The following is a 280,728-nucleotide window of genomic DNA, read 5'->3' as shown; positions in this document are numbered from 1 at the left end:
ATAATGATTCATGCTACACATGAAAGAACCTCAAAATCATTATGCTAAGAAGGCTGACCCTGGGGGACACAGATCCCATGATCCCATTCAGTGTGGTGCCTGGGGTAGACAACTCTACAAGGCAGGGAGTTGATTTAGCAGCTGACAGGGGTAGAAGGAAGATGGGAGGGCTACCTAGGAGGTGGGTGTTTCTGTGATGGCAGCAGCCAATGATGGCAATGAGAATGTTCTCAAGCAGACTGTGACAGTGGCAGCACAACTCCAAATATCCTGAAAACTGCGGGATAGGTAAAGCTCAAGGCATGGAAAACCACCATGTGACAACATTACGCCACACTGCTACGATGTATCTCCAGGAGGGTCTTCTCCAAAAGGCCTGTTTGGAAAGCAGAAGAGACAAGGTGCAGTGGAGAGAGGCTGGGGCAGAGACTCACAGACTGGCCTGCGATGACAGGCGCTGGACTCTACCCCAGCTCCAGCTGCATGCTCGGCTTTCCTCCACTCCAACCCTGGTAGATGCTGCCTGCTCAGCAGGCCCTGAAAGATGCTGTGAATGCCCCACACTGGCCCGGGACTTCCTTCAGCAACTGTCCGAGCTGGTCACCTGGACACAGAACCAGCTACCCAACCTTGAGTGCCCAGTGAAAATGTAGACGCCTTGTTCATAAGTATGAAGGCTTTTCAAGATGGTTGGCAGCAGAGAAGTCAGCCAGGCACGGGGACCATCTAAACTGGGGCACTGTAGCCATGCCATGTCACATGCTCAAGAAGCCATTCATGCCTAGACAGGACTGTCCCATGAAGCCACTTTCTCCCTGCCCCTGTGGATGTCCCAAGAATCTGCCCTCCTGCCATCCAGAAGAAATGGCCATCGGCAGAAGGGTGGAGACCCACAAGGTACTTCCAAAAGAGAAGAGCTTAGGGACTCTATTACAGAAGTAGACTCCTGTGCAACGCGATCCTCGCTGCCCCTGTCAAGGCTTACATGGACTGAAAGATGGCATCACATCCATGCTTCGCCTTCAGAGCCATGTGGAGCAGCAGTGCGACCTGCTGTCCAGGCCACCTCTGCTGCATCTCTCACCTCTGAGCAGCATGTTCCTAAAGTTGTAGGTGTAGATGGCATTATGTAGATAGCAAGATGTGAATTTCTGTGAAGCTGAGCCACATGAAATTGCCAATTTTAACTGCTTTAGATCCCCTCAACATGTCAGATCCGAACATTGATTTGTTTTGAATATTGAAGCATTTGACACAAATGGTATTTTGTGTAACTGTTTGGAGAATCGCTTCTTCATATTCAATGCTGCTTTTTCTCAACTGTAGTAAAAAATGCAGGTGCTGTGGTGTGGTGGAGTATGCTGCCATGTGAGAACCTGCATCCCCTTTGAAGGGGATGCTGATTGAGTCCCAGCTGCTTCACTTCCCATCCAGCCTGGAGCATGAACAGGGAGCTGGATCAGCAACAGTCCTGTGGTCAGGACACGAGCAACCACTCTGATGTGTGGCACAAGAGGTGGTTTAACCTGCTGCTCCATGACCCCGGCACCCTTGGTGCCATCTCCTTGCTCTATCAGCAGCATTGCACGTGGCTAACAACTCCTTCAGTTCCTAATGTGGATCTGGCCCTCCACACCCACGGCATCTGCATCCGTGATTTCCACCATGCGTGAACTGAAATTGTTTCAAAAAAATGCATTATTATTGGAACACCTACGAACCTTTTTTTATTATCATTATTTCCTAAGCGATATAATATCTATATGTGTAGCATTTGCATTATGTTAGTTGTCATAAATCATTTAAAGACAGTTTAAGGAGGATGTGCATGGGTAATATGCAAATATTATTCCATTTTATATAGGGATTTTAAGCAATATTTGAGTGGCCAGTTGAGTGGCCTAATTAGCTAAACCTGTGGTACTGGCATCTGATATTGGCACTGGTTCATGTCTTGGCTGCTCCACATTCAATTTAGCTCCCTGCTTATGGCCTAGGAAAGCACAGAGAATGGTTCAAGTCCTTAGGCTCCTGCAGCCATATGGGAGGGCAGGAAAAAAAATAGTACTTGCTGCTGGCTTTGGATAACACTACTCTAACTTTTGAGGAGTGAACGAGCAGATGGAAGACCTCTCTGTGTCTCTCCTTCTCTCTGTAATTCCACCTTTTAAATGAAAATAAAATAAATCTTTACAGAAAGGGAGAGACACAGAGAGGGCCAGGCAGGCAAAAGCCAGAAACCTGTAGCTACATCCTCATCTCGCACGTGGGTGGCAGGCGCTCACATACTTGTGCTATCTCGTGGTACCTTCCCATATGCATTAGCAGGAAGCTGCATTGTAAGCAGAACACACAGTATTCGAACTGGTAACTCCAGAATGGAATGCTGGCATTCCAAGCAGCAGGCTAATTCATCCCACAGCACTGGCTCTGTGATGAAGATGCTCATTAACATCCCTAGTATACCAGCGCACCTTGTGTCACTGCAGAAAGATGCCCAAGGCTGAGCACTCCACCTAGAAAAGAGGTTTATCTAGTTCACAGTTCCAGAGGTTCTGCAGCACGCTACCAGCTTCTGCTTGGCTCTGGTGAGGGGCCCATGGCCTGGCGAATGAAGTCACAGGTGTGACAGCATGTACTGCAGAGATCTCACAAACAGGGATCCAGAGCAAGTTGGGGGCTGGGGTTTGCTCTGCACACAGCAATCCCTTCCAGGAACTACTGGGGTTACTGCAAAGAGTGAGCCCTTGGTATCATGTTCCCCCAGGACCTCAGTTCCTTCCACCTGGCTCCACCTCTCACAGATCCTACCATTTGCAGCACAAGAACCTCAAGGTCCCCTTGGGCCACATCCAACTTGGAGCATTCAGAAATCCACATCCACAGGCAGGAGTTAGCTGCACTTCCCTGAGTGGCCAGGCTACAGGCACCTTTTCGTTTCTCTGTCAGCTTTGCTAGCCCCACCTTCTCACCCTCCTGGAGTGACATGGGGCTCAGTGCTTCCTGCATCCATGCCTTAGGATAGTCTCATCTGGTCTCAGAGCTTTCAATACCATCCAAATGTCTAGGACTTCCAAATAGCTCCCCTACCTCTTCCAAATTCCAGATGAAGGTCAAGCAGATACCTCAAAATTCAGTCTCCCACTGACATGCTGCTGTACCCTTCATGCTACCCCGCTTGTCACGTTTCCTCCTTGCTAAAGGCAACTCAGTTCTTCAGTTGAAGTCATTCTCATTCCTTCATTTCTCTCCCTCCATATCCAACTAACTAAACATATACACACACACCCCAATAAACCCTGTAGGCTCTACTTCATCATCTTCTTCACAGTTTGCTGGCTCACTCCCCCATCTCTCATCTCGTCTCTCTCCCAGCTTGACCCACGACCCTGTGGGCAGTGCACCATTCACAGCTGTTCTGTGCAAGTGCACATCCGACCATGATGGTCCTGTGCTCACAACGTCTGGGCTGCTCACCATCACCATCACTCACTCACTTACCTTAAGAAGCATTTCCTCTGAGACATCCATGGGCCAAGCTCTCTTCTAGAAAATGGGAACACAGCAACGAATGAAGCCATTTAACAAGTCTCCGCCTCAGCCGAAGACTAATGAGCAGCACGCGTGCCCCCTGTTCCTATGGCAATTAGACAGAGAACACTGACTACTCAGAAGAGACACACTACATGATTAACAAAACTCTGGGAATGCAAAGGTAGGAGTAACTGACAAACCAGGTAGGCAGTGCTGAGGAAGTGATATCTGGGCAGACTAGAACAAAATAAAGGAAGTGGCTGGTGAGAGCTCCAGGCAGCAGGAGCAAGCAGCATGGACAAGGTGTCAGGGCAGCCGCAGACACAACCCGCTCTAGGGATCACAGGAGCTGAGTCAGGAGGATGGAGGGGGTAGTGAGGAAGACCATGAAGTCAGACACCCCTCTGAGCATATTAGCTGCTGTTCAGAGTCATGTGGGAACCCAGTGACATCATCTGGATTCTACTCTCACTGGGATTGGGAAATGGTGCAACCACCTGTGTGCGGTCAAACCTGGAATTGCCACACAACCTGAGGGTACTCCCCAGATACACAAAGATGCATGGGACCCTAACGTACACAGCAGCAAAATGCACAACAGCCAAAAGAAGTGGGAGCAAGACACACAGTCCCCCGAACAAGATGTGCTTTCTTCACTCAAGGGAATAGCATCCAGGAAAGAGTGAGACACAGCCTCCAGCCGCCACACAGAGTGGTCCTGTCAGTAGCAGACAAGCTCACAGAGGCAGGCAGTGGAGCTGTCTGGTGTTGAGGGAGTGCATGTGTTGAGGGTTACTGGCTTAGGAGGACAGGATATCTATGTGAATAACAAAAAAAAAGTTCTAGAATGAATCATAACAGGTGCACAGCTCTGTGCATACAGTAACAACCACCCACAGATGCACTTCAAATGGGAGAGCTCTACCCTTGGGTTTTGTTGTATTATTATTTTTTTAAAGTTCCTTTAGGTGCTGTGTTGAGAATAACTATGGGGTCGGGGGCCTGAAAGTATGGATGGAGACTGAGCTAGGGGGCAGTGGCTGGGACCAGAGGAAGACAATGGAGGTGGATCCCTGAGGACTTTTGAGGAAGACTGACCAGACTTGTTGATGAGCTGGAAGGACAGCACACAGAGAGGGGTCAAGGTTGGTGCCAACATTCAGCCTGGGCACCTGGCACAGCCACCATTCACAGAGACAAAGAAAAGCAAAGCCAGGGAGGAAAAGGAGGCCTCAGATGGCAGCTGGCTATGGCAGGTTTGGGCAGACACTTTCTGGGGCTTCCATCACTTACTGAGAATTATCTGGAATAGCACAAAAATTTTTAATTTTTTTTCTAATGATTTTAAGATGACTCTGCATTTTCTTCAACCTGCCAGTATTGTGAAACACACCAGTACATTTTCTAAGGTTAAATCTCATTTTATTCCAGGAGTAAACCTGACATTATTTTAATTTGATTGTGAGTTTGTTTTCCTGTTGTTATCATTTTTAATATGCTGTTGGATTTCGTGGGTTAATATTTATTTAAGATTTTTGCTTCTGGTTTCATAAATGAAATTGACTTGTAATTTCCTCTGTTTAAATTGTCTTTGTCTCATAAAATTAGGTGAGTTGCTTTCCTTCTTTTTTTTCTTTTCTAGAATACTCTGCATAAGATAGAATATAATTGTTCCTTGGATATTCAGCAGAAATCACCTGCAGGAAAATTTTTTGTGTGTTTTTGTGTCATTGTATTTGATGTTTTTTTTTCTCTTACAGGATAGAATTTTAACTACTGTATGAAATGTTCTTCTGTTTGTTTCACATTTATTCAAGAAGGAATAAGACGGGAAGAGGGGAGAGAGGGGTGGAAGGGAGAGAGACAGAGAGAGAGAGGCTGTTCCCATCAGCTCATCTCCCCAGAATGCTCACATTGATTGGGGGTGACCTGGGCCAGGTTCTCCACATGGGAGGCAGGGATCCACCAGCCTGAACTGCCTGATTTCTCATTCTCAGAGTCGTATCTGCAAGGAATTGGACTAGGGAGACAGAGCGGGGAATCAAACCCAGGCATCCTGATAGCATGGGCTAATCCTGCCCTGTGGCACCTGCATCCCATATGGGAGTCAGTTCCAGCTCCCTGCTGACAGCCTGCCAAGACAGTGAGAGGTGGCCTAAGGGCTTGGGGCGAGGGGGTGTGGGGCGACTGTCCCCATGTGGGAGAGCTGGATGGAGTTCTTGGCATCTGGCTTTGGCCTGGCTCAGACCTGGCTGTTGCAGCCACTTAGGAAATAAACAGGCAGCTGACTCTATTTCTCTCTCTCTTGCTCTGTTATTCAAGTAGATAAATAAATAACATTTATAATAACAGCAACAAAATGAAAGTACTGGGATGAAATGATTCACAGAAATCTTATTGTCGGGCCCGGCGGCATGGCCTAGCAGCTAAAGTCCTTGCCTTGAACGCACCAGGATCCCATACGGGCGCCGGTTCTAATCCTGGCAGCTCCACTTCCCATCCGGCTCCCTGCTTGTGGCCTGGGAAAGCAGTCGAGGACAGCCCAAAGCTTTGGGACCCTGCACCCATGTGGGATACCCAGAAGAAATTCCTGGATCCTGGCTTTGGATCAGCATAGCATCGGCCGTTGCGCTCACTTGGGGAGTGAATCATCAGATGGAAGATCTTCCTCTCTGTCTCTCCTCCTCTCTGTATATCTGACTTTCAAATAAAATAATAAAATAAATCTTAAAAAAAAAAATCTTACTGTCACACAGCTGCTGTGTGCTCACTCTGTTTCCACAAGTCCACCAATCTCACATTTTGTCTTCTTTATTTCTCTTTTTTTGTAAAATCAACTTTTCTTTCTGGTGATCCACTTTATTGATTCTGTGCTTTCTATTTCATTAATTCCTGCTTCATATTATAATTCTTTGTAAACAGTTTGAATGCCTTAATTAAAAGGAAGAAATCGGGCCCTGCGGTGTGGACTAGTGGCTTAAGTCCTCGCCTTGAATGCACCTGTTTCCCATATGGGTACTGGTTCTAATCCCAGCAGCTCCACTTCCCTCCCAGCTCCCCGCCTATGGCCTGGGAAAGCAGTCGAGGACGGCGCAGCACCAGCCGTTGCAGTCACTTGGGGAGTGAATCATCAGACGGAAGATCTTCCTCTCTGTCTCTCCTCCTCTCTGTATATCTGACTTTCCAATAAAAATAAATAAATCTTTAAAAATAAATAAATAAATAAACAAATCTTTTTTAAAAATAAAAAAGGAAGAAATTGTCATAGTGGATGAATACACAAATACAACCATATACCATCTATAATAAAAATCCTAATCTTTCCAATTTCTCATTAGACTTTAATTACAATGACAGAGATAGTTAAAACAGTGTATCTACTAATCAAAGGGCCATAAGATAAGCAGGCATTTGGCCTGCTGATTAAAATATAGGTTGAGATATTCACATCCTATATTGGAATTCCTGGGTTTAACCCCTGCCTCTGACTCTAGTTCTCAATTCTAACTTCCTACTGATGGAGATCCTGAGGGGTAGCAGGTGATGGTTCAAGTCAGTGGATTTCTGCCGTCCATATAGGATACTGGGATTACGTTCCTATCTCCTGGATCTAGTGCTGGCATAGCCCTGGCCGTTGTGGGCACATTGGGAGAGAACCAGGTGATGGCAGCTATCCTGTTCTGTTCTCCCTATTTCTTTCTCTCTCTACCCCTCTCTGTCTCTCAAATAAATTCTTTTTTTTTTTTTTCAAAAAAGAAGCAAGAGTGACTACACTTATATATATTTTTTAAGATTTATCTTTTTATTGGAAAGGTGGAAAATTTACAGAGAGAAGGAGATAAAAAGATCTTCCATCTGCTGGTTCACTCCTCAAGTGGCCACAATAACCAGAGTCGAGCTGATCCGAAGCCAGGTGCCATGAGTCTCTTCCAAGTCTGCCACATGGATGCAGGGTCCCAAGGATTTGGGCCATCCTGGAGTGCCTTCCCAGGCCACAGGCAGGGAGTTGCAAGGGAATTGGAGTGGCCAGGACACGAACCAGCGCCCATATGGGACCCCAGGGCATGCAAGGGAAGGGGTTTAGCCACTAGCTATCATGCCAGGCCCAAGTGACTATATTTGTATCAGACAAAGTAGGTTTCAGAACCAGATATATTACTAGGAACAAAAAGAAACATTTTATATTCACAAAGAGGTTAACTTATTGAAAGCACACAATAGTACTGTAAGAATATGTACTTGACAGCACAGCTCAAACTATGTGAAGGAAAACAGTAATAGCCAGAAGGAAAAAATCAAGCAAAGTCATATTTAGCAATTTCAGCATTCTTCCCAATAACTGGCAGAACAAAGAGCAGAGACTCAGCATAGGTACACAAGGCTTACACAATGTGGTCGACCAATTTGACTTCCTTTCCATTTATAAAAACTGGACCAGACCACTATGGGATAGACATTATTTTCAAATATCCATGAAGCCTGCACCAAGACAGACCATATCCTGGGTCACAAAACAAATTTCAAATGTAAGAGGACTGAAATCATATAAAATATCTCTTGGCCATGATGGAAACTAGAAACACATATAGGAAAATCTAGAAAATATTTAAGCTTTTGGAAATTGACATAATTTTAAACAACCTATTGTTTGAAGAGGAAACAAGAAGGGATATTGAAAAATATTTATATTTCACACTGAGTAAAAATAAAATCACTGCCTATCACAACACTAAAGTAGTGCTCAGGAGTAAGAAGTCAATAATAAAAGTTTATATTTAAAAAAGAGGAAAATTTCTCAAATGATCATAGATCATTTCTCAATGATCTATGTATAATGCTTAGAAACTAGAAATAAAAGAATAAACTAACACCAAAATAAATAGAAGAAATTAGATAAAGTAGAAATCAATGGAAAGCAGAAAAATGACAACAAGATTGGTGATACCAGATACTGGTTCTTTTAAAATATCAACAAAATTAACAACCACCTAAAAAAGAAATCCAAGTTTATAATATCAGAAATCAAAATGGAAAAATAATAAATACTCTGCTTGGAAAGATAATAAAAGAATTTTATGAGAGGCCAGCATGACGACTCAACCATTTAATCATCTACCCGCAAGCACTGGCATCCCACATGGGCACCAGTTCATGTCCCAGCTGCTCCATTTCTGATCCATTTCCCTGCTTGTGGACTGGAAAAGCAATAGAGGATGGCTTAAAGCCCTAGGACCCTGCCCCCACATGGGAAACCTGGAGCAAACTCCTGACTCCTTGCTTTGGATCAGCTCAGCTCCATCTGTCGTGGCCATTTGGGGAGTGAACCAGCAATTGGAACATCTTTCTCTCTGTCTCCCCTTCTCTCTATAAATTTGCCTTGCCAATAAAAATAAAAATTTTAAAAAGAATTCTATAAACAACTTTATACAACAAATCTGAAAACTTAGATAAATGAACAACTTCTTAGATATAAACTCCCAAAAGCTCACATAACAAGACATAAATTAAATTTCTATGTCTATTAAAGATTTTATCTTTTAGTTAAAAATCTTCTAGTCAAGAACAGTTCACAGGCCTGGAGCTGTGGCCTAGTGGTTTAAGTCCTCGCCTTGAATGCACCGGGATCCCATATGGGTATTGGTTCTAATCCCAGCAGCTCTGCTTCCCATCCAGCTTCCTGTTTGTGGCCTAGGGAAGCAGTTGAGGATGGCCCAAAGCTTTGGGACCTTGCAGCCATGTGGGAGACCTGGAGGCTTTGGATTGGAGACCTGGCTTTGGATTGGCACAGCACCTGCTGTTGCAGTCACTTGGGGAGTGAATCATCAGACAGAAGATCTTCCTCTCTGTCTCTTCTCCTATCTGTATATCTGCCTTTCCAATAAAAATAAATAAATCTTAAAAAAAAAACAACAGCTCAGGCCCAGGCAGTCTTACTCACAAAATTAGCCAACCACTTAAGAAAAACACAAAACAAAGCAACACACACAGGGAACCAAAGCTGAGCCTAGAGGTTGAGGTGACAGAGTGCCTTGGCTGGATTTCTGACTTGGTTCTTCACTTCAGCCTCCTGCTTATACAGCCATCTATCCATGAATGTTCCTAATGAACAAGGACACAGAGAACCAAACATGAAAACACAGCCAGGTGAATTCAATGTTTGAAAATCAACTACGACAATGAAACATAATGGCTGACTATGATGAGCCTAAAAATGGTTCCCAAAATACCCCTAAATGAAATCCTGGGACCTGCAGGTATGTGATAGTATGCCAGAATTACCCTGGCAGGCCCTAAGGACAACAGCCAGTCCATACCAGAGGAAGGTAGAGGGATATCTAAAGCAGAAGACAAGACACACACACAGAGGGGAAACTTGGGTGAAGTCCAAGTGCAAATGTGAGTCAAGGGACACCCACAGCCACCGGAACCAGCACCGAGGCTCATTCCAGGTCAGAGTGCCAGCTCAAGCCTTGGCTGCTCCGCTTCCAATCCAGCTTCCTCCTGACGCACCTGGGAAAGCAGCAGACTCCCATGTGGGAGTCCGCGAGGGAGTCCCTGGCTCCTAACTTTAGCTTAGCTTAGCCACAGTCATTGCAGCCACCTGGAGAGTGAACCAACGGATAGAAAATATTTTTCTTTCCCTCTATTTATATGAAAGGCAGAATCATGGGGGGTGGGGAGCAATATGGACAGACAAATAGATCTTTGATCTACTATTTTACTCCCAAGATAGCACAATGATCAGAGACAATCTGTGACAACCATGGCTGCTGCAAAGGAAGGAAGTCAGGAAAAAAAAAAAAAAGACACAGCGCTCCAAGTTACCTGTATAAACTTTGCCCAGACTTTGGCTACCTCAGGGACTACACCAGCTGAGGCTGAGAGACCTGAAGTGGGGTCCCCGCTGCTTCCCACTCCAGGCAAGAATTTGCACACTGAATTCGGCAACACTGAGCACCTGCTAAAGAAATATGCAACGCTGTCTGGAGTCAGGACCAGAAAGTTCTGCATCGTGAGTGGGTCCTGGACAGAGCTGGGGATGCAGCTGTACACTGTCATGTGTACAAAGGTGCAGGACATGAGCCACTCCACAGAGGAATGGCGGCCCATGGTACAGACCCCGAGAGCAGTTACTGTTGCTGCTCTGGCGCTGCCACAACAAAGGCCACAGAGTGCACTGCAGATGGTTCTCTCCTCCACAAGTCCAAGGTCCAGGTGCCAGCAGGACTGGTCAGTCTCATTGACTGACAGATGGCTGACTTGTCTCTGCGTCCTCTCCTTACAAGGCCAGTAGTTGGGCGGGTTAGGGTTGACCCCAGGACCTCACTGAACCCTCAGTACTCTTAACCAACCCTGTCTCGCAGTACGGTCCCACTGGCTTCCCCATGTGGATTCTGGAGGGATTACAGCTTAGTCTTCAGCACAAATACTCTCAAAGTCACCACACATAGGAAAAGAGATGTGAAATGTGGCCAAGACAGAAACACAAGTCACTGAGAGACACATGAGAAGATGCTTGGGATCACTGGCCATCAGGGAACTGCGAACATAAAGCATAGCAAAGTATCATCTTACCTCCGAGAGAATGGCTATTACTCAAAAATCAAAAAATCACAAACTCCCTCAGCTGTAGGAAGACAAGACACAGGTGGGACACAAGCAGTACACATAAGACCCCAAGAGTTGTACTAACATCAGACAAAGCAGACTGTAAGACAAGCAGTGTTATGGAAAAGGGGGACATGAGCGTGCATCCACAAAGGACTTCCACTTCCTGGTCACTCTCATGCACATTTGGCTTCTACCACCTCAGGGCCTCTACTGAAAGGATACCAGCATGATCCAACTGTCGTAAACAAAACAAACAGGGGCTCGGCGCAATAGCACAGTGGTTTAAGTCCTCACCTTGTAGAGGATAGCCCAAAGCTTAGGACCCTGCACTCATGTGGGAGACCCGGAAGAAGCTCCTGGCTCCTGGCTTCATTTTGGCCACTTAGGGAATGAATCAATGGATGGAAGATCTTCTTCTCTGTCTCTCCTCCTCTTTCTATCTGACTTTGCAAAAAAAAAAAAAAAAGTAAATCTTAAAAAAAAAAAAAAGAAAATGGAAAGGGAAGCAGAATACAAAAGGAAATTATTTCCAAATGCAGATCATGGACTTGAATCCAGGATATACAAAGGATTCGGACAAGAAAACAAGCAACACAGGCGGCCTGTGCTGTGTGTGACACTGGCACACCGTATTGATGCCACCTTGTGCCCAGCTGCCTCACTTCCAGTCCAGCATCCTGCTAACAGCCTGGAGAGCAGACCTGGGAAACCAGCAGAGAGTGGCCCCTGAAACCATGTGGGAGACCTGGAAGAAGATCCTGGCTCCTGGTTTCAGAAGGGCCCAGCTTCAGCCAGTGCCATATGGGGAGTAGAGCAGTGGATGGGAGATATGGCCTTGTTTCTCTCTCTGTAAATCTATTGTTCAAATAAAAATAAATATTTTGCAAAAATCCAATGAATAAAAAGATTTGATCAGCCATTTCACCAAAGAAAATATACAAATACTGTCAAAAAAGAAAAAAAATACAAATGCCAAATAAACACTGGAAAAGACACTCAAAATTATTATTTCTGTTTGTTTTTAAGGATTTATTTATTTGCCTTAAAGATTTATTCATTTTTATTGGAAAGGTAGATATACAGAGGAGGAGTGACAGAGAGGAAGATCCTCTGTCTGATGGTTCACTCCACAGCAGCTTCAATGGCCAGAGCTGAACCCATCCAAAGCCAGGAGCCAGGAGCTCCTCCAGGTCTCCCATGCTGGTGCAGTCTCCCAAAGCTTTGGGCTGTCCTCCACTGCTTTCCCAGGCCACAAACAGAAGCTAGATGGGAAGTGGAGCTGCTGGGATTAGAACCAGTGCCCATATGGCATCCCGGCAAGTTCAAGGCGAGGACTTAAACCACTATGGCATCATGCTGGGCACAGATTTATTTATTTATTTTTATTTATTTTTTTTTAAGATTTATTTTTATTGGAAAGGCAGATATACAGAGAGGAGAGACAGAGAGGAAGATCTTCCGTCTGATGATTCACTTCCCAAGTGAGCACAACGGCCGATACTATGCCGATCCGAAGCCAGGAGCCTCTTCCGGGTCTCCCATGCGGGTGCAGAGTCCCAAAGCTTTGGGCCGTCCTCGACTGCTTTCCCGGGTCACAGGCAGGGAGCTGGAAGGGAAGCAGGGCTGCCGGGGATAGAACCGGCGCCCATGTGGGATCCCGGGCGTTCAAGGCAAGGACCTTAACCACTGCGCCACCGCACTGGGCCCCAGATTTATTTATTTTAAAGATTTACTTATTTTTATTACAAAGTCGGATATACAGAGAGGAGGAGAGACAGAGGAAGATCTTTCGTCTGATGATTCACTCCCCAGGTGATCGCAATGGCCGGTGCTGCGCCAATCTGAATCTGAGAACCAAGAACCTCTTCCTGGTCTCCCATGTGGGTGCAGGTCCCAAGGCTTTGGGCCGTCCTCAACTGCTTTCCCAGGCCTCAAGCAGGGAGCTGGATGGGAAGTAGAGCTGCTGGGATTAGAACCAGTACCCATATGGGATCCAGGCGTGTTTAAGCGAGGACTTTTTCCGCGAGGCTACGCTGCTGGGCCCCAGATTTATTTATTTTTATTGGGAAGTCATATTTACAAAGAGAAGGAGATACTGTGAGAAAGACCTTCCATCCACTAGTTCATTCCTCAAGCGGCCACAAAGGCTAGAGCTGAGCTAATCCAAAGCCAGCAGGCAGAAGCTCCCTCTCCATCTACCACGTAAGTACAGGGTCCCAAGGTTTTGGGCCATCCTCTACTGCCAATCCAGGCCATATGCAGGGAACTGGATGGGAAGTAGAGCAGCTGGGATATAAGCCAGCAGCTACATGTGATCCCGGTGCATGGAATGTTAAGATTTAGCCATTGAGTTGTTGTGCTGGGCCCTGTTATTCTTATTTTTTTTTAATAGTCCATACTGAACTTATCCAAAGCTAGGAGTCAGAAGCTTCTTCCAGGTCTCCCACACAGATGCAGGGTCCCAAGGCTTTAGGCCATCATCTGCTGCTTTCCTAGGCCATAAGCAGGAAGCTGGATGGGATGTGGAATAGCCAGAACATGAACCAGCAACAACCTAGGATGCCAGCACTTCCAGGTGACAGATTAGCCAATTGAGCCATCATAAAGGGCCTACTCAAAATTATTTTGCTAAGTGCTTTATTTTTCCCCTCTGTTCTTTATTTGTGCACTGGAATGACAGAGACAGACAATACACACACACATACATATATGTAAATGATTTTCCATCTACTGGTTCACTCTTCAAATGCCTGCAATAACCCGGGTTGAGCCGGAGGTGGAGCCAGGGGGCTAGTAGACAGTCCAGGTGTTCCATTTTGGTAACAGGAACCCAAGCCCGGGAGCCATCTTTGCTGCTTTCTGAGCTGAAAGGAAGGCAGAGTCAAGAAGCAGAGTAGGGATTCAAACCACAAGGCTAAACACTCACTTTAAAATATGAGTCATCTGGGACATGTAAATTAAAACCACAATCAGATAATATCTCACACCCACTAGGATGGCTACAACACAAACAAACAAACAAACAAATGACAATCAATAATGCTGGTAAGGATGTAGGCAGACAAGGACACTCCTACCTTGCTGGAGAGGCTGCGCGATGTGCAGCGCTTTGGAAAGCGGCCACGCAGTTCCTTGACAAGTCTTGGGTACGACACCAAATAGGCAAACAACAAAGGGAAAAAAATAAATTGGACTTCATTAAAACTGAAATCTTTTATGCATTCAAAGGATACTATTAACAGAGTGAATGACAGCCCACAGAGTGGGAGAAAGGAAATTTGCAAATAGTATATCTGTTAAGTGATAATGTCTAGACTTAATAAAGAATGCATGAAACTCAAACATAATAGAGCAAACAACCCTATTAAGACATTGGCAAAGAACTTGAATAGATATTTACCTAAAGGAGACATGTAATTAGCCAATAAGCATTTGAAAAGAGGCTCAGCATCACCGAACAAGCTGAAATCATCTTGAGACACCACCGCAGATCCCACAGTTGCAGGAGGACAACCACTGGTGAAGCTGGGGATAAAATGGGAGCCTAGGAGAGTACAGCTGCTGGGCAACACAATATGGGAAGGGCTCTGCATGACAGCACAGAATTTGCAAGGGATCAGCAGTCCCACTGGCATGTGCACATGTCAAAGAACTTCAAACAAGGACCTAAAACAGATACTGGGAAAGATGTATCACACAACATCACCCACAGTGACCAAAATGTGGGAGGCAGACCGAGGCTCACCCCTAAGCAGAATGCAGAATGTTTCTGCAAGTGAACATTGCTCAGTCTTCCACTGCCAGCTCTGACATGGGCTAACAGGGAAGGAGTCTCCGAGATGCAGGGGGACTAATACCATTGATCTCTGTGACATGAGATACCAAGTGTAAGTGTAATTGTCAAGTGCACAGAGACAACCGGCAGAATAGTGGCCCAGGGCAGGAGGTGAGCCGGAGTCAGTGTTTATTGGGGAGTAGGTTGCAGTCCAGAAGCTTGAAGAGTTCTAGAGATGAGTCAGGGTGGTCAAGGTGGCAAAACAACATGAATGAGCTTAAGGACACTGAACCACAGGCTTAGAGTCAGTTAAGAGGATATTTTACCACCGAAAAAATGTCAAACATGTTCTGAGGTATGACACAAAATGCACAAGGAAAGAAAGATGTGTACGAGGAACTCCCAACTTTTAGATTTTTGTGCTTCAAAGGCATAATAAAGGAAGTGAAAAGAATGGGAAAAGTCGGTTCCGTTTATAAGAGGCTTGCATCTAAAGTACGTAAAGAACTCCTACAACTTAAAAATAAAAAGGCAAAAATCCCAGTTAAAAAAAAAGAGCAAAAGAGCCAAGCAGATGTCCCACTTCCTGCGCAGGCAGTGTGCAGAGAGCAAACACACACAGGGGACAGCGTCCATCTGGGAAAACACAGAGGAAAACCACCACAAGACCACACTTTATCCCCACGAGGGTGTTGTAACCAAGAAGAGACAACAGCAGGTGTCAGGAGACATCGAAAGCCCTGTGTGCCAGTGACAGGAACGCAAAAGGGTGCTGCCAGGCTTTCTGGGAAGAGCTCACAGAATCAGCAGTAACCACCAGGAGGAGGACAGAGTAGAGGCATGGGCAGTCAAATCTGGAGCAGCAGCAAAGTGCTGGGTTCAGCCTTGCTTCCCTACTAGTTCAGCTCTCTACAGAGAGCCAGAGACCCACGTGAGCACTGCACTGGGAGTGTCCAGGACAGGCACCAAGCAGGGACAGCCCTCCTGGAGGGTCTTCCACTTCTCACTGGCCCAAAAAGGAACCCAAAAGACACGACCTGATGACACACACCTCAGAGGCCAGCACCAGCGTCCTGTCTGCTTGCTCCGCACCAATGCCTAGTCAAGTCACACTTGCTGGATCCAAGTCCATCAGCCTCTTTGGGCTTAAGTGGTGGTCTGGGAGCAGCCCTGTTCCCTAGCAACAGGTCCTTGGGCTTTGTTGCTGCTGGGCCTGTCCCACCATCTTGGCTACTGCCCACCTCTGGGCTCTGCCTTGCTGTTCAACCTCCAGGCCCCACCCCAGTTGCATCTGCCTTTGCACAGATCAATGCTGGGATCACTCACAAACCAAAAAGTCCAAGTCGATTAATCTTCTTATCTGGGGACATAGAAATTAGGGAGTTGGAGAGACTAATAAAAACAGACAAATTAGCTCACACATCCTTGCATAATTTTTAAATAAAATTTAAAAAATCATGAGACAAATTCAACGGTCAAAGGGAAAAGACATCAGATTTCATGAAGGTTTTTGAAAATCATGCATCAAAAGACAATGTCAAAAAGTGAACAGGCAAACCCAACAGGCAGCAATATTTGCAAACCGTCTATCTGACGAAGGGCTCGGGCACAGAATACGCGGGTATCTCCTGAATGCTAACAACAAAAAAGCAATCTGACCACAAAACAGGCAAATGATGTGAAAGGGTGCTCAGCATCGCTAATCGTTAGGAAAACAAGCCCAAACCATATCAAGCAGCACACCCATCAGAACTGTGCCCATTCCCCAACACAAAGTGACAAGATTTGGCGAGGAGTGGGGACACTAGAATCCTGGTCACTGTGAGCAGGAATGTGAAATAGCGCCACTGCCGTGGGAAACAGCCTGGCCACTACCTCCAGAAATCAGAATTGCTACATGATCCAGCAAGCTCTCCTTCAGGCGTGCATTTAAAGAATCAAACTCAGGGTCTGAAGGAAATGTTCTCACACTCCCATTCAGTGCAGCATTATTTATATTTGCCAAAATGTGGAACTAACCAAGTGTCCACTGACAGGTAAGTGGACCAAGTGTGGAATATGTGGAATATGTATGTGCCGTGGAATATCACTGAGCTTCGAAAAGAATGAATGCTCTGCTCTGCCTTCAGACCAGAGATGGTCTCCCCAAGAAACCATTGAATTTATCTGGACAATAAGATGCTGGACTTTATGCCTGATTTATGTTTGGAAAGAAAGAATCTTGACTGAATTTGAACTGTAATACCACAACAAGGTGGAGGAATCCACCATGGGGGGAGAGCGCAGGAAGGGGTTGGGGGAATCCCAGAGCCTATGAAACTGTGTCACATAATGCAACATAATAAACACAAAAACACAACAAACAAAAAGAATGAATGCTCTGACACATGCAACACACACAAACCTCAAGGATACCACATGCTGTGAAAGAAGCCACACCGGAAGATGAACATGCCATGATTTTACTCACAGGGACCAGGGGTCATCAGAGACGAGGGACAGGAAGTGAGGTCATGGTGCACAAGGAGTTGGTGTGTAATGGGCACACAGCTTCAGTTTTACAAGATGGAAAGTGTCATGGAAAGGGATTGTGGTGGCTGTATAATGTTATAAATGCACTACTGAGCTCTATGCTTGAAAGAGGTTAAGATGGAAAAGTTTAGGTGTCATTTTAAAAAAAGGTTGCTACAAGAAGGAAGGCATGAGAAAAAGCCACTGACCAGAGGGATATAGTCAATCAACACTGAATCAAGGAAAGGGTCGGGCAGGGTTGGACATGCATGGGATCTGAGAGGTGCAAGGAGCAGGGGATGGGGTTGAGTTGAAGGCACACAGGCCAGGGTAAGGTGCACCTGACCAGGATGGGGTGACACACAGGCTCCTGGTTGAGTAACCAGGCAAGCAGGCGTCCTGGGCCAGCGTGTGTAATTAGCTGTATTGCTGCCTTATTTACTAAGCATGTGTGGCTGACCGAGGGGTTGGGGGAGGGGAGCTGTGTGCTGAGAGCCTCAGGAGTCCCTGTGAACTGCACTCCGGTGTGGCTCAGGCCCCATGGGAGAGGCTCAGGAACTAGGTGATAGCAGGGCCGGGATACAAAGTGGACACTGAGCTCCAGGCTTCTGGCTCACGCCCAGACAATCCTCTCCCCACTGGAGCGAGGGTGGTGCTGGCAGAGTGCAGGCCTAGAAGTCATGGGAGCTGCCAAGCACTCTCCCCAACCCTCACCTTACCTTCACAATGGAAGGACGTGGTTTCCCCAGCTATCAAGAATGCCCCCTTTCTTGGGTGGATTTCCGAGACAGAGGACACAGGGTTGTATTCTCAGCTTCTGGGTGAACCTGCTTTTTAGGACCATCACTGTGAAGGTTCAGCCTTCTGTTTCTATGGCAACAGTGAGAGCCACCTGGGAGATCCCCCCAGGGTCCCTCAAAAGGGATAACCCTGCCACTACCCTGAACTGCCCTTCAGCGCTGGTGCTGGTGGTAATAACCATGGAGTGGACGGGGGTGGGGGGCATTGCACAGGCCCCACACCATGCTGGCATCTCCAAATGCTGGAAGCACACAAAGTTTTTCCTAGCTGTCCCTCCCATACCAGGACTAGAGGACAATGACATAACCAACGCACAGAAGGAGGCCTCACGGCGTGGACATCGTCAGAAGCTGCCTGTTGAGGGTACCAAAGGAGTGCCTGCCACCAGGGACATTGTCAGGACTGAAGGTCGAGATGTTTGGAGGTAGATGTACCAAGCCAGGTAGAACGGGACCCAGTGGCATCAGCTGGAAGATGCTACATAGCAGTCAGGGCTGTCAGAGACACAGCATGGACAGAAATGACCAGGAAGGTGGGGAACAAACAGCAGGAGCTAGGTGCTCACATACATGCTCAGAGTACTTATACGCCACAGGATGTGTTACCTACAAGGTACAGGCTTAGGAAAGCTGACAGCGGCCCTGGTGGAAAATCCAAGTGCAGAGAGCTGGCGGCCAACAGTGCCCACAGACCCTGCGGACAGGAGAGGAAGGTTGCCCTGTAGCATCAGTGTGAGAGAACCTGTACTCACACCCCATCCCCCAACTCTACCACTGTTCCAGGCTACTCTGGATTGGATTGTGCCCACGTGCACCTGAGATGGTCTACACTCAGATGTCAGCCTCTCCCAGGACCCCTCACAAACACACCCAGACATACTGGTTCATCAGCTGTCTGGATGTCCTGGCCCCATTGGGACAACAGAGCAGCAACTACATGACAGTCAGCTCTCTCACTGTTCGTGAGGGCTCCTTGCACGCAGCAGGGAGCGTGCATCTAAAGGTGACCGTGGTCTTTGTATCCTTCTCTTTGTTCCCGGAGCCTGAGAATCCCGGGTGGCTGAGCTGAGCAGAAATGGGGGAGCCACCAGGGAAGTTGCCAGACAGCTCTGAATAGACTCCAGGGGACAACAGCCCCTGGAGGTGGAAACTCAGCAGCTGAGAGAGACATACCCCTCCAGGGGGGTGTGGGTGACCATCAGCAGTGAGGATGTCTGGCATGCGGGACCTTGGGGCCCATCTTACCAGGTCTCATTTCCTGCCAGCTTGTCATTATGGGGACATGGGGGCCAGCACAGGGAGCTGAACTGTGGGGCCAGACAGGACTGGGCAACCCACCTACAGGCCTTGCCTCCCACAAGCAGCTGACACGGGCAAGCTGGATCCTGGGAGCCCCAGGATTGGATGCCGTGTGTGTCAGAAGAACACAGTAGTACTCCCCAAACAGCTCAGAGAAGCAACCAGCTGAGCCTTGGCACCTGGCCTGAGCTCCATGTGGGAGTATGTGTTCTACCATGGTGTCACTGACTGCTCAGCGGCACAGGAAGCCCCCAGGGTAGTAGAGACATGGCTGTCTTTGGGTGTCCTGGGCTAGACCATAGGGTGCCCAGTGGGGACAGGCACCTGTGAGACGTATCTTCGCTTTTGCTCCCGTGGAGGTGCTATAAAGACTTGTTCAAAGTCGGCCCCAGCTAACAGCTGTAAGGTTCTGAGTAAGAGACAGCTCTGTTTGCAGCCTGTGACTCAGCCTGCTCTGAAGCCCTTTAACTGCAGTGCCCCCACGTGCACACACACATCTGAGTGGACAGTCGGACGGCTCTGTCTCTGTGGTAAAGCCGACATGCTGAATGCTGAGTGGCAGACAGGCAGGAAGTGCTGAGGTCTGTAGGTTGACTCCTGTGGCTTGTGCAATGAGCTTCAGCATCCCAAAGCTGAGCTGACTGGCATCAGTGAGGGGGTGGAGCTGTGTGGCTCTTCTTACTGGGGCGACTGTCATACAAACACAGGAAGCTGGAAGCACCAATGGCTCCACTATGGGATGAGACTGGGATCCAGAACTGGCACTTCCTTGGTCATCACAGCTTCCTGGTGGTCTCCCCTGTCCCTCTGCCTTCTCCAGCTATTCCACAAACATGTGGCCAGGACTTTTTTTCCCCCTTTTAGAGCCCTTTTCATTTCAGAGCCCTTTGTTGTCCACTGGTTCACTCTCCAAACACCTGCACCCAGCCATGAATTTCACTGGTGCCTTTGCTTCTCTGATCTGCCCTTAGCCCTCTGAAACAGGCACGCATGACCTGGGGCACCCAGGTCATCTCCCACGGTTTACAGCACCATTCAGCTTCACCTACTTATGTCACAACCTTCTCCTTGGAGGGCAGAAATTATTCCAGGTTTGAAAGGCATGTGGCCTCCATGTGGCCTGAGGCAGTTGGCCCCACTCTGTGTTGGCCCTCATAGGTCCTAACTTTCACTCTAGGTCTGGACCACCTTGCAAGTCTGACATGTAGAGTGTAACCAAAGGTGCAAGTGGACAGGACAGAGTCTCTGCACTCACACCCACTGACCAGTACCATGGTCCCAGATGTAGGACACTGGATCACCTCCTGAACAGTAACAAAGGACAGACACCTTTACTGAGCCTCAAGGGCTGTGGCAGGTGTGTTCCATCTGTTACCTTGCCTAATCCTCACATGCTGTTCTTATAATTTGTTTCACAAATGCATCACCTCAAGCTCAGAAGTCCACCCGAGGACAGGCGGGTGAGGAGCAGCACAGGGAGGGGAGGTGGATTCCCTGCCCGCCTCCCTCCGCCACTCCACCACAAGTCCCACCTTGATTGCAAGGCTGGGAGTGGCTAAACAAGTTCTATCACATACCAACTTGGGTGCCAGTTCTGCTTTGAAGAGGCCACCGGCAGCTCCTGGTGATGGGTGATGGACTGAGGGCATGGGGACCAGGAGGGAGGAAGTGCCCATCCCACCCTATGGAATGCCTGACCCTGTGGGCTAACCTCCCTCCATCCTCCCCAGACCTCACACCAGCCCTACTGAGGCAACATACAGTTGGGTGTCATCTGGAGATATGTTTGTGTCTTGGGTACAAACATCCCCCTCCACACTCTCCTGTCTCACAATAGGGCAAATTCTAGTTTGGAGCCTGGACTGGGAAAAAGGTTGGGTCCATGGCTGGACTAAGACATTTCAGGAATATGCATTGAACTGGTGGATCTGGTACTCTGGGAGGTAACTTAGGTGAGGAGGGCAGAGGCCAGTTGAACCTGGGACTGCTGGTAGTGCTGAGCCAGCACAGCACCTGGGAGATGCGCATGACGTACTCCAGGGAGCTGTAGGAAAGCAGGGGCCAGGAGATGTGTGTCACAGGGAAAAGTTGATGGGGACATGGGGGCCAGAAAACCTAACTCATCACCAGGGCAGGGCCACTGAGCCCCAGAGGAGCAGACGAGGCCAGAGCACAGGCATGGATGCACGCAGGGTCCGCTGAGGCCTCCTGGGGGTGGGGGACATGCTGTCTTGGCCGTGGCCACTCCCTTCCCTCCAAGGCAGCATGGGCCCCAGAGAAGGGACTCAGGCCAGAACAGGGCCTGGCTCTATGCCCATTCCTTCCTTGTAGTGTGATGTGGGGTGCCTTAATTAAAGACTCAACCCTGGTAATAATGCTGCCTGTGTGTTTGCAAGTATGTCCCCGAGGTCTTTGATGGTCTTCCCTCTGGGAGGCATTGCTTCAGTCTCCTCCAGCAAGTGGCTGGAAGCAGCGACTCACTTCTACCAGAACGGAGCTGGGGTGATGCGTGCAGCCACTGTTCTCTCACGCTCTCAGCTCCTTTGCTGTGTCATGAAGAGAGGTAGCCAGGAGGCAGAACATGAGTCGTTGGCCCACAGACACTGTGGTGGCATGGAAGGGAGGGTGTCATCTTAGAATGGGGGTTCCCTCTGGCCCCAGTACAGCCTTCAGGTGACAGCAGCCCCAACCACCACCTCAAATGTGACCTCCTGAGCAAAATACAGCCGGTTGAGCTGCCCTTCAATTCCTGACCCCAGAAACAGACCACAATGCAATTGTACTGGGACTGGCAGCATGGTGCAGCAGGTTCAAGAGGCAGCCTGCAAAGCTGGGGTCCCATGTCAGCATTCCCAGCTGCTCTGCTTCTGACCCAGCTCCCTGATAATGGGCCTGGAAAGGCAATGGGTGATGGTCCAAATGCCTGGGCTCCTGCACCCATGTGGGAGACCATGATGGAGTTCCTGGCTCCTGGTTTCAGCTGGGTCTGCTGGGGGGTTGTTGAGGCCATGTAGGGAGTGAGCCAGTGGATGGCAGACCTCTCTCCACCTCTTCCTCATTCTCTGTTGCTCTGTCTTTCAAGGAAATCAATAAAGAATTTTCAGCCCAAGAAGAAAAGCAAGCGTACAATGTTTCAAGTGACAATGTTCTGCCAGGGTAGGCCTTGCTCCCTACTGGCGGGACCTGCTGGGCTGACGTGCTCAGGTGCTCAGGGGGCCATGAGCCCAGCGCATACTTTGAGCAGCTCCTGTCTACTCTGAGGCTCCGATAGCATCTTCCTCAGGGGGTTAGGCTTGGGGCAGCTCTCCCAGCCAGGCCTACAGCCACCAAGCCTCCAGGTCCTGCCCACCACCACAGCCTGTGTCCCATGGAAGAGGTTCCCCTGCTCTCTCAGACAAGCCTCAGAGACTGCTTGGAGTGGGTCTCAGTGGGTACCACAATACCTCAGTGTGGATATTGTCTCCCCATCTGCTCACACATGTTTACCCTTCACACAAGCCCCACATGCTTCTTGCTCAAAGCCTTCTCATGGCTTCGCTCCACCCTTAGGGTGAACCCCCACCACGTTACCATGGAAACAAGCCTCCACCCCTACATACCCCCTCCCTCACCATGTGGCCATGCATTGTGCACTCCTTTCTGCCTCTGCAACACACCAGATCCCCATACTGCTTCTGTGACATGGCACATTCTCATCCCCTCAATCTGTCTACCCTTGGCCCTGGAGGTCTCCTCCTCAAGGCCCCTCACTCCTACCCTTTGATCCCTCTTATCACCAGCTCAAATGCCTGACTCATGAGCTGAAGCCCTCTCTGGCTTGGCAAGGCCTCCAGAGCCACACTCAGCATGCTTACCCATGGGCTGTGGGTTCTCAACGTGCTCAGGGGATACTGGCAGGCTCAAGAGAGCACATACCCCCACCACCCAAAAGCACTGGAGATGATCTTTAACTTGGGTTACCCTCCAGAAAACCCTCCTCCAAGGAAGCCAGTCACCCTCAGCTGTTGGTGCCACAAGCCACACAAACCCCACCTGCACCTTCATCCTTTTAATCTAGGAGAGTTTCTGGTGGCTGCCCTGAGTGGGAATGAGGCTCTTGGATGGATGCAAGGTGTCTCCTGCAGGGGACAAGAGGGTCTGCTGGAGGCTAGGGGATGGGGAAGGCCAGAACCTACCCAGGACACGCATGGTGGGTGAAAAGGCCTGAGCTTGGCCATGTCCTGCCCTGCTAACCATACCATAGGCACAGGCCAAGGCCCAGGGACACAGGCGGTCAGTGGAGGACTCTTGCCGTGAGCAGCTTTTCAATGGTCCACACCAGGAATCTACTTCCCCAAAGCTGAAAGCAACGTGGGGTGTGTGGCACAGGCTCTAGCCACAGCCACCTGGCGAGGGGGCCCCTGCCACACAAAGTCCCTTAGCTGCCAATCATCACACAGGAAATGGGCTCCTGGCCAGCCTCTCCCACAGAGATGCCCTAGGGAGGGGAGCAGGCGGCAGAGGCCAGTGCTTGGAAAGGGCAGGAGAGGAAACCAGTGGCTGGCAGAACCAGGTTAACCTGTTCCTGTTGGGAGAGGCCACACCAGCCAGGGCTGATCTCTGCTCATCTCTCACATCTCTGGCAGGGAGACTTTGAGGAACTGTTAAGAGACTCACTTGCTTAATGGGGAAAGGTGAGGGGGTGGTTAAGACATGGAGAGAAGCATGTGGCATTTGTGCTTCCACGGAGTACACCTGAGATGTGCAGGTGGCAGCAGAAGCAGAATGAGGTGCTGCAGACTGGCAAGGTCCACTTCAACCCTAGTGGGAATTGGAAAACTGCCGCCAGGTGGGGAGGGTGAGGGAGGATGCAGGCAAGGTGTATGCCAGTATGGACACACAAGTCAGAATCTCCTTGCGTGGGAGCCAAGATGGAGCTGGGGGCATGTATGTGGCCTGGCAGTGAGGACGCCAGTATTCTGTCTTAGAGCTTGGGCCCAGGATTCTAGGGCCACTGGGGGCTGTGTCACTGCTATCCACTTGGGAGACCAACACTGAATTCCCAGTCCCAGCTTGAGTCTGGCTATTTCTGGGGAGGGAACCAATGGATGGTGGCTCTCCTTGAACACATGGGGTCGGGGGTTGGTGGAGCCAACTGAGCCATTGCACTAGCCCATAAAAATATTTTTATAAGAAATTCTAGGGCCCGGCACGGTGACGCAAGTGGTTAAAGGTCCTCGCCTTGCACGTCCGGGATCCCATATGGGCGCCGGTTCTAATCCCGGCAGCCCCGCTTCCCTTCCGGCTCCCTGCCTGTGGCCTGGGAAAGCAGTCGAGGACAGCCCAAAGCTTTGGGACCCTGCACCCGCGTGGGAGACCCAGAGGAGGCTCCTGGCTTCGGATCGGCATAGTATCGGCCCGTTGCGCTCACTTGGGGAGTGAATCATCGGACGGAAGATCTTCCTCTCTGTCTCTCCTCTCTGTATATCCGCCTTTCCAATGAAAAAATAATAAAAATAAATCTTTAAAAAAAGAAATTCTAAAAGACCTAAACAAAACAGCACACAATACTACACAAATCAGAGAATACAATGTAAAAAGACCTACACATAAAAATAAAATAACACCTTCCTGGATAACAAGACTCAGTAATAGAGGCCTACTAACCCTCAGACTGCTCTGTAGATGCTATGAGATCCTAAGGAGAATTCCAATTCTTTTTTAAGGGAAAAAAAGTAGAACTTGATAGATACTACAGGAACAGAATAATTCAAAAGTCCATCAGTAGATGAATCAATACGCTGGAGCTTATCCAGATGATGGAACAAAATGAATGAACAGCAGGCCACAACATGAATGATGCTCAAGAAACCACACAGGCACGCACACATTGGGCTATGCCATTTAAAATGCATGTCTCAGTGGGAAGACTGCACAACAGGCAAAGGGGGTTCAGCAGCACCACAGCAGAGGAGAGACGACCTGCAATGGGTGGGCAGGGGAGACAGTGGGCTCTGGGGACCTGGCCAGGCAGTCTCTCACCTTGCACGGCTGTTCTAGCAGTGTCTGCACCCTGTGCACTGTCCCCTGTGAGTGTCATAGCACAGTTTTACGATGACACAGAATATTGTTCTCTGGGAGCCCTGGCACGGTATCCTAATGCCTTGTATGTGCCGGGATCCCATATGGTGCTGGTTCATATCCCGGCTGCTCTACTTCCCTTCCAGCTCCCTGTTTGTGGCCTGGGAAAGCAATGGAGGATGGCAAGAAGCCTTGGGACCCTGCACCAGCACGGGAGACCTGGAGGAAGCTCCTGGCTCCTGACTACAGATTGTCTCAGCTCTGGCCGTTGCAGCCACTTGGGGAGTGAACCATTGGATAGATCTTTCTCTGTGTTTCTCCTTCTCTCTGTACATATGAGTTTTCCTACACTGCAGGAGAAGGATGTGGGAAGCCTGCATAAGTTGGACCACACCAAAGTTGTCAAAGCTTCTGTCAGCTGCAATGTGACACCAACTGTGGGGAAGACGGTGACCTGCATGGAGAATGAGAGAAGACAGTAGGAGGCTGCTCATTCTGTGCCAACAGTGGAGCAACTGCAATGGCCATGGGGTCCCTGGCCAGGGTAGGAAGGCCTCCGATGAGATCACACTAAGGCAGCCTCCCCTGGAATCATGTGCCTGCTGAGACCATTCCCCCACAAGTGGCCTGGAGTAGGTCTTGGGGTATTAGGCATGGATTTTCAGATTCTGGAGGTTATCTTCCATTTTAAGTCAGCAACGTGGCACTCTGCTCTAATGCATTAGTTGACACAGCCCTGTCGTGTTTTCTTGATTTTTGAGAGGGGATCACAGCTGCTGACCCTGGTCCAGCTTTGTCCATCAGAACTGGGGATGTCCTAAGAGACCTAGGGGGAGATGCTTGGTCTGGTTATTATAGGGGGGAGGAGGCAGAGGATGGGGCCACAACTAGGAAGTTTCTGTGGGGAGGACCTTCCCAACCTTTGCCCTGTATCTAATGGTGAGAAAAGGGCTCTACCATAAAGACATTAGGAACAAGAAAGTTACAGACCAACACCCCATGCCCAAAGATGTACATCAATAGAATGACAAAAAATAAAATATCAAAGCATAAAAGGAATCATGGCTAGAGTTTTATCCAAACACCTAAGGTTAGTTCACCATCTAAAAAATCACAGTGAAGGCTGACATTGCGACACTGTGGGTACAGACAACACCATCTGTGATGCTGGCATCCAAAATTTGCACCAGTTAGGTTCCCAGAGGCTCCACTTCGGATCCAGCTCTCTGCTAATGTGCCTGATAAAGCAACGAAAGATGAACCAAGTGCTTAGAGATGCGAAAGAAGCTCCTGGCTGTTGGCTTTTGTCTGGCTCAGTACTGGCCAACTGGAGGAAACAATGTCTAGAAAATCTCTTGTTTTCCTTTCTCTGTCTATAGCTCTTTTGAAATAAATGGGTAAATCTTTTTAAAAAGAAAATTAGTGTAATGTACACCAATAGAAGAGAAAAATCCACCCACAATTATCTTAGCAGATGCAGAGAAAGCATCTGATGAGACCCAACACTCATTCTTAGGAAAAATCTCAGCAAACTAAAACCAGTAGGGCCACCATCAAAGCATGAACAGCAGCTGCGAGAAACCCCAGGGCCACAGCGCGGAGTGATGAGAGACAGAGATGGAATCCTCTCCTTCCACCGCTCAGAGCTCAGCAGCAGCTCGCCTGCTCCTTGCACTCAACACCGTGCCCGAGACCCCAGGACGACAACCAGGCCTGGCAAAGACACAAAACGAATCCAGATGAAAGAGAAGGAAAATCGCAAAGATAACAGAGACAGAGTTATCCTAGCTCCTTCATCCACTTTCTCCCCTGGTCACATCTTAAACAATTTACCAAAATCGGGAAATGGCATTTGGCCAAATAATTTTTTTCTCGCCAAAAATGTGCCAAGGCAATCTGGTGAGAGCCTGATCTCCCAGCAAATGCTGCTCCATCAACTGGAATCTGTGCAGCAGAGAAGGAACTGAATATACCCAGAAAAACTAAAGCCATGGGACTCCTAGAAGAAAACAGTGGGAAATGTGAAAGACATTTCGTTTAGAAAATTTATAAATAAATAAATAGGGCCCAGCGCAATAGCCTAATGGGTAAAGTCTTCACCTTGCATGTGCCAATATCCTATATGGATGCTGGTTCTAATCCCGGCAGTCCCATTCCCATCCAGCTCCCTGCTTGTAGCCTGGGAAAGCAATTGAACACATCCCAAAACCTGGGAATCCTGCACTCGTGTGGGAGACCCGGAAAGAAGTTCCTGGCTCCTGGCTTTGGATGGGCACAGCATCGGCCATTGTGCTCACTTGGGGAGTGATTCATCAGACGGAAGATCTTCCTCTCTGTCTCTCCTCCTCTCTGTATATCTGACTTTATAAAAAAATAAAAATAAATCTTTAAAAAAAACCAACAATGACTACTCTCACATGCAGCTGATCACTCTACTGTAGTGACAATGTCAGGAAAAGAGCATTCTGCATTTGCTGCACTTTCAGAGTAGCCCAGGTTGCCCTACAAGGATTCTGCTCTCCTCCTCTGATCACAGAGAACAGGGTGCAGAGAGCTGAGCCACTTGCCCACAAACACACAGCTGGAGAGTGTCAGAGCAGTATTCACTGAATCCAGGCTGAGCGGCTAAGAATGCACATGCTGGGGCAGGGAAGAGAACTTAAGGCTTTGGGTTTGCAGGGGAGGGCCCTGGAAGAGTCAGGTTTGGACCCCTCTCCCCAAAACGGACTCCAACACACACCCTCCCCAAAAGCCTTCTCTTTCATGCTAATTTCTCTGTCCACAGCTGGTGAGGGTTCCTCAGCAGAGATCTGAGCAGCCACAGAGGCCACTGAGTGGTCAGAATGGCTCCAGGTTTGGTAAAAACCTCTTCTGACAGCTCTGACCTTGTGCCCCCATGGGGTTATGCACTGTGCGCTGGGTCCTGCAATCCCAGGTCCCCTAGCCACGTCACAGCCACCACCCAGGACAGGGTCCCTGCTGCAGGGTGGGGTGTGGGGACCACAGATGCCTAGTGGATGTGGAAAACAGTATAGCCCCTGCAGCACTGTGGGGTGTGGCACATCTGGCCACTGGTGAGCATCTCCACAATGGTGTTGGACCGTTGTTGCAGACCAGTCCAGGGGAAGGACAGATGCTGGCCCCACCTTCCAGAGTCACCATGCCCAGGAGTGGGCTAGGATCCAGCAGCTTGGGGGAAGGGGTTCCCCAACCTGCCTGCCCAGTACCCGCGTGAGGATCTTCTGGATGAGGCCAAGGATCAACAACAAAACATCAGCTGTGGGATTAGGCTTGGCACAGCATCATAAGGATGGCTGGAGGCCCTGGCACAGGGGCTCTCCAGGCGGGGAAAGCACGGGGACTGTAGAGGGAGCTGGTCTGGTGGGTGACACCTGCCCTGGGTCCTTGGAGTTGCCAGTGCTTGGCTTCCGTGCAGTAAACCCAGACCCAGCTGCACGCACCCCGGTCTTTCCCAGCTCCCCAGCTTCCAGGAAGCATTTATGAAGTCGCCACTTGCCCAAGGGACCTTCTTCCGCTTTCTAGTAGGCCCGGGGTGCGATGGAGCTGGGAGATAGTGTCCGGGGAGATTAGGGGGCTGGGGCGCAAAGGACAGAGGGGCTCACCGGAGGGGTTAGGGGCGTGCTCCAGCAGTAGCCGTCCCGCACGACCCGCCGGGGAGCGCAGTTAGTACTGATGCCTCTGCCTCCGCAAGGAACACAAGCTTACTTAAACTCATTCTCCAAAATGAGTTTTGCCAAAGCTAACTGCGGTAGTCCGCACGCTTTCAAGGGAGAGCGGGGCGGGGGAGGCCGGGCCAGCGGCCGCCTGCGTGAAGGGGCGGGACCACGCGCCTACCCCTGCCCCGGGCCCTGTGCCCTCCCCGGGCGGTGGTGCCCGCGCTGCCGCTGGCTGCTGGAGCCACTTATTCCCTGCGCTTTTGGGGCATCCAGGAGCGCTGTCCGCGGACCTGCTGCCGGGGCCGCTCAGGTCGGACCGGCAGTGGGGTGGCTGCGCGCCATCGTGAGGTGAATCGCAAAAAATCTCACAAGCCGTCCTGTTGCCTTGCGTTCCTCGGTGGACTGTTAGCCAGAGGCCAACAGATGTATTAAGGACTTACTATGGGCTGGGTCACTAGAGATGCTTTTGTTTTGTTTTGTTTATTTGTTTTTATCTGAAAAAAAAAACTTGATCTGGTATTTTATGAGACTGGGGGGAAACTGAGGTTTTTTTTTTTTAATCAAAGTTATCTTTTATATTCCGTTTTCCAGGAACTTTAAAAAATGCCGTCATCTCCTTCGTGCTCATCTGATGGGAAGGGGAGACTGCCAAGGAGGATCCTGCGCCCCCAAATCCTCAGGATTTAGGAAGGGCGGGCGTTGGGAGGCACAGCCCTGAAGCTCTAACTGGGATCTCATGTGTCCTGCCGCTTGTGTCTGGCACAGCCTGGCAGGCTGCACACCATGGAGACCCAGATGAGGCACCTGGCTCCTGTCGGCAAGCATTTGGGGAGTGAGCCAGCAGATGGAACATTCATCCGCTCTTTCTGCCTTTCAAATAAACAAGTAAAACTTTTCTTTTTTAAAAAAGGATTCTATTTGTTAAGTTTGTTAAGCATGATTTTTTTTTCTGGCTAGTGCTCCGTGTATTTTATAAATACTGATGCTGCCAGCAGTGCCCCCCCCCCCCAATGAAAAAAACAAAACAAAACAAAGCAGTTTCCCGACAAACTGCAGGAAACACAGTCCCCACGGCTGTGAACAGGCGGAGAGGTATGCTTGCCGTCTGGGCACCTGAAACACTTCTGAGAAAAATTGGGCCAGCTTTCGGAGAACGGTCTGTCTCCTGTCACCAGATACTTCTTTTTCTCTCTCCTTATTTTATTAAAATAATTCCACTAACGTCATTTGCCAGCTTCTGAGTTGGAACAAAAACCACACAGCAGATCTAGGCAAACCACCCCCTGCCTCTAGGAAACGTACCCCTCCCTCAGAAAGGAGGTGCGGAAGGCCCCATGCCATGTGCTGGGTGTCTAGGCTCTGTGTTCAAAATCATGGGCACGCATGTGTGTTCTGGGTGGGGGACATGTGTGTTCTGAGTGGGGGCACATGTGTGTCCTGAGTGATGGCACATGTGTGTTCTGAGTGGAGGACACGTGTGTTCTGAGTGGAGGACATGTGTGTTCTGAGTGGAGGACATGTGTGTTCTGAGTGGGGAACATGTGTGTTCTAAGTGGAGGACATGTGTGTTCTGAGTGGAGGACATATGTGTTCTGAGTGGGGGACATGTGTGTTCTGAGTGGAGGACATGTGTGTGCAAGAGGAGCAAGGCATTTGTTTTCATCCTGGGTGTTATGAACATTTTCCAACATAATGAATGAACAGTACATAAATCCTTCCTGCCTATCACCCAGTTTTTCAAATTATTCATGTGTTCTCAATCTTATTTCTTCAGTGCCTCATCACCTTGCTGGCTCATTCTTTAAGAAAATTTAGGGCCCAGCACGATAGTGTAACGGTTAAGGTCCTCGCCTTGAACACACTGGGATCCCATATGGGTGCCAGTTCTAATCCCAGCAGCCCCGCTTCCCATCTAGCTCCTTGCGTGTGGCCTAGGAAAGCAGTCGAGGACGGCCCAAAGCCTTGGGACCCTGCACCTGTGTGGGAGACCCATATGGGGCTCCCTCCCCACAGATTCAATCTCTTTGTAATGCTGCCTTTTAAAAGAAAGTAAGAAAAGTTACATACCATAAAGTTTACCCACTCTAAATGTGTACCTCAGTGATTTTTAGCAGGTTTATAGAGTGGTGCAGCCAGCACCACAATCCAACTTTGGAACATCTCCACTGCATCAGAAACCTTGCTCAGAAGAGTCTGCAGCTGTCACCCCAATAATCCCTGGGCCACCAGTCTGTCTTCATAGATTAGCCTTTTCTGGATGTTTCCTGTGAATGGCAATGAAAGGTACTTTAGCAAGTTTGTGAAAGATAGAATTTAAAAATAAGTTTTGTTGCAAAAAATTTTTGATAATACATGCCTAAAAGGGGATCTTCAAAAAAATCACACAAAAAAGCATATGTTGGGGAAAAAAAAAACCCTATGCATGGATTTCAAAGCGTTCTGCTCCAAAAAATAAGCTTGTCTTTTGATTCTGTGTTCTACAAACTTTTCCAAAGGAACCCTCCCCTTGCCATGTACAGCCCCCGGCCTTGCACCTGGCTGTGGTCACCCTGCGTGCTTTGAGCCTCACCCATGCTGCAGCATGTGTTGGCACCTCATACCCTCTTGCTGGTGATCAATACCCCATCTGGTGAATACGGAATACACCAGCACATTGATCTGTTCCTGGCCCATACCACATTGGGTATTACCACTCAGCAATGAGGGGCAGCTGTTGGTGAAACTTCACCCTAGGGCCATCATGTGGGCCTGCGTTTTTGTTTCTCACTGGTGGGTGTCTGAGTGTGTAGCTGCCAGGTGTCATGGCAGGTTCATGTTCGAGGCGTTGGGGGTTAGGACTTGACTTTGAGTTTGGGGGAAGGGCATGTGTTCCATGACAGTGCTGTTCTTGCCATGTCGAAGGTGCATGCCATCAACCTGTCTGAGCACTGTCACAGCATCGACGTTGACCCTGACTGCTTGGCTGAGGTGTGTTGCTCAGGTCTCCACTAAAAAGCTACTTAGTTCTCTCACCTGGTGATTTTCATGCTGCATTCTTTGTATTTAATTGTTGAAAATTATTGTGATTCTAGTTGAAAGGCAGACACCGACAGACTGAGATTTGCCATTTGCTGGTTCACTCTCCTAAATGCCTGCAACGTCCAAGGCTGGAGAAGAGCAACACCAGGAGCCTGGAATTCCATTTAGGTCTGCCATGTGGGTGGCAGGGACCCAAGTACTTGAGCCTTCACCTACAGCCTCCCAGGGTGTGCACGAGCAGGGCTAGACTCTGGAGCAGAGCTGGGACACAAACTGAGACTCCTGATACAGAATTTGAACTTGCCAAGTGGCATCCTAATCGCTGTACCAAATGTCCACTCTGTATTCTTTAGAGATGAGTCACTGCATGTAGCCCATATCCGTGGAGATGGGATTTATGTTCTACCAAAATTTAGAAGTGATATGGAGTCGAAACTTGGATTTGGCAGTGAATTATTGGATCACAAACAACAAAATACAGATAAATCGGACCTCATCAAAATAGGAAACTTCTATGTGTAATGAGCATGCGCAAGAAAATGAAAAGACAATTGAGAGAATACTGGCAATTGTATGGTAAGGGCCTATGACCTTACAGTACATAAAGAAGGCTTTTAACTCAACAGAAATAAGACAAACATCCAATCTTAAGGACTCAACAGATGAGAAAGCAACATGGATTGCCAAGAAGCATGTGGGAAGCTGGCAGCAGCAACAGTCCCTGGGGAGTTGGATTTGAAAGCACCATGAGGCAGATGTGGCACCCATCACGGGGTGCACATGTGGCTGTGAGAGATTAGAACCCTCACACAGGTGGGGATGCAAAATGGTTCCACTGTGGTTCCTCAGGTGGACAGAGAGGTATCGTAAGACACTGTGGTTGGTCTCCCAAGGATGTGTCCCCAAGAATGGAAAACACACTGACACTTGCAACTCCAGCATCCCATAGCAGAGTGCCAGGCTTAGCCCCAACTGCTTTGCATCCCCTCCAGCTCCCTGCTAGTGTCACTGGGAAAGCAGCAGAGGATGGCCCCTGCACCCATGTGAGAGACCAGGATGGAGAGACTGGCTTCTGGTCCATAGCCAGCTATTGAAGCCATATGAAGAGTGAACCAGCAGGCAGAAGGTCTCTGTGGCTATGCATTATAGAGATAGATACATACATACATATACACACACATAGATTTTATAGAAAAGTGGATAAATACAATTCATAGCAGCCCTATTCATAATAGTCAAAAGGCAGAATAGCAGAAATGTCAATCAATGGATTAATGGACACAGATAGCATACACAGGCATGGGAACATTATCCAGTCACAGCAAGGAGTGGAGTCCTGACATGCATGCTAGCCTGGGTGAGCCTTAAAAATATGCAAATCCAATGTAGCCAGATACAAAGGTCATGTGTGAGTTCATATGTGTATATACAATCTTCCTAGTATAGACCAATCTGTAGAGATAGTGGGTGTGCTGCTGGTTACCAGGCCTGGGGAGTGGAGGAGGCTGAGTTTCAGAAATTGATGGAAATCAGGACCTTGCAACACTGTAACAAGAGCACTCCTGAATGGCCAATTCTATGTTATGCAGATTTCACCTTAACTAAAAAACTATTTATTCATTTACTTGAAAGGTGGAGTGACAGAGTGGAAGAGATAGGAAAGAGAGACAGAGAGATCTTCCATTTTCTGGCCTACTTCCCAAATGCTCACAACAACTGGGACTAGGCCAGGCCAACATCAGGATCCAAGAACTCCATGCAGGTGTCCCATGTGGCTGGTGGGCACAGAGCACCTGAGCCATCTTCCGCTGCCTCACGGGGTGCATATCAGCATGAGAAGGTGGATCTGAAGCAGAGTAGCTGACCTACTGTGGGATGCTGGTGTTCCAAGTGGTGGCTTAGCCTGGTGTGCTGTGGTGCCTGCCCTCAGACATCACCTCAGCTTCTAGGAACTGCTTGGCAGGGAGGAAGGGACGACAGCATGCACCGTGCTGGCCGGATTTGTCTGAGGGAGCCACGGGACATCTGGCTCAGCTCTTGAGCTTCGGTACGTGAGCTGACCGTGATACTCAACACGAAGAAATGTGCTGGAACGTTAAGGAATTTAAGCCACAGGCTGATTCCTGGCTTCCTGCCAAGGAGCTGCAGTGCTGGCTTCCCTGGGCAGATTTGGCTAAGCCCTTCCCAGGAAGTGGGTTGTGGGGCCCCTGCAGGGCGGAGCTGCGGAACCCCACCCCCTCTCCTGCTCAGAGCGCTGGCACAGGTAGGTAGGAAACCGTGGTCCAAGACCAGGCTAGCCTTGACTCTCATGTGCCTCTTGTATCTTTGGGTCTTTATTGACTTCCTTTGAAAAATAGATTTCCTTGTATTTCAATGTTTTTTCAAACATTATCTCAAAATTCATATACTAGTTGCTGCAGTGGGGAAAAAGACCAGAACTCCATCCCAGGGAGAGACTTATTTCTTGTAATCATAGCACATTTCTGTTTGATTGCTTCTTTGTTTATATATATGTATTTGAAAGTCAGAGTTCCAGAGGGAGAGAGAGGGAGCTAGATCTGTTATCTGCTGGTTCTTTCCCCAGCGGGCCACACGACTGGGTCTGGTCGAGTCCAAAGCCGAGAGCTTCTCCTGGGTTTCCCACATGGGTGCAAAGTCCCAGTGATTTGGGACATCCTCTGCTGTTTTCTCTGGCAGAGAGCTGGATCAGAAGCAGAGCAGCTGAGGAGTTGAACTGTTGGGTCACACATGTATGTGTACAATTGACAGCATCGTTGTTGACCACTGCTGTGTGCAGGCCAGACGGACTGAGTATCCATGAGAGAACAGAGGCTTGTGCTGGGTCTCGGTGGCATCCAGCTCCCTTGTTGCTGCAAGCTTCTGAAAACCACACTATCAAAATGAGTGCTCAATTTAGACAAAGGTGACTGGTGGAAGAAGAAAAAAGCCTTGTGGATAAACTGGTGAATTAAATCTAAAAACAAATGCTCTTCAACAATGGAGAACACTGCCCTGTGTTTCGACCTCTGCTCACCAATTCCCTTTTGGGTTCCATGGGTTAGTCATACAGAATGTGTTCTTGTTTTTCAAAGATATGCTCTGGTGGTGGCACTGGCAGTTTGGCTGCCTCAGTCCAGGCATCCCTCCTGATGACAATGGGCAAGGTGGGGTGACTCTGTCTCCAGCTGCTCGGCGGTCTTGTGGGGTGATGGTTTCAATCTCTTGAGGGCCAACCTGGCTCGTGTGCTTTCCAGGATCCAAACTAGAGACTGGATGAAACAGGTTTTTCTGCCAGGATCTGCGCCCTTCCCCTCAAAAAAGGCAACCAAAAAGGTGCTTGCTAATAAGCAACCTGAAGACCTCTGTTCCCGGGCTCTCTGTGCCCAATGCAGCAGCCAACTTCCTCTTTCTAAAGAGCAGTGCTGTTTAAGTTTAAAAAGGGAAGTTCAGCCTCCCCTCTGAATTGTGCTTCCCAATCAGCCCCACGTACAGCTGAGAAAATCAGACCTCAGACTACGGAGCTATATGCTGTGGGAGTCGCATCCAACCACACAGGGAAGATGCTTCTGTGACTTCCTGGCTCCTAAACTTGGCAGCTCATTTCCAGCATGTTCTTTAAAAGCCTTAGGAAGTGGGCCGCCACCCTCAAGTTAAAAGATTAGGAAATTGGGCCAGTGAATACTTTTTCTTTCTCTGGATCTGTAGTATTGATGAAGTGTTTTTCTCTTTTTTAAGTCAATGGAAAAAATGAGTCCTTTTGTTCTATTTTTACTCACAGCAGGCCAAAGGAAATAAATTTTGGTTCAGTCCTGTCCGTGAGCTCAGCGTTGAACAGACGCCAGGGAAATTGCGGAGACAGCTAGCGGCGGCTGCAGGGCCGTCCTCACCACATCTTCACAGGCAGAGGTTGTGTCTTGCTTTCTGCCATGAGGAGGGAGACTGCCCTGGTGGGCAGCAGGCTTCCTGCGCAGGTTCCTGACCAAAGCAAGGGACTCGGGAATTGCCCAGCCCTGGAGGCACTCAAGGACTTGGAAACTCCAAGCCACATCATGTGTTCTAGACAATTCTGTTCTAGCCAGAGGGAGCGGAGGGTGGTCCAGAGGAAGGAGGCCACAGGCACTTTTCCTGGAAGTGCTTGCTTCAGGGCCAAGGGCTGGTCCCCCTGGCGCAGCAGCCTCTTGAATGGGGCGGGTGTGCTGGCACTGTGATTCAGTGGACTGAGAGGACCTGAGGCTCTGCTGTGATTCCTGAGGTGGCACTGGGTCTGCACAGCTGGGCAGGTGACCCCAGAGGGAGCACATATTTGAAACTGTGCCAAGCCCAGCACAAAACAAAACAGAACCCCATAATTGGAATTACTTGGACTGGATTTTGAAGCATTCCTCCAGCTTTCCTCGACTTGCAGTATGAAGCTGCCTGATACAGTAAGATACTTGAACACATGACAGGCTATGAGGCCAGGTGTTGATGAGTTAGGACACTGTCCTTTGCGTCTACAGCCCCACCTCTCACAGACGGGCTCTTCCTGCCTCAGGTTGCTGACAGGATGAGCAGCTCCTTCCAACTGCTTTTATTTACAATTAGGCTCCTGACCTGTACTTTTCTTTCCTCTGACTGAAGTGAAAATTCCTTTTCAGCAATGTTTTTGGAAAAAGGGAAGACAGAAAGTGTAGATAAGAAGGAAGTCTAGAGGGGAAGAAGGGAAAGAACCTAGTGATTCCTAGACAACATCGTGGTTAAAAAAACAGAAAACGAGGGGGTGGCAGTCTGGGCTCACATCGTGTACTGGTGCCTGGGTTCAAGTCCCAGCCCTGCTCCCAATTCCAGCTTCCTGTCAATGTGCACTTTGGGAGGCAGCTGGCGATGGCTCAAGCGGTGAGGTCCCTGTCATCCACATGGAAGACCGGGATCACATTCCTGGCTCTCAATCCTCACACCTGGCATTTGTGGCAAGGGAATGTGAACCAGTGGATGGGAGCTCTTTTCTTCAGGATAAAGAGGACTGTTCATGTTTTCAGAATGCAAAGGCTACTTTCCTGCAATTTCTTTATTCACTGACAAAATACTATGCCCATAGGTAAAAGCCTCAGTGAGTGTGGGTTGAGCCCTTAACTCAGAGGGCTGCTGGAACCACAGCCACCTGCTACACAGTAGTAACAGCACCTTGAGCAGCCCAGCAATCCCATGGGGCAGAGCATGAGGCATCGGATGGAGGCTGCTGTGTGTGCCATATGAAGCTGCTGCACCCCAGACTTGGTTGGTTGGTGTGAGGACTGGGAAAGTGGAATTCATTTTTTAGTAAGGGGTGGCTAAATGCCACCACTCTTACAAATCAAGGGACGGACACAGAGTTTCAGACACTATGTTAGGGCTTTCACTTGGTGCTCACAAACAGGTTACCAGAGGTGACTTGGCTTCATGCTGTGGTCTGAAGACGACGCACCTGAGGCCTGCCTGGCATACCTGTCTGCTCACTCATGATGTACCTGGAGCTGCAACTCCCTCTGGCGAGGGGTTGGGGTGGAGCTGGCAGGGCAGTGTGTGCTAAGGTGGCAAAGGGCAGGCTGGAAGCTGTGCTCTGCCGACTGGGTCACTGGATCCCAGTCACTCACACTTTGTGATTATCTTCTCTTCAGGGCATCCCCATCCCCTTCCGCTGCTGTGAGTCTAGCCTGCTGCTGCTGGGCCAAGCAAGGGGAGGCGTTCCTTTCTCAGAGCCAACCCAAATGCCCTGCAGGTGTCACGACAGATGGAGGTCTTCAGAAGGCTGAGAGTACCTGCTCCTGATGGGAGTGTCCGGATTCCATGCCTGGCCATCCTGTTCTGAGAGTGCTTGCCACGGGTAAGATCCACTGGGGGCAGCAGGAGGACCGTGGCCCAGTTCCACTCAGGCCAGACCCAGCTTCAAGAGATGCTCCCGTTGAGGACTGTTTTGTCCTTTTCTGTCCTCTTCTGGTTCGGTCCTCATAACACTGGAGATGTAGATACTCGATGAGGGCTTTGGGGGTCCCGTCCAGCATCATACACATCAACGATAGAAGCAAGCATCCTGATGCTGTGCTGAAGGTGCCCGTCCCATTTCTGTCAAAGCAGCCCCAGGTACAAGACACCAATGCAAACACCAACCTTTCTAAAGTTGCCTGTCTTCTGGGGTGGCCCGGGTCAAATGGATCTCAAGGGTGGAATTTTCAGAAGTCAGAATGAATGAGTGGAATCACTTAGAAACGTCTCTGATCTGAGCATAAACCTAGAAAATGGAAATATTCCACTACTATTTTTTTAAGATTTGTTTATTTTTATTGGAAAGGCGGATATACAGAGAGGAGGAGAGACAGAGAGGAAGATCTTCTGTCCGAAGGTTCATTCCTCAAGTGATCACAATGGCTGCAACTGAGCCAATCCAAAGCCAGGAGCCAGGAGCTCTTCCAGGTCTCCCACATTGGTGCAGAGTCCCAAGGCTTTGGGCCGTCCTCGACTGCTTTCCCAGGTCACAAGCAGGATGGAAGCTGGATGGGAAGCAGGGCCGCCAGGATAAGAACCAGTGACCATATGGGATCCTGGTGCATGCAAGGTGAGGACTTTAACCACTATGCTAGCGCGCCGGCCCCTCCACTACCATTTCTTCGTAAATTATTTGTAAGTGAAAAAGGTGGAAATCTCATTTTTCCTTGCTTGTCTCTTCTTGCTGAACCATCTAATCTGGCCTTTTATTTTTTTAAAAAATTTATTTATTTATTGGAAAGGCAGATGTACAGAGAGGAGGAGAGACAGAGAAGATCTTCTATCCAATGATTCACTCCCCAAGTGACTGCAACGGCCGATCCGAAGCCAGGACCTAGGAACTTTCCGGGTTTCCCAGGCAGGTGCAGAGTCCCAAGGCTTTGGGCCGTCCTTGACTGCTTTCCCAGGCCACAAGCAGGGAGCTGGATGGGAAGTGGAGCTGCCGGGAATAGAACTGGCGCCCATATGGGATCCTGGTGCGTTCAAGGCGAGGACCTTAACCATTATACTACCATGCCGGGCCCCTAATCTGGCCTTTTATTAAACAGACAGATATCCAACTCTGTCACCTGGGTCTCTCGTTCTTTCCTTTGCAAAGGCAAGGGGGAGGAAAGAAACGGAAGCATGTGTGTGTGTGTTTTAAGATTTATTTATTTTTATTGGAAAACCAGATGTACAGAGAGGAAAGACTAAGATCTTCCACCTACTGGTTCACTCCCCAAGCGGCCACAATGGCTGGAGATGGGCCGATCTGGAGCCAGAAGCCTCGAGCTTTTTTCAGGTCTCCCACGTGGGTGCAGGGTCCCAAGGCTTTGGGCTGTCCTCATCTGCTTTCCCAGGTCATAAGCAGGGAGCTAGAAGTGAAGTGGAGCAGCCAGGATATGAACTGATGCCCATAAGGGATCCTGGCACAGGCAGGGCGAGAACTTTAACCACTGGGCTATCACGCCATGCCTGGAAGCACATGTTTTTGGCAGTATGCTGGACTTGTTGGCTGTCAGTATCAGCAGAATTATGTGGCTGGGAATTTCGGCCGGTGAGGGGCTAAACTGGGGTGAACCACTCGGGTGCTCTGACCCTGCACTTTCTGATCTGCTCCACAGGAAAGGACACCTCTGCCAACCTATATCCAGGAAGCATCATGAGGCCAGGCGAGGGTCCATGTGTTCTGATTTCCTTGGTAGAAAAATAGCAAGTGATGGGTGACTGTCTCTTTAGGCAGGAGCATGGACTTTACTGGATCCCAAAATCATTCTCATTCAACCAGTCAGGGATCTGGTCACCAGGCTGTTGTATACCCACTCCCTTATAGTCAGGTTTGGAAGCTAGCACAGGACAGAGTTCAGGATGATGGCAGAACAGGGGCAGAGGGCACCTGCTCAGGTCAGAATGGGACATATTCTGGGCAGTCCTGCAGCAGAACTGGTGCCAGTTTTGGAGGCTGTGGGGTGCTGCCTGTATCTGTTTCTGGCCCTAGCAAGCCCACCTCCTCAGGAGCCCTCAAGCGACACCTCAGCTCTGCTGTCCTTTCCCCAGATCACGTGGACCAATCAAAGCAAGCCCTCCTTGCTGACAGCCCTCTTTCCTCCCAGCATCTCATCTGAGAAGATGAAGGTCAGCGACCTTGAGTCAGCTGCAAAGGTGACCCCTGCCTCCTCACTGTCCCCAGACGGAGAGGGCATTTGGTGGAGACTGTGGCCCTTGGACACTCAGCTCTGGGGAGGAGGGACACTCCCCTCCTGGGCAGGACATGACTCCTACTGCGAAGCTCTCTAGTCAGCTGAGTCAACATTCTGCTCAGCTTGGAACCTTGTGTTGAGGCCACTGGCATTACTGGGAGAGGACTGCTGCTGCTGCAGTGCCACTGATGATCTCAAGGGCAGCACTTGTGGAATGGGCTGCCCAGTACTGGGGCCACCACCAAGTCCTTTCCACGTTCCCTGTAGGGGGCTAGCTCTTCGCCCTTGTGTGGATGCTGGTGGTCACCATTTTAACATGTCCATCAGCACAAGGATGCCACCATGTGATTCAGGTATCCTGGAAGTCCTCTAATTTTTCTGGGGGAATTCATGCTGGTAAAGCCAGAATGCAGAACAGAGTTTCCGAGGGCAGCTGTTTCTCAAACATCCTTAAGTATCGCACCAAGTTTCATGGCCTGAATAGAAGGGAGCGGGTGCTCAGTGAACACTGGCTGCATCTTATTTTTCTGTTGGAAATCATTTGACTTTGTATTTTATACGTTGAAAAGTTTGTTGGCTCCCATACATGCATACTTCACACATGCAGTTCTGAAACAAACATGAAAAGCATGAACCTGTTGGACGCATTTCCCAGAGAGAGTTGGAGATTGCTTGGGGTGCTGACCTTGAGAGTTGTAAGCTAAAGTCATTGTTCTTCTGCTTCCTGGGATTGGGGTGCCCTGCTCGGCTCCATCAAGTCCCAAGGTCACATGCAATGTCAAGAGGGTTAATTTTTAGGTGCAGTTTTAAAGGAGCCACATCCTCCATCAGATTCTAAGAGGCTTGTGAGGTCCACAATCAGTGCTGCTGGTGAATGTAATTCGAGGTGGGTGTCACGTCCTTCACCCCTTCTGCACACTTGGGGGGCCAGCAGGAACACAGACATTCTGCCCGGGTCCCCAAGCAGAGATGACACTCCCCGTTGAGAGTAGGTCAAGGAACCACATAAGCACTTGTGAAGGTTCAAAGCAGACACATGCATAGTGTGAAAACATACAGTCTTCCTTTCCTATGGCCCTCCTCCTAGGACTTGTTCCACTAGGACAGACTCGCCCCGTAACAGCAGGGCAAGGCCAACTTTGGGCCACAAAATGACAAGTTCCAGCGCTTGCTGTGAAACTCAGAGGCTGCCTCCTATGCTGGTTTCAGGCCCCCAGCGTGCCCTCAGCATGCTCCCTCATTCCTGGGGATGTTGGTAATGCAGTGTTGGGTTTGAGGATCTGCTCAGCACTGGTGTGGGCCCATGCAGACACCTGGACCGCACCTGCAGTCTGGAATGAGTCAGTCTCTGCACAAAACCTGGTTTGCCCTCTTAGTCAATTCCTGCAGTTAGGAGTTTGGAAGGTTGTAATAATGGGGAAATCTTCACAAGCAAAACTTCACTAAGACTTTACTAAAGCCTAATTAAAAAAAAATTTCCCAGGTAAAATACTTTTCAACCAAGGTTAACTATATGAAATAGCTTCATTAAAACACACACACGTTTAGACACACAGGGTAATTTTTAACAAATCTGAGGGAAAAAATAAATCTTTCTATTTCCACCAGAAAGCACGAGGACGACCCTGATATTTTCAACGAGGAAGTGCAGACATCGGGTGTTCAGGTTTTAGAAGAGTTTAATGTCCATTTCTTCAGTGGATGCATTTTCAAATGATCAGAATTAACAATTTTAAAAGAGCAGAGCAGAGAAAATACAGGAAATGCAAACAGTTGGTTCTTGTTCATTTAATTTCAGACTCTAAGTAAGCATGATGTGATTTCTGAAACAACCAATCAAAACAAAATGCTCACCTTGAAAATCTAGAAATTCCAATGCAGACATTATCTTTGGGAACTACAAATGGTTACAGCCCGGGTAGCAGGGCGTGCGCTGCCTTAGGCTCTCAGGGTCATGTGCAAATGTGCAGCTACGGTCTTTCGGTGCGGTCAGGGGCGCAGGGGTCATGCGTGGGCGCAGCCTGTGGGCCTCTTCCAGCTCGTGGAGGGGTCCTAACGGATGCTTTAACATGTGTCTGCGTGTGCTTGCTGACTGTGTGTGTCTGTGTGCCTACGTATGTGTCAACTTTCTGATCTGAGCTGGGTGAAAAAGGAGAGAGCGGCTGGGACGGAAGCAGCTATTTACACAGCTCCGCTCAGGGGTGGAGGGGATATTGCTTTCTGCCCTGTGTCCCTAAGAGGCACCGCCACCCTGCACAGTGTGCCTGGGCCTGCGGGTTGGCGTGCGAGCCCACGGCTGAGAAACTCGGCTGTCTCCAACAACTCCTGGATGCCGTGAGGCTCTGTGGCTTTGTGTTGAGGTATGCTCAGAGCAGGGAGCTGCAGGGGCCCAAGGGGCTGCCTAGTCCCAGGGGAACATACATCCTGGTTACTGAGGAAGGCTTGAGGTCTTGCTTTTGAAAGACCATGTGATACACTGGGTGAGGCGCCCTGTGCCAGGGCTCCTCCTTGCTCAGATCAACGGACCACCAGAGGCTGGTTCTTGGAGCGAGGAATCGCGGATGCCTTTGTGGGAGAGAGGGAAAGAATCCCGCGGCAAAGAAGTGTGTGCAAAGGTGAACCTGGGAGGGCACACCTTGGGCGAGACCACGGAGACACTGGCATCCACCAGCCCTTCAAAGCCACATGGCCTGGAGGTGGAAAGTGGAAGAGGATGACACTCAGATACACACCTTAATACTGATGGAAAGACAACACTAATGTGCCCACAGTCCCTGCATACAAGGAAAGCATCAGGTAGTGTTCTCTTAAGGAAAAAAAATGTCTGCAGTATTGTATAAGAATACATTCTTCAGAAGCGAGAGGTATTGTCACAGCCATCTTCTTCAGGATTGGAAGACCAAAAAATCGGACAGTCAGACCTGAAGGAAAAATCTCACAACCACTGAGAAGGTTCCATGTCCTGCAGGTGGTGATGTCCTGCTCCAGCAAAGCCCCAGGACTGGTGGCTGACAAGTGCCCGAGGTGGCAGGTTCTGTCCGTCTTTGGGGAGGAGTGACAAAATACAGGCTGATGTGATAGTTCCATGGTGAAGTTCATCAGGGAGAGGAAAGTTCAAGGGGCAGAACGTGGAGCCAGCATCATTCGTCATGTGAGCCGCACGCCTGCATCGCCAGAGAAAACTACCTTGGTCTTGGCCGGGATGAGAAGCTTCAGACTTGATGCGGCCTCAGCAGAGCTGCCGTGAAGCTGTGACTTACGGCAGGCTTGAGACTCCTCCCACTCTGGCTAGTTGCTTCATTTGCACATGGATGACTCTGTCCTGAAGCTGGGACAGACTGCCTGTCAGCAGCTCCAGGGATGAAACCCTGCCCCCATTAGGCCCTGCACTTAGTGCCCTGCCCAGATCAGCCTCAGGCCCAGCCGGGTCCCCTGCTGAGAGGAGGACCCCCCACCCCCCCCCCGCCGCTGTTTTCCTCTCCCCAGGTTCCCCCCAACTCCAAAACCCCCACCCACACTTGGCTCCAGGAGGCTGAAGTGCTGGGGGACACAGCTGGCTGCAACCTCTGTGGACTACCTTCCCTAGGCTTGTCTCCCTCCACAAGACGGCCCGGTACCCCCTCCCCAACACAGCATCTCCTGATAAATAAATAAATAAATAAGTGCAACCCTCAGGCATCAGCTTCTGAGAGAACACCTCCGCTCCCAACTGGAAGACCCCTCGGTGGAGGGTTGGGATGAGAGACGGCTTTGAGGTACCTGAGGCCTGGGCTCACGAGCTCGGTGCCTGGTGAGTGTTGGAGACCTTGGCCTGCCTGTGGGTGCCAGGGCCACCCACAGCCCACAATGCGGCCCCTGGCGCTTGGGAAAGTGTGGGGGAGGAGGGACTGGCTGGGCTTTCTTCAGCCCACACCTCACCCACCCCTGCCTCCAGGGCCCCTCTAGGTGAATTACTGGCACTTTATGTCAGATCCGTAAATGCAAGTGTGTGTGTGCGTGTGTGTGCTTACAGAGGAAGGCCAGGTTACTGGGGAACACTGTTACACATACAAGAAAAGAAACTCAATATATGTCATTGTATGAGCTGGACAACAAAAAGTGTCTCATGAGAAAAAGAAATTTAAAACAATGACATCTGAACCATAGCCTTTGTTTCAAACGTCAGATGAGACCTGAAGCCAAGATTTCCACCAGCGGCAGCCTCGGTCCCAGGCCCAAGGCCAGAGCCAACCTGAAGGCACTTGTTCTCCGCACGGCTGAATGGACGACCCCAAGGAGGGCAGAGTTCCAGGGAGAGGGTGCAAAAAAGAGGAGACATGTACGGAAACGAACCCTGAAGAACTGTGACCCACACAGGAGGGAGGGTGGGAATGACCACATGATACCACATCTGGGGACAGAAACCGTGGCGCTGGGGCAGCACCGCAGCCAGGTGTGAATATTATTGTGTTTTGACAAATGGAGCACCGTGGGCAGCTTCGGAGCCGCCTCACACACTCTTAGAGACGTTAAGCTTGGTGAGCTCGTCGGCCTCCTCCATTGCCACGTCTTCACAGTCCTCTTTCTCCATGGCTTGGCTGAGCTGACATCTTTCTTCGGTTTTACTGGGCTCCTTCCAGGGCCTCTTGGAAGACGGGTGCGTGTCCTTGGCCTGCACAGGGTCAGGACCCAGGGATGTCTTGTCCAAATACTGGACAGAAGGCACCAGGTTGGCGATCTCGTCTGTGGGAGACCGTCCAATGCTGCCATCGACCTGGACACGGATGTCCGGGGAGATAGACAGCTGGTGTTGTGGCACAACCCCGTTGTCCGTGCACTTGGGGTAAAGGTAGGTCTTCATCTGGCCCTTCCCCTTGACGTTCACGGTCCCTCTGTAGTCAAAGTCATAGCCCATCTTACTCAGGACACGGTAGCTTTCCTCACTCACTTGGATGCGGCACTCAACCCCGGTGGTGTCCATCCTGCTGGCAATGTTGACCGTGTCCCCCCAGATGTCATACAGCAGCTTGGTGGTACCAATGACCCCCGCCGTGAGTGGCCCATGGTTGAAGCCGACTCTGAGCTTGAAGTTGAACCACAGCATGTTGTTGTTGAAGTCATCCACCACACGCATCATCTCCTTGGCAAACTCGAACAGGATCTGCAGGTGCTCCTGGGGGTGGCTGCCATCCTGGCACTGTGCGGCGTTTAGCCCTGATGCTGCCATGTACGTGGCCCCGATGGTCTTGATCTTCTCAATGCTGCTGTAGTCCGGCTTGCCCAAGAGCTCATCAAAGTCCCCAATCAGCTCATTGAGGACCCGGTAGCACTCCTTGCCGCCCTCGTAGTTCTCTTCATAGAACTCACTGAAGTTGACGATGCTGGCGAAGATGACCCCCCCGCTATCATGGTTCTTGGAGTAGGTCTGGGACACCTTCAGCTGCTCTGCCACATGGTAGGGGATGATGTTCCGCAGCAGCCAGTCGGCCTGGTCCCGCATGCTCTGGATCTTGGTGCGATGCAGATCCGCTTCCACATCCCCATGGTAGTGAAGGCGGTAGCTGACTTCAAACTCTCGATTCAGGAACCAGACCAACAGGAGTAGGAGAAAAAAGACGAGAATCAGCTCCTCACCCACGGGGCCTCCTGGCCTCCTGCTGTCCTGCAGCAACGAGCTATTGCATGGATTCCTCCCGGAACTGGAGAGCAAAAAGATGAGAAAGGACAGAGCTGCTGAGTGCCTCTCCTACTGAGGGAAAGTTGGGGTACGGCCCAGCTAATTGGCATCCCATGCAAAGTGTTGCCAAGCTGAAGGCTGCAGCCTCCTGGTTCTGTTTGTTCAGCAGGATGAAGACATGCAGAGAGAAAGACTGGTTTGGGTACCTGGTTTCTTTAACAAATGCTGCAACCTGGTTTTTTCTTTAGCTTTAAAAAATCTGTTATTTTCCTTCATCTTTTATTTTTCAAAAAAAGCTCAATCTTGTATCAAATCAAAAGACTCATAAAGTAAATATGCAGACATGCTTTTCCCAGGTTCAACAATATTTTGCCTCTTTGTCTTTTTTCTTTACACACACACACACACACACACACACACACACACACACACACAACTGTGTTAAGCATTTTGAAGGTAACTGCTGACATATGACATTTCAGTCTTTAATATTTTGGTAAATGTTTCCTAAGAATAAAGATATTTCTCTATGTAACCACAATACCATTAACAGTCCTTCCACTCTGCCACAAATTTTAACTATTTGCTTTTTATATTTCTAATTTGACAGACTTGTAATGTTACAAAGAATTAGGGTGAGTTCCCTGATCTCCACGTGCCTATATAAGATTTTTGATGGATTAAATACATTTCCCTCTTCTCTGGGTTAGTTCCGTTCTGCCAAACAGAACTTGAGCAGCTGCAGAGCAATGCACACTTGCACTGTGAGATGCTCAGATGGTCTGGATAGCGGGCAGTGAGCGTCCTTCTCCCACAAGCACCAGGGCTGCCGCTCTCTCGCCCCTGCACGGAGGCCTTGGCAGAGAGCTGCTGACCACAAGCCACGCTGCAGTGAGGACTGGGTCCTTGTGCATGTGGACCACAAGCCGCCCTGAGTGTTTGCTGTTCCCAGACCGTCCTCCTGTAAGGCAGATGCCACCTCTGGCCCTCTGCTGCACAGCTGCTCCTGAGCCCCTCTGGAGCTCTTCTCCAGCTGGACCAGCCACAGCAAGACAGCTGCTCCCTGTGGACTGGGAGCACAGGCTCTTTCTGTTTGGATTTTTAAATTAAAAAAAAAATTTAATTTCTGGTTAAAAACACTTCCTACTCAATTTTAGAAAATTTAGGGAAAAAGTATAAATCTAAACATGATTCATCCATATCCTAAAATTGAGGTACTACTGCATTTTCTTCCAGTCTTTCCCCCTATTTTTATCTTGATACTTAGAGATCATCTGCATACTGGTTTGCTCCCCAAATGGTTAGAATGGCCAGGGCCGGGTAAGGCTGAGAACAGGAGCAGGAAGCATCCTCTGAGTCTCCCACAGGATAAAGGAGCCCAGTACTTGGCCTTTCTTTGGCTGCTTTACTAGGTCCATTAACAGGGACCTGATCAAAAGTAGAGCAGCTGGGTCTTGAGACAGCACACATACGGGATGCTTAAGCCATTATGCCACAGCGCTGGTCTCTTCAATTTATTTTCCACAAAATATTTGAAGTACCTCACATAATCTAATTTCTATTTTTGACTCTTTAGCCTATTTGGAATTTATTTATAGTAAAGCAAGGATTCCATATTAATTATTTGAAACTTCTAGTCAGTTATTTCAACATGTTTTACAGAATAAAATAACTTTCTATTTCTGAGATTTCCTTCCTAACTTGATAATATCTTATATAAAATGAACCCAATGCCAGTATGTCTTAATAATCATTTTAGTTTACTAACAAGATATTTTTTAACTATGTTCTGGCGTTTCAACAATTAGACATTTTCCACCTTCTCTTTTAAGAACACAAATATCATTTATTTCTTTCAAGTTGCAAGTGTTTCCAGGAAGTTGAAGATAAGCAATAACAGCACAGGGGATCTCATTTACTCAGATATTGGTACAATATTAAAAAGCTTACCTGGAATTCTGTACTGCATCAAGGGGTGAAATTACTATGGAACTGAAATTAAAGTGTAGAAAAAATATGATTATAAACGGCAAATACAACATCCTGGAAAGCAAGCTGACAGGCGTATAAGCAAACTTCCCTTCTCTCTGACACTGTCGTCCTCTGTGCATGTCCCCCAAGACTGAAGGCCATCTTCCATCTTGGAAGTCCCACCTTTAATACAAGCAACTTCATTTCTGGGTACTGCCCCATGCACGTTCTGGCAAGGGTGATGGCATTGATGGCTCCAGGAGAGCTTCAGCTTTCATCCTTCCATTGGGACCTGCTACTTGGGTTCACAGAAGGGTGATGGAATGGCCCTCCATTAGTTTATATCTGGATCCTAGTACGAAAGCACCACAAATGTGGCTGACAACACTGTGGATGGCACTGTGACATATGGGATAGATGTGAAAGGTTAACAAGCTAGTTTCTAGGAGCCAGCTCTGTGGCATAGCAAGCTAATCCTTCACCGGCAATCCTGGCATCCCATACGGGTGTTAGTTCAAGTCCTGGCTGCTCTACTTTTTAAGATTTATTTATTTCTGTTGGAAAACCAGATAGACACAGAGAAAGACAGACAAGAGAAAGATTTTCTATCTGCTGTTTCACTCCTCAAGTGACTACAACAGTGGAGACAAACTGAAGCCAGGGCCTAGAAATTTCTTCTGGGTCTCCCAATTGGCTGCAGGGTCCCAAGGCTTTGGGCTGTCCTCGACTGCTTTTCCAGGCCACAAGCAGGGAACTGGATGGGAAGTGGAGCAGCTGGGACATTAACTAGTGCCCAAATGTGATGCTGGTGGACGTAAGGTGAGGATTTAGTCACTGGGATATTGCACTGAGCCTGCTGCTCCACTTTCAACTGAGCTCCCTGCTAACATGCCTGGGAAAGCAGAAGATGGTACAAGTGTTTGCGCTCCTGCACCTATGAGGAAGACCTGGGGGAGGGTCATGGCTCCTGGCTTCAAGCTGGCTGTTGTGGCATTCTGGGGAGTGAACAGTACAAGGGAGGATTTCTCTTTATTTCTGTCTCTAGATCTGCTTTTCAAATAAACAAATCTTAAAAGCAAAACAAAGCAAAACAAAAAACCACATCAATTTCTGGATTTCATGTTCTGGTAGAGTTCTGTAATGGCTCCACCTTCAGACAAATAAATAGATGCTGCATTGTGCTTAAAGTAATTCAACGACTCATTAAAGTTCATTTTCAAATACAGAATGGCAGTTTTACTTCAAATTTTCTTTTTGATCTTGATTTGCAGACTATCTTTCACATTGTTATTATTCTATTGAGTAAACTGAGGGTCCATTACCGGCCACCACTTCATTAATATCCAAAGCTTCACTAGGACCACTGCATCTGATGCTGCCGAGGATGTGTGAGTTGAAAAGTTCTGTGCTTTCGAATTTACCAGAGCAGGACTCCTCAGCCACAGCTGTGTCTCACCTAGGGGGCACTTCAGAGCTAAGAACCATTCTCAATCAGCAAGACATGTAAGCTGGGGAGCTCACTTCTATTCACCAACGCAGGAACTTTTCAAGATCACACCTATGACTGACATCCTACATCTTTAAATTATTTTTGTAGCCAAATGATGAGAACTGGTCTTGTCTCCAGAGGCTGCCACATGTTCCTTGTATTTTGCCACACCAGCCTCTCCGTTCCTTTGTGCCTGTTACTGGTTTGGTTCTAAAGCCTGTTCTGAGCATCAGAGACCGAATGTGCTCCCTGGGGTGTGGAGGGATTTCAAGATCCAAGACGTATGTCTCAGGTCATCACGAGGGGGACTACTGACAATATTTCTAGGGGCCCCTGGTCACTTGCAGGATCCTGTGTACTGTCACTTCCTCTGTTTCTACGGGCTGCAAACCTGCCTATGTGCAGCAAACGGACTTCTAGTGAGGTAAGGACCAACTCTTCTTTGCTACATCTTCTTATAATTTTGCTTTTTCATGTTCTTGACTGTCCTGTATGAAATAGCTTCAGGTCTCACTTTGTCATTCTTTAGCAGTTAAGTCCTAGCATGTTACATCTTCCGGGCTGTCTGTTTTCGTGTAGGTACAGGCTGAGCAGCACTTACCTGAAATGTTTGGGTGGAGAAGTGATTCAGATTTCAGATCAATTCTGGATTTTGGGACATCTGCATGTGCATTAATGAGCTCTCCTGTGGACAGGTTAGCTCCAATCTGACCACAGAATCTCTTCCTGCTTTGTATTTACCTTATACACACAGTCTGATGCTGATTTTATACAGCTTTAGTAATTTAGCACACAAGACAAAGTTGGCATACACCAAACCAATAGATTCGCAAAGTTATGGGTTTGGGAACACTTGGAATTTCCACATTAAGGCTGCTCAATCTGCAGTGTGCTGTTAGAGCTGTGTCTTTCACATATTTCTCTGGGGCATTTGACTTTGGGGATGCTATGTGTGTTGAAAGCTCTTTGGGGTCATTGTGACAATCCTGTCATCTAGGAGATGACAGTGCAAATGCACAAATGGCTGAGCCCTAAATGACACAGGGATCAAGGTCAAGGGTGCCAGGCCCGCAGTGCCAGTCACATACCTGTCCGGGCACAGAGAGACATAGAGCAGGAGCAGTGGTCCAGCACCGACGACGGTGGCCAGGGAGGACCTCATCCAGGAGCTGAGCTGGCAGAAGTTACAGTAGTGCACCACAGCGACCAGCACAGCTGAGCCTGTAACCACTGGGAACTGAAAGGAGAGCAGGTGTTATGGTGGGCTCTTCTCGCCGTCTCCATGTCCTGCCTGAGATACCCTGGCATTGCAGTTCTATTTTGTACCAAAATATGGCTGATGCCACCAAATCACTTATCTCTGCATAACTTTGACCTGCCAAAAGGCACAGAGTGAGTCTTTAAACTCATGACCCAGGCCTTTAGCAGCTAAGTCACCAAGACTTTCCTCCAGGTGTGTGCTGCTGTGTGAAGGCAGGGTGAGGCCACCCCAGGCGCTACTGCCAGTGATCACTTCCTCTCACAGAGCTGCTCCACGGGCCCACTGAAGCTTGCTGTGGTATGATAGTAGCCCATCTCCAAAGCTTGCACCGGAAACATGATCTACAACAGCACTAGCTTGCCTACTCCCCATGGTGTTTAAGTCAGAAGCCCCTTTTCTGACTCTTGGCAGGAGACCCAGCCTGGGTCCTTCACTGGTGTCAGTTCTGAAGACTGACCCATGGTCTTCTATCATCTGGAAAGGCGGGACAGATTCTTCTTAGGAAAACACAGATGCTCCTTGGCTGATGGAGAAAGTATACCAAGAGCCAGTGCACAGCACCACCTTAGCCTCACCTAGCTCAAATGTGCCCTGAACTCTCACACCACCTTATACAAGCTTGTTTATAGCAAGGGGCTGAATATCTCATGCCACCTCCTGCATAATGTACTGAAAGCAACAAGCAGAATAGCTCTACACACTTCCACAGAAGGGAACCAACACCGGTCAGCTCTGTCCATGACAGAAGTGGGAAGGGGTGAAGCCAGGAAGGAGCTGCACCTGCTGGGGGTTTTACTGGCACAGCCAGTTACAGTGCTTGGGCACCTGTACAGGCTGTACCAAGTCATCCTTAAAAAGTGAGGTCAAGGCAGTAACAGGCTGTCTGTCTCTTAGAGGGCACAGCCTGTATTTAAATTGCTATCACAAATAATCAGGCTTATTAAGGAGAAGAAACCCATATGCACACACACACTTCCCAGAGAATAAGGCCACCAAGCATTACTTACATGTATGTTTGTCTCAAATTCAGAGGTGACATGGGAGTAGACGGCGAGGGCAGGCAGGGATACCAGCACGGCTCCCACGCAATGGCGAGGCAGCCAGCCTGCAATGCGTTCCAGCAGGCGCTTCGTGCAGGCCATGACGTCCTCTAAGAAAAACACCATCCTGGAACGGGGGGTGGGGAGGGCGGTGTCAGCAGCACGTGGGCCTGGCTGGGACACCTCCCAGGACAGCCAGGGCAGGCTCTAAGTCAGGAATGGCCTCAGTGCTATAGCCACAGCCACAGGGATGTGGGCAGCAGGCAGAGGAAACTGGCCTTGCTTTGCTTGTCACACCTCACATTCTGGTAAAAGTTGCTTGTCAAAAGCTACTCTGGCTTCACTGGCTCTGACCAATGGAGCATGCCAGAAGACTCACACCAATAGGTCCCAACTGTCACCTGTTTCCACCTGCCTCTCTCTGGGGCAAGAAGACTTGACTAAAGTGGTTCTGGAGGCTTTCTGTAGGTTTGGAAGAGGAAAAAGGGGGTGGTTTCTTCCACAGAGGGGGTGTTACTGCCATCCAGTGGGCAACAGTTTGGGGCTGTTAACATACACTCAACTTGCAGGAATACAACTAAGCCCTGTGCAAAGATCATTGTCCAGAATGATCTTTGGGACATTGTCCAGAATCTTTCAGCATCTTGGAAAGTCATGGCACAGACTGAACCCAATTCATGGTACTTTGTGCCACCAAACTCACACACTCGTGTGGTCCATTTCCATCTGTCACGTCCACAGACATGATATGCATGAGGCAAAACAGCTTTGTTACCATCTTCCCAGGGCACTATACAAGAGGAAGCACTGTGTTTTTCATTTAAATGACTTTTTGACTTTTCTCCTTTCTGTTGCTGTCTTCTTTTGCAATTAGGAGTCTGGGCAGCCACATCTTTGGGGAGAATACTGACAGACTCTAGGAAGAGGGGGACCCAAGCAGGAGGACCCAAAACTCCTGGTGAGGAGGAGGTCTGGACTGAGTGAAGGACCCTCTGGGCTAGAGCTGAGCCAAAAGTGGGAGGCAAAAAAGGGTGCTGGGGGTGTCCTGGAACGGAGACCCCTACATCTACTAGGGAGATCTGTCTCTCTCTCAAGCCTGATGCTGGTGAGGGCCCTTCTCTTCATTTCGGCTCCTGCCGGCTCCTGCAGGCAATTACTGGTGGGCTTTGCTAGGCTGGGGGCATATCCTGCTGGTGTGACAGGTCTGGATGTGGTCAGCATGGTACCAGGCCGCAGGTAATGCAGCATGGTTAGGAAAGGTGAGAAGCCATGAGCTTCCCCAGGGGGCAGCTTCCCCGACAGCTACTTGGGGTCTAGCTGGATCATCTATCTCTTTAAAAATGGGCTGTTAATATGCTTTTAAATTAAGCTATACCAGTTCCTTATTCTAGGTTAGGGGTAAGGAATATCTGGCCTATAGCCTGTTAAGGCTAGTGAAGGCAGCTAGCCAGGGACTGGCTGTGCCAAGGCAACTGCAGGTGGGGTTTGAAATTCAATATATCTAGAGCCCTAGTTACTAGGCTGACAATTTTGTGTGGCTCACCAAGGATGTTATAAATATCCAAATGACTCTTAGCAGACAAAAGGTTCCCCACTCCTATTCTCGATCTTTGGTTCTTTTCATAGATATGACCTGCAAATACTCCCATTTTGTGAGTCTTCTTTCTTTTTTTCTTTCTTTTCTTCCTTCCTTCCTTTTTAAAATTATTTACTGGACACAGTGAGAGTGAGCACTCCCTTCTACTGCTTCATGTCCCAGATGACACTGCCGGCTGTGACCTAGGAAGTCAATTTGGTCTTTCACGTGGATGCTAACTCGGGCCTCGCCACTGACACCCAGGTTGCACATTAGCAGCAAGCTGCAGTCAAGCACGGTGCTGGAACTTAACCTCAGACATTCTGCTCAGGGGCATGGGCACCCAAACGTGTGTGTCAACAGCAGGCCAAACACCCAACCTTTTAACTTTTTTGAGCGTATTGTTTGCAGCATAAAGTTTTAAACCTTGATGAAATTCCACCTAGAGTTGTTCTTTTGCTTCTGATGCTATTGCCTTGAACCATGCTTGTGAAGACTCAGGCCGACATTTCCCTCCACAGGATGCACAGTGTGGCACTTGCTGGCCCTCATGCTTATCCTCTTTCCCCTCCTGACTCCCTTTCCCATTTCCTGTCTTCCCACCTTCCCCTTTCAGATCTTTGATGTGGGAGCTCCAGGAAACACTGGCAGTGTCAGGGTTGCAGTGGGCACTGGCCTTTTCTATACATGTGTTCCCACTTTTGGCAAAAGCCAGTGGGGTTAAACCGCACAGTGTGGCCAAGGAGGGGGAGGGACAGTCAGCTGACTCTGAAGACTGGCGTGTGCGCTGCAGTCAGAATGTCCCACCCTTAGCTGTACAGCCAGAAGGGGGAGCTAGAGGCTAAGTGCTGGAGCTGAATCCAGCAGCAGGCACCTTACCTGACGGACACCACGAGTGACAGCACCTCCAGCAGCAGGGCTGCCCCAAAGACCGCCAGGGCAGCTGGCGGAGGAGGCATGGCTGCTGCCCCATACTTTAAGAAGCACGTGGCGGAGAGGACCAGGAACACTGTTGTAGACAGAAACACATCCAGGAGGGAGCTGAAGGTGGGACTGGCAAATGTCTTCACAGGGGAATTCTTTATCACCTGTTGAGAGCAGAAGACACAGAATGAAGACTAATGGATGGCCACAGAGTATGGCTCCCTGAGTGTGTGGTCTGTTCCTGACCAGGGCTCAGGTAGACGTGTTCCATTTCATGGTGAGGAAACTAAAGCACAGAGAAGTTAAGAAACATGTCCGGGGACACACAGCAGTCAAATGTAAACCATTCTGTGTCTCAGCAGAACGAGGAGTTACTGACGGGCGGGTTAACAGCTGCATCTATAAAGGCTGTGGCCGGGAATGGCCGCTGACTGCTGGGCTCCAGGCTGAGGCAGCATGACAGCTGTCTTCACAGCGGACGATGGCGAAGGCTAACACACACATCCCACACGAGCATACGTATGCATTCCCTCAGCCTGCTCTGGTCTGGCTCTGTGCTGGGTGCTGGGACAGACAGAAACTGTGTCTCTGGGAAGCTGACAGCCTGCTGTGGGAAGGGAAAGGAGTACAAACGACAAAGAGGCAAGTATGTAGTGTGAGGTGACTGAAGGACTGTGAGTCCTACAGAGAGAGGCAGAGCCCTCTCTCCTCCGAGCTCCTGTGTCCTTTTCAAGGGACAGAAGGCAGGCCAACAGCAGGTGGACAGTCTCATTTAGAAAGCCACAGCAGATGTGGCTAGGCCTTCCAGGCTGGGGGACACCAGCTGCAGAAGAAAAGGTCTAGGATGTGAAGATAAATCAGCATTTGCCCTCATGCTCTTCTCATTTGCTGGTGACCTGGCCCATGAGCGCAACATGTTTTCTTGGCACAGCTATGAGGGAACACGCACCTCTTCCTGATAGCTGCTTCTGTAGGATCGCTCCAGCTCCTGATCCAGGAAGTTCAGGCTGAACTGATTGATGGGCGGTTTAAAAAAATAATCCTTCATCAGGCTAAAAGACACAAAAATGCAATCCATCAACAGTCAGCCAATCACTGTGCTCCTTTCTACCAGAAGATGACAATTAGCTACCAAAGCACTCAACAAACACAGCACATGTACTTCATCTGAGGGTCACTATGTTACAGCTACTGTGCAACGGCCCCTTTACAAACCTCAGGCCTCCAACCCTACCCAAGAGTGACCATTCATCTTTTTTTTAAAAAAAGATTCATTTATTTTTATTACAAAGTCAGATATACAGAGAGGAGAAGAGAAAGAGAGGAAGATCTTCCGTCCAATGATTCACTCCCCAAGTGAGCGCAATGGTTGATGCCGTGCCAATCCGAAACCAGGAGCTAGGAACTTCCTCCAGGTCTCCCAGACGGGTGCAGGTCCCAAGACTTTGGGGCATCTTCTACTCCTTTCCCAGGCCACAAGCAGGGAGCTGGATGGGAAGTGGAGCCGCCAGGATTAGAACCGGCACCCATCTGGCATCCCAGCATGTTCAAGGCAAGGACTTTAGCCACTAGGCCACCACGCTAGGCCCAAACCATTCATCTTGACTAAACACACATCACTAGAACCCTGACACCCATAATTAGAAGAGGAGGAAGGCAGTATTTATTTTATTTTGTTCTGAGAAATGATCTTTTCTGAAAAAGCTGTGGATCCCTGCACTGAGCGAGCTTATACTGACTTCAGATGAGAACACAAATCAGAACTGCTGTCCTGTCATTCAGAGGACTGACAGTAATTACTACCGCAAAAGCAAACAGGTTGTTATCACAGAATTGTGTTTACAGTTGGGGTAATTTTGGTGCTATTGTCGCATATGCAGATTGTATGTGAGACCTGAGAAATGAAGAGGCTCGAGTGCTTTAATGGCACAGCAACCAAGCCAGCTTTATGTGACTTTCTCGTTCTTTGATAAATTGCCAGAAAATAGTAGTATTCTTTTTTGTACTGCAGAAAATTACCATAAATTCAAGGGGAGAGTGTTGACGTGATTTCAGGTGGCAAATACAGCCATGAGGAACTGTCTGTCTTACAGCAGCTATCACAGTGCAACCAGATAAGCTGTGTAAAGTGCCTTGCTTCAGCATGGTGCACAGCAGGGCTCACCCTGCAAGCATGCCTTCCTGTCCCAGCTGCAAAGCAGACACTCTCTTCAGGGGCAATGTACTTATGAAGAGTAACTTGCTTTATCCCAGACTATCTCCTGATGTCAGCCATCTCACTTCTTGGATAGAGGAAAGAACAACCAAGAGGCTGCGAGGAGGATGTGCAATGGCTACACGCCAGCATTCAAGCACAGAGCCAACCCTACAGTGAGCTGTTCTGCCCCTTCTAACAGTGTTGGGAGGTCTGCCTCTGGGACTAGAAGAGAGTTCCTTTATGTATCCATGCAGATGGATACATAAACCGTGGACAACAACCAAAGTGGGCAGAACACAGAGTCTCACATGGAAGAAGCTGAATTCCCCATTTTTACCTTTGTTTGAAGCATGTGCCTCAGGATTTAGTCAAGAGAATGTGGAGGGTGGCTAAAGCAGATTAACAAGCCACAGTTTTACCTACTTAAAAAGATAGAAAATGGGATTTGGGGTGATAACAGGTAGAAAATGAGATTATATAGCCCAAAGGGAAAAGAATCTTGTTCTTCAGATAAACCCTATTCAGGTCTCTGGCTGCGCCCATGTGTGTATGCACTTGGTGGCCACCAAGCACCAGTGAGGGTCAGAATGGCCTCTGCCATCTCCAGGAAGAAAACCTCCGGAGTTGAGATTCAGAGAGCTAACTACCAAGCCAGACAAGCAAAACTGATACTCCTCAAGGAGAATAAAACAAGATCCAGAGGTTTTAAGCAGCGTACACGTCTTCAACACAATCCAAAAATGACTAGGCACACCAACATGTCGGACACACGACCACACTCAGCAGAGGGGCAGTCCACAGAGACTAGCGCAACATCTCCAAGGGGAGAGTTTGTTGCAGATGAAGACATAACACATGTCACTACTACAGCGGAAGTAATCAGAATGGGGTGACACACCAGAGCAGTTTCACTATTTCTTCATTTGGAAGGAAATGATATAACAGTAACTCTCAGAGGACTTCCACAATTCCTGGATGTGTATTCCCACAACAATCACTAAAAGAAAAATGATGCCGAGAGGCCAAACTATCAAAGCACATTAAAACACAGCTAAAAGGTAAATGCCGATAGAATGGATAAAAAAAGCAAGAGAAACACATGGACAGGCAGAAAGAAAGAAGAAAACAGGATGCTGTATGCAAACAGTAAGCTAATGTGGCTCAGGATCAGAACAGACAGGTTTTGAGGCAAAGAGAATGACCCAGGATGAAGAGGGACACTGTGAGATGAAAAAAGAATTCATCAACAACATGTAACACTTATAAACGTGTGTTCATGTTTTAAAAAGAGTGAAAATGCTTGACACAAAAATTGTCAGGACTAAAAAGAGACATACACTCTTCCACAATCAGACATAGCTGGATATTTTAATACTTATATCTCAGCAACTGATAGAAAAATAGAAAAAACAAATAACAGACAGATGATCTGAACAGTAATACTCCCAACGAGCTGGACTTTATTGATCCTTGTGAATCACAACATTCTACAAATGCAGAATGAATATTCTACTCTTATGCCTGTTCACCAAAACCAACCACACTGAGGCCACAAAACAAGTCCCACTTAATGGATCAGGACTGAAATCCCACAGAAAATGTTCTTGGATGACACTAACCTTTTATGCAACATTAGTAGCTAGAGTACCTAAACAATAGGATTTCTGGAGCCAGAGCAGGGAATGCAAAAACTCAGCCTGGAACTGTCCTGACACAACAGGGAAGTGTGGGAAAATTGCAGGAGCCGGCCTGAAGGAGGCTCCCTTTAGCCAGACTGGGGACCAGGACAGTAACCAAAAAAAACGGTATTGACAGTGATGCCCGATAGACCATGAGACAATGTAGGAGTTCAGGTTGGACAAGGACGGGCAGGTAAAGCAGGGATGGGGAGGGTCCTTCCTTAAGGTGGGAGGCCAAGAACCAAGTGATGACTGTGCAAGAGATGCAGCTGGAATATCACAATTCTGAAACATCATAGTAAAGACTTTATCAGTGGGAATAATCATCAATGGGAATGAACTCCAGGGAAACTTGATGAAGAATGGGACTCTTACAAGGTTGCTCATTAGTCCCAGGGAGAGAGCAGCTAACTACAGTTCCTCATGGAAGGAACTGGAAAGACCCTGCTGATGTACCAAGGTGAGCATCACCTACGAGGAATCAGCAATGTGCCTCTGACACAAGATCCTCCAAAGGCGCCAGGATCACTCAGGTGGCATCTGGCCGGGGGGCGGGGGGGCAGGACCTCCATGACTCAGGAGGAAACAGTACACTAAACCAACATCAGGAATATTCTACCCAAGGACTGGGACATCGGCATCATGGAGACCAAGCACATCTGAGGAAGAACAATCAAACAATGGAACACATGATCCTAAGCTAGGGAAAACGCTTTCCAGGACACGTTGGATCAGCTGACAAAACTGGAATAGAAACTGCAAATTAGATAAGCTATCAGATCAGCGTGAAATTTCCTGAATTTGAGAGACTCAAAACGTTCACAAAAATTCATAGTATGAAAAATCTCATATACTGGATTTCAAATGCTTTTATACGGACATTAATTTGTATTTTAGGTCCATTATTTCATGAACTTTTTGAAGTACTTCTGTATAACTATATCACATAATATTCCTGTTTTAGTATAAAGGGTAAATACCATGACTTTGCACCTTTTTCTCAAATGGTTCAGAAAAATTCAGAAATAGATGTCACAGGGAGAGAGAAAGAGAGGGAGAGAGGAGGAGAGTGATAAAATAGACTATTCACGTGCGTAAAACTGGTCATCTGGGCAGAGGATATCAAGAAATTTCTCCCTACAATTTGGGCAACTATTCTAAGGCTCAAATGAATGCAAAATAGAATAAAGTAATATGTTAATGATGGGAGAGTGTTTCACCTGCACACCTCTGCCATCACTACAGACGACCCTGGGCTTACCTGTCTTCTTTGATAACGTCCACAAAGTGGGCATCGGTCTTCTCCCGGATGTTCTTGAATCTTAGTGGAAGCAGAGCTGATTGATCCAAGCTTACCCCTGCCCACCTTCCCTTTTCCTGCAGGATCTCACACAAGGAAGTCTGACTGTTGGTCAGCTTCTCCTGCTGGGGAGGGCTCAGAAGTCCATTCTGAGTTTTGGGGTTAGGTCCTCCAGAAGCCTGCCTCGAGACGAAGAGGAAGCAAACACAGGGAAGTAAGGTGGAGGCACAGGATGTGAGCTTTCCCCACCTTGACCTCTGACCCTGCTGGAGCCCCCTGAGCTGCTGCTGGACACTCTGACTTATGTCAGAGGGGCCCACACCCGCAAGGTCCCTTTCATCTGAATGCTCCATCAGGCAGCCAGGAAGGTGGGACATGGGAGGAGCCAGTAAGCGAGACAGAGTGGAGAACTGAAGCTCTGGGAGTTTGTTTATCCCAGGACCAGGGGTTGTGCAAGGATGAGTTCAGGGAAAACAAGCCCAGAGCTATTGGTGTGTGGCTTAGGCAATGGTGGAGGAAGACAGGGGCTGATATTCTGGATGTTGAGAGGGGTATGAGAGACAAGGATTGACCTGCTCACACAGGTCCTATGGCAGATGACAGGGCGGAGGATGACAGAGATGTAGGCCTCCCTGGGAAAGGCAGCCTTCGTGAGACGGGCTCCCAGATGTGGGTTTCATCCCATCTTCCCCTCTGCCCAGACTGGTCCCAACGCCTAGTGCCCCAGCAGCCTCCTAGCTGCTCACCCTCTGGCTGGCCTCCGCTGTTGTTTCCCATTTGGAAAAAGCCCTTCACCCCCATGGCATGCTCATTTTCAATCACATGCTGAATTCAGCTTCTAGCACAAAAATCAGTCCTTAACCACTCTCATGCACAGGTTTTATAACTCTCACCACCCACGTAGGGAGTCCCACCCAGTCAGCAGGTCCTCTTTCTACTCTGTGTGGGTGGGTTCCAAGGTCCCACCCTGTTCTTTATCAGGCTGTTCTTGGCCCAGAGGACCAGAAGGTGTGGCACAGTGTTACCTAACAGGAGTTACTCTCAGAACTAAGAAGTTGACAAGAGAGGAATGTCACCTTAGGTGGATGCGCCAGGAGAGGAAGTGACAGGAACAACAGCCATGAGCCTGTTACCTTGGTGCTGTTCTTATGCTCATCTTGACAGCCATTCTGGACAGCGCCACCTTCTGCACCAGCTTCCGATTTGGGAGCAAAGGTGATTCCACATGAAGGACAGGTCTACGAAAAAAACAAAGGTTGTAGAAACACACCCAGAAGCCAGGACCGCCCCTGTGGTCATTGCAGGTTTTCTGTCCCGTAGGAGGCTTACCACACCACTAAGGAAGAAGTTTCAAACAAATGAGTTGAAATCCACAAAAGCCTGTACAAGGAGGCACACAGCACTGCTACACACAATGGCTAACATATGGGATCTTAAGTGTTAGTTGAATGATGAATGGAGAAACCAACTGATTTTGCAGCACAATGAACTAGTACTAAGCCATGAGAAAGAACGAAGCATGACCACGCCACGGTGCGGATGAACCCTGACATTGCTGCGCTAAGGGGAAAAGGCCATGCCATGTGTGAACCCATCCAGGAGACACGTCCAGAAAAGGCAAATCCCAGGAGGCGGCAACGGGTTAAGGGTTGTCAGGTAAGAAGGAGATATGGGCTTGGGTCTGAAAGGTTGTATCCTTCCATCTTCCCTGCTCCCTTCGAACTCCATGTTGAAATCCGAATCCTCAGGTTGGTGGGTGATGACTTGCAGAGGCAAGGCCTGTGGGAGGTGCTCAGGCTATGAAGACAATCCTCATCCCGGGGCCTGGTGTCCTCGTGACAGACACCCTGGGGACCTCCCCTGTCCCCTGCTCCTGGGAGAAAGCACCAGACGTGAACCAGGAGACAGTTCCTCACTTGACCTTGGCCTTTCCAGTCTCCTACGCCATCAGAAGCAAGTTTCTGTTGTTTACAAGCCCTGATATCTTGACTAAGATAAGGTTTTGTTTGGGGGTGATGAGGACCCTTTAAAAATTTACTGTAGTGAGGGTTGGACAACCTTGCAAATATACCAGGAACCTTAAAGGTCCGATTTTATACTATGTGAATCAGACCTCAGTGGGGCATACTAAATAAGCAAACTAGCCCCTAACCCAAGAACACTGAGTTCTCTACTGGCAGAGGTGTTCCCATAAGGGGTCCAAACGCGCATGCACAGACCCAGGGATTCTTCAAAGTTTACAGGAATTAGCCGTCCTCGAAAAGGGAAGGCCACACTTAGCTGTGACAGGTGCAAAGAGCAGGGCCTTGTTTCTCATCAGCCAGGTTCAACCCTGGGCCCAGTTATCTACTGGAGTGGAGATCCCATTCGAATGGCTAGCCCTTGATTCCCTCCTCTGCAAATCGAGAGTGAAAATACTTCCTCTTGAAGAAACACTTTCAGGGCTTGTGTTGTAGTGTATCAGGCTAAATCTGTACCTGTGATGCTGGCATCCCATCTGAGCTCCAGTTTAAGAGTCAGGTGTTAACCCTTGCACTCTGGCTCCCTGCTAATACGCCTGGGAAATCGGTGGAGGATGGTCTGAGCACCTGGAGGAAGTTTCGGAATCTGGGTTTCCTGGCCCAGCCCTGGCTATTGTGGTCATTGTGGGAAAAAACCAATGGAGGGAAGATTCTCTCTCTCTCCTCTCTCTCTCTTTCTCTAACTCTGCCTTACAATTCTTTCTTTTTTTTCTTAAAAAAGACATACTTTGAGGATTACAGAAATAAACAGTAAATAGCTCATGCAGCTTCTGGAACACACTATATCCTTAATAACTCTGCTGTTATTAATGTGACTTAGTAACCTAGGAATTGCTGCGAAGAACGGAATAATAGTTTCCAGTGAAGAAGACCAAATGCAGCAGGAGGGAATTGTTTTAGGACTCAAAAACAATTTCCAGGCTGTAAGAATGATTAAACACCTGGATAGGGCCCAGCGCAGTAGCCTAGTGGCTAAGGTTCTTGCCTTGCATGTGCTGAAATCCTATTTGGGTGCTGGTTTGTGTCCTGGTGGCCCTGATTCCCATCCAGCTCCCTGCCTGTGGCCTGGGAAAGCAGTCAAGCATGGCCCAAAGCCTTGGGACCCTGTACACCCATGAGAGACCTGGAAGATGCTCCTGGCTTCTGACTTTGGATCAGTGTAGCTATCGCCATTGTAGCCACTTGGGGAGTGAAATCAGCAGACAGCAGATCTTTTTCTCTGACTCTCCTCCTCTCATTTATCTGACTTTCCAAATAGATATTAAAAAAAAAAAAAAAACCAAAGATTTAAAAAAAATTTTTTTTTTTAAAAAAAGACCTGGATAAATTGTAGGAGGACAGCATTGTTTCAGAGGTTGACACTACGGGCAGGGATCTGACCCAGGCCTTATCTCAAGTCTGACAGTGAGACTAGGTTATATTAAGCCAAAGGACAAAGATTCTAAAGGATGATGTAGACTGCAACTCCAACACAAAGCACCTGCCAAGTTTAAACATTCATATCCATCGGAAAAATGAAGCAACTAGATCTAATGTGCTTAGTTTTGTTTAAGAGCTGACATGAGTAACAGGGGCAAACTGTTCTACTTGTCAACAATACACAAAGGAATGATCTATACACCCCTGTCAGCACTGACTGTGTTAAATGGTAAAAGATTTCACCATCTTCTCATATGAACACACACACACACACACACACACACACACACACACACACACACACACACACACGGAAGGACCTGGAAGCCCCCAGTGGAGAAGTGAAGTAAATGTGCCCAGGGACACTTGAGCAAGACCCCACAGGAGCTTGCCTGCAAGGTGGGAGTCACTCAGCTGTGGGCAGTGGCTGGCACTGGCTCCTGCAGGGAACCAACTGGTAGACAGGGCAGAGAGGTGGGAGGCTTGACGTCATGGCTTGTGACTCTAAACCATTAGGACTATTAAAAAAAAAAAAAGTAGCCAGAGATGTCTGGAGCTGCTTTGGCGCTAAGGGCTCTGGAATTAAACTGTCATGGACTGAATAGTGGCTCTATGACACAACAGGTTCTCTCTGAGCCTGTTTCTGGCTTTGTAAAGTGGGGCTGTGTCTCTCCCACAGAATCATTCTAAGGGCAAAATGAGGACATACAGGGCAACCATGTCAGAGGGATTTAAGCCAGCTTCATTCTACGCAGCAACCACTAGGCTCATGGAGGACTGACTTCCTTCCACACAGGGGGAGAACTGACTAGTTTTATCAGTAATTTAATGTCCTTCATCACAAGCAGGCCTGCTTGGCCTATAGGCAACTTTAGGCATCAATTTGTTTCAGGAACTTTTCTCTTCCCAGGTAATTTCAGAAGTCACCTGCCCTTTAGGTGCTCATAGTGGCTCAAGTGGCTGTGTAGCATTGGTCCATGCATTGAAGAGCCACAGTTATGGGTACCAGAGAACAAACAGAAGACAGTAGGGGACTCTACTCTCCCCACGAGGGCTTCCCTCCCATAGACTGTGGCCTCATGAGCTATGTTGCACACTAAGCAGCCCACCTCAGGGAGCAGCCTTGGCAGGCTCCACAGATAAAATCACTGCCATGATGATGGTAGCTACACCGGTTCTGAACCATCCATGTGCCAGGGACAAATCAACAACAGCAGTAGGTCCTCAGCCATGTAGTGTCTGTGATCCAGTCAACCCTCACAGCAACATCTGAGGCAGAAATAGTCACCCTGATGTGGTACAGCCTTCCTTGGTGGTGAGGACTGGGCTCGGGGCTCCTGGCCCTAATCACCACAGAGCTAAGGCTCTGGCCTCCTTTCTTGGCTCAAGGAAGATTGTGGTGCTTCGATCTCCTAAGCCTCTTCCTCCCAAGTGACCCAACTAGCTGTTCACTTGGTTCTTTTAAGTGGCACCTCCGGCACCACAGGAAGTTGCCAAGGGCCCCCCTGAAAGAAATACTCCACGGCTCTGGAGGGTGTTGGCTGTTGCTTGGGTAACCCGATTCCTCGGAGAATGCACTCTGTCTTTTCCCACCTCATCTGCCTCCTCTACAGGTCACAGTTCTAACAGGTCTCTAACACACTGGGCATATTTGCATTTGTTTGTAGTACATTTCAGTACAGGCACCCTATGTTCATGATACACAGCTATCCAACACTCTCTTCAGGGATGTTTCTCAACCCAAGATAAATCAACTCTAAGCCAACAGCTGTTCCTTTTCAGGGCTGTGAAAAGGGAGAGCAGGGAGGCCTCTTTCCCCAGGAACAAGAAGGTAATAACCTTGGAGGAGTTGACCAGTTATGGTCAGCTCAGCTGCACATAACTGGTGAGCAGGACACTTCGTTACTGGGAGAACTATCCTTTGTTCCCAAACTCAGAGTTGCATCAACCATGGCTGACAGACATGATCATGACTTGGTTACATAATATCACTGCAAGCTCTTCGTGTGTATCCATTTATTCAGTCCTCATATGCACCCTTGAAGCAGGAAGCTCCTTTTACATATGTGGAAACTGAGGCAGAGTTACGCGGATGTAACTCGGCAGAGAGGAACACACTCATGGCATCTCCATGCTTGCTGAGTGGACTAACGTTGTGCTGTGGTAACAGGGCCCTGCTGCTTGAGCACACGGATGAGGCACAGACACAAGGACTTTAAAAAGACAGTTTTTGCTAATATGGTCTTAGAGGAAAAGAGAAGCAGTAATTTCCATAGAAAGGCATCCCAGAAGCTGTGAGGACAGGAAACCACAGGCTGCAAATACCAGAGGCACAACAACATACAAATAAAACCCTGCAAAACTCAGACACCAGATCTCAAAGCCAAAGGACCCTGAACCTCTCATTCAGCCCCCTAGCCCTCAGTGCTTGCCGGGCTTAGTCACTGAGGCTGGTCACGATCAGCAGTCAGAGCAGATGAGACTGCGCTGTTCAGCAGACTGCATAATAACGAGACTCTTGCTATGTTGTGGAAACATTCCATCCGAAAACTAAAATTAGGAAAAACTTAGTTTTCCGTAGTGTGGAAGGTTTGTCCATGTGAACACTTCATTTACCTGATGACACCAGCTAAATGAGGCTGGGTATAGCTTCTCATTCAACTCATGCATAGATGTGAACAGACAGACATTTTACACTTCGGGAAAGACAGTTTGTCTTTGCATACCTTCACCATACATAGCTGCAGCTCGGTTATCCACACTAAGCCATGAACACTGGCACAGCACTATTAAGCAAACAGCAGAGAACATGCAGATGCCTCAAGCTTCCATTTGACGACCCTCCTCTGCTTCCAATTCCCATCCAGGAACCCACAGTGCACTTGGCTTCCATGCCTGCTTGGTTTCCTCTGGCCTGGGGCCATTCCTCAGTCTCCTCTTTCACAATCCTCACGCTTCTGAGCTATTTCTACAATGTCCTTGTCCCCTTGCCACACTGCATCAGGGGTATGTGGTCTCCACACACCTTATAAATGGTGATGCTTATCTGGACCACGAGAAGGTGCCCTGCTGGGCCAGTCCATTATATATTCACCATTCTTTCGTTAACGACTAATGCACTCTTAGGAGGGAGATGCTCCATGGATACACAAGCGTCCTGCCTCTCTTCAGATTTCCACCCACTGATTTTAGAATTCCCAGGTGCCTCATGCTGCAGCGATGATATTGTGGGGTCCTCACTCCTCTTGTGTCTCCTACCTTGGCTCGTTCCAAAGGGATGATCTGTCAATCTATATCTATCTCACTGACAGGACCACAAACACAATAACATCATAAGAAAGACTCCAAAAAAGTTCTATTTTTTAAAAAACTTACTTTGGGGCCGGTAGTGTGGCATACCAGGTAAGGCTGCTGCTGCTGCCCGTGATGTTGGCACCCACAGAGTCCCAGCTGCTCCATTTCAAATTGAGCTCCCTGCTAATATGCCTAGGAAAGCAGCAAAGGATGGCCCACATCCTTGGGCCTCTGCACCCATGTGGGGGATGTGGAGAACGCTCTGGCTCCTGGCTTTGGACGGGCCCAGCTCGTCACTGTAGCTACTTGGGGAGTGAACAGAGGATGCAATAGCTCCCTCTCTCTCCATCTTTTCCTCTCTCTCTCTGTAAATATGAATTTCAAACAAACAAATAATTCTAAAAAAGCCACTCTACATTTATGTTGCAGGGTTGACCGTCACACTATTTACTTATTTTTATTGGAAAGGCAGATTCACAGAGAGAAGGAGAGACAGAGATACATCTTCTGTTCACTAGTTCACCCCCCAAATGACCACAATGGCCAGAACTGAGCCAATATGAAGCCAGGAGCCAGGATCTTTTCCCAGGTCTCCCACGTGGGTGCAGGGTCCCAAGGCTTTGGGCCGTCCTTGCCTGCTTTCTCAGACCACAAGCAGGGAGCTGGATGGGAAGTAGAGCAGCTGGACATGAATGCGTGCCCATATAGGATCTCAATGCACACAAGGTGAGGGTTTTAGCCATTAGGCTACTCTGCCAGGACCTATACTACTCATTTTTCCAACAGCTTTCTCAAGATACACTTTTCAAACCACACCATTCACTAACATAAAAAACCTAGTAGTTTTCGTATATTCACAGGGTCCTGCAGCTACCACAGCTATTACTTAAGATAATCCTCTACAATAAATTATTACAGTTTCCAAAATGCATACACTATATGTGAATGCATATGCACAAATGTTTATGTGAACTTATTTTCTTTCCAGTTTCCACAATGAACTATAAGACCATCTACTCCCTTGAACTTGGCTGGCTGGCCTACTCACAATGATTTTACATACGGATAACAAGGAGGTAAAAGGAGCGATAATTTATTTTCTGTCATTAAAATAAGTCATGATGACTGTCACAAAAGAATGGTCCTGGGGTAGTGGCCTCACAGGGGAGATAAAAACCTGTGAAAAAAGGACAGCTTAGTCCGGAATTGTCCCCAGATGGGTAAATGCACATTGTTAGCTTAATTACTGACTGTAAAAGTGTAAAAACAGCACACATGCAGCTCCAAGGTTCTCAGTAACAGATTAAAGAGATCTCACAAAGACTAGCCAACAGGTGTACTGGCCATGAAGTTCTTCAGAGACAACTAAGATACTTTCACAGCTTTGACGGTCCAGCAGTGAGAACTATCGGGATTAAAGGCCATTCACTCCCTGGTTCTTATTTACTTCATTCTCCATGAATATGTTGAAAAGTTATTTTTATTGGCATATGCAGTATCCATTTATCCATCACAAGTTCTTGTAACAAAATGGGAAGCAGGGACCTGGTGTGGTAACTTAGCGGCTAAAATCCTTGCCTTGCATGCACTGGGATCCCATACAGATGTCGATTTTTGTATCCCGGTTGCTTCACTTCCCTTCCAGTTCCCTGCTTGTGGCCTGGGAAAGCAGCTGAAGATGGCCCAAAGCCTTAGGAACCAGCAGACGGAAGATCTTTCTCTCTGCAAATCTGACTTTCCAATGAAAATAAATCAATCTTTAAAACAAAGAAAAACAAAATGGGAAGCAGACAGCCTACTGTAGAGCTTTGGACATCCCATTAACCAGGCCAAGAAGCCTACTTGCCTGCGCCATATTTGTGATGTGGCTATAGCAGACAGCATCCAACTGCAATAATTGTAAGAATCTCCTCTAATCCCAATGAAGGGTGAGAACTTTCCAAGACAGTCCATTACTTCTTGCCAGCAAAACAAGATGACAGCTGTATCCTGCCCTCCCCACTCCTGCCCTGGATGGTGAGAGGAAAAGACAGAGAAGGACAGGGAGAGAAAGAAAAGAGAGTGAGAGAGAGTGAGAGAGAGTGAGAGAGAGTGAGAGAGAGAGAGAGAGAGAGAGAGAGAGAGAGATCTTGCATTCATTGGTTCATTCCCCAAATGCCCACAATAGCCAAGGACAGGCTAATGCAACGCGAGGGCCTGAACTCCATGCGGATGGGCAGGAACCCAGGTACTCACAGGCACATTAGCGGAAGCTGCACTGGGACCACAGAGAAGCCAGAACTTGAACCAACAATCTGATATGGGATGCAAGTATCTCTAGTGGCCGCTCAACATGCTGTGCTAAATGTCTGTCAGGAGTTTCAATATTAACATGCAGTTTTTCCATTCATACTGCCTCCCTTGATGTTGACATGGGGCACCCTTGTCCTTAACTGCCTGTGCCAGGTTCCCTTCTAGATCCCTCCTTGCCCATCCCCAATCCCCAAACCAATACAAGGGCCTGCTGACCACAAACACTCACTGTTGGTCTTTGGAAACAAGACTAAAGTGCGGGCAGATTCACTTTGACTGAGGACTTCAGGTTGAAACGCAGGGTCGTTGACAGCACTGTTACTTCCTGGGAGGCTGCTACAGTTCCCCAACTAGGCTGTGCTGGATTACATGGGGATTTCCTGGCTCTGAACTGGGTGGTAACTTAAAGCCATAGAGAACACATGGTTGGGGCAGATAGTCAGGCCTTCTTGGACACTGTCTTGGTTCTTAAGAGTCCTTGCCCAGGCTTCTGAGTTCCATTCCTCCTTGTGTGCTTCTGGAGAGTGGCACCTGCCTGTATGTAATCAAAGGATTAAACACTGAAGCCAAAACAAAGTTCTAATGATCTCCCACGTTCTAGGTATGGTACTGGACACTTGGGAAATAGGTGTTATTTAATACACAGCCTCTGCATTCAAAGAACTCACAGGAAGGCACCTGGGAACTGAGGCCTCATGCTGTGTAGGTGACAGGCCAGGAGCACAGACTTCAGAAGATGGGAAGACAGTGCCTGTAGTTAGAGCAGGAATGGAGATCGGCAGGGAAGCTGAAGAGCATAATGCAGAGAGGGATTGAGGGAGAAATGGAAGCACGAGCAGCACAGACAAAAGAATCAACACCAACAGGACAGGAAATGTCTTCATTTAACAACTTTGCTCTTCCTTAGCACAAGTCTTTTCATTATCCGAGGACTGCCCCGGAAGGTGTTACCGCAGCCCTTGCCCTCCCAGGTATACCTTGGAAGCGAGAATCTGCGCTCAAGGAGGCCTGGCCAGGCTCACACCCAGCACCCCACAGAGGCCTTGCAATGTCTACCTGGATACTCCAGGTATTGATGGGTCCCAGAATGTCTAATCCAGAATGTTCCATCCACTTGACTACAGAGGACTCTCTGCACTTGACAACCATTTCTACCCTGAAAAACTTTGCCTCAGGGAAATGTACTCCAGGGTATACTGCCAGATTCAAGGACTTGGCAAGGCATGGGAGGTGGGAATGACAGAAACCAGTCACCTCTACCCAACAAGGTGGCAGCAGTGACAAGGGAAAGGAGCCCGTTGGCAAAAAGAGCCAACAAGCCCTGGTGAGGGTTTAATGGGGACCAGTTAGAATATCAGAAACAGGAAAAGCTGGCCTAGGGCAGAAAATACCACTGAGCAACAACATACACACCAGGCACTGACAACTGCAGAATAAACCAGCCGAACAAGGAGTAAGCAAGTGACTGGCAGAACAAACATTCACTGTTTGAAAACTCTGACTTGGGAGAAGGCCTCATGGGTCAGATGATAAACTATTCAATTTTTAAAGCAGAACTCAGTTTTCTCCTATGAAAATCTAACATCAGGGTTCCTACGAGTCTCTTCCGATCACCCAGTACTTGTATTTCAGACTCTGATCCCAGAGAAGGCAGGATAATGAGAAGGGCACCCCCAAGGTACAATGCCTGCAGGGGGAACCATGTCTTTCATCTTGATGTTCTTTCTGCCCATTTGTGGAATCCAAATCATTCTAATGTTCAAAGACCGCCTTTATCTCAGATATTCTATTATTCTGCCCGAGCCATGAAAATATACCAGAAGCTATACTTTGTGATCCAACTCATCTTTTTCTCCTGGAGGGAACACAAAATTGTGGTCTTTTTTGAGGGGGAGGGAGAGGGGGAGGAGAAGGGTCTGTATGGGTTGGGATTTTTTTTTAACTTAAAGTCCTTTTGGTAAACATAGTCCATTGTCATTATTAGATTTTCTGAAAATATTCAATGATTATTTAGAAAATCTATATGCACAGCAACAGAATACAGTAAATGTGAAGGACTCTTCAAAAAGATCATAAAATGAAATTAAAAGGTAATGTTATTTTGATGAAAAAATGTCTGAAATCTTTGAGTACTTTTTTCATAATACCCATTTCCATGAACTTTTTAAAGACACATGGTAGCTTTTGTCCATCCAGATCAAAACAAACACATGTGATTGGAACAAGGAATGTTCTTTCAGAGTGAGAGAAAACCTTATTTTTTTAAAGATGTTTTTATTTTTAGTGGAAAGTCAGATATACAGAGAGGAGGAGAGACAGAGAAGATGATTTTCCATCCACTGATTCACTTCCCAAGTGGCTGCAATGGCCAGAGCTGAGCTGATCCAAAAACAGGAGCAAGGTGCCTCTTCCGGGTATTCCAAGCAGATGCAGGGTCCCAAGGTTTTGGGCCGTCCTCTAATGCTTTCCCAGGCCACAAGCAGAGAGCTGGAAGGGAAGAGGGGCTGCTAGGACAAAAACCGGGACCCATATGCAGTCCTGGTGGGTGTAAAGTAAGGACTTTAGCCAACAGGCTACTGCGCCAGGCCCAAGAGAAAACCTTATCTTTCAGACAACTTGGCACAGAACTGCTGTCGCTGGCAGTATGGTTATGTGACAGGGCAAACCTAACAAATGTATTCCATAATGACTGGGAATGCAGGGATGCACAATATGTACAACAAACCACATATTTGGGGCTCTGAGCTCCATTTCTTAAGTGCAGCTCCATCAGAAGCCTGGAGGAAACAATTTCTCCCCAAGAAATGAACCATATTTGGAAAGTCATGTTTTTATTCCTCACCCACGCCAATTTCTTCCTGCCCATGCTCAGTAACAGCCTGTGAGCTGTGAGCTCCTCTTTATGATTGTTGCAGACCAACAGCCCAGTGAGGAGGCCACCTCTGTAGTTTGCAGGCACTGGAGAGAGCTCAGATACAGTGACCAGGATGCATGTGCTGGAAAGAGAGGGTCTCAGGCAATGCCACCCATAGCCCAGGCTATCTGGACCAAAATATCAGCAGAGCCAACTCTGAGAAACCCTGTGTTAGAGCAGCCAAGCACACCATGAAGATGCCTGAGTGCTGCCAGTGAGCCTGAGCACACACCAGGAGGAACTGGATGATAGGAACCCTGCTCTTCAACACGCTCAGAGAAGTTGAATCCTGATGGACTGCCACATCAAAGACAATGGAGCTTAAACACCAACAGCCAGCTTTCCAAAAGGTTAATGAGTGTGGATAGGTGAACATACTGAATAGAAGCCACAAAAACGGGTTTCAGCCCCTAATGTATCATTTGTTTATCTGAGAACACAGTATATGTGCTGCTGAAGCGAGCACTGTCTGAGAACGCAGAACAAGCAAGTTATTGTTGTAACTGCCAGTCTCTCTTTAAAAATGGCAAGAGTGGGCCCTGCACAACAGCCTAATGGCTAAATCCCTGCTTTGCATCTGCTGGGATCCAATATAGGCATCCTCTTGGGTCCCAGCTGCTCCATTTCCCATCCAGCTCCCTGCTTGTGGCTTGGGAGAGCAGTGGAGGACGGCCCAATGCCTTGGGACCCTGCACTCACATGGGAGACCCAGAGGAAGCTCCTGGCTCCTGGCTTCAGATTGGCTCAGCTGTGGCCATTGTGGCCACTTGGGGAGTGGATCTGCAGTCAGAAGATCTTCCTCTCTGTCTCTACTTCTTTGTAAATCTGCCTTTCCAATAAATTTTGTTTTTAATCTTAATAATAATAATAATAAAGAAACAGCAAACTGTAAAATAAGCACAGGGTCCCTTCAGTGGGTTGGGGGTAAATCAAATATGAAAACCAAGGAATAACTTATAAACTAGGATGAATTCTTATGCCCAGAGCCAAGCATATTAATTCCTTGGTAGTTTGTGTTTTGAGAAAGAAACAGTACAGAAATGGGCACTTATAGCTCAAAACCAGAGATCCCAGCACCCATAATGAAAAGCCAGCATGTTCCCAGCAACCTGTAATGGTTCAGTGAGTTACATTGCAAAATTCATCCACACCGACAAAATTTTGAATTATCATATGATACAGATTTTAAGCACAGGATTAAGTATTCAAAAACATGTAGTTTCTGAAATAAAATATAAACCATCTCTTAAATAAGGTTCACGGAGAATCCTCTTCACTGTTGTCTAGCTTTTAGAAACCCCAAAATACAGAAAAGGACAAAACTAGTAACTCTGGTGACAATGAAGACAGGAATGGAGACATTAGTATGTGAAAAAGCAAGGTTATTACAATACAAACTGCTAACTTTACACTAAATTTAAAAACTGCAAAAAGCAAACTGAAGGACATTTAAGTGGTTTGCTAGAGACTTGAAGGTTATTATTGTACATGTTCTACTGCAGAATTAATCAAGTTTGAGAAGTAGAAAAAAAAAAAACTAACCTTAAGGTTATCAAAGGTTTTGACAGTCTGCGCCAAGTCACTGGCACTCCCTGCCGATGCTGCTCCCTGCCCCCTAGGGCCTGAGGACACCTGTGAGTCGTCAAGGGCCTCAAAGCCAGAAAGCAAGGGCTCTGCGCAGCTGCACTGGGGCTCCTTGGCTCTCTGACCCGATATCAGGTATGTCTTCAAACCTACGATGGATAAAAATTACAATCAGCACAGATCGAAACCACCACTGCTCGCAACACAGCTCCAGCCTGTTCTCTATGGAGGACGCGTGCCTGAAAAAATGGAGAGTAAGTGAGAACATGAGTATGCCACAGCTTAGGACCAGCTTCCAGGATCCCCTGAGACAGGTGGCCTCAGGGAGCCCGTTTGCCTGCAAGTCGCACCGGGTACTTACATTACAGTTCTGAGGGCCAGTGTGAAAGGGCCCCATGACCTCCTGGGAAGGTTGGCCCTCAACACTGTGCTTACCACCATCCATAAACATCCACCCCTGACCCTGAAAGCAGTCAGTCCGGGTGTGAGGGCCTGTCCTCGGGGTGGCTCCAGAACCGCAAGAGAAAGGGTGAAGATGGCCTTTCCCCCAAGACAACAACCAATGCAGGCACAGCCCAGTGTGAAGACCTGAGCCAGGCGAGCCCAGAGCATGAGGCGTGCAGCTGACGCTGAGTGCTGGGTGCCCTCAGCAGGACTGCAGTGGCCACCTCTGCAGCTCCTCTGCAGCCAACGCACGCTGGCCCTGGTATTGGGGAGAGCAGATCTCCATTCATTCTTCCTTTATTAAATGCTTCCTGTTTCCACAGACTGTGATGGGAAGACTAGTGTGAACACAGTCTCCGTGGTTCCCAGCTGCATCCACCACCTGAAGGAGGAGGAGTCCTGACAGCCAGCAGGTGTGCCCCAGAAACCACAGGAGATGGCTACCCCACAAAGCCCTAGGCAGGCGTGGCTAATGTGGCAGTGCTCAGAGTGGGGCCTCTGAGGGGGTGAGGCCATGAGGGCCTCTCTGGAGATTCAGCGCCCTTGCGGGCTTGATGAAGAGACCCACTCCTCTGGACTACCTCTGCACCACGGGAGGACACAGTGTTCCTCTCCTTTGGCTGAGGCGGCCCTCAGTAGACAACCGAGCATGTCCGGCACCCTTAGTTTGAACTGCACAGCCTCCAGATCAGTGAGAAAATAATGTCTGTGTTACAATCAGGCAGTCTGTGAATTCTGGCGTGGCAACACAGAAGGAACTGAATGAAGTGCCCTCCAAGTCAGGCTGGACAGCAAACAGATCCAAACGCTGAGGTGGCACTGCCTAGGGGAGCCCATGTAAGGCCCTGCAAAAAGGCACAGTCGAGAGCTACGGGGCACAATGGCTCAATGGCTAAATCCTCACCTTGCAAGCACCAGGATCCCAGTCCCAGCTGCTCTGCTTCCCATCCAGCTCCCTACTTGTGGTCTGGGAAAGCAGTCAAGGACAACCCAAAGCCTTGGGAGCCTACACCAGCGTGGAAGACCTGGAAGAAGCTCCTGGCTCCTGGCTTGGGAGAGGCTCAGCTCCAGCTGTTGCAGTTGATTGGGGAGTAAATCAGTGGATGAAAGATCTTTCTCTTTATCTCTCCTTTTCTTCATAAATTTGATCTGCCTTTCCAATCAAAATAAATGTATTTTTAAAACGGGGGGAGCCTAGCACAATAGCCTAGTGGCTAAAGTACTCGCCTTGCATGTGCTGGGATCTCATATGGATGCTGGTCTAATTTCAATTGCCCCGTTTCCCATCCAGCTCCCTGTTTGTGGCCTGGGAAAGCAGTAGAGAACAGCCCAGGGCCTTGGGACTCTGCAATCATGTGGGAGACCCAGAGGAGGCTCTTGGCTCCTGGCTTCCAATCAGCTCAGATCTGACCATTGCAGCCACTTGGGAAGTGAATCAGTGAACAGAAGATCTTCTTCTCTCTTCCCTCTTCTCTGTGCATCTGACTTTCCAATAAAAATAAATACATTTTTATTTTTTTTAAAGGCACAGCTGAAGGTTGTTGCCGAGCTTAGCATGGCTGCAACAGGCTGTGACAGGCTGTTTGAGGAGACAGCCCGAAGTGAACTGCAGTCCTGCCCGTGCAGCGCTGTGAGTCACTGCCAGACTTCATTCTGAGCTGGGGACAGGGGCAAAAGGAGCAGGGAGCGGGTCCCGGCTGAGGCCAACCAGAGAGTAGGGGGGGGCATGCCAGCCTCAGCAGGTGGCATGAGGGAATTGTGTGCCCCCCCAGCCATGAATCTGACGACAGCAGCTGAGTGTGTTGGTTGGGTTTCTGGCTTTGGAGTTGGGCTTGGGCTCCACATCTTTCTCCTGACTCTGTGACCTTGATGAATGATTTCATCTCTCTCCCCATATCCTCTTCTATCAGGTGAGGGTGAGAGCAGGGCTGATGTGACTCATGGGACGAACACACACGAAGCCTTTCCAAGGGCGCCTGGCACACAGCACACAGCAGCATTAGCTGTTATCACCAGCAAGAGTTTTCAAAAGCTTTAACACTTACGTTAACCACTTAAGAGGCAGAGAAAGCACTCATCTGCTGGTTCAGTTCCCAGATGTGTGTAAACAGCCAGGGTCAAGTCAGGCTAAAGCTGGATGCTGGGAACTCAATCTAGGTCTCAACTACACCTACTGCCTGCTGAGCATTAGCAAGAAGCTGGGATAAAAAATGGGGTTTCCCAGGCAACTCAAAACAGGAGTCCCAAGCAACATCTCAGCTGCTGGGCCAGAGCACCCTCCTCGTCTGGGGATCTGACCGGCTTCTCACCAGGAACATTTTTCATGCTCCTGCTAATGCACAGAAGCATTTGCACAACTGTTAAATCATTAATTGCTCCCAATTGGTCTCTAACTTGAGTTTTTTAGACAGCTATGAAGGACTGTCAGACAGTAGTAACCCATCAGGTCAAACATACCTAGGTGTTCCTAGAGGGCAAAATCAGTTAACAAATTAAATATCATTTTATTTATGCTTCAACATGAAAAGCTGAAGCTATTGTGAAGCCCGATGCCCTAAGTGGAGGGCTAGCAGCATGATCAATCAGCATTATAAAGTTAAGGCAGAGCTTAAGCCGCCCAATTGGAAATAAGCTAAGAGGTGAAGCTGGACTGGGTTACTGAGTTCAAGCCTAGTAAAAGCCTTGAGTCAAGAGAGTTAATAGCAGATAAGGATTTAATGAATAACCACACACATGGACCCTAGGGTCCAAGTTCATTAGAATGGTTCTGTTGGAGCAGAAGGTCAAAATAAGGTGGCTAAATGATTTATTTTATTAAGTACAGTGAAACAGGAAAATAATAAGATTTCTCATATTCTTTCCTGGCAACTGATTTTAAACCTCATGAACAATGATGCCTTTTATAATTTAATCTTTTTAGTATTTATTTATTTTTATTACAAAGTCAGACATACAGAGAGGAGGAGAGACAGAGAGAAAGAAATTCCACTCGATGATTCACCCCCCAAGCGACTGCAATGGCTGGTGCTGCACCAATCTGAATCCAGGAGCCAGGAGCTCCTCCGGGTCTCCCACACGGGTACAGGGTTCCAAGGCCCTGGGCCATTCTCAACTGTTCTCCCAGGCCACAAGCAGAGAGCCAGACGGGAAGTGAGGCCACCGGGATCAGAACTAGCAACCATATGGGATCCCGGCACGTTCAAGGCAAGGACTTTAGCCGCTAGGCCACCACACACAGCCCTATAATTTAATTTTGTAAAGACTGCAGAACGGGGAGGCGTTTCCTAAGTTGTCTCTCTCTGTCTACAGTGGTGTGTTAAGAAGATTAATGTGGCTAACACTTTGTAAGTATTCTTAAGCATATTAACAATTCTTTGAAGACAAAACTGTCTTATACACACTATGGCCAATTTTGATGAACAGAGTATAATCTGAATGACAGTCTGTTTTGGGGAGACAATTCTGACCTCTTCTGTTGGGGTATTTTTTTGGGGGGGGCACGGTTCTTGGTTTGGAGTGAGAGATCTTCAAACATCAAGAATCAAGGACTCATGTCTCATTTCAACAGAAAAAGAGTAACACAAAGCGAATGACTGTTGTAAGAGATGACTTTTAGAGTTTACAAAATGCCTAATTTGGACCCGGCACAGCAGCTTAGTGGCTAAGGTCCTTGCCTTTTATGCACCAGGATCCCATATGGACGCTGGTTCATGTCCCAGTGGCCCTGCTTCCCATCCAGCTCCCTGCTTGTGGCCTGGGAAAGCAACAGGCACTGGCCCAAAGCCTTGGAACACTGCATCTGCGCAGGAGACCTGGAAGAAGCTCCTGACTCCTGGCTTTGGATCAGCTCAACTCCAGCTGTTGCAGGTGCTTGGGGAGTGAGTCAGTGGATGGAAGATCTCTCTGTCTCTCCTCCTCTCTATATATTTGCCTTTCTAATAAAAGAAATAAATCTTAAAAAGAAAAAAAAATTCCTGATCTACCCTCACAGCGAACATATGAAGGGTAATCAGCTTGCACTGATTCATAAACATTCTAAAAATATCCTTTTGGTATGCACTTTGGTTTTCCTTATAGCTAGGTCTGAAAGGGCCAAATTGGCATTGGCAGCATGGTATAGGTTAAACCATTGCCGGTGACACCAGCACTTCATACATGCAATGTGCTGACTCCCAGCTATTCTATTCGAATCCAGCTGCCTGTTAATGCACCTGGACAATACAAGAGAGTCATGGATGAGTTTCCAGCTCTTGGCTTCTGCCTGGCCAAGGCAGCTATTAGTGGAGTGAGCCAACAGCTGAAAGATACCTCTTCTAGCTTGTCTCTCTCAATCTCTGCAACAAAGCTTTTTCAAATAAATAAAAAGTTTGGAGAATTATTTAAATTCAGGAAAAAACAGTCAATGAGGAAAATAAAAATTGCAAGCATTGTTAACCTACCATATAACCAGAGACACAGAAAGATATGAATATGACATATCACAATTATCTGCTGCTTCTGCACGAAAAGGGGAAAAGTTTAGTGGAAAAAAAATAATTTTCATCTACTAACATCAAAATACTCTAGATGAATACAAGTCCTTCTCATTCCTACAAAAAAAAATAATAATAATCATGAGACTTGATTTGTTCTGGTTGTTCCAGTATCTGGTGATAAGTTCCTATAGCAAATGGTTGTTGGTGAAACTTTTTGAAAAGTGAAGTCCTGGGGCTTGTGTGTGCAATGTCATCATCTCCTACGGGTGTCGCTTTATGTCCTGGCTGCTCCATTTCTGATCCAGCTCCCTGCTAATGGCTTGGGAAGGCAGCAGAGGATGCCCCAAGTACTTCATCCTCTGCACCTACATGGAAGACCCAAAAGAAACCATGGCTCCCAGCTTTGGACCAGCTCAGCTCTGATCATTTGGCCATTTGGGTCAAATTGAAGATGGAAGATTCTCATTCTCTCTCTCTAGCTCTAGCTCTAGTTTTTTCAAGTAAATTAAATAAATCTTACAAAAAAAAAAGTATACTTTCAAATGCTAAACTATAAGACAGATTTATCCAAGCAGGTAGAAGAAAAATAAAGGATATACAACATGCCTACATAACTTGAACTAACAAAATAAATGTTTAGAAGGATATGCAAGTATCCACCTTATCACCATGGCCACATGCCAGTGCCCAGGTATCCTCTGCTCCCATGTCCCCCTCTGCTATCTTTTTTGTAGCCTCTATGCATGGCACTAATTAATGCTGCACAGAGGATCACTCTACTGCTGAAAGCTAATCCCAAGATTCCAGTGGTAATGAACTTCAGAGACCTACACCTTCTACCACTAAAACACTCGTCAATTATGGTTTTGTACCAAAACACCTCACAGAAGCCACAGAAATGAGTTCTCTGACAGATAATGTATGACAGACCCAGAAGCAGCCTGCCAGGAATTACCCCATTCATTCATTTGCTCTTCATACACTTACTTACCTAACAAGGTAAGTATTTATCAAGCATTGATGGAGGGTTAGGAGCTGGAGCAGGGATTGAAAGACATGGGTGGTGGAGGAGGGAGTGCTCTTGTTACAGAAACTGGGAACCGGTAAAAACTTCCCAATGTTCACTCTTAATTTTCTATCAAATGGAAACGGAATAGGACAGTAAAAATATCAGTTCTCAGGGTTGCTGGGAGGATTAAGTGAGCTAGTACATGTAAGCAAAAGGGAAAGACAGCACTTTTTCTAAAAAGGTCTTCAGGACAGAGAGCTGAGCAAGAGAATGAGACAAGGCTAATAACAACAAAAGAAGTAAACAGGCAAGTGTGAGGTCGGAAGTGGAGTGAGGACACCAAGGCAGTGATGACACAACCCAAAGAGAGAATTCTTTGAGTTCAAGTTCACGTGCTGACAGGAAGTGCAGAAGTGACTGCTAGTATTTTTTACAAGGACTTGTAGGCGACAAGAGGGAAATGAAGGCCATGATAAGTATTCTGAAACGCCAGAAGATATCAGAGTTGAAGGGATCTAAAGAGGCTGTGAAGGACATAGCTGGGCCCTGAGACAGTCTCCAGCTAATTGTTGTTCTTCACTAGACGATAACTCTGGGTGCCACCAGCTGTAGGAGGCATGCCCGGGGAACTGAGGAGGAACAGCCAATCCAGAGGGTTTTAAGAGGTGTGGACTTCAATAAAGAACACAGACAATTGGAAATAAGTGCTGGAAAGCAGATAAATGAAACACTAGATTTAAGATCTGAGAATACATGGTGACTAAATGGTAGGAAAAGAAGGAATACATTGAAAATGTGCTGTTATGATGCCCCAGTGAAAGAAGTTGGTCACAAAGGCCCCATGCTAGGACCCATTCACAACAGGAGACATGAAAGTGCAGTGCGAGCCACGGAGGGCTGAGCCACGGAGGGCTGAGCCACGGAGGGCTGAGCGAGGGATGTGGAACAACTGTGATGCAGTTACCTCATGTCACCAACTTAGGGATGATGTTTGCATAGACTACAAATACACTAAGAATCACTGAATTTTACACTTCAGTGGTGGTGGAGAGAGGGGTGAACTGCACAGTATGTGAATTATTCCTCAGTAGAGCCACAAGAACTTTAGCAAAATGCAGCCATTCTGAGATTTTAACATGATAATAAAGCCAGGAAGAAACAAGTTCTCCCTTAGAAATCAAACTAAAGCAGTAGGCAGAGGCAGGATAAAGCAAAATATTAAAAATAAAGATTTCAAAACAGAGAATATAGTAGAACTAGGAAGGAAAAACATAAATAAGAAGTAAGGCTACATAACCTTGAAGAACCAAAACTACCATGGCAAGAATTCAGAAGTCTGGGAGAGATTAAGCAAAACAAACCATGACAACATTTGACCTTCATGAGATAACTCCAAGAACCATTGAATTTGCAGCTCTCACTACTGCAGTCAGGCCCAAAGCTGGGCTGACACCCAAGCGGCCTCAGCACAACTCCTCTGTGGCCGTGTGCACGGTGCAGCTTGCAGCCCCGGCCTACAGGGAGGCAGTAGGGGCAGGAGGGGCAGCAGGGGCAGCAGGGGCAGCAGGGGCAGGAGGGGCAGCAGGGGCAGGAGGGGCAGCAGGGGCAGGAGGGGCAGGGGGGCAGGAGGGGCAGCAGGGGCAGGAGGGGCAGCAGGGGCAGGAGGGGCAGGAGGGGCAGGAGGGGCAGGAGGGGCAGCAGGGGCAGCAGGGGCAGGGGGGGCAGGAGGGGCAGCAGGGGCAGCAGGGGCAGGAGGGGCAGCAGGGGCAGGAGGGGCAGCAGGGGCAGGAGGGGCAGCAGGGGCAGCAGGGGCAGGAGGGGCAGGAGGGGCAGCAGGGGCAGCAGGGGCAGGGGGGGCAGGAGGGGCAGCAGGGGCAGCAGGGGCAGCGGGGGCAGCAGGGGCAGGAGGGGCAGCAGGGGCAGCAGGGGCAGGAGGGGCAGGAGGGGCAGCAGGGGCAGGGGGGGCAGGAGGGGCAGCAGGGGCAGCAGGGGCAGGAGGGGCAGCAGGGGCAGGAGGGGCAGCAGGGGCAGCAGGGGCAGGAGGGGCAGCAGGGGCAGCAGGGGCAGCAGGGGCAGGAGGGGCAGCAGGGGCAGCAGGGGCAGCAGGGGCAGGAGGGGCAGCAGGGGCAGCAGGGGCAGGAGGGGCAGGAGGGGCAGGGGGGCAGGAGGGGCAGGAGGGGCAGCAGGGGCAGCAGGGGCAGCAGGGGCAGGAGGGGCAGGGGGGCAGGAGGGGCAGCAGGGGCAGGAGGGGCAGCAGGGGCAGCAGGGGCAGCAGGGGCAGCAGGGGCAGGGGGGCAGGGGGGCAGCGGGGCAGGGGGGCAGGGGGGCAGCAGGGGCAGGGGGGCAGCGGGGCATCCTGTGCTTACTGCCTCAGCACTGACAGCCCCATCTCATCCTGGAGTATGTCAACAAAGGGAGCACCTACCCCTACTCACCGTGGGCTTCTTCCTTCTGGGGAAGGGAAAGGCTGCCCAGACCACAGCATCACCTCTCCCACATACTTCATGCTATACAGAGAAAGAGACAGGATTCTGAATGCTGGACTTACTTTTCCTGAGTGTTACCACACTGGTTCCTCCCTACCTGTTAGTTACTTCATAGAAACGTCCACCCAGGCTATTGGGTTTCTTAACGATCCACAGAGGCACAGCCTACTGAGATTTCCCACTTTTCAGATCTCACAGTTTTAAACTTGCACTCCCTTTGGATGAGTGTTTTTGTATCCTGGCTTAAGCAAAGACAAAGACAGATACCCAGGTTGCAGTGGTTTGGGAGAATGTGGCAGGCTTGCTCAGGCCATCTACTGGGAATCCCTAAACTTCTATTTTCTTCTTACATATCTCTCTGTCTCAAGTTTTACTTCAGCACTAGCAACGACATCTTTTCCAATCTTTCGCAGAGGAATTGAAGCTGCGTGTGTATGCGTGTGTAAGTTTTAATAACTTCCAGATTGTTGCTGAGAGCAGGGTCATTGTGCTTTCCTACCGTGGGGTGGCATGGACCTGGGCTCTTCAATTCTGGAAAATCACAACTGTGCCACAGATACAGAATCAAAGCTGAAAGTGAACGCAAGGAGGTGGAGGTGCACGGTGAGCATTCGGGCGCGAGGGGACAGCACCGTATGCGGGTCCTAGCAAGTCAGCCGGCAGCAGCTGCACCCACAGAGAACACTGCAGGTGTCTTCAGATGCTACAGGCCCTGAAAGAACTGCTGCCGCCAGAGAAGACATGGAAGTGAGAAGAAGGGCCAGGATGGAAGGCCCCAGACCAGAAGAGGTACTGCCCCTGACAAGACAGGTGACAAATGTCCTGGGAAAGAAACAGAGGGTCATATTCTGAGCAACACCAGCTATGTTGAAAAGAACATGAAAATGCATCGACATATGATGGGATAATAAGATTATAGAAAACACTGTATGTATGATTAGATAAGTTTTCTCACTTGCATTATGTTTAAAATGAGCACAGTTTTGGATCTATTACAAAATATGTTAGACACAGAACAAGTCAGGTTTTTCCAAACACTTAAAGCCCCACTAAAGTGAGGAAGAGAAGGCCTCACCGTGGCGAGCTCCCCTTGCAGACCGCCCCTACAAATGCGTGCAGCCATTAATACAAACAACACCATTGTACAAATACTCTTCTCAAACTTGCTTTTTTTGGTTTAGCATTATACTTGGTATTTACACACACTGGCCGGTGTGATTCATCTTCTTCAGTCATCAATATTAAGAAGTTTCTCTACGCTAAATGAATAAGCCAGACCCAGAACGGTAAATATCACACTTTTTCTTATTTGTGGAAGCTATATATACAGTTTAAAAATGGTGTGGGAGGTGGGGGAAAATGGTGTGGATGTCAGATTATTTGGTATGTAGCTATAAATATTGCTTTATTGAATTATGCCAGGCATATGACAACATATCCTTCTCTCCCGACTTTATGATCATTGTCATTAGTCCCACATTTTGTGATATTTAATATCTGTGTTTTCAAGAAAAATACCTATAGGCATATGCACATAATATATACCTATCAAATAAATATGGTAAAATGTTTTTTTAAAAAATCATTAGATCTTAACATTAAAAAGTTTAACACTAAATAAATGCATCAAAATTTTTAAAACAAAAGCTAAAGATATTACATTAACCTTAACTATAAATTGTGCTTTGTTAAGGATAAGCAGTGGAATAAGTAAATAGGGCAAAGGCACACTTAGCACAAAAATACCACAGTATCAAAGAATAAATCATGAATACACATTTAAGAAATGCAACATAGGAAGATCAATTACTTTTTTAAAGATCTATTTTATTTTTATTGAAAAGGCAGATTTTACAGAGAGAAAGATCTTCCATCCATTGGTTCACTCCCTAAGTGGTTGCAATGGTCAGAGCTGAACTGATTTGAAGCCAGGAGTCAGGAGCCTCTGGGTCTCTCAATGCGGGTGCAGGGTCTTGAGGCTTTGGACCATCCTCTACTGCTTTCCCGAGGTATAAGCAGGGAGCTGAATGGGAAGTAGAGCAGCTGGACACGAACCAGTGTCCATCTGGGATCCCAATGCATGCAGGGTGAGGACTTAGCCATTGAACTATTGTGCAGGGCCCGGAATATGTTTTTTTTTTTTAAAAAAAAGCAGGAAATAAGCACAGATTAAACAAAAGTTATTGGGGAAAAGTTACATCAAACTTGGAGAAGGCAGAAAATCCAAACAAAGTCCCAGAAAATCATAAAGGCAAAAAAAAAAAAAAAAAAAAAGAGTACAGAAATAAAAAAAATACAGAGCTTCTCAGAGAGTAGGTGAGCCGGGCTAAGAGGTGCCAACCCCACTATGACCATTACAGATCCCCCTGGGCCCTCAATTCAGGCTTACATACCTGACACTCACAGCAATTAAGAAATGGAGAGGGATGTCCCAGGCAATAAACCAGGACCAGCCTGGCCTGTGGCTATCGGCTAGGAGTGGAGGTCTGCCCAGTCGGATGAGGAGTCCAGCATATGGCTGATAAAGAGCCCCAGGTATCAGCCATATAGAAATGACAAGCGCAACCAGAGGAAGAACTTCCAGAGGGATTCAGGAAGCAGAGGCAACTTTTACTCAAGTGTTTGGAAGCGACTGAAGTGATGAAGTGACATGGAGGCAGCGGGACAATGGCCTGGATGAGGAGCCTAGCCTGGATGAGTACTCTCATAGCCTGGATGAGTACTCTCTGGTGTGCTCTTCATTAGCATCTTCGGATGACGGAAATGTCTTAGAGCTGTCCAGCTCGGGAGCCTCCAGCCACGTGCAGCTGTTGAGCACTCATAAGGTGGCTGGCACAAATGAGGAACCAAGTCAATCACACTTTCAAGTTTTAATTCAGATTTTAAGTAGATGCATTGTGGCTGGCAACTACCTTGCTGAATATCGGCACCTTTCCTTTATGGCCAAAGGAATGAACTGGGAACAGAGAACTCCTTTTAACTTTATAGAATAGAGATGATATGCAGAACACCATTAAAGGAAGAATAGGTGGCATCTAAAAACTAAAGGTAAAATGACAAAGGATTAACTTTTACTTATTATAGATGGCACTCAATGGCAAATGCCAGAAGACAATTCACCCCTGTGTACCAATAATAGGGAAAGATTATTTGAAAACAGAATAAAAATAGGCATTCTATCAAACAGAATGACAGATAATTTCTAAGTATATAGAAATAAGAGATTTTTGAAGATTTTTGAAGATTTTTTCAAAAATCTTAAAATGGAATGAAAAATTATTGAGCAAAAACACAATTTAGAACTTAAAAGTCTATAGCTCAAACTTATTTGACATGTATTATTCATAAAAATGTTTTATGTGAATATTGATGACTGAATGTCATGTTTCCCACTAATATGGTTTAAATTTTACTGGCTCCTAAACAGTTTGTAAAACAAACACCTAAACTTTCTGATCTTTTACATCAATTAAAAGCAACACATGTATTAAAACACATCAGCAAACAAACAGCCGTGTTGTGGAGTTATGACCCTCAGGGCTTGAAGGTTCAACCTGGCACACAGTCACAACGCTAATAGGATTTGACAAAAACTGCCTGAAACATGCTGGGTGCAGGTGATTCAAGAAAGTCACTTCTCTGCTGCCCCCTGCGCTGAGGCCTGTGCCCCAGGCACATTCATGAACCAGGTGAAATTTAACTCAGGTCACCTCGGCCAACCTCTACTTTCCACCTGCCCGTGCCAGGACCCCGCTGGTGCTTCTGGCTGCCCCAACCTCTTGTCCGAACTTGCAGCCACAGCCTGCCAGACTGTGGGAGTCTGTCCCACATGGCAGTCCCACATGGCACCCTTAAGACTGGATTATGAGAACCACTGGAAACCCCAAAGACCAGACTCCTTCTCTCTCGTGCTCTCCCCTGCAGCTCACTGTTGTGCTTGTCGTGCCTTCTGACATGAACATGGGTGGTGGCACCTGGTCCCTCAGTCATAAACCAGAAATTTCTTTACTGTAGACAGCATTTCCACAAGGCAGTGCATGGGAACGCCTCCCTGCCAAAGTAGCAGGTCCCAGTGTGCAGCCCTGGCTCATCTGGGGTTCATCGTGACACTCCTGTGAGTTCTCCAGAATCCTGTAGATTTCCTCAAGGACCCATAATAATGCCTCTGGAGACCAGAGAGCAAGATTCTCCTTCCCAACCACACTAGATTCAATGACTCCATGGTATTACAATTACTACACCTTGTACACTCTGTCTGTAATGTCCTCTTTTGTGTCCTGAAATAAAATTAAAGTCACAGACACCATAACCCTTGGTCCCTGAGACCATAAAAAACACTTTCAATGAATTTTCCAAATGCCCAGCTGAAAAAGCCTTTTGTCAGCTGCCCGAGATATAGTAGCTGGCATGCAGAACAGGCAGGCTGGTACTAGGTGTTTTCTTCTTAAGAATTAATTTGCATTTTTAACCTGACACATAATACTCATATAAGATAATGGGATACAATGTGGTTAAAGAGGACACAGGCCACATCTGTCCGTCTCCATACTTCTGCCTGTCAACAGGGACCAGCCTGAGGACAGAGATTAAATATCCCACAATTTTCTCTGTGCAATAAATCTATTATACAAATTATAAATCTATTATACAAATGGATATATATATATACATATATGTATATATATATACATATACACACATATATGAATATACAAGGGGGTCCATATGTGTATACATATATAGCAGCAATTTTAAAAAGAGAAAATTTCTTAATAACTTTTTTCTTATTTATTCTTTCAACAAATAACAAGATCCTGGAATGTGTCAAGAATGGGGTTAGGCCTATTATAAATCCTAATAATACCTTCCATTGACTAGGTCTTGCTAATCTTAGCACCTAGCTTAAGGTCATGCGCATGGACATGCAGACTCACATTTCTACGGCAGCAGTTCACTGGTGAAGAGCAAGCAAACCAAGCCAGGGCAGCACACAGCACTGGAAGTACTTGTTTCTCTGGAGGCTGAATTATACAGACTTATTTCCTCTCCCATAGTAAAAACTTACTTCTTTCTTGGTTTGGATTCCTTGTATGTGTCAGGATGGACATAAATAATAAAAGCTGTGAACCCAACAGACATGGTCCTTGACTCTGTAGACCGGTAGTAGAATCAAAAAAACAAGTCCAGGGCCCAGCACAATGGGCTAGTGGCTACATCTTCACCTTGCATTCACCAGTTTGTGCCCTGGCTGCTCAACTTTCCATCCAGCTCCCTGCTTGTGGCCTGGGAGAGTAATACAGGATGGACCAAACAAACCCATGGGACCCTGCACCCGTATGGGAGACCCCAGAAAAAGATCCTGGCTCCTGGCTTTGGATTGTCTCAGCTCCAGCTGCTGAGGCAACTTTGGGAGTGTGCTAGCAGACAGAAGAGCTTTCTGTGGTTCCTTCTCTCTATGGGTCTGACTTTCCAACAAAGTAAAATAAAATAAATCTTTAAAAAAAAAAAAAGTCCAGCAACAATGAGCTCATTTGAGGAGCCATAGGGGAAACGAAGTTTCAGCATTAAAGCCAGAGCTGAGCAGGGGATGTCTCGACAGGTGAACAGGGGTCAGGGCAGACTCCTAGAAGTAGCACTATAAGGTGGCAACTCCTGGCAAGCGGCCCTGAGGAGCAAGGTCTGGGGAAGACACTCTGAACAGAGGAGTGGAGGTGGAAGGCCTGTTGCATATTTGCCTGCTAAAATGTCACTGTCGCAGACAGTGGGGAGGAGTGAGGAGGTATCAAAAAGAGACTGGTCGAGGTGGGCAGGGGGCTGGGAGCCGCTAAGGGGTCTGAAATAACCAGGCCTGTGGCAGTCCTTTGCAGGATTTTAAGTAGAGAGCAATTCTCCTTTTGATTTTTAATTTTTTTAAATATTTTTTTATTGGAAAGGCAGATATATATATAGAAAGACAAAGATCTTCTGTCTGTGGGTTCACTCCCCTCATAGCCACAATGACCTAAGCCGAGCCAATCCAAAGCCAGGAGCCAGGAGCTTCTTCCGAGTCTCCCACAGGGATGCAGAATCCCACAGCTTTGGGCCATCACCTACTGGTGAGCTAATGTGTAGGTGTAAGCAGAGAGAAATAGAGAAACCACCTGTGGTCACTTCTTCAGCAACAGGGCCATGAAGTATGCCAGAGGAATAGGTGTAGCTCTGTGCAGAATGAGGCACTAGAGTGCGTGGCATAAGGTGGGATGTACAGCAGTGAGGACAGAGCAAAGCAAAGGCAATGGACACTCCCAGCAGCAGGCAAAATTCTGCCTTTGTAAAGCAAAAAGGAAGAAAAAGTAGATATCACACCCATGAGCAGACTTCGGCAGCAGTGGTTGCAGTGGGTGGTGTCTGGCATTTGGTTTGATGAGATGGGGACAGGAGAGCAGCCCCATGAAGGCTGACTATGGCTGAGAAGGTTGCACCAGGAGACAAAGTTCAGACTGGTAGAAACACTCCAGAGAAAGCATCTAGACTCTCCCAGAGAATTCTAACATCACTGGACAAATAACAGCAAAGGAAAGCTCTTTGCTGAGAAACAACAAACGGTGAGTTAAATATCGGCCAGATAAATACATCAGTTGGAGTAAATATAGGCGTGAATAAATGAGTGGACCAGTTATGTACCAATAAGTCAATTCATAAATTAAAGTCCATTATGAAGGTAAGGCAGACAGAAGATTGGAGTGGAGTAATAGGGTGCTGCAGACGTAAGGACTTCTTAGGGTGCAGTGGTAAAAGACAAAGATGACAAGCATTCAGCACGGCCTGTTTAGACACTGCTCCAAAGAGGAGACACAAACGGCCATTCAGCACAGAAGATGCTCAAGAACCACAGCGATATAGCACTCACACCACTGCACTAAAAAGACAAATGATAACAAGTGTTGGAGAGAATGAGAGACTGAAGGCTTCACACACTGCTGGTGGGGATATAAAGCAGTACAACCACTGGGAAAACAATCAGGCAGTTGCCAAAATGCTAAGCAGCATTACCCTATATGCTAGCCCCCCCATTTCTTGGGAATATGCCCAAGAGAAATGAAAACCTCCATCTACACAAACCCTGTAAACTCATTCAAGGCAGCATCATTAACAACAGCCAGTAAGGAGGGACAAGCTCAGATGTCTATCACTTGTGGTCTGCTCATCGCATTGGACATTATACAACCAGAAAGGGTAATGAGGCCCTGCCATGCACTCTGACATGGGCCAACCTGCAGATCATGAGCCTGTGATTCCATTTCTAAGTGTCCTCAAGAAAGACAGCAGGAAGGTTTGTTTTACAGGTTTCCAGCACCTCTAACAAAGCTGTCTTGGATAAGACAGTGGAATCCCCACACACAGATATCAGATGAATGGAGAAGAGCTCAAAATTGACTCTTGCGTGTTCGGATGCCTACCTTAGGAGAAAAGCACTACAGAACCTGGGTAAGAGGTAGCCTTTTTAAATAGAGTTCAGCTCAGGGTGGATTCCAGCTGTTCCTTTTGCTGCTGCCTCCAAGGTCCTGAGCTGATAAATGTCCACTACAAAAAATGTTCCACATAGACAGCATTTAGGAAATGCAAATTAAAGTCACAATGAGATAACACTATGCCTCATGAGTATATGTAAAAGAAATGAAAAATATGACATGAGAGACTGATAAAGATGAGGAGTAGCCGGAACACTTGTCATCCAGTGCTGGTTGCAACAAAAAACATTGCGACAATATTGTGGGAAAATCTTTAATTACCAACAAATCTAAGCATGCACTGATCATAAATCCAGCAATCCTTACCCTGGATATTTACCAAAGAGAAATTAAACCTTGTGTTCACACAAGATGTTATGCACGAATGCTTACAACAACTCTATTCTTACTGCCAAAACCTGGAAACAAACCGAATGCTCTCCAGTGGGCAAATGAACAAACAAGCTATTGGTCCATGCACTTGATAGAGCACTGCGGACACTGAAGGAACTGCACTTACACACAGCAATAGCATGGGACTAAAGGAAAAAGGGGGAAAAAAATCCTAACACACAAAACAGTTCCATCTGAATGGCCAGAAACCAGTTAGGGTGAGCCTACGAAAGGTTAACACACCGGGCAGGCATCCGGTCTAGCAGTAAAGACAGTGCCTGGGATGCCCATGTCCTATATTGGGATGCTGGGGTTTGAGTCCTGGCTCTGCTGATTCCAGCCTCCTGCTAATGCAGACTTGGGGAGCAGATGACAGCTCAAGTGGCTCGATTCCTGCCAACCCACTGGCTCCTGCTTTGACGGTGGCCTCAGGCCCACTACTGTCGGCTACTGATAGTGAATTAACAGATGGAAGCTCTATGTCCCATGAGTGAATGAATGAATGAATGAATGTTAAATGATGAACAGAAGGAAACATGGGGGAGGTGGGATGATAAAGAAAAAGGTCAATTTACAAAATAATCAGCAAAATTATATGAGTTATCATATGACCCTGCAATTTCAACCCAAGTCTCTCCTCACAAGCAATTAAAACACCTGTGCAGAGTAGGACTTGTACGCTATGTTCAGGGCAGCTTCATGAACTAGTGCCAAGATGTGCGAATAATCAAATGTACAGTAGCAGAGGAAGGAATAAACAAACGGCAGCGAATCCATACCATGGAAATCTGGTATGACAGATGCAAAGTACTTGATCTAGACCAACCTCAAAAATAATACACTAAACGAGAGACATCAGACACAAAAGACCATGTATTGAGCCCAGCACGATGGTTCAGTGGCTAAATCCTCACCTTGTACTGAGATTCCATATGGGTGCCAGTTCACTTGCTGTGGACTCTGACACAAAGAATATACTAAAGTAGCAAACAATGAACACACTACAACCATATGCAATGGGATTAAATCCCACAAATGCAATACTGAGTGACAGGAATGGCCACAGGAAGAACACATGCTGCAGACTGCAAATTCAGACAAGAGCTAAAGCAGTTATGGCGCTGGATGTCAGGGGAATGGTCCCCTTAGGGCAGGAAGTGAGTAGTACTGGGCAGGCCTTATGGGATGTCTGTTTCACTTGAATTCTAGTTGGCCAACGTGGCTATGTTCATTTTCAAAAATTCTTCAAACTTTCACTCATGTGGAAGTCTATGCATACACACCATACTTCATGGTAAACATTGATTTTATTATATGAAATGTCACCATTACTAACCTTTTTTAATAAAGATTTATTTTCATTAGAAAGTCAGATACAGAGAGGTGGAGAGACAGAGAGGAAGATCTTCTATCTGATGATTCACTCCCCAAGTGGGCACTACGGCCGGAGTTCTGCCAATCCAAAGCCAGGAGCCAGGAGCCTCTTCCGGGTATCTCACGTGGGTGTGGGGTCCTAAGGCTTTGGGCTGTCCTTGACTGCTCTCCCAGGCCACAAGTGGGAGCTGGATGGGAAGAGGAGCCACTGAGATTAGAGCCAGAGCTCATATAGGATCCCGGTGTTTGCAAGGCGAGGACTTTGGCTGCTAGGCTACTGTGCCAGGCCCCATTATTAACATTTTTTAAGAGCAGGGTACTGTTTTACATCAAAAAAGACTAAGAGATGTGGTAACTAAACGGAATAAATTAACTCTGGATCCTGGATAAAAATAATAAGTGTGCTGAATGATACTACTGGGCAGCCAGGGACATTTATATATGAACTATATATTTGGTAAGAGCATTTTTATCAATGTTAAACTTCTTACAGGCAATCATTTGTTTTGTCTATATAGGAGAATGTCCTTGTTCTTGGAATTTAGGGATACAGAGCCATGACGCCTGCGATTTACTCTATAATGGTTCAACAGCTCAGCTAAGAAAAAAAAAAGCTAGAACTAGATGAATGCACCTACTGGCACAAACATATATAGAGAGGAAACATACAAATGCAGGCTATTAAAGGACATAATACACAAGTATATGTTTGTGCAATATATAATACAATATAAATTCATAACCACAATATACAGCATACACTGGGACAGACTGCTAACTTGGCAGGATGTCAACAACTGCTACATCTCGGGGGAGTGCATATTAGTACTCATTTCCCTGTAGTACTTCCATTTAGCATTGCTTTTCTGTTAGCATTCACACTATCCTTTCAACTCTTCTCTAGGTCTGAAATCTGCCAAAGTACACTGGGGGGGACTAAAAGCAACAGCAAACAGAAAGCAGCAAAAGCACCCTGCCCCAAGGCACAGGTGTTTAAGGATGCCTGCTGGCGAGAGAAGGCCAGAAAGAACAAGGATGTGGCCACCATATCAGACCGATCAGAGTCTCACTTCTGGCAGGGAGGGGACAACAGGCAGTTCCTCTGTAATAATCAGACTGTACATTATGCATACCATCTCACAGATTTTTTTTTAAAGATTTTAGAAAAAAGCAAGACTGTGTGAGCAGAGCTGCAGGTTGTGTGTAACTCTGGAGGAGTTGCAGGGAAGCAGCCGGACCCTGCTGCTCACCGTCACAGCTTTCCTCCGCAGTTACGCAAGTGTGCTGCTGCCCTCACTTAGCCGCCCCGTGTCCTCACTATTTGGTTGCTATGAAAACACACCTAACTCATACATCAGGCTGATTTATGAAAGGTGTTGCAAGATGGTCTTTCTTCATGAAATAAAGTTGTTTTGCACGAAGCTGTTTTCCATAAATCACACATAAACACCAAAACACATTTACAACTCCCATAGCTTTTAGTCCCCAATTCTCTACTGCTGTTTCAAAGATAACAGACAAAAAAACAAAAACAAAAAACACCACACTTATTTTTTATTGCTGCTTGGAATATAATTCCAACCGAGTTGGTCACTAGATTCACTGTTGGACTCACTAGCCCAGGTCTCCAGTGGAGCACCAATTCCCCCCATGGTCAGGACGCAGCAACCCCTGACTGCCTATCCTCCACAGTCAACAGACAAGCCAGAAATGCTGTGTTGCACTTCAGATTGTGATGTCACAGCCAGATCCGCCCCAAACAGTCCGCACTGTCGTAAGCAGCTGCTGAACCTCATCCTGCCTCTGCTTCTTATTCTGACAGGACTTGGTAATACCACCGACCTCCGGGCTTCTGGGAACTAAATGAGTAAATATTCATATGGGGACTTAGGTGGTGCTGGGCACATATAAGCACTAACTCTAGCCAATTCGAAGAATTCAGCATTAGGGTGAGTGCTGTTGCATGGCAAGCTACACTTCTGCCTATAACACCAGTATCCCATATGGGCACCAATTTGACTCCCAGCTGCTGCTCCACTTCCAAACCAGGTGCTCTTGTGCCTGGGAAAACAGTGGAGAATGGCCAAAGTGCTTGGACCCCTACACCCATACGGGAGACCAAAAAGAAGCTGCTCATTCCTGACTTTGAACAGGCCCAGCTCTGGCTGTTGGGGCCATTTGGGGAGTGAACCAGCTGATGGAATATCTGTCTCTCAATAAACAGCTCGCTTGCCAGAGCAGGTATTTAGCCCAGTGGTTAAGACTCTCATGTTCCCTTCCAGAGAGCTTGGTTTCAGCTTCCTGCTAATTCACACCCTGGCAAACAGCAATGATGGCTCAAGTAATCAGGTTCCTGTCATCCATATAAGAACCCAGCTCTTTGCTTTAGCCCCAACCCAGTTCAGCACTGGAGAAATTAATCAGTGAAATCCACTTGTCACAGATGCAGAAGGAACAAGTAACTAGAGATTCTGGGTGTCAGAGAAGCCACAGACCTGACAGCTGTCCCATGCCAGTAAAGTGAGCCAGCAGAAGAGGGTCAACAGCTCCTGCGCTGACTCTGAGGGTAAAAATAAGGTGGCTGCTGCCTCAGTCGGCCTTCTAGATCCTGCACAAATTCTCTTGTGACATGAACTACACAGAGTCCTAACGTAGCCACACTGACATAGCTTAACTTCACTACAGTCCGTCCCTTGCTGACTTTGCATCCGTATTTTCTCCATTTTCAACCACAAGATGCACTTCCAAATAAAGTCCCCTTTACCCAGGCTTCCACCCAACAGAAGAGGCCGCACTACGCCTCTTATAATCCAACCATGCCAACTCCTTCTCCAGCAGAGGATCCAAAACTCCTTTCTGTTCATCGTCCTTGTTCCTGAGTTCTCACCCTTTGCCAGCCTGTGGGACGAGAAATGAGTGACAGACATGCTGGTGATGCTCACCCAGATATCAGATACTCTGGATCATCACACACACAGGCAAGAACACAGTGCATGCGTGCTCAGCATGCAAAGCCTGGGTCCAGCAAGGCAATCACACACGAGTGGAAAGGAAGGGGCATGCAGCAACGTCACTCTCAGGGGGTTCTCATTTCTTCCTCCCTTCTCCTGGTTCTCCTCTGACTGTTCCATGATTGCATCATTCGATCTCCAGTTTTCCAGATCCAGTTTCGCCTCTTCCAAATTTATCCTCCATGCAGTCACTCCATATATCTGCTCTAAAGCCTTTCATGGCTGCCCTCTCTCTCTCACACACACACACAGCAACAAAACTACTACAGGCAACACTCAGAGCATCAAACACTGGGTAAAGCACTTCACTAACACTGTTGCTGCATTTAAGACATGCTGAACCTATGAACAGGTAGGTATAACAGAAACTGCTAACTTGATAAAGCATAAACTTCCATGCATCAGGCAACAATTTGCATTGTTTACTACCTGGTCCTGAGCTGCTTTCCCAAGCCTATCTCCACACGTATGTTATCAGGGTCTCTCCCAGGTGAACCTGTGCTTTCCCAGAGATTCTCCACATCCTCACATTTAGGCGTCCTCATGCTCTCCCCTTGCCTTGTTAAGTGTTCTACTAAGTCTTCCAATTACACTTAAGAATTGCTTCAAGGGTGTGATTTCACATTTGAAAATCTAATTGAACTTTTGCTGGAATAACTGTGCTAAAAATGCCAGTTCATACAAATAACTCCAATAACAGCTTCAATTCTATCTAAAACTTCGGTTTCTGTGGACAAAATATTTTGCTAATAATCTGTTTACACTCCAAGTTAGAAAGAGCCCCTGAATCTGCAAGTGTTTGAAAACTTAGGTCTTAGGGAGCTAAACTACACAATGACTTCAAACTCTGGCGACTGGTCATGGCTGTGCTGAGGATCCTTTCTTCCGAGATCAGAGGGGATCGGGCGCATTCAGGGTGGTATGGCCGTAGACGAGGATGCTTTCTTGCATGTTCCCAGAAGGAGGGAGGTTTCCAAGGGGCAGTCTCTGGAACCCTCTTTTCACTCTGGGTACCAACAATAAACACGTGGTGAGCTTGCTGCGATTGTTCCTATTTCCAGTGTTTTTCACAAAAAAAAAAAAGTCTCAGGCCCAGTGTGGTGGCCTAGCAGCTAAAGTCCTCACCTTGAATGCGCCAGGAACCCACATCAGCACCGGTTCTAATCCTAGCAGCTCCACTTCCCATCCAGCTCCCTGCTTGTGTGGCCTGGGGAAGCAGTCGAGGACGGCCCAAAGCCTTGGAACCCTGTACCCGAATGGGAGACCTGGAGAAGGTTCCTGGCTCCTGGCTTCGGATCAGTACAACACCGGCCATTGCAATCACTTGGGGAGAAAAGCATCAGCTAGATCTTCCTCTGTTTCTCCTCTCTGTAAGATCTGATTTTGCAATAAAAATAAATAAATCTTTTTAAAAAAAAATACCACTAAGGTTACATGGTGGCATCATTTTTCACAAGAGACTTTTGCGTTTCCTTTTTGTCAAAAAAAAAGAGATAATAATAAAAAGAAGTAAAATTTTTAAAAATTCCATTAAACTAGTATTTAAGGAACATGTATCAAATGAAAGATGCAGAGGCTAGGTTAACAGAAATCAAAATCAAGTCTTTTTCCTTGCTGACTGAATTGTTTTATACTCATCTCACACTCACTTTTTGTAAAAAATGCTTTGAGGATTTATTTTATTTGAAAGAGGCACAAGCAAACGGAGACAGAGAGACAGAGAAATCTCTCCCATCTGCTGGTTTATTCCCTAAATGGTCGCAACAGCAAGAGCTGGTGCAGGCTGTAGCCAGGACAGGGGTGTTTTTCCCAGGTTCTCCTTGTTGGCAGCAGGGCTCAAGCACTTGGGTCATCTGCTGCTGCTTTCCCATGCACATTGTGAGGGAGATGGATCCGAAGCGGAGCAACACCCCATGGGATGCCGGAGTTGTAGGTGGAAATTTAATCTACTATGCCACCATACTGCCCCCTTAGGTTTCACTTTCCACTTCTGGCTCATCATCTGCTTTTTTTTTTTCAGTGATATAGGGACAGCATTCTTCTTCCAGAAGACATGGGTGAGTCAAGTGGCAGAGACAAGACTTGCTGTTCAGTGTATATTTGGAGGTAAATGCCCATCCAAAAACTTCAGCATATAAAAGATGACCACAGCTAGAGCAGAAAACAGCTCAGAGAGAAAAGCCACACATGGAACATTAAGGAACAGTGGTGGGGCCAGCATGGTGGCATGGCACACTGATCCTCTGCCTGAGGTACTGGCATCCCATATGGGCACCAGTTCATGTCCTGGCTGCTCTACTTCCAGCCCTGCTCCCTGCTCACGGCTTGGGAAAGTTGCAACCACAGGGAAGTAACAGAAGAACTTCCTGACTCCTAGCTTCTGATCAGCTCAATTCTGGCTGTTTTAGTCATTTGGGGAGTGAACCAGCAGATGGAATTTATCTCTCTCTCCTCTTTGTAAGTCTGCCTTTCAAGTAAAGTTCAAAAAAAAAAAAAAAAAAAAAAGACCAATGGTATCCTATGATTTCCCAAAGACAGCAGACTCTAGAAAAATAGCTAAGTAGAGCAAAAGCTCATTCCAGGGTCAAAATGTTGCTCCTAGCTCATAACTCTATTCTATCGTTATTCTCCCTTCTGAAAAGCAGACTCTTTTCCAGATTCTCTGGCCGCCAAACCGAAGGGACATTTGACAGCACAGCCTGTAAATAAGCAAACGTCATCTCTATAAACCGTTATTTTACTGCCAGTGCCAACACACACACAAAAAGTTCATGATTCAAGTTTAAAACTTTCTCTTTTTAATCTGAATTTGTTGTTTATCTGAATTTGATTTTTAAAAACACAATTCGCTTATTCATGATTATTTGATTAAATTATTTGATAATCAACAATTGCTGGAGTACTCTGCCTTTTTATTTCTTCCTGAGAAATCCATTTTATACCATGACCCTAATCTGGCTGATGGCTGATTCTTTGAAAACAGAATTTAATTTTAGATAAATTCCAGATGACTGGCCTCAGTGATTGGTTGAACTGGATTTCTTAGTTACCAGGGTCTACCGACATTCATTATTTGAAAGAATGGGAGTGAAGCAATGCTGCTTCTTTTAGAGTATAACACAATGCCCAACAAACTTTGTTAACCTGAGGCCGACCAAGGCCGAAATGGCGGTCCAACAGCCTGTATCCCAGTGTCATTTCTAACAATGCGGGACACGCCTTTCCCTATAACACATGCTTTTCCTTGACAACTGAATTTGGGCGATTTTAGTTCCAGTGCGCCAACTTCCCAACTGCATGACTTTGGCAACTTATTTAACTTCTCTGATTTTAATATTAAAACTTTACCCCCCATGGGCTTGCTTGCTTTGAGAGCTCCATCATTTGTTATACAACACAAAGGCATCATTGCTGTTAGTTATTTAAAACAGTGTTAGAGTTCTAGTTCATTCGATATTTTATGCGCAACTAATCTAATTCTCACAACCTGGTTCTTTACCGTGAGCTGGAAACACCAGATGCAATGAGGTATCTTATGAGATTTATTCCAGTGGGGCAGCAACGGCGGGGGGGAGGGGTGAGGAGCAGGGAAGGTGGTGGAAATCAGCGAGAAAAGGGGAAGTGAGGCCGGAAGGAGGAGAGCGAGCCGCACCTGTGGGCCTCTTCGTCTGCAAGGCGTGGGGGGTAGGATTGGGAGGGATTGAGGGCAGGCCCCTGGGGATGACTGGTGAGTGGGCGGGAAGGGGCTGGAAGATTGGGGGCGGGATTCTCAGGTGGAATGCCAGGTTACATCTGATTGGTGGATGGCTAGAACAGCGACGCCAATTTTGTGAGCTGTGAGGAAGAGGAAATGGCACCGGACCCAGGTGGGATATTCGAATAACTCCTTACAATTGTGCCACTAGAACACAATTTTTAAAAAGAGTTCCCTCATTTTCTAATAGACTCTTTTCTAAAGTCTTATTCTTTAACATGAAAATTCTGTGCATTGCAAAGTCAAATGCTCACAATAATGGTGCTGCTAAATACCTTCATGGCCGTTAGCAAGTACTGAAGGTCCATGGGCCTATGTTTCTTCCTCCTTAATTTTTTTTAAAGATTTATTTTTTATTGTAAAGTCAGATATACAGAGAGGAGAAGAGATAGAGAGGAAGATCTTTCGCACAATGATTCACTCCCCAAGTGACTGCAACGACCGGTGCTGTACCGATCCGAAGCCAGGAGGGTCCCAAGGCTTTGGGCCATCTTCCCCAGGCCACACAAGCAGGGAGCTGGATGGGAAGTGGAGCTGCTGGGATTAGAACCGGTGCCGATGTGGGTTCCCGGCACATTCAAGGTGAGGACTTTAGCTGCTAGGCCACTGCACCAGGCCACCTCCTTAATTTTTTTCAGAGATGAATTTGTTTGAAAGGCAAAGTGACAGAGAGAGGGGGAGAGACGCTGAGAGGGAGATCACAAGATCTTCCCTCTGCTGATTTCACTTTCTATGTTTCCAAAATCAGGGGCTGGGTCAAATTAAAACCAAGACTAGGAAGTCCCTTGAGAACTCCCATGTGAGTGGTAGTAATTCAAATACTTGAAGCCTCTCAGACCCATTAACAGAACAGAGTAGCTGGGACTTGAACCAGACACTCTGAAATAGAATGCAAGCATCCCAAGCAGCAGCTAAATTTGCTACACATAATACGCACCCTGCCACCATGCTGTTGTTATTTCTTTCTTTATTTAAAAGACAGAGAGAACCAAAGACTTAACCACCGGTTAACTACTCAAATGCCCGGAAGAGCTGGGGTTGGGTCAGATCAAAGCCAGGAGCCCAGAAATCAATCTAGGGATCCCTGCAGGTGGCAAAGACCAACTACTAGAAATAGCACCTGCTGCCTCCAAAGGTGCAGATTAGCTAACGGTGAAGCTTGAACCGGGCTGCCCTAACATGGCAAGTGAGCATACCATGTGGCATCAAACACCCACTCCTTTTTTTTCTTTAGAAAATTAAACTCGGGCCCGGTGGCGTGGCCCAGTAACTAAAGTCCTTGCCTTCAACGCACCAAGATCCCATATGGGCACCGGTTCTAATCCCGGCAGCTCCACTTCCCATCCAGCTCCCTGCTTGTGGCCTGGGAAAGCAGTCCAAAGCTTTGGGACCCTGCACCCGCGTGGGATACCCGGAAGAAGTTCCTGGATCCTGGCTTCGGATCAGCATAGCATCGGCTGTTGTGCTCACTTGGGGAAGATCTTCCTCTCTGTCTCTCCTCCTCTCTGTATATCTGACTTTCCAATAAGTAAATAAATCTTAAAAAAAAAAAAAAAAACTTGTTATTTTTATTAGTCCTAAAATGTTAGAAATTATAAAAAATAAAATTCCATAACTTGGAATTCCATTATCATCAAAGATGCTAACCAACACACGGCAAAGGCAATCCCAAACAGGGTTTCCAAAGAGCAACACAAAGACTTCTCAGTTATAAATCTATGGAATCCAATCATTGATGAGCAAGTTACCAAGGAACTGCAATCTGATAGCAACAAATGTATTGCACTTGATCTTGAAAAGAGTGGTATGTCGCCACTTAGATATAAATCAAGTTATTGCTGGACATTCACAAATCGCACTAAAAAGGCTGACCTGTTTAAGGAGGAATGAGCATAAAGACTATTACCTCTTTTGAACTATTATGTATTTGAAGAAAGTCTATGGGCAGACATAATCCTACAGCTGAATCCTACTCATGTCCTGGGACGCAGCTCTAGAGCTACACCAAGGCTGCGGCCAGGCGGAAGGATTCCCCCACCACTTCTGCTGCCCCCATAACAATCAATCTTCTCCCAGACAAACATTCCACTTTGCAGTGTCGAGGTGATTGGGAGCTGGCTCCCTTCACTGACTATAAATTCTTTGAGAGATGAGGCTGTGCCGGCTCTGTGTTGCTCACGAGGTAAGCATGCAATAAATATGTATCAACATCAACTCATGTACATTAATATCTTCTTCTTGGTTAACTGGTGCTTGTCCAAGTTACCCAAGCTTCCTAACTGACTCTTGGGATGCAAGCCTCATAGAGAAGAGCCTGGCGCCAATCACAGACCCTTGAAACCATCTGAAGGGAAGCAAAGGAAAAAAAACTAGAAAGACCAAAATAAAGTGGCTACCAGGAATACATTAAAGCCTAGGTAAGCACATGTAGCTTGATTTCTGTTTTAATTAAGGACAGTTGGCATGGTGGTGGTGTAGCGGGTTAAGCTGCTACTTGGGAGCCTGCAGTCCCCATCAGAGTGCCTGGTTTGAGTGTGGGCTGCTCACGCACCTTGGGCAGGATAGCTCAGATGCTTGCGTCTCTGCAACCCCAGAGTGGAACTCAAATGTCAACTTTCTGGCTCCTGCTTTGGCCTGGCCAGGTCCTTACTGATGTAGGCATTTGAAGAATGAACTGGTGGATGGAAGATAATCTCTGTCTGTAGGTCTGTCTCTCTGTTACACCGCAATTTAAGTAAACTTATTTAGAAAAAAAAAAAAAGAGGAGCCAAACAGATCTTCTCTCCAGGTTTTCTTCATCCAATCAAAAGGGGAAGATGACCTCAGACAATAACTAGCTTTTAAAATTCTTACAAGTTTGCAGTTGATGTTAATGACCAAGAAGCTGAGACTAGGTTTTCAGCAACTGACCCAGGTCACAGAAGTGATAAGTGATATGCATGAAGGAGGGTTGGCTCTAATCCACAAAACACACGGATTCTCCCAAAGTCTCAAGTTTCTATTAATGGATATATTTTGAGCAGATTCATGAGTGAGCACAGCTACAATTCTCACATTAGCGTTGGAATAAGGAAAGTATCAGCCAACAGACTGGGCTGCCAGCGAGCTAATCATGAACCTCTATGTGAAGATACCAACGATCTTTCCTCTTATCCAGGAGGAATGGCGAACTCTAAACCAAAGTTGTGTCAGTGTGTACACATCACCAAAAGATAGAGCTTGTCTGATGGTCCTTTAATTTAACTTATTGACTCCATTACAGTTCCTAATAAAAGAAGTTGGCTCCTTAAAAATTCTATGCTCCTAGATAATACAGATCATTCAAAATTGAGATTTTTCTTTTTCATACACATAACTTCTCAAGATAATATTTCTCTCCAGCTAACAACTAAGAGACCTGTACATGTATTACAAAGCTGTTACTTTTTTTTATTATTATTAATCAGTTCTCCTTTGAGGGGTAGCTTGGATGACCAATTCCTCTGTGGCCAGCTGGCTCACATGTGGCCCCACGGACATTCGTTGAGCTTGGAAAGCCAATGGCTTGGGTCCCTACGACAACACTTTTATGGCCTTGGCCTCATGAAACCAAAAGGGCTCCTTGTGGTTGAAGGTTTTGCTGCAATAGCAGCTGGGTGATTGCAATGCTGTCCCTGCCCCCACCTACCACATGCTGTGCTTAATATGGGAGAACTGTAGACACCGTTCCTTCTCTGTCACCCACATCACACACACACAGATCTGAGTCCAGGCGGTCAGCAGTGCCTTCCTCAGCAGGAAGGATGCGCATTTCCCGATGACCGGGCTTCATCCTGGGTCAGACAAGAGGAGATGGGCAGAGGCACACAATCAGAACTGAGGGGAGCTGGTGTAGCGGAGGTCAGGGAACTGGGGAATGGCAGCTGCGCCCTGCACAGGCCACGGGCGAGAAGTCCCTCCAAAGGCAATCTGTTGCTTAGAGACCTTCCACACAGTGTACGGAAACAGCAGCATCAACACCAAAAATGTAATACGAGAAGAAAAATCAAAGATCTCTGCAGATGAACTCTATGCTTCCGAAAGTGTGTTGCTGTTGCTGTTTTGACTGCAGACACGTCCGGGTCCTCGCTTCCCTGGCAGTGGTGCGGCCTCTGGCTAACGACGGCTCTCAGGGCCCTGCCCTGACCCACTTGGGATGCACCACGCTCCCTCTGAGTCCCACAGCAGGACCCAGATCTTGGCTGTGCTCACGCTGGACAAAACAGGTCAGTGTCTGGGAAGAATGCCAAAGAATGAGCTCTTCCCTGATATCTGTTTCCTATCATTTTGGGGAGATGGGAGGGTTGAAGAGAAATAGAAGTATTTTATAATTCAAAAATTGCCAGACAGACATAAAGGAAATTTAATTAATCATAATACTATCTTAAAGTCCTATGTATAGTGCCATGGCCATTTGGGAAACACTGCCAACATTAGGATCAAGTCTGTGAAAAGAAGTTGACCACATAGTTACAATTTCAATCCATTATTTGTTTTACAGTGAGAAATCAGCCCAAGTGAGTTCCATAGTGACAATGAACAACAATTTATTTATCTGCCACCTTCTCCAGTTTACATAATTTCTCTTTGTTCAAAAATGTTAGTAGAGTCAAGATGGTGTTTATTGTGGAAACTGACCCATTCAAATCCAAATAAAAACAACAGAACACTGCAGCCCTGCACTTACTCAGGGGTCATAGACAAGGCAAGAAAAAGAGCCAGCATACATGCAAGGTCTGCTCAGACTGGTGCCTCACGCCACCTGCAGAGTGAGGAGAGCACCTTGGAACAGAGAGCCCAGCTGCCTCGTGACACACATGGCCCTGGCCAGCTCCAGCCCTCCCCAGGAAATGACTGCTCACACCTCCCTCTCGGCACTTGGTTTGATGCCTCACACACAGCAGGTGTCCAGGAGGGACTGGTCTAGATGGTGACATAGCTGACCTCCCGCAGAGGGCATCAAGTGGGGCCACTCTCGTTCCCCAACCACTCCTAATCCTGAGGTCTCAAGGAACCACTTAGACAAGGCCTCTGGTCACTCACTGGATAAGTCCCAATAGAAACTCCAGGTTCCCAGATCTCAACTAAAAACCCAATCAAATGAATCAGTTTTGGGGCCATGAGGACTCTGGAATGATCACAGCTTAGTCATGATTTCAATCAGGAGCACTCACTCTCAGTCAGGAAATTTTAAACACAGGGAAGTTAAAGGTCATCACCAGAAAGCAAGTAACTCCTACCCAGAAGGTGTTTCACCAACAGGAGTTTCAAGAGGAGTCACTGCCCAGCTCACCCAGGATTCTAGAAAAGCATCTTGCCTGCCACCTGCCCGTGAGTCTGCTTCAAAGGGGCATGGGCCACAAGGCCTTTGCCACTGCCTTCCAAAGACATGCAGAAGACAGCCTGGACCACACATGATAAAGAAGAGGGGCAAATTAGGAGGGGCAGCACACACTCTGAGCTGGTCACAGATTCCCTGGCACAGGCACTCCTGACTGAGGCTAAACACAGCACCAGTATGACTTCCTGGAACATACTGGATGCAAGAAAGACTCAAGGAGTAATAAAACACTGGACACTTTCTGTTGGATTATTCTCAAAACAGTCACTGGAACATCCACCTACAGATCCATGCTCACTCTCTAAGCCACATCTGAGCCCAAACTGGAATAGAACAGATTTTTCTTCTGACTACACAGTGGAACAAACAAGTGATCCTCTGAGTAAGAAACAGTTGAGTAAACTCCCCTCCCTCACGCACCCAATCCAGATTTTCCAGGTATTTTTCTTATGCATTCACTATCCTTCTACCACCAGTAGGCAGATCCCTCAACAAGTCAAAGACTTCTGTCCGACTTAGAAATATTAGGAAGACCTTTTTTTTTCAGTTTATATTGAATCAGTTGTTCCACATGGACTACTGCTATTAAAAAGAGATCCCAATTTGACTATTCATTCCCCCTCCCTCCCTCCCTCCCTTCCTTCCTTCCTTCCTTCCTCCCTTCCTTCCTTCTTTCCTTCCTTCCTTCCTTCCTTCTTTCCTTCCTTCCTTCCTTCCTTCCCTCCTTCAAGGCAGAGTAACAGAGAAAGAAAGAGATTTTTCCACCGCTGGCTCATTTCCCAGATGGCCATGACCTGGACTAGGCTGAACCAGGAGCCAGGAATTCCATCTTGGTCTCCCACACGGTGGGCAGGTGTCCAAGTAACTGGGCAATGTCCTGCTGACTCCTTAGGCACTCTAGCAGGAAGCTGCATCAAACATTGCAAGCTGTGGTACTACGCCACTGCATCAGGCCCCCTTGTGTCCTATGTTAATGCACAGAAAAGGTAGATTTCAAATTCTTGTGGGGAGTAAAAGTTAGGCCACAAAGCCTGACACTAAGAGGTTGGTTAATACAAGAGCACTGATCAAATAAATAAAAAATAATAAAGATGAGAAGAACTATTCATTACTCCTACTACTGGAATAAAAGCATTATGTGATCTAGATTACATTGCAGCACCGAAGGCAGGTTGGATGACAGTGCACATGGATGAATGGCAGACAGAGAGCGGTATGCATGTGCACACATGTCTCTGCGTGTACACATGTATTTGTGTAGAAACATACACGCATATATTTGATTTCCTAATCATATCAATTGAGAAAGTCTAGTGCCATGGTGGCCCAGGAACAATGGACACATATAACACTCATAAGCTGGTTTCTTTGACCTTTTTTTTTTAAGATGTATTTATTTATCTTGGAAAGGAAGGTTTACAGAGAGAAGGAAAAACAGAGACACAAAGATCTTCCATCTGTTGGTTCACTCTCTAAATGACCACGAAGGCTCCTACTTCCCAAATAGGAGACAAAATGAGCATCAATGCAAACAATTATTATAATATTATAACTCAATGAATAAAATAGAAGTATATGAAGTCCATTAATAAAAAAAAAACCCTGCAAAAACACCAACAAATAAGTATAAAAGAAAGGTTGCATTCAATAAACCAACCTATGGCAAGTGTCACACTAATGAATTCAGGTAAGCATCATCAAAGGATGCTAAAACTGGCAGGTGAAGGTACAATGAGAGACAAGATATTTACATAGTATCAGGAGGTCTCCTTCATAAAATTCTTATTTAAAAAAAAACCACATTTATTATTTGAAAGAGACAGAGAGCCAGCCAGACATTTTCCATCTGCTGGTCTATTCCCCAAACAGCCACAATGGCCTAGGCTGAGCCATGCCAAAGTGAGGATTTGTCCACATGTCAGTGCAGGGACCCAAGCACTTGGGCCATCTCCCACTACTTTTCACAGGCCATTATCAGAGAGCTAGATCAGAAGTGGAGTACCTAAGGCATGCACCAGTGTCCATATCAGAAGCCTGTTATCACAGACGATAGCTTTATCCACCATGGCATGAGGCCAGCCCCACTTACTAGTTTCTGAATGATCATTACAAAATTCCTGTCCCTTTTCTGCCTTTTAAATAAATAAATCTTTAAAAATAAAATAAGGCTCTGGTGTGGAAACATAGTGGCTAAAGTCCTCACCTTGCATACATTGTGATCACATATGGGCACTGGTTCTAGTCTTGGTTGCTTACCATCTGGCCCCGTGCTTGTGGTCTGGGAAAGCAGCAGAGGATGGCCCAAAGCCTTGGGACCCTGTACCCGTGTGGGAGACCCAAAAGAAGCTCTTGGGGAATGAATCATCAGATGGAAGATCTTCTTCTCTGTCTCTCCTCCTTTCTCTTTTTCTAACTTTCCAATAAAAACAAATACGTATTTAAAAAATAATAAAAAGTTTAAAATAAAATAAAAACAAAATGCTGAACTACTTGATTGTTTACTGAAGAAGCCTCTTAGATGTCCTCTCAACAAGATGCTAAAAGATAATACCTATAAAAAAGGCAGAAGTCAAACTGTGTACCTTCGTGTCAAGACGTGCCCAGGATGATGTTCAGATTGAGCTGGTTTAGAATGGGCCTTAGGTCAATGAGAATGACCTTAAAAAAGACAAAAAAAAGGGCACATGGAGGCACAGAAGAGGCCACAGGAAGATGGAGGCAGATGCTAGAGAGGTATGTCTAGGATGTCAAAACCAAAACGCCACAGGCCCTGGGAGCCAGACTGGTCTGTGATCCCAGGATGGCAGATTCTGTCTCTGAGAACAAATTGCTGTTGTTTTACAGCAGCCAGGTGGAAGGCTGCATTTGTTACAGCAACACTAGGAAACCAACATTCTTCTCCAATTATTGCACACAGCCTCTTTTGCAGAACTGAAATAGCACTGAGCCTGTTAGCCTGGTAAATAAATGACTTTAACTCACTTCTGTTTTAGCTAAAGACCCTGACTCTGTTCCTTAAGTCCCATGCTGCATATTCTTGGCTTCTTTCTGCATGGTGTGGGAATAGTGGGGCTCAGAGGAAACTTTGTAGGTTTTTTCCCCTTAAGGGACAAAGTAACTTAAATTATTGATAACCCATTATATGAATGGCACAGTTAAGACATTTCAACATGTCACATATAAATACCTATAAAGATGTTTTGGAATAGGAACTAAAATAAGGAATGAATATAATATTTAAAAGGCATGTACTTCCAACCACTGAGCAAAAACACACACATAAACAGTCATCCGTGAGTCTATCAGCTGAAAGTGGTGAGGTGAGCCATCCAGCAGCCATTCCAAAATACGCTTGGATTAGGGTATTGGCAATGGTTAAGTTGTCCTGTGCTGTCACTGTTGTGTGTTATTTTAATTCAGTCAGGGAAACAAAATAATATTGATCTTTGAGAAGGGCTCTCGATGGGAACAGCAGCTGGCATTCATCCCCAAAGCACTTGCCCTTCTTGTGGGGCGTTTCACGTGCGAGCCTCCTTCTATTTATAACGGGTGGACACATGTCACTACAATGGCTGATTGTACTGCGTAGCTGTGTGTGTATCAAGAACAGCAGCAATGGACAGCCCATACTTTGATGTTTCCCTTTTCTGGAGATTTAAAATAACATTTTAAAAACTGCCAACCAGCAAGGTCACACAAAATATTTTTGGATGGCACAGGGAATGATTGCAAAGCTGTGGTTCACATCAGAGGCGGAGGGCTGGGGCATAGTCAAGCAAGCCAAGTTGCACAATATCCTGCCAATGCCAACTTCAAAAGCTCCTTGCTATGGAGAGCTGACAAATGACTCTTTTTTGGGAACAAAATAGTGTTTCATAAATTTTCGAGGGTCTTCCCCAACTGGGGATGCCAAAAGGAGCCAGAATTTCCCTGGCCACATGGTTCCAGCTGTAACCCCACCCCTCACGGTCTCTGGTTGCCCACATTCCATTCCATGAGCCCCTGCCTAACCCTGCTAAGCCCTCAAAACACTACCACGGCCATGCTATGTGACTTTGCAGCATGTATGTTGATATAGAGCTGAACTGGAAAGGGAGTGGCTGGGACTTCAACCAGCTCTCATACAAGATACTTAAGTCACAAGTGGCAGCTTAACCCACTGTGCTATGACACCAGCCCCAAGATATTTAGTTTAAAACATGAAATATGAAACATGCACAGAAATACAAAGTACTACGAGCTACCTTCAGGAAAAAGAGCCATCAATGGAAACTCTGAAGGTGGCCAGATATTGAACCTGACAAAGATTCTAAAAAAAACTATTATGTATACATTTGGAGAATTAAAGCAAAGCAGCATGATGATAATATATCATCAAATACAGAATGCCAAGAATGAGAAAAATTATAAAAGTGATTTATGGCTTCACACATGATCTAGCTAAAAGGTTGAGAGGCAGTGATCTGTGACTTCAAAAACATAAATAACTGCAAAGGAAATTCATTAGAGGAGTTCAACAAAAGATCTTAAGTGTCAGAAGAATCAATGAATTTAAGATCATCCAACATGGGGACCTGTGCTGTGGCACAGCCAAAAGAGCCACTGCCTAAAGTACCAGCGTTCCATGTGGGTGCTCTTTTGAGTCTTGGTTGCTCTATTTCTGATCCAGTTCCCTGTAATTCTTGTGGGAGGACAACAGAGAATGGCCCAGGTACCTGGGTCCCTGTATCCACGTGGGAGACCTGGAGGAGGCTCCTGACTCCCGGCTTTGAACCGGCCCACTTCAGTCATTGCAGATATTAGGGGAGTTAACCAGCAGATGCGGGATCTCTCTTTTTGTCTCTCCCCCTAACTTAAAAGCTGTCTTAATATTCCACAATTTCCATGCCCAGGCTGCATCATTCACCTACAAGCTGATCCTAACTCCCAGTCCACTCCTGACACACACAGTAAATACACACAATGACAGAGTTAGAATAAACATTAGCTGCAGCCATCTCCACAGCACGGTCTGTCAAATGTGAAACAGCCTACAGCAACTTCACACCTGCAGGTGTCAACCTCTAACCCACCCATACACCAGACTCGAGGCCACTAAAGAACTGTTAGGAAATACCCTTCTATCGCTTTGTCATTTAAACAGTAAGTCACTTAGGTCTGAACTAAGTACAAATTAGTGGTGCTCAAAGATCAAAGTACCCAGGTCTTTAAGGTCATCACTTTCACTGCCCTCCCTTTATCCTATCCTGAACACCTGCACATTGCTTTCACTTCCAATTCCCAAGTGAACATTCCACAGCCTGGATCAAAAGGGAAACAAACTCCTGTTTTCATTTCCTCCCAAATGTCTGGTGTTTTCCACTCTTTCTCCTTTCCTTCCTAATGGAACAATACTCCACACTTATCACTCACCTCTCTGTCTCTCTTTTTAAGGCAGATACACTCAGAGAAGGAGATACAGAGAAAAAGATCTTGCGTCTGCTGGTTCACACCCCAGTGGCTGCAACAGAGAGCTGACTGGACCCAAGATCCCCACAGCCATACCATACTGGAGATGGGACAGATACTGAATCTGTAGCAATAGAGGTTCAATGTCACATGCCAGCCTCCAGGCTCCCACCTAGTCCTGTGACAAGTAGGATGGGCTCCCCACTTCATTTTGCTTCTTAAATCATGGAGAAGCAAGACAGAAGGAGACTATTCTAAGAAGGGTCAATGAGAGTCACTTGGGAAGTTCCATCTACATATGTATCATTGTAAACTCTCCTCCAAAAAAAGTGTAAGTTCTAACAAATGTTTTTTTTAAAAGCTCATATATCATTCACAATACAGCTTATGTCAAATCCACCTTGGCAAGGGGGACATATTTGGCACAGTAGTTAAGCTACCACTTAGGATGGGCACCTACCTCCTTGGAGTGTTTGGATTCCAGTCTTAGCTCCACTGTCCATTCTAGCTTTCTGCTAATGCCCCATGGCAGACAAGAGAGGACGGCCAAAGTATTCCAACCCCTGCTACTCATACGACAGACCTGAATGAGTTCCCTGCCCTAGCTTCAGCCTGGCCCAGTCATCTCCCTCTTTCTCATTTTGCCTTTCACATAAATAAAATTATTAAGTTTTCTTAAAAATCCACTTAGTTTTCTCATTTTGATATACCACTTCAAATTTCATCCCACTCCCTGACTGTATTTTCTCTTCTTTTCTTAAAGGTCTGGACCTTCAATTTTACTCTTTTAAAAGTCTTTTTGCTTATTTATGAAAGAGAGAGAGAGAACAGGTGAGAAAGCTCTTCTGTCTTCTGGTTTACTTCCCAAATGTCCACAGCAGTCAGAGCTGGGTCAGACTGAGGCCTGGAGCTAGGAACTCCAGCCAGCTCTCCCATACACATGGCAGGAGCCCTGATACTTGCACCATAATCTGCTCCAGGGTGTACCTTAACAGGTGGCAGGATCAAAAGCTGATGTGAGGCTCAATTCCCCCACCTGCACTCTCATATAAGATGTGAATCTCACGCACAGCTTAATCCTCCCTAGAGCATTGCCCCAACAACTGTGCTTCTTAATGAGATATCATCCAGTGAGATGATCCAAGATCCATAAAAAACATGACTATAGCATATAAGCAGAATAAATAACTCGGGTCAAAAATTTCCCTTTAAAGGATTCCCACTTGTAGCTGTTAGTATTATTTCAAAGTGCCAGTTAAACATAACCTTGTCCACCCCACTGTTCTCATTTACATATAATTCAAAGAGAGGATTTGCTTTTCTGTAAATTTCAAATGTTCTTTAGATGAAGGAGGCCTTATTATATCAAAGCAGATTCAACTTTGCTATTCAATATCCTCATCTTTTATACAACTAGATTTCAAGTCATCATCTGAAATAGATTTAGGGAAAACTGCTGATGCCCAGCTCTTATGAAAAAGAGTTTTAAAAACCGAAAAAAAAATTGTTGAAAAAAAATTAACACAACAGAAGAGCAGGAGGAAGGGAGATAAGAAAAAAAAAATCACCCCAAATTAGAAATACAAACTCCAATCTGAAGTGCAGGTGTTTTAAGTATCTGAAACAATATCCATTACCAATGTTACTTCAAAAGCACAGCATAATAATAATTCTTAAAACCCTTGTTCTTGTACTATGACTATTTTAGTGTGGGCTGTGCAAGTCATTTCCTTTCCCCAGGCTTCTAACAATGAACACAGTTTGACAACATTAGACACACCACAGCTCTACCACAGACCAAGAGTGTTGGGTAAAACCCAAGACTTCTACTTCCCATTAGGACAGCTATCCTGTGAAGACAGTTCAGGCACAACTGAGTCACCCACACAGGGCCAGTGCCTGAGTGCCTGCCCTGGGGTAACCCCACACTTCCAGGTTCCAAACCCAACGACTGCCCAGGCACCCTCCAGGGCAGGTTAGCTTGGGCCTCAGCTGATCCAGAGCCCAGCTCCATGCCTCTTCACACACTTCCCCGAGAGCTGAAGCACGCAAATGTTTTACTCAAAAATCTTAACTAAGTTGGCAGAATCTATCTTTGAGCCATTTCTCTAGTAACTGAACTGATTCCACAGTTGCATTTTTGGTGAAAACCTGATTCCTTCTTTAATTAAATGGAGTAAGAAAAAATTATAACAGAAGCACCTTTTTTTCCTCCTTTTTAACTTTGGGATTTGAAACACTTTAAATAAGATAAGTTCTTCTGTGTTTAGTAATATAATTAATGACAGATAGCTAATAATACATAACTAATAATAATGATATTATGATTTGTAATTTAAATGCCTTCAGAGATAAAGAATTAATGAACCTTTTTTTTTAAGATTTATTTATTTTTACTGGAAAGGCAGCTCTAAAGAGAGAAGGAGAGACACAGAGAAATTTGAGAAATTTCCTCCATCTGCTGTTTCACTCCCCAAGTGATCGCCACAACTGGAGCTAAGCTGACCCGAAGCCAGGAGCCAGGAGTTTCTTCCAGGCCTCCCACATGGGTGCAGGGTCCCATGCAGGCCGTCTGTAACTGCTTTCCCAGGCCACAAGCAGGGAGCTGGATGGGAGGTGGGTTCTCCAGGATATGAACTGGCACCAATATGGGATGCTGGCATACGCAAGGCGAGGACTTTAGCCACTAGGTTATTGCACCAGGCACTCAAGGGACCTTTTTACACCACCACTCAATCTGCATCCAGTGCACAACCAGGGCACACTGTGCCTCATCTCCCCTCACTTAACTGCCTTATGAGAAACCAAAAAGAAGCTCCTAGGTTTGGATCAGCCCATTTTCAGCTGTTGCAACTGCCTAAGGAGAAAACCATTTCAGATGTCTGATTTCTTGCCAAAGAACTACATGTCTGTAAGGAAACTTGTGAATATTCACAGCAGCTTTATTCATAAGTGAAGAGATGGAATAGACTAGTGATAAATACAACAACATGGAAGGATCTCAAAGCATGACTGACTCTAAGTAAATGCGAATAGCTGCCAAAAATTACAAGCGTTGTGACTCAACTTCTATGACATTATGCTAAAGACACAACTATAGTGAAAAAAAAAAAAAGCAAAAAAAAAGGGGTTGCCAAGAGCTGGGCTGTGAGAGGGGCTGACCGTAACAGGGTGTCAGGCACTTGGGGGACAGGCACAGAAGTACACCCCATCTCAAGCATGTTGGGAGCTACACAACTGCAGACACTGACCAAGACTCATCAGGCTTATGGTTGAATTTTATTGCAAACAAAGGATAAAAACTGGCAAGTCTCAAAAACACCAGAAATAGCTAAAGATAAATCAGGGGAAAAGATCCTATTCATAGTAGCAATAAAAAACCATAAAACAGCAAATTTAAGAAATCTGTGAAAGCTCAAGAAAAATACTATAAACCTCTACTGAGCAGTGTAAGAGAGACTTGTATGAATGGGGAGATATGCCAGATGCCTGGGTAAAAACACTCAAAATTGTCAAGCACACTAATCCACATTCTGAGAAAACTTGAACCAAAATGTCTACGGTTGTTTGTGAGGACATAATAAGTCTAACTTTCCTTTGGAATAACAAACATATAAAAACAAAGAAAAACTGCCTGCAAAAAAAGACATTAAGTTAGAATTCTATATTCACAAATTGTACATATCAACAATTGGTATAAATAACTGCATGGTCATGTGGACCATCTCACACCCCATTTTAAAATTCATACTACATGGATTAAAGATATAAGTATAAAAAATAAAATAGAGGATCCGCCACAGAAGCCTAGTGGCTAAAGCCCTCGCCTTGCATGCACCAGGATCCCATGAGGGCGCCAGTTCGTGTCCGGGCTGCTCCACTTCCCATCCAGCTCCCCGCTTGTGGCTGGAAAGGCAGTGCAGAACGGCCCAAAGCCTTGGAACACTGCGCCCATGCTGAAGACCCAGAGGAGACAACTGGTTTCAGAATAGCTCAAGTCTGGCTGTTGTAATCACTTGGGGAGTAAACCAGCAGACAAAGGCTCTTTCTCTCTGCCTCTCCTCCTCTCCATAGAGATGCCTTTCCAATATAGACAAACAAACAAATAGGGCCTGGCACAGTAGCCTAGTGGCTGAAGTCCTCTCCTTGAATGCGCTGGGATCCCATATGGGTGCCAGTTCTAATCCTGGTGGCCTCACATCCCATCCAGCTCCCTGCTTGTGGCCTGGGAAAACAGTCGAGGACAGCATAAAGCCTTGGGACCCTGCACCTGTGTGGGAGACCCGGAAGAGGCTCCTGGCTCTTGGATTTGGATCGGCTCAACTCTGGCCATGGCAGCCACTTGGGGAGTGAACCATTGGATGGAAGATTTTCCTTTCTGTCTCTCTTCCTCTCTATATATTTGACTGTCCAGTAATAAATAAATCTTTTTTAAAAATTAAAATAAAAAACAAATTAATTAAATACAAAGCAATGGAAGAAAGCATTGGTTAACATCATTCATAATCTTGAAGTATAGGCTTTTCTCACCATATTATCAAAGGTAAAACTCATAAAACAATGATAAAACTTAATACAAATACCTTAAATTTGTGCATCAAAATTATTATTGAAAGATAAGTGATAAAGTGAGGGGAGATTTCATAAATTATGCAGAAGGCAAAGATGCAGGATATGTAACTAAACAGCTTTTACAAATCAATCAGGAAAATACAAACACCCCAATTCACAGAAAACTCATAAAAAAGGAAATTCAGGGGCAGATGGCGTGGTGCACCAGATTAGGACCTCTAGGCCTTAGGACTGTCTGAGTGCCTGGGATCCGACGACACCTCTGCGTCTGACCCAGCTCACGTGCCTTGAAGGGAGCAGGCAATGGCCTGAGCACTTGGGCTCCTGCCACCCACATGGGCGACCCCAGATGGGAGTTTCTGGATCCAAGCTTTGACCTGGCCCAGCCCTGACTCCTGACGGCAGTTGGAAAGTGAACTACCAGATGGATGACTGATTGATTCTCTCTCCTAACTCCTCTATCACCCAGCCTTTGAAACAAATCAGTAGGTCAAACTTTTAAAAAGAAGAAAAAGAAATTTGAGAGGGCAAAACACATGGAAAAAGGGCTTGGCCTCACTAGTTACTAATGTGGGCAGATAGCTACCGAAAAAGATGTCCATGACCTCATCACAACTTACAATACTTCACTTCATCAAATCTAAGAGGCCAGTGATTAAGATGCATCACTACTTTTTGTTCTATTGTGAAATACAAGAAAGTACTTCTAATTAATCTGTGACACACCACCAAACTGTAACACACATCCTGAGTTGAGGAATGTCTGGAAAATGCTTGCTTTAGTATTGTGATAAACAGTAACACATACTGGAAACAATCTAAATTCCCAGCAAAAGCTATTTCCTGGATGTGTAATAGTACGTCCCTATAATAAAATAGTGCAGTCATGCAAAGTGATGGGACAGATGTATATAAATATTAATAGTAGGAAAATACTCATGGTCTTTTCAATTGAAAATATTATAAGCTGTTTTTAATGTAATATCACTTTGTCAAAAGGTAATTATTGATGATATACCTGCACTGAAAAATCTAAAAGCCTTACAACACACATCGTGACTATTGGCATCACAAGCTGGTTTAAAATTCTTTTTGCTTTCTTATTCTAAATGCTAGACCATATACGTATCTCACTCTATGATAAAAAGTAATAATGAGGGGCATATCCCCCATGGGTGCCAGTTCAAGTCCCAGGGCTCCTCTTCAGTTCCAGCTCCCTGCTAATGGCCTGAAAAAGCAGTAGAGTATGGCCCAGATCCTTGGGCCCCTGCAATCACATGCCTGACCCAGAGGAGGTTTCTGGCTGCTGGCTTCAGAGTGGCTCAGCTCTGGCCACTACAGCCATCTGGAAAGTGAAACAGAGGACAGAGGATCGCTCTCTCTCTCCGTCTCCATAACTCTGCCTTTGAAATAAAAAACAAAAAAATTTTTGAATAAAATTTTAAAAATAGTAATACTAATAATATGTTCATTCCTTCTCATCTGCCTATCCCTGGAGCTTCAAAAAGCATATCTTCTTTAAAACTACAATATTTACAAGAGGACAAAAATCTGAAACAATCCAAAAATGTCAAAAAGAAAACAAACCACAGCCCATGAATGAAAATGAACATTACATTCTCCTTACAAATAAAATCGTGCACACTATGCAGATGCGCAAAATAACAACGAAAATCAAGACACAAATCGATTGATGTTGCTTTTCATCAAGAAAAAAATTGCTCTCTGACCTAAGAATACAAAGAGGCAGTTACTAAATTTTGTAGACAGAGGTCACTGATTGCCACAGGTTTCGTAGAATTACGTGTCTTGGCTTCTTATGTATAAAATTAATTTAATAGAGGTAATAAAAATTACTGTCAGAACCACTGCTGTGTTCCTTAGGCCTCTGACAAACTTTTTTGGCAGTATCCATGGCAATTTTACACTCTAAAAGCATTCTGTGGCCAACAAGCCGACCATCTAGAGTGGTTTTTCAGACCCTGGGTCTTCTCCTTCCACCTCCTGTCTCAATTTACCATCTTGATTCTTAGTGGTGAAACACAAACCCTCACGCGGACACGCCTACCGGGCAGGGAGACGCAGCAGGGAGTCTCCTTGGTTTCTGCGTGCTTTTTGCTGTTTTCTGGTTAAGCAAAACATTTCCAAGTTCATAAAAACAAGGAACTAAAATTAGATAGACAAGAACTGAACCTTGACTCACGGTAGGGAAAACTTTATTTTTAAACTCGGAAGTATTTATAGGTCTGTGCTTTATGGAGAAGCAAGAGAGATGTGTAACTAATGTATGTGCATGGCACGGCCCAAGAGTGAGGGGTCAGGACAAGACACCTTCTCTCACCACATGTTTGTCTTCTGTTAGGGAACACTAATTAGAACACATAATTACTGAGCACTTAAGAAACCTCTTCACTTGATGCTAAAGATTGTACACCGCTCATGCCAGACCATGAAACCAGCCCACCGACACCTACCATCCCTAGAGCAGGGAGTGGCCCCTCGCTCCGGAAGAGCCAGCCATGCATGGAGCACTCTATCATTCCTGCAAACTAAGGCTTTGCAAACATGTTCTTTACCAGATTTTATTAATCACACACACACACACAAACACACAGGTGAAATCTAAGACACTCAGCAGGTGACTGTAAAAGGAATAAATCTTTTCTGCACATGAAAATCACGTTCATCTTGATATTCATAGCTCTGCTCAAAAAGCTGCCAGAGAACTTAACCTCCCACCACATCAAGTCTAAACACTTTCTTTCCCTCATTCACACCCACGTGTTTAACATCACAGCACGTGCAGCGAATCCAGGGTCAAGTGGGGAGGAAGGTGGCTGAGGGGCTAGAGGAGAGGTCAGGAAGCAGGGAGGGAGGTCACTCTTCCACTCTGGAGGGTGCAGAGGGAGAGGGGAAGCAGGAAGACAGACACACACACAAAGGGGCTGGTGTGGTGGCCACACCATACAGGCCACACCATACAGGTACCAGTTTGTGTTGTGGCTGCTCTACTTGTGATCCAACTCCCTACTTAAACAGATCGAAGGATGGCCCACATGCTTGGGCCCCCTGCACCTACATGGCAGAAACAGAAGAAGCTCCTGGCTCCTGGCTTTGGATTCGCTCAGCTCTGCCCATCGAGACCATTTGAAAAGTGAACCAGCAGCTGAAAGACACTCTCTTTATCTTTCTCTGTCTCTTCTCTCTCTGTAAAATAAACCTTTCAAGTAAAAATAAATCTTCAAAAACAATAAGAGGTGCGATTGCTTCTCTAGTGCTTTGCAGGCAGTGTTCACTGAAACCTGATGCTGGACCCTATGTGCTAGAGGACAAGGTGAGAACCCTACCTCTGAGATCAGAAAGCTGGTAAGAAGACATATAGCAAGCCAGACGAAGGCCCCAAGGCCAGGAGTCCACAGATTGCCAAGGAGACCCATTTCCCATCTGCTGATTCACTATCCAAATGTCCAGAAGGCCAGGGGAGTGCTGGGCCAAAGCTGGGAGCTGGAAATGCAGGAAGCGGGTGATTTGAACTGTTACCACTCCCTCCAGAATCTGAACTGGTGGGAAGTGGGGATTGGGAATGAGAGCCAGGAACTGAACCCAGGTGAATGGAGGTGGGACGAGGGTGTCTTAGCTGCTGGATTGAAAGCCCACTCCTGCCTGGGATTTTAATGAAAGGAAACAGCACATTCATCTCAGATGACATATGCAAATAACACACACCCAGAAGGGATCATGAACTGAACACATAAATCCATTAGCCTGGAGGGGGAGTTTGAAAGAATAATGGAATTTAATTTTCCTAAGGAAAGGTTTCATTCTTATAGCACCTGTATAAAATATAGATTTTATCTACTGATTTTTCATTACTACATCTATGAAAAAATAAATTTTTAAACACACTAGCCCTCTAACCATTATACTGGAAGTAAGTAATAATTCTGCAATACCATCAGTCTTTAAAAAAAAGATTTTTTAATTGGAAAGTCAAATTTACAAAGAGAAGGAAAGAGAGAAGCTCTTCTGTCCACTGGTTCGCTCCCCAAGTGACCGCAATGGCCGTAATTGAGCTGATCCGAAGGCAGGAGCCAGGACCTTCTTCCGGATCCCCCAGGCGGGTCAGGGTCCCAAGGCTTTGGGCCATTCTTGACTGCTTTCCCAGACCACAAGCAGGGAGCTGGATGGGATGTGGAGCAGCTGGAATATGAACTGACAACCACATGGGATCCCGGCGCATGCAAGGTGAGGACGTTAGCCATTAGGCTGCTGCACTGGCACTCATCAGTCTTTTTTATCTGCTAGATTCTAGCCATCAGCCACATTCACAAATATGACAGACAGCAGTCTGAGAGTTGAAATCTAGCATAGTAGGATGAAAGTCCTCCAAGTCACAGCACTGAAGACACCAGTTCATAAAACTGGAGTATCAGAACAAACATGTCTTGGTCTCCATTGCCCTGCTTCCCACACAACACACCCTAGTCTACAACACCCTTTCCTTGAAAGGCAGAGTTATAGAGAGACGGGGGAGAGACACAGAGAGATCTTGCATCTACTAGTTCACACCCCAAATGGCTGCAACAGCCCATGATGAGCTAGACCAAAGCCAGGGACCAAAAACTCCATCTTAGTCTCCCACGTGGGTGGCAGAGGTCCAGGAGCCTGGGCCATTTTCTGGTGCTTGCCCAGGAACATTGGCATCAAGCTTGGTCAGAAGTGGAGCAGCTGAGGCTCTAGCCAGCACTCACCTGGGATACTGGCATGACAAATGGTGACTTAACCCTTTGCAACACAACGCTGGACCCCGTCTTCTCTTCTTCAAGGGAAGTTTGGTGGTGTTGGCTCTGCACAGTTCAGGCAGCACATGCGGCAGAGGGCTCAGTCACTGGCGAGGTGTGCTGACCCTCTGCTTGCAGACTGCACTCCCTAAGCAATCTTGTTACTATTAATTGGGCTTCCCAGGCACCTTGATATCACTAGTCACCAGATACTATATTGATATCTGGGCAGTAGATATGAATATTTGAGCCACTGGAAAACTACACCCTATTCCCCAAAGAAACCTAATATGCTGGCACCCGGTTTAAAGATCAGTCTCACGGTTAGCATAAAACAGCTCACCTCGACTTGCATGAGTCTGAACACTGATGCAAACGAAAGGTACCGCATCTCCAAAATAGTAAACCTGACCCCCCAAAGCCCTGTGATTCCTCTCAAGGAACAGTGTCCCTCCCAAAAGTGCAAGAACACTCCCTCTCAATCCCAGTCTACAAGAACCTCTGCTTCCCATCTGCAGTTGCCTTATGCTACAATATATTCTAATTAACTGTAAATATCAGTTGGCAGGTATTTTTATTTTTTATAAAAGCTTTATTGAGAGCTCAGCCTGATAGCTTAGTAGCTAAAGTTCTCGCCTTGCATGTACCAGGATCATATACAGGCTCCAGTTTGTATCCCAGCTGCTGTACTTCCCATCCAGCTCCCTGCTTGTGGCCTGGGAGAGCAGTGACAGACGAGACAGTCCAAAGCCTTGAGCTCTGCACCAGTGTGGGAAACCATGAAAAAGCTCCTGGTTCGTGGCTTCAGATTGGCTCAGCTCCAGCTATTGCAGTTACTTGGAAGTGAACCATGGATAGAAAATCTTTGACTCTCCTCTCTATAAATCCAACTTTCCAACAAAAATGAGTAAATAGGGTTCGGTGCGATGGCATAGTGGTTAAAGTCCTTGCCTTGCACACGCTGGGATCCCATATGGGCACCGGTTCTAATCCTGGCAGCCCCACTTCCCATCCAGCTTCCTGCTTGTGGCCTGGGAAAGCAGTGGACGGCCCAAAGCCTTGGGACCCTGCATCCGTGTGAGAGACCCGCAAGAGCTCCTGGCTCCTGGCTTCGGATCGGCATAGCACTGGCCATTGTGGCCGCTTGCAAATGATCCATCAGATGGAAGATCTTCCTCTCTGTCTCTCCTTGTCTCTGTATATCCATCTTTCCAATAACAATAAATAAATTTTTTTAAAAAAAGAGTAAATAAATAACCTTTATTGAGATATAATTCATATGCCATGAGCTTCAAAGTATCCAATTCAAAGATATTTAGGCATATTCACAGAATTAGGCAATCATCATTCTAACCAATTTCAGAACATTTGATACCTCCCAAAAAAAAACATGTTCCGATCAGCATTCAATTCCCATTACCCCTCAATTCCCCCAAATCCTAGAAAACACTCATCTATGTTGTGTCTCTATAAACTTACCTATTCTGGACATGTAGAAATGGAATCATACAGTAACAGCCTTTGATGCTTGACTTCTTTCATGTAACACTGTCTTCAAAGTTAGCTCCTGCTGTGGCATGGGCCAGTACCTGACTCTATGCCCAGACAGTATTCCTTCACACCATTTATCAGTACTGAATGGTACCCTACAGTACTGTCTGTTCCTCAGTGGAGCAGACATCAGGACTCTGCCTGTTATGGGGTAGGGCCACTATACACACTATGGACAGGTCTTCATTTGCCCATTTTAAGGTACTCACTTTGGAGACCAACAGCTGGGTCACATGGTAGCCCCCTTTAACCTTTGCAGGAGCCGCCAAAACCACTTTCTATAGAAGCCACATCACTGCATGTCTCGACCCAAAATGATTGAGTTACTAGGAACGTTTGGAGACAAGGAGGAGGTTTATTCCTCCTTTTTATGAACTCAGGACCTCTGCTCGATCCATGGGTAAGTGCAAAGGAGATTTTACAACAGAAAGCACAACAAAGCCTGACCCCAAGGTGATTTTCCAGAACAGCATTTTCTCTGATTGGATCTTTGCGTTCCTTTGCCTCCTGAAGACACCATCATCCCCTAATCTCAGGCATTTGTACACGGCCCCCCACATACACACACATCCACATCAACAAACAAACTCATTTGCTGGGGTTCTAAGGCCTCATGGCTGTCTCATAGCCATGGCTGCCATCCACCAGTGAGAACAGAAACCAGCGGTCCATGAGGGTCCCTTTCTAAGTGACCCAGTACACACAGACAGGCAGCACTGTGGAAGTTGGCCAACGGTAGCCCAAAGGCCCATGGATTCCTCCCAGTGATGTCCCCGCCCGCCCTGACTTCTCAGCAAACCCAGGCTACAGGCCTTGTCCACCTCCACCTGCACCCGTCTGCCCAGACGACAGACCCTGCCTCTTCCCTCAAGGAAGAACATATTGTTTTTCTTCCAATTAGAAACTCCATTTTCTCCTCTTCTATCCTAAACAATACTGACACTGGGGAACACGAACAAGTTTACACACGACTTCTTGTTTTAACTACATGAAAACAAAATAAAAATGAACTATGAACTGATGACCATGTTTGGGAGTAGAGCTCTCTCAGCAGCCAATGTTTCTTTTAAAAACGTTCTATATTAAGGAAGCATTGTGGGAACGCTGCTGGCTGTGGCAAGTATCCCACGTCCCTGTGCTCTGAGGACAGCCAGCAAGCCCAGGGCGTCCCTGCAGGCGCAAGCAGCTCAGGGGCTCCTCGACCCCAGAGGAGCCAGCAGGAAAGACTAATTTTACCACACTGTATTTAGACAATTTGGACTCATTCAGAGAGTTTCTAGAGTTGTTTGGGATTTTTTTTTTTTGGTCAATATTTAAATAGTACCTAAAGTCAAAAAAAAAAAAGTTTGCCCTAGATACCAACTGTTTATCTAATACACAATTCCAAAGTAGTAAAATCCAGTGCCAGCCAGAAAGGGACAAACAAAACTCATAATTTTTTTAAGTTGCTAAACCGTTCTTTCTGTGTTATAAGCTCACCCTAGTCAAAGCACTATTCAAATTTATGGTGAGCAAAGTGTTTCAGTCAAAATCACAGTTCATAGCAGTACCAGTTTTACTCTAAACTTTAGAATGCTTTCCTGCATATCTGACTCCTCACAGTTCCTCATTCTACTTTGTTTCAAAGTTTGTTTACTTATTTATTTTTATGTATTGGAAAGGCAGAGCAGGATAGTAAGAGTGAGAGAGAGCTTTCACCTGATTCAGTCCTCAAATGTCCACAACAGGCAGGGCCATGCCAAGATATGAGCAGAAATCCATCTAGGTCTCTCAATGGGTGGCAGGGACTGTTCCCCTTAGGACATCACCTTTTGACTCCCAGAACTGCACTGGCACATTAGATAAGAAGCAGAGTAATCAGACTTCAAACCAGTTATTCCAACATGCCATAAGCCCCAATTCCTCATCTTCATAGTGGCAGTGATTTGTGAAGATGTATCCCCTAAACCAACCCTTCAATGGATGCTCAGACTGTCACTTATTAAGTAAACTATATGCCATTTTAAATTACTCCATGTTCACTATTTTGAAAATGAAAGCATGAGCATGCAGCCCACACAGGCAGACTAGCTGCTGACAGGGCATTTTGACAGGAATAAACTTCTAATGCAAACAACAAACTCAAATGGTACAGCATTACTGAATATCAGTTTATGAAACTCCTAAAATGAAAAGCCACATATCTATCTTCAGTTTGAACCAAAGAGTGATGAGTGCAGCCACTTCTTCCTCTGTCTGCTATTGGAGAACAAACAAAATTTCTACACAGTTACTCACAATACATTTTTCTTGGGAAAAATATGCAAACTGCTTTCCCCAAATTCTGGTAAGTTTTTAATTGTAAAAAAAAAAAAAAAAAAAAAAAAAAGTCAAAACTTCCTAGGGCCAGAGAATCAAGATGGCAGAATAGGATAAGGATATGTTTAAATAGATGGAGAAATATTAGCCAGTGTGAAGAAGAGTGGGCACATTCCAGGAAACAACAGCAGAAGGGTACCCGGAGACTGACAGACACAGGAAAGCAGTGAAAACGACGGTGTGGTGTTGCAGTGACTGATACTCCAGTGGCATTCAGCAAACAGCAATCTGAACTCCACCAGCAACAAGGTGGGAAGGGATGTTACCCGGGAGCTCTGGAGGTGAACCCAAAGAACTGCCTGTCCTGCTGGTCGGTTTGATTTGACCAGGAGCAGAGACAGAGTAGCAGGTCCCAGACTGGCGGTGTGGGAACAGGGTAGATTTCACAGCCCAGTCTGCCTCCTAGAGCTGAATTGGGTGCCATTTTGTTTAAGGAAGCAAGGGCTATGGGGCAGGACTGCGCATGCATGGAGCTGGTAGTGAACTCATTTCTGACTCAGTGAACTGCAACAACATGGCATCCTACAAGTTCCACCCAAGACAGGTCAAGGTAGCCTTTAGATCAGAAGGCCAGCAGATCAAGAACTCTGGTAGTGGCACATCAGGAGCCATTTCTTACAATGTGGTAAAGAGTTTAAGAGTGCAGGGACAATAGTGAACTGCGCATGTGCTGAGCTTGATGAGAACCAACTGAGCTCAGTGCATTGCATTGGTCCCACAGGAACATAATACCGACTACGGCATCCTGAGGGTCAAAATAGGTCAGTGTGGCCCTCAGACCTAACATCTAACAGGTTCTGGCAAGATCAGCACCACCAACAACCTAATTATATAGGACACCTGGTGTCTCCCTAATTCTGGGACCTACCTCTAACCACAAATGGGAGAAAGGTTGTACAGACAATTGCACAGCCTCAGCACGGTATCACACGAGGTGGGGACTGGTGAGCCAGGAGCTGGGGCTATGGAGACCATGGTGGAAATCTAACATAAGAACCCAGACCTGGAACTCGCTGGAGGGAGTGCATAACTGACTGCAGATAAAGAACCGTGTACCAACTGCAATAAGTAAAATCAAACTGTAGACCTGTGGATGACACAGCTTAGAAACCTGCCCAAGGGGCCCGGCGCGGTGGCGCAGTGGTTAAGGCCCTCGCCTTGCACGCCCAGGATCCCATATAGGTGCCGGTTCTAATCCCGGCAGCCCCGCTTCCCTTCCGGCTCCCTGCCTGTGGCCCGGGAAAGCAGTCGAGGACGGCCCAAAGCTTTGGGACCCTGCACCCGCGTGGGAGACCCGCAAGAGGCTCCTGACTTCAGATCGGCATAGCATCGGCCGTTGCGCTCACTTGGGGAGTGAATCATCGGATGGAAGATCTTCCTCTCTGTCTCTCCTCTCTGTATATCCGCCTTTCCAATAAAAAAATAATAATAAAAATAAATCTTTAAAAAAAAAAAAGAAACCTGCCCAAGGAGAAGAATCTGCTAATCAGAAGTACAGTCACCGAGAGCAAAAGAAGGGACAGAGGCACAATGAATACGACTGAAGACTCCCCTGCAAAGGAGCAAAACCCTTTGCCAACTTCAGAGTTCACTGAGGAAGACATCGAGAAAATGGGGGATAGAGAATTCAAAACACTCGTTATAAAACTTAACAACGAGAAGCACGTAAAGCAGGCATTCAAGGAATTTAAGGAATATGTCACACTGGAAATGAATCAAATGAAAGCTGATATGTCAGAAATGAAGAATACAGTAGAGCAAATTAAAAGTACAGTGGAGAGTTTCCAAAATAGAATGAACGAGGCAGAAGAAAGAAAATCAAAATTAGAAGATATTTCCTGTCATCAGGGGGAAACAAACAAAAAGCTGGAAGCAAAGCTGGATCAAGCCAAAAAAGGTATTCAAGAATTAAAAGACACTATTAAAAGGCCAAATATAAGAATTATGGGAGTCCCTGAATGTGCAGAAAGAGAAGCTGGGATTAAAGGTGTAAATAAGGGAAAATTTCCTTAATCTAGAAAAAGAATTGGTAAACAACATCCAGGAGGGGCACAGAACTCCCACAGGCTTGACCAAAAGTGATCTTCACCATGACACATGATAATCAAGCTCCCTTCAATTGAACATAAGGAAAAGATCTTTAAATGTGCACATGAAAAAAAAATCAACCGACATATAAAGGAATGCCAATTAAACTCACAGACGACCTCTCACAGGAACTCTACAAGCGAGAAGAGAAAGGAATGACACACTCCAGATTCTAAAACCAAAAATTGTTGGCCTAGGATAATGTACCCAGCAAAACTTTCCTTTTGTCTTTTTTTTTTTTTATTTTTTTAAAGATTTATTTTATTTTTATTGGAAAGGCGGATACGCAGAGAGGAGAGACAGAGAGGAAGATCTTCCATCCGATGATTCACTCCCCAGGCAGCCGCAAGGGCCAGAGCTGAGCCAATCTGAAGCCAGGAGCCTCTTCCAGGTATCCCACACAGGTGCAGGATCCCAAAGCTTTGGGCCGTCCTCGACTGCTTTCCCAGGCCACAGGCAGGGAGCTGGATGGGAAGCAGGGCTGCCGGGATTAGAACCGGCACCTATATGGGATCCTGGGCGTGCAAGGCGAGGACCTTTAACCACTGTGCCATTGCGCCGGGCCCCCTTTTGTCTTTGAAAATGAAATAAAATTCTTCCACAGTAAAGAAAAGTTAAAAGAATATGCCTCTTCCAAACCTGCCCTACAAAGGATACTTAAAGATGTTCTCTTGACAGAGAAAAGGAATAGCACCCACCAAAACCAAAGGCAAGTGCGAAGGACATCCCAGTAAAATAACAACAGAAGACAAAACCAATGAACAACTCATTGCTAAAATGACAGAAACAAATTATCACCTATTTGTATTAACCCTGAATGTAAATGGCTTAAATTAAGCAACCAAACATCATAGATTTGTAGACTGGATTTAAAAAAAAAAAACATCTACTTGTTGCCTACAGGAGACACCACATTTCACCAACAAAGATCAGCGAAAATTATATCTCACAGATTTTGATTTTTTTGTTAGTTTCATCTCTTCAAAATACTTTCTTTTGATTTAGCATCATTTTGTTCAAGAAAGTTCTCAATTTTCTTTTTCATTTCTTCAGCAACACATTAGTCATTCAGTAGCACGTTATTTAACTTCATGGTGTTGTAAGTTTCTATTTTTTTCTTCCTGTTGTTGGTTTTGTTTTGTGGCTTTTCATTTAAGGGGATGTATAGTAGCTGTGTAATAGAGACTGTCACATTTGTAACATGTTATTTAACTTCATGGCACTGTAAATTTCTATCTTTCTTCCTATTGTTGATTTTATATTGTGGCTTTTCATTTAAGGGGATGTACAGTAACTGTGTAATGAAGACTAATATATCCAGATGTGAGGATACAATACAGTATGCTTCTCTACTTCCTAAACAAAGATAGGCTCCCAATGAAACTGTTTACTATATGACAGTAGGATGCTGGACTCTCTGCCATTGTCCATGCCACAATGATGCACATATCACTGTGTATGATAAACTATACTATAGTAATGATATAGGGGAACACAGCGAGGGGGGAGGGAGTTGGGAAGGGGATAAGGGAAATCCCAGGGCCTATGGAACTATATCATTAAATGATAATAATAAAAAATTTTTAAAAAAACTTCCTAGGGTCAACATTCCATATGGGCACCAATATTCCATATGGACACTAGTTCAAGTCCTGGCTACTCCACTTCCAATCTAGCTTCCTGCTAATAAGCCTGGAAAGCAGCAGAGGGTACCCTGCCACTGTCACCCACTTACCAGACCTGAAGAAGCTCCCAGCTCCTGGCTTCGACCTGACCCAGCTCTGGCCACTGTGAGTAGAAACCCTCTCTCTCTGTAACTCTGTAACTCTGCCTTTCAGATAAATAAAATTAATTTTTTAAATCAAGACTTCCCTAATTTAATTCATATTTTAGCTTTATAATATAACCAGGTATAGAATTATTATTCTAATTCATTAGCAATTATATAAACTAATCTATAATCTCATTTTCTACCTCTACATACACACAAAAAAATCTACTTTTGGTCCTGCAGAAAGCATTATTTACTAAGACATAGCTTTGATTCAAATTTCTCTTTCTCTTCCTCCTCTTTAAAAGTACACTAAAAATAACCGTAATGATATCTGATTCATCATAAACTCAGGCACACAGCAACCGCACTTAACTCAGAATATAGCTGGCAACCAAAGAAACTGGACAAAGACCAAATTCTTTGTCCTTTTAATCAAACCACACCTACAGAGTTAGTATGTTTTACTATGTGTTTTGGTTCTTGGTGGAAACCAGAAGCAATTTTATTACACAAAGGTGTAATAACAGCTACGTATGTGGACAGCAAAAGAGCAAGCAGAAAAAAATTATTTTTAAAAACAGAAGAAATAGAAAAACAGAACAGTCTGGCATATTTAAAGGAAAGTTTAAAGCCCGATTTTTATAGGGAAATTGCTATATTAGTAAAAGCCAAATAACAAGTAGCAAAAATAACTGAGTCATCAAGAAAATTACATTTTATTTGGCATATTTCATTTTCACAAAGGATAAAGTATCTTATGCAATTTAGACATGTGAAACCGAATGCTAAAGCTGGATGAAACAGGAAAACGACTGACTAAAGGGGAAAAGTCTCAGCTCTTCAGAGACTCAACCATGCAGAAAGACTTCCTATTATTGATACTTGTATCTAACAACATATCAAATGAGGCTGGTTTCATATTCAACCATACACCACCCCTAAAGAAACTAGCTGAGAAAAAGGGAAAGGACCAGAGAACTTAATATTTAATCAACTTGGAAACAAGGCTTACTGTTTAAAAAAAAAAAAAAGGAAGAAAAAATTCTAAATCAATCATATGAAATATTTACATCAAATTGTAATTCAGCTCATTTAATCATGGCTTTCAGCAAAACTTCTAAACACTAGTGAAAATGAAATGGCTAGATTTTAAACAGGGTGCATTATTAAATAATAAAAGATGTACTTCATCATTTCAACTTGACTGTTGATTTCAAACAGGGGTACTTCTCCCATAAACTGATGAAAGGAAATATATATTCTAGCCCTACCACCAATCACCCCGCCAAGCAAAGGAATGCAGTACTGACACACGCTATAACAGGGATGAACCATGGGCTCAGTGCAAAAACCAGGCACTGAAGAACACGTGGGGGTTTCATTTACATGACACATCCACAACAGGCAAAGGTGGGTGGGAAGACCAGAAGCAAATGCTGGTAGGGACAGAATTTCTTTCTAGGGCGAGGATAATAATGTTCTGAAACTGACTGGGGTCTGGAAGGGCTGTGGGGTTCGGTCCCCGTGAGAAGAGCACCTGGGCTCAATCCCCAGCTCTGACTTCTGATTCCAACTGCTTGCTAACGCAGACCCTGAGAGGCAGGGGTGATGGTTCAAGAGATCCATGCTGCTGACCTTAGCCCCCAGGCCACTGCAAGCACTCACAGTGTGAACTAGCAGAAGGCTGCACTAGTTCGCACTCACTCCCTTTGTTCTCTCTCTCGCCCACCCCTTTCCCTCTCTCTCACTGCCTCTTAAATAAATGAACAAATAAAATTGTGACAATGACTGCCCTGCTCTATTAATATATTAAAATCCATTCAATTGTATACTTTGAGTCAACAACATGGAATGTGAATTCTATGTGTGTGTGTGTGTTTAAAGAATGGCTTAAAATTACCACCCACTCTAGGAACTTAGTTAACATTTTTTGTTCAGGAAAGCTCCACACACCATAAGCAAGGGTATTTGAAAGAAACAGAAACCTTAGTACAAGCTGGCCCACCTCCAGGGGAGTCTATGGAATTGGAAATTTAATAGCTACTAAATAAAGTAACATCATGACTAGTGCTGTGAAAGCAAACATTTCCACATGAACTCCAAATGGCACAGGGACAAGGCTGACATCTTAGAGCCATCAGCTCTCCAAGTGCTCATGGTCACAATATCTTTCAAGAGCCAGAAAGAACACAGAGTCTATTAAACTCTGAGAAAATCACTCTGAAGGGACATTAGCAGCAAGAAGACTCCTTTGAAATTTCTTGTTGGCATGGCAGTCTTGAGAGTTTTTAACCTTCTGCAATTACTTGCACACGACTAGTCACTCTGGTTCTAAGAAAACAGGCTCCAAGTAACAGTTCCTCTTAGAGAAGCTACAGTTTCACAACCCGAGTTTTATTAAGGTGAAATTCCCTCCCCCTAAGCTGTAGACAAGAGTCTAGGTTGTCTGAGACCTAGGCAAGTGTTACACTATTGGGAAAAAAACAGCTAATAGCTGGTGGCATTCTGGGTCTGGTAAACTATACCAGTGTAACAGCTTAGTTGCTTATACTACTTTTTTAAAAGACATATGAGGGGGGAAGATATATGGGGAAAGTGAGGAATGCCAGGCTGGAACCATCCATACCAACCCCCAGGCTGCAGAGTGCTGAGATCACCAAGGGGAGGGAGTCTGGGAGCACGTTAGAGTGGGAGTAGATGATGGTATGTCTGACAGGGAAAGACTTCTGGAGGTTTCCAGAGAGAGGACCACTGCGCTTACAGATAGGCAAGGGAGATGAGATAGAGTGATTTACAGGAGGGGAAACCGGAGGGTACGTCCAGGTCAGGCCAAGGCACCCACCCACATGGGAGACCTGGACTGGACCAAGTAGCGTCACCCACCACCTGCTGGTGCATGCAAAAGCTGGGACTGGCAGGCATGCCTGGCTGGGCTAGGCCGCAGTATCCAAATGCAAGTGTTAGAACAGGGGGTAGGCCAAGTCAGGTTGGGTCGCAGCATCCGCTAAAAGGTGACAGAACAGAATCTGGAGGGCAGATTCTGTAGGGGACCTGCAGGTTTGTCTCAGTGGGACTGTAACACCTGTCAGTTTGTGCAGAGAACTGGAAGTGGTGATGGGCTGAGCCAGCCTACACCGCAGAACTCACCTGATACTCACGGGAGCCAGGGCTGGGAAGAGGATGGGCTGGGCACTTGCAAAGGCCAGAACTAAAGGCAAATCATGCCCAGCAGAGCTGCAACACCCATTGGCACATGTGAGATCCGGCCTGGGAGCATTCTTGTGGGCACTCCTCTGCTAGGCTGCAGCTCCTATTGATAAGCATGAGATCCAGGGCTACTGCCAGGCCACAATGATAAATGTGGCAGCACCAGTTGGCACACACATGGGTTGCATCTGGGGATGGGGTGGACTAAGCTAAGATGTAACATCCATGGGTGTGCATGAGAGCCAGATGGGATGCAGGACAGACCAGGCTAGACCACGGCATACGTCAGCAAGCGCAAAAACCAAGAGTGGGGATGTGCCTGGTGGGAGTTTTGGGGGGTTGCCTTGATGAGGCCTCAGCACCCAGTGGTATGTGTGTGTGACAACCTGGCCTGTGGCAAGCTGGGCTGGAATAGGCCACAATACCCATCAGTTCATGTGAGAGATGGGGCTTGGGCAGAACTTAACCAGGCAGATGTATCCACTGGTATATGAGTTGGCAGGTGCAGATAATGAACTGAATCTGACCCTGCACTAGCTGGCACACACAAGAGTCAAGTCTGAGATCACCACAGGCGAGGTGGATGTCCCAACAAGATGGATGGACTCAAATCCCAGCCAAATTACAATGTGCACAGTCCAACCTTGGAGTGCATATTTCAGGACTGGGCCTCCTCAGTTTCTGACGCCTATGCAGTGAACAGCAGGCCCAGATGCACACAGCCCATTCATTGGGCCCGCAGAAGATATCAAGTACCTCATCAAAGGATGGAGAGCAGAACAGATTGGACAACTCTGCTGGCCAAGCTTTGCAGCAAGTGTCTAGGTCTGTGGTTGCACACTGAGATGGATTTAGCTAGCCAATAGACCACGGAAAAATTTTTGCAACCCTGATGCAACAAAGCCGATAACGTCTCAGAACTACCAAAACCACTTAAGCAACACCCTTGGAACACTGTCACCCCACATTGGGATCTCTAAGACATCATCAAATGACTATCCTTCATCCCCAGATGCTGATGCAGCTTGACTGCAAGAAGTGGCCCCCTCCTTCCCTCCCCACCAACCCTGCCCCGAGCAAGAACAGGAAAACAAAAAGAACTGGAAAAAAAATTTTAAATAAAACAAAACAAAAAAGAAATTTCCTCCCAGGTCATACGACATAGGTACCAGTGACAACACCTTTTTTTTAGTTCATTTCACAAGCCATGCAAATCACAGCAAATGTTGCATTACTTTCCCTGAATATCTATGCTGTTAGTCAAGAAGCACACTGAGTGAAAAAAAAACACCACATTCAAACTACTTGTAAAGGAAGGGTGAAATATGGAGAAACCCACAGATACATGCAGAAGACATTTAAAATAAAGCAAATGCATGTACAGAAACCCAAGCATGTGATGGAAAATAAAACGCTTTAAGTCAGTGATCTTGATAGAGGCAATTCACATCTATGGGAGCAAAGGAAAAGCATGAAGAGCCTTTTGTAAATCCTGTAATATCCAAGAATTCCCTTTGGTCATTGGTAACCTCTCATTTCTAATCATGGAGTCTAAGTTTGACGTGCTCCTTTCCAGGTGAAAGCATTTTGGGACCATGAAGGACTGCCATGCCCCTGGCACACTAAATATAAGCTTAGCAGACCCAGGGATGCATCCCCAGGAGCAAGCAGGTCCTCCATTAACAGAATAATCTTTTAGAACATTATTAGTTCAGTGTTTGCTCAGTTCTACCAAGTGAAAAACTTGTCAATACAATGAAATTCACTCTATGAGCAAATAACCTTCCAATCTCTTTCCAAAATAATGCTTGCATAGGAATTGAAGCACATTTTAAAAAGGGACACGTTTAAGGTTTATTCATTTATTTGAAGGGCAGAGTGACATAGCAAGGGACAGAGACCTTCCATCTGGCAAAAGCCAGAGCTGGGTTGGGACAGACCAAAACCCAGAGCCAGAAATTCCACCCAGGTCTCCTAAGTGAGTAGCAGTAAATCAAGTGCTTCAGCCACCTTGCACTGCTTCCCAGACGTATTAGCAGGAAGCTGGGTGGAGGCAGAGGTGCTAGGACTCCAACACAGGATGCAGATGTCCCAGCAGTGACTTCATCCGCTGCACACATCTTACCTGTTTTCACTTCACATTTCATCCAAGCCATCTGAAAAGTATTCCTCAAGCTTTCAAAATCAAATGGGATTCTTACAATGGCACCCTGCTGTATCCAACAAACATTATCATGAAAATCTATGTGGGGCCGGCTCCCTGGAGTACCAGGCTAAGCCTCTCGCAGTGCCAGCATCCCACATGGGGCCCCAGCTCCAGTCCCAGCAGCTCCACTTCTGATTGAGCTCCCTGCTTATGACTTGGGAGAGCAGCAGACAATGGCCCAAGTCCTTGGGGCCCTGTACCAATGTTGGAAGCCCAGAAGAAGCTGCCAGCTCCTGACATCGGAACAACCCAGCTCCAATCACTGCAAACATTTGGGGAATGAAACAGCAGATGAAAGCTCTCTCTCTGTATGTGTCTCTCCTATCTCTATAACTCTGCCTTTCCAATAAAAATAAAATAAAATCTATTTAAAATATTTTTAAAATATTTCATATTTATTGTAACTTATATTTATTATAACTTATTTAAATAAGCTATACCGCTAGATTCAATTTCATTTATTTACCTTTAAAGGAAGTGAAAAATTCTCCCTGAAGAATCTCACACAAACCCTGCAATTTAGTGGCTCTGTAAATCTGAGTTTCCCTATGCTAAATTTGTCTGAGTGAGGGTTCAGAGTTTAAACAAAATGGACAAAGGAAAAACCACTTGTTTGCATTAAGAACAAGCAACGTTTCCAAGCGATTCTCCTAATGACAGCTATTCTGAGAAAACCGTGGGGAGCTTACAGCATTTCTTCCATGTTTTGTGTTCCCTGGATGTCTGAAAACTGAGAACCACAGAATCTTGCCCCAAAAGTGCTTAACTTGATGGAAAACTTTGGGTGGAAAGTTAATCCACTAAGACAAATTCATTTTCACAAACGAGATGATTCTACAAAAGCATTTTCTTTTCAGAAACTCTCTTCCCCACTCCTTCCCCCCTCAATTTTAAAAGCTCATTCACAAAACAAAAACTAACATTAATCACCATGGAAGTAGCATTTTCTCATGGGGAAAAGAATTCATTTATGAAGTTACAAAAAGCAATGTAATCCACCTTTTAAACAGTAATAAAAAACTTAATAGAAGAAAACTGAATCAATACTAAAAAAAAAAAAAAAACCCAAAAAACAAAAACCTTTGAGTTAAAATGCCAGAGCCTTAGTGCTCTACTATATTTTAATATCCACAGATAAGAAACTAAATCACATGCCTGTGGGTTTTCTTCCTCTCTCCACATTATTTTTAAATGAAGTTAATATTTCCCAAACAACTCAAACATAAAAATAAATGATGCAAAAGCTGCTTCCAGTAGTATATTTTTCTTTGGAAGCAAAAAAAAAAAAAAAAAAACCAGAATTAAATAGCATTATAAAAAAAAATCTTGAAAATTATGCACCAAATACCCTGGAGCTTTGCCCAAAAAAGAAAAAAAAAAAAAGCCATGCTGTCTTTCATGTGCATAAATGATCAAGTCAGAATTATCTGGAGCTATAGTGTTATTAAAGATAAATATACTTCTTGAAATATATTTCAAAAAGCTTAAAAATGAATGCCTAAACTACAGCCATGCAGTCCCGTTTTCTAAACCCTAAATAAGCACTCAGGTGGCCAATACACAATGATCCTGCCCTCTCTCCCCATGCTCACTGCAGCACCTAGAAGGCCCCACCCCGAAGCTGTTCCGTTTCTGGTATCCAGGGGGCCCTGTTTCACACCCACAGGCTCTCTCCACCACTCCCTGTCTGTGTCCTTCTGGGATCCTACCCACAGCCCCTGAACCAACAGCCCTTTGCTCTCCGTGCCAGTTTGTCCTGTGGCAGTTATCTGAAGTATGGGCTTGCCCATGACAATGCACCCAGATGTGTGAGTAGTTACAGTATCAAGATTCATTCATTCCAAATACAGTCATTCCTTGCCATTCCAGGATGACTGGGTCCAGGGTCCCCAAGAACACCAAAAACCACAGAAGCCCAAAGGGGTATAGTATCTCTATATGACATATGCACATCCTCCCATATGTTTTATAATGTCTAGATTATGTATGAAATTGAATGCTTATGTAAATAGCTACTGCACTGTATTTAGAGAATAACAGCAAGAGTGTTCAGACAGATGTAATTTTTTTTTCTGAACATTTTCAGAATCCACGGGGCAGAACCCATAGACACAGAACCCACAGACCCAGAGAACCGATTGTGTTATGTAAGGTGCCAGGCCAGATTCTTGGTGCTGGGAAAACAGCCAGCAAACAAAACGTGAAGATTCACGCTCTCCAGACCAACTGCAATGAGGTAGAAAAAGACCATAAAATCATTCCAATATTCATCATGCCAGATGGAAAAGAAGAGTGGCTGGATGGCTGCTGCAAAAAGCTGCTGCTGGGAGCAATGTCCCTCAGAGGGGAAATCCCTGGAGTTGGGTCTTCTAGAATCTTCCACAGCCATCCTGACGATGGGGGCTGGCTGTACCACTCAGTGTGTAAACTGATAATCACCACTAGCATTTGGGACATCTTCTTTCTGTTGCTTTTTTTTTTTTTTTTTTTTTACCACTATTTACCTATACCTTTCCTTGGCAGGCATTAGTGGGAAGATGCCGCAGAAAGAGACACTGCACTACTTTGTAACTGTCAATTCTAAGAATGCAAATTAGAGCTTCCAAGGAGTGTGAGGACGTGCACAGCGTTCCTTCTGTGACATTGTGTCTTCTTATAAACACAAATATGCTATTAATTTTCTTTTCAAGACAGAACAGGGTAAACTTTAGCTCAGTCTCTCTGAAGAAATACACCAAACAGAATTAATGAGATTTTAATACCCATAATTTTTCTATTCCTTGAAAGTGTTACTAAATGGGTATAAAAGTTATCAGAGACTGTTGGGGCTGGGGAACAGCACTGGGGCCAATGTGAAAGGGCTCCTGAGGGTCCAAGATGGGACAAGTTCTGCATCAACGGTAACAGTCTCCGACAAGGAAGACCCAAGAGTTTATACTGATTCCTGAGTAAAGCCACTGCTCAGCTTTGGGGGCTGTGAAGAAACCAACTCGGTCTGAGAAGTGATATGTGCAGGGAAAGAAGCCGGTAACACATACATCTCTGAAGTCAAAGCTCCTGTGACCCCGAGATACACGGTGACCCAGAGCACTTGGTGCACTGGAAACAGCCCAAGAACAGTGTGCCGCTGAGGGAACAGTCCCCGGAGTCAGTAACAGCAGCAAAGGAATCTGATCCCCGCATTTACTCACTCAAGCCTTACAATGAGTCTGTAAGACAGGGTGCTAGTGTTTTCCAACATAGTCCTTTGGGTTTCAACCCTGTTCCATCACTTAGGAGCTCTCTCTGGCTGTGTGATGACTGGTGTTTTCTTAACCTCTCTGTGCCTCAGTCTGCTCACCTATAAAACAGGTGGTAGCTCCCAGCCCTGTTTCTACACATTTGGTACATCTACTGCCTATTCGTTTAGAAGTTTGTTTAATTTGTCTCTCCTTCCCCTTTCTAGGCTGCATACTCCATGAGGCCAAAGCCAAAGCCTTGACTCTTATCTCAAGAACCCAGTCCAAACCTCACAAATCGCATGAACTCACTCAATATTGAATAAATGAATTTACAGTACAATACAGAAGAGCTGAGTAACCGCTCTAGTTCAACCCTCTACCACTACCTCCAGAGACATAAAGTGAAAGATATGCCCATAATTCCTCAATGATCAAAGGCCACATCATCTTAAGTACTTCAAACCTCTGAGGGCCTGAATGGCCCGAGAACAATGCTGCCTGGGCTCCCCAGGGTTTTCTGTACAGAAACTGCCAAACTTGCCAGCTACAGTTTAACCAGGGCAAGATATCAGTGTTTTGTGTTTCGGACACTTGCCCTTTTTTACTGGATAAACTGACACAATCACAGTCCCCAGGGTATTCTGTATTTCAGCAGGAAATTATACAAGGTGTGTACCAAACACGAGTGTAGAAAAAAAAACATATTTTACTGCAGTACATGACTCACTCACATGGAAGAGCTGGTTCTTACTTGGGACCATTGAATCACTAGTAAGTGTTTTCTTTGGATTTTCTTATTAGATTCTCCCAATATCACTATGCCAGAGGTTCTGCCATTCCTACAAACTGCAGAGCCTTCAGGTAGCTTGTCTGAGGCCCCACAGCTCAGAAACTACAGAACTACAGAACTGAATCCTAACGTATCAGAAATCAGAATCCATAGGGCCTACACTGTGCTGTGGTAGGTTAAAACATCCATTCAAGTCCCAGTTCCACTTCCAATCCAGCTTCCTGCTAACGTGCCTGGGAAAGCAGCATATGATAGCCCAAGAACTTGGGCCCCTAGCACCCACCCACATAGAAAACCTAGATGGAGTTCCAGGCTTCTGGTTTCAGCCTGGCCTAGTGCCCCTCCCCCACTTCCCTGTCCCTCCCTCTCTCTGTAACTGTTTTTTAAATAAATACACAAGTCCTAAAAAAAAAAAACTATGTACCTAACCACTAAATCATATTGCTAAAGAGTAAAATCCTTCAAGAAAAATATACAAAGTTGATTGTCTTTATTGTGACCTCTGTATACCAGCAACAGATACTCAGCAGAATCACAAAGCATTTTCAAGGATTGAATTTAAAAAAAGAAGAAGCAACTGCATGAACTAAAGTCACTTTCTGCTTCTACAGTAAATATGAAATGCCTGTCATTAGTTTAGTCTGAGCTGTTTCATGTGATACACACCCGTCTTCCCATTTCACGGCACAGGGAAGCAGTTCTCAAAGCGGGTGATGTCCAGGCCTGTGCAGGGTGTCTGTGAGGGTGCTTTTCCCTGGTGCGACGGGGACATGCACACAGGCTGCACTTGTGACTCTGCAACTCGGCATGTACTCGGTTGCTCTGCATGTCTCTCTGCCTTTTAAATAAATAAATAATGCTTGAGAGCTACTTTCATACTAAGACTAGGACGTTATTTGCCTTTTTCCATGTTGACACATGTGGTGATGATGCAGAAGCAACAGCGTGTAATACTGCCAGTGCCGTAAGCCAGGGTGCACCAGCAGTCAACGTGCTCCCAGCCACGGCACGTTCGCCAAAGGAAAAATCAGGCAGCACCTCCTGAGAACATCCTCGGTGTAGTTTCACTTCTGTGACTTTCGTAGTGGGGAGAAAGGGAAAGAATGTTTTTGGGACTTCAGATTGGCCTCATGGTGGCCTCTATTTCCTTGAGGTGTGTAGCAAGCCCTGGATGCCGATGCCACTGTGGACTACGGGCCATTTCACGTGGTCTTTTCACAGCCATCTGTCACCATCAGGGACTACACAATGGTCTGTTGAGTGCTCCAAGGACATAGCTACTGTTATCTAAGGGGGTCACTATCCTGACCAAGCTCTCCATTGTGTCCATGAGCAAAGGGTACTGAGGGCAAAGACAGGCAAGCTCCACACTGTGCCTTGCAAGGGGACAGGCTGCTGTGACTCTGCCCCTGACCCTCACTCCAAGCCCCACAAGCACAGGCATCCTCTCAACCCCGGTGCCCAAGAATCTGCTGCCAATGGATGGCACTGGCAGCTGCCACCCCTCAATTGGCGACTGCACTGCCACCCCAGCGACTTTCCCCATGCCAATTCAGAGGCCCTCTTAGAGGCTTTTCAGTTCTCTGATCCCCCAACCTGAGGACACAGTCTCCCTATCAGGAATTCCCTGACCACCATGTAAAGATGCCCACACCATAGCACCTGGGCAGAGGACCCAGGCTCCAGGTATAGCTGCACACAGGCTGTTTGCACAAGAAAAATTGCGTGAATCGACCATGTTTCTAAAGAAAGAAAGAGCTTGAGGAAGCTATAGAATTAATAACAGTATTAAATCTCAACCCTGGGTATGTGTCTTGTATTACAAGAGTCTGTAAGAGAAAGGGGTACACATTCCCAGCACGCTAAAGTGTAATAATGGTTTTCAGGAGAGTCAGCTATATAACTGTTTGGACTGCAAGTTGAACCAGTTGTTTTATTCATGGAGATACAGACCACGGCTGTTTAGTCTTGAGAACTGGTGGACTGTCCTAGAAAAATTACATCAAGGAAAACAACTGACAGTATTTGTTGTTGATGATAAATTAAAATTTAACAAAAAAGTTTGGAAACTTCACATCAACCACTGTGAAATGTGAAATCACCATCCATCCAAAATTTAAAGACTTTCCTGATGTCAGCCTGTGGAAATCTGCATAACTCACGAAACCAATATTTTCCACATGACCAAGGCACAATGCTATAAAATCATACCTTGGTAAGACAGTCACTTAAAAATGCATTGGAGCTTAACATCACGGAGTACAAAACACTGATAATAGGATTTTTAGTTTCCATGTTATAACTGACCATTAAGAAACTATCCCTTTTTTAGTGATGGGGCAGTACCAGAAAAATATATCCACAATTATCTAAGAAGGCTGTTAGAATGTTCCTCTATTTTCCAATTACATATCTCTAGAAAGGCAATTTTCTACACATTTTTCAAGGTACTGTAACAGACTGAATAGCAGTTAATCTGATATACTCAAAATCATTAAAATGACAGATTTTTTATAACTTTTTAACTCAGAACTTATTAATTCAGATATTAAAGGAATCTGCAATAACGTAAAATGATGCATCTATACTCAACAAATTTCTTTTGTATCCTCAAAAAAGGTATTTTTATAAAAAGTTATGCATGTTAATACTTTGAAATGAATTAAGTAATTTTTTATTTATGTTTTTGAAAAGCAGAAAGAGAAAAATTAAGACAGACTGTCTAAGAGTTTGTCCACCCACTGATTCACTCCCCAAACATCTGCCACAAGAACCAGGCCAGACCGAAGCAATGAGCTTGGAGCTCAATCTGGGTTCTCCACATGGGTGGCAGGGATCCAAGTACTTGAGCCATCACTACAGCAAGAAACTAGAATCAGAAGTAGAGTCCAGACTAGAACTACACACTCCATACGGGATGTAGGGATCCCAAGCAGCGTCTTCACCACTGTGCCAAATACTATGCTCAACTAAGCAAACTTTTTAACCTCTCAGCTTGTTGCAATCACTAATATTATATGTTATAAATTAGTAGGTTTCATAAGCAAAAACTATTTAGCTGCTCCATTAATAATGTTTGGGAGCATAAATGGGTCTAAAACCAAAAGATCGGGCCCGGTGCGGTGGCGCAGTGGTTAAGGTCCTTGCCTTGAACGCCTGGGATTCCATATGGGCGCTGGTTCTAATCCCAGCAGCTCCACTTCCCTTCCAGCTCCCCGCCCGGGAAAGCAGTTGAGGACGGCCCAAAGCTTTGGGACCCTGCACCCGCGTGGGAGACCCGCAAGAGGCTCCTGGCTTTGGATCGGCATAGCATCGGCCGTTGTGCTCACTTGGGGAGTGAATCATCAGATGGAAGATCTTCCTCTCTGTTTCTCCTCTCTGTATATCTGCCTTTCCAATAAAAATAAAATAAATCTTAAAAAAAATAAATAAAAATAAAAAATAAAACCAAAAGATCTAAGAACTATAGCTTACAGGAAGTCTTGTGCTAGCTACAGCCTTCCCCAACTACCCCAGTCCCAAGACTTCACCCCATTCTCAAACCCCTTCATGCTTGCCAGCCCCCTGCCCTGTGGGCCAAGGCCACTGCCACAGTGCTTCTGCCACCACCACCAACTTTTAGGGACTTCAGGCTCCTATCTAAAGGACTGAGCATCTTCCCTTAATTCCCTGGAGAGGGTACCAGGCATCTGTCACAAGAATGAGGCTAAAAATGGTTAGAGATGTACCACAAGTCGATGCTCAAAAGCTGTGAATTTCTGCAGTGTAGTCTCTTTTGCCAAAGCTGACTTGGGCTTTGCTACAGATTGGCATGGCAGGCAGAGCTCTTACCCAGTGCATCAATGAAGCTGGCAAGAATGTCACTGCTTCCTCCAGCTGCTCTAGGGAAAGCTAGCCCTCCCCGGACCCTTCCTCTGCCAACAGTGGCCCTGGCCATCCACCAAGGCCAACTCTCTCCCTGACATGGTTCAAGTCCTCCACTTCTTCTCTACAGCAGCTCCTGGACCTGGCCAGTCGAGTTCACACGTCAGCTGTCTTCCTGTTTCAAATACTGCCACCTCTTCATAAAATTCCTTTCAATGACGCTAGTTCCTGTTGGAAAAGGACTTTAAGTGTCTCATACGCAAAGTACAAAGGCATGTCTAGAGACAAATGGACAACATGTCATTCAGGCCAGCTCTCCCAGTGCTCCCCCTTGCCCCAGGGAGACTGAGCCTCACAAGTCTAGGGATGACCATATCTTACAATTCCTAAATCCTGAGAGAAACACCACCCACCAATGGAAAGAATTTAAGCATAAATATGCTCACATGTGCACAGAAACTCATGTGTGCAAACATGGAAAATGCAGTATTTTTTCTTCTGGATATTACTGCATAGCAAAGTACAAAGGTGACATTGGCCAGAAGAGACAGAAACACAAATGGAAGCTAACCAGGCTATCTAGTAGGTTAGAAACCTGAGACTTCTTCCCTTAGTCTATTTTTCCCTTTTAGTATTTCCATTTCTTAGCAATTTCTGCCTGAAATTATTACCTTCTTTCCTTCTTATTCGACCAGTAATTCAACAAATTTTCTCCCTATCTTTGCCAAAGGTTAATTTCTCACCACAGCTTGTCTTCAGAATTAAAAGTAATGAGTACATTACTAAAAGCCATGTACTTTGGTCCCCAAACTGTCACAGTGGCTGTTTCAGCACCCACTCTGTCAATTCCACAGCTGTCTGCTGCCTCCTATCCCAACTGTCGGGCCATGGTCTCTACTTCATCCCATCTCTGCCACTCACTCGTTACCCAAGAGGCTGAGTTTCAATGTGTACAAGAGAGCAGGCTCAGGAACTCAGGTCAGCACAGAACTCCCAAGAGGGCACACTGAGCTGTTAGCTAACAGCCCCACAGCGACAAGAGTGACATGCTGAGATGGGGACAATTATCCAAGCCAGAGTGGCAAGTAGGGGAAGCACTTGAGTGTGCAGCTGCACCAAAACCACCACCTGACCAGGGTCCTTGGGCCCACGCCGAAGGACACAGGGAGCACAGACTTCCAGCTTGGGACAGGTGTCGTCAAAGGCTGAAGGCCAAGTGCCTCCACCCACACTGCCAGACTGAGGAGTGGTCCTAAAGCTCAGCAGGAACGCTTCTAAGTGCCACCTATTAGGACAGGCCATGTGTCAGCCACAGAGGTGGCCACAGGGTCCAAACACATTATCAGTGAACACCTTCCCCCCCCCCCCCCCCCCCAGTACTCTCCATAAGTCCACAGTTGGGCTGAGGGAAAATCTTTGTTTTAAAACCCTGCTGGCACTGCGGTCAGCAGGTGGAGTTGCCACTCAGGAAGCTGCTACTGGGAAGTCCCAGTTGTGGAGATCTGTGAAGTGAACCAGCAGATGGAAGACCTGTGTCTCTCTCTGCCTATCAAACAAGTACTCTGATATGGAATGTAGTTGGTTTCATCTTCAAACGCCCCCCAAAGCTGATCTTACTGCTACACACACCTGTCCCATACTCTCTACCACCACTGCTGTTAGCATAGTTCAGATCACCCTATCTGGGATTTATTCAAACAGCTCATCAATTTCAAATCTCACATCCATGCAACCACATTCCTTAGGACTAAAGGAGCAAGCTTCTTCTAAAACCACACATCAGATCACCTAAGGCTTATATATTTTTAAGCCCATCCATGGCTCCCTAATTCTCACATACCCACAGCCTTTCTTGTCCTGATGACTACGAACAACTGCCAACCCCAGTGAGAAATCGGCCTCTGCCACGCTAGGCACGCCCCATCCCATGTCCCTCCTTTGTCTAGACGGCCACAGCTTGATCTCAGGATCTAAGCTCAAATGCCCACAGCTCATGAAAGCACCCCAACTCTCCCACATATTCTGTGACATTTGCAATTGAGAGCTTGCTGAGGTCAGGATGGTCACCGATAAATCTGTACATCCACAGTGCCAGGCAGGAATAGTAGGCGGACCATAATGATCTTGGGATGTATGTGTAAATTTGCAGAAGTAATTAAACCTCACCCACCCTTCCTCTAGACCAGTTCAGATAAATCAGACAGGAGCTGCCAAGCTAATTCTAAAATTCTTGTTCAGACGACTGATGCAGAGTCCTCTACTAGGCAGTTTTTCACTGTATTTTCAGAAAAGGGGAAACAAGGTAAAGATAAGAGGCGAAAACAAACCTTTCACGTGTAAGCTGGACCGTGGGCATGAAATCTCCCCGCAGTTGTGCCCTCAGCTCATCCAGCAGCCTGCACAAAATCCCAACAGCGTCAAAGAAGCTCCCAAAGTTGCATAGTCTCTATCACTGGGATCCTGCCCACAAGGTCCTCAGAATTAGCTGAGGAAAGCAAAGGCCCCCATGTCAGGGAGACAATCAAAATAGGAAACACCACATTCAAAAAATCAATGGCTCAGCTAAGCTTCCCACCTTTAGAAATACACAATGTTACAGACTTAAGGAAAAGTTTAATTTAAACCAAACTGACACTAAATAAGCAAGAAAAAAACAAGCTCACTTGGACGTTTTTTTCAATCAACATCTTTGAGACCCTCAATCTGTATGTTTTGTTTTGTTTTGTTTTGTTGTTTTAGTGACCAATCATTCAACGACAGTAACTATACTTGCTATTATTTTTGGAATTCAAACAATATACATGACCAAGTGCCAACTTACAAAAAAAAATAAAACCACGCTATCAGTGCCCTTCTGCCCAACAGGTGCTCTGCAATCCCTGAGAACAGGCCCCAAACCACTGGGACCTGAAGACGCCAAAACAACAAGCAGGAATTGCACCCACTTATACTCCACCTTCAGGCTCAAGAGCAGGTGGCCACCCTCTTAAAAGAAAGACACCTATCACAACAGAATCTTCCAAGTGAACTGCAAGATGTGGCTTCCAACGTTGTTGATGCAGCATTTAAAGTTTCTGAGGTTAAAGGAACTCCTACTATACCAAGAAAATCAATACCATAAAGAAAAACAGGAAAAGAACAAAACATCCTTGTCAGACAACAATGATAAAAACAAAGAAATAAAAAATGATGGGGAGAACTCAGATCACAAATCAGAGAAAGAAGATGCCCATTAAGCATGTGGGATCACTTCAAAGCCAAAAACCTACACAAGCTCCAGCTCAGTCACTTGCTGTCTCTGGTTTAAACCATTAGCTCTCCTCAGAATTCCTGCTGGGCGGGCGGCGGTTGAACTGCAGTGTGAGAACTGCAGAAAGACAACACAGCTTTACAAAACAGGCTTCATAAACTAAACGTTATTTACCTCTATGTATTTCAAAGTAGATATTCCCCTCACTGTGTAAGATACTAGTAAGACAAAAAGACTGTTTGATAGAGGGTAAGAGAAGACAAGAAATGTAATAAGATTACTCTGAATCCTCCTTTTTGGCCCCATTTATTCTTACATCGCTTCCCAGACCTCAGATTTTTGCTACCTGTAAAATTTTTTTAAAAAAAGAAAAAGAAAACTAGCTCAGTAAAAACATCAAAACTATCAGTAACGCCTTCATTTGGGTACATTTCTCACTTTCAAATCGCTTGGTGGCTTGAAAAGTTGAATGTTCTGAAACACTGGAGTCTGTGTGGCAAGACAAACACCATAACAAGACACCGTTACATAGATGAAAGTTGAAAGCTGCAGACACAAATATTTTGTAAGAGGGACAGCGGGCAGCAAGAAGCAGCAAAGCACAGCATGCACTTCCGTCCCTTCCTGAGAGCCGGCAGGGCAGGGCCCTTGTCCTCCCCCGACAGAGGATACGCAGAGCGCGGCCTGGAGAAAGGAAAGGTTCACTTGTCACTTTTTTTTCCCTCTTACAAAGGCACAAAGAAATATTTGGATGGGACTGAAAGGTGACCAAGTGAACCGCCAAGGTGATTTCTTTCAAGTGCTAAAAGCTTCTAATTGCTGCTGAAGGGCCTGATGCCCCGACTCCCCCAGATTTCAGGGATCAACAGCAGCAGGCAGTGGAGCCCTCCTTCCAAGGGCCTCGTCTGGGTCAGCACTATCTGGGTGTCCCTGTCTGCAGCCTGCAGTGTGAACAGACCTGGGCTATCTGACTCACTGGGGAACAGTCACGCTGTTCCCTCCCCCTTGGGAAGGGTATCCTGAGACAACCGAGCCACCTCTGGACACCGAGGCTGAAAAGACAGATTTTTTTTTTTAACGTGTTACAAACAGGATCGGGGAATGACATGACAAAGCAGAGAAACACACATACCTTTCAGCTGGTCAGCCACCACACTCTGGCCTAGGCGTTCAGTGACTTTGCCATCTTCCATTTCGTACCGGTCATCTAAGTACTTTGCGGTTGCTTCAGAAATGTGGACTTTGCCTGCCACTCCCAGTTGCTCCATGAGGTTGGCCAGATTTACATCATTGGACCACACATCAAATTTGAACCTTCTCATGCCAAGTATGCCACACAGGACAGTCCCCGTGTGGACCCCGACGCGCATGTTCACCATTTCTTTCTTCTCCTGGCAGAACTGCTCAATGGCTTTGATCATGCCCAGCCCCATCTCTATACAGCAGTAGGCGTGGTCGGCCCGGGGCTCGGGGCACCCCGCCACGCAATAGTAGCAGTCTCCCAGAGTGCTGATTTTCTCACACTTGGTCTCCTCGCACAGCCGGTCGAAGCGGCCAAAGAGATCGTTCAGGAGGCCCACCAGGGCGTGAGCAGATTTGTTGGCACTCATCTTGGTGAATCCCACGATGTCCGCAAACAAAATGCTGACCTCTTCGATCTGCTGCATCTTGAAAGGGCGGAATGCTATGGGAGCCTTCTGGATAGAAGACTTCTTCTTCCTGTTCTTGGGGCTCGAGGTGGCGTGCCTCTTGACTGAGTTCTCGCTCTCTTCGTCGCCCTGCTTCATCAGGTCGTCGGCTATGATCCTTGGCATCACAGAGTGAATCATCCTCTCTTTGAGGGCTTTTTCCACCTCCAGGTCTTTCCCATGCATGATGGACTGCCCCACCTTCAAGAAGGTGCTCCTGGACCTCACCTGGGACATGATGAACAGGTGGATCCCGATGGCGTGGATGCACAGGTGCAGCAGGGCCCTGCTCAGCAGCTCCCAGTGCAGGGCTGGCACGGCAGGCCAGGGGAAGCAGCTTTCGTCCCGGAAGTGGTACCCCAAGGTCTCAAAAAGCACGGAATAGGCCACCCCCAGAAACAAGCTCAAGTACAAAGGTAAGTGCATGACGGTGTAGAGCAGGAAGAGCACTTCAATGCACATGGAGAAGCTGCCCACTTGGGATAAGCACGCGTCTGCGGGCCTGGCAGCGGGAGTGTGGTTGGAGCCCTCAACGCGTCCTGAGAGGGGCGTCCAAACCTGAAACTGGGAAGCCAGGGTCAGGGCGAACACCAGCAGGGTAAGAACCAGCGACGTCCACGCATAGTGCCGGGCGTACAGCTTGGTGAAGGTAAACAGAAAGAAGCCGACGCACGCCACAAGAAAGCACAGGGCGGGCGCCACCAGCACCACCAGCCTGGATCTCATGTGCACGGCGAAGTAGATGCTCCAGAGCAGGCAGGCGAAGCCGACGTAGAAGAGTGCGTACCGGAAACGGCGCTGGGTCTGCGGGAAGCAGCGCTCCAGGCAGGCCTCCTCCAGATTCACAGAGTCAAACTTGGGGTCCCACCAGCGGCTCGAGGCCCTCTCGAACAGCTGCGGCAGCTTCTTGTGCCGTCTCAGGCGGCCCCCGCCACTGCCGCCGCCGCCCACTCTCCGGGGAGCGCCACCGGAGTCCCCGGAACTGCTGCAGCTGGAGGAGATGCTGTACTTGCAGTGCTTGGGCTGGCTGCTGGAGGACAGCTGCCTGGGGTTAATCTTGACCCTCACGCTGTTGCTGTCGCCGCTGGAGTCGCAGCTCACCTCGGTGCTGTGGTGATGCAGCAGCTGCTGGTGGGGCGGGGAAGCCATGTTGCGGCTCTCGGAGCCTCCTCGGCCGGTCGCTCGTACCTGTCGGCGGAGCGACCGAGAGTTAGGGTCGGCTTGCGACACACGCCCACCCCCCGCACCCCCACCACACGCACATACACACGCGTCCCGGGGGCCGCGCGAGCCGGGCACGTCCGCAGCGGTGGCGGCAGCGCCGGCGAGCGCCCCGGAGAGGCACCGTAGGATCACAACAACTGCCCGGAGAAGCGAACCAAAAAGCCCCACCAGCTGCCCTCCCCGGACGGGCGAGAGCCGATTCAGGACCGACCTGGAAAAACCGGGGTCCCGCGGCCGCCCCTCAGTCCGGCTCGCTGAGGTGCTCTGGCCACTCGGGGGCGACCGGGTGAGGGGGCCTCAGCGTGGCTCCGGCGGCTGCTCCGCAGGGAAGTTCAGCCCTGAAGCGCTCCCGGGGTTCGCGAAAACAAGTCGGCGGGCGGCGGGCGGCCCCTCATCCCGCACCCGAGGCGCCGCTGCGTCAAGGGGACGCGCGGGCCGGTCCTACGGCTCTGGCCGCGTGCCTCTCCCTCCCCCCCACCCCAACCCTCCGGCGGCCGAGCCTCCCCGGCCCGCCCTGCCCGCGGCTGAGGGGTGCGCCCCGGCCCGCGAGTCTGACGAACCCGCCGGGCGGGCCAAGCGGCGTCGGCGTGGCCCGTCTAGCGGGGCCTGCTGCCCACCGCCCCGCCGAGCACGCTGCCGCCTCGCCGGGGCCGCCGGAGCGGCGCGGGCCCCTTCGGCCGGGCGGCGGTGCGGGGCTGCCGCTGAGCCGGGCTCCCGCGACGCCGGCCGGGACGCCCGCCGCCGCGCCCACGCCCGGGGGCCGCCTTCCCGAGCTACAGATGCAGCCGCGGCCGCGCCCGCCGCCGTCCCTCCCGCGGCCGCTGCCTCATGTCGGAAGAGCGGCCGCCGCGGCCGCCACCATCTCCGGCCCCCTCCCCCTCCCCCTCCCGCTGTCACTGACAGACGCGCGCCCGCGCCGCCCCTCGCCCCGCCGCAGCGCGCACGCGCGGCCCGCGCACGCCGCCGACCCCGGGCGCGCGCAGGCGGCGGCGGGGGAAGGGGGGCGCGCGCGCCGCCCAGGCTTGGGGCGCGCCGGGCTCGGGGCTGCGGGGCGGGCGTGCGTTCGGTTCCGCCCTCCGCCCCGGGTCGCGTCGCGCCCAGGCTGCCGGAGGCGGACACTGAGGGTCGGGCATCCGGGTAGGCGGAGACCACCTGCCCGGCCACGAGCCCCAGACCCCAGGGTGAAGGAAGAGCAGCAGCAGCAGGGACGCAGCGCTTGGGAGATCAGGAATGTTCACCCGCTCCCTCACCACACCTTTTGGATAAGTCCAAGTTTTCAACAGTTGGATTCGCCTCTCAGCAGTCAGCGCGCGTCCTCCGTGGCACCAGGCGCCCCACCCTGAACCCCCTCAGGCCACGGCAGATGCCACTGAGGGCCACCCCCTCCAGCCGTGGGCCCTTCTCCCCTGACTCAGGAACAACTGTTCTTTCCCTTTCCACAAATAAAACTTTTCACAAGAGTCTGCTTTCCTTGCCCCATAAACACTGCCACGTGACAAACACAAACCCTGTAAAGCCAACGGTGGTGCATCCAGTGGAGCATTACCAGGAAGGAAGTACTGACCCCTGCAAGGTGGATGAACCTTCAAAACTTCATGCTAAGTAGCCAGTCAGCAACACACTAACTCCTCTAATTCTATCCACGTGACATGTCCAGAACAGCTAACCCCACCTCGACAGATCACAGGCTAGTGGTTGCCAGAAGCTGAAGGAGGAAGAACTGGGAAGGATTGCATTATAATGGGTTTATAGTTTCCTTTTGTCATGATGAAAAAGTCTGAAAGTAGATGGAGTTGATGCAGCATTATGAATTACATAGTGATTGCACAACACTCTGATATGCTTAATGCCACTGAATCAACACCTAAAATGTCAGAAATAATAATAAAATAAAGTGGGACTGACCTTGTGACATGGCAGATAACCCCACAACCTGGGCCACCAGCATCCCATAGAAAGCTTCTTTCTTTCTTTTTCTGTCTCTCCCTCTCTCTCTGCCATTCCAATGAGTAAATACTGTTTTAAATGGTAAATGTGTTGTTTTCTCTATTTTACCACAGCCCAATGGAGGCCGCTAAAAGTAATACACTGTTGCAACGCCTGCTAAAAGTATGTGGCTAAACCAATCATGAGGAAATATCAGATGAACCCAGATGGACAAATATGCTACAGAGTCACCAATCGGTGCCCCTGAAGAGTATCAAGGTCAGGAAAGACAGAAACTTGCAGGAACTGTCACTCCGGGGGCATACAGCAACCAGATAGACAGAACCCAGAATTCTGACTTGGGATGTGGGACAGAAAAGGGCGGCTGGGGGAAGCTGGTGACACTCATAGTCTGAAGTTCAGTAAACAGTGTCGTGGCATTGTTAATTTCCTGGTTTTGATCTTTGTACTATGGTTATGTAAGACATTCACATTAGGGAAAGAGGGAGAGACTACAGGGTAACTCCCTGGCACATTTACAACATCTCTAAAATATTTCAAAATGAAAAGTGTTGTGTGTATGCTTAAAATGACAATAGAACTCCATTCGGCATCAGCTGTGCTCTGGGCATTCCCGAGTATGTCTGAAACTGGGGTATTAATAGTGCACCAACATTGACCAAACGCATCCAACGTGCCAGAGACTATTGGACGCTTTCACTTGTGACCTATTTGGGCCTCACCGCAAGCCTCAGAGGTAGATATTATTGTCCCTCATTTAGAGATGTGAAACCGGCAACTCAAGAGTAATGTGCCCAGAGTCCCACAAAGGCTAAGTCACGGGTTCAGAAGGAAACCAGATTACAGATTTCTGAAGCCACAGCATGGCTCAGCACCGTGAGCCTCGCAGAAGGCAGTACTACACCCACCTGCCCCTCATCAGCCCCACTGTTTGGGAAGCCCTTGGAGACAGGGCCCACAGCTGCCACCCACCCCCACCCCAACACCCTGCAGTGGAACACTGTGTACCTTACTTCCTGGGTCCCTTAAACAAGTTCTCCCGTCTGCTCGTGCCTTCCCCTCCTCACATCATTCTCAGTCCACCCACCATCTGTGGCGACTTGACCCTGTAAATGAGTCATGTTGGGTTTTAGGTAGGGGTGATGATCGTGCTCACTGCTCAGATCCCTCCTGTGTGCCCAGCAGCTGCATCCTCCTTTCTGATGAGGATCTCTAAGCTGCCAGGGTGCCCTGGACTCTGGGTGAGGGAGTCCCTCGGGGCCTGGGCACATGGTGCTGGGTGCTACACACTGGGCCCTTGCAGGATGTGACCTGCCATCCCTATGCTTATGGGAACAAGAGCCAGATTATGAGAATGGGATCAGTTGGGTTTGACGACAGCCTGGACATGAGGGAGTGTTACAAAAGGAGGTAACCACATCCTCGGAATGCCAGGACCTGAAGTGGAATCACCAGAGGGTTCTAGCCTTTCTCCTTGACCCCCAGAAAACATACAAGTGGCTGACCCCCAGAAGACACTGGGATAGTGCAATAGCTTCCTCCAACCACACCATCTGGGTGCTGCCACGTGGAAGGTTTTTCTCTGTCACGTCCACAAAACTCCCAAACAGAGGTTGTATGATCAGAGTGTCTCCATACACACTCAAAAAAACAAACAACAACAAAAAAAACCCTCAGTGGAAAGCCTCCCCTGCCACAGTCCCTCCCCCTCCCCCTACTTCGCATGCAAGTTCACCTGATTGGGAAAGACCTGGCTCCACGATGTCAGAAGTCACACAGGGTGACAATATGACTGGCTCTGAGGTACTTAGCAAAACTGATGGAATTCTGGCCAGCTCGTCACACCAGTCCCTAAGGTCTTGGCTGTGCCTGGGTCAATTTTACTTGTCAAGTGGGTAACAAACTTGGGGAACCACCCACCAGAAAAATGGGATTCCTTGCTCTTATCAGACCATGCATCCTAAGTTTGGAGTCTGCTTTTCTTTAAGCGTATGAAAGGATAAGTTTGCAGTTATCGACTCGCATTTTTTCCCCATCATTAACATCCTTGATCCTTATAGCCAGCCACGAGTCTCCCTTCATATCGACATAGATCAGGTGTCTTTACAAAGCAAAATAAGACTCATTAGAGAAGACCATTGAAATCCTCCATGATCCTGGCATAATCCATATAGCCACCTACACAGATTTTAAATCCTTCTGTGCTGTGGCAGCACCCAGGATCTATTCAATGAGTGGCCACGTGTGGGAATTGGAAGACAGAAGAAGTGAAGTAGTTCAACGCTCCATCACCTTTAACAAGCAGCAGAAGCATATGAGTTGGCAGCTCTTCTAAACCTATATTCACTCATCTCCAGTTTAAACCTAGATATAGATTATGTGACCACATACACCACATGAACAGGGAAGGTAAGTCCCTGGGGAAAAACACATTTTTAAAAGTTAGGACACACTGGTTGGTGGCCGCAGAAAGACGAGCTTGAATGAAGACTGAGTAAAGCATGGTGTCTGCAACTCCAACTTTTCAAAAAAGATTTATTCTATTTTTATTCAAAAGGCAGAGAAAAGTAGAGACAGAGAGAGAGTTTTTCCATCCACTGGTGCAATACCACCACCACGGTGAGAACCGGTCCAAAGCCAGGTGCCAGAAGCCTCCTCCAGGTCTCCCATGAGGTTACAGGGTCCCAAGGACTTGGACCGCCCTCTGCTGTTTTCCTAGGCCATAAGCAGGGAGCTGGATTGGAAGTGGAACAGCTCAGACATGAACTGGCGCCCACATGGGATGTCAGCACCACATGTGGAAGCTTACCTAATACATACACCACGGCACTGGCCCCAAGCCACTCTGATTTGTCATCTGGTCCAGCTCCTGCCAGGCTGTTTGCTGGTCCTGGCTCACCCTGGTGAGGGACTGGTGAATGAGCATCAGAACAGCTGTGCAAGAGCTGCATGGTTGAACAGTGTCTCCTTGAAACTCACGTCCACCAAGAACATCACAGAATGTGACTTTGTTTACACATGCAAGAAGTGAAGATAAGGTCATATTAGATGACAAGGGCTTTAAACCCAGTGACTGGAGTCCTTGTAAGAGGAGAGAACATTGAGACACACGGGGAAGACCACAGCCATGGCAAGCCCCAGGAGAGATGTGAGCGATGCAGTCACCAGCCAAGAACGCACAGAGTATTGCTGGAAGACGTCAGAAGCAAAGACCCTCATCTAGAGCCTCCAACGGGAGTGAGCCCTGCTGACACCCTGACTTCATACTTTGGTCTCAGAAACCACGAGAGAATATCTTTCTGCGGTTTTTACACAGCTTCAAGGAAATGAAGACGAGTCTCTTCATTAACAGCTCTGCGAGATGGTAGCCCATAACCAACACCGTGGAATGGCTCCTCTCACAACAGGGACACAGGAAGCAAAGGGCACCAGCTCTGCCCAGCTTTACAGCACACTCGAGCAATGCTCTGATGAGCCAAGTGCTGTGGAAGGCTCCCAAGGACACCACAAGGGATGAAGATCAGCCCTGCTGGGGGGCGGAACAGGCAGGTCATTTTTGTTTCAAGGGGCTACTAGGATCTGAGGAAATAAATACAGGTTACACAACATTGTGCCCATCCTGCAAACTTGAGTCAAGAGAAATGAAACAGCTCATCCCTGGCCAGAGGGTTTTTCACGTGTCTTACAGTGTCCCGGGTCAGTGCTGGAAGCTCAGCTGCCCATCTCCTTGTTGCTCCTCAGTCTAAACTCCAGTTTTCTCTCTAAAAGCTTCCTCTGTAGATATCGTAGGTCTGACGTGTTTCTACACTGAATTTTGGCATGTGTCTACTTTCATCTACTCTGCAGGACATTTACTAACCCTTTCCAATTTTATTCATTCCTGGAAAATCTTCTGGCATTGTTTATTTCTAAATGTACCCCCCTCTCTTTGCTCTGTTCTCTTCCTTATCTCTTTATGCTGGACTTCCTATATTTTTCAATCACTTTCTTTCTTTTTTTTTTTAGATTTATTTATTTTTATTGGAAAGCCAGATATACAAAGAGGAGGAGAGACAGAGAGGAAGATCTTCTGTTCAATGATTCACTCCCCAAGCAGCCACAACAGCTGGAGCTGAGCCAATTCGAAGCCAGGAACCAGGAGCCCCTTCCAGGTCTCCCACACAGGTGCAGGGTCCCAAAGCCTCGGGCCATCTTCAACTGCTTTCCCAGGCCACAGGCAGGGAGCTGGATGGGAAGTGGAGCCACTGGAATTAGAACCGACGCTCATATGGGATCCTGGTGCATTCAAGGCGAGGTCTTTAACTGCTAGGCTACCGTGCCAGGCTCTCAATCACTTTCTTGTCTCTATTTTCCATCTCTTTGATTTCCTTCTGTCTTTGACTTTTTGTTCAACATTCTGAGAGACTTCCTCAACTTCGGCTTCGAGGGGTTTTTTTTCACCTTTTTTATTCCCCTTCAAAAATTTTACACGACAATTCTATCATCATGTTTTCACATCCAAGAGATTGATCCAAGTGTTTCACACCATGTTTTTCTCATACCACTAATATCATAACTTTTTATCTTCTGGAAGATACTAAAGATACATTTTTTTAAGCTCTTCACATAGTCTCCATTATTTTTTCTGGTTGTTTTGATTTATTTCAAGTTAGAAACTTTTCCCCACTCCCTGGCGAGCCTCGGCTGCTCATTCATAGCTGAGAGATCATTAAAAGCTGGTCAGACACTCCGAGCCCATGGCGAGACTTCCAAGTTACAAGGCTCCCTGGTCAACAGTTCACAGCCCTGGCCACATGGCCAGAGCTTGGGATGCTTTTTAACACAGATGACCTGATCCTCATCCTCAGAAATTCTGATGTAATCATTCGAGGAGGGGGCAGAGGAGGGGCACCAACAGGCACTTAAACCTTATCAGGTAATTCTAATGATCATATACTGCTTTAGAATGTTCCAGACAGGTCACTTTATAGGGCATTTCCTCTACCTCATCCATGTCTGCCCGTATTCTTCCAGAAATGACTCTTGCAGCCTGCTGCTCTGTTGAGAGGCGTGGAAGATTGAAAACCTCATCCCTGAGTGTCTAGACCTTTATGAAGCCTCATTTCATCTTGTCCTTCTGACTTTCATCCTGAACCAACTGTGACCATCACTACAGACACTGCTGGGCCCACTGCAGTGTGTCCACACACCTTCAGAAGTATTCGTCTATATTCACCATAGTACAATCCTGTTAGGAGGATATAAGCCCATGTTTGGCACATGGAAGTTATCAAATTATCACTAACACTACTCAAAAGTAAATTTGTGGGCCCGGTGCAATAGCATAATGGTTAAGGTCCTCGCCTTGAATGCACTGGGATCCCATATATGTGCTGGTTCTAATCCTGGCAGCTCCACTTCCCATCCAGCTCCCTACTTGTGGCATGGGAAAGCAGTCGAGGACAGCCCAAAGCCTTGGGACCCTGCACCCATGTGGGGGACCTGGAGGAAGCTCCTGGCTCCTGGCTTTGGATCGGCGTAGCACCGGCTGTTGTGGCCACTTGGGGAGTGAATCATTGGACGGAAGATCTTCCTCTCTGTCTCTCCTCCTCTCTGTATATATCTGCCTTTCCAATAAAATAAATAAATCTTTAAAAAAAAATAAGTTTGTGAGCTGGAAAACTATGAACACAATAGCAATAAAGAATATTTTGTCAAACACAGCAATCTCTAGGAGAAAGTCTCTAGTTTCATAAACAATAAGCAATACTTCAGGAGATCTAAAGCGAGACTCCAAGCAGGACACAATCAGCCCAGCTCTTTCTGGAGTGAGCCCTCTGCCATTAAAATTTACCCATCAGGTTCTCATGTTTCGACAAGATCCTTACACAAGCCATGGTTTTAAAAATGTTCCCATTGTAGTGGGCATTTGGTGCTGTGGTTAAGTGGCAATTAGAACATCCATATCCCATATCAGAGTACCCAGTTTTGAATCACGGCCCTGCTCCCAATTTCAGCTTCCTCCAAAAGGCACTTGGGGAGAAGCCAGTGGTGGCTTAAGTCCTTGGGTCCCTGCCGCCCGTATGGAAGACTTGAGTTCCAGGTTCCTGGCTTCAGCCTGGCCTAATCCTAGCTGTCGTGGACATCTGAGGAGTCAAACAGCAAACGGAAAATCTCTTTCTGCCTCTGTCTCTCTTTCAAATAAACAGACAAAACTGTTGAATCACCATTACAATAATGCAGAGGGGTACTATTCGACAAGTCTCTCTCACATGCAGTGAGCAGCACTGCGAGACTCTAACATGTTTCCAAAGATTGCTCTTGACTGTCAACTCGTGTTGAGGAATCCTCCAGCTCTAAGATTCTTTTTGCTCTTGGGGATTGTAAGCCCACAGTGTTCTAGAAATAGTGTTCTCAGCTTGGAGAGCATCCACATGCTCTCTTAGTCACAGCCACGAGACAGCTCGACTGGAAAGAGGAGCTAGTGTGTCTGTGTGCCTCATCTTCTCCCGGGGCCCTTGCTGTCTTGGTCACGGTTAGGCACAGGTCTTCTCTAACAATCTGTTGAGGGAGACACACATCTTTGAAATGAATCACTGGGCATCACACAAAATGAGCCTTACTTCAATACTCTGAACCAGACTGAGATGAGTTTTATCTTACAGCATGGAGTGGCTTCCAGAAAGGAACTGAGTGGGGGCAGCAGGTGGAGAGAGGACAAGCTTCCCATTTCTCCTCTGCTGGAGCTTCATGAGTGTGGCACCACTGTCTTGTGAAAAGTATATTCCCAGAACACCTGATGCAGCCACACCCCAAGCATAAGTACAGAGTCGAATCCATAAATCAAATGTAGATTGGGGTGGGGGACATCTGCCAACTCTTAGTGAGGGCACTATCGATCCTTGGCCCTTCCAGGGCTCTTCCTGCTAGGCAGGAACTCAAAGGGGATTACCACTGAGGATGGGATCAGGAGTTTCTCACAGTGCCTTGAAGATCAAGGTTCCTTCTGCTTTTCCAGTGGTCCATGGATCGTCAGCCTTGACTGGAAACTGAATCCCTTCTACGTAAAACTACTGATCCCCAGAGTTTGCAAGTATCCCTGATCCTCCCGGATCAGCCCCCCTGGGATCCTCTCTGCTATCCCACTGGGGAGAGAGAATTCCTCTCTGCCTCAAGGGACCAGTGAGAAGTTTCAACTCGGACGCAGAAGGACTGGCCAGGGCTTAGGAGGTCTGTAAGCATTTTTAAGCCAGCCTAAACTCTTTGGGCCTTTGTTCCTTGACAAAAAAAATAGATCTCTGACTTTAGGCTAACTCTGAAATGCTGTGAAGATGATCGACTAGTTTTGTCTAGGTTCTAGGAGCGGCACCTACGGACCAGAAGAATTTGTCCCCAACCCCTGACCCCAACCATTCAAATAGATTAAGCCAATTCTGTAAGACAAAAAAAAAAAATTGCACTTAAATAAAAAGCAACATCATAAATTGCTCAATACTAAAGATATATTTGAAATTAGGGGCTGGCATCATGTCACAGTGAGTTAAGCCGCTGCCAGTGACATGGGCATCCTACCTGAGCTTCTGTTTAAGTCCCAGCTGTTCCACTTCCAATCCAGCTCACTGCTAATATGACTGGCAATATTCCTGGTAAAGCAGTGGAAGATGGGTGAGGTACTTGGGCCCCTGTCACCCATATAGGGGACCTGAACAGAGTACCAGGCTTCTGACTTCTGCCTGGCCCAGCTAGATGAAAGATCTCTCTCTGTCTCTTCCTCACTCCCTTTTTAATGCTGCCTTTTAAACAAATAAATCTTTAAAAAAAACATACTTTACATGAGCTTTCCTACATAGAGTATTATTCAGCCTTACAAAGGAAAGAAATCCTGTCACATGCTACCACATGGGTGAAACTAGAGGACATAACGTTAAGCAAAGACACTAGTTAAGGCCAGCATGAGGTCACCAACATCTGACATGAACAGTAGGCCAATTTTTGACTGTTCTAATTCCAAACCAACTCTCTAATAATGACGTGCAAAAAGCAGCAGTGGAAGATAGCCCAAGTCTTCAGCCCATGTATCAATATGGGATGCAGCTCCAGGCTCCTGGCTCCTTGCTGTAGTCCAGCCCAGCCCTAGCTTTTGTGGCCCTCTTAGGAGCAAACCAGCAGATAAAGGAAGATCCCTCTTTCTCTATCTTTCCCCTCTCCATAACTCTTTTAAATAAATTAATCTAGACCCAGGTTTCTTCAGTAAGCACAGTTCGAATCCAGGGAGCTATGGAATCTTGGAAAATACTTCTCTGCCCCCTCAGGTGAAGTGGAGGCACGCCTACGACACTCAGGCACAGAGGCATCAGGTGGTTGCTGTGGAGCTGTGGGCTTACAGTCCAACAAGAGGCTTGCAGCCCTCCACCTGTCTCTGAGTCTCATGACATGCCTGTGGGCAGGAAGACAGGACAAACTGGCTGCTGCAGATGGACAGACATGCTCAAAGAAACCCTAGGCTACTGGGAATACATCCTTGGCGGTCAAGACCAGCCAGGACAGGGGCAGGTCTGGAATTCCAGGTTTCCTAGCCAGTGTTCTTCTTTGCCCTGTCCTAAAAGGGATAGCTACCTACTGTTCAAGGTCACTAACTGTGTCTGGCACTATCTGTTTGCTGTTCCCTTCAATCCTCAACCATCCTTTTAGGAAACCAAGGTTCAACCTTGTTTAATTTAAACTCGGGTGCATTGCTTGATGCATTTATGCATCACTCAATGATGTTGCATCCAGTTGAACTGTACTTGTCCTTACTGGGTGCTCAGTTTGTATATAACCAGACAAGAGGCTGGATGGGCTCTGAATCCCCAGGGCTGGGCAGGGCTGGGCTGGGCTGGGCAGGACAGGGCCAGGCAGGCCCAGCTTCTCAGGCTGCAGACTCTAGATTTGGGAATGTGCTAATTCCCTAGGGCTTCCATGAAACATTACCACAAAACGGTGGCTTCTGACAGCAGAGGTGTATCCTCTGACACAAATCTGAAGGCCAAAGATCAGCATTTCAGAACTATCCAAACTACTTGGACAGAACCCTCAGAATATGTACACATTGATATTCTGGGCTGACACAAGGTGGCGGTTCCTCATCCCTTGTCCAGAGTCATGAGTGGTTCTCCTCTTCACCCAGGAACAACAAGAAGAAATAGCAAATTTGGAGGCAATGAGTTCACACAATTTTCCTTAAACTTTGATCCTTCCCACCCTGACCAATCGTGTAATCATTATTAAAAAATAAAATTTTAAAAAAATTTAAAAGATGTCACCAGGGCCCTGCAGGGAGAATCCTCCTTCCTCTGAAGGCCCTGCAGGAAGACTCTTCCAGTTTCTGGGATTCCTGCCTTTGCATGACTCGAGGCTGCAGGACTTCAATCTATGTCTCCAAATCTCTAATCTCCCTCTACCTCATTCTGTTTTTCTTTTTTAAGATTTATTTATTTTTATTGCAAAGGTCAGATATATAGAGAGAGGAGGAGAGACAGAGAGAAATATCTTCCGTCTGATTCACTCCCAAATGACTGCAACAGCCCCAATCCAAACCAGGAGCCAAGAGCTCCTCTGGGTCTCCCAGGCAGGTGCAGAGTCCCAAGGCTTTGAGCCGTCCTCCACTGCCTTCCCAGGCCACAAGCAGGGAGCTGGATGGGAAGCGGGGCCACCGGGATTAGAACAAGCACCCATATAGGATCCTGTCACGTTCAAGGCAAGGACTTTAGCCGCTAGGCCAAAGCACCGGACTCTCTACCTCACTTAACCTGAATATAATACACACACACATACATATACACATATATGTAAATGTGTGTGTGTGTGTATATATATCTGAAAAGCAGAGGCACAGAGAGAGAAAGAGAGCATGAATGTCAACAACACACAAGAGCCAAGTCTGGTCCAGGCTGAAGCCAGAAATGCAGAACTCCATCTGAGGCTCCCAGATGGGTGCAGGGGTCCAAGCACTTGGGCAACCTTCCACTGCTCTTCCAGGCACATCAGCAAGAAACCTTCAGAAATGGGACAAGTGGTATCCGAGCTGACACTGGCACCCCAAAACTTAACTTATTACACCACAATGCTGCCCCTCCCTCTGCCTCATTCGTAAATGGACACATGCCACCAAGTTAATCCCATCTTGAGATCCCTGGACTAATTACATTTCAAATACTCTTTTTCCAAATAAAGTCACACAGACAGCAAAGGCCAGGAGCTGCACATATCTTTGGGGAGAGAGGACTAGTGAACCTAGAGGCAGCTTAGGTCTGCATCGTCACTGTGGCTCAGCACAGCTACTCCTGCCGCAACCCGCACGCGAGCAGCGGGAGGGCAGCCTCGGCTCCCAAGGCCAAGGCTGGGAGCAGGGCAGCATGCCGGTTCCCAGGAAGCAAAGGCCAGCTCAGGGAGGTTGGGTGAGAAAGCCAAACTGAGGGAGCACAGGGTAGTGTTGTCAGGACAAAACCAAAAATCACATTCCTCAGCTACTTAAGAAAGCGGAAATTGTGCTAATCATCTCCGCTGTCGCAGCCAGGCCACTGTGCCTGCCAGGGGCTAACCTTGTCTGACCCCTCAGACCAGAGCTGGACTTCCTCCTGATTCGTTATCAGCAGCAGCTGGAAAGGACCTGTGAGCCTACAGTCACAGTGACATTTGCAAGCCTTGCGGTTACACCAGAGACCAGCCTGGGACAGTGACCGTAAGAGTGATTTGCTCACAGGATGGAGAGATGGCAGAGGAGGTCAGACACCAACAACAGGTGATGCTGGCTACCACCTATACGCTCTCACTATCTGCTCCTGATGGGTAGGGCGGTGGCCAAGGGCAGAGATGAGAACACACCTCAAGGACCTGCAAGTTACAACAGTGCTGTGAGTCAGGCCCAGGGAGGTACGCAGAGTCTTGCAGATTCTGAAAGAGGCAGCAGAGCTGTGTAAGTGGCTGAAGCAGCAGGCATGCTGTACTGGGACTGCCTGGCCTCAAACTGCAGCTCTGTAGCTCTCCGTGCCACCTCTGGGAAGTCACTCAAATTTAGCTCTCTGTAAACTGAGCACCAACAGATGGGGCTGTTAGGATGGCTCCATCAAAGCACTCAGAGAAAGTCCACATTCATATTAACACAGTACCTATTGTGTAATGAGTGCTCAACTAAGTCCTCCCCCCCTTACTAAAGCATCAAGGAAGGTGTGATGGCTATTTTTATGTGTCAGCTTGGCAGGCTATGGTACATCAGTCTAGATGCTTCTGTGAGGACATTTATAGATATGTTTAACACCTGACCAGTCAACTTTGGGTTAAGGAGACCAACTTATGTCATGTGAATGGGCCTCTCCAATCAGTGCAAGACCTTAACAGATAAGGCGGTAAGAGCAGGTATTAAGGCCCCCAACTGGGGGTCCAGTGTGTTGGCTAATTGGCTAAATCCTCACCTTGTAAGCACCAGGATCCCATATGGGCACTGGCTGCTTCACCTCCCATGTAGCTCCCTGCTTGTGGCCTGGGAAAGCAGTGTATGGCAGTATATAAGCCTTGGGACCCTGCACCCATGTAAGAGAATGGAAGAAGCTTCTGGATCCTGGCTTCAGATCGGGTCAGCTCCAATCGTTGCAGCCACTTGGAGAGTGAAATAGCTGATGGAAAATCTCACTCTGTATCTCCTTCTCTCTGTAAATCTGCCTTTCCAATAAAAATAAATAAAATTGTAGACAAAAAAAAGACCCCCAACTGGGATGCTTGCATCCCATGAAAGGGCCTAGTTCCGAGTCTCCGGTCTCTTCCTGATTCTAACTTCCTGTTACTTGCACACTCTGGGAGGCAGCTGTTGAAAGCTCAAACAATCATGTCTACACCACCCCAGTTGGGCCTGGCCTGACCCAGCAGCCCCTGCCGTTACAAGCTTTGGGAAACTCTATGACTCTTCTCTGCTTCCCTGTCTCTTTCTCCCTTTCAAATTAGTTAAATATTTAATTCATTAAAAAAAAAAAACAGCTGAAGGTGCCTAAGGAAGAGATTCTGCCTCTATACTGTTTAAAAAAAAAAAAAAAGTTTTTTTCACCCACTTAAAGGCAGATTAACAGAGAGAAAGAGAATCTTCCATCCACTAATTCACTCTCCAAGTAATCACAATGGCAAAGACTGTGCAAGCTCAAAGCCAGGAGCCAGGAACTCCATCCAGGTCTCCTACATAAGTGGCAATGGCTCAAGCTTAAGCTTCATCCACTGCCTTCCAGGTATATTAGTTGGAAGTGGGGTCAGAAGTCGAGCAGTAAGGACACAAGCTGGCATTCCAACATGGTACCCTAAGCCTCAGCTTAAGTGGCTCAGTCACAAGGCCTGCCCCTCCAGGATACAGCATTTCACTTCCCTGGTTCTCCAATCTGCCAGGCTGCCCCATGGATTCTAGACTTTCCAGGCCTCACAATGACATGTGCCAGTTCTTTAAAACTAACATGGATATATAGATAATATATACACAAGATGGACCAGGGATAGATGGATGACTTGCCTATTTATTAACACATCCTGTTGGTTCTCTTTCTCTAGAGAACTCTAGAAACAGTAGGATCGTGTCCAGAAGTCACAAGGACAAATGTCCCAGACAGAGTCCAAGGGCAGGGGCTGTGCCACAGAGGATGTACAGACCAATACAGCACACAGCACAAGAGGAAATATCAGGAAATTGAGCAATTGACTTGAGCCACTCTGAAGACTCAGAAGCCATTTGGAAATCATTAAGATTTGTGAGGCAGAAAGCAGGTGCCCGGAGTCATCCTTGTGAAAGAGCAAATCATGCAGAGTCCCTAAACTGCACCTGTTTCTGAAGTGGAGCCAGTTGGTTGCTTTGGCCAAAGGAGAAATCTCCTATCTCTTGACCAGGACAAAGCACCATATGCTCAGAGAAGCCGATGCATCCCTGCCTGATGTCACCACGGCTCAAAATCATGAGACACAAGAACCTGAAGTGAGGGGTGGGGGAGCACGGGATGGCCCTCGGGAGGAGCGGGCCTGTCTCGGGAGGAGGTTCTGTCGGAATCTGGATGTGGCTATCCTGCACAGGGATCTGGAACATGCTGTGCTACAAAATAAATCCCTGCTCTATTTCTGAGGCTGTTGATCCTGTGGGCACTGTTGTCAAGAGGGCAGTAGCCTGCACACAGAAAGTTTTGAGAAGGCCTGCCAGGAGTCCTGCTCGAAGTCCTGGGCCAAACAGATATCACCCCATAGAAGTTCCCAGAACTGACCTTGGTTGGTAAAACTGGCTCACACAGGGCGGCTGAACAGACATCACTGGCCAATTCCCATGAAGAAACAAATGACCAGGACTTCCTTGCTGGTGACAAGGGGTTTCTTTCTTCTTCAACACAAAGAGCAAAGGTTATGCCTGCCCTTTCTAAATGGCTGGCTGCGATAATATCATATATTTGCACTTGTTCTTGCTTCTAATTATATGTCAAGATAGGACCAAGACAGAAGTCATCAACCTGGAATGTCAGGGCCAGCATTCCACTTCTGGCAGATTGGAGGCTTAGCTATACTGCAAATTCCTTCTGCTCTAAAACATCTAAGAAAGAAAAAGAAAAAAAAAAACCTTACTTTTTCATTATAGCAAAATCTACATGATATTTATCATTGCAACTAATTTTAAGTTGTACAATCCAGTGGCAGTAAGAACTTTCACATTGCTATGGAATCATCAATGTCTTCCCTTTCCAGAACTCTTTCAGCTTCCCATTCACTGTTGACGCTCCGACTCCTCCCGTTCTTCAACTCCTGGGCACTACGAGGCCACTTCCTGTCTCTACGAGTCTGGCTACTCCAGGAACCTTGTGTAAGTGATCACACAGTGCTCCTCCTTTTTGTGTGTGTCTGGCTTACTTTAGTTAGCACAAGGTCTCCAATGTTTCCACACTGTAGCATTTGTCAGAATTATATCCCCTTGAAGGCTGAATATTATTTCGACTGTATCTATAAAGGGGAGTCTTCAAAAAATTCTTGGAAAATGTGTTTTGTGGAAAAAAATATTCACAGACAATTTTTTTTTTGCACTGATGTAAGTTCATCTTTTAATTCCATTTCCCACAAACTCTGCAGTATCCTTATATACAGCTGCTATGCTTCATTCATCAAGGATGACCTTGGGTTATTTGAATAATGCTGTTACGAACACAGGTATACAAATAACTGTTTCAAGTCTCTGCTTTTTGAGCCCAGTGTGATGGCCTAGTGGCTAAGGTCTTCACCCTGCACACACCAGGATCCCATTTGAGAGCCGGATCTAATCCTGGCAGCCCTGCTTCCCATCAAGTCTCTGCTTTTCCTTGATTTGGTTTTGGTAAGTGATATTTTTTGTTAAGTGATTCCTTTCTACAAATACATTATTTTTTTCTGATTCTGAAAGTTTTTTATCCAAAGTTTTCATAGTCTCTTTTATTCAGTATAATCTCTTCTGCATTTATGGTTATGTCCCCCCTTTCCTTTGGATCTTCATGTTACTTATTTCCGTCTTGTTTGTTTCTTTGTTCTAGATCACCTTGGCAGAAGTTTAACAGTTGCCTGATTCTTCCAGACTGCTAGCCGTGTCAGGTCTGTTCTGGTGATCATGTCAGGAAAGCAGGTACCTCAGACCTTGTTACTCCTTCAGTGTTTCAGAGGAAGGAAAAGCCGCTCTGCAAGGTCAAAGGTTACCCTTTGGCATAAGATAACTTCAGGAGCTCCAGCCAGGGCTTGCTCACATCCACAGTTAGAATATCAGTTAGTGGCACAGCTGCTCCACTTCCAAGCCAGCCTTTTGCTGGTGCGTCCTGTGAAGGCAGAAGACGGCGCCTCCATTGTTTGGGTCCCTGCCTCCCACAGGCAATATCTAGACAGAGTTACAGGCTCTTTAGTTTGGCCTCCCCCTGACTGTCGTAGACATCTGGGGAGCAAACAGCTGAAAAATCTCTTTCCGTTACTCTGCTTTTTAAGTAGATGAAAATAAATGAATATTTTAAAAATTAAGCTCTGTTTGGAGCTCTGGAAATAGCCTAATTGTTAAGGTTGACCTTCTAGGGTGAATTCAACAAATATGTCTCTAGTTCTATATAAGCTCTGGGCTTGGGTTTGCCAGAGATGCAAAGTTTGTTTCACATTAGTAAACCTATTAGTGTTATTAATCACATTAAAATTTTTAAAATTTATTTATTTGAAAGACAGATAATACAGAGAGAAGGAAATTTAGAGGGAGAGTCTTCCATCTGCTAGTTTACTCCTCGAACAGCCGCAATGGTTAGAGCTGAACTAACCTGAAGCAAGGAGTCTCTCTAGGCCTCCCACGTGGGTGCAGAGTCCCAATGATTTGGCCCATCCTCCGCTGTTTCCCCAGGCTATAAGCAGAGAACTGAACTGGAAAGAAGCAGCCAGGATATGAACTGGCACCCATAAGGGATGCCGGCACCAAAGGGCAGAGGATTAATGTGCTATACCACTGCTCAGGCCCCACAATATTAACATATTAAAGGAAAAAACATTTGATGATCTCAACTGACAGATGCAGAAAATTCAGCATCCATTGACTTTATTTTTAGATGTTCAACAAACTAGAAATAGTTTAATATAAAGAAACTACAAAGCCTTATGTGAATATGCCTAACACATGACAGTAAAGTGTGAAAAGCAGTCCCTTCAGCATCAGGAACAAGGATAACAGCTTTCGTCATTTCTGTTCAATATTATTCAGGAGGTTGCAGCCCGTGTAATAACATAATGGGGGGTTGAGTTTGAGATGGAAGAGGAAGAGACAAAGTTGTTCACTCAGAAATCTGTATTAACCACCAACCATGTGCCAAGACTTTGTTCTAGACATGGGTGATGTAGCAGTTATTTTAACTCATTTAATATCACAGACCTGGGTAAATTGCAAAGTAAAAAGTCTACAAAGTATTGAGCTCAATGTTCCGGTTCCAGGTTAAGGGGCCACGTCTAGTGGTGGCTTCCTCTCTGGCAGAGTCCCAGCACGCCCCACGTAGTAAGAGACAGTAAAGGAAGGAGAAGCTCAATAAAAACAACTGTTACAGCAGATCACTCTCCAGGTAACTCATTAACCTATTAACACATCAATCCATGCACAGATTAATGATTCATTTGGGCAGAGTCCCAAACACCTCTGACAGGTCCTACCTGATGCCACCTCTTACTATCTCCTAGCAGGAAAAAAAAAAAACTGAATATCATGTGGTTAGGATGCTATGCACATTGCAAAGCTATCAAGGAAACAAGGGACCCACGAGAGGGAGGAAGTCACAAAGTGGAATATCCAGCAGGACATAAAGATGTTGGAGATGTGGCCTGTGATGCTGATATGCCACAGGAGTGCCAGTTCGTGGTCCTGGCTGCTGCACTTCTGACCCAGCTCCCTGCTGATGGTCTGGGAAAAACAGCAGAAGATGACTCAAGTGTTTGGGCCACACAGGGAGACCTGGAGGGGGCTTCAGCCTCCTGACTGCCCCAGCTCCAGGAGAGAGAAGCTCTCTTTTTCTGTAATTCTGACTTTAAAATAAATAAACACAGTTTTGTTTTTAACAACAACAACAAATAATTATGTTGGAAATAGTTTACTCATTGAGTGCTCTGCATAGGTGTTCTTCTGTGTTAAATGTCCACTCAGAAACAGGAGTTTTAAAAAGCTGACATACTATGAAAATATGTACATTTACTTTCATATGAATTGTGTATTTCACATATTTTAAAATTGGAAAAAGAAAACAGCGACTACCAGAGCTTGTAAGTTGATCCCCCTAATTTTACAAAGGAAGAAATGGGCCCAAGGTCATCCACCCAGACAATAGCCAAGCTAGTGCCAGGAACACCTAACTCCTATGTCTCAATTCATTGGATCCCATCATCTTTCGCTGAGTTAGAAAAATTAAATAAATTAAGAGTGACAAGCAGGCAATCGTGCATGCCGAAGAAGTGAGGGTGGGTACATGCCAATGTCTGCAATCCTGAATGTCTGAACCCACGACTCTCACAGAGCTGAACCAAGTGCTCTTCCCCAGTCCAGCTTTTGCTTTCACACAGGCTCTGCCTCCTGCCACTGCCCAGAGGGATGCAGGGGACAACACTTTCAACACGGGCAGCCTGTCACCCTGCAGTGCCTCGCCCAACTTGCCTAGCACACAGCACAGGGTTTGCCAAGTCTTCGCATTGTTGGTTGAAGGATGGAAAGCTGATTGCAGCCTGCACACATCCACCCATGACAGTGGGTGGCTACGAATATCTAAATACTACTCCCTCAAGACATACTCCGCTGTGACCTGACAGCCACCTCGCATCCCTGTGATCTCCCCCCTGGGCCAGCCCTTTGATTTGCATTGATCAAAAGCTGCTGGGGACTCAGCAGGCAGCCTGCCTGCTCTTGTCACAGCCAGGGTTGTCCACATTTCAGACCCTATATGAGGCTTCCTTGATGAAAGCAGGCTTAAATTCAGCCCCTAATTTCCAATACTGCTTTGATAATGGTCTATTTTAAAACATCATTTGGAGTCATGGAATAACCACAGACGATAAGATTTTATTTTTAATTGCTTATCTGAATGCGGTGTCAGAATTTGATATTTAATTCATTATGCCATGATGTGCAGATCATTCAATAAATATTTAGTATTGCTATGATCTTAGTGTTTGTTAAGCTCCATATCTGGAGACCCTAACCACCACACCATTAGAACATAGAGGCCTCGCAATTGGGATTAGGGTCCTTATAAAAAAAGGACCCTGAAATGCCTCACCTCCTCTACTACACGATGATGTAGCGAGAAGATACTGTCTCCACTCCAGGAAGCAGGCCCTCACCGGACACAGCATCAGCCTCTCCAGCTGTGAGAAGTAAGCTGTGCTGCTGCTCCCTTCTATGGCGGTTGCCCTGGGAGCCCCAGCGGACTAAGGTGAGGAAGGCTGGTGGTCGCTACTTTGATCATGAAATCATCCTGCTCAGCTGCGATTATTAACATTTTCTAACTGAACATGGCGCCCCAAAGTCATACTTTTATTTTTAAATTCACATGTTTATATCCTCTGAGCATACCTAGTGACTGTATTTGGGGCCTTCCTCGTCCCTGCTATAAATAATTACAGATTCCTCCGAAAGATTCCCACGATCCAGGCACTGAGTCAAAGCTCAGATCCACATTCGTCCGACGCACACAAGCTCAGAGAAAACAAACCGGCAAGCCAGCTTTATTTCATTCTATTAAGGCCAAAAGAAAACTCACTTAGAGATGGGTTTTATTTTCTTCCTTTTCCTTTCCTTTTGCCATTTGATCAGTCAGGGCTATCAGGAAACATCCAGTCCTCTGAGTTACCTGATTCCAAGGACAGAAAGATAACAGCTGAGATAAAAGCCAATTTTTCTGTCTGGAAAATTCCCCTTTAAGCAGCAGATACCTGACTGAACACAGTGCGCAAAAATGGAAGGTTCCCCAGGCTACCTCTGCTGGCAAGCCTCAGTCCAAATTGGGGTGAGCTCATCACCCCCATATTCCCAGATACACCATCCCACCCCACCAGGAAGCAGAGGCAACCCACAGAGCCTCTGGAAAAGCAAGGGTCCTCCCCTCCTGAGTAACAAGGGAAGACTTGGCTGAGGGAAAGCTCTTCACCCCTTGGCCCTTCTTCTTGCCTAGAACATAAAAAGTGATTCCTGGAGGTATGGCAACATCTTTTTTTCTTTTTTTAAAGATTTATTTATTTTTATTTTATTGGAAAGGCGGATATACAGAGAGGAGGAGAGAAAGAGAGGAAGATCTTCCGTGCGATGATTCACTCCCCAAGTGGCCACAACGGCTGGAGCTGAGCCAATCCAAAGCCAGGAGCCAGGAGCTTCTTCCAGGTCTCCCACATGGGTGCAGGGTCCCAAGGCTTTGGGCTGTCCTCCACTGCTTTCCCAGGCCACAAGTAGGGAGCTGATGGGAAGTGGAGCTGCCGGGACTAGAGCCAGAGCCCATATGGGATCCTGACACATTCAAGGTGAGGACTTTAACCATTATGCTATCGCACCGGGCCCAGTATGGCAGCACCTTACAACCAAGAGATCAAAAGTTTGAGGATGAAGATTTATGTTTGGGGCAGAGGAACAGAGAAACAGAGAAATGCAAAAAGTGTGATTTCCAGAGAGCATGAATGTTCATAACCGCAGCCCCAAAACACCTGTATATGAGCGTTATACAGCATGGGATGAGTCAATCACTGACGCAGTCAAGGACGGCCCAAAGCCTTGGGACCCTGCACCCACATGGGAGACCTGGAGGAAGCTCCTGGCTCCTGGCTTTGGATGGGCTCAGCTCCAGCTGTTTCGATCATTTGGGGAGTGAACCAGCAGATGGAAGATCTTTCTGTCCTCTCTGTAAAAATCTGCCTTTCCAATAAAAATAAATAAATCTTTTTTAAAAAAATAAGTAAACATATGGGCAGGCATTGTAGTGCTGTGGGTTCAGAGCTCTGTATTGAGACCTAGCTATTTTACTTCTGATCTAGCTTTTCACCTGTGTCCTGAACGGCAGCAGGTGATGGCTCGTGCTTGTGCCCCTGCCACTCACATGGGAAATTCAGATGCAGTTTATGGCTTCTGTTTTTGTTCTGGCCCAGCCCTGGCTGTTGTGGGCATTTGGGAAGTGATTTAGCAGATAAAAGATGTCGCTTTCTCTGCCATATTGCTTTCACATTAGATGAAGTAAACATTTTTTAAATAAAAATAAACAAAAAGTAAAAGATTGGTATGCTGAAAACTACAGAACATCACAAACCAAAAAGATTCATGGTTAGGGAATAGGATGGGATGCTAAGGGGTCAAGAACTTCTCTTGGGAGTAATGAGAATGTTTTGGAAATAGCAGCAAATGTTGTACAATTTTGCTCATGTGCTAAGACCTAGCAAATCACACACTTTAAGAGCATGAACTGTAATCTCAGTAAGACAGTAAAGAAGGAACAAGACAAACAGAAACATGAATGACACTGATTAGCTCCTCACGCTTCCGTATGAGTTTAATACATTGAACTCTGATCACTTCTATGGAAATGTCTGCCAGTTATAGCCTGTCAGTTTCACCAGTCAAGCCTCTTCCCTCAGCAGCTTTGCTGAACTAGCTCACAAAGCAAGGAAAAGAAATGGGACCTTTTTGTGTGTCCTTGTCTGGTCATAATCAAAACAGATAAAACCTTCTAGTTGCTTCAGGAGAGGGAGAGACCCTCTCTACACTCCCCACCCCTAATTCTGATGTGGGCTCTGGCTGGATCTAAAAATCAAATCAATACAGCAACAGATTAACAACAAAAGGCACCTAGGCTGAGATTTACTTTCAAATAAGCATCTCACAAGAGTAAAGGCCAAATAAATGACCAAAGCAACATGTCTGTATGTTTTTTAAACAAGAAAACAATAAATTTGTGAAGCAATGACAGGACAAACGGATTATCTGACTAGTGTAGTAAATTTTAGGAATGTCACTAACAGACACACGGGGCAGGGTGTAGAAGCTGTGGAAGATAAGGGTGACTTCAAAGAGCTTGTTCATCCTGGTTCTTTGCAGCACCAATGACCAGGTTCTGGGGATCAAGGCTGTTTTCCTCCCTTGGTGTGGGAAGGATTCCCTCCTGAAAGCATCTTTATGGTTTGCTGCATGCGGGAAAACAAGTCCCAGGGCCCTTTCTAAAGGTACAGTTCCTCCAGGGCGTTCAGCTTCGCAATAATCAACATAACAGCTTGATACCCGACTTCCTTCACTCCTTGCATTTGATTTTTGCTGTCACACCTCTGATTTGTATCTTTGATATCCAGAATGACAAAGTCGTAGCCCTACCTATTGTATTTCGGCCCTAACATACTAAATATTCATTACAAGCTGATAACAATAGAGATCTGAATCTTTCCCACCCCCAAAACATAAGAATGAATAGAGCTGAGATGCCTTGCATTGTTTCTGGCATATAGTAAGTGCTCAATAAAGGACAACTTTTACAATTATTAGTCTCTTACTCTCTTTCCCCACCCTTCCAAGGTCTTGGTATTCTACTTATTCTAAACAGCCTTCCCCAGTCCTGACAGTAACTATAAAATCTAATAAATTGACTCTAGGTTAGGCATCAACAGCGAACAGACTCATATGTCATTGCCACCTCCCCACTATCTGCTCTGAACCAAATCATTCATTTGGGCTCTATTATGTCTAAGTCATTTGTGCTTGACACTCACATAAGTGTGAGAATACAGCATCATTTACTACAAAAACGGTCTTCCTGCCTCTCAAACTAGGTCTCCAGGAAATGGGCCCAGGGAGGACTGTGCTGAGACACTGTGGAGTAACAAAGCAAACTGGGCCACCTGGAAGACCGAACTTCTGACCCCAGACATAGTAGCCAATAAAAGACCCAGTCTGGGCCCGGCGCAATAGGGCAATGCTTAAGGTCCTCGCCTTGAATGTGCCAGGATCCCATAATGGGCACCAGTTCTAATTCCAGCAGCTCCACTTCCCATCCAGCAAGCTCCCTGCTTGTGGCCTTTGAAAGCAGTCGAGGACAGCCCAAAGCCTTGGGACCCTGCACCCAGAAAGAAGTTCCTGGCTCCTGGCTTTGGATCCGTGTAGCACCCTTTGTTGTGGCTGCTTGGGGAGTGAATCATCAGACAGAAGATCTTTCTCTCTCCTCCTCTCTGTACATCTGCCTTTCCAATAAAATAAATAAATCTTAAAAAAAATAATAATCAGTCTTAGGCTTCCAGCCTTGGTGTCCACCCTTGCCAACACCCCAGACCCCACCCAGATCCTCTGCCATAGGCCCTCAGCTCCCTGCTATGCTCTGACAAAGAAGTCGGGCTGAGGAGACCTGGGGTGCCAGACACACCCAGGGTGTTTTTGCTGCTTCCTGGAGCCAAAATGCTCTGGTTGAAAAACAGAGTAGCAAAATCTATAAATAACCAAGGCTTTTTTCCAAACCTTCCCAACTCTACCCCTCCTGCCTTGGGTGTGTGTGCGTGTGTGCACGCACAGAGAGACGCTGTGTAGATACTAAGATGATACAGATCTACAGAAGCAGCTACAAATGCGCCCCAGGTAAACACTGCGCAGGAGTGTTCTAATCCCACCCATTTCCATGATATTAATGAAAAAACCGAGATCCTTTACCTTCATTTGGCCAGTCTCACCAGCCAGGGGACCGAGACGAGCCTAGGAGCTCTGAAGCCATACCATGTGTCCTCCTTCCACCTCACTGTCCCCAGGAACTTCGAGCCTCACTCTGACATGCACCAGGTTTCCTGTCACTTCTCGGACTGTCCAGACACGTCAGGATGTTTCGTCTGTGTCCAGGGCCGGCCCGCATTCCTCACATAGTGCCCATTCTCTTCTGCTTTTAAGAATCCTGCTCGTACAATAGGCTCCAGCTAAGCACCGCCTCCCCGAATACCAGGTGGAAATCAGGGGTTCCTCCTCTTCTCTGTCTCTCTGCCGCCAGAGAACAAGCTTCCCTCGGTTAGTTGGGGGTTCACCACTGGGATCTTCATCCTCGCCCCCAGACCTGAGTGCTGGAATAGCAGCCATGGGACTGGATCCTGAAATCCTTGAACTTGGCTCAGGAGCCTGGACAAAGCAGGCAGCCGTGGAGTCTTGGGTGAATAGACGAACAAGCCCAGCTGGTATATTTGTTTCCTCTCACAATGTTGATTGACAGTATCAGCTTTGAAAAATAACTGATAACACAATTTTTTAAAACTTAGCACACTGATTAGACCATATAATACATAGTTCTATTGTAGTAAAATGTACATGACCGGAAGCGTACGTTAACCATTATTTGCACACTCACACATTGTTGCATAAACATCATCACCACCTATTTCCAGAACGTTTCGTCTTCCCAAGCTGAAAGCCTGTCCCCATTAGACACTAGTCCCCTATCCCAGGAGTTCCTGGCAGCTACTATTCTACTTTCTGTCTCCCTGAATTTGACTCCTGAGGAGTTCACTTAGATGGAATGACGCATTCTTTGTTCTTTTTGTGCCTGGCCCATTTTATTCAACATGGTGTCCTCAAGGTTCCTTGCTGTTGCAATACATGTCAGATTTTTAATATACACTCACTGGGTCACCACAAATATTGGTAATTCCTGTGTAGGCACAACCCACACTCACTATTTCAACTAAAAGCAGGTAAGTAACAGTCCTTTCCAAGGTGGAAGTCAGTTTGTTTCCTTTTTAAAGGGTCCCATGCACTTCTGGACAAGACACAGTCAAAGTACCTGGTCTGTTTGGCCATCCTCCCCACACCTGAAACAGCCTTCTGTCCTTAAGTTTATACACTTAGACTATGTCTCCAGATAAGCCTCTTAGTTCCTGAAGAAAACTTTGAAAATGGAAATAACTAATGTGAGAGATTTTGGGCCACATCAAAGTACTGAGTAAACAAGTAACAAGTCGCATCTGGTGTCCACTCCTCAGGTCATCCTCTGGATCAGCAGAACATGGGCCGCTTTCCTCTGTCCAGAAGTTCTAAAAGGCACCATGAGTTGAATCAATAAAACTGCTCCTTTGACACCCATCTCTGCCAGTGCACCTGCTGGACAGTTGCCAAGAAGGCCTTGCTTGATGGAATGAAGAGTAAAGTTCACTGGAAGGGGTAGAAAGCAGTGAGGAGTGTAGTTTTCATTGAACTTCCTCTTAACAACAAATACCACAGTAGGCTCTTACACCTACGGTATCTCGCTGGAAAATCTCTACAACCAAGTATAAGAGATAACAGAACCTTGTGTTTATGGATGCAAAGACAGAGAGGCTCAGCTGGATGAGTAAGCTACCACAACAACAGCTTCTTGGTTGTGGGAATTGGCAAACAAACCTTAGCTCATGCAACTTCAAGGTTCTTCTCTTTGTTTCATGATGCTTCTTCTTCCATAAAGCATAGTGATGTACTCCTCCTGTGTAGTCCCATGCACTGCTCTTGAGACTGCTTAGGACTCCAGACATGCATCTTGGGAAGCTACATCAACAATGGGACCTCAGGGGGGTGAACCAGTGGATGGAAGACCTCTCTTTATTTCTCCCTCTCTTACTCTGCCTTTCAAATAAACAAATAAATCTTAAAAAAAAAATCAGAGGGAAAGGGTGAATTTCTCCAACCTACAAAAGAGCATGAAGTGGGGTGATGCTCCCTCCAGAGAAGGTCCTCTGGAAAAGATAAGTCTTCTCTGAGATTTGAGATGAGAATGCAGCAAATGCCTGCCTCATCAACAGCTTGAGCCTGGGCAGAGCTGCAGACTGAAAAGAAGGATGCTCACGCAGTCTTTCTAATTAATGATGGCTGAGTCACAAGAAAGAAAAGTTGGCTCCAAGCGAATGCCAAGAGAAGGATGCTCTCCTGGAAGTGCTTGAGTAGGCGTCTCTTCCAGCCTGCACACTCCGCTTTCTCCAACTCTGATTACCCCCATTCCTGGCATTTTCTTATAGATAGAGGTGGTGAAGATGAGGGAAGAAGCTTAGCCAACTGGTTTGGGAGAACTTGCTTTGACCCAATAAAAAAGTTAGCGAGCATGTTGTTGGGGAAGGCCTTTCTGCTCAGTAGATGGATTATGACTGCTCTCGTACACCAGCTAAAATTCACCTGCAGGGGCAAAGGCAAGTCTTTGGCTTAAAATATCTTTTCATGTTGGCATCACGGCTCCTGATACCTCCCCTTTAAAAGTTTCTTTCTCTGGCTTTCCTTCCCCAGGAGAACTTCTCTGGGGAAGACAGCACAAATTTATTTTTTTTAAAGATTTATTTTATCTAAAAGGCAGAATTATAGAGATAAGGAGAGATGAGAGACGGGGAGAGAGAGAGAGAGAAATCTTTCATCTATTCTCCAAATGGCCACAAGGGCTGGAGCTGGGCCACTCTGAAGCTAGGAACCTGGAGCTTCTTCTAGGTATCCCACGGACTTGGGCCATCCTCCATTGCTTTCTCAGGTCATTAGTAGGGAGCTGGATTGGAAGTAGAGCAGCAGGGTCACAAACAAGTGTCCATATGGGATGCCAGTGCTATAAGCAAGAGGATTAATCTGATAAGCCATGGCACCAGCTCCAAGCATTAATTGACTCATAGTAAACTTTTAGAAACACAATCAAAAGGAGGTCTCAGGCAGCCCAATTCAACAATCTCTAGGGCCCAGCGCGGTGGCACAGTGGTTAAGGTCCTCGCCTTGCACGCCCGGGATCCCATATGGGCGCTGGTTCTATCCCAGCTCCCTGCCTGTGGCCCGGGAAAGCAGTTGAGGACGGCCCAAGGCTTTGGGACCCTGCACCCGCGTGGGAGACCCAGAAGAGGCTCCTGGCTTCGGATCGGCATAGCATCGGCCATTGTGCTCACTTGGGGAGTGAATCATCGGATAGAAGATCTTCCTCTCTGTCTCTCCTCTCTGTATATCCGCCTTTCCAATAAAAAAAAATAATAATAAAAATAAATCTTGGGCCCGGCGTGGTGGCGCAAGTGGTTAAAGGTCCTCCTCTTGCATGCCCGGGATGCCATATGGGCACTGGTTCTATCCCGGCAGCCCCACTTCCCTTCCAGCTCCCTGCCTGTGGCCCGGGAAAGCAGTCGAGGACGGCCCAAAGCTTTGGGAACCTGCACCCGCGTGGGAGACCCAGAAGAGGCTCCTGGCTTCGGATCGGCATGGTATCGGCCCGTTGTGCTCACTTGGGGAGTGAATCATCAGACGGAAGATTCTCCTCTCTGTATATCCGCCTTTCCAATGAAAAAATAATAAAAATAAATCTTAAAAAAAAAAAAAACAATCTCTAATAGCATTTGCCTCCATGTCCTAGGGGCACAGAAGTCAACCCACAGAGGGGTTTGCTTGTTCATTGAGAGAGCCTCATTTTTCACTCAGTGACTTGACTGTAAACCAGGCAGCAGAAGCACCATGGCTGCTGCAGCAATTGGAGCAGTGACCCAAGACTTTGCCATTGGGTAAAAGACAATACACAAACCAAGCAGTATGTGCACAAGTCCCCACCCCCAATACACACCACACCCGTGTCTTTCACTCAGGATGAGTGTAGAAAATAGATGTTCTCAGATCTCAGTGATTGGAGCACTGTGACTCAGGAGTGACGTGTAGCAGGCAGAAGGGATGAGTGACATTTCCTGCTTCTCGTGATGCTTGCTTCTGTGGGTTAGTGACTTGTTGGCTAGCTGTCAAGGTACTAGAATGAATAAACAAATGTGTACACGGTGCTTTTATAATAAAGCTGGTTGTGACTTGATCCATGTGTTTAACAAGGTGTGCTGTTAAGCCTGACCATATAGCACTGAGCTGAAATATGGGCTTTTTCAAGGGTGGAGATGCAAATCTGAACCACAGCTTAACTAGAATTTCCTTAAACAAATAAACAAAACCTGGCAGCTATAGAATACACTATGTGTACTTATAGTAGGTAAAACAGGTATTAGACATATACGTGTGTGTATAAATATATGTGCATGTGGTGTGTGTCAATATTTTTAAATTACATGTTTCACTTCAAAAACAGAAATCACAACCAGGCAAGAGCCATCCCTTGGTTTTCCAGCTTCTATAAAGTTAACCCAAACCCAAAGTGTTTTTCCTACAGTTCTCTCCCCTCCCTGTATGGCCCTAGAAACGCACATGCTACTTGTAGGCAGTCACCTGGGAGTCCCAGCTCCCTCGAGTCTCCTTGTGGCTGCTTTCAGGATTGCTCTCTCTGTTCAGAAAGCCTCAGATAGGCCTGCTCCAGATGATCAAGAAACCTCTGTGTGTGTGTGATAAGGCAGAGTTCCCCTTCTTACACACACACACAGAAACAAAAGCCTCCAATCTGAGGGGACACAACAGAATCAAGAGAAGACACAAGTGTTAGCTGGTACTCCTGGTCTGAGACGCAGCAAGTCCCTCAGGTTAATTCATGAAAATAATGGGACAGCCCTGTTAGGAGCTGATGGAAACAAAGAACAGAGGAATTTTAGTCATAAGACCAGCCCTCAAAGGGGCCTTGGGAAAGTCCAACACCTGAGCCATGTGGGAGAAGCAGAAATATGCCAGCTGAGGGAGGTCTCCAAGGCACTGGAATCGGAAGACCACTGGCATCCAAGGCAAGTCTGACAGCAGACCAACCTGGATAGCAGGCATTCATGACTCAGGCCCCAGTGGTCTGCCATCAACACCATGAGGCTCCATTTTCATGCTATGCCTCTGCTAATCCATCTCTCTGTTCCTCCTGCCCCACCCAGTATGTGACTGACGACACTTAGCAGCCCCATAGGTCAGGACTCCACACACACATCCCTACAGAGATCTCTGGCTAGTGTTGCTCAGGGACCAGCCTGAGGAGGGATGTCCAGAAATGAAAGTAGCATAGTTTTTCTTCGGAGATCATCAGTACAACTTGGGACTGACCTGTGTGGGACTGAGAAGGTGTACATCTCAATGGTTCAACAAAACAAGAAAACACAGGTGCCTTGGCTACCACTTCCCCAGGGCATCAAATGGCTTCTGCTACTAAGAGTTGGGCTTGGGAGGCGTGATCCTGCTGGTGGTCACTGGGGTTCCAGAAAAGGCTCTAACCCCAAAGGGACTTTCTGGCTCCTAGCTTCAGCCTGGTCTATTGTGGCCATCTGGGGAACAAACCAAGAGATGGAAGATCTTTCTATCCTTTGGTATCATTCTGTCTTTGAAAATAATAAATCATCTTAAAAAATAATAGAGTGAAGGAGGGAATCAGGATGGCAAGGAGAGAGGGTGGAAGAAAATGAAAATACGTTCCAAGAGGCAAGTGCTCCTTGTTTTAGCCACAGCCATTGTTGCTCATCTGAAGAATGCAAAGCCACTCAAGTCAAAGCTACTAGTAACTGTGATGAACCACGGCAGACTGCTCTTGGAGACCAAGCCATGCTTAGGACTACCCCACAGCCCTCCAATACCTGAGCATGCTCCCCGTCAAGTCTTGTCATCTGTAGCAGGGTCAATCCTCAAGTTTTGTGATCCTACTTGCTGAAGAAGAGTTCTACCAGAATGTGGTCTGTCAACTCTGGCTTCCCTCATCCCTGCACAGCCCCTCTGAGATGATGAGAGCTTTCACTTATCAAGCAACTTGCCAACATCAAGTTTTCCTCCAGAGTAGACTCCTCTGCTGCAAAAAAGAAGAAATAGCTGGTTAGCCTGGCAGTTCTGCCTTTCAAAGTAAATCAGTAAACTGACATCTGAATTCAGACTTAAAAAATAAATTGTGGGGCAGCTCCATTTCCAATCCAGCTCCCTTTTAATGACCTGGGAAAGCAGTGGAGAACGGTACAAGTTTTGGGGCAGTTGATCCATGGGAGGCTCCTGGCTCTTGGTTTCATATCATCTCAGCTCAAGCCATTGAAGCCATCTGGGAAAAGAACAAGAGGATGGACTCTCCTCACCGCCCCCCCCCCCTTCTCTGACTCTGCCTTTCAAATAAGAAACAAAAGAAAAAGAAAAGGAAAAATTGTTTTGGAACTGGTGGTACAGTGAAATGAGATAACCCATTGCCCGCAGTGACAGCATCCCATATGTGCACCAGTTTTAAATCCTAGCTGTTCCATTTCCAATCCAGCTCCCTGCTGGTGTGTCTGAGAAAGTCTACAAAGGTGATGTAAATGCGTGGGTTCCTGTGCCTATGTGGAAAATCTCGCTCCAGACTTTGGGTGGTGACATAACAGCACGACAGGAGGGATCTCCAAGGGAAGCACAGAGCTGAGCACCTCAAAGCCTTTTCCTTCTGAGCGACATCTTGCCTGGGATTTACCTCTCTGGTTGCTAGCACTGCTACCTTCAGGAGCTCAGTGTGTGAGCTGCTCACTTCTTTTGCCCTGAGTCGAGAGGCACTCAAACCTTCCCATTGTTACATTCATGAATAAAATACAAAGAAAGAGATTTCCACCCTGGGAATGGCTGGTTCCTGAGCTGAACCATTCCTAGATGTTTGCTATCCGAAATGATGGTGAATTATCTCACTGCATGCAGCAGAGAGCCCATCTTCACAAATACAGCATTGCATGGGGCTGGAAACGGGATGTGTTAGATCGCAACGATGAAAAAAATCTGAAGATTAAAAAGGAAAGGAAGGGAAAAAAGGGTGAGATGAAGGAAGAAAGAAAGGAAATGAAGATGAAGTTGGAGAGAAAGGAGGCATCTCTTTTGGTATAAGAGTGAATATAGGCCTAACCCTCCAAAACTACGGAGAATCTGCCAGACTCCCGACTTTAGAGAGTAAGATTAGGGCCATGGCAGAGCGACATCTCATAAGATCAAGAACAGGGTAGCCCTTTGTGCTTCAGATATGCAATCCCTTTAAACCTCTGACCTTGTCCTTGATGAAAATCTGGGCCAGGAACTCTGTGTGGGCAGAGAAGAAGCACACAAAGAATCATGATACTATGGAGAGATCTGGAAAATTATTCTTTTTTGTTTTGTGTTTTTGTTTTAAAGATTTAGTTATTTTTATTGGAAAGTCAGGTTTACAGAAAGGAGAGACAGAAAGATCCTTTGTCCGCTGATTCACTTCCCAAGTGGTCACAACGGCCAGTGCTGTGCTGATCCAAAGCCAGGAGCCTCTTCCGGGTCTCCACTTGGGTGCAGGGTCCCAAGGCTTTGGGCCATCCTCTACTGCTTTCCCAGGCCACAAGCAGGGAACTGGAAGGGAAATGGAGCAGCTGGGATATGAACCAGTACCCATATGGGATCCTGGTACATGAAAGGCAAAGATTAGCCACTAGACTACTGCACCAGGCCCATGACTAGTTTCTAAATTGTTACTACTGAAACACTAAGACTCCAAAGCCTGAGAAGCAGTATTTTTTTTCCTCCTGAAGCCATCAGGAATAAATAAAAGGAACTCACTGTACTTAGTAAATCTGCGTTGGTGTGGGCCCACACTCAGCAGAACATGGCGGAGGGGGTGGGCACAGTGATCAAGAGCCTTAGCTGAGTCCAGATGGTGCAAACATGGAGACAGGGGGTGCTGCAAAAGGGGAAGGCAAAATGCCAGCAGGAGAGAAGGCTGTTCCAAAGAAAGCCAAGGGAGCAACATGTGGAGAAATTAGGAGCGTGTGGCTCAGAGGGACAAAGACCTTTTTTTTAAAAAAAAAAAGATTTATTTATTTTTTTATTACAAAGTCAGATATACAGAGAGGAGGGAAGAGAGAGGAAGATCTTCCATCCGATGATTCACTCCCTAAGTGAGCGCAACGGCCGGTGCTATGCCAATCCGAAGCCAGGAACCTCCTCTGGGTATCCCATCCAGGTGCAGGATCCCAAAGCTTTGGGCTGTCCTCGACTGCTTTCCCAGGCCACACAAGCAGGGAGCTGGATGGAAAGTGGAGCTGCTGCGATTAGAACCAGCACACATATGGGATCCTGGCGCGTTCAAGGCGAGGACTTTAGCCACTAGGCCACAGCACTGGGCTTGACATAAACCCTTTAAGGTGGCCTGCCATTGGTGTTTGCCTCCTGCTCAGCAACGGACTTCCGGAAACAGGCTTGGCTGGGCTCAACTAGGGGAGCTTGAAAGAAATGAGCTTGCACAGGCAAAGGAGCTGGAAGCTCTGGCTCTACCCCTGACTGGCCAGGCATCCTCCTGCCTCTCGATCTATCTCCACATTTCAAAAAAGATAGCAATATAGACCCACATTCTCTTTATAACATCTAGGACCTACAGAGGTTAACCCCTAAACTCTGCCAAAATGATCTGTCTTTCTCTAGTCATCCTTTTTACAGCACCAAGAAGTGAACTTACAGGAGGAAAACCCTCCAGACTGTCCAAGCAGAGACCTGCTATTCACATGGAATGATTTCCCAAACGAAAACTCCTCAGATGCAAGTCCATCACCATCCTAATGGTTTTTTAAAACCCAGGGATATCGTGGCTTTTTCTGCAACTGTCATACTTATTAAGGATCATTTTTCCCAAACCACCAAAACTTTACTTGACTCATACCTTGAAAACCTTGCTTTTGTTAAAATAGTAGCACAAACTTACTAAGGGCTGTGATGCCAGCAGCTGATGTTGTTAAGTAAGAACTACTAACGAAACTTAAGACACAAAAGAAGACTACATGTGAATAACTTAGAAGTGGAAATTGGGAAGGCCTTTCTCAGGCCTTAAATAACGTGTATTGGGCAGTGGCTTGTCCTGTTTCTAATTAGACCCATCTTTTGTAATACTTCCCCTATGATCAGGCCCTACCAACCTAGGATTGGGGTTGGGGTTGAGGCCCAGAGATACCACAAGCCAGTTTAGTCTTCTTTGTCTCTTGACTACTAATTGCCAAGTGAGATTTTCTTGGCTCCTCAGATGAGGGGTTAGAAGAAACTCACATAAGACCGAATCAAACTAGAAGAAAAAGGACTGATTTGGAGAACTGGAGGGAGAAAAAGAATAACTAACATTCTGGGCATAATATTAACTGAATCAATGGATGGAAGGGCTCTCTGTCTCTCCTCTCTCTGTAACTCTTTCCAATAAAATAAATAAATCTTTTTTGGAAAATAGACTTTAAAATAATTTTTGTGAGTTTTTAAAAGATTTATTTATTTTTATTGGAAAAGCAGATCAGATGTACAGAGTGAAGGAGAGACAGAGAGAAAGATCCTCCATCCACTGGCTCACTCTCCAAATGGACACAATGGCCAGAGCTGAGCTAATTCAAAGCCAGGAACCAGGAGCTTCTTTTGGTTCCCCCACATGAGTGCAGGGTCCCAAAGCTTTGGGCCCTCCTTGATGCTTTCCCAGATCACAAGCAAGGAGCTTGGCAGGAAGCTGAGCAACCAGGACACAAACAAGCATCCAAATGAGATTCTGGTGCTTGCAAGGTGAGGATTCAGCCATTAAGCCATCATGCCAGGCCCGATCATTTTTTTTTTTAATCTTAAAAAAAAAAATCATAGACAAGCACTTAATACACATTAATTCCTGTAACTCTGTGATACTTTGAATTAGATATTAATATTTACCTCAATTCACAGAAGTAGAACTGAAGCTCAGTGATATTAAGTAGCTTCCCTAACACCACAAAACAGGCTGAAACCTCCCCCAGTGTTCTTTCTATCAACACACAATGATTCTAAAAACATTCATCCTCCCATCAGTTAGGTACCTTATGAAATAAATCCACTCAGACTACCTTTTCTTAGTATTTTTTACAATGGGCTGACAAATTATATTTTAAGAATAATTTTCTTGGGCAGGTGCTGTGGCATAGTACACTAGCCTCTGCCTGAGGCACTGACCAGCACATAAGGGCACCAGTTCGAATTTCAGTTGCTCCACTTCCAATCCAACTCCCTGCTAATGTGCCAGGGAAAGCAGCAGAAAATGGTCCAAGTCCTTAGATCCCTATACTTGGCAGACTCAGAAGAAGCTCCTAGCTCCTGACTTCAGCTCAGGCCAGCTCTGGCCCTTGTGGCTATTTTGGGAGTGAATGAGCAGATGGAAGAAATCTTTTTCTCTCCTTCTATTGCTCACTAAATCTGCTTTTTAAACAAAAATAAATCTTTAAAAATTTTTTTAAAAGAATAATTATCTTTAAAGTCTATATCCCTTACCACAAAAGAAAAACTTCCCAAGAAATTCAGTTAAGAATCTTTTAACAAATAGAATGTAATTTGGGACCAGAGGCAGATGGGTTCTTAGCCAAGTCTTTCATGTTTCGAGGCCCCTACTGTGAAACTTAGCAATTACGAAGTGTTATGTACCAGAACTAAGCCATTTCCAGGCCTTTTACACGGCTTCTCCAGTCACACACCTCATCACCACCATTGACTCTACAAAACGTCTCATTATAAGACATATGAAAATCATCCCCATGTGTCACTGGCAATCTGCCTGGATTGGCAGAGAGGCATATTGATGGAAGGAGGCACAGCTAGTCTGCTCAGAGCACTCACTAAAGCAAACATTCCCAAGAAGCCAGTGTGCTTCTTAATGACTTTCCAGTTCTTACCTCAAGTTCTTGCCTGAGACCTAATGGAACCCATCTGTACCTTTACAGAAGAGGACAAAAACTAACAAATCCCAAGCCTTAATTACGAAGTAAGAGAATAGAAAGTCATTTTCTCAGATTAAGGGAGCACTGCCTCCTAAGGTTCATCTCCTAGTGGCCTCACCTGTTATGAATCCAGTAGGCTCATTCGAACCTGCATTTCTCTGCTCAGCTCACGCCCCTGCCTGGAAGGTAGGCCCTTCTCCCATCTACTCATCCTGATTGTAGTCATTTATCAACACCCAGCATAAGGGACCCTTCTGGCCATCTGTCTTATCAGTACGTAGCATGATGTTCCTCTCAACTAAACTTCCAGAATACAGAGAACTCCAATTGGAATGGCCCTTGGATAAAATACGTATCATGTCTCCTGTGAAAGCTCTTGTTTGCAGCACGTGTCATGCTGAGCATTGTTAAGGTGGTAATTCTACAAAATCGCAGTCTGGACAGAAACTGCAAAGAAAAGTTGCACCCTCCAGTGATCAAGTCCCAGCAATCTGGAGAAAGCAAGGTGAAGAAGCAATTCAGCATCTCGCCAACACAGAGATGACCTATCCACCAAGCCACACGCACAGAAAGATTCCTTGCTCTTACAGAGAGCTCAAATCACCAAACCTGCTTTGGTGAAATGAGCCAGGAGAGAGAGAGAGAAGGGAAATATGAGTAGCCAATGCTCTTATTTATTAGCAGGTAGATCCAGAGATGATCATTCTGTGGGAACAGCAGGGGAGATGCCATGACTTCCTACAAGCCGTGTGCCGACATCACAGTATGACCATCTGTGTGCTTGTTGACAGAGTCCAAAAAAGTCAAACTGCCTGAACACTCAGTGCTGCCCAGAACACTTGGCAAAGTATGGTTTCTGTATTCAGCTCAGGATGCTACCACTAGCTGGCAGTGAACCAAAACCCCTTCCCCCTGCACCATGCCTGATTCTGATACCTGCTGGGTCCTCAGCTATCCTGAGGCCTTGAAATAATTGCCAGGAGTCAAGACAAAAAGCTGAACGGCTCCGACCTCTCCTTACTGGGAGAACCAGCTTCTCAAGGTTTAAAAAAAAAAAAAAAAAAAGCACGGATTAACAGAGCCTCTGGATTCAGAGTATTTTAAATACACCCAGCAGTTTGACACATTTCCTTGTATACACTAAATTAGCCTCTGGGCCTGCTTCCATTACCCGGCCCACCATCTTCCCGATCCTCTAGACTCACTGCATTAGATCATCTTGAATTCTCCCTTTTCCCCAAAGCCAAAGAGCTACTGAGATTTGTGTGCTCTTATCTCCCTAGTATCTACTGTACCTGTTTCTATTGCTCTTTTCTAAGATGTCTCCTGCAACATGGAAGCTCTGGAATTAGGCATTGCTGCTATTCAGTAGCTGTGTCCTTTTTTTTTTTTTTTTTCTCTGAGCCTCAGTGTTCTTACAAGTAGAATGAAAACGGCACTACTTTTCTCCTTTGGCTATAAGGATAGAGATGACATTTGTGAAAACACCTGGACCAGGACTTGCCAGACTTTCTTTCCTCTCTTCCTTCGGCCAGTGTCATAACTTGGTCCTTGTTACCAAGTTACTTGTGATAAACGAAACAGTCACATTGCCCCCTTCCAAGATACCCCACTCTAATCCCCAAGACTGTGAGAATGCTAGGTTACTTGGCAAGGGTTCCTAGCTAATGAGCTCATCCAGGTAAGCCCGATCAAACCATACATGCTCCTTAAAAGCAGAGTTTTCTCCAGCTGGTATCAGAAGAGGAAGCTAGGGGTTCACACTGGAGGTGGAAGGGCGGGGACAGACGTATCATAGCTAGACTAAAGATGGAGCAGGTCCTTTGGAAAGGTTGTAAGCATGGTCCTTAAGAGCTGAGCGCACCCCGAGAGGACAGTCAGCAGAACAGAACAGTGCTTCTATAAGGCTGAAAGTGAGTTCCTTCGCAGACTCTGACACAGTGTCAGCGTACACCTCAGCTTCAGTCCTGAAAAGAGCAAGAAACCAAGCTGAGTTGCCTGGGCTTCAGACCTAGAAGATGGAGATAATGAATGGATGCTGTTTCAGTTGCTAAATTTGTTGCATGTTGTTACGCAGCCATAGAAAACTTAACACAGTCTCCTAATTGGGGCCTGGAAGAGAAAGATGACATTTGGAGGGGAGAGGCATGTCTCTACAATTAACTGTGTCTTCTTAACATGTTTTTGCCTTTTCTGGAAAGTTTTCCCAAGCGTTAGAGCCTTTTCCAGCCCTTGGGATTATCCAGACTCTGCCTCCCTATTCAATTATCTACCACTTCCTGGGACCTGGACAAGCAACACCTGCACGCGGGAGTTCTCTGCCCCTCTAGCGTTGTCTTCTCAGCTGCAGCATAAGAACTTCCAACACGGAAACCACAACTTGACTTTCTTCATATTCCCCAATGCACCCAGTACAGGGTCAAGCATCTAACAGTGCCAAACATTTGTTGATTAAGCCATTTTTTTTTAAGTTTTATTGGAAAGGCAGATATATATATATACAGAGAATGAGATACAGAGAGAAAGATCTTCCATCTGCTGGTTCACTCCCCAAGTGACTGCAGCAGTCAGAGCTGAGCCAATCTGAAGCCAGGAGCTTCTTCTGGGTCTCCCATGCAGGTGCAGGATCCCAAGGCTTTGGGTCATCCTTGAATGCTTTCCCAGGCCACAGGCAGGGAGCTGGATGGGATGTGGAGCAGCTGGGATACTAACTGGTGCCCATATGGAATCCTGGTGCATGCAAGATGAGAATTTAGCCACTAGGCTATTGCACTGGGCCCTAAGCCACTTTCTTTAAACTCCCATGACCAGCTGGAACAATGATGGGGACCAAAGCTAACCAGGCCAGAGAGTAAACCTTCCCATACAGCTTCCTAGCATCTTGGGATTAACAAGATACCTATATGGTAATATTCTTTATCTGAAGCTTGGCCTTTCATTAATCCTGGCCAGGCACATTTTCAAACACAAGTTGGGCCTCCACTTTTCTGAATCATGTCTGATTTTGTTTTCAATATTTATTTACAACTGGAATTTGTAAACCTGAAGGAAGTGAGAATCTGTATAATTAGGAAGCCTCATAAAATGTACTACCTGGATTTTGTGGGACAACAAATTTTATCCTAAGTGCCTATCATGTCCAGGTACCCACAGAGAAACAAGGCAGAGGATCTCCTAAGCATGGAGATTATGGCACAATCAGAAAGCTGGAGACTGAACCTCTTCAAGTCAGAAAAAACAAGTGACAACAGAATCAGGTTTTCAACAGGCAGGCAGAGGGTGGGGTTCACTTCTGTATTCTACCCTGCCCCCATGACTTGGGGCCTGTCTTCTGTGCCCCACCCTGGATTCCAATAACATGTATATGATGTCACCATCTGGATGTGCAACAGCCTTTGCCTTTTCATCCAGAGCCCTCAAGCAGATTTAAAACTAAGTCCATAATATTCGCACTGACTTTTCCAAGTGACAAGGAACTGCCATATTCAATAACTCACTTGCTCCTCCTGATATCCCTAGGAGCAAGGGGCGTGGAGACTATGATCTCTATCTGTAACTGAGGAGACTGTGCTTCTGGAAGAGGAAGTCATTTTCCTAAGACCAAACACCAAAACCTGTGTTCTTTATTGTTTGGACTTAGTCTTGAGTCTATGTAGGAACTCAAATGGACACTGGGTACTCTTTCAAGCTGATCTTAGTGGCTGATGATATATAAACTTCCTCTACAGACACAGTGACCCCCACCACTTCACTCCCAGGCACTATGGGATTGGTAGAGCTGCCATCTGTGATGTCAGCATCTCATACAGGAACCACTTTTGGGTCCCAGCAGCACCCTCCTAATGCATCTGGGAAAGCAGCAGAGGATGATCCAAGTGCTTGGGCTATACCTGCACCTATGTGGGAGACCCAGAGGAAGCTCCTAGCTTTGGACCAGCCCAACTCCAGCCACTGTGGCCATTTGAGAAGTGAATCAGCAGATGGAAGATCTCTCATTCTCTCTTTATTCCGCTATTTATCCTGTCTGTAATTCTTAAGTAGGCAAATCTAAAAAATAAAATAAAGATTTTAAAAAGAAATAATGGGGAGAGGGAGATCAGGAGGTAATCACAAAAGAATAAAGATGCCTAATATTCACGTAACAGTTTTTTATGACACTGTTTAATAGGCACTGGGGTCTCCCTTCCCCCTCCCCAGGTTCCCTCCCCTCCCCCCCTTCTCCCCTCCAGTCTTACAATGGATGTCTTTCATGAATTTTCACAAGTCCATCATGCTGCCACTGCGGTGTCTCCCAACAGTGTAGGGGATTATTAGCCGTATCGCTGAGTCCATCCTTGTACTGCACGCGTGAGGACATACTTCTGTTTCCGCTAATGAACAGATTAATTTCTGCTACACTCCCATTATGCATCTCCTTGAGTACAGTCCACCATGGCGAGAAAAAACAAGAAAAAAATACTGAACTTTCATCCACATGAGATTGATGAACATATAACAAAGATATCAGTGTGACACTAGGGTGGTGAAAAACTGTGTCCAGCATCTTCACATGGGAACAAATGCCAGCGTATGTCCTGTGTGGCACTTGTGAACGATAAGGACTAGATTATCGTTACTTATGGGCAGTAGCAATAACAGTGATAAAAGGGACATTGACAATCCCAGGCGATTACAAGCAATCAGTCTCTTATGGATGATTGATTAATGTATTACATCACAAGGTCGTATTACAAAAGGTACAAGTAATTAGGAAGTGCAATAAAATAGAATTCACGGGAAAAGTCCTTAGGTTTGGCATCATATTATATGAGGGCAAACATATGATGTGGGATTAGCTCATTTCCCTTAGCACAATGGTCTCCACTTTGGCCCATCTGGCTACAATTGTATTCCATTTTTTTAAATAGCTAAATAGTACTCCACAGAGTAGATGAACCATAGTTTCTTTTTTTCTTTTTTAAAGATTTCTTTTTATTATTGGAAAGGCGGATATACAGAGAGGAGAGACAGAGAGGAAGATCCTCCGTCCAATGAGTCACTCCCCAAGTGGGCGCAACGGCCGATGCTATGCCAATCCAAAGCCAGGAGCCTCTTCCGGGTCTCCCACGTGGGTGCAGGGTCCCAATTCCCGGGCCACAGGCAGGGAGCTGGAAGGGAAGCAAGGCTGCTGGGATAGAACCGGCACCCATATGGGATCCCGGGTGTGCAAGGCGAGGACCTTAACCACTGTGCCACCGCATCGGGCCCGAACCATAGTTTCTTTATCCAGTCCTCTGTTGATAGGAATTTAGGTTGTTTCCATGTTTTTTGTAATTATTTTTTCCCTTTATTTTTAACAATATTTACGTGGATGATTAGAGCACAAAGGGTCAAGGGCTACAGGAAAGTGACTATCGCTTCCACATCATTGCTTTTTTTTTTCCTGCATCTTTCCTGAGGTAAAGAGGAAGAAAAAGGGAGAAGCCCCCAGCCTCCCACTCATCCCAGGTCCCTGACATGTAGCATGCTCCGAAGGTCCTGCTCAAGTGCTTTTGATAATTCAACAGTTCTGAATTGCTGCCAATCTCGCCATTCCAAGCACGATTAAATCACTGCAGAATCCACTGGTTGACACAGTCCACCTTAGAGTCTCCATTTGCCCAGATATTCAGTCAACACACGGCTTGGGCAGTTGATTGATTTGTTCTGTCCTCTGTTGTGGTACCAGGTATCCTCTGCAGTTTCTGATGGACTGCCACATCCTACATGTGTACCTGGATATGCTGTCCACTGCTCCATCGGAACCTCTGAGGAGGCTGGGCTCTGACACTTGCACTCCATGGCAGACCATGGAACCTGTACTTCTCTTCATGGTTAGGGTTCTGAGTCCAGCAGTTCATTTGGGGAGATCCCCAAAGAGACTTCCTCTGAGGTGACTCCAGACCAGATTCTTGTGTGTACTTGCCAGAACAGGGCCAGGCACACTCCATCACTCCAATCAGCTGGTGGTTGCAATTACCGGGTCAGTTCTGTTTCTAGCTCTGTCTTCCACTCAAACCAATGGGTGCTGCAGTCCAGCCTGATTCTGCCCAGCACACACTCGGCCCTCACATAAACCAGTGGGAGCTGCAGCCTAGCCAGAGCGACCCGCAATAACCCCCACCAGGCCTGCCCCCTGCCCTGCTTCCCATGCTTGTCCGTATGTACAGCAGACTAGTCCAGTCTGTCCCACATCCCACTTGGCTCTTCTACAAGTCAATGGGCATTGAAGTCTGGTTCAATCCAACCGGGCCCACTATCCAGTCCACATACATGCTGGTGGGTGCCTTTCTGTCCAGCCAGGTCTGCCCTAGTCCTGGTTTTCATGTTCTCCAGTGAGAGTGGTAACCCAAGAGGGAGGTGCCCATCATTTCCCTACTGGGCCACTCCCACTCTCACTCATGCTCTCCAGGTGGTTTTGTAGTTTAATTTGACAGATTAGCCACCAGTGCTAGCATCTGCTATCTGATGCTGTGGCAAAGCCCAACCAATCCTCTGCTTTATGTTTGCACCAGTAGGGTAGAGTCAACCAAGCCTGGCTCTTCCTTGATCTGGCTCACAGGGGGCCCACAGGTATTGTAGCCCTGCTCAGTTCTGGTCTGCCCCCAACCCAACTCATGCTCTCCAGAGGGCAAGGTGTTCCAGCAGGGGGGCCCTCCACATTCCCCCTACCAGCTTTACCCCCTCCCTCCCTGGTTCCTACATGTGCTAGTTGGGCTCTGTGGCCCAGTCTGGCATGGCCCGCCTCACCTCGGCATTTGCCAGTGGGTGCTGCAGCCTGGTCTGGCCCAGCCCACCCTAAATTCCAGCTGGTGAGGGTTACAGCCTATTCCAGCCCAGCATGCACCCTATCCCAGCTGTAATGTGTACTGGTATGTGTTGTGACCATCCCTGGCCCGACCCACACTGTTCTAGTACTCGGATTTGTCAGCGAGTGATGTGAACTGGTTCAGCCTGGTCTGCCCCTGACCTGTCCCAAATGTATGCCAGTGGGTACCTTTCTCTGGCCTGGTCTGGGCTGCTCTGTATTGTGCTTCTTGCGCTCACCTGCAGGGACTGTGTCCTGCCAAAGGAGTTGCCCAGGCTCCTCTATCAGAATCTCTCCCAGTGCCAGATCTCATGCATAGCAGTGGGTCCATGAACCAGCCCTACTCAGTCAACCTCCTGTCCTAGCAAGAACAGTGGCCTTTCCTGACTGGCCTTCAGCCCATTCCGTTTCTTATTGTTGGATGTTTCAGCCCAACCAAGGTTCATCCATACCCAGACAGGGCTCACACATGGCTCAGTAGCGGCAGGGACCTATCCTAGTCCATCCTACATCTACTCTGGTCCTGCAGAGCACCAGATGGTGCTGGAGTCTAACCCGGCTTGGTGCATCCAGTCCCAGTTCAAACTCATGCCAAGAGAGACTACAGCCATATCCAGACCAGAACGCAGCCCCTATTCCAGCCCCCACACTCACCAGCGGGAACCCCAACTCAGCTAAGGTGTCCTCTTAGCTCCCCAATCGGGCCTGTTTCCAGTCATAGATCACATGCATGCCAGAAGTTGCTCTGATTCAGCTTGGCATATCCCCTCACCTGTCTTGGTCTTTGCCTTAGATGCTGTGGCCTAGCATCCCTGGTTCATGCAGACCAGTGGGTGTAAGAGCCTACCTCAGCATGACTTATGCTCCATCCTGATTTTCATTTTTGCTTGTGAGTTAAGGTTTGCTTGGCCTTTCTCGGTCTACCCCCTTCTATAACCAACCCACATATTAGCTAGCCATTGGAGCTTTTTTTGCCCAGCTTGTCAGACCCCCAGGCCTGGACTACATGCATTCACAAGTGGGAGCTATGACTCACTAGAGGAGTTTCCCAAGTTCCTCCACTTGACCCATTCCAAGACCCAGTTCTCATACATGCCAGTGTGTGTTAGGCCAGTGTCCAGCAGAGACTGGCCTTCCATTTGGCCTTATATGAGCTGGTTAATGTTGCAGCCTGGCCCACCCCACACCCTATTTAGGATGCACATTCGAGTGCTGCTGCCTTGATCAGCCCAGATTGTAATGTTCATTATGCTGCAATGAACATAGGGGTACACATTGCTTTTTCATGTAACAAGTCTTTTGGATATATTCCTAGAAATAGTACTGCTGGGTCATATGGTAGGTAGATTTTTCATTGTCTAAATATTCTCCATACTAATTTCCATAGTGGTTATAATAACCTGCATTCCTACCAGCAGTGGAGTAGGGTTCCTTTTTCCCCACAACCTCACCAGCAGGTGTTGTTGGTAGTTTTCTGTATGTATCTTATTGGAGTTAAGTGGAACCTCAGTGTTGTCTTTATTTGAATTTCCCTTATTGCCATGGGGCTTAAGCGTTTTTTTCATATGCCTGTTAGCCATTTGGGCTTGTTCCTCTGAAAAGTGTCTACCTGTTTCCCTTGCCCATTTCTTGAATGGTTTACTTGTTTTGTTGCTATAGTTGTCCTGGAGTTCTTTGTACATTCTGGAAATTAGCCTCTTATCTCCTGTGTAATGTACAAAGATTTTCTCCCATTCTGTTGGTTGCTTTTTCACTTTGTTGATCGTTTCCTTTGCTGTTCAGAGGCTTCTTAGTTTAATGTAGTCTCATTTGTTTCTTTTGGCCTTGACTTCATTTGCTTTTGATGATTTTTCTAGGAGATCCTTGCCTACACCTATATCTTGCAGAGTATTTCCAACTTTTGTTTCCAAAAGTTTGATGGTTTCTGGGTGTAGGTTTAGATCTTTTATCCATTTAGATTTGATCTTTGTGTATGGTGAAAGGTGCGGATCTTGCTTATTTCTTTTTTTATACAGAATTTTTATTTTTTATAATTTTTAAAAATTTTTTATTACACAGTCAGATATACAGAGAGGAGGAGACACAGAGAGGAAGATCTTCCGTCCAATGATTCATTCCCCAAGTGACTGCAGTGGCCAGTGCTGCGCCAATCCAAAGCCAGGAGTCCAGATCCTCTTCCAGGTCTCCCATGTGAGTGCATGGTCCCAAGGCTTTGGGCCGTCCTCAGCTGCTTTCCCAGGCCACAAGCAGGAAGCTGGATGGGAGGTGGAGCTGCTGGGATTAGAACCAGTGCCCATTTGGGATCCCGGCACTCACATGGAGACCCAGAAGAGGATCTGAACTCCTGGCTTTGGATTGGCACAGCACTGGCCACCGCAGTCACTTGGGGAGTGAATCATCGGACGGAAGATCTTCCTCTCTGTCTCTCCTCCTCTCTGTATATCTGACTTTGTAATAAAAAATATAATAAATCTTAAAAATAAATCCTATGCTTTCCAAAACCTCATATATTTATCATCTCATTTGGTTCACAGAATGCCACTATAAAGTAAACAAAGCAAATACAATGTTATCAGAGATTAAATCATAGTTCTCAACTCTTGATTACAAAACTAGGAAACACCCCTGGCTTTAATTTCCATTTTTAAAACAGATGTATTCATGTTTTAGAGCTACAGAGAAACATCTTCCCTCTGCTGGTGCACATCTACATGGCTATAACAGGAGGGCTGGTCCAGGCCGAATCCCGGATCTTCATCAGGGTCTCCCACTTGAATGGCAAGGGCCCAAGTACTTGGGCCATCTGCCACTGCTTTTTACAGGCCATTATCAGAGAGACAGATCAAAAGTTGAGCAGTAAAGACATAAATCGTTGCCATATAGGATGCTGATGTTGCAAGAAGTGGCTTTACCCACTACGCCACGTTGACCTTCATTTCCATTTTTGTCCTTTTGTTTTTCTGAAGAGCCAGTGCCAACATAAGACTATAGGTCCTTCTGTTGTATGGCCACACAAGTCCTCTTTCAAATGGCTTTAGGAGAGGGCATTAAGGAGTAGCAGAATAAGTTGCCACTTGGGACTCCACTTCCCACATAGGAGCTCCTGGGTGCTCCTCTTTTAATTCAGCTTCCTGCTAACTCATCTGAGAAGGCAGCCAAAGACAGCCCAATTGGTTAAGCTCCACACCCATATGAGAGACCAAGATGGGGCTCCTGGCTCTTGGACTCAGCCTGGTTCAGGCCCAGCTGTTATGGCCATGTGGGTAGCAAGCTAGCAAATGGAAGAGCTCTTCTCTCTCTGCCTCTCCCTTTCTATCATTCCATCCTTCACATAAATAAATAGAATTTTAAAAACAAACAAACAAAAAAGTCAGGTCTGGCGTGGTAGCCTAGTGGCTGAAGAGCTCACCTAGCACATGCTGGGATCCTATATGGGTACTGATTCTAACACCGGTGGCCCTGCTTCCAATCCAGTTCCCTGCTTGTGGCCTGGGAAAGCAGTCAAGAACGGCCCAAAGCCTTGGAACCCGGCATGGGAGACCCAGAAGCTCCTGGCTTCAGATCAGCTCAGCTCCAGTCATTGAGGCCACTTGGGGAGTGAATCAATGGATGGTAAATCTTCCTCTCTGTATATCTGACTTTCCAATAAAATAAATAAATAAATATATTTTTAAAAAGTCCCCACTCCTTTTTTTTTTAGTTCATTGTGAGACGACAACTTTAAAAACAAGTAAAAGAGGGCCCGGCGCGATGGCTCAATGGCTAGGGTCCTCGCCTTGCACGCCCGGGATCCCATATGGGCGCCAGTTCTAATCCCGGCAGCCCCACTTCCCATCCAGCTCCCTGCCTGTGGCCTGGGAAAGCAGTGGAGGACGGCCCAAAGCTTTGGGACCCTGCAACCACGTGGGAGACCTGGAAGAGGCTCCTGGCTTCAGACTGGCACAGCACTGGCCGTTGCGGCCACTTGGGGAGTGAATCATCAGACGGAAGATCTTCCTCTCTGGCTCTCCTCCTCTCTGTATATCCGCCTTTCCAATAAAAATAAAATAAATCTTAAAAAAAAAAAAAAAAAAAAACAAGTACAAGAAAGAGCAGGGCCTGTAACTCTAGCCTGAGACAGGAACAGTGAAAGAATCAGGAAAAGGCATGTGCTCCTGGGTTTTATATTACCTTTGATAGAACTGGTCTAAATTTAAACCAAGGTGCTCAGACCTGCTTGGTTACCGCATGAACCACCCTGTATTTCCCTTCTGCTCTCTCTTAAACCCAGGTCTCAAACGTGGCTTCTGCTCCACTTTTCTAGTTCCTGCTTTTCAACATTAGGCAGTGATACAAGGTGTCTCATCTTTCCTCCTAGAAAGGACAGGAAGGACAGCACAGACACTGCCTACCTGGAGGCCTAGCGTCCAGTGCTAGAGGAGGGAGCAGAGTCAAGGCAGGAGGTAAGCATAAGACTCCAAGGCAGAGACCATTGGCTACTAGCTGGTCTCCTAGGAGTCAAGTCTCATCTAAAGTGTTAGATAAACACAGACAAACTGGAAAACCAGATAAGGCAAAACCCAGGAAGTCACACAACTCCCAGGATGAACCATTAGCAAGCAGTCAAGGTCATCAACATGAAGCAAGGAAGCGGCAGGTACAAAAAAGCACCAAAATACCTATACAGCTCAGAAATTTAAACTTTGAGTTTGGGGGCTGATGTGGTAACTCAGTCAGCTAATCCTCCATCTGCACTGCCAAAATTCTATATGAGTGCTGGTTCTAGACCTGTCTGCTTCACTTCCCAATGCGGCTCCGAGAAAGCGGCAAAAGATTGCCCAAGTGTCCTTGAACTCCTGTACTTACATAAGCGACTCAGATGAAGCCCCTGGCAACTCCCTGGCTGTTGTAGTTATTTGGCAATTAACCAGTGGATGGAAGATCTCTCTCTTCCTCTCACAAATAAAATATAAACACAGCTTTTTAAAAATTGGGGGTTTTGGGCCCAGCGGCGTGGCCTAGCAGCTCAAGTCCTTGCCTTGAACACGCCGCCGGGCCCATATGGGTGCCGGTTCTAATTCCGGCAGCCCCACTTCCCTTCCAGCTCCCTGCTTGTGGCCTGGGAAAGCAGTCGAGGATGGCCCAAAGCCTTGGGACCCTGTACCCATTGGGATACCCAGAGGAGGTTCCTGGCTCCTGGCTTTGGATTGGCACAGCACCAGCTGTTGTGCTCACTTGGGGAGTGAATCATCAGATGGAAGATCTTCCTCTCTGTGTCTCCTCCTCTCTGTATATCTGACTGTGCAATAAATAAATAAAATCTTTAAAAAAAAAAATGGGGGCTTTGTGGTGAACCCTCTCCTTTAATCCCCTAGTTGAGGGCCCCAAACTTTCTTTTTTTTTTTAAGTTTTATTTTATTTTTATTACAAAGTCAGATATATAGAGAGGAGGAGAAATAGAGAGATCTTCCGTCTAATGATTCACCCCTCAAGTGAGCGCTATGGCCGGTGCTACGCCAATCTAAAGCCAGCAACCAGGAGCTTTCTCCAGGTCTCCCATCCAGGTGCAGGATCCCAAAGCTTTGGGCCGTCCTCAACTGCTTTCTCAGGCCACAAGCAGGGAGCTGGATGGGAAGTGGAGCTGCTGCGATTAGAACCAGCACACATATGGGATCCTGGCGCGTTCAAGGCGAGGACTTTAGCCAAAGTCAAGATCCAAAGTCCACATGGTCTTTGTGAGAAGGCCTCTCACTGCTAAACCTAGACAGACCATCAAATCTAATTTTGCTTTAGCCTCCACATTCCATTGACAATAAGCTGCACACTATTCCCCAAAGATACAATAGACTTGTTCTCACCTGCAAGAATTTCAAGTCCTAGTTCACTGTCACTTCTCCAGTTAAATCTAACCTAATCCTCTTCTCCCCTACCATGAGCTGGTTTCTCTTCCCTAGTCCAAAAACATCCCAGCATAGTATTTATTGCCTTGATTTGTGTATATTCGCAGAGGCTGAGAGACCATCATGGAGAGGGACAGGTTCTGACTTCTCACAGCCCTTCATGCCCTTATGCAGTGCAGCAGTAAACAATCCAAAAACAAAAACAAGAGTAATGCCCTTGCTTGACAGACACAGAACACCCACTGAAAAATCCAGATGGTCTGATACTCAGACTTCATAGGGTTATTGACTCTGTTTCCTGTGACAATCCAGTTGGATGGCTCCTCAACTGCCTGGACTTTGAAACAGTGTGACACTGACAGACTTTTTGGACTGCCTTTAGGACATCTGAAGACTTTTAGGAATCCAACCTTCTATCTTTTACAACTGCCTTCCATGCCTCTCCTAGGCTAATGTTTTGATTCCCAAGGGCTTGAAGCTGAGCTGTGAGTCATCCCAGCCCACACCGCTTCTCTGCTGCAGGGCCCAGTGATATGGAAATGGATGCTCTGAGCAGACTCAGAACCCAAGGTCTTCCCTGCCCCTCACGGTGAAAGCAAGATGCTTCTGCCTATCTGAATCAACATGAAGGGACTCAGGGGCCACAGAGAATGGCTTGAGAAAAGCTGCAGCACCTGATAAAGGTCAAGGGTCACTACTTTGTTGCCCACCCCCACCTCAGATGTGTGGGGCCTCCCTAGGGACCTTCTACCTAAGCAGTGTTTCTACCTGTTTGCTGTCATTGACAGCTCTTTATTTTCCCAAATTCAAACCTCTCAAAAACACAAAACAAGCACACACACACAAAGAATTTCTGAGGGCCCCACCAGTACTGTAGACTCAATCCAGACACTGACCTTACAGTTCAATCTTATCCTCAATAAAGTCAACAAAGTTTAGGGAAAAATCTATCACTTTTCATTGTTAAGAGCTTCCCTGACACCTTCACTCGCTACTAGCTTACTATACACAGGTCTTTTGTTAGGAATTAGATCCAAATACTAACAGGTCTTTTGTTAGGAATTAGATCCAAATTGCAACCCCATCCTCCAACAAAGAAAACAGCTTATATACTCAAATTACTGCAATGTAAAGAATATTGTATTAGTGTCTGTGTCTCCTTCTGTCTGTGAATCTGACTTTCCAATAAAAATAAATAAATATATATATATATATATATTTAAAAGAATATTGTATTAAGGGTGTACATTGTGTCACAACTTAAGCCACTACTTGCCATGCTAGGATCCCAAATCAGAGTGCTAGTTCAAGTTCTGCCTGGCTGCTCTGAGTCAGCTCCCTGCCAATGAGCCTGGAGATACAGAAGAAGATGGTCCAAGTGCGTGGGCCCCACTACCCATGTGGAAGACCCAGATGGAGTTCTGGGCTCCTGGCTTCAGTCTGGATCAGCTGCAGCCATTGTAGCTTTTTGGGGAGTGAACTAGTAGAAAGAAGATCTCCTTACCCCATCAATCTGCCTTTCTTTTTTTTTGTTTTTGTTTTTTAAGATTTATTTTGTTTTTATTAGAAAGTCAGATATATACAGAGAGGAGGAGAGACAGAGAGGAAGATCCTCTGTCCATTGATTCACTCCCCAAGTGAACACAACAGCTGGAGTTGAGCTGATCTGAAGCCAGGAGCCTCCTCCAGGTCTCCCACATGGGTGCAGGGTCCCAAGGCTTTGGACCATCCTCCACTGCTTTCCCAGGCCACAGGCAGAGCTGGATGGGAAGTGGGGCTGCTGGGATTAGAACTGGTACCCATATGGTATCTCGGCATGTGCAAGGTGAGGACTTTGCTAGGCCACTGCACTGGGCCTTCTGCCTTTCAAATAAATGTTTGTTTTTAAAATAATAACACCTTCTAGAAAAAGGTCATTGAGATGGAACTTGGGAATCTGCAAGTCAGTGAGACTGGAGGAACACTGTAGGGAGGTGGCATCTGAGCTGGGCTTTAGAAAATGAGTTAGGTGTTGCCATTCATGAACAGGTGAAATGCTCTGTACATAGAAGAGACATCAATAGCCCAGGAATAGAGGAGGATACATATCTACAGATGGAACCAAAAGCAGGCAAATCTACATTAAATCCATGAGTGTGAGCTGAAACAATACATTACACATGGGGCTGGCATGTGATGCAGCTGGTAAGGTCCTCCCAACAGCAGCATCCCACATGAGCTCTGCCTCAAGTGCCAGCAGCTCCATTTTTGATTCAGTTCCCTGCTTATATATAAAACTGGGAAAAGCAACAAAGGATGGCCCAAGTGCCTGGGCCCATGACACCCATGTGGGAGACCCAGACGGTGTTCTAGGCTCCTGGCTTCTGCCTGGCCCAGTCCAATGTACCCATTTGGATAATAAATTAGCAGATGAAAGATCTTTCTCACTCTCCCCATTCTCTGTAACCCTGCCTTTCAAATAAATAAACCTTAAAAACAAACAAAAAGAAAAAAACACAATACATTGCACATCCCAAGACTCAAGGATACAGGCAACAGCACAAGGAAAAAGCTCTAAATAAACAGCACAAAATAAATCCAATTACTGTAGCAACACAATTCAGGCTACAAAGCACATTGCAAAAGCAATCAGAATTGGACCAGAGCGCAAATGCCACTTTCACCATTAATTACTTGTGCAATATTTGGGCCTGGAGCAGTGGCCTAGTGGCTCAAGTCCTTGCCTTGAATGTGCCAGGATCCCATATGGGCACTGGTTCTAATCCCAGCAGCTCCACTTCCCATCCAGCTCCCTGCTTGTGGCCTGGGAAAGCAGTTGAGGACGGCCCAAAACCTTGGGACTCTGCACCCACCTGGGAGACCCAGAAGAGGATCTGGGCTCCTGGCTTTGGATTGGCACAGCACTGGCTGGCTGCTACAGTCAACTGGGGAGTGAATCATCAGACGGAAGATATTCCTCTCTGTCTCTCCTCCTCTTTGTATGTCTGACTTGGCAACAAAAATAATAAATAAATCTTTTAAAAATATTTGTGCAATATTTGATAAATTACGTAGCCAACATCTTAGTTCTCTCATCTGCAAGAATCCTATCTAATATTCTCTATGTAACAAACTGCCACAGCATCAGCAGGCTAATGACCATGAAGTCTCTGGCACCGGGTCAGGCGCGCAGTGTGTGTACTCATATCACATTCCTTGTACACACCTGAGATACTTGGATTATGAACAATCCAAAGACTTTATGGGATCCTACAGGGAAGAAGAGGCCAATGAGAAAGATTCTGAAGAGAAAAGAAGGTGGAAGAAGAGGCATAGACAGTCCAATGCTTTTAAGCTTGGGTTTCTGCTCCACAGCAGGTCATTTTAGGGGTGCTGGCAAATCTCTCCCTATCACACCGGCCATTGGTTGCTTCTGAAGAACGGTGTGTTCCAGCAGCAGCACCAGAGATGCAATGAACAGAACTGAACTGGTGGGTAGTGATGAGTAGGAGTTGAACAGCGAAGAGAGACAGAACCCTGGGCTCCTGCCCAGTCTGTGGGGGTATCAGGAATCAGCAGTGAGTAAAGATGGCTCAGGTGGGTAACATGGTGAAGACAAATGTGTTAATCCCAAAAGCTATCCTCTGCTAGGAAAGGCAAGCAGAAGCCCAAGATTTTCTTTTCAGTCTTCTACACCTGCTATTGTAACCTAACAAAGCTGACCTATTCCAAACCAGGAGATATCCACAGGAATCCACTCCGCTCCGAGAGCCTCCAGTCCGAGCGTTGACCCTCCAGGCCTACGCACAGCCAGGGCTCTGCAGTGAGATTTACCTTATGTTTGCTACTAATTAATTCATTCCAAAACATTCAAATAACTACTCATACAATTCAGGCTTCTGTTGACATGCAACACCAACATGGCCTACTGGCACCAATTCAAGCTCCAACTGCTTCATTTCTCAACCTGCTCCTTACTAGTGCTGCTGGGAAAGCAGCAGAAGATGCCCCAAGTGCTTGGGCCCCTGGATCCACATGGAAGACCAGAGGAAGCCATGCTCCTGGCTTCAGCCTGGCACAACCCTAGCTGTTGTGGCCACCTGGAAAGTGAACCAGTTGATGGAAAATCTCTCTCTCTTTCTCTCTCCTCTCCCCCTAGCCCCGTAACTCTGCCTTTCAAATAAAACAAATTAAAACAAAATAAATAAACCTTAGAAGAAAAAAAGGATCTTTAAAAGAACAAGAACAAAAACAAATAAAAAGATGGGTTTCTGGAGAGGCAGCTGTCAACTGAGTCGCTTATTCCTCCATTTCTCAACTTGTTTCACTAGTCACTATATCTGCCAAATGGAGAAACACGAGTTTATGGGAAGACGTAAGGGGGTGATACACATGCCTAGCATAAGGTGCTCAAGGAATGCAAATTACGGGGCAGCCATATAGCCTAGTGGTTAGCACACCCACCTCCCACATCAGAACCCTGGGATGTTCCTATTCTGGCTCCAGCTGCCAGCTCCAGTTGTCTAACAAGCACCCTAGGAAGCAGGAAGCATGGCTCAAATGGATTCCCCACCATCCACAGGGGAAATCTGCTTTAAGTTCCTCTCTCTTGGGCTCACCACTCCTCAAACTCATCAACGCAGGCAACTAGGGAGTGAAGCAGGACATGAAGCGTTCTCTGGTTCTCATTTTAAAATATAAATTATTATAAGATTATACCTTATGCGGGATACCTTTTACTTGTTCCTTCAGATATATTCTTCATCCTGTTCCATCCTGTGATATACTTTCAAACTGACTCATCAAGCCTCCTTTTAACTAAGTAAAAAATTAAAAACCACAAGACATCCAATATCTTGGGTCCCTGCCACCTATAGAGGACAGCAGGATTGAATTCCAGGTTCCTTGCTTCAACCTGGTCCACTGGTTATTGCAGAAGTTTGGGGAGTGAATTAGCAGATCTCTGTGTCTCTTTCAAGTAAATTCCAATTAAAAAAAAAAAATTAAATGCTCCCACGCCCCTTTCCCTTAGGTTTGAGCCATGGGAAGCCATGGCAGACAGTAGAAGGAAACAATAGGAACATGGCTTTTATTCCTCCTTTGCTCCCTTCCTGAGCCCTGTGGCCCGAAGTTCCAGGTGTACACGGTTCTAAGGTCCTAATACTACTAGTAGTCCTAATACTACTAAGGTCCTAATTCTAATACTAGTAGAATACTGTACTACCCATAGTTATTTTTCTGCAGCCTGCTTCGAATTGCCCAATTTAAATAGGCTTTCTTCTGCTACACTCTAATATTCATGATGTAGGCAGCGGAAATCAAGTCTGGGAAGCAGGGGCCTTGCATGCAGGTCTCATCTCTGCTACCAGCTCCCTGGGTAACTGCAAACTAGCCTCTTTCCTTTATCTAAGCATTAGGTTCTGCACCTGTGGTAGGTTCAACTCTATGGTTCTTTCATGCTATAATTTCCTGCCATTTCTTGGGGTTCTGCCAAATGAAATCCAGGAACGTGAACAACAAAGGGGAATAAAGCTCCCCAGTAACAAGGGCAAGGATGGGCAGCTTAGCCAGCTAAGCAGTATCTGCTCATTCTTACCTAGGACCTTCCTTTTCCTTTCAGGATTCCAGATGCCTAAATGATCTCCACTCCAAACAAATGGCCAAGAAAGTCTTGGAAATCATCCCTTTCCATTCCAGTCATCAACTGACCACTCAAGCTTGAGGCTCCTTGGAATCTAGCTTACACAGGGGTCAAGGAAAACTTCAGTTATACTGACATTGATAATTCCAGCAGGGAAGGGCTGCTGCCTTGGGCAGAGCCACCTAAACCAACATCCTGTCAGAGATCTCTGGATTGAGATGCCTGTCACTAGACAGAGGCTAATGACCTGACAAATGTGAGGATTCTGCCTGCTTTTCCAGCTCCTGAAGTGAGTGAATCAGGGTACCTCAGGAAGCCCAGAGCCACTGGGATCAAATGTCACCCGCATCCACACACTTTGACGTGTTTCCCCTCCTCTTCCCGCCCCCTCCCCCCAGGCAAGAGCAGAGGGCAGGGGCTGCTGCTCAAACGGGATGGCCTGGATTCCAATCTCCAGTTTCCAACGGGTAAAAAACTCTCAGATCCTGTTTTACCTGGGGACTGGCCTCGGGTGAAAACCTCACTTTAACAATAGCAAGCACCAATTTGGTATCCTCTCCACATTTCTCTGAACAAGTCCAAAACCTTTGCCAGTGCCAAATCTATGACTTCCAGGTTTCATGTTCGAAGCCCACACGTCCGAGTCCCAGCGTGTGGCGGCCGCACCGCGTCGGCCTTCAGGGCGCACCCTCGTCCCTGGGACAACGCCCAGCCCCGGGTGAAGAACTGAGGGAGCCGTAGTTTACCGGCCGTCCGATTGAGGGTGGCAACCGGCGTTAGGAGCCAGTCGGCGTGAGGAGACAGCCGGTGTGAAGAGCCGGTGTGACGAGGCTGCACTCCATCAAGAGCGGCGCCTCGGTTTGAGGGAACAGAGCCGGAGCTCGCGCCCGGTTCGGTCAGGGACCCAAGGCTGAGGCAGGGAACGAGGCGGGGGTGGCGCTCGACCCTGACCCCGTTCAGCAGGCAACGCGGAGTCACCGCCGTCTCCAAGTCTGCTTCGAGAAACGCTCGGCTTTCAGGAAGCGCGGCGCCCGCACTTCTCGGTCTGCGCCTGCGCGGACCCTGGCGCGGGAATGCGCCCGAACCTGTGGCCCGGGAAAGGGCGGGACCGAGGGCGCAGTGACGCGCATGCGTGGGAGGAGCCGCCGCGAGAACTGGAGTGCCGCATCTCTCCATTGCCCTTTCTGCCAGCCTTGTCAGAGAGGAGACGCAGATTGAGTCGCCGTGGTCTAGGTTGGGGTCAGGGCCCACCAGCGGATCCCAAGCAGGGCCAGGCTGATGACCTGGGCTTCTCTCGCCAATGTCCCCCTCCAGCAGGCCCCGAAAGCAATGGGCCCCAGGGTACCAAGCCCTGTGCATCCACTGGCTGCATCTGCGACTTTATTGCCCTCACTGCTCAGAAACTTGTAGGGCCTCCAGCCCACACTCCCCAGGTCTTCAACTGAAGTCCCGGTTTCCCCTAACCTACCTCCTCTTCCTTGACCACTCTTACCCATCCACTCCAAATCCCATCACTGTGTCTGGCTGAGGCTTCCCTCTCTGAGTTGGGGTCTTGTTCTTCCCCTAAATTCATCCTGCTCATCTCTGATTTGGCAAAGCTGTCTGTCTCCAAGTGCCGCTGGAATTCCACTCCCTCCCGAAGCTCAGGGACACCTTGTATGGCTCAATTCTCAGAAGAATCCTGATGGCATGGGAAGCGATTTGCCTCAAGGGCAGTTGTGGGTTTAAATAAATTTAATAGTTTCTATGCATTCGTCAGACTGTTCAGATACCTTCATTTGCAATTGAGAAGTGAAATTTTCAGACCAAGTACCTTGAAGTTTGATTTGGAAAGTGGAGTTACTTCATCCAGGTGGACTTGTCCTTTTCACTCAACTTCTGTGGCTTGTATCCCTCCACAGATGGCTACTTCTACAGGGGAAAGGCCATACATTTTATTTTAAAGATTTATTTTTTATTATTATTATTTTTTATTGCAAAGGCGGATATACAGAGAGGAGAGACAGAAAGGAAGATCTTCCATCCGATGATTCACTCCCCAAGTGAGCCCAACGACCGACACTATGCCGATCCGAAGCCAGGAGCTTCTTATGCTGATCCGAAGCCAGGAGCTTCTTCCAGGTCTCCCACGCGGGTGCAGGGTCCCAAAGCTTTGGGCCGTCCTCGACTGCCTTCCCAGGCCACAGGCAGGGAGCTGGAAGGGAAGCAGGGCTGCCGGGATAGAACCGGCACCCATATGGGATTCCGGGCATGCAAGGCGAGGACCTTAACCACTTGCGCCACCGCGCCGGGCCCAAGGCCATACTTTGATATGCAAGATTTCCAAATCTTTCAAAATTGTAGTGGAGAAAACTAGAAAATTCTGAGGAAAATGGAAATACAACCAACAAATACTTTTGTAATCTTCACAAATACATAATCACTTCTTTTAGTGTGTCAGAACATATTAACTATCACTTAGTTGTGCACAGATTAACACAATGTGATAGAAATAGAAATAATATTGAGATTTTTAAAATTTGCTTTGTCACTTTTTAGTCACTTTAGGCAGAACTCCGCAGATGTTTCTGGAGATGGGTATGTGATTTGGATCTAAGGATATTAACTAGCTGTTCCATCTGTTTGACAAGATCATGGTAAAGAGCAAATGTGAAATGGAGTGTTTTCTCATTTAAGTATTTTTGCTAGAAAACAATCCTCAATGTTCCAGTAAAAATTACTTTCAAATGCTTAAAATTTTGTTAATAACAAGCTTTGAGGTGTTGACTGATCACTTTTTAAAAACCAAGCAATTCTGGGCCCGGCGCGGTGGCGCAAGTGGTTAAGTCCTCGCCTTGCACGCCCGGGATCCCATATGGGCACCGGTTCTAATCCCGGCAGCCCCGCTTCCCTTCCAGCTCCCTGCCTGTGGCCTGGGAAAGCAGTCGAGGACGGCCCAAAGCTTTGGGAACCTGCACCCGCGTGGGAGACCCGGAAGAGGCTCCTGGCTTCGGATCGGCATAGCATCGACCGTTGCGGCTCACTTGGGGGGTGAATCATCGGACGGAAGATCTTCCTCTCTGTATCTCCTCTCTGTATATCCGCCTTTCCAATAAAAAATAATAAAAATAAATCTTTAATAAAAAAAAAAAAAAACCAAGCAATTCTGAATCTGTTCCACCTTGTGAAAGGAGGGAATAGCTGAAAATCAGTGTCACCTCATATGACCTTGTCAAGTAGCACAGCATGGCCTGTAGGGGGAGCCATGCATCGCACAGAATTCAGACCCTCCCATTGACACTTATTAACTCAACTCTTCTGTCAGCGTCCGTAAAATATGAGTCATGTGGTTCGGTGTGCTGAGCCACTTGTGATGTCAGCATCCCACATCAGAGTGCTTCTACTTCTGATGCCACTTCCAATGCACCGGGGAGGCAGCAGATGATGGCCCAAGTACTTGGGCTCCTGCCACCCATGTGGAACACCAGGATGGAGTTCCTGGACTGCTGACCTTGGCCTGGACCAGCCTCAGTGGTTGCAGCCATGTGGGAAAGTGAACCATCACACAGATCTCTGTCTCCCTCTCTATGTAACTTCACCTTAAAAAATATATGTCTTTTAATAAAAAAAAAAAAAAAAAACCTAAGGTGTCTCTGGATTGGGAGAAGCTTGAGTTAACATCACAAACATGGAATGAGCATGAAACGCTGCCAGTACGATGAATTGTCCATGGCTTTCCTGAGGTGGGAGACCCCTGCAGTGCCCAGGGCTAAGGAAATGTCCTCCGGAGTCTACCATGTTCTGGGTCTCCCTCTGTATTGGCTGACCAGGTGCATGCCACACATACATCTCTCTGTGCACAAACCCCCATCCTGTACAATCACATTCTCATATTGATACAATTATTCCATCACAGCCCCAATACACCCATGCCCCCAGATCCCTCCACAATACAACAAAACAAAAACCCCTTCACTCCCACCAAAACCCTCTTAACCAGATAGCATAGAGTAGACAGCTCCTGAGTGTTAGCAGCCACTGCACTAATGGGCTTGGGTATCATTTGGCCACAAAAATGCCGGCAGGTTTCCTCACGCGCAGACTTCATATACATGTTTTTGCACACCTTTTATCTATGTGACCGATGGCACACTCACAAGTGAATACACTTCATGCAGGGGGTCACTGTGTTTAGAATGGCTGCTGACTTTGCTTCTCTACTTTGTTTCTCCATCATCTCAATTAGTATAAAGCTTGTGAGATAGTACAACTTATATTACTTATACTTAGCTTCAAAACAGACCTAATCTACTTTCCCTCTTTCAGAGGAATTTTCTGTATTTTTCCCAGAAATTCTAGGAGGGCAGCAGAGGTAATGGAGTGAGCAGCAGTGGCCTTAGGTCAGGTTCTTAACTATTGAAGACCATGGACTGTAGACTACCAACCAGGATGTGGGCCAGGGTAGCTCTCCCTTCCTTGCCAGCCCCTAGGCCACCTGGGCTGCCAGGGGATGGGGGGAGAGGAGAAACGCAAGACATGGGATGCGGCATTCTCTCTGACGCCACTGCCCACTGACGGCCTGTGTAGTCAGGTCCAGTGCTTCCATTTTAGTTATTCCCAACCTCCTACTTCCTCCTCAGGGGCTAGCTTTGTTTCTTCCTTGCAAAATATGCTCTCAAGCAAGGATATAGGATCTCTGAGGTTCCAAGAGGTAAACTCTTCAGAGTGAGGAAGTTGCTCTTGAAGGCCACAGGCCACAGGAGGGGCCCCAGCTCAGGAGGTTACCCTGACCCTTCCGGCTTCTTCTAGCAGAGCCATCAAGTGTGCGTCACACGGGTGCATGGGTGAGTGTGACCCCAATGGGGTGTCTGCCTGGCCACTGGAGCCCCATGGGTGCCGAGAGCTCAGAGAAGAGAGGTCCTTTATGGTTCAGATCATAAAACAGTAGGCCTTGGCTTTAGGGCCTTGACTGTCCCCTGAGGGGCAGCAAGCAGGAGGAAACCACCCACAGGGTGGGCAGGTCCTAAGTTCTCAGCCTGTCCCCAAGAAACCTACAAAGCAGTCCTTCCACCAGCATGAAGAGCAACAAAGAGTCACCCTGCTGGAGGGCGCCAAAGAGCACAGGCGTTGGAGAGAAGCTGGAACTTTTTATTCTAGAGACTCTAGGAGCACAGGAGCAGAATTGCATGGAGAAGCTTTAGCTGTTGTCCAGGTACAACCCTTCCATAAAGTCCTTCTTCCTGGGGCTATTTCTGGGTCAGAATCCTCCCCATGCCGCCCCAGTTTCCAGCCCTAGACTTACAGCCCACCTCCACAGCACACAGCAAAACCAGACTCCTACTACCTGTGCCGAATGACTGACAAGCCTCGGGCCAGCAAGTCAGGGTGTGAAAAGAGGAACAGAACTGAGACAGTACAAGAAAAACTAAGAAAGAATCGTACCAGGGCAGGCTGGGGTTGGAGGAGAAGGCCACTGACAATACAGTTCCCCACCCCCTGGCAATGTCTGTACTTACCAGTTTGTCAGCTTTGTCCCACATGCTTTCCCCAAAGCAGTGATGACACCAACAGCTACAATGAGGCTCCTTGCAGTTCCACATTTTTATTTCCCTGGCTGCACAGAGAAAAATAAAACTTGCCTGATGTGGAGAAGGTGGGAGGGGCAGACTCCTAGGGGGGGAAATGAGGGACAAATAGACAAAAGCTTTTTTTGTTTGTTTTTTAATGAGAAGAAATGTCCAAGACAGATTCCAGCTCCCCGGTTATCAGGCTCCTTGGATGCTCCGTTTGGAACTTGATCTTTTTTTCTTTTTCTCTTCCCTGGTTGACTTGCTCCTAGGAAACAGCGTCCTGGAGACTAGGAGCCTCTGGTTTTCCCAGGGGGTTCCAGGGTGTCCACAAAACCAGAAGTGGCAGCCTCTCTTGCAGTATGCATCAGACCATTCATGATTCTGAGAACAGGAATACCTAAGTCGTGGCTCTGGGTGGCCCTCACCCAACTGCCTTAACTCATGCTGCCCAATCCACGTTGCACCTCTTGCCTCTCGCAGTGCCTTCCCTCTAACTTTCCCTCTGGTCCAGAATGACCTCCTGGTGCTGGTGGGTCCTGCCACCTGCCTCACGGTGAAGGGCCCAGGACAGCTTGCTCCCAAGGGGAGCTGCTGGCCATTGCCAAAAGCAGCCCCTCCAGGCAGCCGTGGATCATCTAGACTCCAACCCCCATGCACCTTCCACCAAGAGGCTGCTGCTTCTCCCAGTCCCATTCTCTGCCCACTCAGAAGATTCACCTGGGATCCCCAGTCTCAGGTGATGCATTCATGGGCATGCCCAGTGGGTGTCTGAAGGACCTGGCTTGCTGTGGTGTTTGTGGGCATGTGCACCAAGCAGACAGGGATCCCTGGCTGTCCCCAGCTCCATGTGGCTGGTGCTAGTTCTGCATCTCCTAGGAAATTCCTCTGAGTTTTAAGTTTTGGTGCATCAGGGAATGGAGAAGAAAGGAAGGGAAAAGCCATGTTACCATGGAAACTGAGGAGGAACAACACCTCTGCCTCTGTCGGATATTCCCACAGAGGAGCTGTAGAGATGGCCTCTTCTTCTAGTCAGGAGATGCTGGCTGCCCAGACACATCCCCTGGGCCAAGGAGAGGGTCTCCGCTGTCTGCTCTGAAACCCAATGCCTTGGGATCTGAGATTTCCAGGACATGCATTAGACAAAGACACACTGCAAACCACTTAACCCTCTGAGCCCTTCTGCTACCCTCGATCCAGTAACCTCTGAGGAAAAAGTTACCTGAGTCCACCAACCACTTGCCCTCTGGCTGGAGCCAAAAGGGAGTGGACTCCTCCAAAGGGCTTAGACAGTGAAGTCAGAGAAAGCCCTGGGGGAGGCAGATCCTTACTCTAACCTGGAACCTTTGTCCTCATTTGGCACTTTGGTGCCACAAGTAACTCTCCTTGGGGAACTAGGAATAGGACCTGGGGGACAGGCTCAAAACCCAACTGGATTCAGACCCTCAAGACTGACCACTGTTCAAAGTCAGTGCTCAGGAGGGAGCTAAGGGCTGGGAACAAACAGAAGGCTGGGTGTGTGGAAGGAAGCCAACAAAGACCTGAGAATCGGCTATCAATCAGGTCTTTACTATCTGCCCAGTTACAGGGAAAGGAATTTCAGCTGCATTTAGCTTTTTGACCCTCAGTGATTTAGAAATGTCCACTAGAATTTAGCTGCTCTCTGTCCCTCCAAGATAGGACCCAGGACAAGCAAGGGGAGCAACAAGACAAGCACACTATTATTCACAGTTTCCACTCTCCTCCCCAAACCTCCCCCCAGACCCCCAAAACCCCATCACTGGCCTCAAGGAACTCCCACACCTCCAATGCACAATGACTCTCACAGTGTGGCTCAAAGGGTTAAAAAAAAAAAAAAAAAAAAAAGGACTTCTCAGACAGGACACAAGCTCATTCACCAACAGGAACCGAGAACAGCTACACCACAGCCTAGTGCTTCTTGTAGCGGTTCTTGGGGGTTTCGCCACACCCTGTTTTGTCACAGTTGAGAGCACCTGGATTCTTCCCAAGCCCCAGGCTCCCCAGGAGGCTGGGCAGCTCCTGAGTAATGGCCCGCTCAATCTTCTCCAGAAAGCAACCTCCCATGTAGGAGCACTGCTGGGAGAGGAGTTTGAAGCTGGAAATGGGATTGATACCAAAGAAGTCCTTATAGGCCTCGCGGTTGGGAAGGTCAAATTTGCTGACGTTGGTCTTTGCCAGGATAGTCTTGAAGATGTAGAATTTATCAGGATCTTCCACAATGTCCTTAAAGACTAGTTCTCCATCGCTGAAGAAGGTCATTTTGTCCTTGTAAGTCTGCAGGTAGCGGTCGACCAGGAGGGCGTGAATACGCACCCGGATGGCGTGCTGGCGGATGAAGGCAATCTTGTTCTCCAACCTGTTCTCGATCACCTGGTTCAGGTCTTCCAGGAGGGAGATCTCTTCTTTGAGAAACAGTTCACGATGAGTATTGGGCTTATAGTCCTGTGGCCAGAAGGAGCTGACGTAAACCCTCGGGGGCTCCGTGACGTTGATGAGAGGGGCCAAGCTCCAGAAGAGGGCTCCATAAACCCGCATAAGCATTTGCGTGGCCAGGTTGTCGGCCTTGTTCAGGATGATCCTTATCTGGGATTCACGCCCCTTCAGCTGGCGGAAGAGGGTCTCCAGCTCCAGGCCCACATCCAGCTTGGTGGGGTCAAAGACAACAAAGATAAGGTCGGCTCTGTCGATGAACCACTGGCACACATCGTTGAAGGGATAACCTTTGGGGGACAAAAGGGAAAAGTCAAGCTGAGCAGGCTTCACTCAGAGACCCTTACACCTCCTGTCAGAGTCAAACCACTCCCTGGGTGGGACAAAGTAATCACATCATTAAAGAATCAATTGCTGATCTCCTGCCTCTTGCCAACCTTTAATCAAAAAATTGCTTTAATCTGTAAGACTCCAGAGATGCAAAATACTTGTTCAAAATGGAGATTTTCCTCCTGTGTAAAAAATAAATAAATAAATACTCAAAGAGATCTGGGACAACAGCAACAATACTAAAGGTCAAAAATTAGGGAGTTGGAAGAACACAAAAGAGGAAAGAAAGAGGGGTGGGAAACTGGGAGTCTAGAGGCAGCACTTTGGAACAGCGAGTTAACAGCCAGCTCAGGACCAACTGCTGTACTTCCAATCCAGCTTGCTGCTGATGCTCCTGGGAAGGTGGCAGAGGATGGCCCAAGTGCTTAGACCCCTGTATGAGACCAGGATGGGGCTTTTGCCCAACCCAGCTCTGGCCATTGCAGCCAGCTGGGGAATGAACCAGTGGATGAAAGAGCTCTATCTCTCCCTCTCTGCAACTCTTTCATGTTAAATAAATTAATCTTAAAATAAAACTTCAAGGTAAAAAAGGGAGTGGGTTCCCATGTTGTGAAAAATGGAATAAGAACCAGTTTTCTGAGTATTAAATGTTCCTAAACTCTAGCTTTTTAGATACCAAATGACAAGAACAAGGGCCTAAATTGAAATAAATATTGCTATGATGCCAACCATTTAGGAAAGCACCCAACTGAAACTGCCAGTCACAGAGCAGAAGTTCATTGTATCTGAATTCTTTTAATTTCTTTTCCTCTTCTTATTTACAAGGTGAGAAGGAATACTTGTCATGAAAACACTGAATTTATTTTTTCATAACAACTGATGCCTAAAATTATTCAATTCATAATGGAGATATGATGAAGTTCACTCACTATTATAATGCAGTAATGATTAATGATTAACAATAATGGCTAATAATGATTAACAACAATTGTCATTAATAAAAATTGAGTCTAATTACAACCAAAATGGGATTATCACGAGGACCAGGCCATCTGGTCAAATATGGCTATATGTGCCACGCGCAGGACACAGACAACCTTGATCTTGGTAGCTTTCCATGGCCCATGTCAGAGCTTCCTGCCTTTCAGACCCAAAGTGGCCTCCCCTGCCACCTGCAGGCAAAAAGCAGGCCTGGTCAACCGCCAAGACAAACCCACTGTGGGAAGTGGGAAGGTGAGACACTTCAAACCTGGGGCACCACAGTGCAGGTAGAGGCCGCATGTCCTGGTCTTGGACAACATCAGTCATATTTTCTCTCCCTTGTCTGCCTGTTACTCAACATTAAAAATAGTTTCCTAATGCAGAGTTCAGGCTGTCCAGAGATGAGGGCTAAATTACCTCTTTCTTGCTGCTTGCGGTTCTCAATGATGCCTGGTGTGTCCACAAAAGTGACCCGCTCCAGAAGTTTGTGGGGAACCTCGATGCCGATGAGCTTCTCCAGGAAATTCTGGCCAAACTTCTCAAGGGGTGAGAAGGAGCGGGCACTATCTGCAGCCATGACAATGCCCTCTATGGTCTTCAACTTGGGCCCGTGCATGAGGACCGTGAACTCTGAGGTGGTGGGCTCGGCACCTGCTCATAGGTGAGAAGCATGGGAACATGGTGACTTCTAGGGACAGACCCACTGCAGCCAGTGTAGGTGAGCAGGGGTCTCAGTGAAGATTTTGCCAAAGAGGATATGTTTGCTTAAGCAGTTTATTACTAATTGTGGTCAAATGCATGGACACACAAAATTTGAGATTTCAGCCATTTTTTAGTGTACAATGGTTCTGGGGGATTAAATGTGTTCACTCTGTTGCATAGCCATCACTACTGTCCAGCCTCAGAACTTTTTCATCTTCCTGAAATGAGATTCTATCCTCAATAAATACAGCTCCCTAACTATCACCCCATCCCATTACCCCTCCCTCGCCACCACCCCAGCAGGCAAAGTTCCACTTTCTGTCTCCATAAATTTCCCATCTAGGTATCTCGTATGAGCAGAATACAGCCCTTGTTTTCTGCATCCGGCTTGTTTCACCCAGCTCGGTGACTTCAAGGCAGCGTGGGCCTGACATACCCTGATAGCCATGGCCCTTCCTTTCTAGGGCTGACACTTCATTACACAGGGGGGTCCAAATCTGGGTCAACTATCCCTCCACTGCTGGGCATTCAGGCTGTTTCTACTTTTTCTGACTGTTGTAAATAATGCCAGTTTCTTTTTACAACCACACTGAAGACATTTAGAAATACTTTCACTTTTCATAGCACTTTTATAAAATCCAAATACCAACAATCTCTCTCTTTCTCTCCCTCCCTCTCTCTGTCTCTCACACACACACACATTACCTGTATAGAGCTGGTAGCGTGTATCTTCCAACCCAAGGAGGTAGTTTATCATGGTGGATTTACCAACACTCCACGGTCCCAGGAATAGCACCATAGGCTTGGAAGTAATTTCCCCATCTGTAAGTAACAGGAATTAGAAACACAAGTGAACTAACTAACAAAGGGCTGTTCCTGTAGGAGGGCCACTGCTCTCTGAAGCATTCTGCATGTCCGGCCCTCGTCCAGTTAGGCAGATCAGACAGGTGTAGAGCACTCGGTGACACTTTTGCTACATGTTAAATGCAATTAATTGCTCCATTAAGAGAATGGATATGAGGCCAGGAGTTAAGATGCCACATGGGATCTGTATCCCGTATCTGTTTCCAGCTCCACCTATGATCCCAACTTCCTTCCGGTTGCACCCTGAAGAGCAGGAGGTGACAGCTCCATGGGTGGGTCCCTGCCACTGACAGGGGAGCAGGGGACTCCAATTCATTCACTGTCACGGGCATCTCGAAAATGAACCAGTAGATGGATGATTCATTCTCTCATCCTCTCTCTCTCTCTCTCTCTCTCTCTCTCTCTCTCTCTCTCCCTCTCTCCCTCCCTCCCTCTCTCCCTGTGTCCCTACCTCTTTCTCTGCCTTTCAAATAAACAATGAAAGTAAATAAACAAAAATTAATGCAACAAATGACAGAAGCAGTTATTTTGTCCTTTCTCACATCTGTGGCACAGCTGCTGGCACCAGGAGGATCTAGGTGAATTCACTGTGCAATGTTCCTGGCTCCTGGCTTCTACCTGGCCCAGCCCCAACTATTCTGGTCTTTTAGGGAATGAACCAAAGATGCAAGATCTTTTTATGTCTCTCTTCTCTTCCTGTGGCACTCTGATTAAAAAAAAATATATATATATATATATATATATATCTTCTTGGGCCCAGCGCCGTGGCCTAGCAGCTGAAGGCCTCACCTTGAATACGCCAGGATCCCATAAGGGCGCCGGTTCTTATCCCAGCAGCCCCACTTCCCATCCAGCTCCCTGCTGGTGGCCTGGGAAAGCAGTCGAGGATGGCTCAAAGCCTTGGGACCCTGCACCCGCGTGAGAGACCCCGGAGGAGCTCCCGGCTCCTGGCTTCAGATTGGCTCAGCACTAGCCACTGCGTTCACTTGGGGAGTGAATCATTGCACAGAAGATATTTCTCTCTATGTCTCCTCTTCTCTGTATATGTCTGACTTTGCAATAAAATAAATGTTTTAAAAAACAAAAAATTTATTAAAAATTAGCTTCTAGGGCCCAGCACAGTTTCCCAGTAGCTGAAAGTCCTCGTCTTGCATGCACCAGAATCTCATATGGCTGCCGGTTCATATCCTGGCTGCTCCACTTCTCTTCCAGCTCCCTGCTTGTGGCCTGAGAAAGCAGTTGAGAATGGCCCAGGGCCTTGAGACCCTGCACCCGAGTGAGACACCCAGAAGAAGCTTCTGGCTCCTGACTTCTGATTGGTTCAGTTCCAGTCATTGCAGCCACGTGGGGAGTGAACCAGTGGATGCAAGATCTTTCTTTCTGTCTCTCCTCCTCTGTAAATCTACCTTTCCAATAAATACAAACAAATATTTTTAAAAATTAGTTTCCAAAATCTGAGACAACTTTGTCAGTGTCCAAAACCACACAATTAAGCATCTTTGAGTTCCAGGGGCCAGTGTCCAGATTCAGTGTCCAGAGGCCATATAGGGAGAATACCCTGCAAGGTATTTCCAAAAGAAAAGCAGAACTGTCTGGTGCTTTCAAAGCCAGGGGTGCAGAGCGAGGGTAGGAGGCCTTCGACCTGGCTTGTGGTCAGTCTCACTGCTGGTTTACAGCCTCAGGTCCTCCCTTGACTGAAGCCCTGAGGACCAGCTGTGTCAAATAGAGCACTGGAGTCCCAGACCTCTTCATCACCCTGACCTAACAGCAGGCCCAAGGGCTGGCATTTGGTGCAGCAGCAGATTAAGGTCCTGCTTAGGACATGGACACTCCATTTCTGAGTGCCTGATTCAAGCCCAGTCACTCTGCCTCTGATCCAGCTTCCTGGCTGGATCAGGACTCCTGGCTTCAGCCTGGCCTGGTCCTGGCTGTTATGGACATATGGGGAAGATATGTGGAGGTGGGTGGAAGGATTCCTATTGCTCTTTCTTGCTCTGCATTTCACATGAAATGAAAATAAATAAATAGAATTTTAGAAAGAAAGTGTAGGCCCTATTCTTTTCCTGAATTTTTTTTTACCATTTTACTGTATTTAATGTCTTAATTCAAAAATCAGTAATATAAAAAAGTTTAGAGTGAAAAGTCTCCCTTCTCCGTCCCCAACCTGCCTTGAACCTAGCTAATGCTGCTAATTTCTGATATGCCACGTCAGACACTCACACACGTGCAAGCAGTACCCTTACTTGTCCACAGTGTCTGGTGTTTGACACGGCAAGGACGCAGTGTACCTCCTGTTGTGCACCTTCATTTTGATGCAATGGTTCTCTTCTTCTGGGGCTTTCTTTATATCCTAGAGGACTAAGCTGGTAACCCTTAATTGGTGAGCATATCTGTTTCACCTCAAAGGGCTGAACCTCTCCCACCTGTATGGCTGTCATCCAGAAAGGGAAAGGATGGCCGAGATGGTGGCAGGAGTTCCCCAGGAGATTTTAAAAATGGTTTTACATAGGCCAGGTGGCGTGAAGGAGGATGTGGGACCCACAAGCACCTAGACAAACTACCATCATGGCCTTTCCGGGTGGCTGCCACCCCGGCTTTCTACAGCAGGGGGCAGCGTGGGCATGTGCAGGCTAGGACATGGCACAGGGCGCTGGCGGGCGGCTGAGCGCACGCTCCAAGTGCACAAAGTCCAGTCCCGGAGCCAGGAAGCCCTGGGGTGGTCGATGGCCTGCTGGTGCTGTCAGGACAGTGGTTTCCCATTCGAGCCATGCCACTTGGCCTCAGCTGGGAGAGAAGGCAGGTGCCGGGGAAGGAACAGAGCCCTGGGGCGATCGAGAGGGGGAGAGGGGTACCTCCGCCACAGAGCCGGGATAGGACTGGCTGCGAGGAACAGTAGAGTACAGGCAGCCCCAGGACTGGGTTTCCCTTGGAGGAGAACCAGGAAGTCACGACCCTAATTCCAGCTCTGTGATCCTGTGGAAACCTGCGCTTCTCTGGGCACCATGTTCTTCTGTTATTGAGACAAGTGGAAGGAGGCTCCTAGATATTCATGGAAAACGCAAATTAGGGAGGAACTGGACATAGATGCTAACTTATCTGGCACCAAAATTAGCTTGTCTTCTGCTTTCATTTTCTTTTTTTTTTTAATTAAAAAAAATTTTTTTTATGGTAGCATTTTGTATAGGGATTCTCCCCTCTCTCTCCCCTTTCCCCCTCCCATTTTCCATTCCCACCATTTCCCAACCATATATATTTTTAAATATTTTATTACTTATTTTTATTAGAAAGTTAGATTTTACAGAAAGTAGGAGAAACAGAGAAAAAGATCTTCTGTCTGATGATTCAAGTACTGGTTCACAGAGTGTGGTGCATTTATTCAAAATAGGAGCAGGCAGCAATCAGCGGCCAAGAAGGGCTCTGTCCACACGTGGGTACAGATGCACGCGCTCAGCACACAAGGCATATGGACACACACGTACAGCCGTGCACGCGCAGATACACACATGCTCAGCACACACTCATGTGCACACACACAAGTTTGCCCAATCTGATCCCATCTTTCCTAGAAGAAGATACATTTCTGTATGTTCACACATGCACAGGAAAATCTGCAAGTGTTCACAGGAAACCACAACTGTGGGAACAGAAATAGAGAACTTGGAGAGCAAGAAAGGAATTTTTATTTTTCAACATATGAGATCATCAAAAATTCCACACTACCTCACTCCCTCTTTCTCCCTTTGCCTTTCAAATAAGTTAGCCTTTTCAAAAAATTCAACGGAGGAGCCAGCATTGTGGCAGCACAAACTAAGCTGTCTCCTGCAGCATCAGCAGCCTATACAGGTGCTGGTTCAAATTCCATCTGCTCTACTTCTGATCCAGGTGCCCAATGGTGTGGCTGGGAAAGCAGCAGAGGATGAACCAAGTCTCTGGACCCCTGCCACCCATGCAAAAGAAACCTGAAGCTCCTGGCTTTGGTCTGACCCAGCCTGGGTTGTTGTGGCTATCTGAGGATTGAAGCAGCTGACGGGATATCTCTGTCTCTCTGTTCTCCTTCTCTCTCTGTAACTCTGCCTTTTAAATAAGATAAATAAATCTCTTTTTTTTTAATTCCAAGAAAAATGTACATTGGAGGATAATTATGCAGGAATTTCAAAAACAAAACAGCATCAAAATAAGTTATCCTCCATGAACTTTTTGAAGTATCTTCATATACTGTTCTGCAATACTAGAAAATTTTGTGTGTGTGACAAGTGTATTTGTCTGTATTGTTTTAAAAACCAATTTTTAAGGGAGGCTATGCATCAAGTGTAACAGGAACGCAGGAGGACTCCAAGCCAATCAGGTGACATGGACCTCAGCCATCAGGGAGTAGGCCTGGTGGGCCCTTCAGCACAGGTGGATGGAAGCTGGGGTCATTGCCTTGAAGTCAGAACCTCTCTCTCTCTCTCTCTCTCTCACACACACACACACACACACCCCCCAGGCATGCAGAGGTGAACCGTACCCTACCAGACCCTTGAGGCAAGAGCACTCTTGTGTGAAGTTGTTTGGAAGCATGCAGCCCTGCACAGCTGTGTGGGCAGCAGCAGGCCGGGGGTGGAAGGCAGTGACTCTGAGACGGAGAGCCCCACCCAGGGCTGTACCTGTGATCTCATGCTGGCGCAGCTCGTGGTATTTGTAAGACTGCTCCAGGGGCTTGATAGACGAATGGTAGATTTTTCGGAGCCGCTGCAGTACCGCTGAGGACAGATGGGGCAGGGGAGAGTGTCAGGCAGGGTGTGCTCCAGGCAGTCCTTCTGCTGTAAAAGGGCCCCACCCCCTGGGCAGTTCCTCTGTTTCCCGGTGGATAGCTGGGGTGCTCAGATGCCCAGTAACTCTGCCACACGCCCGGAAGAAGCCAGTGCACAGGTGGACCCTCAAAACTACTTAAGACAACTAAGAGGCCCATGTCCCATACTGGAGCGCCAGAAGCCCCCGTCCCAGCTGTGGCTCCTGACTCCAGTTTCCTGCATGCAGCCCGGGAGATGGCAGGTGACACCTTAAGCACTTGCGTTCCCACCCAGGAGCCAGTCTCTGACTGTGTTCCTGAACACTGGGTTTGGTCCCACCATTTGAGGGCTTTTGGAGAATGAACCAGCCTGTGAGGGTTATCTGTCTCTCTTCCTTCCTTCCCTCTCCCTAACTTTCAAAGAAACAAATAAATGGATACAAAAGCCTCTTGACTTTTCTTTTTCTGTTTTAACCGACTCCTCCCTTCCTCCCGCCTCAGCAGTTTTTCTGAAAACTGGCTGATACCTGAAGATCCTTTGGAAGACAGGAATCCCACCTCTTTCTCTCTGCTGTCCACCCCTTCAGCCCAGGTGCCAGGGAACCAGAGGCCAGCAAGCCAGCAGGGTAGTAACCCCTGGCCTTGCCGCTCCATGGATCCGGATGCTCCTGAGATGAGCACAGTCCCAGAGCAAGGCTGGGAGCTAGACAGGCGTGAAGGGCAGCCTGCTGCTGTCTAGCTCGATGACCCAAGCAGTCACAGCCTTGCTCTGCACTCTTACTACCTCATCAGCTTCAACAAGTAAGGGCTTTAACATTTTAAAATAAAGGGCACAGCACAGTAGCCTATTAGCTAAAGTCCTTGTCTTGGATGCACCAGGATCCCATATGGGCGCCAGTTCTAGTCCCAGTGGCCCCACCTTCCATCCAGCTCCCTGCTTGTGGCCTGGGAAAGCAACTGAGGACAGCCCAAGGCCTTGGGACCCTGCACCCGTGTGGGAGACCCAAAGAAGTTCCTGGATCCTGGCTTTGGATCGGCATAGCATCGGCCGTTGCGCTCACTTAGGGAGTGAATCATTGGCAGAGGATCTTCTTCTCTGTCTCTCCTCCTCTCTGTATATCTGACTTTCTAACAAAAATAAATAAATCTTGGGGCCAGCACCATGATATAGTAAGTCAAGCCTCCACCTGCAGTGCCAGCATCCTATAAGGGTGCCAGTTTGGGACCCAATTGCTCCACTTCCAATCCTGCTCCCTACTAATATGCCTAGGAAAACAGTGAAAGATGACTCAAGTCCTTGGAACCCTACACCCATGTGTAAGAACCAGAAGAAACATAAGGTTCCTCACTTCAGACCAGACCAACTCCAGACATTAAAGCCATTTGGGGAGTGATACAACAGATAAAAGATTCTCTTGCTCTCTCTTTCTCCCTCTCCGTAAATCTGCCTTTCAAATAAAAATAAATAAATATTTAAAAATAAATGCATAAGTAGATCTTTTTTAAAAAAGAAAGGGTGGTTTTCCACTTGCTGGTTCAGGCCATATAGAAGCAACAGGAAGTCCCTAGAGAAAATCCCCCAGTGAGGAGATCAATGCTGACAGAAAAGCCCACAGCCAAGGGCATTTGCCTCAGATAGCTGCAGATCTCTATCCACATCACAGCAACTGTCACCTTCCTGTCTGCCTGCCACACTGAAGCAGTATATTTTACTAAATCTAACTCTGCTCACTCCTCTCTGTATTCCAATCTGGTAAATTTTTCCCATCTCTCATGACCAGACCTCAATTTGTCGCCTCCTGTGACACTCCCCAAATGGCCACAACAGTCAGGTGGAAGCCAGGAACCAGGAATGCCATTCTGGTTACCCATGTGTGCAGCAGGGGGCCAAGTACCTAGGCCATCTTCTAGTGCCTTCCCAGCTACCTCACCAGAAAACAGAATGGAAAACAGAGCAACCAGGACTCCACATGGAAAACACTGGCCCCAAAGGGGGTGCATTCTTACTAATCCCCCACTCCTGCCAGAGTGCACAGGTTAGTACATCCCACACCATACACCAGCATTAGCCTCCATGCCCTCACTGTCTCACTGGCTGGGACCACATTCCCCTCTCTGCACATATGGAACCCCCAACCTTGGTCTCTGCTCACAGAAACAACTCCACACAGTCCCCCAGGCACAGGAGCCCTCTTCCCTTGGGGTCCTTATCACCTCACAGCCTCCCCACCCACCACTGCAGCCTAGCTCTCAGTCACCTCTGGAGCTCTGCCTGGCCACCAGCCTAGCCCTGTCCTGCTCCTCTGGTTACCTGAGTAGTCATCAGTCGGCTTGTCCTCATTCAGCATCAGGGTCTTCTCGATGTGCGATCGATCCCTCATCGGGGCTTCCTCACTCACATCTTCTGTCTCTTCTGCGGAGAGAAGCAGACAACTGAGCACCAGGCCCCTCAGAAGACAGACTAGAACTGGGTCTGCAGCAGCAAGTGCTAAACTGAGTTCTGTCTTTAGGATGGAACAAGAAAACCTGTGATCCAGATGATTAAGCTAACAGGTACTTACTGGGAATCTACTAGGTACTGATGACCACACCAGGAAGGCAGTGGTATCCAAAACAGGCACAGAACAGCACTGGCCCTTAGGGAATTTTCCTAGAGCCCAGTGATCAGAAAGCCAAGAAAGTCTCTACCACAGTGTAACACACTCATGTGTCACTTGGCCTTGAGGATGCATCCTGAGAAATGTGGCATCAGACCATGTCAGCGTTTCTACAGAATCCTCAACAGTCTGGTTGGCTACACACCTGAGCTCCAAGTTCAGTCCACACTTCCAGCTGCTGTAGTGAACACCACAGGAACTTGACACAGTGCTCATTATTTACATCTCTACACAGCAGAGACACAGCAAAAATGTTAAGTGACAGGACTGCTCCAGCTCCACAACCATCTTACAGAACCACGCCACACTCCGGGGCATGTGGTCCATCAGGAAGCAAAACATCATTGTCCTCCGTGATGGTAACCATGCACAGCGAAGTCGCCATGGAAGCAGGCATTCCTAAAGAAATGTGCCTAGACAGACCTACCAGGGGACTGCAGAATTAGTCAGGTGGAGGGGAAATCGGGGTGCTGGGAAAGCCCCTGACAGGAAGCAATAGGGCAGATGGTAGTAGGGAGGAAGGGACCTGAGGGAGTCACGGGTTGGCATTGGCAATTCATTCCAAGGTAAGGGTGGCCATCAGTGGGCATTTCTCAAGATCACATCAGCTGGGTGCAGACAGGAGGAGGAAGCACAGTGGGGCCACCTGTTCTCCCAATCATGAAAACAAAAATATCCAAGCCTGCTGCCCTTCAGGAAAGGAGATGCTCACATCTAAGACCATGGCTGTTTCTCCCCAGGCTTCCTGCACAGAATCCTAAGAGATCAGAAAGATGGACCTAGGCCTACAGTGCAAAGCAGGCAGGCTGCCAGGGGATGAAGATTCAATATGCCTTGGGCAGGCCAGACCCAAGCAGTCCCTGACCCAGAATACAGAAGGCAGAAAATGAGGAGGAACTTGAAGACGGAAGCCCCAGCCTTCCCTTTCTGGAAGGTACAAGAACCTGACCAATGATATGTAAATCAAACTCTGCAGGGAAATGTGGTTGGAAAGCAAACTGGGAAAGTGAAGCCTGGGCCTTAACCCACGTTCACAGCCCACCTTCTGGTTGGCTGCAGCAACTGGGCTTCTGGGGCCTGCAGGGTCCTGATCACCCCAGGATTAGATGGATCTCAGATGTTGCCCAATGGCTGTGGCCCCATTCTCCCCCACTCTTTTCCTGTCCCCAGCCTTTTAAGGGTGGCTGCCACTGCTTCAGATAGGCATTTGAAGGACTTAGTCCATCTGAGTTCTTCCATCAAAACACGGCTCCTAGTGCCAGTTCTCCATGCTGACCTATGGCTGCATTTTCAAGCGGATGCCAAGGTATCAGCCCAAAAAGTTGTCACCTGCATGGTTTGCTCCACTAACTCCCTGCATGTCAATGTACCAGCTGGCCTCAGGACCTCAAACCTGGCACTAGTGTCCTTGCTCCTCTGTCCTCTATCCTTAAGGTCTGGATCCCTCTGTGACCCCTATACTCAGTCCCTCCAAAATGAAAGGTGCCTCCAAGAACTGGTACCCTGGATAGGGCCCCTATCTAGCCAACCCGGGACTAACCCGGGCTCTCCTTCCCCACTCTGCCCCTTCCTGTCCCATTTCACGCATAGCTGCCCGAGGTTCCTGGGTGGCTTTAACAAATTCATCCCTACCCTGGGGGGCAGTTAGGGAACTCCCTGAGCCCTCATGTCCCTCTCCAGGTTCCTTTGGCTCAGTGTCCTTGCTGCCTGCAGGCCTGGAATTCAAGTCCTCCATGCCAGGCTGACCCTCTCCCCCGGCAAGGCTTGCAGTTCCTCCTGCTTCCAAGGGCTCCCGAGCCTCCTCAGAGGCAGCCCCTGCTTCTTCTGAGCTGGCTCCATCACCGCTGTCTTCTCCAGAATCTTCCTCACTTTCACCTTCCTCATCACCCTCTTCTTCAGAGGAGGCCTCCTCTTCCTCCTCCTCCTTGGGCATCACTGGTGCCTGGCTCTCAGCAGGGTGGTCCCCCTCCATGCTCCTTGCCTCGGAGCTCTGGGTGCCCACAGACGTAGTGCTGGCCTCCGCAGCGGGGCCAGTCTCCTGGCTGGGATGGCGCTTCTCATGGTCCTCAGCCCCCTGCCTGACTTCTGCATGCACGTCAGCCTCTGAAATTTCTTCCACAGACACAACATTGGCAGCTCCATCTGGTTCTGTGGGCCCCTGGCCATGCCCAGGGACGCCATCACCTTCTGTATCCAAGGTGTGGACCTGCTGCCGGTCCTCAGCCTCCTGCCTGGCTTCTGTGTCCACATCCGCCTCCAGCCCTTCTTCCACAGCATGGGGGGCTCCATCTAACCTGGCGTGGCCTTTGTCTTCTATCTCCAGTGTGTGGCTCTCCTGGTCCTCTGAGGCAGGGGAGGCTGTGGTGGCTTCAGACTCTGCCGTCTCTGCAGCTGCTCCTTGCTCCGGGTTGTCCCCTAGGATCCCTTCAGCTTCCTCAGGAACCTTGCCACTCCCAGCCTGGCTTTTTATTTCCCCGCTGGCAGCTCCCTGCAAGCAGGGCTCCTGCCCAGTCACTTCCTCTCCTGGTCCCTCTCCCGAACTGAGCTCTGGCCTCTCCTCTTGCAAGGACCCTTTATCCCTTCCTGCAGGAAGGGTGCTCGCTGCTGCTGGGCCCTGCTCTTCCCCAGGCCCCGCGGCATCCCCAGATGGAGCTGACTCAGTGGCTGAGGCATTGGGGAGGCTGGCTTCGGACTCGGAGCCCGGGCCGGTGGCAGCTGGAGGGGCCCCAGCGGCGGTGGTCCACTCCGCACTCTTGGCCGCCCTGCTGTCTGGGTAGTGAAGGAGCAGGGTCTCATCTCCTGGGGCCGCGTCTGCATACAGGGCCCTTTCTTTCTCCTCTAGACTTGCGTCTCCAGCAGAGAAATGATTCTCCAACAAATTGCCAACATCTTCTGTACCACCCGAAGCAGGGACTTGCAGTTCTAAATGATTAGAATATGATTGGTCAGTTTCACAGGGCTGGCACTGGCTCTGTGTCTCAAAAAAGTCTCACGTCAACCTAGGCCCCCTCCTGTGGGAGAGCTGTGTGGGCTTGGCATGGAGCATGACGCCCACCTCCCCAGGGTTTCCATGACAACCCTGTGTTTAGCGAGCACAGCAGGTGTTATCCTGCCTCCCTCCCAAGTGGTGGAAACTGTGGACAGACTTGCTGTCCATCATGAAGGAAGCTGGTAGTCACACTGACCTGAGAATCTGAAAATTCTGACCTGACCTCAGACTTCCTGCCTAGGTCCTGATCACTGTATGTAGGTGGAAACTTGGACGAAACCTTCCAGGCCTTTCTCAACCTTGCTGATGGGCACGTGCAGCCCAGCTCACCAGGAGATCCATCCAAGAGAGGACTTCATGACTCTCATTAAGCAGGGTGCTTTTTATACAGCTCTCAGCAAAGGAGTGAAAACAGGTGTCTACAGGCCAGATAATCTCATGTTACAAGGCAAAGTACTTAGGGGATTACATGTGGCTCTCATCCTTATTAAGTCACACATCCAACTCTGTCCCCTTAAGGGCAGGCATTTGCTGGCCTGGCTGTGTTAGAGGGACCAGCCTGTGCAGGAGATAGCCAAAACTGGCAGAGCCTGGGCTTCCCGATGGCCTCAGCCAACCCCTTCTAGGGGATTCCCTTCTAAGGGCTGTAGCGTCACCTAGAGAGCACAGGCAGGGCACAGGAAGAGCAAAGCAGGAGAGCAGAGCAGGGCCTGGTCTGCGCCAGAGACCTCTGCCAAGGGTCAAGTTTAGAACTGTGGGAGCAGCAAAAGGAGAGGGTGGCAGGGGTTGAAAGCTGGGCTCTGTTTGAGGAGGAGGCAGCTGGGAATGAGTGGACCAAGGCTGCCCTGTTGTGGGGAAAGGAGACTAAGACAAGTACAGTCTCCTCGTTTGACTGCTTCTCAAACCACACCTGGGCTCCCATCTCTGCCTCCTAAAACAAAGCCTCAGATTACCCCCCAGGTGTTCCCAGGGAGCTGGGTCAGCCAATAGGAATTAGGAGAGAGTATTTCCTCGTTGGACCCCAAAGACAGCCAACCTCCTGTCAAAATCTGAAGGAAGGGAAACTGTGAAGCCTTTTACCGCCGGAGAGCCTGTGTGCTGTGGAAACCTCCTCCCGGCACTATCATACACTTGAGTGCATCTCACCACCATGTTGTCAAGGCTGAATTACTGAAAGTCTTTGATCTGCCCCGAGACACATGGCCACGGGTGCACCCAGAGCCATCAGCTCCAGCGGCCAGGCTTTCTACACCATATGCTTGGGGAACCTGACTGTAACCTTCCCTGCCTGCGTGTGCCTTCCCTCTAGAATGCTCTGGGCTGCTCCTGACCCCTTACAGATTTTTCAGGAATCAGTTCCTAAATTTGTGTTCCCACTACCTGGGACACACAGAAAAAAGAGAGATACACGGTTAAATTTGGGTACCAATAAAATTCCTGATCCCTCAGTTGGAGGCAGCATGGGGAGCTAAACATGACCCATTTAAGTTTTCTTTCACTACCACCTAAATATCTTCCTGTAAGTCTTTCATCTCCAACACCAGAGAAGTCTCTGGCAGCAAGTTGACTTAACCTAAAGAGACTGACAGCCTGTGAAGTCAGTTCACAGACATGCTCAGTGTCCCAGGTAAAGCAGCTATACTTCATATGTACAGTGTGATCTTCATCTTCAACTGAATGTGTGGATTTACTCTGAGATGCTTCTGGAAGGCAAACTTTACTCAAGTACTATGCCCACTTCACAGATGAGAAGACAACACTCAGAGGCACTGGGTGTCTCAGCCCACGGCACAGCAATAGCAGTAACTGACTAAGGCCATCGGACTTCAAAGCTGCAAAGGAAATGGCCTGACCTCTGAACTGGGCTCCACACCCAGTGAGGACTCAAAGCATGAGTGAGACAGCAACATTCCCTGAGAGCCCAAACGAGTGCTGATGCCCAGCCCCAGGCCACACACACAGATCAGAATATGCATTTAACAAAAGGCCCAGTCGGGGAGATGCTGGTCTCCCCTGCACCTCCCTCCTCAGTGGTTTTGATTTAAATACTCTTGCAGGGGTGGGGGACCTACAGCTCACACACAGGCCATGGAAGGACCCCAAAATAATTTGGTCTTGCTCTGCCAAGGCAAATGTAGGACTTGAAATTCAACAAATCCCTAGCAGATCGATTTTTAAGTTGATAATGTTATATGGCCCAGGAATGGTGTTATTAATATTAAAATGATCCATGGCAGGGAAAAACGTCCTAAACCCTGGACACTCCCAGCATGAGGATTCAAGCGACCCTAACAGACAATTCTAAAGCTCAAAGGTAATCCTAACGTGAAAGGCTATAACAGTGTGACTACTAAATGGAATAACCCTGACCTCAAGCCCCTCCTCCCGGAAGGTGCCCATTAGAATCTCCCAGAGCCTGGCATCTCCCCTGGGAACACAAGTGGCTGAGGCTCCTCCAGGGAATCCAGCACTTTTCAGACTCCCACTGCCCTCTGATCATGTGATGATGATGATAATGGTAATGTTGATGACCGTGGTAATGGTGGTGGTGGTGCTGATACGGAGCTCAACAAACTCTAGATATGACCCTCTGTAGGATTTTCAATATTCTCCACAGACCACCATACCCCAGCAGGGACACGAGGGCCACAAAGCCCCAGTGGGGGATGAGAACTCCAAACAGGGGAGGTGTGCCATGGCCCTCACACTGCTGGTTGGGAAGCCCAGCCCTGCATGTGGTTTAGCACGCTTACATCCACATCGTTCACTCCCAGGTTATCACAACTGAGTGCCAAGCTGTCCCTGACCCGTTAAATAATCTGGAGTGAAAAAGACTGAGGGTGGTAGCTTCATGCCCTTTGATCTTCCTTCCCATTTTAAAAATAGCTTCCCTGACACAGCCCACCAATGAAACAAGTTGTCCCTCTGAGCCCCCAGAACTGAATCCCAAGGAAGCAGCTGTCCCATAGGGCCTCACACTCCTCTGGGTGGGCACAGTTAGAGGCTCAAGAGCCTGCAAGGACATTCAGCAAAGCTGGTTCAGTGCCTCTTCCTCTCCCCCAACCACACACACAACCTCCTGTGGCTTCTTGCAGAAGTCCCTACTGGTACCTGGAACAGGGGGTACAGTGAGGGCTCAGAGGACCCCAAGCACACTGGATGTGTTGAAGAAGCCTCGGTCAAGAACATGCAGTACCACACACATGTGCTGTGGCCAAAGCTGCCATCCTGGCCCAGGCAGATCTGGGCGCTGACGTCAGGACACACAAATAGCAGACCCACAGCTCCACCCCAACACAGAAGGCTAAGTGTCTCACTCACCCCAAATGGGGACAGGACAAGCCTGTCCTGCTTCTCTCTCAGCACCCCTTCAACCATCAGCCTTTCCTGGACAAACCTCCTGTCAGTTGTCCCAACAGCCCCACAGCCTCAGCCATGGCCCCAGGCTTAGTTCTTCACCCAACTCCACCTCCAACCTAACATTTCTGCCCCTCCTTCGGCTCCTAACTGGTCTAAAACACTTTCACATAAACTCACAATATAGGGGCTGCCAAGGGCCCTGGTGAGCCAACTGTAAAGGAGCAAGCTCTGGCCAAGAGTCCTAGAAATGTCCCTCCAGCCAGGGTCAGGCAGGGACAGAATCCACACCTGTGGTCCTCAGCCTAGAAGCCCTTCTGCTCCCAAGCACATGTAAGTCAAATGGTTGACCATTTTCTACACATAGTTTGTGCAAATGAGTCATCAATGACCAAATCCCAGAAGAAAAAACTTTTTCTGCTTCTACACCTGGTCCCTTGTGTTGCAGGGAGTTGGGAACCCCAGGCCTGACATGTGGCAGATCCCTGTTCTTCCTGTCGCCCTTCCTCAACCTGGCTGGGGCTTCCCAGAAGCTATCCAGGGCGGCTGGGAGCTCCTCAGGGCTGACCTTCCTTCTCTGATTCTGGCTGTGAGTCAGCTGCTTCTCCTGGTGTCTGTTTTCTCTGATCCTTACTCTCAGAGCAAATGTTCACCCCTCAGAGTCCTTCGTACTGACACTTCCTGGGTGAAGCCCTCGGAGGACTCAACAGGGGGACAATGCCCTTCCAGACTCAGAAGGGAAGTGTTTGCCAGGGAAGGGGTGTCTGTGTCCTCTCGCCACCTGAGACATTCCCTGCAACCCCATGACTTCCACCCCCAGGCCTAGGTGACCGCTGGCTTTCAAGCCAGGCTCCTGAAGTCAAAGCTAACCTCAGTAGGACAGCCTGCACCTGGCCGGCACCCACCCCAAAAACGACCTGCACAGGAGCCAGAATACACTGGATGACAGAGGGAGCATCAAAGGGAACCTTTAAGACAATCAGTTTGATTTCATTCATGCATGGGGCCCTTGATCACAAGGTAACAGCCAGAAGCAGACCTGCAGCCACAGGTTCACTGACACTGAGTGTTTCCACAGCCCAGCCCTCCAGCACTCTGATACCACATGGCATCTGCAACCCCACCCCCAGGCTCACTGGGTCAATGAGTAGGGTTATGTCTGTCTGCCTTAGAATAGCAACTTCTCAATCAACCCTCCTCCACCTCCTTCCACAGAAAAATCTAGTGTCTTCATGTCAAAATGGTATCCCACACATTTTCCTACAGATGGCAGGACTATATTCCTTTTTCTAGCTGTATAATATTCCATTGTGTACCCTTTCTGTGTGTATACCTATTCTTTATCTATTCATCACTTGATATACATTTTTATAGATTCCAAAGTTAAAAAATAACTTTTCAAGTGTTTAAGGATATGGGTATGCTAATTAACCTAACTCAGTCTCTGCATATTGGATACATGCTGTTGAGTTACCACAATGTATTTCACAAACATGCACAATGAAAATAAAAAGGTTAAATCTTCAACACAATTTTTCTATCCTGAAAAGTCCAGAGAATTGGCAGAATATCTTCCTTCCCCTCCATTCTCAATTGCTGGGAACTCCTGGTTTGGTTGGAAGACTCAGAAATACACTGCTGTATGCCCCAGTACCACGGTGTCCACGCGTGTGCTTCACTGAGGACCACAGTATCCACATGTATGTGTCACTGAGGTGTGCACACATGCGTGTCGCTGAGGACCACAGTGTCCACACATCCATATCACTGAGGACCATAGTGTCCACATGTACGTGTCACTGAGGTATGCACACGTGTGGGGAGCTCCTTCGGCCTGGGCTCCTCCCTGCCACCAGCCAGAGCAGCTGGGGTAGGGTTGCAGGCACCCTGGGGTCGCCCTGCTCTGCTCATGTGGTTCCAGCTGGTCTGGGAACAGGAACAGGTCTGAGCTGACAAGATTCTTAAGTTAAGAGCTTGCCCTGGGCCCAGCATGGTGGCCTAGCAGCTAAAGTCCTCACCTTGAAATCACCCAGATCCCATATGGACGCCAGTTCTAATCCCGGCTGCTCCACTTCCCATCCAGCTCTCTGCTTATGGCCTGGGAAAGCAGTCAAGGACAGCCCAAAGCCTTGGAACCCTGCACCCACGTGGGAGACCTGGAAGAAGTTCCTGGCTCCTGGCTTCGGATTGCCACAGCACCAGCCATTGAAGTCATTGGGGAGTGAATCATCATACGGAAGATTTTCGTCTCTGTCTCTCCTCCTCTCTCTAAATCTGATTTTCCAATAAAAAATAAATAAATCTTAAAAAAAAAAAAAAAAGAGCTTGCCCTGCTGAGCCCAGAATAAACCCTTGCAGCCACTGATTCCGTAAGGGGGAGCCCTAACTAAGCTGGAAGCACTGGGGCTACAAGTCTCCCTCTCCCCATGCACCCCCTGTACTCCACCCCACACAAATACATGTGCACAGGACAAGTAAACAGACCCTTCATCAAGGCTACTACGGAGAATGGGTGAAAGGCCTTTCCAGACGTGAGAACAAGTAAGGGCCCTTCAGGACACTCTGAGACAGCCACACAATTGGAGAGAGGCCACCAGCAGTGCCGTTGGCCTCCTCAGCCTCACAGTAAGCCAGCAGGGGACCAGGAGACAACGGGCCCTTGAGAAACAACTGGGGCCTGAGCCAGACAGGAGTCCTGGCCCCCTTGAGTGGCACTTCGCTGGAGTGAAATCAGAGCTAATGTTTCTGTGGTGTGGAGAAGCCTCTACAGGGGCCTGTGCAGCCACCTGCAGCCCCTCCTCTGCCGATGCCTGGAGCTCTGCCTCCTTGGCTGCTCCCATCCCAGAGAAGCCACCCAGTTCCACAGTGGCTTCGAGTCGGGTAAGGAGGAAGGTCAAGCCAAGGGCAGAGCATTTGGGCCCCTGGCCCAGGGCCCTTCAGGGAAAGCTGCTGTCCAGGCAGCAGGAGGCCAGATTTTCCACCTCCTTTCCCAGCAGGCAGCACCACGCCCAAGACAGATGGGCTCCATTTTCAGGTCTTTACATGTGTGGCCCTATGTGTCCTGTGACTTCATCCTTAAGGTTCTTTTCACTTCTGAAACTGGAGAGAAACCTAGAAATTAACTAGTCCAACTTCTTCACTTCCCTGGATAAGAAAATCAAGGCTCAGAGAGGCCAAAGAACTTGCCAGAAGTCACAAATCTGGGGTGAGATCAGGAGTAACCACAAGCCTGCCTCTGTGGTCTTCCCATGGGGCTCCCCAACAAACACAACTTTTCTCCCTCCCTGGTACTTGCAGTTCTTCTATGTCTGTACCCCTGTCCATTCCATCCAGAATACCTGGTATCCTGGAACTGTTCATCCCTGCAAAGGGTGGCCCCTGTGAGTGCTCCCCACAGGATACCCAGCATGAATGCGCCATCAGGCTAGTCCTCGAGCAAGCTCTGCGTGGAGATTTCAGGAAGGCCTGAGATTTAAGCTCCTTGCCTTGGTCATTAAGTGTGACATTTCCCACGTCACCAAAAGAACACAGTGAAGAATCTTGCTATCGTCATCAAAGGGACAAAGGGGAGCCAGTTTAATGAGAACTGCATGAGATCAGCACTCAGCTCAGCTTAAGACAGCAGAAGCCACAGAAGACAAGACCAGGTCCTGAGTCTTCCAGATTCTGGGGCACTGGGCATCACGGAAAGCAAAGGATTCTGCCACACCCCCGCCCACTGCTGCAGAAAGAGGAGAAACCTGCAAAGCCTCCAGAACAAAGAATTCTCACCACAGAGCAGGGCGCACCACAGGCAAAGACATCAGCGATACACAGGCAACTCTAGAAACTTGGATCTGTCCTAACAACAGCCTCTACTTTGTATCCCCAAGCAGTGTGGACCCATGGAGACACATTCCTGGTTGCGTCACAGGCTCTGAACTACACCTTCCCACCAGGCCACTAAGGCTTGTGATAGGCCTCTGACATCCCAGCCTGAGGAAGAGGTCATTAAAGGAACATGAAACCGAGAGAATCTTCATTCTGCAATAGGGTTAGCCTGAGCTCCTGCCTCCCACTGCATCTGTTCAAGCACTAAAACCAGCCAAGGCTGTGACCTCCAGGGGGTCACTGGGCTACCGTACTTCCATGCTTTCCCATGAAAGTCCCTGCAAGCCAGCTATTCCTTAGTTCTCACGAGCTCATCCACAAGATGAAAGCCAAAGCCAGGGCAACCTCAGCCAGCACTGCAGGCTAGGCATGGCCACATGCAAGGAGCATCTCAGGAGCTCAATGCTGGCTTGCCTCAAGGGCTCACCTCAGCATCCATCCACACACTAAGCAAGGCCAGAATCCCTGAGCTGGAGCCCAGCCACGATCTCCTATCAAGTACCCCTAACACAGGAGCTTCTGGAGAGGACTTCAGCCTAGCAGAGTGGTCACGGGGAAAGTAACTGGGCTGTCGCCAGCCCCAGGGAAGAGCCTGGCTCCTGGCATCTGGTCGGTAGGCCAGCAAGTGGGAGCCTACTCTGTCATGCCTTCTCTCTTCCAACTGCTCAAACAGATAAAATCAGAAAAAAATGGAAGAAAACTTCTGTCAGTGGCTGAAAATGGTATGAGGCATATATTCCCTCACATCTCTGAAGGCCAGGAAGTCTCAGGTGGAGGCATAAGCAGGGCCTCTGCCAGCAACCCCTGGCTCCTAACTGGATCACACTAATCCTTCCCCTGTGTGGCTGCTTCCAAAAGACTTACAGCAGTAAAAGCTGGAACATACCTACATGGAGACCACATCACTCTCTTCCTGGACTCTTCCCAATCAAGCTACATCTCTAAGAGCACAATATGCCTTATGCCCATGGGCTTGAGGCCTATCCACAGGTCTGGGACACAGCTGGCTTTGCTATCCTGCCAGGCTGCAAAGAAGCAGGGGCTACTGGGGATGGGGATGGGGGTGGGGATGTGTAGGGTCTGCCTGCCTGAGCCTGCTCATGGACAGAAGCCTGTAGTCAGGCAGAGTTGTCCAGAGGGGCACAGTGCAAGCAGTGACCTGGGGACCTGGGGACACTGAAAGAGGAGGAGAAGAGAAGGGAGGGAATCACTGGTCAGAAGCTCAAGTTCTTTCCCTATGCAACAGGGGGCCTTGAGCCAGCAAGTGAATTTTGGGACAGTTTCATGAGTAATAAAAAAGAATGCCAGGGCCCGGCAGCATGGCCTAGCAGTTAAAGTCCTTGACCTGAACACACCAGGATCCTATATGGGCGCCGGTTCTAATCCTGGCAGCTCCACTTTCCATCCAGCTCCCTGCCTGTGTTCTGGAAAAGCAGTCAAGGATGGCCCAAAGCCTTGGGACCCTGCACCTGCGTGGGAGACCTGGAGGAGGTTCTTGGCTCCTGGCTTTGGATCAGTACAGCACTGTTGCAGTCACTTGGGGAGTGAATCATCGGATGGAAGATCTTCCTCTCTGTCTCTCCTCCTCTTTGTATATCTGACTTTCCAATAAAAATAAATAAATATTAAAAAAAAAAAAGAAGAAGAATGCCAGCCTGCCAGCTCGCTCTACCACTGTGGATCAAGAAGCTGGCACACACTGGCTTAGGAAGCCTCCGGGGACATCTGATGGGACGGCAATCCTGGACAGTACTAAATATGTATAGTGTGTTTCTTGTATTTCATGCATGTATTTCTTACATAAACCTGACATTTATAGCTGCAAAACTCAAGCATCCAACAGCTAATGAATGGTTGGATAGGGTGCGGTCTAGCACATTTTAAGCCACGTAAGAGTGAAGCCCCGACCTATACCTCAACACAGACCAACCCAGAAAACATTACACTCAGTGACGGAAGCCAGACACAAGAGGTCACAAGCTGTACCATTCTGTTTCTGGGAACCATCCAGAAAACGCAGCAGATGAGTGGTAGCCAGGATTCAGGGGTGGTGCAGGCAACAGGGAGGGAGTCCCAAGGGATTGTTTAAAAAAAAAAAAATTGGGCCCAGTGCAGTAGCCTAGCAGCTAAAGTCTTTGCCTTGTATATGCCAGGATCCCATATGGGTGCCGGTTCGTATCCCAGCAGTCCCATTTCCCAACCAGCTCCCTGCTTGTGGCCTGGGAAAGCAGTGGAGGATAGCCCAAAGCCTTGGGACCCTGTATCTGCATGGGAGACACAGAAGAGGCTCTAGGCTCTTGGCTTTGGATGGGCTCAGCTCTGGCTGTTGCAGCCGCTTGAGGAGTAAACCAACAAACAAAAGATATTCCTCTCTGTATATTCCTCTCCTTTCCAATAAAAATAAAATAAACCTTAAAAAAATAAGCTCCACTTGTTGTCCCACTCTCTGTGCTGGCTCCTGGACCAGTTTGCCATCAGCACCCTCCCTGGTTGTTGAGAAGTGCTGCTTCTACCCCAGCCACCCTCTATACTGCTTTCGTGTCCCTCACGAGAGGCGTGGCCGAGCGATGACCATCAACTGCACAGCCGTCTGGCAGTGTCCACCCTCCTTGCCTCTCCCACAGCCCCTTGCAAGTCTGTCCAGCAGCCCCTTCTGGCCTCACTGTGCTTGTTGTACGTTCCACCACACGCTCTTCTCACCTCTTCTCCTTCTCAGTCCCAATGTCACCTTCCTGGAAAATCTTCCTGAGCGACCCCACTGAAAACTATCTCCCACTCAGCCTTGTTCACCACCTTCCCACAGCACACACACGCTGATCGCTATATACCTTATCTGGCTTTCTATCTATGAAGAATGTTATATTCCCAGTTCCTAGATTAGCATTAGGCATAGACAGATGGATTGGGGATGGAAAAAGAGGGAAAACAAATGGATGGGCACTAGAGAGATGAATGGATGGGGAACGAACAGATGAATGGGGATAAAAGGACAAGAGATGGATGAATGGGAGATGGGTAGATGAATGGGAGATGGGTAGGTGGCTGGATGGGTGGGTGGGTGGATGGTGGCCAACAAAGAACCTTCTCTCAACTCAATGGAAAGAAACAACCAGGAAAGTGCCAATTATCTGTGCGTCCCAGGGCCAAATCGCTTAACTTCTCCAGGCTTACTTCTCACTTAATTAAAGTGCCTGAACAGGGGCTGTCTTCCTGGCTTAACACCAAGTGAGAACCAAATGAAATGATCTGTAGGACTAAAAATCTTCCCATTAAAGACATTAGGGTCTGGCAGGAAGAAAAGGCAAGTAGGAAAAGAAAACTACTGTGTGATGGTCGAGTCTCAGCACTTGGGTGGGGAAGGACACACAGACTCTGTGTAAGAGCCATGCCAGGTACATGCAGCGAACAGCAGCTGTGGTTAGGACTGAGAGACAGACCCCAGAAACCCCAGGCTAAGGAGAGAGGCTCATTACTTGGACCAGGTCCACCGACGAATGGTGAACATTTCTGAGAACCTTTGAAGACCCTGAGCTGAAGAGAGGTGGAGACCCTGTTGCCCTTAGTGAGAAGACTCCACTGCCGCTGCCCTGACAATGGGAACACTTGCTGCTGGCAGGGAAGAAGACATAAGAGCTCACACAAGGGACACTGAGAAGTTTGTTCCTGAGCAGCTTCTGGCAGGATTGGGAGGTGCCCATGTACACTGTACTGTCCCGCATGCTTCTCACCAAGTCCACAGACCACCACTATGAGGGGCTGGGTATGGGATGTTCATGTGGAGAGGAGGCTGGCGGGGAGAGGGGCGGGGTCCTTCCAACCTCTCGCTAGTTGCTCTGTGCAGCACACTCCACTCATGAACAGACTCTGCCCTCAGGATCTGCCTCCTCCTAACAGGCTCTGGGTCGGCAGCATGCCTAGAAGGAGCTGGTTAAATTCTCCCTACTCCCATCTTCCTCCTAAACACCACGAGAAGTCTGAGCGGTTGCCTCCTGGAATTCTCAGCCGCCAGCCAGCTGTCCATCCTTCAGTCAACACGTTGCTCTGGCTTTGTCACCAACTGCCGGGGCCATGGGACCAAGGGGGACTGAGAAAACAGGTGCCACCTCTGCCCATAAGACTGAGTGGGGGGAAGAAAGACAAGTCCAAATGTCCCAAAGTAGCAACTGCTACACAGTTCAGGGCCCAGGGCCATGGCACAGTACTGTTGAATGATGTCTTTCCAAAGGCCTGCCAACCCAGAACCTCAAAATATCACCTTTGAAAAACAGGGTCTTTGCTGATGTTGAGTTTCGAAGAGATCACAGCGGATTACGATGGGTCCTCAATCCACATCGTCTACATGTTCACATGGGGAGAGGACTTTGAGAGATGCATAGACAGGGAGAAGGCCATGCGAAGACACGTGCTGAGACTGCAGCCACAGGCTGGTCACATCTTCACTGGGCCATGGCCTTATGGTCCCTGGATCCCAATGATCTAGAACAAGCTCAAGCCCCGCCTAGACGCCTTGACAAACTGCCCCCCTTGCTCGGCACTCTCTGGCTGCTGCTGCTTATTTTTAGCCCTGATCCCACCTGCCTTATATGGTTCTCGGCGCCTTAGAGCACAGCCGTGTCTCCTCCTGGCTGTCAGCTCTGAGGACAGAGAACCCCAAAGATCGCACAGCCCTGAACAGGAGCAGAAATGCTGTCAGACCTTTGCACCCCCACCACCGGGCCATGCACATTTGCTGGCTTTTTGAGGACATTGGTGGTGAATGGCAAGTTGTGGCACTGAAACCCTGTCATTGTTGTCACCGTCCTCTTAACCCCCAAAAGTATCTGATATCAAAAAAACATTTTAAGCATCCAATAGCTATTTTCTTATTTTAGTCAGGCAACAGCCCTGTGCTGTAAATAGGACAAGTATTATTACCCACATTTTATGGATGTAGAGACAGGTGCAGATATGGTGAAGGGGTTGGTGGCTCACTTGTGACAAGTCAGTGCTTGCTCTGTCCCCCAAGTCCTGAGCCTCCCATCCTGACCCCCACTGGCTCCTTTGTCTTCAGGTGGGTAGCCTCCAAAACAGAAAGACTCAGCCACAGGCCTAACTACCAATCAAGGCAGGAGAAGCCAGGAGGGAGGGGTGGGTTTACCACCAGACTTTGGTGACCATGAGACCTGCACCCATCCACTGAGAACCTGAGGCCAGGCTGATCCTCCACTGGCCCTTGCCCAGATCACACCACTCATGTCCTGACACTCCCACCGCAGTCAAGTGCCAAAAAGATACATCATCTTCTACCTGACCCTTGAAACACAGGCAGAAGGAAAGGCAGGGAAATTACGTGAACAACCAGTGGGTTAGAGTCCCTCAGATGGACCCAGGTGAGGTGTAGAGTGGTGGTCCCAAGGGCTCAACACTGAGCAGATTAGACGCACAAAACAGGCTTGTTGAGGCAGCGGCTCTGCCGAGCCTTCACATGTTGCCATCTAGGGAGATAACCAGGCTAGCTCAGGTCCTAACTAAACGGCCATTTGGAGGAAGACCAGGGCACACAGTTTTGACAGTCATTTCTTGATGGAGGGAGGAAGAGGGCTCCCAAACCCCAGGGCTCTCCCCTGGCTTGTTTCTGGGCTAAGTTCCCAACACAACCCATCTTATGGAACCCAAAACTCCAGCCCAGGCTTTGTCTGCACCTGCCTGAGTTTAGGGTGCAACCCCTGCTCTAGAAGGATCCAAAAATAACGGGAAGGGAGGGATTGGGGGAGGAACTAGGCTGAAGAGAAATAGGCTGGAGTTGGCTGATGGCCTAGGGAAGCAGCCACTTGGCTTTGACATTCAAGGCCATTCCCATCAGAGTGGCCTCATCTCCCCTGAACATGAGCCCCACTTCTCTGCCAGGCCAATGCTATGTGCTTCCTCACCTCCTGGCTTTGGGTACCATCTTCAGATGTCCCTGTCTACACAAACCATCTGCCCATTCATTAGACATCGTTAAATGCTTTCAACAAGCCAGGTCACTGTGCTGTGTTAGTGATGCAGTGCAATGGTCCCACCTGTGAGGACACCCCCATGGGATGCCTCATATGGCAGACAGTATTAAACCCTGCACACACCAGCCATTCCATTATACACATATCTATACCAATATTAAAGTTTAATGCCTAATTTAAGCACAGTAAGAAACTGACAACATAACTAGCAATAAAACAGAACAATTATATTACAGTAAAAACTATTTAAAACCTTTGGTTTCCTTCTAGAGTTTTCCATCTAAAGTTTTCAACTGTGATTGACTGCACAAACTATAATTCGTGAAAAGCAAAACTGCATGTGATGAGGGCAAACACTATAAGACAGCAGGTAAAGCTGCCACCTGCGATGCCAATAGCCCATATGAATGCCAGTTCATGTCCCAGCTGCTCAATTTGTAATTCATCTCACTGCTAATGACCTGAGAAAAGTGGTGGAAGATGACCCAAGTGTTTGGGCCCCTGCCACCTATGTGGGAGACAAAGATGAAACTCCTGGCTTCTGCCTCGTTGGAGCTGGGAGCTGGCAGCTGGATGGATGGGCTCCTACCTGCACATGGGGCCGCAGCTCTACCTCTGCAAGGCTGACCTTCCTAGGCATCCTCTCCACTCCGCCCAGAGCGCAGGCTGCAGGCGGGTGTTACTTACATTTTTTTTTTTTTCAGTGCGAGTCATCTTCCTAAATAGAAGGTCAGCCCCAGGGGCAGACACAGCCCTTGCCTGCCTGCCTGCCTGCACTGTGCAACCAAGCCAGGGCCTTACTGGGCTGACGAGGACTGACGGAAGGGCCTCATCCCTTGTACTACTAGTTAAATGCCCCACACGCCCCAAGTTCTGAAGCACCCACGTCTGGGTCTTTGTTGTACACTCCCTTTCTTTCTCATCATATCCTGCCCCTCACCCCAAAACAGGTACCTCTGGCTCTCCCCAACCCAAAGTTGTGCTCCCTAAGAGAGGCTGTACCCCCGTTTCTTTTGAACTCTGTATTGAGTACTCCCTCTGCCCAGGGCAGGCCACACAGCCCACACTCACTCTGTGTATAGAACATTTTGCTCTGAAAGAAGTCAAGGACTCTGGAAGTTGTGAAGAAGGAGCACTGAGGAGAAAGGAGGAGGGAAAAATCCCTACAACTCAGAGAGCCTAGCTTCAACATCCCCCCGAGTGTTCCTGAGGCCTAGCACCTGTAGCTGGACACAGAACCAGCAACCACTTTCCCATGCTTCCCACAGCACAGCTCAGGAATACAGGCTCTTGTGATGGCCTCACAACAGCCCCTAAAGGAAGCTGTGGGCACAGTCAGCCCTGAGGGTGGCCTGAGCGGCCGCCCCTCCACGCCATATCCAGCTATGAGACGTCGACAACTGCTCTAATAATCTAGGCGCTTCAAACCTGATAACATTTAATTCTTTCACCTTTACATTTCATTCTTCCGTGCTCGCTTCGGCAGCACATATACTAAAATTGGAACGATACAGAGAAGATTAGCATGGCCCCTGCGCAAGGATGACACGCGAATTTCATTCTTGCACCCACACTCCCAGCTCTGTGGCCCTCTAAAGGGAGGAGGAGGTAGCAGGTGTGACCCTGGGGTGGAGGGAAATCTGCGACACCTTGGTTCTGAGGGCTGAGACTGAAACCAGAGGGAACAGGACTTCATGAATCCTAGAGAAACGGGACAACAGAATGCTTCTGACGCCAAACAGCTCAATGCCACCTGTCTCATAGGCCCAACTGTGCCATCTGCCACCTTCATCTCCTGCTGCCACACAAGGCTGGGGACGAGTGCAGGGCACTGGGACGTCCTCCACACCAGGCAGTTCAGTCTTCCATGCCTGTGCTCACCATGCCCATAATTCATTCATTCTCCCCCTTTTGAAGGACCAGTTCAAGAATGCCCCACTCTACTGCCTTAGCCTCCATGTTGTGATTCAGAGACTCCGGATGGGACCTTGCTCAAGAAGCCAACGAGCAATTCTACCTCAGAGATACATTCCTTGAACTAAAATCTTCTGACTGCTTTAAAACAAGTGATTTGCAAAAGTGATGGTCTGGGCTCCTGAGCATCGGCCCTCCTCTTGAGTGAGTTTCAGAGGAGCACCTGGCAGCAGGGCCCCTGAATGGGGGCAGTGATGGGAGATGACAGAGGGAATACAGGGACCAAACAAGGCAGTTGCAGAGTCCAACATTTGCCTGAGAAGGCCAGAGAGGGCAGGGGCAGAGTCCTGGGAGCAGCTCCCAGGGCAGACGGGTGTGGGAACACAAGGTGGCTCTTCTCCATCCTCCTTCTCATCTTTTTTTAAAGATTCATTTTATTTTTATTGGAAGTCAGATATATAGAGAGGAAGAAAGACAGAGAGGAAGATCTTTTGTCTGACAGTTCACTTCCCAAGTGAACACAACAGCCAGAGCTGCGCCAATCCGAAGCCAGGAGCCAGGAACTTCCTCCAGCTCTCCCACACGGGTGCAGGGTCCCAAGGCTTTGGGCCGTCCTCGACTGCTTTCCCACAAGCAGGGAGCTGGATGGGAAGTGGAGCTGCCAGGATTAGATTCAGTGCCCACATGAGATCCTGGAGCGTTCAAGGTGAATACTTTAGCTGCTAGGCCACCATGCCGGGCCCCCTCCTTCTCATCTTAAGTGAGTCCCCTATCCCTGCCACTGGGCTGCAAGAAAGCCTCTCAGGAGATCTGAAGTAGGACTCCTATCTCCAGCCACAGAAAGAATGAGAACAAGGCCAGCCCTGGTGTTATTCAGGCCATGTGCCTCCTGTGCCATCTACACCTATCAAAACCAATCTTGATGGAGCATAAGTGGTTCATTTACCCGCGGAAGAATCTGTAGACTTCTGGTGAACAAACATGGATGGCAGAGGGGAGTGCCCTCTGCTATCTCCCATATCTGGCCTGGCACAGCAGGTCCCAGCATGGAGAGCGAAGAAAACAAGGACTTACACTGGTTTCACACCCACTCACCTTTCAACCATGGCCTGGTGTTGCTCCAGCAACAGAGACCAGAAAATGGGCTTGGCTCTGCACAAGGCTGACTTTCCACCTTAGGGGTCCCTGCCAGGGGCACCCTGTCCTCCGTGGCACTCCACAGCTCAGAATGGGATCCCCTTGCCTCATTCCTGCCTAATGGTATCCCAAAGCCCTACCTGCTGCCCACAGGATAGCCTCCTTCCTCCTCAACATAACTCTCAAGGGCTTCACAGCTCAGCTCTGGCCTCGCCTTCCAAAGTAAGTTCTCCCAACTGCCCACTCCCACCCAAGGGAGAAAAGGGGCCTTCTTCCAGGTCTCATCAGAGCCTATTTCCCCAACCTCGACTCCTCCAGGTCCCTGTAGTGGAATCTCCCTCCTGCATCTCTCCATGTCTGAACCCTACTTTCCTCAAGGCCCAGCTCAAACGGCCCCTGCTCTTTTCTCCCTCTACTATCCCACAATGGCCTCAAGGCCTCTCCCAAGTCCTTGCTCAGATCAGGCGGACTCCTCCCTTCCTCTGGTGCACCTGCAGTGTCTGTGCCTCTTTTACCAACTCAGACACAACCACCTGGAAGACGGAGCCCGATCCCCAACTGAAATGCAAGAACACCAGGGACAGAAGGCCTGAGTTCCCCCGGAGTCCCCGGAGTAACAAGGGCACCAGGAATACAGAATGAGTTCATGATGACCAAATGAATGTAGCATGGCATCTGAAGGGGCTCTGCAGCATTTGTACAGGAGAGGCCATGCTCAGAGGGCTACACCGGGGCTCTCCATCCAGGCAGCCGCAGCAGTGCATCTCACCCCTTCCCATGCTCATTCCATCCAAAACACACAGCAACTCCCCAGTCTTTGACCCTTGTTCCAGGATAGAGAACAGAAAAGTCCTGCCTGGCTCCCCACTGAGATGACACTGGCTTCATCTGGGTATAACTAAAGTACCAGCCAGAAAGTGAAAACAACTGGATTCCAGTTCTGGCCTGCCAAGAACTAGCTGTTAGACCCTCACTCTCATGAGACAAATTTAGCATTTCCCAAACTGTAGTCCCACCAGCCACCCAGCAAGGCCACCAAGAAAGGCACTGCTTGGGGGAAGAGAGATAAGGGGAGAGTCTGCATCCATTTTATACGCAGGCTAGTGCTCCATTGGGCCCCCATGGACTTGTCCAGCTGTCCCCAGCTAGGAGTCAGGGAACTAGCTGGAGACACAACTCCAGGGAGTTGGCAAGGTTTCTAGGGTCTGCTCTCTCAAGACTCCTCAACCTACAACCCCCTGAGTGGTTCTCCCAACAGAGGGCGGTAGCAGTGTGCCTGACCTGCTAAGGAAACAGGACACTGGCATCTGGGAATAGTGAGTTCAGGGTGGTTTCTGATGGTCAACAAGCACCCTCACCTCTCATGCAAAGGAGGTCTGAGCACCTACCTGGGCACTCAGATGGGTATCCCCACCCTTGCATGGGAAAGCAGGGTATGCACCCAGAGCTGGCTGAGTACACAGCAGGATAAAAAGTGAACAGAGTCTCTAGTCTCTGCATCAGGCACCAGGAAGGACAACAGGAAGCAACAGTGTCCTGAATGCAGCCTTTAGCAACAAACGCCAGCTGCTTAAACCCAAAGCAATGCTTTCCTGGCATCCACACCCTACAGGCGGCCAGAGGACAAAGAGCACTGCTCTACGCCTGCCCCACGCAGCAACCCAAGCAGCTTCCCCTAGGAGTCATCTATAGCCCCGGTCACACCCACCTCCAATAGGGCCTGTCAGAGAGAGGGAGGGGAGGGGAGGAAAGGGGACAAAACCCAGGAAGAAGAGGGCAGCACTGAGCTGGGCATGGCTGTGGCTGGCTGCCTCAGCCCTCCCACTCCCTGGAGGATGAAGTCCCTGATCCAACCACCTCCAGGGCCTCTCCCCTTGTCCTTCACTGGCCAATTCCCAGACAAAGGAGAGAACCCTAGCAAAGAAAAAGGACTTGGGGGCACAGGTTGGAGGTGGAGATCAGAGAGGTGAGAGGCCCAGAAACTCTGTGCAGGTCCTGGCGTGGACACTTGTGACTGATGGCCTGGAAGGGGAGGGTGGGGAGACAATGGCAGGGAGTAGGAAGAGGAGCTTAAGACAGAGCTATGACTTCAGGTAGGGTGGAGTACACCGGACAGCACAGCCATGGGCAGGTGTCTTTATAGGGAGGGGCCGTTGTGGGGCTAGGGGGTGGGACGTTAATTGAAACCTCCAGTGGGTCAAGAAGAAGCCATCTTTGGCTTCAGCATGCTATAACTGAACAGAGTCATGATTAGGCCCACCAGGGCAGATGAAACCCACAGCTAGATGGAGATGAAGGAGGGGGGCTCCGCACTAAAGGACAGAAAGGCTAGGGCAGACCACAGCAAGATCAGGGCTGTCCCCTCTCCCCATGGCAGAAGCTCTGGTCCAGGCCCAAGGTCAAGCCAGATGTCTGATTACCTTGGTGGCAGAAAACATAAAGGATGTCCCTAAAAGGCTAAAGATTCCTGAGGCCTACTGTGTGGAAGCCCAACGAGGTGGCAGCTGGGACTGGGCCTGCGGGGGAGGGGGTGCAAGGGTAGAGTGTGGCTGCAGCTCAGGATCCAATTACGTTGCAGTTTCCATACTTAGCCACCTGACAGCCGCTTGGAATACTCACCACTCCAGCCTGCAGCCCCACAGGGCCCAAATTAACTCAAGGGCAGACAAGGGCAGGGCCAGGCAGCACACGCAATGGCAAGGGCCCCCATCTCACATCTCTAAGCACCAGAGGAATAGCTTTTGCTCCTGCCCACCACCCCTCTCTCCGGGCCAGGACCATGGCCTAGCAGCTCCCATCCTCAAAGACAAAACCTCCAAGTCTCAAGAGACTGAGACTCTAGGCCCCATGGCCCCATGTGCAAACACAAAGGGCTGAGCTCGGCAACCAACCAGGGAGCCCTAGATTCCTGAGGGGATCCCCAGAGCACCTCCCGAGGAGAAATCAGCCCCAGGAGTCTTGTAGGAGAGGTGGCAAAGTGATTTGGTGTCCCTCAACAGCCTATAAATAACCCCTGTGTTGCAACCCAAGCCGCCGCTGCTGCACAGAATGCTGAGGTGTCAAAGGGGAATCTGAGCACACAGAGCCGAACCCCCTTTCTGATGAAAGCCCCACTCCTCATACAAGCACTGTTCCAAAATGGGCTCCACTCCTCTTCTGAAGCCTTTGTCCAACTCCGTTTCCAGCCTAATCCCCCACTCTATGTCTGACCTTACCCGAAAAAAATTCCAACTCTACCCCCCTATCTCCCAAATGATCCCCAACTTCGCCCAACACATTCCTATGTCCTCAGTCATACAGATCCGAGCCTCTATTTGGGGTCAGCAGGCCTCCCTCTATCTCTGGCATGGTGCAAATGTCACTCAATGACCTGCAGCTCCAAGCCCATATTGAAGGCTCCTCTAGCCTTTATTTTTGGGGTCCTCTTTTCCAGCACTTGACAGCCAGGCTCTTCTCTCTGACCCCTCGCCCAAGCCTCAGGTCCACACACCTGTCTCCACTGCCTTTGGTCTCCCCAATGTCCCCTAACTACCCTTCGGTTCTGCATCCAGCTCTTCCTCCACAGCCCAGGGACAAGAGAAGGTTAATAATAAGTGGGATCAGCAAGAAGCAAAGCTGTGGCATCAGGTGCGCACTCCCCCCCACCCCACAGCAGACAGCACACCTGGGGCCTGCCCATGCAGGGTCGGGCATACCTGCTTGTCCTGAGAGCAGGAGAGAGGCCACAAAGCAGCAGAACAGGAGCAGCGCCCTCATGGTGACTGCCAAGAGAACCCAGCTGCTCCTCGCCTCTATTTATATGGCGGGTGTGGGTGGCAGCGGCAGGCTGCGGGGTGGGAGGAGAAGGGTCACACAGTCACTAGGGCAACTGGACAGACGTGATGGGGAAGAAGCCCAGACCCCAACAGGCTGCACGGATGAGGCTCAGCTGCTGCTGTATGGGCCCAGCTGCCAGGCCCCAGAATGTAGGGCTCGGTGCTGGATTGGCTCTCCCCACCTGCCAGCAGCTCTCAGATCACATGACCTGAGAAATAACGTGGGGCGTCCCTGAGGCTGAGGTCTAGGAGCTGGGAACTCGAGTCTTCCCAGAACTTGCCCTGTCTTGACCTAAAGTCTGGGGAATATCCGAAGAAGAGGTCCCATTTGATAGCGAGTGACAGGCAGAACTACAAATGGCCAGTTAACCAGCTGCCCTTTGAGGTGCAAGGCTGGGAGCTTAGGCTTCCAGGGGCTCCGTGCCCGGAGTGCTGAGCAGGGCAAAAGCAGGAGGCACTTGGGAAGGGAGGTGGGGGTGGAACGGCACAGATCCTTCAGAGAGCTCCGCAACGTAATCTTCCAAAGGTTTGTGGGGTGGTCGATGGGGTAGGGGGCTAGCAGTGGGCCACAGAGAAAAGCAAGGCAGGACACCAAGCCTCCCTGAGAGTGAGGTGTGTAAACAGCTTTACTAGCATATAACCAAATCTGCCTTTTTAATAAAAAGAAATAAATCCATTATTATTATTATTATTATTATTATTGGAAAGGCAGATACACAGAGAGGAGAGACAGAGAGGAAGATCTTCCATCTGTTGGTTCACTCTCTAAGCGGCTGCAGTGGCCAGAGCTGAGTCGATCCGAAGCCAGGAGCTTCAAGTGAAGATCGCCCCATCAGTGGAAGCCTTCAGAAGCCCGAGGTCCTCCAGGGAGGAAGGGCTGCCTCCAGACTGCCTCCAGATTCCAGATAACAGCACCAGATCCTGCTGGAATTCCACCTGCTAACACTCCTGCAAACATTAGACCTGCCAGCCCCGAAAATCTCTCACTCCAGATACACCTCCTCCTGGTTCTGTTCCTCTAGAGAACCCTAAAAGTCCAATATCAAGTCTTCTGACCCACGTATGGCTATAGGGAGAAGAGGAACCAGAAGTCAATGAAGGAGATACTGTGGGCCGGTGGTGCCAGGTGACAAGAGGAAGGTACACTGTCACCACTTCACAATGAGATGCAGGGTGACATGAATGAAAGCACTCGCTTGGAATCACACAATGAGGAGTGAAGTCATCTGGACTGGAACGCACAATCACCTAATACATAAACCCACGACTTTTCCCATCAATTCAAGCTAACATGGATCACCAAGGCACAGAAAGGGGTTGGGAGCAACAGAGAAGTGTGGGGACACAGCAGGACACATGCTGAAATCTCAATACAAGCCACAAGGACTCAAACCCACACAGGGAAAGGGCGAATCTAGCATGATTCAGATTGAAAAATACCTGCTTGGGATCCCAAACACACCCTCATCCACCATGTTCATAACAGCACCATGCACAACTGCCCAAGTGTCCATCCAAAGGTATGTCCATATGAGGTTCTAATACAAGTGACAATGATCAATGCTGAAAATGCCATGCTAAGTGAAATAAGCCAGATGCAACAGGATAGCGTATGCATTCTCTAAGCATGCCCCGCAGAGTACCACAAAGTGGGTGGTTTCAACACAGAAGACCTAAGATCCAGGTGCCAGCAGGTGTATTTCTTGTATTTCTTCCAAGGCCTCTCTCATTGGCTTGTAGGTGGCTACCTTCTCACCATGTCTTCACACAGTCACACCTCCATCTGTCTCTGTCCTCATCTTACCTTCCAAGGACACTGATCATATCCCCCAATGATTGTGTTTACATAGTTGAGAAGTATGCATGCCCATGTGGACCACCAATTAGAGTGGGAAGGGTTGAGATAGGGGAAGTGAATGACATCATTGTTTCCAATTTTCTTTTTCCTCTTCTGTATCTGAAGGAAGGAGAGAAGCTGAGAAGCAGCACCCAGCATCCTAATCGTGTCAGTAGCTGGAGATGAGGAATGGCCACTCAATGCCATCCCAGGATCCCCAATGTGGAGCATGCTCTGAGAGTTCTGCTCAAGCGGTTTCGATAGTTCTGAAATTCTATTGATTGTGTTGCTCCTACATTGAGGAAATCCTGCCAAGGTCCTTGGGCTGACATAGTCCACTTTAGAGTCTCCATTCACCCAGACACTTGCTGTCAACACTTGGCTGGGAGACTTGTCCGATTTGTTCAGCCCTCCATCCAGTGCAGGCCCCAGTGGACTGCCATATCCCTCATGTACATCTGGCCTGCCATCCAATACACCATCTTCAGCAACTGAGGAGGTCCAGTTCTGACACATGCACTCCATGGTCAAACCACAAATCCTGCAATTCTCCCTGTGGTTGGTGTTCTGAGTGTAGCAATTCAGTTGGGGATGTTCCTCAGAGAAACCTCACCAGAGGTGACCCCAGATCTGACTCCCGTGTGTGCTAGCTAGTACAGGGTCGAGATCAATCTGTCACCCACATCAGCCTACACACACAATAGTGGTTGCAGTGGCTGGGTCAATTCTGTCTCCAGCCCCATCTCTTACACAAACTAGTGCATGCGGTGGCCCAACCCTACCCACAACACACTGGTCCTTATGTACACCAGTGAGAACTGCAGCTAGGCCAGAGTGGCCCCCATTAATCCCCACCAGGCCCACCCCCAGCTGTAGTTTCTGTGCATAACAGTATATGCAGCAGACTGGTCCAGTCTGTCCCGCAGCCCATTCAGCTTTTATATACATCAATGGGCACCGTAGCCTAGTTCAGCACAACCAACCCCACTGTTCATCCCACACTTACACTGGCAGATGCTACTGCCTATCCAGCCAGGTCCACCCCCAGCCCTAAGTTTTCATGCTCACCTGACAGAGGAGTTTCCCAAGTTCATCTATCAGGTCTCCTCCCAGTGGTAGATCTCGCACACACCAGTGGGTTTTTGGCCCACCTCCTGTCCTGGCAGGAACAGCAGCCTTGCCCATCTGGCCAACACCCATTCTAGCTCTTACCGGAGTACTATAGTCCAGCCGTGACTGGCCCACCCTAGCCCTAGTTCTTCCATAGTTCAGTGGGTGCAGAGACCTAGCCAGCCCATCCTACACCAACCCTGGCTCTCACGAGCACCAGGAGGTACTAGAGTCTATCCCAGTCTGGCACACTCCAGACCCAGTTCACACCCATGCCAAGGTATACCGCAGCCACATCCAGGACATTCACAGCCACCATTCTGGCTCTTGCATGCAACAATGGGAACCACAACCCAGCCAGGGTGTCCCCTTACCTCCTTGATCAGGCCTGCTTTCAGCCACTGATGTTGCACATGCAAGTTGCTCTGACCCAGCCCAGGATAGCCCATCCCATCTTGGCTTTTGCTATTGGATGCTGCAGCCTAGCCCTGCCCAGCCTATCCCCATCCCTGGCTTTCATGCAAACCGATAGATGTGATAGCTTAGCCTAGCATGGCCCACCCTGCACCCTAACCCTGCCTGGTCCCCCCGGCAACTTGAGCCAACCCACATACTTGGCTGACAAGTGAAGCAGCCTTGCCCAGCCTGATCACCACCCAGGCTTGAGTCATATGCTCACCAGCAGGAGTCATGGCCCAAGGGGAGTTCCCCAAGTTCCCCCACCAGGTCCACTCCCAGACTCAGATCTCACATGTGCCAGCGAGTGCTAGACCCTTATCCAGCATAGTCTGACCCCTCTGTCTCAGCTTTGTGTGAGTCGATAGATGCTGTGACCCAGTCTGCCCCACATCCTATTCTTTGGTGCACCTACAGGTACTGCAGCTTGCATCAGCCCAACTTGTTTCCTACCCCAATACCCATGAGCATCTGAGTATCTCCACATGGCTGCTCTTCCTGAAGGGCTCCTGCCAAGGGACGGCCACTCCTTTGTCCAGACTAAGAACTTTCTGGGGCACGGCTCAGAGCCTCACATAGGCAGCTAAGTGGGTCCCCAAGACCTAAATCATATCTGGAGCCAGAGGGGCCAACCTCACAGAATTACCATTAATTAGACATTGGTGGGGGAGATGTTCCAACTGCTCATTGAGTTCCAATGCCCACACTGCTGAGTACATGCATCTCAGGTGTGCAATGAACACATCAACAGCAGGTGTGAAGAGCATCAGTGGGGGGGGAGGTGGCAAGACCATGTGAAAGGCCACAGGACTCTAGAACCAGGCCCTCGGAAGTCATAGTTCTGGGCATACGGTTCCTAAGTACAATCTCTGGGCTGCAGCTGAGCTGCTAGATCCTAGCTCACCTCAAACAGTTGAGACTTGTTCTACCTCTCACCAACTGAGTGGGAAATCAACATGGAAACTTAGCCGGCTTACAGCTGGAAACAACCTGTCACGTGTTCAAGTGAGTCGCTGTAAAAGCCTGGATCTGTTAAGAGGTTTGTCACTTTTGCACAGGGGGAGGAGAGGTACTTGCACCAAGTCAGATTGAAACAATACAGACTTTCATGTGGTTATCAATCACACTGAAAATCAAAGACTACCCCCTGGATGGTTAACAGTCGTGACCACACTCACTGCCATCCTGCATCTTCTCCACATGTACACAGGCCAACAGGAGGCTCCTGAACCATGGCTCCTACTGCAGCCCTGGGCAAAGCTCACCCCATGCTCACACTCACGTGACCTGGGAGTGAGCTGCAGGAAGTCTTTGTGGCATGGCCAGCATGTTGGATGACTTCGATCTCTGCAGTCATCATTCCATTCACACTCCTTCACACACACACACACACACACACATACATCTATGGTACTGTCCCACTCATCTTAGAAATGACAGGTTTTCTAGCTTGGGAGGACCCAGGAATCACAGATATTCATCCAGCACTTGCTTGAATACCCTCAGACAAGAGTCAGCAGTTCTGCTGTTCTGCATATAGAGTGGGCATATACAGTGCTGCAGCTCTCCCTGTGTGCGTCTCCACTTCCCACTGCAAGCCAGGGATAGGCAGCACATGGAGTCAAAATGGGCCACAGCCCCTTCACAAATAGCAGGCAACTCACCCCACCCACTCAGGACCTGTCCAGACTCACTGGCATCTCTTCCCACAAGAATACTGCAGATTCCTACCAGTTCCCTTTGCATCCAGACTTTTCAGAGCAGTGCCTTACCCAGGACAGTGAACCTGTATCTCTGATGTCAGCCTAGCACCTGCCTGTGGCCTACTGACTTAATCCTGGGCTCGCACATCCCTACAGGCTCCACGCAGGGGGGAACCTATGAGTCGGCCCCCTAATTCAGGAAACTTCACAGCTGTCACACTGAACTCCTTTCTCAACAGGTGGTGGGGTAGGGAGGGCAGTTTGGGGAGCTCATTCCTTTCTTCAGCTGCCAGATTTAGGGCTGGTCCTACCCCCTCTTCTTGGTCAGCACACATTCTTGTCAATCAACAGAAGAAACCTGCAACTCAGCTGGGCAAAAGAAGAAAGCAGACCAAAGCAGAGGGTGCGACTAACTCCACTCTCACCTGGCACTCCGGGGCAAGAAAAAGACGGATGCTACAGGCCAACTGAACCGAGGGGAGCAGAGAGGGCAAGCAGGGCACAGAGGCAGAGGGATGGGCTCCGGTATGGACAGAGAGAAACCAGAGCAGCCCCTGAGGCTGGGGACAGCATGGTCAGCCAGCTCAGAGCCTGAGGATTTTCATATGCTTTACCTACTGGTCTAGGGCCAGTCAGCCACTAAGGAGGCCAAGGCCAAAACAAGGGTCCCCTTTTTGTACCGTAGGTTAAGCTACTACTAGAGATGTTCACATCCCATAATTCTATATTTTTTAAAGATTTATTATGTTTAATAGAAAGTTGTACCAGATGTACAGAGAGAAGGAGAAACAAAGAGAAAAATCTATCACTGGTTCACTCCCCAAGTGGCCACAACGGTCAGAGCTGAGCTAATCTGAAGCCAGAAGCCAGGAGCTTCTTCCAGGTCTCCAAACAGGTGCAAAGCCCCAAAACTTTGGGCCGTCCTCCACTGCTTTCCCAGGCCACAAATAGGGAGCTGGAAGGGAAGTGGAACATCCAGGGCACAAACCAGCACCCATATGGGTGCCCAGTGCTTTTAAGGCAAAGATTTACCCACTAGGCTACCACGCCAGGCCCACCATAATCCCACATTACAGTCTTTGGCTCCATTCCCACCTACTTCACTTTGAAATCCAGCTCCTGGACCCAGTGGCATAGCCTAGCGGCTAAAGTCCTAGCCCTACATACGCCAGGATCCCATATGGGCACTAGTTGTAATCCCGGAAGCTCCATTTCCCACCCAGCTCCCTGCTTGTGGCCTGGAAAAGCAGCTGACAACCGCCCAAGGCCTTGGGACCCTGCACCCACGAGGGAGACATGGAGGAAGTTCCTCGCTCCTGGGTTCAGATCAGCACAAAGCTAGCTGTTGTGGTCACTTGGGGAGTTAATCATCAGACAGAAGATCTTCCTCCCTGTCTCTCCCTCTCTCTGTATATCTGACTTTGTAATAAAAGTAAATAAATCTTTTTTTTAATTTTTTTTAAAGATTTATTTTTATTATTTTTTTATTGGAAAGGCGGATATACAGAGAGGAGAGACAGAGAGGAAGATCTTCCGTCCGATGATTCACTCCCCAAGTGAGCCCAACGGCCGATGCTATGCCGATCCGAAGCCAGGAGCCTCTTCCGGGTCTCCCACGCGGGTGCAGGGTCCCAAAGCTTTGGGCCGTCCTCGACTGCTTTCCCAGGCCACAGGCAGGGAGCTGGAAGGGAAGCGGGGCTGCCGGGATAGAACCGGTGCCCATATGGGATCCCGGGCGTGCAAGGCGAGGACCTTAACCACTGTGCCACCGTGCCGGGCCCAAAAGTAAATAAATCTTAAAAAAAAAAAAAAAAAAAAAAAAAAGAAATCCAGCTCCCTACTAGTGCATGTAGAAAAGCAAATGACAGCCCAGGTACCTGGGGTTCCAGCCACTCACATGAGTGACAGCAGAACTGAGTCTTAGGATAGTGGCAATGGCCCAGGCCAGCTCCAGCTGTGGTAGGCATTTAGAGTGAACCAACCAGCAGACAGAAGATCTTTCTTCGCTTTCCAAATCTTTTTCTTTTAAAGATGTACTTGTTTTTATTGAGAAGTCAGATATAAAGAGAGGAGAGACAGACAGGAAAATGTTCCATCGTTGATTCACTCCCTAAGTGGTCACAATGGTCAGAGCTGAGCTGATCTGATTCCAGAAGCCAGCAGCTTCTTCCAGGTCTCCCACACGGGTGCAGGGTCCCAAGGCTTTGGGTTTTCCTTGACTGCTTTCCCAGCCCATAAGCAGGGAGCTGGATAGGAAGCAGAGCAGCTGAGATTAGAACCGAAGCCCATATAGGGTCCTGGCAGGCACAAGGCCAGCACCTTAGCCACACACAATGCCTACCACAGCACAGTGCCTAAAACTCACTGCCCTCATCACATGACAGCACTAAGCACAGCCCGAGGATGCAAAGCAATGGTGCCCTCACAACTGGTGCATGCACGAGAATGAGCTACAGCAAGGGGGCACACGGCAAAGGGGAAGAAGGTGAGCCAGCCCCAGGGTTAGAGGCACCAGCGTCCAAAGAGGCTGGCTTCTGTCCTACACTGGAAAAGACTGGAAGCGCACGGGAGCTCTGTGCATCTTTGTAATGACTTCAAAATGGAAGAAGATTCAAGATGGTAATAAACCTGGGGGGAAAGCTGAGCAGGAGTCCCGCATCTCATCTGCGAATGCCTACTTTGAATCCGAGCTACTGTGGTTCCGTTAAGGGCAGTGGGTGGGGACCCAAGTACTGCAGTGCCTGCCATCCCCCCGGGAGACCCATGCTGGGCTCCAGGTCCAGCTGTGATGGGCACAAGGGGACTGAAGCCAGCGAGTGGAAGATGTCCACCTTTCCGCCTTTCAATTAAAACTGAAAAGAGTTAAGAAGACGCTGCCTGACAAGCAAAAGCACGAGGGGCACATGGTGGAGGGCCAGCCACCCGCTGTCCACTTGGCGACAATTTCGAGGAGCCGACTCCTCAGCCACGCGGCCTTTCTGTGTAGTAACTCGCGCTGCGACAGAAAAGTCCTCAGACACCACCACGGTGACGCGGAGACCAAGCTCCGCAAGCAGCCCAGGCCCGCACCGTCCCGCGCTCTCGGGCCGCGGGCCCCAGCGGTCTAGAAGCGACGCGAAGGGGCGGGACGCGGGGCCGGGGAACCCACGCTCCTCGCCTCTGCTGAGGGTACGTATTACGAAAACTCGTGTCACCTGTCTCCTCACTCTTCTACGGTGGCTTTTCCAGAACATCATCGGCCACTCGTGGAGCCATCGGCGGCTCCGGCCGAACAGCGCGGGAACGCGTCTCGCGCCCTTCGCGGCCTCTGCGTGCGCGGCGTGCGTGGAAGCCCTAAGGGGCGGGGCCGCGCGGCAAGGCGCAGTCGGAGGCGCCAAGGAGCATGCGCGCCGAGGGGCGGGGGGGGCGGAGCCGCGGCCGCGCGCCCTTCTTCCGTCGCCTGTGGACTCTGGCCCTAACAGAAGACGGTGTGGAGCCGGGACGGGAAGATTTCCCTAACCCCGCCCCCCAAAACCGCCTCCAGCCTATGGGAACTGAGCAGTCCGCAGGGACCGGAAGGAGGCGGAGTCTCTGCCTTCGCTGCCTCGGGCGTCTGGACCCGCAGCGCTCTCTGTCGACTTTCTTAAGAACAGCAGGGGCGTCCCGTCGGGCTTGCTGCTTAGCACACCTGGCCGAAAGGGGGCGCTCTGCTAGCCCTGGGAGAGGGTTCAGCGCCCGCATTCTTCCCCCTCAGAAAAAGGCTTACTTCACAAGCATTTAACAAGGGGCTCAAGACGCCCAGAAACTACCGAATGATGCTTAGGACTCAGAAGCCTGACTGAAAAGACTACCTACTGTGGATGAATCTGCCAAAACTCGCAGACCCAAGAACCAGAGAAGTATGAAATTCATGTCGGGTGTGGTGATGTTTTCATTTTTAAAAGCTAATGCATTAGTATCCTGAAATGCTTCAGAAAAAACGACAGACTGTTCCAAGGTTCACCTTCAAAAAAGAACTGGAGGGCCCCGGCGCGGTGGCACAGTGGTTAAGGTCCTCGCCTTGCACGCCCGGGATCCCATATGGGCGCCGGTTCTAATCCCGGCAGCCCCACTTCCCTTCCAGCTCCCTGCTTCCCTTCCAGCTCCCTGCCTGTGGCCCGGGAAAGCAGTCGAGGACGGCCCAAAGCTTTGGGACCCTGCACCCGCGTGGGAGACCTGGAAGAAGCTCCTGGCTTCGGATCAGCATAAGAAGCTCCTGGCTTCGGATCGGCATAGTGTCGGTCGTTGGGCTCACTTGGGGAGTGAATCATCGGACGGAAGATCTTCCTCTCTGTCTCTCCTCTCTGTATATCCACCTTTCCAATAAAAAAAAAAAAAATTAAAAAAAAAAAGAACTGGAAATTCCAAAGCAAGTAACAGAAGCTGCAGGCTGCTTGCTGCCTTTCTATTCCTGGGTCCTTCTGTGCTGACTTCAGTTCCCAGAAACCTGCCTCAGTGAGTGCCCCTCGTTCTTGGCCATCTGTGGCCAAGGAGGAATCGGTACCTTAAAGGCTCAGCCCAGCCCCCCCATGAGATGCCACTGTGACTGCTTTCCCAGAGTGAGCAAGTGGAGTGCACACTGGCAGAGCCACTCCTGGACCTCAGCACTTACACACCCTGCTGCCCATCAGAGGACGAGGCCCAGAGCAGGTGACAAAGCTGAGTGGATGGTCCAGAACGCCTGAAGACTCGTGACATCCTTCCCCCGGGCCTGGGGAAGCGGGCCTTGGTGGCTCCTTTCTTCCTGGCCACTCCCATCTTGGCAGGACTCTAATCCCGGGCGCCTGAGGCCTTGACTCTTTGCAGCTCCATCCAGCTGCTTTGGACACTGCTATTCTTTGCCCAAGCCCCTGTCCCTTGCCCAGATCCTCAGCACAGCACACCCCCAGGAGCCACAGCATCTAAAAAACAAAGTACAAACTTTATTTTGTTTCTTTACAAAGGCACAGTGGCCTCTTGGTTTTTTTTTTTTTTCCACTCCCCACTTTCTTAACAAAATATAATAGCTTCTCCTGGAACACAAAGACCTCAAAAACCGTAAAAAAAAAAAAAATCAAAACTGAAACAAAAAAATTAATAAACCAACAACAAACAAAAACAGAGACAAGACATCTCGGGGGATGGAAAGATGGGAAACCTGGAGGGAGGGGAGGGGCTGGAGGAGAGTGGCAGATCCTGTGCTGAGATGGGAGGGGGAGGGGAGAGGGCAGCAGCAAACCCCAGGCGAGAAGCAATGTGGACTCCGGGTTCCCAGAAAGCCCCAGCCCAGCCTGACCCCCAACCCATGTAAGTGCTTAAAGGAGAAGAAAGAAAACCAGAAAGAAAGAGGAGAGGGAAGGGAAGGGGGAACCAAAGGCGGCCTGGCGTGGGGCCTCTGGGAAGGGAAGGCAGAAATACCTTGGGGTTTGGTTGATTTTCCCTGTTCTGAAAAATATGATTCGATGAACCAAAAAAAAAAAGCTTTTGGCAGACAGAGAGGCCGGGTACCTCACTGTCAGCCTCCTCCAGCCCAGGGGTCCCAAGGGTGCTCCCACACGCTCTATACCACCCCAGCCCTGGGACCACGGGTTGGGGGGAATCTGTTTAAGAGCTGATTTACAGTATTGAAAAAGAGGTCACAAAAGAGACCCAAACAATATCGTAATTTTGTAAAAATTTCGCACTCATTCACCCATTTCTCTCCCTGTGCTGCCCCGGCCCCCTCCAACCCCCTAGGAGGGAGAGGAGGGCTGGGGGGTGGTCAGGGAAGCTCGCTGTCCCCCAAGGGCTCCTCCCGGCTCTGGTCCATGGCGTCGCTGTCCGAGGCCTCAGAATCAGAGGCGGTGTCAGAGGTGTGCGCCTCCGGGCAGCTGCGTAGCGGCTTCACGATGACCGCTCGCCGCTGCTCCTCCTCCAGCTCCTGCTTGTCCTGCGTGCCCTCAATGTGCTGGATCGCCTGGGGTGGGAGGACAGGCCACTGATGGCACCGGGCTGGGGACATCCGCCAGTCTCGAGACCCATTCTCCCCTCAAACACGTAACCCTGAGATAAGCCTGGCAAAGCAACTGGGAGGCCACCTGAGACCGAGGGACAACAAACAGGGAAAAACCGTCTGGGGTTCCAGAGATCCACCAGTGCAGCCTCCACACTAGCACCATCTCTCTCAATCGCATCTCCCGGAGTCGGCCTAGGAGCTCAGGGAGGCCTTTGTTACTAACGGTATTACCCCTGTTCTGAGTTCACAAGCAACTCAAGTTTTGGGAGTGAACTTTTTTCCATTCAGGTTCTTTTGGTATTTAGCTAATTTATAACATAGTTGGCTACTCTCACTTCTAAATGCTGTCTGATCCCATAAGGGGTACTGCCCAAGGCTGGGTACAGCTTTGCATCAGGCTGGACTCACAGCACTGATAATGTAGTGCCCACCATCCCTGGAGGGATGCCCTCCCCCGCCTCCTAGCTCATGCAGGATGAAGCTCAGAAAGTTCTGGAGCTGGCTGCACAAACCTTATCGCTCAGCAGTGGGTTCAGGAAGCAAATCACATACCAACAGTGGGTACATGATCTTGCAGGGACCCCACAAAACAAGCCAGGAAAATCACCAAGGTTCCAGGCCTTTGAGCCCCAGCCCGCCCCTCCTCCATTCCTCACAGCCCCGTTCCCTTTCAAGAGCTTGCTCCTGACGACCTCCCAGGTGAGCCACCCCGCTCCCAAACCCAAGCCCGGATACCTGCACTATAGTGTCCAGGTTCTGCCGCGATGTGGACACAGAGTTGATGACCGAGGAGGGGCCCATGGTGACGACATTGATGTGGTGGGAGGGCGGAGGGGGTGGGGCCGGCACAATCACTGTAGGGTGGTGCGTGGGGGCCGGAGGGGGCAGGAGCTGAAAGAAAAAGCCCCTTTGGTCTCTGTCCAAGGGGTAACCCCCAGCCAGCCCTCCACCTCCCTTCCCTGTGAGGGTTGGCCAGTCTGCACCCCACAGTCCCTCTGATATTAAGCAATGGTGGCCCTACAGGGGCTTCTGCAATCCCAAAGACCCTTCCATCTCCAGCAACAAGACAGCAATTCCACATCTGCTATGGTGGCTCTGGACCCCAAGCCCTTTGAGATCCTAGACCTTCATTATATAACTTTATGATTTATCTCAACAGGTTTGTTAGGAAAGCTTCCATGTACTACTGCCTGAACGGACACTGTTTACGCCCAGAGCCTGCCCACTGGACAGCCAGAGGCCCCCAAGTCATGAAGTCCAGGGGCCCCTCCCAGCACCTCCTGCTCACCTGGGTCCGCAGGTGCTGCTGTTCCCGCTCCAGCTTTTCCTGGTGCAGCAGCCGTACCTGTTCCTGCTGCTGCTGCAGCTGTACCTGCTGCGCAATCACCTTAAGCTTTTCCGGGTACATGTGGGCCTCCAGCGAGCGCACCTGGAGGCGCGATAGCAGGACTTAGGGCAGGGCCCAGGCCACACCCTGTTCTAGTGTGGGCACTCACTAACACTCTGCACATCCAGGCCTGAGTGCAGCAGGCCTGTCCCAGTCCTCCCTGTGCTCCAGGCCGACCGGGAGCCCCAGGGCAAGGTCCCTTCACCCACCCACAGGAAGCACATTCTCACCTGCTCCTCCAGCATCATGCGCACCGAGCGCTCCTTGTCCAGTTGCTGCCGCAGCTCAATCATCTCCCGCCGCAGGTCTTCTGCCTTCTCGTCCTCCCAAATGTCTGGCGAGCCAATGCCCTCATCCTTGTCCTCTGCCCGCCTCCGCTTGGGAGATGAGCCGCTCAGCTCCTAAGGAGCCCCAAGGCAGGGTCAGCATGAGAGCTTGGGAGCCCCACGGATGCAGGTGGGGGTGCCAGTTGCCTCACAGCCCCCCAGCTGTCTTCCCGGGAGCTGTGCATCTGGATTTGTGAATCCAAACACCTCAAGCAGGGAAGCAGAACTGGACCCGTCTTCCCAAGCGTTTGTCTAGTTCCCTCCTGTGCCCACTGCCCTGCAGGGACCTCAAGTTGCCAAGAGGGAGGGGAAGCTTCAGTGGGCGAGGTAGGCTCAGCTGCCGTGTTTCCAGCCCCGAGATACCTGGATGAAGCGCTTGAGCTGTGTGTTCTGCTGCAGCAGCCGGGTCTTCTCCTGCTCCAGCGAGAAGATGTACTCTGCCGTCTGCTGGAGGATGGCTGCCTGGGGGCGGCACAGGAAGCTGGTCAGTGTACCTAGGCTGGCTCTCCTCCTCCCCCTATTCCCTCAAGGCTACCACCTCATCCAGGAAGCCCTCCAGGTGTGCTGGCCCACCTTGCTGAGTTTCTCTCCATCTGTGTGAGGGATGAGGGTCTTGAGGGACTGGAAGCCAGCATTGATGCTCTGCATGCGCCGCCGCTCGTTGCTGTTGGCGATCTCACGCCGGATGCGCCGCTCCTGGTCCCGCTGCGTCTCAGGAGTCAGTGGAATGTTGGCCAGGCTGCCGACGGAACAGGGGTGGGCTCAGGCTGGGTGCCCTCTGTACCCATCTCCCAGGAAGCCCCTGGCTCTTCCAGAAAAGGGGCTTCCCTGCCTGAACACTGCAGAAACAGCCAGATCTATCTGACACTGGGGGCGGCGGGGGTTGCTGCATGGGACTCCCAGGCATGCTGACATGGTGGGCATGAGCAGCCCGCTCCAAACCAACCATTCCTGGTCTCCTATCTGGGGGTTGGGGTGAGGACTCTCCTCCAGGACAGAGTCCCAGTGTGTGCTTGACTATCAGAGACCCCTAGTGCCCATCTAACAGGTCTAAGCTGGCAAATACACTGCACCCCAAAATGCCCCCAGGTGGGCCCCAGACAGGTCCTGGCTGTCACAGCACACATGGCTTCCCTCCCTCAGTCACATGTTGGCCATCCCAGGAGTCTTAAGACACCCCCTCCTCATCTCCACAGCACCCCGCAGCCTCCTGCTCACTTGAGCTGAGACGCCACAGCAGATAAGGCAGGTGGTACTAGCCACTCCACCACAGGGACCTTAGCCCACAGTCCCAGAGATGGTCTTCCCCCAAGCTTGCCCCACTCCACCCTATTCCAGGGTGAGAGAGAAGGCAGACAGGGAAGGAGGGCCTAAAGCTGTGATGCTAGCGGGAGACAGGCAGCAGCAGAGCCAGCAGGCCCAAGGCCATGGCTCCCGAGGGGAGGGCCTGTGTGTGGCCCGGGGAAAGGCATGCACCCCTTCACAGGCCCTCCCCTGCAACTCCCCCACCCTGCCCTGATGGCTTCCAGATGCCGGGCTCCCAGCAGAGGCTGCCAGCCCCACCCAAAGCCACAGCCTGAGGGGCCCTCCAGGGGTGACCTCTGCCAGGCCAAGGCCAGAGCAGCTCACAGCCTGGACCTAGGGAGACAGGGACTGGGCTCTAACTGCACTGCCTCCATTTACGACAGGGACCTGGGGGACCAGAGGTGCCTGGCCCAACGTGCCCCTCTGAGACCAGGCCCCTGTGCCCATCCCTAGGGTGGGTAGCTGAGGAAAGGCCAGTTTTGTTGCAGCTGGACAGAGCTCACTGTATACAACCTACCCTATGGGAGCCCAGAGCCATCCCTGCCCCACACAGGCCCTTGGTCTCTGGTCTCAGCAGAAGGTACCCACTCCTTACCAAGCCCTTCCCCAGGACACATGCCCCCAACCCTGCAGAGAGCGCTGGGATAGGCATGGTTTGAGTCAGACAGTGGGGTATCCAGCACTTGCCACACAATGGGAGTGGGGGTGTCTGGAGGGAGGAGGAGGTCACTGCAAGGACTGCTGGCCAACCCCTGAAGGAGGGTCTGTTCCCAGGCCTGGCACGGTCCTTAGCGCACGAGTACAGGAACCGCTCAACAGTGAGCAGGTGAAAGCTGGGAGAAAGAAGAGACAGGGAGAGCTAGCCACGGGACGCCAAGTAACGCATCCTGGGATATCCCATGCCCCAAGAGAGGCGTGGGGAGAGACCGCCCACCCTCCCAGTCTCTGCAGCATCCTGCTGATACTCAAAGGGCCAGCACTGACCAGGGACTTGAGCCCCATTTCCACCATTGGGCCACCTGGAAAGTGGTCACCCAGATAGCCTGCATTCTGCACAAAATATGCTAAAGACTCTCTCTGCTAGACTTTTCTTGCTAGGTTGTCACCATCTTCCTATGAGCTACCAAGCAAGAGGGATGGGGACTGGCACTGTGGCCTGGTGGGGGAAGCATCCCATATGTTCCACTTCTGATCCAACCCCCTGCTAAAGGCCTGGGACCCTGTAGCCATGTGGGAGACCCAGAAGAAACTCTGGCTTTGACCTGGCCTAGCCCTGGCCATTGTGGACATCTGGGGAGAGAACCAGAGGATGGAAAGGAAAATCTCTGGGTATAACTCTGATTCTCAAACAAATAAATCTTTAACAAGAGGCAGTCAGGGGTCAGGTCCCGTAGGCCCTGGGTGCCCAGCTCAGCAGTGACGGATGCCCCACAGCAAAGGAAGCACCAGCTCCAGACCTCACTCACACCCCAACCAGAGCAACGCCCAGCACCCCCAGGTAATGGTGAGCCAAGCAGGATCCTGGGAGGGGAAGGCATGTGCCACACCCAGCAGCGTGCAGCAGGCCCTGGCAGACCCCAGAGCTCTGACAGCCAGCGTCACCCTCTATAAACAGCTCCCTCAGATCACTGTCTTCCGGAGGGGCAACGACCCTGCCCCCTCTGATCCCCAGCAACAGACCAGGCACACAAGTGGGGCGACTTGCCCTGAGGTCACACTCCTCACTTCCCAGCCCGGGCCTCCCAAAGGAGGCTCACACCCAGCGTCTCCCTCCCCAGGGTGATGTCTACTACTGGGGAGACCAACGGCTGAACGTCCCAGAACGGAGAGGCCCCGAGGCCCAGCCAGCGAACAGGGCGCTGGAGGAAAGGCTCAGGGGAGTATGCAGGGTCCCCCACCGGCCTGGCTTCTCCCCACCACACCCAGCATCCCAGCCTCCTGCCTCAGGAACCAGGTGCTAGTTAACCTAGTGTTTAGCTGACTTAAATTCAAGAAGACAGACTTTTCGGGGGTAGGGGGGCTTGGGTTTGCCAACCAATCAAAACTCATGTAAACTGCACAGAAAGTCCCAGCTGTCAACAGAAGGAGCATTCATCAACAGCTGATTGGTGAAGTGTGAGCTAAACAGGGGTTCTAACTGGTAGAGTATGGGCCAACCAGGGCTTCTCACTGGTGAAGGCTAGCTAACAGGAAATCTTATCCATGGGATGCTGACCAAGGAAGGGTTCCTACTGATGAATTTCCAGGTGACAATGCATTGGATCACTTGAAAAGCTCCCTGGATTTTGTAGATGTCAGCCAGAATTACAGGAACCACCAGGCCCAAGTGCCCTGTCCCCCAGGTGAGCAATCATCCCACCTGCTGCCTTCCTGGCTGCCCTGGAAAAAGAGCGGTCTGGAGCAGTTGCAGTGGCGGGAAGCCTGATGCCCTGGCTTCAGGGCCAGGGAAGGGCACCCAGAAACAACAATCAACAGCCAAGGAATAAAACCTGGGCACCAGGCCTGAGAGCCCAGACCAACACTGCTCCTTCAAAGCACAGAACCCCTGCCCAACACCTCCCAGAGAGGCAAGGGGTGAGCTCTTCAAATCAGATCTACAAAAAAGCCAAGGGGTCCCCGTGCCCTGTACCCCAAAGTGGTCCCTGAGAACTGTCATTCCATGCTGCCCCTGAAGTCACTTATACACCATATACCCCAGCTCATGGACACAAAGCAATACCACACAGGGTATGAAGGTCCTGGACACAAGGGCAGAAGACAACTCCCCCCAGCAGGGATACCCAGGGCTCCCTCACCTAAGCAGCCTGTGTGGGCCTGTCTCCAAGCTTTTTGTTCACACTTCTCGCTCTCCCGCAGTCCCAGCACACACCATCCTCGCCTGTCTTACAAACACCCGCACTGTCTTCCCCGCCCTCCTCGCTGCCCACACTGGCTCCAGCCTATCAGAGGTTCTAACACAAACTCATGTCTTTCCACTCACCAGCAACGGGATCCCCAACCTAGCCCATATCCCCCCCACACACCTGAGGAAGCACTGCCTCACTTCAAAGAGACATAACAGAAGTTAGAACAGGTCAAATGGAGGAATAGGAGACAAGCGAGGACAACAGGACACCCTGTTTTCCCAGGGCCAGCACCCAGAGGTTCAGCAACAACCAACCCATGGGCCTCTTAGGAAGCTGACAAGACCACAAGCTAGCTGCTCACAGCTGCATCCTCGGATCCAGCATAAAACTGGTGCTTTGTAAATGCAGGATCTGGGACCCAAAAGACCCTCCAAATCCCTTAAACTTCCCCTAATGCCTTCTAAGAGGAACATTTTTAAACAAGGTTATAGAGACCACCATGCACCTTCTTTGAAGAGTCTCAATGTCACCACCACAGCTACCAGTCACTTTGTACACCTGTGGCTGACGCTGCCAGGTGTTCTGGCTTACAGAGGCCAAGGACCCAGGTAACAGGTCCAAACCCTTGCATTGTGCCCGAAAGCCCCCGGGGAATGCAGCCGCGTCCACCAGCCTGGAACTGGGACCGTGAGGGTCGTGAGGAGCAAGTCTGTCTGGCCAGCCTGGACAGACCTCCCACCTCACTCTGCTGCCCCTGCTGGGAATGAACCTGGCAGGGTAGTACCTGTGTGTCACCAGGTCCAATTCTGGGGACAGAGTGAAGCCGGCATCCTAGGAGGCCCTGCCAGGATTCAAACTATGCCTAGGTGTGACAGCAGAGTCCCGGTGCCTCAAGCCACAGGACCCCAGGGGCCACAGGACCCCAAACACCCCCTCCAGCTGGAGAGAAGCTCAACCCGGCTCCTCATTGCCCAGCCCAGCTCTAAGCTCGGGGTCAGGTTCAAGTCCCAGCACCACCATCTGCTCCAGCTGGATCATAAGCTAACTTGACTTACAGGAAGGTGATGACAATTCAGGGAGAAAAGGCAGGGAAGGCTGAGTCCCCAGGTCAAAGAGCCCAGGAGTTTTTGTTTTTTGAGCCTGTTACAGGCTGAGCAGTCAGTCCTCAGTGGACTGCTGGCTGCCACAGGAGTCAGCTGGCCCAATGCCTCCTGAGGTACAGATCCTGAGCCTGGTTGTAAAGAGGGCTGGAGTTCCAGGGGACGCAGGTATACACATGCCCGCAATCTTCCCCTGGCTCAGTTTCTGCAGCCCCTGGTGTCCACCAACGTGGGCCACCACTCACCTGGGTTCCTCCTCCCTCCCGTCTGCCCGCCCTGTCTGCCTGGGCACAGGAGCACGTGGTCCCAGCCCCGGGGAGCCATTTCGCTGCAGGAGCAGCAGCATTGCGGCCAAGGGGGCTGCTCTGATCGCAAAGTTATGCACACCCGGGAGCACCTCCCTCCGCCTCCCCACCCCGTTGCAACCCTGCAGTGAGGGTCACTGGAGGATGCAGAGGCCGGGTCCCAGGCACGTGCAAGTGCGATCCACCGCGTGTGGGCTGCAAAACCATCGCCCTTTGCTGAAAGGGTTTATCTGGAACAACTTAGGGTCACGCTGGCAAAACTGCTTCTGAGGCAGGTGCGCACCTCGGGCCACCCACCCGGCAGCGCGACCCGCCGCTTTCAGTTTATGGCCAGGAGAGGGAGGGGCACGGGGTGGGAAACTTTGCAGGAGAGATCCACGTGCAGCGGAGAAACGGCCTCGCGGGGCCGGCGGCAGTCTCCTGCGTCCCGTCCCGAACCCGGGTCCTCCCGGTCCACGCTTCCCTTAGGGGCCGAGCTTTGTGCAGGGAGGGGGGAAAGCGTGGCCCGGGAGCGCCTACAACACCCACAATGCCGTGCCGGCGGGGCGCCGAGAACTACAGCTCCCGCGAGGCCGTGCGCCGAGGTCCGCCTACTCCAAGAGGGCTGCAGAGTCACGTCCAGGCCTCGCTAGTAAACAGCGCCCGGGCGCGGGCGGGCGGGAGAGCGATCGGGCAGCCGCCACTGTGCCCTGACCGCGCGGCTCGCCGGCCCCGCCACCCGGGGCCCGCCCACCCCTCACCGCTGCAGCCCCACGCGAGCACGTCCCCCCTCCCCGCCCCAGTTGCAATCCCGCACTCTGCAACCGCGCACAACACTCGGCTCCTGCCCCCCCACCCCTCGCGCCCGGGAACCACGGCATGGCTGCAATGGAGCCGCTGCCCCCCACGCGTGTCCCGGGCACCCCAGCCCCGCCTGGAGGGGGAGAGGGGCGCGCAGTGAACGCGAGGAAGGAGGGAGAGGAAGGAAACCACCGCGGGAGGGGGGAGGAGGAAGCAAGGGGGAAAGCCAGCAGCACCAAGCATGGCCGGGACTGCTGCAGAACCACGTGGGTCTGTTTGCAATTTACAAACGTCGCGACTCGCCCGCCTGCAGTGGACAAAAGTGGCCAAGACCGCTCGGGGCTCCCATGTTGCGAGGGACGAGGGTGCCCGGGAGGCTCGAGAGACCCGAGCACCGGACTGCGGAGGGCCCCGGGCCGGGGGGATAGAGCTAAGAAAGGCGAGCCGGGTCCGCCGCGCGGGCCATGCGTGCGCACACACGCGCCCGCTGAGGCCGGCTGGCCGGGGGGACTGCCATGGTGGGCCAGGGGGTGGGTGGGTAGGGGGAGGAGAAGGAGGAGGAGGAGTACACACCTACAGAGCCCTCCTATCACTTCTTTCTCTGTTTTCCTGAAATGTTGCAAAGAGGGCACCTTCTGAGCGGGCACCATGAAATACTCCATAGCGATCGGCCCCCCTCCTCCGCGCGAGCCGAGTCCCGCAGGCAGCCGGAGGATGCAAGATGGAAATCCGAATCGTAGGGCAGCGCCGGACGGAGGTGCGGAATCGGCCGGTCCCAGATGCTGGTGGCGGCGGCGGCGGCGGCGAGGGGAGGGAGGCGGGCGGGAGGGGCGGGAGGGAGGTCTCTCCGGCCTGCCTCCCCGAGCGCGTGTATGTGTGTGTGTGTGGTGTGTGTGTGTTTGCAGCTGATCAGATGTCTGTTTCAAGGCGGGAAACAGCTGGTGAAAACTCAGCACTCCCCCAGCCTCCTTCCGCGGAGTAAGGAATTGCATGTAAACAAAGGACTATTTGCAGTGCGCCCCCCCCAACCCGGGCGGCGCGAGGCCGGTGCCGGAGGGACTCGGGCCCCCGGAGGCCCGGCTGCCGCATGAGGGGTTCTGCGGGGCTCCCCCGGATGCGGGGGCTCCCGGGAGCCCCCAGGTCCGCGGGGGCGGGAGGGGAGGCGCGCGTGAATGAAGCGAGCTGCGGCCGAGCTACATGCGCCACTATGGGTGATGAGGTCCATCAGCTGACAGGTTGGCAAGCGTTGCAAAAAAAAAAAAAAAAAAAAAAGGCCAGGGCGAGGGGGATCCCAGCCCGGGCTGCCGGGGGTCCGCGGGGTCACTGCGCGCGGCCGGGTGCGTGCGTGCTCCGAGCCTCTGCCGCTCCCCGCCTGCGGCAGCTCCGAGCCCCGCCGCCCGGGCGCGCTCCCTGCGGGCCGAGCCTGGGCCCCCTTTGGAAACTTGCGTCACGGCCACCGCTTCCCACATAGAACTTGGGGCTGACTCCAGGGCTCCGGCCGGCTTGCTCCCTGTCTGGGCCCGCAGCCCGGCCTGGCCGGTCCCAGCTCCCCCAGCCTGGGAATCCCGGGGTCCCAGACGGCTGCTCTGGGCGGCGGGGTCTGCCCCGGATGCGGCCCGCCGCGGAGGTGAGGTGGAGCCCGGAGGTCTGCCGGTGGCCGCCCGGTCCCCGGCCCGACCCCGCGCCGGGGCGAGCCCGACGGGGCCTGCTCCTCCACCAGAGGGCGCGCTGTGCGCGGGGGGCGCCGGCCGCGGGCTTCCGCCCCGTCCCCCACGCCGAAGCCTTCCGGCCCCCGCCCTCCCCCGGCTGCAGGAAGCCCACGCCTGCCTCGGAATGTCCTCGGCGCTGCCGCTGGCCACCCCGGCCTTTCCCAATGCCATCCACCCTTCAGGTGCCGCCCAGCTCGCGCCTCTTTGCAGTATTCCCACTGGTAACAATCGGCGCCGCGGTGGTTAGGAAATACTATTGTTCCCCGGGCGTTGCTGCCCGGCAACCTGCTGGGCGGTTTCTCAAGTGCGGTCCCTCATCATCCGAGTTCTGCCAGACACACGCAGTTCTGTTCGACATGTTTTGTTTTGTTTGCATTAATTTTTGCTTTTTGGAAGTGTATCGCATTATTTTAAAATGGGGTCCGGTCCGGAGCAGTGGCATTTTACGCTGCCGTACCAGCGTTTGTATCAGTGCCAGATCCGGACCTGGCTGCTCCAATTCTGACCTAGCTCCCTGCTAATGACCTGAGAAAGAGCGGAACGTGGTCCAAATCTTCGGGCCCCTGCACCCACACAGCAGACCTGGAAGTTCCCGCCTTCCAGCTCCAGATCCCCCCAGCTCTAGCCCTTAATGCCATTTGGGAAGTGAACCAGCTATCTTTCCCTCTCTCTTTCAACTAAAATAAACACATCTCTTTAAACAATGTCCCCCCCTATATATATATCCACATATATAATATGATTTTGCAATAAGAATAAATAAATCTTTTTAAAAAAATGTTTATCTTCGGGCCCAGCACGATAGCATAGTAGTTAGAGTCCTCGCCTTGCACCGGGATCCCATACGGGCACCAGTTCTAATCCTGGCAGCCCCACTTCCCATCCAGCTCCCTGCTTGTGGTCTGGGAAAGCAGTCGAGGATGGCCCAAAGCCTTGGTACCCTGCACCTGTGTGTGAGACCCAGAAGAGCTCCTGGCTCCTGGCTTCGGATCGGCTCAGTTCCAATGTTTATGACCACTTGGGGAGTGAACCATCAGACAGAAGATCTCTGTCTCTCCTCCTCTCTGTATATCCGCCTTTCCACTAAAAATAACTAAATCTTTTTTTTAAAAAAAAAGTTTATCTTCATGCCTGTGGTTTCTGGGGCCCCTTAAGCTTCTCCAGCAGGTAACTGCTGGATCTGCCTCAGTCCAGCCTCCTCCCACCTCACCCCCGATCTGTGACTCAGGGCAGGGGTGCAGGGTGCAGGGCTGGCCACCAGCTCAGGGTGGAAGCCAGGATTCCCTAGCGCAGTCAGCCCTGTCTGCTGTTGTCTTTAGACAATTTGATTGGTGACCCAGAAGCCAAGGCAGACAGACACATGTCACCATTGCCACAGGGAGTTTCCTCAGCACATCCTGACATGGGACCACAGATCTGCACACCAGGACAGTGGGAGATATCCCAGCCAGCCGCTCCTGCAACACTGCCTTGCCCACACCTGGTTCCCCAAGAGCACACACTGACAGGCTTCACCCTGGCTGCCTTGGCTGTGCCCACCAGCCCAGAGCCCTGGAAGCCTCACAAGCTCCAACAGCCCTCGCCTGGCTCAGCCACGCCTGCCTGCAGCATGCAGGAGGAGGGCCACCGTAGCACACCCACCCCAGGACTTCCCCCAGCAGCCACCCATGAAGTAACCTGTTCCATGCCTGGTTTGACCCTGCCAGCTGTGGCAGTGCCTCCAGACTCACAGAGGATGCTGGGTAGCCTTCCGTGAGGCCTCCAACCCTCCCTGGGTCTACACAAGCGAGTGGCCAGTATTTTCTGTACAAGGCCAAGTAATGGATATTGGGGCACTGCGACCCCCGTGGTCTGCTTAGCGGGTGCTCAATGTTGCCCCCTGGAGTGCCAGAGTAGCAGGAAGAGATGGCACAGGCACTCTGTGTATCAGCAACATGTATTATTCATGGACACAAAGCAATCTACAGTATTCGTGTATCACAAAGTATCACTCATTTGCTTTTTCTTGGCCATCTATGACACAAACATCCTGTTGCAACTGTAACAAGTTACCATACACTTAGTAGAAGTCAGAAGTCTCAAGTGGGGTCATATCTGGCTGAATACCAAGTGACAAGCCCCTCTGGCTTTTTCCAGCTTGTGGCATTCCCTGGCTTGTGGCCCTTCCCCCCGGCCTCCACTCCTACTGTCACATCTCTGGCACCTGCTTGCCCTAAAGCTTTACCTTAGTCACATCTTCACAGCATCTTTTGCCAGGAAAGGTAATTCACTCACAGGCTGCAGCACTTTGCACATGGACTTCTTGGGACGCCATTACTTTCCGTGCCACATCACTAGTTTTTGGGCTGTGCAAAATTTGTTGTGGCTGTCGTCTGCTCCAGCAATGCCACCCTAGGAAATCCATAGAAATGAAAACAGGGTCATAATAAACACATCGTTCTGTACAAAACTTACAGCAACATTACTCTGAGAAGAGGCGTGTAAGGGGGATATGGAGTCCATGCATAAATGGATAAACACAATGCAGTTTATCCATGCAAGGGAATATTACTCAGCATGAAATGAGAACCCAGCATGATGGCTCAGTGACCAAATCCTCACCTTGCACACACCGGCGCTAGTGTGTGTCCCAGCTGCTCTACTTCCCACACAGCTCTCTTCCCATACGGTAATGGCTCAAGTACTTGGGCCACTGCAACCCACATGGGAGACCCAGATGGAGTTCTTGGCTTCTGACAAAAGCCCCAGCTTTTGAGACTATTTGGAGAATGAACCAGTAGACAGAAGACTCTGTGTGTGTGTGTGTGTGTGTTTAAGACCCTGTCTTTCAAATAACTAAATAAATCCTTTTTTTTAAAGGAAAGAAAGAATTGAAGCCCTGCCACAATTCAGAATGACAAAATCCACAGACAGCACCATTGGTGATTAGTATCAGGGGCTAGAAGACTGGGGAGAGAAATAGGGAGTGACTGCTAAAAGCTATCAGGCTTTCTTTGGGATGATGGAAGTACTTTGAAATTGGTTGCACCATGGTGTGAATGGACCAAAAGTCACCATTTTAAATGGGTGAATTACATTATTAAATTGAACAAAGCTGTTATTGTGATATCTTTATTGGCCCTCAGGGCAGCCAGAATCCTGGGGGCCCCAGGAAGCACAGAGTCCCTAAGGTGGTGGGTTCACAGCAACTTCCTCTGCCACCCACGTAGGAGGCCGGGATGGAGCTTCTGGCTCCTGGATTCAGTTTGGCCCAGCACCAGCTACTGTAAGCACTGGGAGGATAAACCAGGAAATGGGAGATATCTCCTCTCTATCTCTTTCCCTCTCTCCCTCTCTCTCTCTGCCTTTCAAATAAAATTAAAACTGAATACTCAAAAATCTATTCTTTCAAGGAGCTGCAGTCAGCAGGGAGAGCAGCAGCTGGGGGCACTGCAGCCCCAAGTCCACACACAGCAGCACCCATGTGGAATAGATGAGATTCTTTTCATTGCTACTTCTCTCTAGATGGATGATGTATTAGCCTTCAATTGCTGAGTCACAAAGTTCCACAGAGCTAGTGGCTTGAAACAACTCACCCTGACTGCCTGACAGCTCAGAGGGTCAGGGCCAGGGTCTCACGAGCGAAGCCGAGCCGAGGGCCAAGGTGTCATCCAAGGCTTGCAGTCTCTTCCCAGCTTCCCAGCTCGTGGCAAAGAGCAGCTCCTGGTGACCAGGACTCAGGTCCCGCTGTCTCATTGCCTGTGATCTGGGTCACTGCTCGGGCTCTAGAGGCTTCTTCTCAATCCTTGCTGCATGATCCCCTCACCTGGGCCAGCAAGAAACTCCCTCACTTGCACTCTGCTTCAATTCCTTCTGGATTCCTCGCCACAAGCAGCTGGAGAAAACGCTGTGGGTCGAGGGACCCTGTGAGCAGTGCACGCCTGCTGAGGTGTCTGCTCACCTGGGGATCCCCTGGGTCAGGGGTGAGGCCATTGCAGGTTCTGGCCACTCTCCATGGAGGAGTATAAAAAAAAAATCTGCTACCACAGGTTCAGGAGACATGTTAAAGAACTTTCCTAGCAATACTGCAGGGGCAGGGGTACAATGCACAATGTGGCCTTTTGGGTCCAGGTGTGCTGCAAAGCTTAGTGGTGTAAATGCCAGAAGTCATGGTCGGGGGCTACCTGCAGAAGCAGAAAGTCCCCGCTCAGGAGACTGGACCCTGAATGTGCCCAGGAAGGCAGAGTGGGTCAGACAGCCGCTGGTCTCATCTCCTACCCCAGGCACAGGCAGAGCTCCTGACCAGCAAGGCTGGACCAGCAAAGCTCCCCCAGCCACAAGGGGGCGACAGGTACACACGCTGCTTTATGGGCAAGCAAGACCTGAACAGACAAGGAAACCCTCGCAGGTGCTGGGTGTACAGGATGACCACTTGCCCTACTCCTGTGTTCTCAAGACCTCGAGAATCTAGCAGGTGGAAACCCGAGTTTTGAGTGTGCACTGCCAACATCCATTAGATTCTAATTCACTCAGCTCAAAACAAGCTATCGGTCATGTTCAAGATGGTTGGAGTCCCTGCCAGCTCTCTGGCACTCCTTCCACCACAGTGGGCTCCTGCCCTTGCCTCCCCCGCCCCCCGGCTCAGTCCCCCTGCCCAGGCTGGGTCCTTCTCTGCATTTGGCTCCCCCTGACCATGGGGGGGTAGGGGTCGCAGTTCCCTAACTTGAGGTTTCCCCCCCTAGGGAGGTATCTGTCCAGTCAGAATGTGAATAAGAACCAGGTACCTGGCCTTCTCCAATGGGATGCATTCTGTACAGGTACTTGGAGTAATTATTAAGTCCCCATTTAGGTCCCCCCATTCCACGTCTGAGTCCTTCCCACTAGCTCCCGATGCAGCTGTCCACTGATGTGTACACTGGGAAGCTGCAGGTGGTGGCTCACTCACATGGGAGACGCAGACTGAGTCCCTGGCCTAGACCTGGCTATTGCTGGCATTTGGAGAGTGTGTCAGAGAACGAAAAATCTCCCTGCAATGTCTCCCCCACTCTGTCTTGAAGCCTTTCAAATGAAATGAAGTAAAAAAAAAAAAAAAAAAAAGGTCCCAAGGCTTCGGGCCATCCTGGACTGCTTTTCCGGATCACAAGCAGGATGGGAAGTAGAGCTGCTGGGATTAGAACCAGTGCCTATATGGGATCCTGGCACATTCAAGGCAAGGACTTTAGGCACTAGGCCATCGCACCAGGCCTGAAGTTACTTTTACAGTAATTTTATAAAGCACATGTTTTAAATACATCAAAGTCAGGAGCCCAGTGATGTAGACTAGTGGCTAAAGTCCTTGCCTTGCACGCCCAAGATCATATACGGGCACCGTATCATAGCCCAGTTCAGCGAGCCTGGCATCGTGGCCTAACGGCTAAAGTCCTCACCTTATATGTGCCAGAATCCTATATGGGTGCTGATTCGTATCCCGGAAGCCCTACTTCCCATCCATCCAGCTCCCTGCTTGTGGCCTGAGAAAACAGTCGAGGATGGCCCAAAGCCTTGGGTTCCTGCACCTGCATGGGAGACCCAAAAGAAACTCTTGGTTCCTGGATTTAGATCAGCTCAGCTCTGGCCATTGCAGCCACTTTGGGAGTGAACTAGAAGATGGAAGATCTTTCTATAAATTATTATATTTACATTATCTCTGTAAATGTGACTTTACAATAAAAAAGAATGAGAGAGAGGAAAGAAGGAAGGAAGGAAGGGACCCACTGATTCACTTCCCAAATGGCCACTATGACTGGAGCTGAAGCCGTGAGCCTGGGAACCCGGGTCCAGCACTCACGCCATGTTCTGCTGCTCCCCCAGGAGCGCCAGCAGGGAGCTGTGCTGGAACTGTGCAGCCGGGACTGATTCTCACCGTGCTCACGTGGGGACGGCTGGCGTCAGTATCACTGGCTACAGCTTAATCCGCAGAAGCAGAGCACTAATCGGAGTCTCTCTGGTTGCAGTAACAGGACGAGTCAGCTGGCAGAGAGGGGCTGATGGCAGGAGAGAGCAGCCTCAGGGAGGCTCACAGAACCTAAAGGGAGCTAACAGCAGTATGGACAAGGACAGCGAGAGGTGTCCCCAGCGCAGTCTGCACTCCCCCAGAGGAATGAAAGCTGGGAAGAGAAGGTCCAATGCCAAAGCCAGGGGAGGGGCTGTCTGGTCCTGCTGCAATGGACAGCCAAATCTGGGTGGGCTACATGGTGGAAGAGGGAGCCAGGAAACCCAGACTGGCTCTCTCTGCAGAGGGGCAGGCTCAGAGTACCAGTGTGATCCCAGGGGGCATGCATGCTGGGGCAGTCATGGCCAGGTGCCAGCTGAGTGCCCGATGTTGCCCTGGTAGCTTTGCTTCCATTCCTGCTCTAGCTTCACTCTGGCACCGTAAGTCCTATCAATAGACCCAAGAGACTTGACCAACATCCTCACAGCTGGTCAGTGCCAGGGCCTGCACTCCTCTTGGGCTGCTTCCAGACACCCACGTGGCTGCACACATGGTCCTGGTGGCCCAGCCCAGGTAAGTTCTGTGCAAGAGGAGTCAGGCGAGTGAGGGGAAGGGGAGTCCGGAGGGAGAGTCATGGTCATGTATGAATGACAAGCTCAAGGCTACGGTCCATAACCCCAGCTTGGTGGTCTCACAGTCTGCCCAGAGAAAGCAAGGGGCAATTGTGAGGGGTCAAGGAAGTCCTTGGCTTCAAACTCTGGCAGACAGTGAGGAAGACCACGCCTTAGCATTGATTGCCCTCTCCCCTGCCAAGCCCCTCCGTCTGTGTGGTACAGCTGCGGCACCCGCCCAGCCCAGCAGAGCCAGGAACTCAGAAGCTGAAATGCGAGAAGCAGGAGAGCAGCAGCAGGACTGGGAGGAGGGAGGATTTCCCCAGCAGGAGCCCAGGGAGGCTGCCTGGTCCTCCCTGGCTTGGCCCAAGTCCCTGGCCAGCAGCACAGCTGCAGGGGTGAGTGGGGTGTAGGGGAGTGGTAGTCACCCAGGGTGGTACACAGTCAAGGCCAGTGTCCAAGCCCCTTGGAGAGAGCAGCAGATCTGGGGAAGGCAGACGCACAGATGACTCGGCTAGCTGGCCAGCAGAGAATGTACTAGGCTCTGCCCAGTCTTAAGGAACCTGAGATGGGGAACAAGGCAGAAGTAGGGGGGAGGACAGGAGAGAACAGGGAGAGCTCTGGATGGGATGCCTCCTACTGGCCAGGGGCAGGGGAAAGAGACAAGGACCCCTGTCCTGCTCCTGGGCCGGTGTGAACAGCTGGCTCCACGGCTCCCTGTGGCAGTTGCTGTATTCCTCCCTGTGTATACTTGGGGACTTGTCAAAAGGTCACACAGCTGATTGGAACCTGGGCCTGCCTGGTAGCTGAACTTGCACACACCATGCCACAGGTTCATGGCCCAGGTGTGTCAAGTGGCCTATGCGTCAAAACCTAGAAGCTAAGAGATCCTAGTGGGGCAGGTAGAGATCCCAGTGGAACAGGAGAACCCTTAGGGAATCACAGAATCCCCACTGGGGTGACAGACAGCGCTCACCGGGGGTGCCTGAGAGTTCAGGTCTCTGCAGTTCAGTGCAAGGAGTCAGCAATGTTTACTGTTGGGGGAGCAGGCAGCAAGGCATCAGCATCGCTGAAAATGGCCGGGAACGCTGTTCTTAGGAGGCAGCGGGTGGTGACACAGACAATCCCAGCTCCAACAACCCTGGCTCACTCCTCGGCCTGGGCTTCCTCACGTGCAGAGCGGAGACCATGCCGGTGCCTCCACCACAGGTTTGCTGCAAGGGTTAAATGAGGCGTCAGTCAAAAGGCTCCAGAAGGCTGAAAACCTAAATCCACAAGGAAACTCATGCACACATGATCATAGCTATAATTTCTGCATGTATGTTTATTTTCGTTTTATTTGAAAGGTAGAAGGAGAAAGACAAATGAGATTTTCTCATCTACTAGTTCACGCCCCAAATGCCCCAACAGCTAGGGTCAAAGTCAGGAGCCCAGAACTCACTGGGTCTCCCACCTGGGAGGTAGGGGCCATGCCCCAGGTGCGCAGCAGAGAACAGGGTAGACACACAGGAGCCGGAAGACAAGCCAGGCTCTCCAACCTGGGACACAGGTGTCCTACGGGGTAGCGTGACCACTGAATCACACACCTGTTCCAAGGGCTGTGTTATCTGCAACAACCAAAATGTGAGAATAACCCAAATGTCTGTCAAGAGGTAACAACCGAGGCGTATCTGTACAACTAGCCTTGAAAAGCTCAAAATGTCCAGGAATCTTAGAAACTCTAAGTGAAAGCAACCAGCCATGAAAGACCACATGTTTATTTGAAATGTCCAAAATAGGCAAACCTATTGAGATAGGGCTGGGAGGACAGAGGAATGGGGAGTGACTGCTAACGGGTATAGGGTTTCCTTTTGGGGCGGAATGTTCTGGAATTAGACGGTTGTGATGGTTGCACAATTCCATGAATGTCCTAAAAACCATTGGCCATACACTTTTAAGTTTTATTTTATAACCTTTTATTTATTATATTGGAAAGTCAGATGTACAGACAGAACGAGAGACAGAAAGCTCTTCTGTCTGCTGGTTCATTTCCCAAGTGGCCACAACAGCTGGAGCTGAGCCAATTCAAAGCCAGGAGCCAGGAGCTTCTTCTGGGTCTCCCATGTGGGTGCAGGGTCCCAAGGCTTTGAGCCATCCTTGACTGCTTTCCCAGGCTTCAAGCAGGGAGCTGGATAGGAAGTAGAGCTGCCGGGATATAAACTTGTGCCCATATGGGATCTTGGCATGTGCACGACAAGGACCTTAGCCACTAGGCTATTGTGCCAGGCCCTGTTCATTTATTTTTTTTCTTTCAAGAATTATTTTATTTATATTGGAAAGTCAGATATACAGAGAGGAGGAGAGACACAGAGAAAGATCTTCTATCGATGATTCACTCTCCAAATGAGTGCAACTGCCAGTGCTATCCCGATCTGAAGCCAGGAGCCAGGAACTTCTTCCAGGTCTCCCACATGGGTGCAGAGTCCCAAGGCTTTGGGCTGTCCTCGAGTGCTTTTCCTAGGCCACAAGCAGGGAGCTGGATGGGAAGTGGAGCTGCCGGGATTAGAACCGGCGCCCATATGGGATCCCAGCACATTCAAGGTGAGGACTTTAGCTGCTAGGCCATGTTGCCAGGCCCTGTTTGTTTATTTTTACTTAAAATGTAGAGACAGGGAGAAACAGAGAGACAGAGTTCTTCCATTCACTGGTTTATTCCACAAATCCCCATAAAAGCCAGGGCTCTCCAGGAACCCACAACTCTATCAAGGCAGGGACCCAAGCACTTGACCCACCACCTGCTGCCTCCCATGATGTGCCTTAGCAGGAAGCTGGCTCCAAGGGAGAGCCAGAACTTGAACCCAGGCAGTCTCCTACGGGATTGGAGAGTCCCGGGAAGCAGTTTACCTGTTGCACCATAACTTCCATCTCATATCTCATTTATTTATTTGAAAGGCAGAATGAAAGGAGAGCGAGAGATCAGTCTTCCATCTGCTGGGTCACTCACTCCCCAATTGGCTGCAACACCTGGGCGTGCCAGGTCAAAGCCAGGGGTCAGGAACTCCATCCCAGTCTCCCGTATGGGTGGCATGGGTCCAAACACGTGGGCTGTCCTCCACTGCTCTCCTACGCAGATCAGCAGGGGGCTGGATGTGGAGCGGAGCAGCTGAGACTGGGAACCAGGACAGCAGCAAGAAGCTAAGAGGTTGCCTGCCCATACTGTTGAGGAAATTCCCAATTTTTCAGAAAACCAAAAAGGGTCTAGAGGCACCCTCCCCTTCCCACCCCCCGGCTCTGGGTCTCCGGAAAGGAGGCCATAAGTGACTGCCACAATGACTGGAGAATTCTCCAAAATTAGGTGACCAGACTACATGTACAGCAGAGGCCGGGAGGCCGGGCACCTCTCCAGCCCTGGTGGGGTGCTGAAGCTGCTGGGAGCGGCCTCCCAGAAGCAGGCCTGAGCTTACAGACCCTGCACTTGAGGCCCATATGCTGGACCTGAAAGGCACAGTCTCTCTCAACTCCCCTGACAGTATGAAAGATTAGGAAGGGGCTTCATGGCATTTGTGTGCATGCATATGAGCACACAGGCACTCATGCCCACAGGACAGGCTGCACAGAAGCCACTAAACATGGGGCAGAGAACAGGACCCAAGTTAGTCTCGTCTGGGCCAGGCATGTACCAAGGGTGAAGAAAAGGAGCCCCTGGGAGTTTGTGGAAGTGTCAGCCAGAACCTCATCAAGCTAAGCCTAGAGTCTAGCACTGCTCCTGGAACCTGCCCGAAGGGGCAGCTGCTTGGGGGACCACTTTTCTCAGGTGGCTCCAGGGACATAAGCCTATGTTGGACGGGGCTGCTGGCCCACACCTGTCCGGTCAGCAGCAGAGAGGAGTCGGACCAGCTCCAGCCAAGCCCAGGCAAGCCCAGGACCCCCTGGAACCTAGGGGAGCAGCAAGCTGGGAATTCAGGGCCTCTCTGCAGGAAGCACAAGCCTCAGACTAAAGCCAGATGGAACTTGGCCGCGAGATGTAGGCCAGCGTCCCAGAGATGTTGCTGAGGGGCTGGGTCCAGCTGGGCCCTCAGCCTGTGCAGTCACAGGAGCATTTGCATCTGACTGCCCAGCTCTGGCCCTGTCTGTCCCCTGCCTTTGTCCAGAGAGGGCACTGGTGGCTCAGAGCGGGGGATCGGAGGGGGATGGCTAGGGTCAGGGTCTCACTTCTCACCCAGACTTTATGGGGGCATGGGACTCTCTCAGCAACCCCCTAGAGCAGTCCCCTGGCTGTCTGACCTTCAGTGTTGGCACTGACTCGCAGGAATCTGTCTCTCTCCGCCTGGAATTCAACCTCCAGATGTCAGATCCAAGTCCCAGTGCAGCACAGGGCTCCCCCCAGAGTGAATCAGCCACATTCCAAAGGTGCAAAGGCAGACGCCACGCCTGCGGCAGGGCAGCCTGGAGCTGCAGACTTCCTCCCGGGCCCAGCCCACAGCCCCCGCACCCTCCCCTCCTGCCCGGCCCAGCCAGACCAGGCTCTGCTTCCTTCCACAGACATTTTTCTGGAACACAGCAGACAGCCACTGGGCCCAGAGTCACCCTAGGCCGCAGGGCTGCTCCCTCCAGGGACCAGACACTGACCCCAAGCCCACGGCTGTTATCAACACACGTAAGCTCGAGTTCACAGCACCCAGTAGTGGCACACAAGATGCCACCAAGACCAGGGCTTGACAGGACTTGGTCAAGCAAAAGGTGGGCAAGACGAAGGCCCAGACAGAAAGGAAGTGACGGGACTGAGACGGACGGCAAAGTGACAGTGGAGAATGATAAGTTGGTGTGGGAAGAGTGGAGAGGCGCGTGCTCCATCCCCACACGTCACAGAGACCCTCACCTCCAGAACAGGCAGAGGACGTCCCCAGGCACCAGCAAGTCCTGAGTCTTCTCCACCCTCTGCCAGTCCGTCCACAGGGAGCTCTGGCTAATGCTCTTTGTAGCTTTAGGGAACTTCAGTTCTCACACATGCACCCCAGGCCTGGGGGACTCCTGGTCTCCCGTCTCTGTGCACTTGCCCATTCTGGACATTTTAGACAATCAGAACCCCACAATTAGTGAGTCTTTATGTCTACCTTCTTCTATTAGTGTTCAACTGCCAAAGCTCATCTACACTGTAGCATCTGTCTCTGCTTTCATTCCTTTTTTTTAGATTTATTTATTTTTATTGGAAAGACAGATATACAGAGATGAGGAGAGATAGCGAGGAAGATCTTCCATCCACTGATTCACAACCCAAGTGACCGCAATGGACGAAGCTGTGCCGATCCGAAGCTTGAAGCCCGAAACTTCTTCTGGGTTTCTCACCAGGATCCCATATGCCAGTTCTAATCCCGGCAGCCCCGCTTCCCATCCAGCTCCCTGCTTGTGGCCCGGGAAAGCAGTCAAGGACAGCCCAAAGCCTTGAGATCCTGCACCCATGTGGGAGACCTGGAGGAAGTTCCTGGCTCCTGGCTTCAGGTTGGCATAGCACCGGCCATTGCGCTCACTTGGGGAGTGAATCATCGGATGGAAGATCTTTCTCTGCGTCTCTCCTCCTCTCTGTATATCTGACTTCCCAATATAAATAAAATAATTCTTGAAAGAAAAAAAAATGGGCACTTAGAGGCCCTTTGCATTCTAAAAGCATTTTTAAAGTGTTTTATTATTATTATTATTATTATTATTTGAAAGGCAGAGTTACAGAGCAAAGGAGAGACAAAGATCTTCCATTTGCTGGTTCATTCATTCCACAGACGGCTGCAATCCAAAAACGAGGAGCTAGGAGCTCTTCCAGCCCTCCCCTGTGGGTGCTCCAGCCCTCCCCTGTGGGTGCACCAGCCCTTCCCTGTGGGTGCTCCAGCCCTTCCCTGTAGGTGCACCAGCCCTTCCCTGTGGGTGCTCCAGCCCTCCCCTGTGGGTGCTCCAGCCCTTCCCTGTGGGTGCTCCAACCCTCCCCTGTGGGTGCTCTAGCCCTCCCCTGTGGGTGCTCCAGCCCTCCCCTGTGGGTGTTCCAGCCCTCCCTTGTGGGTGCACCAGCCCTTCCCTGTGGGTGCTCCAGCCCTTCCCTGTGGGTGCACCAGCCCTTCCCTGTGGGTGCTCCAGCCCTCCCCTGTGGGTGCTCCAGCCCTCCCCTGTGGGTGTTCCAGCCCTCCCCTGTGGGTGCTCCAGCCCTCCCCTGTGGGTGCACCAGCCCTTCCCTGTGAGTGCAGGCTTCCAAGGCTTTAGGCCTTCCTCTGCTGCTTTTCCACGCCACAAGCAGGGAACTGGACAGGAAGTAGAGCAGCCAGGCCTAGAACCAGCACACAAATGGGATTCCAGCGGGGGGAGGGCGGGATTAGCCATTTGAACCTTTGTGCTGGCCCCCTTTCTAGGTGTTCCTGAGTATGGAGAGTTGTGGAGGACTGCAACAGAGCATGGGTGCCACTAAGGCGCATGAACTCAGGCTGGCATTGCGGAAAAGTGGGTTAAGGTGCTTCTTGCCATGCTGGAACCCTTACTGGCTTTAGTGCTGAATGCTCTGTTTTCCATCCAGCTCCCTGCCTATTTGCCTGGAGAAGCAGGGAAGATGACTAAAATGCTTAGGCTCCTGCCACTTACCTGGGATACCAGGCTGGAGTTCCAGGGTCCTAGCTTCAGTCCTGCTGAGCCCTTGCTGTAACAGCCAATGACCTCAGAGGGCGACCTCACACAGAGAACAATAACAAAATAACTCTCAAGTGTGGCCCCCTGCTCCAGCCTGACCCGCATACCCTGATGTCCATGTGACATGCAGTCTCCCTCCCTGCCTGCTCTGCTGTCCCATCCCACAGACTCAAGGCTTCCTATCAGGTCCTGCTGAAATCTGTCTCCTGCTTCATGAGGGTCAAGTTCAAATCTAGCCAATTCAGCCCCAAGCGCACTGCCAAAAGGCCTTCTACAGGAACACCAACAGGGGGCGTCCTGCTCTATGCCCCAGAAGCAGACAGAAAAGACAAACCTACCCCTCTTCCCATCTCAGGCCAACTCAGCTGTACAAGGGCAGAGCTTCAACTGCACCCTCCCCACTACGCAAGAGGGTGCAGGCAGGTCACCAGCGTTTGCTGAATGAATGCATGCAGATGAGGAAATTAGAGAATCAGAGGATGGCAGAGGAGGGCAGTAAGGTGGGGAAGACGGGCGTGGCTCTGAGTCGGAATAGTCTGGGCCTGAATCTCACGTCCACTTAACAGCTGTGTGCTCTAGAGCCAAGCACTTGGCACCTCTGAGCCTCCCTGTTGTCAGCTCCCAAAAGGTCCTCCCGATGAGAAACCTTGAGTCAAAGACCTTGAGAAATGGGACCACTTACAAGCAATCCTCACCACCAGCCCCTACTTTACAGAACAGAGAACTGAGACACACAGGGAGACAGCAGTACCCCAAGGCTGGAAGGGGGAAAACCAAGATCTGTCCCAAACACCTGCCCCCAGACAAGAGCTTTGGGCTGATGCTGTGTGGGCATCACAGTGGAGGAGAGCCGGAAACTGTCTCAGTCAGTAACAGCAATGGCTCACACGGGGTCCTGCCTGCTGGCCCTGTGCCTGATGCCCTGGCTACAATGCCTGATTCTGCTCATTGTAGAGGCATGCAACAAGATGGGCAGGCAAGTGCGATATAGCTTCCAAGGCCCCTAATGAGGGGCTGCACCTGCCTAGGGGAGGGGAGGCCAGGCATGGTGTGGAACCCCTAAGGCATTAAACCCCTAAGTCCTTATTCCATCACTACCGGTTTTAGAAGGAAAAGCAAAAATACGGGTTCAGGGGAGGGCATTTGGGCTAGTGGTCAAGACATCAGAGCACCTGGGTTCCACACTTGGCTCTTGCTCCTGACTCTAGCTTCCTGCTAATGCAGACCCTGGGCGACAAAGGTCAAGTCTTTAATAAGTGGGCTCTTGCCAGCCATGCAGGAGACCCAGTTCTGTTCCTGGCTTTAGCAGGGCCCACCCTGATCACTGCGGGCAGCTGGGGAGTGAAACAGTGGATGGCAACATGGTCTCTGACATAAATAAATACATAAGTAAGTCATGTTTCTGGCATCAAAAGAGGATTTGCAGTTGGGTGGCCCGAAGAAGCCAGATCCCCAGAGCTTTAGTGGGGAACATGGCCAGTGTACCCCAGGCCAATCATCGATGTCACAGACTCTTGAATAGACACCAGGATCCCAGCCACGTTCCTTTTAAGCTTTTATTTCTTTGAAAGGCAGAGTGACAGAAGGATAGCCAGAGAAAGCAATCTCCCATCTGCTAGTTCACTCTGCAAATCCCTGAAGCAGCCAAGGCTGGGCCAGGAGGAAGCCGGCAGCCTGCGCCTCCACTACAGTATCTCATCGCGCTTTGGCCATTTCTAGTTGCCTGCCTAGGTACCTGTAGCAGGGAGCAGAGGAGCCAGGACTCAAACTGGTGCTCCGATACGAGATGCTAGCATTTATAGTAAACGGTAGCTTCACTTGCAGCCTTTCAGTACCACCGCCCACCCTCATGTGTCAGGATGGCCAAGCCGTCTAAGGCACCAGACTGGAAAAGTATCAGGCAAAAGCAGGGCCAGGGTCAGAGCCTCAGGGAATACCGGGTGAGGGAGCCACAGAGAGGAGGCAACTTTGACTTCAGAGGGATTTTGGAGGTACGCAGTGGCATGAAGAACAAGTCAGTGGCTGGGGGATGGGAGGAGGTGCAGGGCATGAAGTGCTGCCCAAGGACAGTATAGGACAGAGCAGGAGGAAGCCCAAGTGCAGCACAGTGGGGGACGGTGCTCTGGGGTGGCCCATCATGACAGACTTGGCAGGGGAGGGCAGGCGTCAGAGCCGTGGCCCGGGATTCCCTTTATTTTAAACAGAGGAGCAGCTCAGCTGATGACAGTGCTCCACTGGAGACTGGAATGCATTTAAATTCGGTCATGGCAAACAGCTACACACAGACTCCTGTTCTCCAGAAGCTGCCTGGCCGGCACGTCCAGAACAAAGGTCTTCTAGGTTCAGCCAGAGGACTGTGTGCACGGCACTTACTTGGACAGCTGGCTGCCCCGGTATCCCCCAGGTCCTACAGGATGTCCATCCAGCAGGTCGAGGCTGAGGCCCCTGGGGTGTGTCAGAGTGACACATGGAGAGGGGCTATTTCCCATCAGCTCAGCCATCCAATCCTCACTGCAAAGGAACCTTACGATTCCACAGCCACCTGTGCAGCCCTTCCCCCCACAGCAGGAAGCACCCTACATGCCAGAGCCCCCCATATTTACAAACCACCCTTCAGTGGTTTGCCATCAGTGTCTATAGCTCCAACTGTCCTTGCAGTTCAAGGCCATAGCATGCAGGACTCCCAGGCACACATCCAGGTGGGTCACACACTCAGTGCAGCCAGCTTCTGGGCCAGTGCCACAGCCACCACAGAGGACACAGCTGAGACTGGGGTGAAGTGTCTATGGAGGGACGGGGCTGTGGAGTAGCAGGTCAAGGCACTGCCTGTGAGACTGCCATCCCCCAGGGGAGTGCCATGGAGTCCCAGCTGCTCTGCTTCGGCCATGCTTCCTGCTGTTATGCCGAATATGACCCAAGTACTTTTACCTCTGACACCTATGTGAAACCCAGATGGAATGACTGGGTGCGGGTTTTGGCTTTGGCCAAATTTCTGTTGTTGGGTTATCTGGGCCATGAACCAAGGGAAGGATGATCTCTATCACTCTGTCTTTCAATGTGTTTGTTAAGAAATAGGTTGATACTCTAGACTCAAAGGCTAATGGTTCTGCTGCCTTTGGTCATCACCCCCTCTGCTGCCCTCACATCATTCCTCCCGGAATACACAGTATGTGTTTAGCAGGGGGTCTCCTAATAAGGAACCCACCTAGGCTAGCATGTGGCGGAACACCAGTGTTATTTTCTGTGGACCTAAACTGGTGAGGGAGGGTTGTGTAAAGACTTGGGTTGTGGAGTTCACTCCAACATCAACCCGAAGATTGGTAAGATCCCTGCCACTTTAGACCTGGCGCCATTTTAAATATCTGCTTCCCTTAGGTTTCGGTTTCCTTAAGGTTTTCTTCTACAAGTTTCCCACCGGTTTCCTTAAGGTTTTCTTCTACAAGTTTCCCACCCTTTAGCTTCACATTTTGTTTTCTGCCGATCTGCTGTAACCTCGCAACCCTTTTCTCCACCAAGCAGCCCTATCCATCAATCCCTCGTGGCCCAGTATTCCCAATACCCGCTTCCTGCCATAAAAGCATGCTCCCACGTGCACATCCTCTCTCTGCCTTCTGTCCCTTCCCACAGCCACATTTCTCTGCACCGGATAAAGGCCTCCTATGTGACTCGTTGTGTCTGGCATCTTGGGTTTGTGGTGAAAATTCCTAACACCCCACCAGGATGGCAGGAACTCAAGGACTTGGGCCATCCTCTGCTACCCTCATAGGTTTACCAGCAGGGTGCTGGATTGGAAGTATGGCAGCCAGGACTTGAACTAGCACCCACATGGAATACCTGCGTCACAGGCAATAGCCGTACTCTCCACACTACAATGGCAGCTGTGTGTGTGTGTGTGACAGTATGTTCCATGTTGACTTTGCCTAATCAGCATCTCAAAGTCACTGGTGACCTGAGGTAGGGGCTCATGGAATAGCCCAGCCCCTGTCCTGAAGGCTAAGACCTTATCTTAACCTTGCTAACTTTACATCGGTGCCCAAAGGCCACAATCGAAAATTGGAATCAGGCGGCAGAGGGGTGAGCTCTAGGAGACCAGCCAGCAGTCTGTGTCCCATTAGAGGGCTGAGCCATGCGGCCTGAAGCACACACCCCTTCACACTACCTTCCAAGAGGCCACCAGCACTGTGACGAACCCCAGCCTGGGGCACTGTCCAGCCCACCTGCAGCAGGTACACACAGGCGGGTTTTGTGCCTGTACTCTCACCTCTCCAGGTTCTGAGCCGTGCCTGGCTGACACCCCCATCTGTCACAGCTCCCCTGCCCACACCCGCTCCCTCGTACCACCTCCCACCCTTAGAGTCTCACTCCCCAAAGCCACTGGCACCTTCCACTCCACGGCCTGGAGAGGTGACAAGAGTGTCTCAGACAAGCATCTCCAGGGACAACAGACATCCACAAAGGCTCTGGCACACCCTTGCTCTGCGCATGACCAGGCCACAGTCCCGAGGTGTGCATTAACAGCAAGCTGGCCATCTTCCGTACTGGGGTCCTACAGAGGGAAACAGGAGCTCGCACCAGACACCCATCCTGGTCAAGGTCTCCCCAGGGTGCTTCCTGGCAATGACATGTCTCCTTGGGTTCCAGTGCTGGTGTGGTCACTTCCAAGCTGTGTGACCTCGGACACACTACTTCACCTCCCATAGCCTGGCTTCCTCCCAGACGCCCCCTTAGCAGTGCTGTCCCCTCATAGTTGCCTGGCCCCTTGCTCAAAACAACCGTCCAGCTATGACCATTCTCCCTTTTCATTTTCATTCTCCCCTCCACCTCTCCACTCAAGGCCCTGCTGTGCCTGTTCCCTCTACCTGAAATGTTCCTTCCTCCTGGAATATTCTTTCCTTGGTTTCCTGTGTGGCTTGTTTTCTCACTTCCTTCCAGTCGTGACTCAAGGCACCGTCTCAGAATGTCCTTCCCTGCTCATGTCCTCGCCTTGGCCCCTCATCCATTTCACAGGTGACCACTCGCTCCTGGAATGTAAGCCCCACGAGGACAGGTCAGGACAAACGAATGAGTTTTGCTGCTCCCCGCCACTTCCAGCGGGGCAGGAGGCTGAGGGCTGCGAGGCCCGGGGTAGACTCGGCTCTGCCACACAACAGAAGCCGCCCGCGCCTCCCGGGGGCGGCTGAGGCGCTGGCCCTCGAGGTCACGTCCGGGTCGCGCCGGCCGGAAGGAGGCCCCCTAGCGGGGCAGGTCCGCGGCGGAGGCGGAGCCGACTGGGCTGGGGCCGCCTCGCACTTCCGCTCTCCAGCCGGCTTATTCATATTCATGAGGTGGGGAGAGGCGGGGTTCGGGGCCTGGGATCCCTCCCCGGCCCAGGCTCGAGCGCCCCAGCGGGGCGCCCCCGGCTTCCGCCTCGGGGAGGGAGTTTCCAGTTGGTCACGGCTCAAAAATGTGTCGCTCCCGCTCCTCCGCCCCCTCGTCCCTGCCCTGTGCGATGGGGGTTGGGGGGTTCCTCGGAAGGCTGGTGGAGTGGGGGCCGGGGCAGGGGCGGCTCCTCCTCCAGGGCGGACCCCTCCCCGGGCTCCAGGTCAGCCCCCAAGGTGATCTTCATTTTGAAAAAACCTAGCAGGCGTTATGGTGTTCTCAGCGTTTGTTCTGTCAGGCACGACAGCTGAGGTGTACGGCACGTTTACCCAGAAGCTCGGAGCAGCTGCGGGACTTGCCCGGGGCACGCAGCTGGCCTCGGGCTTTTTCTAGAAAGGTCAGTCCGGGTAGGTTAGGGGGCAGCTGTATGGCTCTCCCCATCCCCCAGTCTTTAGGGAATGAGGCTGACCCCTGACCCCCCTGGCTTGCTGGGCTGAGGGGGGGGGTGGAAGTTTGCTCAGAATGGGAATTTGGGAGACCCTGTTTACAGCCCAGAGCTTAGGATGCCGGTCGGTTAAGGCTCAGACTCCTGCTCAGCTCCCTGGTGAGCCAGGGGCGGGGGGAGCGGTGGTGATGGCTCAGTCGGGAGACTTGAAGTGCATTCCCGGTTCCCAGGTTCAGCCTCTGCCTTTGACCTTGGCCCAGCCTCTGTCCTTGCAGGCGTCAGGCAGAGGGGAGTAAACCAACAGATAGAGGCTTTCTTTATGTCTCCCTCTCTGGCCCTGAAATAAGAATTTGAATAAATAAGAATTGAAAGAAAAGGAAAAGGACAGAAAGAAAGAAAAGAAAGAAGAATTTTAAGATGGCAACAGCAGAGTATTCGGTCAAGCAGAGGCCTCTGGCAGGGCAGGGCAGCCAGCACATGCCAATGTCCCTGGTGTGCACCCCCTGCCCTGGCATGTAGGACTAGCCTCAAGACCTTTGGTCTCTCCAGACGGGCTGTGCTGGGCATCAGGTGTTCTCGTGGAGGATCCAAAACCTGCCAGACCTGGCTGGGCCTGGGCACTAAGGGCAGGTGGTGCTAAGCTGTGCAGTTGTGCACAGCACTGGGAGCCCTCCTGAGTGGACAGCGCTGCTTCTCAGAGTGAACACCCCACCCCATGCACGCCCAGTCCTGCAGGCTCAACCCGTGTCCACGCGGGGACCTGTTCCCCAGGCTGGCTGCTCATCTCCAGGCAGCCACCTAGCTCCATCACACCTGCCTTGTGCCTGAGCCCTGCACATAAGTGGCTTGTAGGCTTCATTCATAACCGGAAGAGTGACCATTTGCTGCATTCCTTCCTCGGCTCCCTACTGAACCTCACACAACACTGAGTGCTACCCCAGGCACCAGGAGGGAGGGATGCAATTTCACAGAGGGCTCTTAGCACCCCAAGGGCCTGTCTCGTTTACCCACTTGCAGTGCAGCCTGGAGGCTCATTCCTTGGTATTTGCTGGTGTCACTCTCAGCTGTCCTCTGATGGCAATCCTGCACCTACGCCCCTGACTTCCTGTTGGACTTCAGGGCCTTCACTCAGCTCCTCCCAGGCACGGGACGCCTGTCCTACATGCACACAGCACCAGTGTGAATGAGTGAGCAGGAGAGGTGAGAGCACCTTCAAGGCATAAGAGGGGTGCCTTAGCTCAGGTACGCACACTGGGTATTTTATAAATGTCGAGTGAATGAGCAGCAAGACATTAATTGCCATCTGCTG

The 280,728-nt window shown here is 48.6% G+C and overlaps 3 protein-coding genes, 1 non-coding gene and 1 pseudogene across 4 annotated transcripts; 2 read left to right on the top strand and 3 right to left on the bottom strand.

Annotated features, from left to right (window-relative positions):
* Positions 1-44,098: 44,098 nt before the first annotated feature.
* On the bottom strand, positions 44,099-174,985 carry ADCY9 (adenylate cyclase 9). The gene is made up of 11 exons (XM_040973441.1): positions 174,783-174,985; positions 143,120-144,863; positions 73,041-73,231; positions 60,692-60,796; positions 59,520-59,737; positions 55,332-55,434; positions 54,338-54,546; positions 51,850-52,009; positions 50,670-50,818; positions 48,072-48,113; positions 44,099-46,143 (listed from the first exon to the last, which is right to left on the bottom strand). Exons 1-11 carry the CDS (start codon positions 174,810-174,812, stop codon positions 44,955-44,957), a joined length of 4,140 nt encoding a protein of 1,379 aa, XP_040829375.1. The 5' UTR covers positions 174,813-174,985; the 3' UTR covers positions 44,099-44,954.
* On the top strand, positions 135,923-136,039 carry LOC121152101. The gene has a single exon (XR_005883232.1). It is a non-coding gene; the product is annotated as a small nucleolar RNA SNORA64/SNORA10 family (small nucleolar RNA).
* Positions 174,986-205,670: 30,685 nt separating the features above from the next.
* On the bottom strand, positions 205,671-220,638 carry SRL (sarcalumenin). The gene is made up of 7 exons (XM_040973734.1): positions 220,633-220,638; positions 218,130-219,468; positions 216,152-216,253; positions 213,716-213,811; positions 208,911-209,027; positions 207,921-208,154; positions 205,671-206,482 (listed from the first exon to the last, which is right to left on the bottom strand). Exons 1-7 carry the CDS (start codon positions 220,636-220,638, stop codon positions 205,671-205,673), a joined length of 2,706 nt encoding a protein of 901 aa, XP_040829668.1.
* A 13,523-nt stretch (positions 220,639-234,161) lies between these two features.
* Positions 234,162-234,255, top strand: LOC121152088 (annotated as a pseudogene).
* A 15,734-nt stretch (positions 234,256-249,989) lies between these two features.
* TFAP4 (transcription factor AP-4) lies at positions 249,990-259,761 on the bottom strand. The gene is made up of 7 exons (XM_040973440.1): positions 259,278-259,761; positions 252,942-253,107; positions 252,732-252,830; positions 252,273-252,443; positions 251,944-252,084; positions 251,391-251,546; positions 249,990-250,616 (listed from the first exon to the last, which is right to left on the bottom strand). The coding sequence occupies exons 1-7, from the start codon at positions 259,694-259,696 to the stop codon at positions 250,422-250,424; spliced, it is 1,347 nt and encodes a 448-aa protein (XP_040829374.1). The 5' UTR covers positions 259,697-259,761; the 3' UTR covers positions 249,990-250,421.
* Between the last annotated feature and the right edge of the window lie 20,967 nt (positions 259,762-280,728).

Source organism: Ochotona curzoniae, unplaced genomic scaffold, assembly GCF_017591425.1.
Source record: "Ochotona curzoniae isolate NIBS_2020 unplaced genomic scaffold, NIBS_Ocur_1.0 contig_2321, whole genome shotgun sequence".
In the NCBI taxonomy this organism is placed as follows: domain Eukaryota; kingdom Metazoa; phylum Chordata; class Mammalia; order Lagomorpha; family Ochotonidae; genus Ochotona; species Ochotona curzoniae.
Note: the sequence above shows the minus strand (reverse complement) of the source record. Positions and strands in the feature narration are given on the sequence as shown.

Coding starts and splice junctions, on each gene's coding strand:
- ADCY9 (XM_040973441.1), bottom strand. CDS start 174,812: ATGACAAGACTTGACGGGGAGCATGCTCAG. Junction 73,232..143,119: donor GGTGGCTGACCAGCTGAAAG/GTATGTGTGTTT, acceptor TATCCATCGTAG/GTTTGAAGACATACCTGATA. Junction 54,547..55,331: donor GAAGCAGCTATCAGGAAGAG/GTGCGTGTTCCC, acceptor TGCTCTCAACAG/GTGATAAAGAATTCCCCTGT.
- SRL (XM_040973734.1), bottom strand. Junction 216,254..218,129: donor TTCCCTAACTGCCCCCCAGG/GTAGGGATGAAT, acceptor TTCTCTCCGCAG/AAGAGACAGAAGATGTGAGT. Junction 209,028..213,715: donor GCGCCAGCATGAGATCACAG/GTACAGCCCTGG, acceptor TGTTACTTACAG/ATGGGGAAATTACTTCCAAG.
- TFAP4 (XM_040973440.1), bottom strand. CDS start 259,696: ATGCAATTCCTTACTCCGCGGAAGGAGGCTGGGGGAGTGCTGAGTTTT. Junction 252,085..252,272: donor GCATGATGCTGGAGGAGCAG/GTGAGAATGTGC, acceptor TCGCGCCTCCAG/GTGCGCTCGCTGGAGGCCCA. Junction 250,617..251,390: donor ACCTGGACACTATAGTGCAG/GTATCCGGGCTT, acceptor CTCCCACCCCAG/GCGATCCAGCACATTGAGGG.